Source organism: Schistocerca gregaria, chromosome 4 (genome assembly GCF_023897955.1).
Source record: "Schistocerca gregaria isolate iqSchGreg1 chromosome 4, iqSchGreg1.2, whole genome shotgun sequence".
Classification (NCBI taxonomy): domain Eukaryota; kingdom Metazoa; phylum Arthropoda; class Insecta; order Orthoptera; family Acrididae; genus Schistocerca; species Schistocerca gregaria.
In genome coordinates this window covers 449,352,391-449,640,748 of record NC_064923.1, presented here as the reverse complement: position 1 = coordinate 449,640,748, position 288,358 = coordinate 449,352,391, and the positions used below count along the sequence as shown (strand labels likewise).

The window sequence follows — 288,358 nt, the reverse complement described above, 5'->3', positions numbered from 1 at the left end:
ACTTCTGCCAGTATCTCGTCTCCTACCTTCCAAACTTTACAGAAGCTCTCCTGCGAACCTTGCAGCACTAGCACTCCTGAAAGAAAGGATACTGCGGAGACATTCTGGAAACATCCCCCAGGCTGTGGCTAAGCCATGTCTCCGCAGTATCCTTTCTTTCAGGAGTGCTAGTTCTGCAAGGTGCGCAGGAGAGCTTCGTTAAAGTTTGGAAGGTAGGAGACGAGATACTGGCAGAAGTAAAGCTGTTAGTACCGGATGTGAGTCGTGCTTCGGTACCTCAGTTGGTAGAGCACTTGCCCTCGAAAGGCAAAGGTCCCGAGTTCGAGTCTCGGGCGGCCACACAGTTTTAATCTGCCAGGAAGTTTCATATCAGCGCACACTCCTCTGCAGAGTGAAAATCTCATTCTCTATAAATAGTTTTTTCGCTACCTTGATTCAGTACCCTGTAGAACTACATCTGAGATAATTTTCAATTTTTTTTAATACACAGCTTTATTTATGAAATTGAAGAATAATAAATTTCACAGGGTTTCGTCAAATGTCTGTCACATTTCCGTACTTTCATGGTAGTCCTGTAATGGTACTTGCATTTGGCACAGGACTGCAATTGATACAGATCGATTAGAGATCAACAGCAAACAATTTTTTACCAATTCATGATATTTGCGTGTGGTCACTTAAAGGTTACGTTATGTTTTATTAAAACATACTTTCATCGTAAGGTTATCATGATAAACTATAACTCATTTTTTCTACTACAGTGCACGTTTTATATCGTTTATTCGTTATTTAGCTAAACACAACAATATATTCTCCAACATTATCTGAAGCAGTCCACAGCTGTTCAGATTGTTTTTCAATTCCGTGCCTGTAGAAACCACTAATTTCTTTTTAAAAAGTTAACACAAAGCAGACACATCTTGTCACTAGTTTAGATATAGCCTTAGGTATGCTCAATCAGGCAGCCGACGATGTTCAAGCGGAAGTGTTTACATGGTCACCCATTGATATTTGGTACTTTTAATTAGCGTGCTGCATCCCTAAACCAGACTTCTTGTTCGGGAGTAGGACGATTAAAATCCCCCTCTGGGCGTGTTAAATTAGGCTTTTTGTGGTTTATCTATATAGCATTAGGCAAATACTGGTTTGTGTAGGTGATTAATTCTATCTTAGTACGCCGAAGGTCTCGTTTCCTATTCGCGTCTGGGGCAAATATTTTAACCAGCACCAAAAGACCTCTTTCACTTCTGGCAATACCAAATAAATAACTCTCCTCTCTGCTGATAAACAGAATACATCTTAAACTTGATGTGACCCAACTATCGGTCGGGGATGAAGTCAGTAAAGGGTAGACTATAACAGAGGCAGATGTTGCGTCAAACGAAAACTCTGTTCCTCATCCACAAAATTTTAATTTTTGTGTTATTGTTGAAAAATAAGAAACAAAAATTCAAAATGTGATTGGAAACTACAGGTTGACAAATTCTTTTGGTGCTACAGAATTCTCCGTTGATATTTTTCTTTTCTACACGTCCAGATACTTTCAAGATTAGCGACCTTAGTTTTAGTGAAATTTCTGAGAAACAGGATAAAGAAAAACTTATTTGGATCTCAGCACAACTATGAGGACAACTTTTAGACCTAACTTGGTCCGAATATAGACATAGAGTCATGTTAATACTGATAAAATAAAGCTTATAATATTATCACATCCTTCCCTAAAGACATTCATTATAAGCAGCTTAGCGACCCACCAAACGTCCGTCTTCTCGACCCGGTGTGATCAAGATCACAGAAACTTGAAGCTCTAGTTACTGCCGATAGTTTGCTTCCCATCATATAATTCACGGAATTCTATGTGATGTTTCATTCTAAAGAATCAGATATGTCTGACTGGTGAGTCCAGACCGTAGCATCTCAAGACCTACCGATGTACTGTTCACTCAAAATACGATAACAGGGATGTTGAAAGCAATGTATCAGTCGTGACGAGCTTAAAATGTTGTGAGACAAATAAAACTGCTTAGCAGTCTGAAATTTCATTTACGAGATCCGAGTCATGTCGTACAAAACAGGGTACATCATTAAAAATATTATTATTTCTAGGTGTCATACTGGTAGATAACCATTTCCCTTGCATCTGTTACGCCAGAAGAAAACTGAACATTTTGTTGAACTTTTCGTAGTCAAAATTCGTATTTTGTTGACTCTTAACATTGGTTCAGCTGCTTTCTCACTTTTTGTTTTCAATAAAGTTGCTAGTGACACATGTGATGTGGCAGTATGTTGGTAGCACTGTCTCCTCGCCCTTTTTGCTGTGAAAAAGACTGTAAAGCTTTGAGGTGCAGCATAACGACATGGCGAGGGGACCCGCGAATTCTGCCCCTACCCGCGCGTCGTCAGGTCTGAGACAAGCTGTTCCCCTGTCGGCGCCCAGTACTGTTCCCATGTCGACCGCCGAAATTTAATCAATGCATCCCCAAGAAGACTCGCTGCATCAGCCGGCTCGATAAATCACAAACAGTTCGCTTTTAGCAGCAAGTGTTTTATTTGCAGACTATTGTGTTCCAGCATAAAGTTCGAGTAGTTTACAGCCATAACTTCAGCTACAGTAGGCGATTTTAGAGAGAATCTTACAAACAGATCCTCAATGCATTCCTGGTATAAGTTGCACTGATCAGAAATCATTTTGCATGTGGTGTGTAATAGATCAATTCCTGTGTATTTTTGGTTGTAGAATCAAATAGTATTCTTACAATTGTGGTATCACATAAACGTTCGAGAGATATTTAAAATTATGGATTACTTTTTTACATTTTCAGTCGAACGTGTTATTTTATTTTTTTATATAGCCAGAAGAGGAATGGCAAATAAATTCCATCAGTGCATTTGGCTCATTCAGTGGATGAGAAGGAAATATAGGAAAGCATGATCTTTCTACTGAAGGTCATCAAATATTAGTATCATGAGTGCATGATCTGCTGCGATTGAAAAGCTGTTGCATTTCTTATAAGTTTATAGGATGATTTAACAAAATCTTATTATTTGCTGTGTTTTTGGGCCATAGGAGACATCAAAAAAACACTACATTCTCAAGGATGGTCTATGAGCAAACGTATATTGCACGAAGAAAAATATTATGAACAACCATTAGTTATACCAAGTAAGGTCATCACACATCACACATTTAGTTACAAAAGCGCTTGATATACAAATTGTGGATTTCAATCATTTGAAATAAGTTTTTGTCGAGATCTGTGTGGTCAATTTGATAGATGGGCCGCAAAGCAGAAAATTCTTGAACGATGTGATTTTTGACTCACAAGTGCCGAGTTACATGCTCGAACTTCTTTTGAAGACAATGTTCATGGATTGTTTGGCAACAGAAATATGTACCTTTGTAGTATGAACTGTTAGTAGACTACAATGAAGTAGGGTTTAATTTACCAATGAAAATCTTTTTCCCGCAATAGCAACGAAAGGGATGAACGTCTCCTTCAAGACGTCCTTATCAAGGAACATCGCTATGAAGGAAGCTGGACCCATTCAGTTAAGAGCAATTACTGTTGGTTTTTGCTCAGAGAGACTCATGAGACATCCTAGAAAAGAAAATAATCCTCTTTCGATTTTTCCAAATTAGTCAGCGTACCAAAAGAAGCATTTAGATTTGTTCCTTGATGCCTTTAATGCTTCCTCCTCTAATTTCTCTATGAACAGATTGGCAACCGACTGAGAGTGGGGACTGCGCTTAGCTACTGGAAATTTGAAATTTGTGGTAAGATCTTATGGTCCAAACTGCTGAGGTCATCGGTCTCTAAGCTTACACACTACTTAATCTAATTTAAACTAACTTACGCTAAGGACAACACACACACCCATGCCCGAGGGAGGACTCGAACCTCCGACGGGAGGAGCCGCACGAACCGTGACAGGACTCCTGAGACCGCGCGGCTACTCCGCGGGGCGCTTAGCTACTCCTCTGTACATAACAATAGCTATCAAGTGAGATGTACGTCCATGAATGGGTCCATGAGAGTATAGTCAAACGTCTCTGTAATCAGTTCCAATGATTCTTTCGGTGGCCCCTAGTGAAGAGGGAGATCACGTCAAAATTAACCACTGTATCAGACTCTGACACTCGTATGTAGACTCTTTATTCCACTCACGAAGGATGCAGTGAATGCTCTTCACAAAATGTGAGCTCAGCAGCCTCTCCAAGTACATACCTAGCTGGAAAGTTGCCGTCCCAAGAGTTACGTCTACAGTAACTACAGGCAGAAGACGTACCAGAATGTCAATAGGCTGAGCAAGCTTCGACAGAGGAAAGGAAGGATACTCGGTTTGCTCACCTTCTGCTGAGATATTACGGTGTAGAAATAACACCGATTTTCACCAGGGTCAAACATCACATGAACTCCTGAGCGGCGAACAATACCAAACGTTGAGCAAGCATGGCACTCATGACGGAAAAGATTCGAGATATGAGCCACAGACTAAATTAATTTGCCTAGGAATCTTAATGCCTACGTCCGCAAATGACAACTTCGCTGGCAGATCACCAGGCGAGGTGGCGCAGTGGTTAGCACACTGAACTGGCATTCGGGAGAACGACGGTTCAAACCCTCGTCAGGCCATTATGATCGCTTCAGGCAAATACCGGGATGGTTCCTTTGAAAGGGCACGGCCGAATTCCTTCCCCATCCTTTTCCAATCCGATGGGACCGATGACCTCGCTGCCTGGTCCCCTCGCCCCATATCAACATACCATCTGGAAGATCAAAACTGAGAGTGGATAGACAGCACCTCATGGTCTCTAGTAAAACGCACACTGGAAGGATGACACAGCAACGCCAATCTGCTAAGTTTGATAATATGAACAAGAAGTCGCAGCAGGCAGTTAACTCACTCACTGTGGTTAATTGAAGTTACAAACATTTTCATAAGCTCCCCCTGAAGATACCCGGCACGGGTCACAACTTTGGACCAACACAGAGAAACGTGCTTATTTCGGTTTTTGTCAATGCAACGAAGCAAGTTGGCTAAACGATTCTACCGCTGTGTCTGGCGAAGTCCGTAGTGAATCCTGCAGAGCAATTGCCAAGACAGAACCACCGTACTGAACATCCCGGGGGCGAGAGATTGGCACCGAAGAAAGCCCGAGGAGACAGAGGGTGTTGCCGACAGACAATGAAAGCTCCACACTCGTTATGCAGCGAACAGATTATAATGAAAACATTCTCCAGCTCCTTGATAACCTGGAACGTGATACGAGGTCTGGAGTGGATAGGAAGACCAGTGCTTTATTGTAGGCAACAGGCATGCTAGAAATATTCATGAAATAATTGTGGTCAAGAACTCCGGTACCACCAAGGCTAGATGGACTACCTAAGGCAGTGGCGTTAATGAACAGAGCCACCTCTCAACAGGACATTAACTGAAATTTCTTTTGAGAGACAATTTTTTAAACTTTAGCCGTGTAAGAGGGTACGTTGTTATTAACGTAATTAGGGTAATCCCAAACTGTCCGTCCCTAAAAACCCCAATATGATTGAGACAGGTTCTATAAGGCTAGCGCTCCCAAATTTCCCATCCACTTTTGTGTACTTGTTTCGTCTATTTCCTTTCTTCCACCCTCTCTGTATCTCCAAACCAACGCAACGGACGCTTTATGAAAACTCGACACTACATTTTCTTCCACTTCAAAACGCACACCAAAATTAACTTAAAAAACTTTACCCAAAGTATTATATTATAGTCAAACTGTACATTGTTGAATAAAACTTTGAGTAACGATATACTCGTAATTCATTACTCAAATTAAATTGTGAGGTATCCATGACAATTACTGAAAAAGACTAATTGAACAATAGCCTTGCAGCTTCTTGGAAAATTTGGATAAGTAAAATTTGAATATTGTTGTTATTGTTGTAAATTGTAGACACTATTGCAGGTTCTCATCAATAAGACGACTTCTCAGTTTACTCTTTACAAGGTTCATCCTTGAAAATGATTGTTCACTCAATATGCAGATCCGAATAAGGAAAGAAAGCAAAGCTAGTTTCGTCAGCTGGATACTATTCCAAATGTTACAAATAATGTATCTCTCTTCTCCAGGTCTAAAGTCACCTTTGTTTCTCTCCAATATTTCTATGTCAGTACAAAGACGTTCGGATTCTGAGTTTCAGAAATTTTTGATTTTTAAATCCAGCAATCCAGCAATTGCATTTCGGAATTACCATTGTCAGTATGAAAGGGAGAAAATTTAATTTATTTACCGTAGCTTCAAGAGTTTCTTTTTTTAAGAAATAAAAACGTCGCCTTGTTGTTCCTGAATTTCTCAAATCTGTAGAGAAAACCTTCCCTTTTATTTGAAACAGCATTTGCCATGATCAGAATGATTTTTTTATGTTTCCAGACGCTTCTAAAGTGAATAGATGTTTCTCTTTCAAAAGCTAGAGGAAAAAGAGGCAATTTTAGCATTGCAAAAAAAAAAAAAAGTTTCAAAAGGCTCTGAGCACTATGCGACTTAACTTCTGAGGTCATTAGTCGCCTAGAACTTAGAACTAATTAAACCTAACTAACCCAAGGACATCACATACATCCATACCCGAGGCAGGATTCGAACCTGCGACCGTAGCGGTCGCTCGGTTCCAGACTGTAGCGCCTAGAACCACACGGCCACTCCAGCCGGCTAACATAGCAAAAAAGTCTGTTTCCTTTCTACTTTAGTTTACGAATAAACTGGTTTCGATAAGACTTAACGTCTACTATGAAATAAAATTTTTGGATCCACTTATCGTTCTTAATTTCTGGATAGTGGAAAACCTTCTCAAGCAAAAAAGCTTTTAATTTCTCTTGATGAGGAAGCGAATCGTTTCAAGATGTTTGCTCTTGATAACCAATATGCCGCGGATGATACCCGTGCTCGCTCTCCATTACAACAAAAATTTCTGTAAACAAGCGAGATTTAAAATCTGTGGCATTGTACGTGTACGCCCGCACGTGGTATTTTGTGGAAGAGCCACATTCAGCGGCCCAAAGACCCGCATGTGGCCCGCGAGCCGCGATTGCGAACACTGACCTAAGGTGCGCAAAGAAAGTGCAACAACATTGTCAACAGCATTGTCAACAACGTTGGGGCGGCAACATGCCAACCGCATAAGCACTTGAAGAGAGTGCTGAGCCCGTACGTGTGGGAGAGCATTCACCATGCCCAAAACTCTCTGGACTCTATGAGATGTCTTAAGTGTGTATTCATCTCAGAGTCGAATACATTGGTTAGTTATGATGTGGTCTCCCAGTTTTCCAAAGATCCACGCATTGGAGCTGATTATAGAGAAGTTTGACGATGTCCTTATACGGTGGTGATTGCTACGAATGGTCAGAAGAAGTAAACATGGGCAGTCTCCTCTCTCCGTTTGTGTGACTACTTTGTTTTTTAACCCCATGGTAGAAAGAGTGTCATTGCGCTTTTACAACACCTAAACTATATCATTCGAACACAACGTTCACCGTTGTTGTTGTTGTTGTGGTCTTCAGTCCTGAGACTGGTTTAATGCAGCTCTCCATACTACTCTATCCTGTGCAAGCTTCTTCATCTCCCAGTACCTACTGCAGCCTACATTCTTCTGAATCTGCTTAGTGTATTCATCTCTTTGCCTCCCTCTACGATTTTTACCCTCCACGCTGCCCTCCAGTACTAAATTTGTGATCCCTTTATGCCTCAAAACATGTGCTACCAACCGATACCTTCTTCTGGCCAAGTTGTGCCATAAGCTTCTGTTCTCCCCAATCCTGTTCAAGACTTCCTCATTAGTTATGTGATCTACCATGTAGCAGGAAAAGGATGGTCAGCTACAACCCGTGAATGCGCTGGTCAAACGGAGAGCACAGAGCAAGATTGTGCAGTCTTTAGTACACTGGACTCCGATTCAGGAAGACAACGGTTCAAATATCCGTCTGGTAATCGTGATTTACGTTTTCCGTTATGTGTTCAAATTTTCAATTTATTTTTTATTTATTAGTGGAACTCATGGACAATAAATTCACATAGTTTCAATGATGAAAGCGCATCCGAAGTGCCTGAAAAATAGTTGAATACTTGACGCGACCTTCGTGCTAAGCCCACTCTTTGAAGCAGCGCTTCAATATCTACACGCTCAGAGCGATAACACACCCCACATTCCAAAGGAAAGGGTTCCAGATAGTATCCTTGATGTTTTGAAGTCCACTTACTGATTTCTGTCCAAAAAGTGTGTTCATGGCAAAATCCAATACCCAAATGAGCCTCAAAATTCACTGATACGGAAACGATGACCATCAACCACAGTTTGGTCTGCTAAAGTTGTCAGAATTACCAGATAAGAGGCGTAAGAGGTATAAGAGGTGTCAGAGGTAAAGTTAGTGAACCTCTTATACATGTTGCCTTTGACACTATTTATGTATCAGAGCAGTATTTACACAATGTGACATTCAGAGGCTTCCTTTACCAGAATATAGACTAGCCGGCTGTTTTTCAAAGAGTTCGTTGCGGGGCGGGGGAGTGGCCAAGTACGTAAAAAACAGTATTTCATTTGAGTCCGTAGACGTATTAAAGAACTGCACTGAACAGGTATTTGAATTTCGTGCGGTGGCAGTTGAATATCCCGAAACTAAACTTTAATTATAGTTATTTATAGGCCCACTAACTCTGCCTTCAGAGCATTTCTGCTCAAGCTAGAGAGGCTTCTTGGTTTCCTTTATGGGAAGTACCAAAAATTAGTTGTAAGTGGATTTTAATTTTATATGTGATTGTGCAAAAAAAAAAAAAACAGTATGCTGGAAGACCTCCTACATTCATATGATCTGGTCCAGACTATATTTTTTCCAACCAGGGTGCACGTAAACTGTAGTACAACCACAGACAATATTTTTAGTCATCCTTCATTACTAGAAGGACATTCTGTGAGCAAAAATAACACAAATTTTAACACTAAAAGGCATTTGTACTAAAACATATGTTATATACAATTACAAATTATGCAGAGAAGCTAATCCAATGGCGATAAAGAGTTTTTAAACCTCGTTTAGGAACAAGAGTGGTAGGATGTTTGTAGCTCTGGTAACATAGATGACAAATATAATGCTTTCCTTAACACATTTATCATGTTCTTTGAAAGCTGCTTTCCGTTATAACATTCAAAACAGGGTACTAGCAGTGAAAGACAGCGTGGATGGCTGACTAGAGGAACAAGGATGTCATGTAGAACAAAGTGGGAATTATATTAAAGTGTTAGAAGCAGTCACAATCGAGTTACAGTAGTCCATGAGAAACAGTACTGTAAGATGCTTAAAAAAGTTATTAGGAAGGCAGGAAAATTATGGTACGCAAATAAAATAGGTAATTCATAACCAATAAAACTGGAACCATATGCTCAGTTGTGAAGGAAGTGTCTGGTCAGCAACATAAGGTGGAGGGTATAAAGTCAGTACGTAGTGAAAACGTTTCAGTTACTGATTAATCAGGCATATGCACAGTATTTGACAATCACATTCGGAACATAGCTGGTGAATTAAATTGAAATATAGTTTTTGCAGTGAATTATATAACGCTCTTGAAAAATAGCTTTCCCAGACTGATATCTGAAATACTCCTCCGTGATACTGAGAAGGGGAAGATTAAGTCAATAATTAAATCAGTGAAGACTAAGGCTCTTATGGATATGGTTGAGTATACAGTAGGATACTGAAGTACTTTGCTGCACATGTTAGCCCTGTGCTTAGCTACATTTGTAATTTTTCCTTTAGAAACGATCAGTTTCCTGATCGATTAAAGTACTCAGTAGTAAAGCTGATTTGTAAATAGGAAGAAATGGATAATGTAGACTATTTCAGACCTATTTCTATGCCGTCAGTGTTTGCTCAAGTTATTGAAAAGACTATGTATGTAAGGGAAATTGATCATTTCATTTCACATAATTTGCTGTCAAATGAACGGTTTGTTTTTAGAAGTAGTTTAAAAATTGAAAATTCTACGTTCTCCTTTCTCTGTGAACTACTGGATGGATTAAACTAAAGGTTTCGAACGCTAGGCATCTTTTTTTCTTTATTTAACTAAGGCGACTGATAGTGTTGATTACAAATATTGCTCCAGAAGTTGGTCTACTATAGAATACAGAATTGGTTCATCTCTTACTTTAAGACAGCAAAAGGTCATTCTGCATAGTTTTCAGAATGGCTATGATGTCGGGTTAACGGTTAAATAGAAGGGGGGGGGGGGCAGGGAGGAGTGCCCCAGGGATCAGTGCTGGGGCCACTTCTGTTCCTTATTTATATAAACACGAGGGTTGGAACTTGAATAGTGGAAACTATGTATTTGGAGCTCGTGCAAAATAGATACTTCTTTCAAAGTTTTACTGACCTTTGAAGTAGTAACAAGCATTGTGTATAAGCCGTTTCCAGCGATGTGAAAGTCGTAGGATACTCTTAGCTGTGCTAGTTGTGTTGACAGTTCTAGCGCCGCGGTCTATTGCCCGACGAATTTGTAGCAGTTCTGAAGCGAATTCCGCGAAGTGTTTCCTTCAGTTTAGTAGGTGGTATATCAGTCAAACAAATCAGCAACAGCTTGCACTGCACGTGCTTGAGCATTGTCCTGCAAAACGATGGTCAGGTCCTGCAGATAGTGTCATCACTTCCGTCTCTAAGCGGAATGTAGATTGTGTTCCAGAAATGAACAGCATAGAGACAGAAGTGATTCTGCAAAACCTGACCATCATTTTGCAGGACAATGCTCAAACACGTACAGTGCTAGCTGTTACTGATTTGTTTGACTGATGGGGCTACTAAGTGCTATACAACCTACTGCGCTCCCCTGACTTAAGCCCTCGTGAGTTGAACTCGATTTATAAAGTGAAGGTAACACTTCACGGCATTCGCTTCAAAACTGCTACAAATTCGTCGGGTAATAGACCGCGCCGCTCGAATTATCAACACAACTGGCACTGCTAAGAATATCCTACGACTTCCACATCGTTGGCAACGGATTATACACAACAATGCTGGTGACTACTTTGAGGTCAGTAAAACTTTGAAACAAATATCTATTTTGTACGAGTTGCTAATAAATTGTTGCCACAATTAAAGTTCCAAAAATATTCCTGTTTGGTAATGGCACTAGGTTGGTAGTAAAAGATTTTGAGCGCAACATTGGCAGTGTTTCAAAATGTGCAGTACAAGACATAAGTTCATGGCTTGTAGAAAATAAACGAATGTGCAGTTCAAGACATAAGTTCATGGCTTGTAGAAAACAAACGAACACTATATCACCGTAAGACTCAGTATTTAGAGTTTCTAACAAACAATTCAACAAAACCTGACGTTCTAATTACACACTATGGGCATATGGTTAGTGAGACAGAACAGTTCTAATTTCTAGGTATTCAAATATAGATAATAAACACTCGTGGAAACTCCTTCTTCAGACTTGATGCCCCCAATTTTACTATTAATACAATATCTGAAGTAAGTGATAGTTGACATGAAAAGTAGTCTACTTTGCTTATTTTCATTCACTTATGACGTATGGTATTATGTTTTCGGCAGATCTTCGCTTTCTCAAAGAGTGCTTTTGGCTGAGAAATGGGCGGTTCAGGGTAAGTTCCCGAACCTCTTGCCGTCTCCTGTTGGTGAGTCGTGGTATTCCGGCATTGGCATCTCGATATTTATGTTCTTTAATGTCGTTTCTTGCCAACAATATCAGCTTATTCCCAAGAATTAGCGGCTTACACTCAGTTAATGCTAGGCAGAAATCCAGTCTGCAGTTGGATCGCGCCTACTTGACTCTTGTGCAGAACGGCGTGCAGTATACTGCTGCAGCCATTTCAATAAACTACCTCAAGAACTCAAAAATTTTAGCAGTAATCCAAGCTCTTTCAAATCTAACCTGAAGAATTTCCTCATGGGTGACTCCTTCATTTCTGTCGAGGAGTTCCTTGAAAAATTTAGCTAATACCTGCGTTACATTTGTTATTGCGCTTATATAAACTTGTAGCTTGTTTTCTTTTTACGATTCATAAACATTTCGTTTTATCAATTATTACTCGTACTTACCTGGTATAATTTCATGCACTGACACGTTCCGGGCCTTGGATATCTCCTCCTCAGTTTAGTGTCATGGAACAAGACGTGTAACATAAATAAAATAAAATAAACGTATATTTCCGTTGACGTATTTAATTATGGGAACGTAGGGAATACGACATATTGAGCTTTAAGATAGGAAATTGCTATCAAAATATCTTGAGAAAAATATATTTACTGCCCCTCTCTGCAGCTGAAAAGTCAACTGAGGACCTGGTAAAGGCAATAAGGCAGAAAACAAGAAACCAAAAGAGAATTCTTGAAGGGAAAGAGGACCCCAAGTACAAATCTGCCGTCTTCTGAAAGTGTGGCACAAGAAAAAAACATTAGGTAGAACTTTAAATTGCGTTTACGGAAAATTGTATTCTTTAAAGTTGATGTACCTTTTTTCAGGATTAATGAGTGCTAGAATTATGGTATTTTGTATACTTATTTCTATAAAATCAATAAATGATGTCTCAAGAGTAAATTTCGAAATTCTGAATGTAAGCTGATATATGGGGCAAAGTGACTCGAATTATGCATGAATTTTATGTTATGCTTACAGAATTAAAGTTGAAAAAAATATTAAAATTCTCCTATTCTAAATATTATAAAAAGACTCGTGAGAGAAACTTAATATGTAAAGATATTAAACAGAAAAAAATTTGTAGAAATTTCTTCAATATGTTCTGAGTAAAAGCTACACATTTTTTTAAAATAAAATTTTTAAGGTCCTTGCAAAAATTAAATATACGTAATCCAAGGAAGTTACAGTAAACTTGTTAATTTCATGTAAAGCATGGGACAAAATGTCATTGCCTTATCTTCAAAATTGCGGATTTGTGCATTTTTAAATGTGTGTTTTTCATGTACGTCCTCACTTCAGGCAAATTTCGGGTCGGTTTTTTTGACAGGGGACGGGCGATTTCTTTCCCCGTCCTTCCTTAATAGAGTTTGTATTCCGTCCCTAACAGTGAAGCCTGCACGAGAACTGACGGCTTGAAACGAAAGCTGAATACTCGAGGGATTCCAGGTGGCGCGGATGGCCAAGGGTGTCACCTGCGCGAGCGGACCACATACGTAGCGAGAAGGTAAAGGGTACAAGTTAAACACAGCCTCCATCCGACGATCAGCATCACGTAGCACATGGTGAAGATGACGAGTCACGACAACGAAATACCGTGCAGGGAAAACGTCAAAATCAGGCAGAACACGTGACAACTCGAGAATGTCAGTATGAATTAGTTTTTGTCCGTGTGATTATTGGACGATAGAGCTTTAATGCGATATTCTGTGAACTAATTCGTGCAGTTCTAGGCGCTACAGTCTGGTGCCACGAGACCGCTACGGTCTCAGGTTCGAATCCTGCCTCGGGCATGCATGTGTGTGATGTGCCTAGGTTAGTTAGGTTGAAGTAGATGTAAGATCTAGGGGACTGATGACCTCCGAAGTTGAGTCCCATAGTGCTCAGAGCCATTTGAACCATTTGAGAACTAGTTTCGGAAAAAGCAATTTGTTATACGGTTTTCTATTTTTTTATCTTAATTTTCGGACCCCATACCATCAGCAAGGAACTGAACGCACGGGCACAAGCACTAAATTAATGGGGCGACGGACGGAAGGAGGGGGGGGGGGGGGGACGACAACTTAATAGATCACAAGAGAGCCTCAACAGGAGCGCCCCTGAAAAAGACGAACAAACTAGGGCATAAAACCGTTTTCTCTTAATGCCTCAAACTATACATTTCCATGATACTTAAAACTCTTATAACGTGCCAACTTAAACCTGGATTATTAAGTATTTTGTGATTACCAAGTCTAAGAAAGTTGAATAATAGTAACATTTAAATTGATCAACAGTGTGCGTGTGATTGTTATTCATAACGCCCTAAATAATCACGTAACTATTTCAAAAATAATAGATTTTCCAACTAAATAAAAGCTTCGTTCCTGCAAAATTTCGGCTCAGTCTGCTGAGTGGAACCGTAACAGGAAAGACCTCTACATTTCAAGACAGTGACAAGAATCCGCAAAAAAACAATGTATTTCGTAGTTTAAAATACAGACCTATGCTTTTAAAACATACAACAGATTGGAAATTTATTATTTTACAAGAATACCCTAGATACATTCTTATTGTGTAGTTTCCTTTTACTGAGTAAAGCGGGAAAAGCCACGACGGGCAAATCGCTAGTTTCTTATAAATCTTTTTGTCGGGAAGAATCAAGGAAAAATAAAATGCGTAGAACCTAATGGACTATATGCTATATTTAGATCAGTTTGAATAACACAGATAAATTCCTCTAGACTAGGTGTTCTAGTACACTGTAGTGGTAAAACTGAGTAAACTGGAATACATTTTGAAATAAATATTTACTTACCATCATTGCTTCGCCTTAAAAGAAAAAGACAATACTGATGAATTACCTTGAACTCTCTTCGAAATATTTCCTCTTGGCATATGCACTGACTATAAGTTTAATACACTCCTGGAAATTGAAATAAGAACACCGTGAATTCATTGTCCCAGGAAGGGAAACTTTATTGACACATTCCTGGGGGCAGATACATAACATGATCACACTGACAGAACCACAGGCACATAGACACAGGCAACAGAGCATGCACAATGTCGGCACTAGTACAGTGTATATCCACCTTTCACAGCACTGCAGGCTGCTATTCTCCCATGGAGACGATCGTAGAGATGCTGGATGTAGTCCTGTGGAACGGCTTGCCATGCCATTTCCACCTGGCGCCTCAGTTGGACCAGCGTTCGTGCTGGACGTGTAGACCGCGGGAGACGACGCTTCATCCAGTCCCAAACAACTCAATGGGGGACAGATCCGGAGATCTTGCTGGCCAGGGTAGTTGACTTACACCTTCTAGAGCACGTTGGGTGGCACAGGATACATGCGGACGTGCATTGTCCTGTTGGAACAGCAAGTTCCCTTGCCGGTCTAGGAATGGTAGAACGATGGGTTCGATGACGGTTTGGATGTACCGTGCACTATTCAGTGTCCCCTCGACGATCACCAGAGGTGTACGACCAGTGTAGGAGATCGCTCCCCACACCATGATGCCGAGTGTTGGCCCTGTGTGCCTCGGTTGTATGCAGTCCTGATTGTGGCGCTCACCTGCACGGCGCCAAACACGCATACGACCATCATTGGCACCAAGGCAGAAGCGACTCTCATCGCTGAAGACGACACGTCTCCATTCGTCCCTCCATTCACGCCTGTCGCGACACCACTGGAGGCGGGCTGCACGATGTTGGGGCGTGAGCGGAAGACGGCCTAACGGTGTGCGGGACCGTAGCCCAGCTTCATGGAGACGGTTGCGAATGGTCCTCGCCGATACCCCAGGAGCAACAGTGTCCCTAATTTGCTGGGAAGTGGCGGTGCGGTCCCCTACGGCACTGCGTAGGATCCTATGGTCTTGGCGTGCATCCGTGCGTCGCTGCGGTCCGGTCCCAGGTCGACGGGCACGTGCACCTTCCGCCGACCACTGGCGGCAACATCGATGTACTGTGGAGACCTCACGCCCCACGTGTTGAGCAATTCGGCGGTACGTCCACCCGGCCTCCCGCATGCCCACTATACGCCCTCGCTCAAAGTCCGTCAACTGCACATACGGTTCACGTCCACGCTGTCGCGGCATGCTACCAGTGTTAAAGACTGCGATGGAGCTTTGTATGGCACGGCAAACTGGCTGACACTGACGGCGGCGGTGCACAAATGCTGCGCAGCTAGCGCCATTCGACGGCCAACATCGCGGTTCCTGGTGTGTCCGCTGTGCCGTGCGTGTGATCATTGCTTGTACAGCCCTTTCGCAGTGTCTGGAGCAAGTATGGTGGGTCTGACACACCGGTGTCAATGTGTTCTTTTTTCCATTTCCAGGAGTGTATTTTACGAAACTAAAAACTAAATCCCATCCTAACAAGCCTCGGGGGCCCAACATTACCGACCGACCGCCGTGTCTTCATTAGAATTGTGATGAGCCAGTTGCTCGGCCACGATTAACCAGGCGTTATCAATTGGTGAGAGATCTGGAGAATGGGCTGGCCAGGGCAGCAGTCAAACATTTTCCTGTATCCAGAAAGGTCCGTACAGGACCGGCAACACGCGGTCGTGCATTATCCTGCTGAAATGTAGAGTTTCGAAGGGATCTAATGAAGGGTAGAGCCACGGGTCGTAACACATCTGAAATGTAACGTCCAGTCTTCAAAGTGCCGTCAATGCGAACAAGAGCTGACCGAGACGTGAACCAATGGCACCCCATATCATCACGCCGGGTGATACGCCAGTATGACGATTACGAATACACGCTACCAACGTGCATTCACCGCGATGTCGCCAAACACGGATGCGACTATCATGATGCTGTAAACAGAACCTGGATTCATCCGAAAAAATGACGTTTTGCCATCCGTGCACCCAGGTTCGTCGTTGAGTACACCATCGCAGGTGCTCCTGTCTGTGATACAGAGTCAAGGATAACCACAGCCATGGTCTCCGAGCTGATAGTCCATGCTGCTGCAAACGTTGTCGAACTGTTCGTGCAAATGGTTGTTGTCTTCCGTTCCGTATTACCCTCATGAACCCACCGATTCCATTTCTGTTAACAGACGTTGGATCTCGACCAACGCGAGCAGCAATGTCGCGATACCATAAACCGCAATCACGATAGGCTACAATCCCATCTTTACCAAGTCGGAAACGTGATGGTACGCATTTCTCCTCCTTACACGAGGCATCACAACAACGTTTCATCCGGCAACGCCGGTCAACTGCTGTTTGTGTATGTGCAATCGGTTGGAAACTTTCCTCATGTCAGCGCGTTGTAGGTGTCGCGCCACCGGCGCCAACCTTGTATGAATGCTCTGAAAAGCTTATCATTTGCATATCACGGCAACTTCTTTCTGTCGGCTAAATTTCGCGTCTGTAGCACGTCATCTTCGTGGTGTAGCAGTTTTAATGGCCAGTAGTGTACATTCATCTCACTGAGAGACAAGATAGTCATTGCCTTCATGGAAAAATGTTATTGGTTGCGTACGTAACCTTTATTGTACCCAAGTGCGCAGCTCTTCGTTCGAAGCAAAGCGACGGCCACGAACGTCTATCTTCATGGCTCCAAAAATATGGAAATCCCTTGAGGAGAGATTAGAACTGTACGGATTATGGGTAAGGGCTTCCGAGTGAAACTACTGCAGAGTACTCAAAATTATCTTTGCAACATATGGGCGGGCATTACCCTGCCACAGAATCATGCCACCCGCCAACATTCTTGGGCGAATGGGCGTTTGGACTTGTTTGGACTTGATGGCGTGCTTCAAGTTTTGCAAGTGTTCACGCACCCCTGTGCTTTAACTGTGGTGTTGTGTTCCAGAAAGTCAATGAGCAGTGGGCCCCTATAGTCAAAGAAAAAGGTTCTCACAGCTTTCCCGGACATGGGGTGCCTATTATTTCGACTACGCTGCAGAAGTTTCACTGGGCTGCCCTTACACATCCTCCACACAATCTTTCTCTCTACCCATGCAATTTCTGTATTTTTCGAGCCCTGAAGAAAGACATTCGTGATCGTCGATTTGCTTCGGACGAAGAGGTGCACATCTGGGTACAATCATGGTTCCACAGGCAGCCGTAAATATTTTTCCATGAAGGCACTGACTGTGTTTTCTGATAGGGGATAAACGTAGTAAAGGTATGGCAATTACTGTTGAAAATATGAATAGCTAACTTACTTTTTCCCATGTGTCACATGCTCATTTCGCTGCCCTTTATAGAAATCAGTTACTTGCGACAATTTTTAAACAGACATATTCCATTTTTCTCTAGCAGTTATTTAAACACCACCAATCTTTGGTGCTACACTGGCCTTATGGTAGCTACGTTTCGTCTGTATATTCCGTAAATCGAAAATCTGGGGCTCAGAGGGGCTACAATCGATTGTGGTGGCAGTACAGCGATTAATGCAATTGGGGTGGCCTTCAACAAGGTACGCTGACGAATCGTTCATAAACTAATTGTCTTCCGAATGCAAGGTTTCGTGCCTAGCGGCTATACAACTGTTACGCGTGCTTCACCGGGTCATGGATAATAATTAACCAGACGTTCCTGGTACAGGCGTATTTGAGCTGATACAACCCACACCGTTCTGTTGCCGGTCGACTATTTGAAAAGCTGTGAATCATTCCCCTTCGCAGGACCTCACGACCTGTCAATGTAAAATAACTGATGAAGTCTAAAAATCGTTAGTATTTTTTCAAGTATCCGCTTCCCTTCTGAAAGTTTACAATTGGTTCCTATGTGTGTATCACGCTTTAGTACTAGCAGTTATTGAGTCGAACGCAAAGATGTGAGCAGGGACAACTTTGTCGATAACACTGTTAGGACACCAATACACAACAGTATACTACTTTTACTAGCTATTGTAGGACACTCATATGCAACAAGTAATACCTAAAATCACAAGGCTCCTATAAACAGGCGCCTGAGATACATACATACATACATTTATACATACATACGGGGTGTCCAAAAAGAAAACACACCAAACCAAGAAAAAAATGCCTGGTAAATATAGACTCTAAAATGTATACCTTAAAGGCTGTGAGCGCTTGTTCATCTTCGGTAGAGTTAAAAACATTTATTCTACTAAACTAGTGTTCACAACTCTTAAGGTATGCGTTTTAGGGACCTTGTTTACTAGACTTTTTCTTGTTTTGGTCCATGCTACCTCCCCCCTCCCCAAGATATGAAAACCAAAGTTCTTGCAGTAGAAGAGATTTGCTTCATATTATCGAAGATGAACAAGTGTTCATTGCTCCCACGGTATGCGTTTTCGTTTTAGAGCCCAAATTTACTATAATTGTTTTTATTGTTTTGATGTAACGAACCTATTCCTAAAGCCTGGCGTTTTCTTTTTTTTGGGGGGGGGGGGGGGGAGGAATGTCCTATACGAACACTACACACTGCTTTCAATATAATCTACTCAAAGTTATGCACTTTTTCTGCAAACAGCTGAGATCTATTTATTGTTTATTTTACTTGGTATTTTTTCGAGCTCCTACTACCGTCCACCACACAAATTCATTTCTTACCCAGAGAGGTGGCAATGTGGTTAGCACACTGGACTCGAATTCGGGAGAGTGACGGTTCAAACTCGTGATCGTCCATCCTGATTTAGGGTTTCCGGCATTTTCCTAAATCGCTTTAGGCAAATGCCTGGATGGTTCCTTCGAAAGGGCACGGCCGACTTCCTTCACCGTCCTTCCCTAATTCGAGCTTGTGCTTCGTCTCTAATGTCCTCGTTTTCGATAGGACGTTAAACACTAATCTCCTCCTTCTCCATCTCATCTTGCACCCGTTTGTTCTCGGGCCTGGTAGTCTAGTGCTAGAGGGAGTGCCTTCAGCCCGAGAGTTCCCGGGTTCGAATCTCGTTCGAACTATCTTGGTTTTAATGTAGCATCCACATCTCAACGGTGTGAGGACAGGTGAGAAAGATCACATGATTCGGATTCCACGTTTAACATCAGGTCAACTTTCCCCAGTTGGATAAATGGGATGGCCTAGGGACATATGAGTCGTTGAACTAGCGTCCAGTTGAAAGACTTGCACCAAGCCATTGAGCCACACAGATTTATTATTTGTCGTTTGTTCTCGTGGGTTGCAGATCCACGGCTTCATACGTATGTACGAGATGATTGTTTAGCGTTATAAATAACAAACAACATTTCTGTTAATCTTGGTTTATTATTGTTCTGTTCGTAAACAACAAGATATCGATACACTGAGCGACTGACGTACACTATGTGATCAAAAGATTCCGGGCACCTGGCTGAGAATGACTTACAAGTTCGTGGCGCCCTCCATCGGTAATGCTGGAATTCAAAATAGTGTTGGTTCACCCTTAGCCTTGATGACAGCTTCCACTCTCGCAGGCATGCGTTCAAACAGGTGGTGGAAGAATTCTTAGGGAATGGCAGCCCATTCTTCACGGAGTGCTGCACTGAGGAGAGGTATCGATGTTGGTCGGTGAGGCCTGGCACGTATTCGGCGTTCCAAAAAATCCCAGAAGTGTTCTATGAGATGCAGATTAGGACTCTGTGCAGGTCGGTCTATTACAGGGATGTTGTTGTCGTGTAACCACTCCGCCACAGGCCGTGCATTGTGAACAGGTGCTCGATCGTGTTCAAAGATCCAATCGCCATCTCCGAATTGCTCTTCATCTGTGGGAACCAAGATGGTGCTTAAAACATAAATGTAGGCCTGTGCTGCGATAGTGCCACGCAAAACAACAAGGGGTGCAACCCCTCTCCATGAAAAAGGCGACCACAACATAACACCAACGCTTTCGATTATTACGGTTGGCACTACATACACTGGCAGATGTCGTTCACCAGGCATTCGCCATACCTACACACTGCCATCGGATCGCCACATTGGGTACAGTGATTTGGCACTCTACACAACGTTTTTCCACTATTCAGTCGTCCAATGTGTACGCTCCGTACACCAAGCGAGGCGTCGTTTGGCATTTACCGGCGTGATGTTTGGTTTATGAGCAGCCGCTCGACCATGAAATCCAAGTTTTCTCACCTCACGCTTAACTGTCATAGCACTTGCAGTGGATCCTATTGCAGTTTGGAATTCCTGTGTGATGGTCTGGGTAGATGTCTGCCTATTACACATTACGACCTTCTTCAACTGTCGGCAGTCTCTGTCAGTCAACAGACGAGGTTGGCCTGTACACTTTTGTGCTGTAGTATCCCTTCACGTTTCCACTTCACTGTCACATCGGAAATAGTGGACCAAGGGATGTTTAGGAGCCTGTAAATCTCGCATACAGACGTATGACACAAGTGACAGCCAGTCACCTGACCACGTTCGAAGTCCGTGAGTTCCTCGGAGCGCTCCATTCTGCTCTCTCTCACGACTACTGAGGTCGCTGATATGGTGTACCTGGCAGTAGGTGGCAGGACAATGCGCCTAATATGAAAAATGTATGTTTTGGGGGGTGTCCGGATACTTTTTATCACATAGGGTATCTTCCTGCTTCAACGAGAACTGCCATCCTCACCCTAAAAAAAAAAAAAAAAAAAAAAAAAAAAAAAAAAAAAAAAAAATCCAGTACCATGTTGGATACACACACACATATGTCGTCTGCTAAAGGATCAGTAACGGTTTAAAACAATTATTGCTTGACCATACATTTTGCCTACACATACAGTACGAGTTTTTAATTGCTTGTAACTAGGGAATACAGCACACAAACACAGACACACACACACACACACACACACACACACACACACAATATGTAACTGAGCTAGGAGTTTGTAATTGGATTGCAAGTGCAACCAAATTTAGAAGGCATGATCAGAAGATCACATGACACGAAGCACCGCCATCTTCTATTTTTAAAGTACAAAAGGAGGTTTGACAGCCATAACTGATTAGTCTTTTGTGGTAGTGCAAAGTTTAATCATGACTTCCGCTAACGTGCTAAACTTCCCTCAGCTATTAGGAAGAAAGACGTAACCAACCGACAAACCCTTTGATTTGTGGTTATTACTGGAATACCTGGAAAATCTTGTTACTGATATTTTTAACATAAATTGCGCTGAAAATGTTACATTCCTTAGCAAGAAGAATTTAAATGTGTTTACATCCGTTACAACAGCGTTTTTTGCGACAACATTACGATGGTTAAAATCTTTGATCAAGTGGACTGTCGGAAGCAATAGAGAAGAGACACTTTATAATTTAAAGAAGAAAGTATGTGGTTCATTTAAGTTATCAACACAGGTAATTCTCCAAGTTCATCTCTGCAAAACAGGAGATCAAAACCAAACTACTGTTTCTCCTACAGGGGAACGATAATGTGGCAACAAGAGGGATGTTAGGAAAAAAATCGGCAAGGAAGCACTGAAAGCCGCTTCGAAGAAATATAAAAATCCTGTAGCTATACTATATAAAGTGGAATTTGCTTATGCTAAAATGGATTATTAATGGAAGAGCTGCATGGGATTTTGTAGCAGCTTCGTGTAGATGACTATTATGTTGTGGATCTGGATATAACGCAAGATATTGCTGCAGTTTTTAACCAAATGGTGATGTGAAACTACCTAACATCAAACCATGACATCTGTCTGCCAGAGAAGTAGCAATGTTACTGTAAACCACAATAAGAGAATTGGGATTGGCTGTTTACCGTGGATCATCTCCAGTTCTAGAGTGAAGTTATATAAAAAATCTGTATTTCAAATCATGAGCCCAAGAGTGAACAAAGCTACCGGTAACCTCCTTATCGATTTTATAAAGTATTCTGATATGCATGTACTAGCAACTTTTACATCTCCTTGGGTTAAAAACATTATATTACAACACTTGAGACTGCAGTTTACAACCACAAAATTGACTGTGTGTTTTTGACCTTTGCAAGATGTATAAGTGCATTAAATGCCAACAAACAGTATTTACAACGTGCACGGCTGCACTCTGTGCCAGTCGCTTCTGTGTGGTGTTAACTAAAGAATAACTCACAGAACAGTTGCTGTGTGGTGTTTATCAGTGTCCTGTAGTTTGTCTGCTGAGCACTAAGAATACCCGAAAACTCACTGGCTCACAAGTAAACCTTGCAGATAATCAAGACTAAAAAATATTATGAACTATACTAGCTGACAAATCCGGCATTCCATAGGTATTCGTTTTGACAATTTTCGATTACAAACGAAATCCTAATTGTATTACTGCATTAGACTCAGTGTGAGACTGGGTGCAGCTGCTTCGTATGTCTGCAACGTGATTCCGTTGACGTCTCGATGACAACGCCTGTTCACAGCTGTGCGGACGACTACTGTATTCACATACAGTCGTTTCCGCTTCACAACTGAAAGCTGTCACAACCGTTGCCAGGTGCCAGGTATTACCTTATGTCGAATCGACTGTGCGAATGCCTTAATAGTAAAGAATACATACACACACATCAAAAAAACTTTTACATCACCTTCGCTCCGAGAATTCCGGAACCCGTACAGAAAATTGGAATACAGATCTACATAAACATCATTTCCGCTCTTTTTATTGTTCATGAATTCCACACATTGCATGTTTTACCACTATACAGCGAGACCATCAGAGGTGGTGGTCCAGACTGCTGGACACACGGGTACCGCTAATACCCAGTAGCACGTCGACTTGCGTTAATGCATGCCTATATTCGTCGTGGCATAGTTCATCAAAGCAATGTTGGCCCAGATTGTCCGACTTGGCAACGGCGATTCGGCGTAGATCCCTCAGAGTGGTTGCTGGGTCACATCGTCCATAAACAGCCCTTTTCAATCTATGCCAGGCATGTTCGATAGGGTTGATGTCTGGAGAACGTGCTGGCCACTCTAGACGACCATACCATAACACCAACGCTTCCGAATTTTGCTGTTGGTACTACACATGCTGGCAGATGACGTTCAGCGGCATTCGCCATATACACCACTTGCCATCGGATAGCCACGTTGTGTACCGTGATTGGTCAGTCCACACAACGTTTTTCCATTGTTCAATCGTCCAATGTTTACGCTCCTTACACCAAGCGAGGCGTCGTTTAGCATTTACCGGCGTGATGTGTGGCTTATGAGCAGCCGCTCGAATACGAAACCCAAGTTTTCTCACCTCCCGCCTAACTGTCATAGTACTAGCAGTGGATCCTGATGCAGTTTGGAATTCTTGTGTGACGGTCTGGATAGATGTTTGCCTATTACACATTACGACTCTCTTAAACTGTCGGCAGTCTCTGTCAGTCAACAGACGAGGTCGGCCTGTACGCTTTTGTGCTGTACGTATCCATTCACGTTTCCACTTCACTATCACATCGCAAATAGTGGACCAAGGGATGTTTAGGAGCCTGTAAATCTCGCGTACAGACGTATGACACAAGTGACACCCGATTACCTCACATCGTTATCCTGATGAAAGTCAAGAACGTACCGTGCTCGCTGTTACTGGTTTGTCTGACCGATGGGGCTGCTAAGTGCTGTAGTATCTACTGCACTTCCCTGACTTAAGCCCTCATGAGTTCAACTCGATTTCTGAACTCAAGGAAATATTTCACGGCATTCGCTTCAGAACTGCTACAAATTCGTCGGGCAATAGACCGCGGCGCTCGAACTGTCAACACAACTGGCACTGCGAAGAGTATCCTACGACTTCCAACGGTAGCAACGGGTTATACCAATGCTGGTGAATACTTTGAAGGTCAATAAAACTTTGAAAGACGTATCTATTTTGTACGAGCTGTAAATAAATAGTTGCCGCTATTAAAGTACCAACCCTCTTACATACATCCATTTTTATATATGTATGGATGGACTGAACAATCTACAGGTTATATTCGTATTGTTGAAATGTTAGCCATGTTAGTCAGGTTAAGAGCGGGGATGACGACAAGTTATACTGGCAGAAAAGGGACAGTAAAGACCTGTGACTTCCTCCCCACTTTCTTCTCTCCTCGCCCTGCTCCCCGACCAGAACTGAAACCAAGATCCGCGACTGAATAGCATTGTGCGGATTTAGGCATGGCATTCACGTATCGTACAGCCGTTACGGCACCTTCCGTGACCACCAGCGGCGTACGTCGGCCGTACATAATGCCACCCCAAAACAGCAGCATTGAATCATAGTGTGATTAGCAACCAAGGGTAAGTGAATCACGAAGTGACTTATACTGATTGGTTATAATTAACATGCAGCCTCTCGCAGATGTCCTTGTGGGCAGTGATTACAATATGATAGCGAAACTTGATAGATATTCTGATACGTCAACGAGAAACCGATTTACTCTGGAGAGACATTAGTTCCAATTTTGACCACCTGGTGGAAATCTGGTGCTGTACAACATCCCGTCGACGTCTCCGATCCAAATATTGAACAAACTGTGAAAGTGGCAGTTAACAACAATGTCAACATTAAACGTCTCAAAAATGAGATCGACAGGAAGTGCAAAATGGCTAAGCATGGATGGCTAGAAGACAAATGTGAGGATATAGAGGCTTATCTCACTAGGGGTAAGATAGATACTGCCTACAGGAAAATTAAAGAGACATTTGGAGAAAAGAGAGCTACTGGTATGAATATCAAGAGTTCAGATGGAAACCCAGTTCTAAGCAAAGAAGGGAAAGCAGAAAGGTAGAAGGAGTATATAGAGGGTCTATACAAAGGCGATGTACTTGAGTACAATATTATGGAAATGGAAGAGGATGTAGATGAAGATGAAATGAGAGATACGATACTGCATGAAGAGTGTGACAGAGCACTGAAAGACCGGAGTCGAAACAAGGCCCCGGGAGTAGACAATATTCCATTAGAACTACTGACAGCCTTGGGAGAGCCAGTCCTGAAAAAACTCTACCATCTGGTCAGCAAAATGTATGAGACAGACGAAATACCCTCAGACTTCAAGAAGAATATAAAATTCCAATTCCAAAGAAAGCAGGTGTTGACAGATGTGAAAATTACCGAACTACCAGTTTAATAAGACACGGCTGCAAAACACTAACGCGAATTCTTTACAGACGAACGGAAAAATTGGTAGAAGCTGACCTCGGGAAAGATCAGTTTGGATTCCGTAGAAATGATGGAACGCGCGAGGCAATACTGACCCTACAATTTATCTTAGAAGAGAGATTAAGAAAAAGCAAACCTACGTTTCTAGCATTTGTAGACTTAGAGAAAGCTTTTGACAATGTTGACTGGAATACTCTCTTTCAAATTCTGAAGGTGGCAGGGGTAAAATACAGGGAGCGAAAGGCTATTTACAATTTGTACAGAAACCAGATGGCAGTTATAAGAGTCGAGGGACACGAAAGGGAAGCAGTGGTTGGGAAAGGAGTGAGACAGGGTTGTAGACTCTCCCAGATGTTATTCAATCTGTATATTGAGCAAGCAGTAAAGGAAACAAAAGAAAAATTCGGTGTAGGTATTAAAATCCACGGAGAAGAAATAAAAACTTTGAGGTTAGCCGATGACATTGTAGTTCTGTCAGAGACAGCAATGGACTTGGTAGAGCAGTTGAACGGAATGGACAGTGTCTTGAAAGGAGGGTATAAGATGAACATCGACAAAAGAAAAACGACGATAATGGAATGTAGTCGAATTAAGTCGGGTGATGCTGAGGGAATTAGATTGGGAAATGAGAAACTTAAATTAGTAAAGGAATTTTGCTATTTGCGGAGCAAAGTAACTGATAATGGTCGAAATAGAGAGGATATAAAATGTAGACTGGGAATGGCAAGGAAAGCGTTTCTGAAGAAGAGAAATTTGTTAACATCGAGTATAGATTTAAGAGTCAGGAAGTCTTTTCGGAAAGTATTTGTATGGAGTGTAGCCATGTACGGAAGTTAAATATGGACGATAAATATTTTGGACAAGGAGAGAATAGAAGCTTTCGAAATGTGGTGCTACAGAAGAATGCTGAAGATTAGGTGGGTAGATCACGTAACTAATGAGGAGGTACTGAATAGAATTGGGGAGAAGAGGAGTTTGTGGCGCAACTTGACTAAAAGTAGGGATCGGTTGGTAGGAGATGTTCTGAGGCATCAAGGGATCACCAATTTAGTATTGGAGGGCAGCATGGAGGGTAAAAATTGTAGAGGGAGACCAAGAGATGAATACACTAAGGAAATTCTGAAGGATGTAGGCTGCAGTAAGTACTGGGAGATGAAGAAGCTTGCACAGGATAGAGTAGCATGGAGAGCTACATCAAACCAGTCTCAGGACTGAAGACCACAACAACAACAACAACATGCCTTTCTCACTTGTTTGATCTTTTCTACTCACGCCCACTTCCTAATCCATTAGAAATGGAAACATTTCTTATATTAACGGCACCAAACTTGCAACTGGTGGCCAAAATTGGGACTAATTTCTTCAAGCAAAAATCGCTTCCGCCTTAACACGTTAGAATATCTACCAAATTTCGGTGCCATACGATAATTACAGCCCACGCTGGAATTGTGTGCGTAACTGCACTTTAATTATAAGCACGCAGTACTTACCCGCTTTGGGAGACTTTCGAAGGCAGACGACGCGCGTCGGCTGCAACGACGCACCGGCCGAAGAAGCGGTAGACGACGCTCCGACGTCTGCCTGGGGCGCGGACTGTGCGAGGGCGGCGTCGGCAGCCGCGGGCGTGGCGGCGGCGGCGGCGGCGGCGGCGGCGGCGGCGTGCTCCAGCCAGCCACGGGGCGTGGCGGCCAGGAAGGCCGCCGCGGCGGCGGGCCCGTCGCTGTCGTCGGCGTCGCTGTGCTCGGGGCTGAGCAGCGACACCATGGTGACGACGTCGACGCTGCCCCTGGCGCCGCCGCGGCGCCCGCCGCCCGCCTTCTTGGCGTCCGCGGCCGCCGGCTCCGCCGCAGACGGCGGGCCGAGCTGCGAGCGCTTTTCGGCGTCGCCGTCGCCGTCGGCCACCTCCTCGGAGGAGTCCTCGTCTCCGCGAGGGCGCGCCAGCCGCAGCTTGGCCGTGCGGAGGCGGCGGCGCGCGGGGGCGGACTTGACGCTGCGCTCGAAGCGGACGCGAGCCGTGCCCTGGGCCATCTCTTCCGCCGTCTGCCGACACCGGAAACAGATCCTCAACCGTGACCTACACTCGAGCTTACGAAACAAACGACACTCCCCAAAACACCAGTTAGAAATCACCCTGCCGTAACAACTATACTGCCTCACGAAAAAACTGAAGCACCCAAAATAGATGCTCTAGTGTTGACGTACATTAGGTGGCCCTTATCTGTATGTAATTTCCTTAAGTTTAGAGCTTTGCTTCTCCCACCCCCACCTTTAGTACCAATGGACAAAAATAAGTCTGTTAAAAATTCCATCGCAATCTGGTAAATTGTAGACGACCATCAAACCTCTTCAAGTTGGAGCTTATCATCCAGCACCCAATTCCGTTAAAAGTCATTGCTCTCTTCTTGATCTCCGCTGTATACGTGTCTTTCGAGAGGGTAATGACACAGTAAAGCAAACCCATCAATTGTTTAAAATCATTGTGACTAAAAATTCCATCGAGGAATTTAAGAAATAGCACGAAAATGTAAGAAATATCAAACTTATTTTTGAAGATACATACGTTTTCAATTTGAGAAACTTTTTCTTTACAATAATCATTTTAGACATTCATTTCTATAGAATCAGAAGATAATGTGACTTAATGAGGACTGAACATTAATTATTCATAACAAAAGAGTTAGTAGCAGCTGAGTATTTTTTACAGTCTCCAGTAAAAGTCTATGCAACACATTGTTCCTCAGTTGTGTCTTTTACGAGATTGTTATTTTAATTTTGAATGAGTTTCACACCTCTTTCTGCAGCGTCATTCAGAATATCCATATGCTGAACTTCTTGAATTGCCCTCTTGTAATGTCGGCTTTCCATATTTCTGGGTCTTTGTGGAAAAAAACGGGTACTGATTGAAAGTCTTGTGAAGAATGTTTTCGTAACAGGTGTTACAATAGATGGAAAGTCAATATTCCTAAAACGAGAGAGCTCATCTTTGTGCAATATGTACCGTTTCACTTGATTTTTTCTTCTTACTCTTCTTCATCTTTTCCTATTTCCGAGATAACTTGATTCACATTTGCCTCGACCCTTTTTTTGGATATTGTTATCAGACGAAACTAAAGCCCCAGTTTCTGGAGGTATGTACTAATGGTATTTGAAAATTGTTTCGTAGCAGCCTTGCTGATTACTCGATCAATATCATTACAATTTATCAATTCACTCATGGATAGAAAATCATGGAACGTGCCTCTATTCCTCTTGCTGTCGAAACCCAGTCCCGCTTATACATGTGTACGAGAAAAATACATATTCCCGTTAATGAGTTCTCCATATAAGACAAGTGCAGTTGATCTTGAACCATGTATAACTTGAATGCGTATATGGGCTTTGCCATCCATTCAGAATCAATTACAGCTACTGGAATGCGAAACGATATCCCACTCTTTGGAACGCCGCCAAGAAATGTCATCATTAACTCCAGCAGTTCTCGGTAATCATCTTGCGGTTGTTTCTGCGCAGATATATGGTTTTCATGAAACTCAAGAATAACAGCTCGTACATCATCAGGTACTTCATTGCTGCCAACCAGGTAGTGGTATTGCAGAGTTTCGACCCAGTTATTCTAAATGTCTTGAAGAGTTCCTTGTCTTGGAAAGTTCCAGAAGCAGCGCCTTTCAGTGTGTCGTAACACGCCCTCAACACTAATTCAAAAATTTGATGACGGCTGCAGAAGATAAATAGGCAGAGGCCACTTTTACCCCCAACTGGCTAGTACAGGTGTCTATACTTGTACTATTAATGTTTTGCTATTAATAGAATTATGATATTTATTATATACCACAATATTACGATTACAATTTGAAAGAAGGTTATCTGTAATAATACGGCTTTATTTAATAACAGTAACAATGGCAAATTTCGTAACAAAGTTCACACAGCAAGAATTCCAAACTTTTTGATCGATTAGAATCGTCTTGTACTTGTCAGATTGAGCTGAAATTTTGCACATACCGTCTTCTTTATTAATTGGGACAATACAGGGAGGTGGAAGCTATTTCTAGAAAGATAAAAATATGGGCCACCCTAATGTACATGTATGCAAATGATTATAGTTGCAGTTCCCTGTGACTGGTTAAACAGCTACCAGAGTGCTTTTGTATTGTGTGTAGTGTTGTTACTAGGCTACAACAAAGGACCTAAAAGAAAAAAACATTGGAAGTTTGGCGGAGTCAACTAGATACTTCCGACACAGGAAGAAGGGTTCTCGCCTTTCGTCTAGATGTCAAAGAAAGATTGAAACATAAAATATTGGAACCCTCATAGAGACTAATACATTTTCTCACCGGTCTTGATCCCTATTCCGTGTATTTTCAGCGAACACTTAGATCAGCATCGGAGTGTGCCTGTGGCGTCCTTATGGGGACACGCGAGCACACCATATACGAGTGCCAAGACATCGAGCAGGTTGTCTCTGACGAGAGGCAACTATTAACTACAAACTATATCTCAGAGATCGTTCAGTACTTGCACAGACTGACGATCTTTCAGAAGCTGGTTGACAAAATATCGAAACATCCATATCCGGAATATGTTCAAAATGACGGGGGATACAATGTTTAGAAAAGTCTCACACCTCAGATACATCTGAGATGTGTTGGAGGCTAAAATGAACTGGCAAAAATATCTACTAACCGGTCTAAAACAGAACATTTGCCAGGTCTTAAGAAAAGCGAATTCCACCAAAGAAGCAGATAAATGTTGGCTCTCCCGTCGATTGGAAAATTGACATGGAGGATGGTGTGATGGATTATGGTTCACGGTTGTCTTCCTGCGCGTCCAATACCCAAGACTGTAGTCAAAGCTCAACCAGCCCATCCCGAATATGACTAAATTACCCAATAAGACAGCCATGTTACGTACAACTTTACACAAGCTTTAACACTGCTGGTAGTGTAATTTGTTTGTTGTTTTGCTTGAAATGCAGTTAATTTTGTAAAGTAGTGTGTAGTTCAAGAAGGGCGTGTAGAGAAATGTATGGTAAAATTAGACTGCCAGTGGTTGTAGATAGTAGGGGCCCGCTTCTCATGGCAGGAACGGGCAACATCCGAGTTTAGCTGGGGAAGCTGAGTGGTCAATTAGGTATCAGTATCACAAATGTTTCACATCACTGTAAAGATGAACACTATTAAAACTGCTATAAATTAGTAATATATAGTCAGTAGTGCCCATTTAAAATTTATTAGATAATGAGCTATTGACACGCAAACAAATGAAAAAACTGTCAGCAGACGTAGTACGGCATACAAAGAGCATTAACAACATATGTTGAATGATCACTGTGAAAGGCATAGAGATGTTGCATACTTCTGTGATAGCGTTACCAGCACCTGACAGAGTATGATATGGGTCACATTGTGAGTCTTCATACGAGCGGCTGGTTGAATCGTGCGATATCCATATACACTACTGGCCATTAAAATTGCTACACCAATAAGAAATGCAGATGATAAACGAGTATTCATTGGAGAAATATATTATACTGGAACTGACATGTGATTACATTTTCACGCAATTTGAGTGCATAGATCCTGAGAAATCAATACCCAGAACAACCACCTTTGGCCGTAATAACGGCCTTGATACGCCTGGGAATTGAGTCAAACAGAGCTTGGATGGCGTGTACAGATAGAGCTGCCCATGCAGCTTCAACACAATACCACAGCTCATCAAGAGTAGTGACTGCGTATTGTGACAAGCCAGTTGCTCGGTCACCATTGGCCAGATGCTTTCAATTGGTGAGAGATCTGGAGAATGTGCTGACCGGGGCAGCAGTCGAACATTTTCTGTATCCAGAAAGGCCCGTACAGGACCTGCAACATGCGGTCGTGCATTATCCTGCTGAAATGTAGGGTTTCGCAGGTATCGAATGAAGGATAGAGCCACGGGTCGTAACACATCTGAAATGTAACGTCCACTGTTCAAAGTGCCGTCAATGTGAACAAGAGGTGACCGAGACCTGTAAGCAATGACACCCCATACCATCACGCCGGGTGATACGCCAGTATGACGATGACGAATACACGCTTCCAATGTGCATTCACCGCAATGTCGCCAATCACGGATGCGACTATCATGATGCTGTAAACAGAACCTGGATTCATCCGAAAAAATGACGTTTTGCCATCCCTACACCCAGGTGCGTCATTGAGTACACCATTGCAGGCGCTCCTGTCTGTGATGCAGAGTCAAGGATAACCGCAGCCATGGTCTCCGAGCTGATAGTCCATGCTGCTGCAAGCGTTGTCGAACTGTTCGTGCAGATAATTGTTGTCTTGCATACGTACCCATCTGTTGACTCAGGGATCGAGACATGGCTGCACGATCCGTTACAACCATGCGGATAAGATGCCTGTCATCTCGACTGCTAGTGATACGAGGCCGTTGGGATCCAGTATTACCCTCCTGAACCCACCGACTCCATATTCTGCTAACAGTCATGGGATCTCGACCAACGCGAGCAACAATGTCTCGATACGATAAACCACAATCACGATAGGCTACAATCCGACCTTTATCAACGTCAGAAACGTGATGGTACGCATTTCTCCTCCTTACACGAGGCATCGCAACAACGTTTCACCAGGCAACGCCGGTCAACTGCTATTTGTGTATGAGAAATCTGTTGGAAACGGTCCTCATGTCAGCACGTTGTAGGTGTCGCCACCGGTGCCAACCTTGTGTGAATGCTCTGAAAAGCTAATCATTTTCATATCACAGCATCTTCTTCCAGTCCGGTTTTAAATTTCGCGTCTGTAGCACGTCATCTTCGTGGTGTAGCAGTTTTATTGGCTATTAGTGTAGTAAACTGAACATTGAGAGTATTAAATATAACAATATTTTAAATTCCAGTAAACATTGACTGAGGACAATATCGACGAAGTTGTCATACGGGCAACTCATACAGATAATGAAGATCATCTACGCTCTAGAGGAAAAATACAAGGGCATGATATCACTGCCGCCGCCATGCCAGTGTTGTAGCCAGATACTTCCAGAATAAAACAGAAAATGCTCACCTGCTACCCACTGTCATAGATGGCAACATCCACTCGGCTATCAAAATTGGGAAAGTGATTATATGTAATATCTACAAATACAACTTCTCCCTGACCAACTTACGTTCTTCAAACATTCCGACATCCTGTAGTCTTTGTAGGAGACTTTAACAGTTATCGCACACAGTATTAATTTAAAAGGACTGATACCAGTGGGGAAGCCTTAGTAGACTTGGCACAAGAAAGCAACATTCGTCTTATTTTCGATACTAAAGATCGCGTTTCTTTCAGGTCAGCAGATTGGAAACAAAAGCACAATGCAGATTTATGTTTTGTCACAGCTTATGAAAAGCATCGCTTGGTCAGCGCAACTCGGAATACTCTGTCATGTATCACTTATAGTCGACACTGTCCAGCTCTAGTAGAAATCGGCACAAATATCTCACTGACAACCTCAATTCCTCAACCTAGGTGGAACCTACAAAAATCTAATTGGAATCCTTCCTCTCAAGACCTTGATAAATGCCTGAGCTGGATTCCTTCATCTGTTGTCAGCTATAAGAAGTTTCAATACAGCAAGAAAGCCTATATTCAGATGATATCGAAAATACGAGTAATACATTCCAGACTGAGATGACAAATGTGAGGCACGTTACAATGATTTTCAAAGTAGCGGTGACAGGGGAAAACCAGGCGAATTGATACTGCATGACAAAACAAGTGAGCGGAAAATTCTCTGACGATGCGTTTCAAAACATCCAGTTGAAAGACATGTTTCCCGCTTTAAAGTCCGCTGCTCGTGGCCGTGCGGTAGCGTTCTTGCTTCCCGCGCCCGGATTCCCAGGTTCGATTCCCAGCGGGGTCAGGGATTTTCTCTGAATCGTGATGACGGTGTTGTGTGCTGTCCTTAGGTTAGTTAGGTTTAAGTAGTTCTAAGTTCTAGGGGACTGCTGACCATGGATGTTAAGTTCCACAGTGCTCAAATCCATTTGAACCTGCTTTAAAAATTAGAAGGAGAACATAGCCTCACATTTCCTAACAAAATAGCTTCGCCACATTGTCAAAACATCTCAAGTAGAAATTACCGAGAGACCACAACACGTATTAAATGAGAACGCAACAGCAGGATTAGACACTAAATATACCTGCAACATCACCCCTGAAGAGAGTCCCGCAACAGTAAAGGACACAAAAGCTGGTGAAGCTCCTAGCGCCGGCCGGTGTGGCCATGCGGTTCCTGGCGCTTCAGTCTGGAACCGCGTGACCGCTACGGTCGCAGGTTCGAATCCTGCCTCGGGCATGGATGTGTGTGATGTCCTTAGGTTAGTTAGGTTTAAGTAGTTCTAAGTTCTAGGTGACTCATGACCACAGATGTTAAGTCCCATAGTGCTCAGAACCATTTGAACCATTTTGAAGCTCCTACTTTAATGACATCCTCCCAGAGTTTCTTACCCCGGTAAATATATGAAAACATGGGTAGTGAAATTCTTCACCTCACAACTAAAGACGGAATACATGCTTCAAGAACTTAAATGTGTCAACATAATTGTTCTCCTAAAGCCAGGTAAACATGGAGATCTTACGCAAAGTTATGGTACCATTTCACTGCTTAGTCCGGTATATAAATTTTTGGAAAGAGTACTGCTTAACAGAATTGGTTTAACAATACTCGCTGCTATCCGTGTAGAATAAGCCGGGTTTTACCCCAACTGAAGTTGTGCAGATCAAGTCCTGGCTCTCGCATCACATTCTGAAGCGGGTTTTCAAGAAATGTTTAAAATATCTGTGGCTTTTATTGATCTACTATACTGCATGGAGAAAAGGCTTACTACCTCACCGACCGAGGTGGCGCAGAGGTTAGCACACTGGACTCGCATTCGGAAGGACGACGGTTCAATCCCGCATCCGGCCATCCTGATTTAGGTTTTCCGTGATTTCCCTAAATCGCTGTAGGCAAATGCTGGGATGGTTCCTTTGAAAGGGCACGGCCGACTTCCTTCCCCATCCTTCCCTAATCCGATGAGACCGATGACCTCGCTATCTGGTCTCCTCCCCCAAACAACCCAACTCTACTACCTCTGTAAACTTATTGACAAATTGACTGGTAACAGAGAGATACGGATCATCGTGGGAAACAAAATCAGTAGTCAGAAATTTCTCCAGAATGGCTTACCACAAGGTTCGGTATAGCATCATTGCTCTTTAGCCTTTACATTGTCGGCATGCCAGAAACACATTGTGAAAAATTTGGCTATGCTGATTTTGGGCCATGGCTACAAACCACACTCGTTTTGATACTATGGAAGAAATTCTGGTGTCTGATTTTTATGCACTGGCTGAATACTTTCGAAGATGGAGGCTAAGACAGAAGTGATTTGCTTCGACCTTAATTAGAAACAATGCAATAGAGCTCTTGAAGTCTGTGACACATGCCGTAATCACAATAGGGAGACAACATACTTGGGTGTCGCGATAGAAAGAAACCTCTCTTTTAAATCCCACTTGAAGAAAACTCCTACTATGCTGCGGACAATAAATAAATAATGTCGTTCAAAACATTGCGGAGTCCCGTGGAGGTCATCAGCGACAACTCTGCGCACTTCTGCATTGAGCTTGGTGCACTCGGGAGCGGACCACTGTGCTCCGGAACAGCTGAAAAGCACTCATGTAAACAAACTTGATGTTCAACTTAATAATACCATGCTCATCATCTCGGGAACAATTAGGTCTACTCCCACCATCTGGCTGCCTGCCATGAGTCACATACTATCCCCAAATCTGTGAATGAAAGGAGCCTTGGCCAGCGAATACAACAATATGCTAGCAAACACTACATTACCGCAGCATTCTGATATCAGAATCAACAGACATCGTTCGAGACATCTCCCTCTTGCATTTGCACACAGTCTCAGTGAGATTAACCGATTTCTGTAAGAGAAAATGGCTCCAAAATACACCAGTAACATGACCGCTGTATTCCTGAGAGAGTCCCTCGCTTTCCTCAACCCCACAACATTTCGTCAACTCTCAACAAACTGAGAACGCGACATTAAAGATGTGAATATTCACTTATTAAATGGAGAATGCTGTCCTCACCACCATGTGACTGAGGTGTGCCGAGGCAGACTATTCAAAATATGAGGAAAGAATGCAGCGCTGGACCATGTAGAGGGGGTTTCGAGGAATTCCTGTTGGCAACCCCAGATTCCTTCAAATATACGGCCTAACTGTGATAAATGCTATTGTTGACTGAGGTCGGTGTATTGAACAACATTAAATGAGTATTTACGTTATTTTCAAACAAATAATTATAGCTACTACAAGTTGTCTGTTTTTAGGTTTGGTACTGTTTCCAAATAAACGTGGAAAGACCAAGCCATTAATCATTATTTTCCTCTGAGCAGCAGGTCAGGTTTGGAAATGTGGATGCTTGGACACATAACGGTTAGTCTATACTGTCCACTTTGTGGTACAATTGCGATCACTCAGAAAGCATCACGTAGTAAAGTTTGTGACGTGTTTGTGGGGAGACCTACACAGAGAAAGAATAACCAACGCACTGATGTGTGTACATATTAATGTACCACATACCGAAATATCTGCACGTATATCCGTTACACCCCATACAAGAGGATTACATGTTTACGATTAATTACTAAATGCTTAGAAATAACGTTATGCAATTCAAAATTGAAATATACTTAGATGTCACATATCAAATAATTAAATTTTACATTTGCAAATATCTATCATCAGTTTATATATTCGACTGCACGACTTCGCAGGGCTGATTGGGCTGGAAACAGTTGAATAGTTTACTGATTTGTGGGATTGACTGAATTTACAATTATCACTTTTCTGTGGCGCTTACATATCTGTAATTATACATCTGTGTCTATTGTAAGGACTAATCAAAGAACTTCAGAACATGCATGAAGATATAAACTTTTGTGTTTATTGATTACGCATACGAACGAAATTTTAGCTGTTGTTCGAGGAACGAAAATACACCGACAGGCACGAAAAACGCAACACCAAAATAATGATGGGTAATCATTGTGTAATTATCTATTTAATCAAGCGCATCAACCAGTTTTTTAGACGGGATATGTTATTGACGATGCTTTGCGAGAAGCTATGAAATGCTGTTAATTTATTGCACTACCCACCACTGTTGTTTCCCGCGCAACTGGAAGACACATCACTGAATGTGAGGCGAATAATGTTTTCCCGCTGTTTTAGGGCTTATTGTTGTATTCTCAATTGTTCTCCTTTCAATCACACGTGTTTGTAGGGTCATTCTGTGATTGTCAAAATCAGCTTTCTGCAGTAAACACGCCGTTAAGCCCTGAACAAGCTGCAAAAGCTGTTGCTTTGCTGGAAGCTTTCTGCAGCATGCATTACGTTGCAGAAGTGTGACGACTATTCATTCCGCGATTTCCAGAACCGAATGGAGGTACAGGGAAATTGGAGGATTTGCAAGGAGACCAGGAACAGGCCCGAGAAGAAGAAAATCGAAGAGAGAAGACCACTTCAGCCACTGCAACTGTAACATCATCGCTATTGAAGCACGAAAACGAGTCCCCAGGCTCGAGGGGTCAATGTCAGTGAGAGACCCGTTCGAAGAAGACTGTAAGAAGCTAATCTTCAATCCAGAACACCTGTTACAGGTCTGTAACTCGTCAGAGAGCACTGCCTAGCTCGACTACGTTTCACAAGGCAACATATTCGCTGGACAGTACAACAATGGGATCAAGTGTTCTTCACCGATGCGATTTAGTGTCCGATCACCTGACACAGGAGAGAGGGTCTGGAGGAAGCGAGCGGAAAGGTATTCACATTGGACATTCTCATACAGGACGCCTTTTCAGGATGGTTCACTGATGGTGCGGGTAGGAATCAATATAGCTGCAAGGACGGATTTTTCTTCGCGGAGCAGGGTAGCCTTACCGCACATCGGTACGTGGAGGAAATCTTTCTGGAGCATGTTGTGCCTTTCGCTTTATTTATTGGTGATAAATGTAAATGTCGTGTGACTAGGGCTTCCGTCGGGCAGACCGTTAGTCGGGTGCACGTCTTTCGATCTGAAGCCACTTCGGCGACTTGCGAGTCAATGGGGATGAAATGATGATGATTAGGACAACACAACACCCAGTCCCTGAGCGGAGAAAATCTCCGACCCAACCGGGAATCGAACTCAGGCCCTTACGATTGACATTCTGCCGCGCTGACCACTCAGCTACCGGGGGCTGACATTTATTGGTGATGATTTTACACTAATGCACGACAATGCACGCCAACACGTTGCGAGAATTGTGCAAGTGTTCTTGGATGAAGCAGGGATTCATGCTATGGGTTGGCCTGCTCCAAGCCCTGATTTGAGGCTTGGCTCTGAGCACTATGGGACTTAACATCTTAGGTCATAAGTCCCCTAGAACTTAGAACTACTTAAACCTAACTAACCTAAGGACATCACACAACACCCAGCCATCACGAGGCGCAGAAAATCCCTGACCCCGCCGGGAATCGAACCCGGGAACCCGGGTGTGGGAAGCGAGAACGCTACCGCACGACCACGAGCTGCGTGCCCCTGATTTGAATCCTATTGAGGACATTTGGGACCGATTGGAGGGAACAGCCCGTCAGCAGTATCCAGAGACCCTACAGGATCTATGGAACGCCCTCCGGGAAGAATGGGAAATGATTCATCAACAGGACAATACAGCATTAATGAACAGCGTACCTGAAAGGTTGAATTCCGTCATTGGTACAAGAGGTGGCAATACACGCTTTTCAGGATGCGAACAGAGGTCTCCGGTATCGTCTGCGAGGTCTGCTAAGTAAAATGTGAAGTGTATAACATCAAAACAGTTGCATCTCTGGCTTAATTTGTTTGTAATCGTCTTTCTTTTTCATTCTTGGACGCTTAGATGAGATCGTACCACAACTTTCCATCATAAAATAGTGGATTAGTGTCATAAATTTAAAACAAATTACAGTTTTCGTAAGAAATTGAAGTGTTGCGTTTTTCTTGCAGGACAGTGTAGATGTCAAAAATTGTAGGTGATTTGGGGTGAACATTGTGCGAAATTTAGTACACAGAGCTGAGTTCGATGTACTTGCTTTACACTCGCCAGCTTGTCCTGTGACGTCATCTTCGAACTTGCCGTCCCCTTGTGCCCTTAGACTCGACTCGTGAGTCTCAGCCACAGTCCACTTGTCACCACAGTCTGTTGTGCGGTGCAGGTGGACTCGGCTCGCTCAGAAAGGAGAGAGAGTACACAAGTTTCCAAGTATAACCGAGGGATTCCCGCTACAAACGCAACCGTTCTGAAAGAAATTTTCGCCATTAAAACGTAGGTTACTCTCCATTCATTTAGCAGAAGCATGATTTCGGCTTTATAGCTATTCTCGAGTGCGAGTTGAAATCTCACAAAATATCCGACCTGTTTAAATGACGGAAGGAACGATTGGGCATAACGATTGTTGCATACCAATGTAACGACTGATCGGTTAGCAGTGAGTATTGTTGTGTTTACAAACACATTTATATACATAAAACTTTTTCGAAGACAGCCGCAAATTTATTTAAATGTTTAATATATGTGCAGAGAATGTCTAACAATTACGTTGGCATATACATGCCTTACTCGTTACCGAGTCTTTAAAGATATACCAGAAAATGTGACATAAGGATGAAGTGGAATCTCTAAATGGTGATTAGTCGTTAAAATAAATTACAGAAATTAATGATGAGTTCACAACACGCTATTAACCAATAAATAAAGTTACCATGACCAAATGAATGTAGAAATAGCGCGCTTTCTGGCGACAGTGACGTTGCTCTGTGCCCAGTTTTAGTTTGGTTTGATGCAACACACGTTTTTGTGCATCATGGAGGTGGAATAAACAAGAATATAACCATTTTGTTTGCATGGAACCAAAATTGATTATTTTTCGTGCGAAGCATGGACTATAGCGTGAAACGTTTCCAGGTATCACTCCTTGTCCGACGGAGCATATTTGCAATTTCGTACTTTGCACCAATTAATTTTCGTCTTTCACACTCCACAGTGTCACTAAAGACAGCTGATCTTGACAATAGGTCATTTCGCCTTGTGAGTGCATCAAGATAGTGTACTGATCTTTTGCACTAATAGTACGTCACGACTATTCTTACATTCCTGCATGCTTCAGTAAGAGCGAACGAATCTACAAGCATGAAGCGACCGCGGAGCCACAGTTCTAAGACTCGTCATAATCGCGAGAAAACAAGGGGAACGAAGGAAGGACGTTTGCACAAATGTAACAGCGGTGTCCTTTTTTTTTAATTTACTCGTTTTCGGTTCTCACCCATCTAGCCATTTCAATAGTGGAAAGACGATGCGAGAGTGTGTTTGAAGCGACTTTCGTGTCAGTAACGACGATACGAACGTAAGGAGAATACGACATCAAAGCCCTCAAGCGAAGAAAATCTCCGACCGGCCGGAAATCGAACCCGGGCTCCGTCGGTTAGCAATCTAGCGCGCTCACGAAGCAGCTACCGTAGCAGACAGTAACAGCTCCTAGATTTGTGAAGTATGAGGCCCAAATACTGGACTCCTACTCGTCCATTTCTGAACTCCAGTACGGATACGTCGTCAAATGGCTCTGAGCACTATGCGACTCAACTTCTGAGGTCATCAGTTGCCTAGAACTTAGAACTAATTAAACCTAACTAACCTAAGGACATCACACACATCCATGCCCGAGGCGGGATTCGAACCTGCGACCGGAGCGGTCGCTCGGCTCCAGACAGTAGCGCCTAGAACCGCACGGCAACTCCGGCCGGCCGGTACGTCGTCCCATAGTACTTCAGCTCTATCCTAGACATCACGAATTGTTGTGGCAAGTCAATGGATTCGATACTAGTCGCATGATTTTTTTTTTTTTTTTTTTTTTTTTTTTTTTCTCTATCGGCCTCGAAGTGCGTTGGGGCATATGACCGAAAATACGTGATAAGACTGCTGAACTTAAGTTAGAAGCTGGTTCATGACAGCAAAATCAACGTATTAGAACCAGTATTGCAGTGCGTCAAAGACATAAGTTTCTGCTTAATTTTTTTGACAGTTATGTCATCAATGCTTCTATGACAACTATCACTGTGAAAACCACAAATCGCAACACAATACATTTACATGCGCCTGCTCGATACTAAATGTGACATATATTGCATTTTATCCCCTTCTTATCAGTTTAGTTACCGATGTAATAAAGGCTTTTATCAGCTATTACTAAAAGTGAAAGTAGAGAGAAGGAAAACAAAATCCACTTTTGACCAGAATCCAACTAACGTCCTTGACTGCGCTTGCTCGTGCCATTACACACTACGCTATTGCGCTTTTCAGAGACCGTTGTCAGTTTAATAGATCGTAAGGACATTAATCTCGTCCGTCTCCCGAGAATGTCCTGAACAAAGGCACACCAGCATTAATGGTTTTAGGGCGAGGTACCTACCACCTTAAACCACGTCATTACTCAGTCCATACGACAGTCCCCAACTGAGTCTCCACTCTCTCCCTCTCGCCAGAGTTAGTTTTCTAACTTTTAATTCCAATTCTATGAGACATAAGATGTGAAATTTTCACAAAGTTGGTACTTTATTTTTTTGTTCGAAATACTACATAAATTGCTGCCAAATTACACATTTATCCACATTGTCAGTGACATATACGAGGGTAATCCCAAAAGTAAGTTCTATTTTTATAAGCACATAGACCTGTTTATTTCTATAACGGTTTACATCAGTTTACAGCTTGAACATTTAGCTATTTTTCGACACGATCACCATTTCTGTCGATGCATTTTTGTAGACGCTGTGGCAGTTTTTGTATCCCCATGTCAGGCCAGCTCGCCGCCATGCTGTTCAGAAAGTTATGAACCTCTTCTTTCACCTCGTCGTCGGAGCTGAATCGCTTTCCAGCCAAATGTTCTTTTAACTAGTTCACAAAGTTGTCCCGTTTGGCTGCAAGGTGGTGAAGAAAAGCGCGGGAAGCATCAACTCGTTGCCGCATGTGATCTTCAATCAGCATGCGTGGCACCCATCTTGCGCACACCTTCCGGTAGTTCAATGGTTCCGTTAAAATTCTGCGAGCGGTGCTTCGGGAAACCTCAGGAACCGACGTGCAGAGATCATCCAGGGTGATCTGCCAATCTTCAGCGATTTAGGGAAATCAAGGAAAACGTAAGCCAGGATTGGCGGACGTGGGATTGAAGCTTCAACTCGTTGCCGCATGTGATCTTCAATCAGCATGCGTGGCACCCATCTTGCGCACACCATCCGGTAGTTCAATGGTTCCGTTAAAATTCTGAGAGCGGTGCTTCGGGAAACCTCAGGAACCGACGTGCAGAGATCATCCAGGGTGATCTGCCAATCTTCAGCGATTTAGGGAAATCAAGGAAAACGTAAGCCAGGATTGGCGGACGTGGGATTGAAGCATCAACTCGTTGCCGCATGTGATCTTCAATCAGCATGCGTGGCACCCATCTTGCGCACACCATCCGGTAGTTCAATGGTTCCGTTAAAATTCTGAGAGCGGTGCTTCGGGAAACCTCAGGAACCGACGTGCAGAGATCATCCAGGGTGATCTGCCAATCTTCAGCGATTTAGGGAAATCAAGGAAAACGTAAGCCAGGATTGGCGGACGTGGGATTGAAGCATCAACTCGTTGCCGCATGTGATCTTCAATCAGCATGCGTGGCACCCATCTTGCGCACACCATCCGGTAGTTCAATGGTTCCGTTAAAATTCTGAGAGCGGTGCTTCGGGAAACCTCAGGAACCGACGTGCAGAGATCATCCAGGGTGATCTGCCAATCTTCAGCGATTTAGGGAAATCAAGGAAAACGTAAGCCAGGATTGGCGGACGTGGGATTGAAGCATCAACTCGTTGCCGCATGTGATCTTCAATCAGCATGCGTGGCACCCATCTTGCGCACACCATCCGGTAGTTCAATGGTTCCGTTAAAATTCTGAGAGCGGTGCTTCGGGAAACCTCAGGAGCCAACGTGCAGAGATCATCCAGGGTGATCTGCCAATCTTCACGCATGGTTTGCTCAACCTTCAACAGTGTCTCCTCAGAAATTGATGGTCTCCCGCACCTTTGTTAGTCGTGAATCTCGGTCCGACCAGCTGCAAACTCTCTACACCATTTACGAACATTTTTGACATCCATGCACGACTCACCATACGCTTCCGTCAATTGGCGGTGGATTTCAATCGGCGCAGTGCCCTTTGCGTTCAAAAAATGAATAAGTGGGCGCAGTTCGTACTTGGCGGTAACATCCAACGGGAGCCCCATTCTCAACGGCTGGCAAGCCAAGACAGCGCGGCATGCGCATGTTTGCACACAGCGAGTGAAGCACTCTTCATAACAGTGTGACCAACTGCCACACAGAGTTCTGTACTTACAAAAAATAGGAGAGCTTACTTTTGGGATTACCCTCGTATGCATTTCGTTGCTTTTTCTTTCGGGTAAATACTTCAGCTCAATTTATTTCAGCAGCATGTTCCTCTTGCCGTAATTCGCATATCATCGAGTCGAGTTGCTCAGCTTTAAAATTTCCCTTGCACTTCCGTCTGCGGGACCGATGGCCCTTGTTGTCTGGTCCTTTCAATCTCACAAACTAACCAACCAACCAACTTCCGTCTGCACAGTCACTCCTTTCTGCCCCTCATTGCCAGTAAATGAATTTTGAAACAGTACGCTTGAACTGACAAGTAACAACGCACACTACTTTAACGTATCTAATCACGCGACAAAGTTGCTACCCGCAACTGTCGGTTGTGTAGTCCGCTTTTCCGCGTAATACGCTTAAGGTAGCTGACACACAACCCTACCCGGTCACATTAACGTAACCACCTGTCAAAAACCGAATAACCGCCTTTTGCAGCGCGGGCAGCTGCGAGACAGTAATTAAGTGGGTACATTGAACGCACTTGGGATGTTTGTATTGCATAGCCTTTTTTACGAATTAATTATATTATATAAACTTTTTTATAAGATAAAATAATCTTAGAAGATTTTTTACCTTATAAAAAGGTTATATAATATAATATAGTTCATGTAAATACTTCCCAAAAAGGTTACGTAATACAAGCATGCCAAGTGCGCTCAACGTACCTAGTTACTCCTCGAGACGTCCAGGAAGAGAGCCAGTGACGTTCTGGAGGGTACCGACAGGGATTGGGAGCCATGCCGACTCCAGCGCTGGGACCAGCTCACTAGGTTTTCCAGCTGAGGATCCATGACGCGAACAGCCCACTCAAGGTTGTCCCAAGATCATGGACGGGGTTTAATCCGCAGAATCTGGAGGCCAGGTCAATATGGTACACTCATCCTGGTACCAAGCACGTACACTGCAAGCTGTGTGACACGTTGCATTTTGCTACTGGTAGACTACACTCTACTGAGGAAAAACAAACAGCATGTAGGCGTGGACATTGTCCCCAAGGATAGATACATACATGTGTTGTTCCATTACCCAGGAATTGCCACGAAAACATTCCCCACACCATACCACTCCCTCTGCGAGCCTAGATGGTTCAAAAATGGTTCAAATGGCTCTGAGCACTATGGGACTTAACATCTGTGGTCAGCAGTCCCCTAGAACTTAGAACTACTTAAACCTAACTAACCTAAGGACATCACACACATCCATGCCCGAGGCAGGATTCGAACCTGCGACCGTAGCAGTCGCGCGGTTCCGGACTGAGCGCCTTAACCGCGAGACCACCGCGGCCGGCCGAGCCTAGATCCTTCCAGCAACTGTAGCAGGGTGTTTGCTTTGAAACGTTCCACGCCGTGGATACCAATGGCCATCTGACATAGGAAGAGGCCACTTTTCGCTACTGAATGGGTGTCCAGTTGCCGTATTGACGTGCAAATCCCAACCTTGGTCGCCGATGAACAGCAGTCAGAATGAGTGCATGTTCCAGGCGTCTGCTGCAGCACCGTCCGCTGATAGGTCTTTGAAGAGACAGTAGCCCGTTGGTCCTTCTGGCCGGTGTTACTCAACAGCTGCACGTCTTTTCGTCCGCACACATCTCTGCAGCCGTAGTTTACCCGTGTCATCTACAGCCTGTGGTGCATTATAGTTGCTGCGTTGGGTTGGGTTGTTTGGGGGAAGAGACCAAACGTCGAGGTCATCGGTCTCATCGGATTAGGGAAGGACGGGGTAGGAAGTCGGCCGCGCCCTTTCAAAGGAACTATCCCGGCATTTGCCTGGAGCGATTTAGGGAAATCATGGAAAACGTAAGCCAGGATTGGCGGACGTGGGATTGAACCGTCGTCCTCCTGAATGCGAGTCCAGTGTGCTAACCACTGCGCCATCCCACTCCGTGCATTATACTTGCCTCACCGGCGATAAAGGATAGCGCCATTTTGTCATGCACAGTACTCTTTACCCATGGCGGCACGCTAACAGTTTATAAACGTGGCCGTTTCGGAAATGCTTCCAGCCTTGGCCCGAGAGCCAATAACCGTGCTCTTTTGGACGTCACTTAAATCGTCCCTCTTCAGCATTCCGACAACGTCTGTACTGTTCTCCGCTTCCTCCGTACAAGTCAGGGGATGCCTTCCACTGTCAGCACTTCGGCCTGCCGACTGTGAGTGGTTATTGCCGGTTTCGAACGTAGTCGACAGTCACATTAATGTCGCTGGACCGTGTAGCAGTCCGTCAGCAAGTCTTCAGTTGCTGCAATTAATTACTTCCATCATCATTTGCCGAAAGTGACCTTAGCAAATAGAAATAATAATAAAATTTCTTCAAATGACACAGCATTAGACATTTTCCTAAGGCCGGGCACTGTGACATTTTCTGCAGGGTGATTTGCTACATGGGGACAAGCTGCAGGAAACGATCCTCTGATACGTACCTCTTTTCTCTATGTCTTATAGTTTTCACACAGTCGTCTTCTGAAACCCCAGAGGTACTTATGTAGAATCATGTATTTTATATGCCACCCTCTTACATAATACTTTATGCGCAACGTACGGTCTCTTTGAAGATGTAGATAAAGGATAAAAAGAAAAAAAACATATAAACTACAAAAAGTAAACAAAGGATAAAAAGAAAAAAACATATAAACTACAAAAAATAAAATTGATTATAAACTTGTTACGGAATTCAGAGGAACTTGCAGATGGCCAGCGTCTGTAGCAAAAATTTGCTCTGAACATAAAGAAATGTAATGCAATTCATATAAGTAGTGGCAAAGATCCGATATTGCTTGACTTTCTAATTAGCGGTCAGTAATTGGAATGAGTCATAACCTTCAAATATCGAGGAATTTCCCTCTGTGGAAATTTAAATAGGGGAGTCTGAATAATCTTAGGATGTGTAAATAATGCATGAAAGAGAGCGCTTACAACACCAATTCTTGAGAATTGTTACTTAGTCTGGGATCTTTACCAATTCGAATTAAAGAAACAGATAGGAAAGATTTAAGGAATAGCTTCGTGACAAATTTGTTCGGTCACTGTAAGATGTCTCTCAAATGCTCAACACACTGCAGTGGCAGGCGTTACAAGAGAGACGATGGGCATCGCGGAGAGCCTTACTTGTAAAAATCCGAGAGCCCACATTCCATTGTTACCCAAGAAACGTATTATTTCCTTCGAGTTATATTCCTCGTTAAGACCACTACTTTAAAATGAGGGAAATTCGAGCCTACGCCTAGGGTTACGGACATCTTTCTTCTTACATACCACCCTTGAATGGACTAGGTAGGGGAAATTGTATTTGGCGCAGCGGCTATCCTCCGCCACACACCGTATATTGGCTTGCAGCGAATGATGAATGTTACACAAGTCGTGATTGGTTTCCCGTACCTACGCTATCTTCCGAAAGCTACACTACTTGACAGTTGCTAAGGAACAGACACATTGCTGGACAGGAATAATCACAGGCAGTGGTGGAGGCTTGAAGGTGGAGGTAAAAGATGTTTGACAGCGGACCCAGTAAGATGAAACGATCATTTGCAATTATTATCCGGAAGACCCATCTGGGGACATTTGTCCACCTACTGCAGATCTTTTGATTCGACGCCACTTCGTCCACTTGCACCTCGATGATGGTGAAGTGAAATGATCAGGATAACACAAAGACCCACTCCCCCAGCGAAGAAAATCTGTAACCAAGTCAAGAATCCAACTTGGGACCCCGTGGTCTAGAGGCTGTAACTCTAACGACTAGACCACGAATTGTGGATGGTGACCATGGTATCATCACCAGACATGCAGCCTGCCATAATGGGGTAAGCCAGATAACGATGTGAAACATTCTCCACGGTGACTGCCACTCACTATCCGTGTCACATAAAACGGGAGGACGGCTTCTTGCCTCCACGGAGAGGGCTTTATCATTGGTTTGTCACAAAGGCCACACTATTACGTACGTACTGTGTTTAATGTCGCCCACCACTAACTGTGATTATTCCTGTCCAATATTGTCTCTTCGCAACTGTCAAGCAGCTTTTATAATAGGACCACGAAGGACTTACGCAAATTGGTTATAAACTGATACTCATACAGGGATCGACGGAAAACGCAAAATTGTAAACTTTGGCGGCCGATGGATGAATGTGTGACACTGCAGAACAATTTCACGACGCAGCTAACAAGGTCGGCAAACAGGGAACATATCGATACCATGGAATAAAATCTTTGCGAATTTCATTCCGTGTACTCAGTTGCAGAGTAACTGCGCCTCGCAGACAGGCGCGTGAACAATATACGCAGACCCCAGCTTTTGAGAGAGGACGTGAAGCTGGGCTCAAAGAAGCCGGACGGAGTATTCGGCTAATCGCTCGACATTTGAACAGGAGTGACGCCACAGATCGACGATGTTGGCTGGAGTGGGTGAACCGTGGCCAAACAGAGAGTCAAGAAGAAAGTAGTCGAACTAGAGGGACGACAGAACGGGAAAACCGACCAATTGGCAGAGAGTCACTCAGAGCCCGGATGCATCATCATCATCGATCTGACGTACAACGGATGCTTCAGTGACCACAAAGATCATTAATAGGCGGTTCACAGGAAGCGGAGTGAGCTCACGACGCCCTTTCACCAAATACCTTTGACCTCCACACACCAACAAGTCCGTTTGCAGTGGTGTCGTTCACATTCTTCCTTGAATCTCATTGGTTGGAGTAGAGTTGTCTTCAGTGATGAGTCCCGCTTCCAACTGAGCCCAATGACCAGAGAAGACATGTCTGGAGACGCCCCTGACAGCGGTGGGATACCAGCCTGAGTATTACTGAACATACAGCCCAGCAACCTGGAGTGGTGGTACGGGGTGCCGTTTCATTTCATAGCAGGATCCCTTTGGTTGTCATCTGTGGCACCCTTACAGTACAGCGGTATGTCGACGACATTCGAAGCCCTGGCGGGCTCTGAGCACTATGGGACTTAACTGCTGAGGTCATCAGTCCCCTAGAACTTAGAACTACTTAAACCTAACTAACCTAAGCTCATCACACACATCCATGCCCGAGCCAGGGTTCGAACCTGCGACCGTAGCGGTCGCGCGGTTCCAGACTGTAGCGCCTAGAACCGCTCGGCCACTCGGGCCGGCTCTAAGCCCTGTTTTGTGGCCTTTCATGACTAGCCATCCTGGGCTTATCAAGATACTGCCCGCCAGCTCATGAAGAGAGTTTCTACTGCTTGTCTTTCTGCTTGTCAAACCCTACAATGACCAGAAAGGTCGTCGGATGTGTCCTCAACGGAGAACGTTTGGCGCACTATAGACAGGGCCCTCCAACCAAATAAGGATTTTGATGATCCATCTCACCAGTTGGACAGACTTTGGACAATATCCCTCAGGAGGACACCCAACAGCTCTGTTAATGTCAGGCCGAATAGCAGCTTGCAGAAGGGCTAGAGGTGGATCAATTTTTTAAGCTCTGTCTCTTGAATAAATTTTCCTGGAATTGTAGTCATATGTCTCTCAGTGCGTGTACATTACATCTACCTATTTTCGTTCGATTCGCATAATTCCTTCGTGGTGCACCGCTTTCTTTGTCTTAGGGAGTACTTGTTTCTGGATAAGATCCTTTAAATAAAAGTCACGGTGTAAACAACACTGAATATGAGAAGAACTTGCCTTGGAGCTGACATCGACGCTGCTGCCGTGGTGGGGCGACCTCCTGACGAGTATGCCCCTCGGCTGCGGCGGTGGGGGCGGTTGAGCCGTGTGTACTGGCGCTGGCGGCTGGGCAGGCGGGGGCCGAGGCTGCAACTGCGCTCTGTTGGAGGGGGCGGACAGTGAGCGCGCCAGGACTTGCTTGGGCGGCGGCCGCTGCTGTGGGGGCGGCGTCGGCACCGGCAGTGGCTTTTGTGAGGCCTGTGCCTGCGGCTTGGGCTGCCCCTGTGGCAGCGGCTGTGATTTGGGCTTAGGCGGCGGCGGCGGCTGCGGCAGGGGCTGCGGTTGAGCCTGCGGTGTCTTGGGCGGCGTGCAAGGCGGCGCGTCGGCGTCTCCAGCGGCGTCGGCGTCGAGGACGCGCGCCTGGTGGCCGGTGCTGCGGAAGCTGGCGCGACGGGCCGCTGCAGTGGTCGGCCGACCACACAGGCCCAGGCTGCGCGCTGCGATCTCCTTCTGGCGTGCGTCCAGCACCTGCATTCCGTTCCAGAGCGTGACACGGTTTTAAAGGAGGTTTAAGGGAGATCTGGAAGTAAAAATTTTCAGCTTCACAACTACAAGGAGCGTTCAATCAGTAATGCAACACTTTTTTTTTCTCGGCCAATTTCACTTTAAAAAGTAAGGAATTTGTTGTGGGACGTCGTGGAATATTCCCGCTTCAGTCCGTAATTTCGTGACTTTCCAGTATTTGGCGGCGCTATATAGCCTTCAAAATGGCGTCTCTAACAAAGGCTCCATACAAGAAGAGAGCTATCAGTGAGTTCCTTTCAGCGGAAGACCCAAGCAACAGATATTCATTCATAAGCGCTTGCTGAACATCTACAGAGACCTGGCAGGAAACAAAAGCACGGTGAGTTGTTGTACGAGTCGTCTTCCATCATCGCTACAATGTCGCACACACCTATCCTATTTCCCTCGTGCCGGCCAGCTGCACACAGCTCTGACTCCTGCAGTTTTAGATGATGATGATGATGATGTTTGGTTTGTGGGGCGCTCAACTGCTCGGTCATCAGCGCCTGTACAAATTCCCAAGCTTTGCTCAGTCCAAACTCGCCACTCTCAGGAAAGATGATGAAATGATGAGGACAACACAAACACCCAGTCATCTCGAGGCAGGTGAAAAATCCCTGACCCCGCCGGGAATCGAAACCGGGACCCCGTGCTCTGGAAGCGAGAACGCGACCGCGAGACCACGAATTGCGGACTGCAGTTTTGGAAGGGGCAGACACTCTCATTCGAGGTGTTCGACGGATCACGATCAAACACTTCGCTGCTCAACTGGACTTGTCTGTTGGTAGTGCTGGCACACTGGTCCACCAGTTGGTGTACTCTAAGAAGTGTGCCTGTTTGATTCCTCGCACCCTAACGCAAGACCACAGGCGCTGAAACATGACTTCACCACTTCTAACTGGAAACAAATCTACAATCCAAGGAGCTATGCCTCTCTAACACTCCTCCAAAGAAAAAGTTCAAAGCCGCATCCTCAGCCGATGAAGTCATGGCGACGGTCTTCTCGGACTGTGGAGCGGTTCTGTTTGACGTCCTGCCCCCTGGTGGAACCATCACCTCTCAGGTCTACTGTGCTACCCTCAAGAAATCGAACAAACTTCAGCGTGTTCGTCGCCACAACAATGCAAACGAGCTTGTCCTTCTCCATGACAACACAAGCCTCACGCAAGTCTGCTCGCCCGAAAGGGAGCTCGATAAACTTCATTGGATTGTTCTTCCTCATCCACCCAACAGGTCGGCTCTCGCACCTTGCGACTTCCATCTATCTGGGCCAATAAAGGATGTTCTCCGCAGGAAGCAGTATGTGCAGTACGTGGATAATGGAGAGCTTACTGGTGCAGACGACATTGGCTCTGACGTCGACCAGTAGACTGGTACTTCAAATGGCTCTGAACACTATAGGACTTAACATCTGAGGTCACCAGTCCCCTAGACTTAGAACTACTTAAACCTAACTAACCTAAGAACATCACACACATCCATGCCCGAGGCAGGATTCGAACTTGCGACCGTAGCAACAGCGCGGTTCCAGACTGAAGCTCCTAGAACAGCTCGGTCACAGAGGCCGGCAGACTGGTACTATGTGGGCGTATGGGCCCTCCCAGTAAGTTGCATTAAGGCCGTGGCACTGAGCGGAAACTGTGTTGAAGAACGGAGTTTTGTACTCAAAACACTGGGGAATAATATGATGTATTGGAATCCTAAATAAAATCAACCTGCTTTCAGAAGAAAAAAAACTGTTGCATTAGTTATTGAGCGCACCTCGCATAAAAAACTAGCATACCTTGTTTACTGTTGCTCTGTTGTGTGATACGGTACCATATCTTGCGGTAACTTCATTTTCATTGCAAGAGCACATGAGGAAAATTGATTCACCATAAAAGCTAATGAAGACACATGTTGACAGCATTTGGTGTGGACTGTTCTCTGTTTTCGATTGCTACCAAGTTAAGCGATCTTTTATCAGTATTATCTGTTTCGAAACGTTGCGAAATGTTGTTGTGTTGTGTCAACCAATTGAAAAACGAGTGTGTTTTAACTCTAGCAATACCAACGCATTTTTCATAACTCGCATTACCAAGATGGGCGGGGAGGGGGGGGGGGGATACTTTATGCCCAACCGAAAAAAGTTAAGAAAAGAAAATTTGTTTATTGTTCTTGACATTAAGAACAAGCGTTTTAAAGAGGTACTGATATGTAACCAGGGCTCATGTCCTGAAAACATCTTTTGGCAGACTCTTAGCAACATCAACGCCTTTTCAATAACGTGCGCTACGAAGCTGGGGTACTTTTTGAGCGAAGAGATACTGATGTTTTAAGCAAGGTCTTGCACCTGAAAATATTGAACATCACTTCCATTGTGGAAAGAGACATTTACTATTAAGAGTTGCGTTTCACTTAAGTTTAAGTGAAGGTAATAAATATTTGTGGTATCAGGTCGCGTAATTCATTAAAAACAATTTTTTTCAAAATTTTAAAATATAAATTAACTGACTAGATTACAGTATTTTCTAAAGGTGGGGATCAAGAACCCCCTTTCCCACCCCCCCCCCCCACCACCACCACCCCGTTCCCCTCACCCCCTTGTTATTGCGATGGTTAAACATGAAAGTTTCTGCTGCCGATTTCTCGAGGCGTTGTTACTTCCATGTGTTGTTTTACCATAGCCGCTGAAGTATATGAGACAAGCGCATCCGTGGTTTGCCAGTACTGACCGATAAACAAGTAAACATTCCCTTTCTCACGGCCCCTCTATAAGTGTAGGCTATGTCATTCTTTCTCCGCTCCTCGCATTCCCTCTAGCCACACCACATTCTTTCCGTATAAGCACCAATAGAAAAAAATACCATATGTTGACAATAGTATCGATTCTTATATGAAGACTTTTCGGTATCTGTTGGTCAGGGAATTTGAACTGTCTATACAAGAGGCGTTCGATAAGCAATGCAGTATTTTTTTCTGAAAGTAGGTTAGTTTTATTCAGGATTCTAATGCACCATGTTATTTCCCACTATTTTGGCTACAGAACCATACTTTTCAACATTTTCTCTGTTTAATGCGATGGCCTTATGCCACATTACTAGAAGGACCTGCATACCAGCATGGTACCATTCTGCTGGTCGACGTGAGAGACAACATCTTGCTGCATCAATAATCCACCTAGTGCTTCAGGGAGAGTGTGTCCTTCAATGGGCCAAATAGGTGGAAGTCTTCTGTCACGCGGTGACGAACTCACCTTTGAGTACCCCAATTGGAGGACGCGTGCGTCAACACCACCAGCAAAGACGTCCAGTTGAGCAGCGACATCTTTGATTGTGATCCGTCGATCGTCCCGAATGAGTGTGTCTACACCTTCCAAAACTGCAAAAGTCAGAGCTGTGTGCGGTCGGCTGGCACACGGGAGATCGGACAGGTATGAGCGAGCTTGATGCGATGATGACAGCCCCCTCGTGCAACGATTCACCGCACTTTTGTTCACTGCCAGGTCACCGTAGACGCCTACAAGCGCTTATGAATATCAGCGATGCTCTGATTTTACAGCAAAATAAACTCAGTAGCAGCTCTCTTCTTGGAATGCACTTCCGTTATAAACGTCGTCTTGAATGCTACGTATGGCACTGTCACCTATCGGAACTCCATGAAACTGCAGGGGCTGAGCGGGAATATTTCACAATGTCCCACAATAAATTCCGGATTTTTTGAAGCTAAACTGGCCAAGAAGAAACGTGTTGCATTACTTATTGAATAAATCTCTTAGTTATCGCGTCATAAACAATTATAACAGTGATAACTGACGAAGTATGCGGAAGAAACAGGCGACCAATAAGGGAGCCAGGATGATTTTAAAACATTTCTATAATACAAGAGCTCCTCGGAAATAAAGGAGAGCTGGTCACCTTACGTTCGTACACGTCTTTTTACAACCTGTTCTCATGTCGCCCTATAACAGCTACTGGGTGTTCAGACAGTAACGCCACTCAGTGAGAAAATGATTAATTTATAAAATCTGGAACGTTTCTTTCTCCCCTCCACGGCGCTTAGGCCGCGTCGCGCGAACTCTCATTCTCGGACGCGGATGAATTCCTCTGTGTCCTATCCTCAAAGTCCTCTGTGAATATATTGGCAGCTATGGGCGATAAAGGGCTTCACGTCAGCACACGACGACAGATTCATAAATTACTTAGGTGATTGGACAATGTGCTCCTTGAAGTGCTTTGATAACACCTCTTTTGTCTGGCTCCACGATAGCGATACTTTTAACCGTTCTTTGAACAACTTCAAGTGTCTTCATCCAAGCATAAAATTTAAGATGGAAGTTAAAAATGACGGAAAGCTTACATTTTTGTACGTAAAAAAAAGAAAAAGAAAAAAAAGAAAAACTGGTGGTCTGGGACATAGTGTTAAAAGAAAACTGAGGCATACCAATCGATACTTCCCCGCAAAGTGTTTCCATCCACCATACCTACGCAGTGTACTCTTAGGTGTCTGGTTCACATAGCATACGCTGTTTCCGACGCGGATTGTCTTACAGTGGAACATGCACACTCGGCGTCTGTGTTTAAAGAAAATACACTACTGGATATTAAAATTGCTACACGAAGAAGCAATGCAGATGATAAACGGGTATTCATTGGACAAATATATTATACTAGAACTGACATGTGATTACATTTTCAAGCAATTTGGTTGCATAGATCCCGAGAAATCACAACCCAGAGTCAAACAGACCTAGGATGGCGTGTACAGATAGAGCTGCCCATGCAGCTTCAACACGATACCACAGCTCATCAAGAGTAGTGACTGGCGTATTGTGACGAGCCAGTTGCTCGGCCACCATTGACCAGACGTTTTCAATTGGTGAGAGATCTGAAGAATGGGCTGACCAGGGTAGCAGTCACACATTTTCTGTATCCAGAAAGGCCCGTAGAGGACCTGCAACATGCGGTCGTGCGTTATCCTACTGAAATGTAAGGATTCGCAGGGATCGAATGAAGGGTAGAGGAACGGGTCGTAACACATCTGAAATGTAACGTCCACTGTTCAAAGTGCCGTCAATGCAAACAAGAGGTGACCGAGGCGTGTAACCAATGGCACCGCATACCATCACACCAGGCCAGGCCAGTATGGCGATGACGAATACACGCTTCCAATGTGCGTTCACCGTGATGTCTCCAAACACGGATGCGACCATCATGATGCTGTAGACAGAACCTGGATTCATCCGAAAAAATGACGTTTTGCCATTCGTGCACCCAGGTTCGTCGTTGAGTATACCATCGCAGGCGCTCCTGTCTGTGATGCAGCGTCAAGGGTAACCGTAGCCATGGTCTCCGAGCTGATAGTCCATGCTGCTACAAACGTCGCCGAACTGTTCGTGCTGATGGTGATTGTCTTGCAAACGTCCCCATCTGTTGACTCAGGGATCAAGACGTGGCTGCACGATCCGTTACAGCCATGCGGATAAGATGCCTGTAATCTCGACTGCTAGTGATACGAGGTCGTTGGGATCCAGCACGACGTTCAGTATTACCCTCCTGAACCCACCGATTCGATTTTCTGCTAACAGTCATTGGATCTCGACCATCACGAGCAGCAATGTCGCGATATGATAAACCGCAATCGCGATAGGCTACAATCCGACCAACGCCGGTCAACTGCTGTTTGTCTATGAGAAATCGATTGGAAACTTTACTCATATCAGCACGTTATAGGTGTCGCCACCGGCGCCAACCTTGTGTGAATGTTCTGAAACGCTAATTATTTGCATATTACAGCATCTTGTTCCTGTCGGTTAAATTTCGCGTCTGTAGCACGTCATCTTCGTGGTGCAGCAATTTTAATGGCTAGTAGTGTAAATACTCCAAGAAGCAGACTCGTCGAGCTACGGAGTTTGGACCACTTCCGGTGGTGCATGAAGAGGAGAATAGGCCTGTGGCATTTGTTCCTTACGCTGCGGGCATGTCTTTGAATATTGGAAGAATTTTAAGAAGACTTGACACTGACAAGGGGACCATCAGATCACGGATTTTGATGAGCCTTAGGTATGTTGTAGAGGGATCTGTTCTGAGTACCTGGCTAGTGGCTTTTCAATGATACGCCTCCTAGTTTCCAAGAATTTAGATGTTGAAATCTAATGCTTCCTACTATACCTGTAACTGTAGACTTGTTTCAGCGTAGCGCAAGTGCTAAGGTTAAGGGGTACGATGCTGGCGCTGTGCGCCCCCATAACAGAATGGTCGGAGTGACGGACTACCGACCTAAGGGGCCCGGGTTCGATTCCCGGCTGGGTCGGGAATTTGCTCCGCTCATGGATTGAGTGTTGTGTTGACATCATTTCATCCCCATCCGGCGCGCAGGTCGCCCAATGTTGCGTCGAATGTAATAAGACCTGCACCAAGGAGGCCGGAACTGTCCCGTAAGGGGCCTACCGGCCAATGACGCCAAACGCTCATTTTCATTTTCCCATGCTGGCGGTATGGATGCACACCCCGCTTAGAACTTATTTTGTCGTCTCATCATACAGAATATCATTCATTAGTATATGATACGCAAAATTAATCAAAATTACAGTAGTCATTTCCCGCGGTAATAATATCATTAATTACGATCATTACAGAAAACTTTTTTCAAATGTGTACTCCGTTTGTTAAAGAATAGGTTACAGAATCACCTTATTCACTGTCGCTTGCATCACTTGCTCTGCTCCAACAGAATTCCGGATGGTATTTCTCGTAGAAGCAACTATAACACAAATTCATAGAGCACCATGTACAAATTTATGGAAGCTATTGCATTGTAGGCAAACGGATTCTTCAGAAGAGATACCGAAAAAAAACAATTCGTTTAAATTCAAAAAGATTGTTCTTTCTTCTATCAAGTTCGTTGCGAACCACGTGTATTTGATTATTCCTGTGAATGCAGGTGCACTAAATGGGTACACTCTCTTTAAGAACTGTTCATAAAGCACTTCCGTAAACTTCCCTGATATGGTGCTGGTCGAAATTACATTTTTTAGTTTGTTAGTCAATTTGTCAACTCTTCTTTGAACAACCCGACCAAATTTCTCAGATGGATCTTGCATGCATAAGAAAAAGTAAGGGTGTATCTTCTCTGACACAGCTGTAGCATACTGTGCTGTGGAGCAGTGCGTAATCTTGTTCAAATATTTTTCCCACGCAGGCTAGGTTTTCGAGCCTTGTTACACAAGGAATCGATTGTACGTCTGTTGGAACTGACAGCCAGTTTAATCGTAATTGATTACATAATCTAAGTCAAAATTAAGGATGAGTGCCTTCGTTTTTACCTGGAATCTTTCTGCAGTTGCTAATACTTTGTCCATCGTTGCGAACTCCTTGGAGTTGTAAACATATTTTGAATTTTGACTACCAACCACAAACGGAGTACACTTATAAAAAATGTGTGCTGTAGTGATTGACTTATTAATCAAATTACTACGACGAAAATGACTATTTTTTTTAAATTTTACATGATATATATTATTTAATGATATTCTGTACTATGACATTGAAAAAAGAGAAGCATACGGAAATGGTCTGAACCCACGCCGCCATCGTAACAGTGAATCTTAGCCCTTGCGCTACGCTCGCTCGATCGAAACATTATTAGCGTTACGAATATAGGATATACTCATAGAAATTCAAAATCAATTTTCTCGGAAACATGGAGGGCCGTTGCGTGAAAAGCCAATAGCGTGATACTCAGAACGGATCCCTCTACGACATACCTACAGCTACTCGGAATCAGTGATTAACAGGTCTAATGGTCACTTTGTACGTTTGTGTTCCGTCCACCTGTCAAGATTTGGCACTACTCGACACTATCAAGGATGGTTTGAGACTCACATCCGTCCCACTGTGGGAAGACTTACATCGGACAGTCGATTCGTACAGTTCAGGACAGGTGCGTGGAGCATCTCCGTCACACGCGGCTACAACAAACTGAAAAATGGGCGGTAGTGGAACATTGTTTAAACGAAGGAAACGGGATTAATTTTGACGAGACACTGGTAGCTGCCGGTACGTCCGCTTTTTGGGGTGTTGTTTATAAGGAATCAATTCAAATTATACTAGGTGTTTCCGTAAGAGCGCGCAGAAATGTAACAGGACATTCAGAATGCTCCACTGAACAATTTGAGGTAGGGATCCTGGGCTCGGAGAAGCCAGCTAACTCGTCCTGCTTTGTCTATCATTACTATTTTCCAGCTTATTTACAACTAACATACAAGTTTAGTCGTACTGTGTTGTTTATTTACATCTGCACTCTTCATTTCTGGCAAGGAAACAAGGAGGATGAGCCTGGATATTAGGAAGTCCCCGGTGGGTACGGAGATGGAGTTAGTTGCCAGAATTGTAGCCGCTGGCGATGTGACTCGAAAGACACGAAGGATGTCTGTCAAGATCCGTCAGAGTCGTGTTCGCCGATGTCATGCTTGCTCTGAAGTAAAAATGGCACGTTCATTGTGTCTATGGTGGTATTTCCAGTTAACTGTAACTATTGTAACAAAGTACACAGTAATGTGATTTTATTCCTATTATCTCCTTAAGCTGGCTTGTCCTACCCGAGGTTCCGTGCCTCGAATTGTTCAGTGGAGCATTCTCTATGTCTTACTAAAGTTTTGCAACCTCTTACGGAAACACCCTGTACTGACAGACTTATTGGTCTCTTATTTCTCTCATAGAAGGACGTGGAATCCTGTATCAACTTCCATCAAAACACAACATTCTTTGGGACGGCCGATCCGGGTTTTTGAGGATAATCTTTGAGTACTATACATCGTTGCCGCTGAGGGCGGTACTACAAGACCAGTCTTGGGTATAGCACCTGTGGTGGGCAGCGAATGCGCCACGAACGGTACAGGGGCGTATATATGCCGGCGGTTTCCAGCACTGGCATCAGTTTTCGGCGGTACTCGGCAACAGCAGCGTCTCTCCTGAAGATGGCAACAGGTGGTTCGCCGATACGTCAAGGGGTGTTGACTTTAGGATCCGGCAGCATACCCGGGGAGACTAAGAGCAGTTAACCTATGGAGTCGCGACTGGGGGCATTTCTGTATCAAAATATTCTAGCTTGGAAAACCTTTGAGATTACTGAGTGGTACGGAGCAAAAATTTAGACTGAGCGGTAAGCGTCTAGGCCACGAAAATATTTAACAAACTGAACAGTCTCTTTATTAAGTCAAAGAACAAAGAAGGCAACATCTCATTACCAAATTTACCATTTCATAACAGGAAAAATATTTCAAATTTAATTTTACAATGATGTAGTTCCGACCCTTATGGAAAGGTTCTCTGACTGGTCCCTTGGACAACTAAAACAGACAGAAGATAGAATGTAAAAGATACACAACATAAAATCTTAAGGCCATCCAGAATCGGCCACAAATAACCTAGATAATGAAATTCTAAGGATTCCTTTTAACAATTGAGTAACAAGACCTTAAGTAACGAAACGTTTAAGTTTTAGTTTTAGATAATTTTACAAAACCTTTAAAACAAGGAACCTTAAAAATCTCAGCAACAAGTAAACTTATTTTAATGAGAACTAGAGAATTAAAAAACCTTACTACAAGGAAACTTAAAAATACTCAGCAACAAATAAAATTTAAGGCTTGTGATCTCAAATATAGATAACGAACTCTTTAAGCACGTTTAAATAACCTTGACCTACTGTAAAACTTTAGTTTCATTAATTTGACTTAGGAACTTTACAGTGAACTCAATAACTCTGATGCTGCACCACAGCAAACAAATGATTTATAGTAAACAGCTTATATACTTACGATAGTGCACAACAGTTCACAATGAAGTAAACAAGAAATTTCAGTTCCACGACTTACAGTTCGTGGTAAGATCAGTGTTCAAGTTAGAAGTTAAGCAGAGAGCAAATGGACATCAAAAACTGATCATTAAAACCACAATAAAACGTACAAAAGGTATTCAAGGTGAATCCTTAGGAGAATAACACACAGGGAAAGTGGTTCGGGTGAACAGCTCCTTTTCAAGGGAACAGATCATACATCGAACACACACGACGCTCGCCTTTCCAGACAACGCCCGGCCAAACGATGCATCCAGCAGTTTGGGTGAACAGTTTCCGTAAACGACCCTCTCATATGCAGTCACCATACTGTAGAGTGTATGAAGTCACACCCCGTCCCAAACTAACCATCTACGGTCGACGTCCAAGAAATGAGTCAACTCTACCAAGGCACCATCGCGTCCGTAATTCACAAGTGATGGTGGGCAAGAGGATACACAGGCTGCCCATAGCTGACAAGGGAAACTCACCATCACACCCACTACATTTAGTGATGAGAGATCCCAGTGGACAGCCCATCAACGGAACTGTGCGGCTGCTCCGGTCGCAGGTTCGAATCCTGCTTCGGGCATGGATGTGTGTGATGTCCTTAGGTTAGTTAGGTTTAAGTAGTTCTAAGTTCTAGGGGACTGATGACCAAAGATGTTAAGTCCCATAGTGCTCAGAGCCATTTGAACCATTTGAACCAGCCCATCAAAAACTGAACGCACATCAAGCGCCGGCCGCTGTGGCGCTTCCGTCCGGAACCGAGCTGCTACTACGGCCGCAGGTTCGACTCCTGCCCATAGTGTTCAGAACCTTTTTGAAATGAACGTATGGCATCGTTGGCCGGGAGGCCCCATTCGGGGAAGCTCGGCAGCCAAGTGCAAGTCTTATTTCATTCGACGCCACATTGCCCGACTTGCGCGTCGGTGAGGAGGATGAAATGATGATGAGAACAACACGACACCCAATCTCCAACACGGCCGGGAATCGAACCACGACACGTTTGCATGGGAGGCAAGCACGTTACCACCCAGCTAAGTAGGCGGACACACCTCATATTGATGTCCGCTCACACAGGAGCTGAACAAAAATATGGAGACACCACAGACACAACACATTGTCATGTCTATACTGTGTAGGAAATCTGTTGGCATTCACAATAGTTTCCATTTGCCTCGAAATGGATAAATACAGGACCTGGATGGATTTCAAGGCAATCTTACACCATTCATCCTTCAAAATAATTGCAATTTCAGGTAACGATGACGGAGATAAATAGCGATAATACGCATCTCTCTCCAAAGTACACCACAAAGGCTCAATAATATTGAGATCTGGTGACTGTGGTGGTCAGGGGTGATGCAAGATTCATACACAGAAAACCAGTCCTGGACTGTGCGAGATGAGTGAACAGGGCTCCTGTCTTCTTGGAACACAGTATCACCACTTGGGAACAAGGTGTACCATGACATGGATCTGATCAGCCAAATGATCACATAATCCTTGGCAGTAATGCGGCCTTGCAGGGTAACGACAGAGCCCATGGCATACCGCGATGTAGCTGCCCAAATGGTCGCCGAATCTCCGCCATATTTTGCTCTTGGGACGTAAACTCGGCCAGCACTTGAAAAACAGTGTGAAACAAGATTCGTCCGACCAAATAACATTCTTCCATTGCACCACGGTCCAAGTTTTATGGCTTCGGCAGTACGCTTCCCTGTTACGACCCTTTTAGTCGTTGATGAGTTATTTTGGAACTCCAGCTCCCCATGCAATCCTCCTGCTTCTGGAGTCCCCTTCATGTTGTTTTGGTGCTGACGTTGCGACGTTCAGTTCTGTTGTGAAATTTGTACCGGTCGTCTTCTCATTTTTCGACACAATCCCCTTTAATGAGCGCCCGTCACCATCCCTCAATACATACTTCTGTCAGCCATATGACTTAGCGGACGATATTTTTCCGTTTTCTCTGTCGCGGTATAAATCTTCGATACGGTACCTCTTGAAACACCAGTGACTTTGGCCATCTTGGTTACGGAAACACTCAGAGACTTTTTTAAATAATCTTATCATTTTGTATAGTGAAGTTGTATCTCCTCGGCGAAATTTCTCCAGCGCAGTCGAAACAACTTTGGCAATATGTGGGCGGGCGTTTTGTTGGCAGGTTGTTTCTACTGTATTTCAGACGTTTCGCTGGGAAGTCCGTATGCACTCTCCGCACAGTCTCCATCTCACCCCATGCGAATTCCACGATTTTCAAGCTCCGAAGAATGACATCTGTCGCCGTCGATTTGCTTCGGACGGAAAGGTGCACTCCTGGGACAATCATGGTTCAGTAGGGTAGTAAAACCGGGACTACAGAACCTTTCCCCAATTAGTGAAGTATGTGATACCATCTGAATTCTGGCCAAATTTGGCACTGTTTTTGTTTATAAAGTATGTACTCCAGTCCTGTAGACGTTTACGAACGTTTCTAACAATCGAGCTTAGATTCTGTCGTAGATTTTTTTTGTTTCTGTATCGATATGTTCACTTCATGCAAAGATGCACTTTGAACATTAGTTGACACACATTCAAAAGAAAGTCCTGTTTACATAAAACCGTACTCCAAATAAAACTTAAGTCACCATTTATATTTTTATATTTCAAAAGGAAATCCTGTTTACACAAAACCGTATTCCAAATAAAATTTATGTCACCATTTATATTTTTATATATCGACTTATAATCGATGGTGCAACGTAACAGGAAGTATCCAGTTTTTATATTTGCAAATGTTTTAATTATTATTCCCAGTGGTTATTACTAAAAAGTTTGCACATGAATACCGTAAAATTGGGTTACTTCAAACACTCTTGAAAGTCATCAGCATCCAGTTTTTTTTCAGTTTTACAGAAATATTTATTTAATGAATTTCAAAGTACAGGTGACATCACAGTGAATACCCTGCTGCCAAAGTGTTGATGTTTTAGGTTAAGCGAAATTCGCGCACTCGTGCTTCACAGCGCGACTCTTCACATGCGAGCGATAAAAAAAAGGTCTCATTTCTAGAGTGTGGAGGTTTCGCATCATGTTGGAACCATATCCTCTGCCAAACACGTAGCGGAACATCTTCCCACGCATCAGGCAGATAGTTTGAGAGGGATTCATGAAACCTTCGTGCAGTCAGACAGTCAGACAATATGTAGGGGCCCAAACACCTATCGCCCGAAGTTCTAGCCAGTTGTTGATACCAAAGCAATCTTGATATCCACGGTCACAGATGACGTACGGGTTAACCTCACACCAATGGTGGGCATTGTGCACATGGAAGACACCCTCACGAGTGAATGCTGCTTCATCCGACCATATTACGGTGTTCACGAAGTCATCGTTGGCTTCCTGTTGTTGTTGCAACCATTCACAGAATTGCATCCGCTGATGGCGATCTGCAGAATGCAGATGTTGCGTGAAAGCATAATGGTAGGGGTGCAGCCTATGCTCGTGCAGCACGTTAACGATCATGCATTGCAAGACACACAGCTGCCTTGCTACGCTGCGTGTAGTTTGCTGAGCTTCTTGGTGTATGACCTCCAGAACAGCTGCCTCAGCAGCTGCAGTACGGCCAGTCTGTGGACAACCTCTGTCACACGATGGTGGAAGAAGAGAATCTGACTCCCAAAGGCGGAGCTGCAGACGACGAAACACATTTTCATCAGGATGGCATCGATAAGGATATCTAGCAGCATATTCATGACCGGCAACACCAGCCCGGTTATCAGATGCAACAAGGACCAGAAGCATAGCCACATATCCATCGTTTGTGTATGCAACACGTCTGCCACACGGGTTTAGAGGTTTAGATTGAGAAAGTTCGTAACTTGTACTCATGTACATTGGAATTTCTCACGGGTACATTTCTCCGCTGGCAACTAGTCCCTGTCTGGTGGACAGCGCATACAGTATAAATACACCATCAGTCCTGTGCCTGTTCACGCAATGCGCATTAACCCTCTGACAGATATTGTTCTGCATGATTCATACCAACATCGCTAATTGTGAAATGTTCGATTTTGAAATACACTGGGTCCCTGTCGGTAATAGACGTGATGTTTCCACAATCCCATCGATAGATTAATAATAATAATAATAATAATAATAATAATAATAATAATAATGAATTGAGATACGTACAAAACAGCATGCAGTTACAAGATTCAGTGTTGAAAGGCATGGGACCATGGTGATAACACATACAAATAGTAACAGAGTTTGGAACCGCTCTGGCCGGCCAATCCCACTGAACTACCCATACTTAGATCTGTTGTATCGGCAGCCCTCAGAGACCCCTTCAGTCCATTAGTCATACAGGTGTTCAGTTTTTTAACAAATATAGATTGGTAAAAGAACTCCAGAGGCTGAACCACTAAACATTAACGATACACTAGATTATGAGTGATCAATTATTCGGTCTGGATGCTTACTTTCCCTACGAGTAATAACTTTTTCCTTCGAGGGTCATCAGTCATGTTGGTTTCATCATAATTTACAATCGCCTCTTCAGCCGCCCCATCCAGTTATTCTTTTCAATTCTTCAAAATATTCTACCTATCACTTCCGCAGTGAAAGCTGCTCTTGCTCGAGTTACATTCTGACACAAAAGCTCTGACAGAACTGATCGATATCTATCAAGGAATCCTCTGACCCTGACTTTTTTTTTTTTTTTTGTAAAACACTTCTTTACAATGCCTCTTCGATCTAAAAACCCTTTCACAACGAGACGAATATCTACCTGAATCAACGAAACCCCCTACTAACTTGTCAGCATAGCTCCCTCTGCAAGACATTTTTCATCCTCAGGCGTCAATACAGTTGGTCGGTCAACAGTTTTCATATTTTTTTCATTTTTATATAAATCACATTTTCTGAAATAATAACTACTAACTCTATGCCGTGTCATTTATCACCATCGTCTTCAAATATGATATTATTCAACATCTCAAACACCTCTGGTTACTGACGCAATCTTAAAAAGCTAAGTAAACTTCTTACAATTGTTTAGTCACCTTTCTTGCACTTGAATATACAGTACATTGCTTGCTAAAGAATGAATGTTTTTATGCTATGTCAACGATAACTATGAACACCAATTTCTCATTGCAAAGGAAAGGGAAGGTCGTCTTAGTACGCAACTGCAAACATTTTTCCATGGAGGTATTTACCATCTTGTCTCACAGTGAGACAAATGCATTAACAATTACGGCAATTACTTTTGAAATACAGGGTGTTTCAAAAATGACCGGTATATTTGAAACGGCAATAAAAACTCAACGAGCAGCGATAGAAATACACCGTTTGTTGCAATATGCTTGGGACAACAGTACATTTTCAGGCGGACAAACTTTCGGAATTACAGTAGTTACTATTTTCAACAACAGATGGCGCTGCTGTCTGGGAAACTCTATAGTACGATATTTTCCACATATCCACCATGCGTAGCAATAATATGGCGTAGTCTCTCAATGAAATTGCCCAAAACCTTTGACAACGTGTCTGGCGGAATGGCTTCACATGCAGATGAGATGTACTGCTTCAGCTGTTCAATTGTTTCTGGATTCTGGCAGTACACCTGGTCTTTCAAGTGTCCCCACAGAAAGAAGTCACAGGGGTTCATGTCTGGCGAATAGGGAGGCCAATCCACGCCGCATCCTGTATGTTTCGGATAGCCCAAAGCAATCACACGATCATCGAAATATTCATTCAGGAAATTAAAGACGTCGGCCGTGCGATGTACCGCTGTTGGATCACCTGCTGCACTAGCTGCACGTTGCCCTCTGTGGTTGCCGTACGCGGTCGCCCTACCTTTCCAGCACATTCATCCGTCACGTTCCCAGTCCGTTGAAATTTTTCAAACAGATCCTTTATTGTATCGCTTTTCGGTCCTTTGGTTACATTAAACCTCCGTTGAAAACTCCGTCTTGTTGCAACAACACTGTGTTCTAGGCGATGGAATTCCAACACCAGAAAAATCCTCTGTTCTAAGGAATAAACCATGTTGTCCACAGCACACTTGCACGTTGTGAACAGCACACGCTTACAGCAGAAAGACGACGTACAGAATGGCGCACACACAGACTGCGTTGTCTTCTATATCTTTCACATCACTTGCAGCGCCATCTGTTGTTGAAAATTGTAACTACTGTAATTTCGAAAGTTTGTCCGCCTAAAAATGTACTGTTGTACATTGTTGTGTATTGCAACAAACGGTGTATTTCTATCGGTGCTCGTTTAGTTTTTATTGCCGTTTCAAATATACCGGTCATTTTTGAAACACCCTGTAATAAACAGTTTACTTACATTTTACTGTTCTGCACCTGAATCAATATAGCATCATTTACTGACCGTCCGTCTGCCAGTTTGACTGTCTGCACCACTGTTAAAAAACCTTTTTGTCAGGTCGCGTGGGCTTTGTGACTGATCAAAAATATTTTTATAGATTTTAGTGTCACGACACAATTTCATCATTTCAGTCTCTTTTATTAGCAGCCAAGAAATCAAGGAATAAGGTTTGATATTCATCATTTCATTGTAACCTAAGTCTATGTCAATGCATATGTCTTAGAGAAACCAGTACTGTGTCCAGCCATGCAGGTTCGTACAGAGGTGGCAAAGATCATCCGTGCATCGTTGGCCGACAGTAGAGTTTGAGGGAGCCATATACCATCGTGACCGAAGTGGCCGCTAGAAGAGCAAGCGACGGCCGCGAGTTCTCTATTTTAATTGTAAAGGAATAACTGTGGCACCCTACGTTTATCTGAATCAATAGTCCAGCTGTGGTATTGTAAGAAAGTTTAGGTCTTTATGTTGGTAACGCCACGTAGCGCTCTGTATGAAAATCACTGACTGTGTTGTGTGCAGTCTGTGGCTGGTTGGCATTGTTACAATATTCGCTATTGTAGTGTTGAGCAGTTGGATATAAACAGCGCGTAGCGTTGTGCAGTTGAAGGTGAGGCGCCAGCAGTGGTGGATGTGGGAAGAGAGATGGCAGAGTTTTGAGAGCGGACGATCTGGACGTGTGTCCGTCAGAAAAGCGAAATTTGTAAGACGGGATGTCATGAACTGATATTTTGAACACTATTAAGGTAAATACATTGTTTGTTCTCCATCAAAATCTTTCATTTGCTAACTATGCCTATCAGTAGTTAGTGCCTTCCGTAGTTTGAATCTTTTATTTAGCTGGCAGTAGTGGTGCTCGTTGTATTGCAGTAGTTGGAGTAACGAAGATTTTTGTGAGGTAAGTGATTCATGAAAGGTATAGGTTATTGTTAGTCACGGCCATTCTTTTGTAGGGATTGTTGAAAGTCAGATTGCGTAACGATAAAAAATATTGTGTGTCAGTTTAGTGATGATCAGACTGAGAAAAGAGAGAAATGTCTGCGTACGTTCAGTTTTGCTCACCTGTTTGAAAATCAAATAACGTAAGAGGTTTACCAGCACAGTAATTCATAAAAATTTTATGGGATGTTTCAGTATTGGAAGGGGTTTCCGTCAGTCACTGTTGAGGGCTGAGGAGATAGCGAGCTTCGGTCGGTGAGACGATGTATTTTTAACAGCACGCGAGTGAGGACACGTTTACAAGTGTTGTGATCGATTATCTACCTGGCGCAAAATTGTGTCGACTATTTCATTAGTGTGGAATTTCCCTCGATTTTATTGCAAAGTATAGGAAGCTGTTCTTTGACTGAGTTGCGTTTAAAATGCAAGGTTTGAAAAGTGCAGTAATGGTCTAGAGCATTATGAGTGTAATTGCGTCCTGAATTTTGTCAGAGTCAGGCTCCTCGCATTTTGCACGACATTCGACGGAAGGTCAAGTGATTTTAAGTTGGAACGGGTTTAATCAAGAGTTGCTTGTACGCTGTGTCAATATTTGATAGCAGAGTTCATGAGTCGCTAAAATGCGACGATACTAAAGTTTTGACTTCAGTAATTTTGTCTGAAGCGGTCCGTGTTGTGCTGCGCACACGCCAGTGGATTTGGGTGTTGCAGTTGTGTATGGGATATTTATGAAGGCACACTAAGAGTAAGGTGGGCATAATATTTTGATTTTTGTAAGTTATCAACGTGGACGTCAGGGAGAGAGCAAGTTATGTCACTGGTAAGTAATCTTTGGTCTTGTTGTGGCACAGTCCTCGCCTCTGCGCAGTCCGATTCATTCTTAGTTGAAGTGTGGCAGGTGATGGACATATTCGGCATTGTTGTGTTGACTTGTGATTGTATCTGTTAGATGAAGAAAGATTTATTGTAAAGGACAGCAAGGATGAATATGATGTATGTATTGATTGCAGCAGTGCTTAGTTAGTTTATGGAAATGATAATTGTCGGCTAGTTAATTTTGTTCACTTGCTCAGAGCTGAGAGAAAGACCACACCACTTCCCTCAGTTATGCATTAACATATCAAATGATAAAGCTGTTTGCTTTTTATAGAAATCATCTCTTAACATTGCACCCTTTTTAAATCGTCGTTCACTTTGTTAAGCATAGTATTATCGTCGTCTTAGGATATCATTTCATATGAATAGTTACTCTCCCCATCCCACTGTTTAAAGAAGGTTTATTATTACACATTGCCACATTGCACTATATGGTATGCAACAGTTTGAATACTGTTTGGAAATTTCATTTAAAAATAGAAATCTAGCTTAGCCGGTACCTGCCTGCTCTTTGCTGCTGTGCTTCCGAGAAATCTGCAAGAATGCTGTTAAGACGAGAGGTAGGTGAAAATTTTGATTAGAGCCTCATAATTGTTTTACTTCAGTTGTGTATTAACTATAGAGATAAGTTGTATTCAGACCAGTTACAGTTCAATTCAAATTAGGTTCTATTTAGTCAAAGGTTAGCAAATGAGATTAGGTTGCATTACAGTTTTGGCTACATGGGTTTGGTAATACGTAGACTTTTTATAGAGTGGGGGTACAGAAACACGTAGTGAGAAATTTGCATAAGGTATCTGAGTGTCAGCCGTGACAGTATTTTTTTGGAGTGCAGAATCGTGCTGCATTTGGTTGGTTGATTCGGGGGAGGGGAGCAAACAGCCAGGTTATCACTCCTATCGGAATAAGGAAGGATGGGAAAGAAAGTCGGCCACGTCCTTTACATCTTGATATTTAACTGAAGCGATTTAGGGAAATCACGGGAAATCTGAACCAGGATGGCCAGACCGGGTTTGAACCGTCGTCCTCCCGAATGCGAGTCCAGTGTACTAACTACTTAAGTCACCTCACTCGGTCGAAATGCGGACTAGTAACGTTGTTATATATGTGGAATAGTTGCTTATCTAGCATTATTCTCGAAACTTTTCCAGCACAGGAAAACATGGATCGGGGGTGAATTATTAAAAACACCGTATTTTGCCCATACGTATTGTTACTGACATAATCATTGAGACCACACTGTCCGAGATGAACCGTTTTATAGCGGAAATTTCAACTGCTACCATTATTTCCGTAGTAAAAGTGATGAGTGACTTTAGATTTAAGATTTGTTAGTGGGTACGCGTGCAACCAATATCTGATTAGACTTATATTTTGAAAATTTGAAACTTAAATTGAGATATATAGGGGTGGTTGCACCTAAGAAGCAATACAAGTGAAGACAGTGCACGTTTTTCTGTGCCGAGGGTGCGCTTTTTCATAATCTACTGACCTGACTTTTCCTCAGTTCCTCACTTACTAAACTCAATAAACCACTGTTTCAGAATTCCCTCGCCGTTATGTCTGCACAACATGTCAGTGAAGTGAGACTGTAAGCTCCGCTGTGTTTTGGCAAAAGAAGCAAATTTTAACATGGAAACCAGAGAAATTTGTGGGTTTTATTCAAAATTCACTACTCATGACACTTCTCTGAAAGCTACAAGCGGTGAACAAGCCAGCCGAAAGTAAATCGCTGCATTTTCGGCGGAATTCTTTTTAAATACTAGCCAAAGCATACTTGACACTAGATCTTTTTGAGTGGTCACCATGCATGTGGAGGTGTGGAGGGGACCCGCTTAATATTTACAAAAATATGTGAGCATAGGTTTCAGTTTAGAATGGCACATCCCCTCCAGCGCTCGGCATTCCCCTTTACGCCTACCGATGCCCCCTCCCCCCCCCCCCCCCCCCCCCCACTACTACTCTCCTCACGCATGCCCTGCCATCTGCACATCTACAGGCCATGGCATTCTGCGCAGACTATACAGCTGCCCTTGATGAAGCGGCAAAGAGTTGCATGCCAGCGGTGGTGCGACCAATGGCAGTGTGGGGAACAGGAGTAGCACCACACTGTTCAGAAGAGTCTCGGTTCTGTGTACCGCATCAACATGAATGTACATGTGTGTGAAGTTTCTAAATATGCATCAACATGAACGTATATGTGTATGAAGTTTGTGAGGAGAAGAGTCATTGCCAGATTGCATTCGTCATTACCATACGGAGCCAATATTTAGCGTAATGATACGGAGTGCATTGGGAACTCAAGACGATGACTTATGGGTCATGTAGCTGGTAATTTGGGTATCAGCCTTTGAACCTCTGACTTATTAATGTCAGTTGCTCTGCTCTAATTTCGAGATCTCCAAGACGTTATCTTTCACGAAGATAATGCAAGACGGTATGAAGTCAGTGCCGACCAACTACGGCACCTGGTGGACGACATCGGTAGTTCACTGAGGCTTTTTGCAGATGATGCTGTGGTGTATCGAGAGGTTGTAACAATGAAAAATTGTACTGAAATGCAGGAGGATCTGCAGCATGGTGCGGGAAATGGCAATTGAATCTCAATGTAGACAAGTGTAATGTGCTGCGAATACGTAGAAAGATAGATCCATTATCATTTAGCTACAAAATAGCAGGTCAGCAACTGGAAGCAGTTAATTCCATAAATTATCTGGGAGTACGCATTAGGAGTGATTTAAAATGGAATGATCATATAAAGTTGATCGTCGGTAAAGCAGATGCCAGACTGAGATTCATTGGAAGAATCCTAAGGAAATACAATCCGAAAACAAAGGAAGTAGGTTACAGTACGCGTGTTCGCCCACTGCTCGAATACTGCTCAGCAGTGTGGGATCCGCACCAGATAGGGTTGATAGAAGAGGCAGAGAAGATCCAACGGAGAGCAGCGCGCCTCGTTACAGGATCATTTAGTAATCGCGAAAGCGTTACGGAGATGATAGGTAAACTCCAGTGGAAGACTCTGCAGCAGATACGCTCAGTAGCTCGGTAAGGGCTTTTGTTAAAGTTTCGAGAACATAACTTCACCGAATAGTCAAGTAGTATATTGCTCCCTCCTACGTATATCTCGCGAAGAGACCATGAGGATAAAATCAGAGAGATTAGAGCCCACACAGAAGCATACCGACAGTCCTTCTTTCCACGAGCAATACGAGATTGGAGTAGAGGGGAGAACCGATAGAGGTACTCAGGGTACCCTCCAGGTGGCTTGCGGAGTATGGATGTAGATGTAGACACAGTGTTCGACTACAGCCCCGGCGTGGACGTTTACCAAATCTCCCGCTGAAGAAGTCTTGTTATGTGTTGCTGAGAGACTGGGCGCTCCACACACAACTCGCTAGCCACCACGTTGGATGAACTCTGGCATTGTTTTGAAGAAATGTAGTAGAATGACCTACTTGGACTCGATGTCCATCTGATTTTGAGCTGTTGATGCTCTCAGAGGTGGTAGCCCTGTGTACAGAATTTTGAACTATGTCTGCTTGTAAGTGACCTACAAATTAAACCATCATACGATATAGTAAGAACTGTATTGTATGTGCAGAATAAGAAAAATTTCATTATTTTTAGTCATTCTTAGTGTTGCAGTTTTAATGACCAGAGTGAAAATCAAAGTTTAGCATCCAATGTAAGAAAAAAAAAAGGAGGGAGCGCCACGAAGACGTTAAAACATTAGTAGTGTGCTGCATGATACAGTCACGCCGATTACATATCTGGACGTAACACTCCAAAGCAATATGAAATGGAATGATCATGTAAGGATTGAAGTAGGAAGGCGAGCGGTCGACTTAGGTTTATTTGGAGAATTTAAGGAAATTGTGGTTCATCTGTAAAGGACACCGCTATATGACACTAGTGCGACCCACTGTTGAGCATTGTTCGTGTGTTTGGGATACGCATCAGGACAGATTAAAGGAAGACACCGAAGGAATTCATATTTGTTAACGGTAGGTTCGAACAACACGGGAGTATTATGGAGATACTCGGGGCATCTCAAATGGGAGTCACTGAAAGAAGATGACATCTTTTTTCGAGGAGCGCTATTCTCTAAATAGAGAACCAACATTTGAGGCTGACTGCAGAACGATCCTACTGCTGCCAACGTACATGTCGCAAAGGACCATGATAATACGATTACAGAGATTAAAGTTCGTACTGAGGAATACAGACGGTCGTTTTTTCCCTCTTTCTATTTACGAGCGAAACAGGAAAGCAAATTACTAGTAGTGGTACAGCATACCCTCCGCTACGCACAGTGCGGTGTCTTGCGAAGTATCTATGTAGATGTACACTACTGACCATTAAAATTGCTACACCAAGAAGAAATACAGATTATAAACGGGTATTCATTGGGCAAATATATTATACTAGAACTGACATGTCTTTACATTTTCACGCAATTTGGGTGCACAGATCCTGAGAAATCAGTACCCAGAACAACCACCTCTAGCCTTGATTCGCCTGGGCATTAATTCAAACAGAGCTTCGATGGCGTGTATAGCTGCCCATGCAGCTTCAACACGATACCATAGTTCATCAAGAGTATTGACTGGCGTATTGTGACGGGCCAGTTGCTCGGCCACCACTGACCACACGTTTTCAGTTAGTGAGAGACCTGGAGAATGGGCTGGCCAGGGCAGCAGTCGAACATTTTCTATATCTAGAAAGGCCCCTACTGGACCCGCAAGATGCGGTCGTGCATTATCCTGCTCACATATAGGGTTTCGCCGGAATCGAATGAAGGCTAGAGCCACGGGTCGTAACATATCTGAAATGTAACGTCCACTGTTCAAAGTGCCGTCAACGCGAACAAGAGGTGACCGAGAGGTGTAACCAATGGCACACCATACCATCACGCTGGATGATACGCCAGTATGGCGATGACGAACACACGCTTCCAATGTGCGTTCACCGCGATGTCACCAAACACGGATGCGACCATCATGATTCTGTAAACAGAACCTCCCCGAAAAAATTAAGTTTTGCCATTCGTCCACCCAGGTTCGTCGTTTAGTACACCATCGCAGGTGCTCCTGTCTGTGATGTAGCATCAAGGGTAACCGCAGCCATGGTCTCCGAGCTGATAGTCCGTGCTGCTGCAAACGCCGTTGAACTGTTCGTGCAGATGGTTGTCGTCTTTCAAACGTCCCCATCTGTTGACTCAGTGATCGAGACGTGGCTGCACAATCCGTTACAGCCATGCGGAATAGATGCCTGTGATCTTGACTGCTAGTGTTACGAGGGCGTTGGGATGCAGCACGGCGTTCCGTATTACCCTCCTGAACTCACCGATTCCATATTCTGCTAACAGTCATTGGATCTCGGCCAACGCGAGCAGCAATGTCGCGATACGATAAGCCGCAATCGCGACAGGCTACAATCCGACGTTTATCAAAGTCGGAAACGTGATGGTACGCATTTCTCCTCCTTACACGAGGCATCACAACAACGTTTCACCCGGCAACGCCGGTCAACTGCTGTTTGTGTATGAGAAATCGGTTGGAAACTTTCCTCATGTCAGCACGTTGTAGGTGTCGCCACCGGCACCAACCTTGTGTGAATGCTCTAAAAAGCTAATCGTTTGCATATCACAGCATCTTCTTGCTGTCTGTTAAACTTCGCGTCTGTAGCACGTCATCTTAGTGGTGTAGCAATTTTCATAGCCAGTAGTGTATATGTAGATGCAGATTCATACAGGTGTTGACGGAAAATACAAGATTGTAAACTTTGGCGGCCTATGGATAAACTTGTAACGCTGCAGAGCAATTTCACAGCGCAGCTGGCAAGGATACTAATCAGGGGACGTGTCGGCACCGCTCTTTGTGGATTTCATTTCGTATACTCGGCCGGACAGTAACTATGCCTCGCCGACTGACATGAGAACAATATATGTAGATGTCAGCATTTGAGCCGGCCGCAGTGGTCTCGCGGTTCTAGGCACGCAGTCCGGAACCGTACGACTGCTACGGTCGAAGGTTCGAATCCTGCCTCGGGCATGGATGTGTGTGATGTCCTTAGGTTAGTTAGGTTTAAGTAGTTCTAAGTTCTAGGGGACTAAAGACCACAGCAGTTGAGTCCCATAGTGCTCAGAGCCATTTGAACCATTTTGTCAGCATTTGAGAGAGGGCGTGCAGTTGGACTCAAAGAAAGCAGCTGGAGTAATCGACGAATCTCTCGACATTTGAATAGGAGCGATGACACTATTCGACGGTTTGTGTAGGAGCAAATGAACTGTGGCTGAATATAGCGTCAAAAAGAAGTGGTCGACCTGGAGAGGACCAAGCATTCGTCAGAGGACACTCAGAGCCCCGAATTCACAATTATCATCGATCCGAAGTGCAGCTGGTGTATCAGTGAGCAGAAGGAGCATTAATAGTCAACTCAAAGATAGGGGCTGAGGCGCCCCTTACGCCGACAAACGTTGACCTCCATACACCAAAAAGCACGTTTGCAGTGCTGTCGAGCACATTCGGCCTGGAATCTCATTGACTGAAGTAGAATTGTCTTCAGTGATGAGTCTCGGTTGGAACTGAGTCCCGATGACCAACAAAGACGAGTCTGGCGAAGCTGTGGGCAATGGTGGGGTACCAACTGGACTGTCGCCCACAACGTACATGACCGGACAGCCAGGAGTCATGGTCTAGCGTGCCATTTCATTTCACAGCAGGACCCCTTTGGCTGCCATGTGCCGCCCCCTGCACCCTTACAGCACAGCGGCACGTCGACGATATTGTACGCTCCGTTCTGTTGCCCTCCATGGCAAGCTATCATGGGCTTACACCATCATGATAATGCCCACCCCGACACGGCTAGAGTTTCTAATGCTCGTCTTCGTGCTTGTCAAACTCTACCTAGGCCAGGAAGATAGCCGGATCTCGCCCCAAGTGAGAACATTTTGAACATTAAGAGCAGTGCCCTCCAACCAGTTGGAGGTTTTGACGCTTTAACGCGCCAACTGCTTGCATAATGGCCATAGGAGGACCAACGCGTTAATGACTTGCTCGATTTTTGAAGTTCTTTCTCTTGAATAAATCATCCAAATTGCCTGAAATGCAGTTGATTGTCTGCACATGTACATCACATCCACCGATTTCCATCCCATTCGCATAATTCCTTCGTGGTACGTTGCTTTTTTTGTCTTAGGTGTATTAGGCGACTACTTAAAACATTTCGGTTTTCTTCGCAATATCATACTTGCTTCCAGTCATTTCGTTACATGCAACATATGAGTGAGACAAAAGATATTTGTTTGAAGATGGTATTCATGTCAAAAGAACAAATGCCATCTTCATACAGTTAAGGCTAACCGGTCATTGACATCCTTCTTCTGTACTGGATGCACACGCATTGCCCGAACTCTTACGGGGCTCGGTAAGATCGTCTACCGCGAGTAATGAGTGTAATGGGCACTACGAATGTAGTGTGTGGACATTAAGTTGGGAATGTGGGTCTCACGGGAAGCGCGTAAAGGATAAATCCCAGCTCGGAAGTGCCCTTGACCTAGGGGCGAGGTCGGTGGGCGAGCTGCAGAAGTACCCCCCTCCCCCCCCCCCCCCCCCCCCATGCCAGAGGAGCCGGTCCGGGGCAAGAGACGGGCTCCCACCTTTTTTATATCACTCGTACAAAATGGCGACACCAGAAACGAGTGATACGAGTGCGATTTCGAGACCTTCTCTTGCGCCTGATCCCTCTCCACAGGACGAGGTGCGACAGGCAGAGGCGGATAATACAGTTATGAAGAGGCATGCTAAAATACGTTGCTCTTGGAGCAAAGCATAAAAAACGGTAAAATAAGCCAGGCAGCAATCTCTCAAAAAAAAATGAATTGGGTGCATGGACAAAATTGGAAGGCCGCGTAGAGGAGTTAGAGAAAGAGAACACCCGATTGAGATAACAACAACCGAGTAAGACCTGGGCGGCTGTGGCTGCGCAAGCGCCCACTAAGCCGAGTAGCACGAAAGATACCATAGACAGGATGACCAAGAGACAAGAAACGGCGGTCTTTCTCAGGACCTTGCCTGGACAGGATACAAGCGTGAAAAGAATCCAGGAACTCCTAACCACCACGACTGACCCTGTCAAAGACAAAATAAAAATTGAGCGAGTCAAGCCAAGCCGAAACTCGGTGATTGTAGAAGTTGCATCCGAGGAGGACAAAAACAAGTTGCTTGAGGATCCGAAACTAAATGCAGCAGTTAAGTGTGAACCACCAAAGAAGAGGAACCCCTTAGTCATACTGTACGATGTTCCCACAGTAATGATAAACGATGAATTACGCGAAGCAATAAGGAAACAAAATTTTGAGAGTATGAATGAAAGTGACTTCAAAAACGGCTTCAATTTAAGATTCAGGATGGATCCTCGGGACCGTGAGGTACATCACGTTGCCGAGGTCTCCACAACAATGTGGAAGCAAATTACGGCTATGGGCAGACTATACGTGGGATTCGACGCAATAAATACAAAAGACTACATTGTGATACCTCGTTGCCACAATTGCGGCGACTTGGACCACATTCTCAGGCACTGCACCAGAGGGTCGGCCTGCTCCAAGTGTGGTGATAGTGGCCACACCCGAAAAGATTGTAAGGCCACAGGCGTCTGCATTTCCCGTAAGAGTCGTGGCAAAAAGTCTTGTGGAGCCACAGGACGGAACTGCCCTACCTACAGGATGCTTGAACAAAGACTAATATCAAGAATCGATTATGGTTAAAAACGGCATACCAAGCAGGATGCCAAAGCATAAATCCCCGAGCAAAAGGAGGAGGGATGCTATGAGAGCAAGCAGATTCAGGGAATTCCTGAAGTCGCTTTCGAGCGCTGACCTAACAACAGTCGATAAATCAGTACAATCAGAGTTCCCCACAAGGGACATTGGCATTCAAACTGAGCTCCCCTTGGTGGTCAGAGCACCCTCCTCTCAATGCCAGGACACGATGCCGACTAAAGATCCAAAACGGCAAGAGCATCCTGCGGTAGCGGCAGATAAAGCTGAAAATCTGACACTGCAAGAAAATAAGATAACAAGCTCCACCGCTAATTCGGTCACAAAAGACAGCCCGGTGGTTTGCCACCTGTAGATCCGGTGAGGGTGTACCCGAATCTCGAGTACACCATGCAACTGGCTAGGCTGGAGCAGCCGTCTACCCTGACCACAGCCTTATGACATGTGGTCCGCGTAGGACATGAGAACGGACGGAGGGTAACCTTCTCGGTGATGGAGGCTGTGGACAGAATACAACTAAAGTCAGTGAACCTCCCCACTGACTTCGGAGCAGTGCGTGACCTACTCAAAAAGGTTTTTGAAAGAGGAGGAGAGAAATTTGACCTGAATGAAATCTACCATCAATCAGTGATGGCAAACGGACGACTATCATATGACTGGAACAAAACCTGGCCAAATGACCACATACACACCTACTTTCCATGACGAGCAGAATAACAATAGGACAACTCAATACTCATAACAGTCGACTAGTAATGCCGGAGCTCCGTAAGGAAGTGGCGGAGAAGAGACTGGACATACTCTGTTAACAGGAGCCGTACTCCCTGGCTGGAAAAGCTGCGTTCACTGCAGCAACATGGCAAACCGTTAGCAGTGGGGATACCCCCAGAGCGGCCATCCTGGTAACAAACACTGCACTACGCGTAACACCTCTGTCACAACACTCCAATAGTCAATGAAACGTCGTGGAGATACAATCTCCTACTGGAATTGTAATTATCATCAATATGTACTTCCAATACGGTGACAGAATTGAGCAGCACATAGACCATCTAGTGAGTGTGGCCACGGCGTTGCGGGGACGCAAAATTATCATAACTGCTGACATAAACGCAAAATCCCCCCTATGGTACAGTGGCACAAGGGATGAAAATGGTGCTAAAGCGGAAGAAATGATTATGGCTCTTCAACTAGTGGTGGCAAAGAGACCAGGCAATCCCCCCACCCACGTGGCCGGAGGGGGACAGGGCACAAACATTGATGTGACGTTGGTCACGCCGAACGCAGTCAATATGCTCCAAGAGTAGAGAGTGGTAGACAACGCCACCACTAGTGATCACAATTTAATTACTTTTATTCTAGGAGATAGAGAGTGCCACTGGGCCATGGAGTGGGAGGTGCAAATGAACTTTAGGAAAACAGATTGGGAACACCTAGCCAGAGAGTGTGGCATTGCTCCATTACCAGAAGAGGACTCACGACAGGACTTTAACGTGGACGATAGGGCCGAGAGGCTGGTGCGCGCAATAACAAGGACGATTAAGGCGACCATACCAACCAGGAGGAGGGCCGTGGCGGCCACACCGTCAACATGGTCAGCCGAGCTACAAGAGCTGCGCCAGTCTGTCAGAAGACTGAGGAAGCACTACCAGCGCAGTGTCGTCTGGTGGGAAACCAAAGATGGCTGCTGCTATACCGGGAGGCAAAAGATAACTTCAAAAAGAACTACAAAAGACCAGAAAAAAACTCGACCCTTGGGGAGTGCCATATAGATTGGTGAGGGAGAAGATCCGTTCCCCAACGATGTTATCAACGATCAGGCGCGGGGATGAGATGACGGAATCCTGGCAGGAAACTGCTGAGGTCCTCCTCCGGTCCCTGCTGCCTACCGATGATAGGAATGATGACACTGAAGGACAGTGACAATTACGGAATGAAGACCTTGTTAGGTACGAAAATGACGGAGCGGTCCTCCCCTTTTCTGAGGAGGAGGTTGCCGCTCTCATCAAGTCCCTGAAGAAAGGAAAAGACCCCGGGCCAGACGGCATTGTGGCGGCTGGTGGTGCACCTCTTAGCCCCACAGCTGGTTGCGCCGCTCACACATCTCTTTAATGAATGCCTCAGGCGCAGGGCAGATTTCCAAAGATCTGGAAAGCCGCAAATGTAGTGATCATTAAGAAAAGTCCTGAGAAGGACCCTGCTGAGGCCAAATCCTACAGGACCATCTGTCTGCTGGATGGCTTTGGCAAACTTCTCGAAAAATTACTAGCTGACAGAATGACTGCTCACCGCATGCTGCATGGGATGAGCAACAGGCAATTCGGTTTCAGGCCTGGGCGATCGGCATCTGATGCAATCGCCTTGGCGGCCGAGGTCTGCGGGTCAGCACCATGTAAGTTATGTTGTTGGCATCATGGTGGACATCAGTGGGGCCTTTGACAACCTGTGGTGGCCTTCGCTTTTCTCCTGCCTTCGGGAGAAAGAGTGCCCAGGGCTGCTATGTGGCTGTCTGAGGAGCTATTGTGAGGATCGGGAGGTATGGCTATCATCCCCTAGCGGAAGAATATCACCAAGGGATGCCCCCAGGGCTCCGTGTTGGGTCCCCTTTTCTGGGACATCTGCATGGAGCCTCTTCTGGACAGCCTGCAACAGAGCGAAGAGGTGCTAGAGGTGATAGCCTACGCTGATGACCTCCTCCTGCTGGTCGGCGGCCGAAGTCGCTAGGACATAGAACCCAAGATAGAGAGAGCAATAGACAAATTACAACTATGGTGCCGCAACACTAAGATGACTATCTCACCAACCAAGTCGACTTATCTATTACTCAAAGGACAGCTAGTGAGAAATCCGACCGTGAGAATTGAGGGTACGCCAGTTCTTCGGAGACGAGAAACACGCTACTTGGGAATCATCATCGATGAAAGGTGGAACTTCACAAAGCACATTGAAACCGTAACCCAGAAAGCACTATAACTACTAAATAACCTGATTTCCATCGGACATAAAAGATTTCACCTTCCGCCCCATCTAATTAAACTATAACATAATAATATATTGACGTCAATAGTGGATTACGGCTCGGGAGTCTGGGCTCACAGGCTCACGACGGTGGTGCCCGCCATGACGGTGAGAAGAGTACAAAGGAACATGCTACTAAGATCTGTAGGGGCATATAGAAGATCTCCGGGAGGAGCCCTGTTAATCATAATGGGGCTCTGTCCCCTGGATATAAAGATAAGGGTATGGTATTGGGCCAAGAAAGAAAATATTACAAAAGTACAGGAAATTATGGGAGAACCTGTTAGGGATAAGGGGGAGATTAGGGGGAAGGGGGAGGATCTATGGCAAGAGCTATGGGAGTCAGAGGAAACTGGTAGAAGAACCTTTCAGTTCCTACCAAATGTAAAGGAAGGAATGAAAATGAGATACTTCGAGCCAACTCGGGGATTGTTCCACTTTCTTACTGGTCATGGCCCCTATCCGACTTATCTATGTCGGTTTGGGAAAATGGCGATGCCCGCGCGTGACTGTGGCGCATCGGAGGGTACTCCTGACCATGTGGTTTACGAGTGCCCCATTTTCGATGACGTAGCAGCTGCACTACGACAACAGCTACCAAGTACAAACACCTATGACCTACTTAGATAAGAGGAGACCTTTCAGAGACTGAACACGCTAGCCAACGAGGTATCACAAAAAGTATTAACAACTTTCCTGAGAGACCTTCGTGACTAGTTGGCAAGAAATCACCGATCGCGACCACCACTCCAATCCCGTAACGCCTGTTCGTGGATAGGTCGAATCCGCCACGTGCAGGACTAGGGGGACTGAGGTGATTTTCTTCACGAACTAAGACAACGCACTAACTGTGACGTAGAACAGGTAGTAGATTTTAGTTAAATAGAATAGGATAGTAAATTAGGAACCTGCAGTGATAATTAACTCCTTGCCTGCCCTGTGTCAGGGGCACTCTCATAGGGATTAGCTCTATGAGCCAGGCACCCAAGTAGGTTTATATTAACACTGGCACAAATGTAACGCTGCAGGCTGTCAATACTAACCACTCGTAGATATCAGAAATTATGCTACACTAGTAACACTGTAAGTAGTCTGCCCAGTAACAAAAATGTAGTACTGTCTGTAGTAAAGTAAAAATGTAGAAGCTGCTATTATAATAACACTAAGAAAATTAAGACCCACTAATCATTAAGGTGATGGGTTACGTTGTATAATAATAATTATTATTATTGAAATAAAGGTTTTTTTAAAAAAAAAAAGTCTCTGCAGTCGCACTATCCTCTGTGCCCTAAGTGACTCTCGTGGATAGAGCGTCTGCCATGTAAGCACGAGATCCCGATTTCGAGTCCCGGTCGGGGCACAAATTTTCAACTGTCCCCGTTGATGTATATCAACGCCTGTCGACAGCTTAGGGTTTTGACTTAACTATCATTTCAACGATATTTGGGGATATATTTGATGAGGGTAGGATATAAAATGGCCACATTTATGAAATCTTTGAAAAAGACTGAACTCATGCAAAGTACCCAATATTTCAACAACAAAAAATTATGTTACCACTGAATCTCAAACTCTATCACAATCCAATATTTACCTGCATAGTCAGTTTTAGTGCAAGTGGGAGAGGGTCCAGATTTCAGCAACTGAGACCAAATTTTTCGAAGGGTGCAGCGCTATATCCGTACAAAGATCTCTGGTGTTTACCAAACAACATTGGTAGAAGGAATCTTTTTGTTACTTAGAATTTATCCGATCGTCCTACTGCTTAGGGATGTGTTCTGAGAATTGGATCAGAAAGGCAGTTTTGTAAAACATATGGAAAAACCTTTTAAACTATTAACTGAGAGAAGGAGCTAAAAAAGTGGCTGACTGATGAATAGTAACTAGTCTGGAAAGCCACGAGTAGAAGAAGAAAAGTGTATAGCATTGTACCTTACGTTAGGGAACGTGCGTATACGAGTTCCTTCCAAGTGACTGATCCACCTACTGATGAGACACAGACCTTATCCATATTATCTCCATAGATTCAGGGTAAGAAGCAACGACAATGCGTTTGTGGAGAAACGCGAAAACCTGAAAATATAGTCACAAAGTGCCTCGACCTGAGGCTCTGAGTTGATGCAGAGACAGACAGTTTAAGAGATCATATTTTGTGTGGTGTTAAATGTGGCAGAGAAGCACAAGCTATTCTGAACAGACTGTTAGACACAAATTTCATGAGAAAACTACTGATCCTAAACTTCAGATATGAAAAGAACATGAAACTTGGTAATGTCTAACAGCAGAAATTCACCGTAAACCCTGCATCAGAGGAGAAAGTGCAAAGAAACGATGACTGACGTCAGCACTTGTCACGGACGGCGTGACCTTCGCGGGATGTATCGGGAGTATCGACTCCACAATTCCTGATGTAGACCAGCGGTTATGGTCTGGTGCGAACCCCAGCAGAGGAATAGAAGACAGCACCTCACGTCAGCAGGGTCTGCTATACCAGAAAAAGAAGAAAACGTCAGCCATATGCAGTGGAATTCTACGTAGTAATAACATCAAAATCTACATCTACATCTACATCTACATCCATACTCCGCAAGCCACCCGACGGTGTGTGGCGGAGGGTACCCTGAGTACCCCTATCTGTTCTCCCTTCTATTCCAGTTTCGTATTGTACGTGGAAAGAAGGATTGTCGGTATGCTTCTGTGTGGGCTCTAATCTCTCTGATTTTGTCCTCATGGTCTCTCCGCGAGACATACGTAGGAGGGACCAATATACTGCTTGTGAAGTGTGAAGAATTGCCAGAATGGAAGAGGCTGTTTTCCCAAGTTCGACGCCGAGTGCGGGGCTGCTGCAGCGGTCCGGATTCAGAATTATGGACTGCGACTGGTGAACTTCATTTCAATAAATGCAGACAACACAGTGACAGAAGTATGAACAATTAGTACCTTCGCATTATATACGGCGCAGTCTCATTACTATGGCTACCGCCCAAGTTCCACGTCAATGTACAGTAACCACTCGCAAAAAGTAGATGGGAGCAATAGCAGTGGAGGGTGTACAAAGCATGCCCGGAGGACGCGGAAAACAGAGCAGTCGTTGTCGTTATGCGGAAACGGAGCGAAATATCTGGTGTCCAAAAAAAATGGTTCAAATGGCTCTGAGCACTATGGGACTTAACTGCTGTGGCCATCAGTCCCTTAGAACTCAGAACTACTTAAACCTAACTAACCTAAGGACATCACACACACCCGTGCCCAAGGTAGGATTCGAACCTGCGATCGTAGCGGTCGCGCGGTTCCAGACTGTAGCGCCTAGAACCGCTCGAGGTGGCGCAGTGGTTAGCACACTGGACTCGAATTCGGGAAGACGACGGTTCAATCCTGCGTCCGGCCATCCTGATTTAGGTTTTCCGTGATTTCCCTAAATCGCTTCAGGCAAATGCGGGATGGTTCCCCTGAAAGGGCATGGCCGACTTCCTTCCCCGTCCTTCCCTGATCCTATGAGACCAATGATCTCGCAGTTTGGCCTCTTCCCACAAACAACCCAAGCCTTTAGAAAAACCTGGCCCTCCGGTCCCTATCCATGAGAGGTCTGTCTAGAACCGCTCGGCCACTCCAGCCGGATATCTGATGTCCGAAAGGGCATGGTCATTGGATTTTGGGCCAGGGGTGGAAGCATTTCCGAAATGACAAAGACTGTTAACGGTTCCCGTGCCGCCGTTGTTAAAGTATACCACGCATAGCAAAATGACGCTATCCAAAACCGGCACCAAGGAAATTGTGGTGCACCACAGGCCTAGATGACAGGCGTGAAAGGCGGCTGCCGTGACGTGTGCGGGCGAAAAGACGCGCAACTGTTAAGCAACTGATCGCCAAGATGAACCAAATGGCTACCAACAGTATCTCCTCAACTACCGTCCAGCAAACATTGCTACGTAAAGGCCTCCGCAGCATGCACTTAGTTCATGCACCCATGCTGACTGCTGTTATCAACGACGAAGGCTGGAATTTGTACGTCAATACCGGAACTGGTCTTCCACTCAGTGGCGGCAGATGGCCTTTTCAGACGACCAACGTGTTATGCCCAATTGGAAATGATGGCAGATAGCGGTACGGTGTGTAACGTCTCAATGATCTGGATAAGATTTTTCTGGGATTCCCTCAGTACAGAAATGAGAGTATGGCGTCAGTGAGCGGGAATTCCCACGCTGGAAGTTCGGCCGCCAAGTGCAGGTCTTATGGAGTGCGACGCCACATTGGAGGACCTGCGCGTCGACAGTGGGGATGAAATGATGATGAGGACAGCACAACGCCCAGTCCGTGAGGGGAGAAAAGCTCCTTCCTCACCTGGAATCGAACCTGGGCCCCCGAGTGTGGCAGTCCAACGCGCTGACCATTCAGCTAACGGGGCGGACATTCCCTAGGTGATCTCGTCATTGTGGAAGGTACAGGGGATCAGCACAAGTGTGTATCTGTCCTCGGGGATCATGTCCACCCCTATATGTGGTTTCTTTCTTCCTCAGCACATTGGCATCTACCAGGAGAACAATGCAGCGTGTCACACGGCACCACTGTATGTGCACGGTTCGAAGAGCACCATGATAAGTTTACCGTGTTCCCTTGGCTACCAATCTCCCCGGATATAAACCCATCCGAGAATCAGTGGGGCCACCTCGATAGGGTTATTCACGCCATGGATCCTCAACCGATAAACATAGCGTAGTTGGCCATGGCACTTGAGTCGGCATGCCTCCACATCCCTGTCGGTAGCTTCCAGAACCTTACTGACAACTTCCTGCGCTTGTGTATCCTGCCTTCTGACAGGTGGTCACATTAATGTGACTCGACAGTGAAGTACTAACTTCCTTACTTTTCTAGCATTAGGACTAACTTCGTTTCACTAAATTTCATTCCATTGTAGCTAGGTCGTAAATTACTTTCTCCAATGTCATTATTTCCTTACCTCTAGCTTTCCTCTTTCTCAACATCGCTTGTTTCTTCTTTTTCTAGTACAAAACTGGTTCAAATGGCTCTAAGCACTATGGGACTTAACATCTGAGTTCATCAGTCTCCTAAATAACCTAAGGACATCACACACATCCATGCCGGAGGCATGATTCGAACATGCAACCGTAGCAGCCGCGTGGTTGCGCGCTGAAGCGCCTAGAACCGCTCGGCCACAGAGGGCCGGCTTTTTTTCTAGTTCACTGCTACAATGTGTTACGTCATCAAGCTGAGTAGATAACCATTTATAAAAGAAGTAAAATTTTATGGTGCAATTTAGCGATGATGATAATAATCTGTATTTAAATCAACAGGATTATTCTGCAATTCACACTTCAGTGTATGGCAAAGGGTTCATGGAACAACTTTGACACTTTCTCGACCGATCCACTGTCGAATAACACATACACCGAAGAGCCAAAGAAACTGGTACACCTCCCTAATATCGTGTAGGGCCGCCGCAAACACGCAGAAGTGTCGCAATACTACGTGGCTTGGACTCGACTAATATCTGAAGTAGTGCTGGAGGGAACTGATACCATGCATCCTGTAGGGCTATCCATAAATCCGAAAAAGTACGAATGAGTGGATATCTCTTCTGAAGAGCACGATTCAAGGCATCCCAGATATGCTCAATAATGTTCTTGTCTGGGGAGTTTGGTGCCCAGAGGAAGTGTTTAAACTCAGAAGAGCGATCCCGGGGGCCACTCTGTAGCAATTGTGGACGTGTGGGTTGTCGCATTGTCCTGCTGGAATTGCCAAAGTCCGTCGGAATGCACAATGGACATGAATGGATGCAGATGATCAGATAGGATGCTTACGTATGTGTCACCTGTCAGAGTCGTATTCAGACATGTCACGGGTACCATACCACACCAAATGAACATGCCTGACACCATTACAGAGCCCCACTAGATTGAACAGTCCCCTGCTGATATGCAGGGTCCATTGATTCATGAGGTTTTGTCCACACCTGTACAAGTCCATCCACTCGATAAAATTTGAAACGAGACTCGTCCGACCAGATAACATATTTCCAGTCATAAACAGTCCAATGTCAGTGTTGACGGACTCAGGTGAGGCGTAAAGCTTTGTGTCGTGCAGTCATCAAAGGTACACGAGTGGGCCTCTGGCTCCGAAAGCCCATATCGCTGAAGTTTCGTTGAATGGTTCGCACGGTGACACTTGTTGATTGCCCAGCATTGAAATCTGCAGTAATCTGACCAGGGATTTTTTCTGCCTCGTGATGACTGGGTGTTGTGTGCTGTCCTTAGGTTAGTTAGGTTTAAGTAGTTCTAAGTTCTAAGGGACTGATGACCATAGATGTTAAGTCCCATAGAGCTCAGAGATATTTGAACATTTGAAGTAATCTGACCAGATAACATGTTTCCAGTCATAAACAGTCCAATGTCAGTGTTGACGGACCCAGGTGAGGCTTAAAGCTTTGGGTCGTGCAGTTATCAAAGATACACGAGTGGGCCTCTGGCTCCGAAACCCAATATCGATGAACTTTCGTTGAATGGTTCGCACGGTGACACTTGTTGATTGCCCAGCATTGAAATCTGCAGTAATTTGCGGAAGAGTTGCACGCCTAACACGATGAACGATTCTCTTCAGTTGTCGTTGGTCCTGTTCCTGCAGGATATTTTGCCGGGCGCAGCGATGTCACAGATTTGATGTTTTACCGGATTCCTGGTATTCACAGTACACTCGTGAAATGGTCGTAAAGCAAAATCCCCACTTCTTCGCTACTTTGGAGATGCTGTGTCCCTTCACTCGTGCGCTGGCTGCTTGTGAGGGACAGTGTTAAAAAAGTTCTGAAAATCTACAAATATGGTTTAACTTGTAATCGCCTATTTAAAGCGCTCATTGATTCGTGTGAATAAAGAGCCAGCTGCTTTTCATAGGAACAATATTTTGTAAATCCGTGCTGGCTATATGCCAACAGTTTCCTCGAGGTAGGCCATAATGTTGGAACACTGAATATATTCCAAAATCGTACTACAAATCGGTGTCAATGATCTGGGTAAAACACATGCTGTGGCTGCTTCTAATATGCAAAACATGCAAAAATATCAACTGATAAATAAAAACTGATGATCCTGTAGTTTGGTCACTTTCTCTCCAAACCAACCAAGCTAATAAATAAATAAAAATGTCAACATAAGTATTCTTGAATCTGAGTAGTAACAAATACCGACCTGTTTCTCAGCGACGCTGGTGAGCCGTGCACTGACTTCAGCGAGGAACTTGTCAGGAACAACAGCTGTTACGCAGGGAATCTGCTCGTTTGCTGAGTTGGCCACACTGTGAACTGCAGCGTCGTCTTTCTCGTTATTTACAGAATTCGGCTCCTTTGCCACAGTAGCAGGCGCCCCGACTTCTAGCAACTGTGTTGCACCTGCCTCATACACGTCATCTCTGGACCCACCAGCCGGCGAGTCTGCCGGCAGCTCCTGTGAAGCCTGTGCTGACAGTTGTGTGCCACACTCGACAGTCGCCTTTGTGTCCGTGTCGCTGTCGACAGACGAGCGATTGGAAAAGTCGGACGGGTCTCGCACGTCGAAGCTGGTCAGGTCCACAGACAGATTTACGGAGGCTGGACGCGTCGGCAGTTCGTTGGCCGGGCTGTACCTGTCCGTGAGTGGCTGATCTTCCGGAGACTCGGCAGCTACACCGGGATCTGCCGGTCTCTCAGGGAGTGGGCAGTTCCTGGGAGTCACTGGACTGCTACAGGTCGAAGACGAGAGGAAATCGAAGGCGTCGCCTAATACGCTGCCAGCGATCGGCGAGAAGAGCGGAGAACTCCTCGAGTCCGCTACCAGTGGCAGGTCCGCCGGGCGCGCGGGCTTCCGCGGGAGGGTCTGGGGACTACTCCTGCCGGAGGAGCACGACTCCAGGTCGGACGCGATCTTGTGGACGCTCCGGGGAGTCCTAGGGACCAGTGGGCTGCAGCTGAAGGGGCTCTGGTTGTCCGGCGTGCGCGGACTGTTTCTTCCCGAAGGGGGCAGCTGCAGGTCCCCCACCTTGGCCGGCAGCCTCTTGAACTGCAGGCAGGGGCTGCCGCCACCCAGCGGCGACTGGCACTCGGGCGTCCTGCGGCCGGCGGCGACCTCTCTGTCGACGAGAGCCAGCTGCAACTCGCTCAGTCTTGCATTCCGCGAGTTGCGAGCCTGGACCAGCGGGCTGCTGCCGCCCAACGGAGACGGGCACTCGGGCGTGAGGTTGCCCTTGCGCTGCGCCCTGAACAAGCCACCGCCCTTCTCGGCGGTCACGGCCGGCGAGAACTGCGGGATGCAGCCGGTCTTGGCGGCGCCTTCGCCGGCGAGGATCCGCGCCTGCTGCGACGGGGACGGGCTTTCGTTGCGCGTCGCCGCAGGGCTGTCGGCGCGCGGCTGCCTGGCGACGAAGCTGGCGCTGCGTGCGACCAGCATGGGGCTGCGAGCCTGTGGGGCGGGCGACGGCGACTGCGCGCCCGGGCTGCGCGGAGTCTCCGAGCGCGACTGCTGCTGCGCCTGCGGCGGCTGGTGCGCCAGGAAGATGTCCAGGTTGGGGCGGCGCACTTCCCGCTCGCGCCACGCGCGCCGCAGACGCTCGGCCAGCTGCTGCCGCGAGAAGAGCAGCGAGTCGTGCAGCTGCAGCTGCGGCAGCGGCGCGTGCGCCCAGGCCACGCGCACGGCGGGCGGCGCGTGCGGCTGGTGCGGGGGCGGGATGGCGCTCGCCTTCACGCTCAGGGTCGCCGCCACCCCCGCCGCCTCCTCGGACCGCTGGCGCCGCAGCAACTGAGGGCGGCGGCCCGCGGCGCAGCCCTGCAACGACAGCTGCCGCGACGGACCCGTGCGACGTCGCTTCTCCATGTCTCACGCCGCACTCTGTCTCTGCAAAAAAAAAAAAAAAAAAAAAAAAAAAAAAAAAAAAAAAAAAGGTATAATCAGAGATGCCGCAGTGACCTATTCTCGGTTCAAATGGCTCTGAGCACTAAGGGACTTAACTTCTGAGGTCATCAGTTCCCTAGAACTTAGAACTACTCAAATCTAACTAACCTAAGGACACCGCACACATCCATGTCCGAGGAGGGGATTCTAACCTGCGGTCGCGCGGTTCCAGACTGTAGCGCCTATTATTTGGATGGGTTCGTCAGTAAGTAAAATTGGGGTGTTTGGGGGACTAAGAATCCGCTTTTCGCGATCGAGAAGTATCTTCACCCGCAACAGGTGACTGTTCTGCAATGTCCAGTCACTGAATAATTGGTGCGATATTCCTTGATGGCGTGGTGATTACCGAATGGTACGTGAAGGTTTTGGGAGATGATTTCATCCCCATTATTCAAAGTGACCCTGATTTAGACAATATGTGGTTCATGTTGACGGAGCTCTACCCCATCGAAGCAGGAGAGTGTTCGATGTCCTGGGGGAGCACTTTGGGTACCGTATTCTGGCTCTGCGGTTCCCAGAGGCCACTGGCATGGACCACGATTGGTCGCCATATTCTCCGGATCTGAACACAAGTGACTCCTTTTTGTGGGGCTATATTAAAGACAAATTGTATAGCAAAAACCCGAAAACCATTGCTGAGCTGAAAACAGCCATTCAGGAGGTCATCGAAAGCATCGATGTTCCGACATTTCAGCGTGTCATGCAGAATTTTGCTATTCGTCTGCGCCACATCATCGCCAGTGATGGCAGGCATATCGAACTTGTCGTAACCTAAATCCGAATATCTGTAGTGACGTTTACATGCTGAGTAAAGTGTGCACGCCGCAGTTTGTAACTAATTTACGGTTTTTTTATATAGTTCAGTAGATGTCGCCCTGTAAATCCAAGGGTGTTTCATTGAGAAACGCACATACAATGTGTGTGAGAAAAGTAATAACAGTAATTTTTTGTCGTCCGAAGTTTTTATACTTTTTCAAACAACCATATTGTCCCCTTCAAAGAACTTCCCTTCGGCGTTAAGCACCGGCGGAGTCGTTGTTCCCACTCTTGGTCATCGTAGCATCGCTGACGGACTTCAACTGGCAGGGCTTTTAACATGTCGATCACATTCTTTTGTATCCGCTCCGATGTCCCAAAATGACGTCCTTTTAAGACATTTGCAATTTCAGGAAAAGGGAAAAGTCACAAGGACTCAGATTAGGTGAATAGTCTGGTTGTGGAACAGCAGGAATGCCTTCTGAGGTCAAAATTTCCGTGATAGAAGTGGCCGAGTGAAAAGGGGCGTTGTCGTGACGCAGCATCCACTTGCCTGCAGTGTCCGATCTCACTCGATTCTCCTGAACCTTTCAAGGACATTGTTGTAAAGTACTTAGTTGAAAATTTGTCCTGGAGGAACAGCTTCTTCATGCATATCACCCATACTGCCGAAAAAGCAAAACGGCATTGAAACTTCCTGGAAGATTAAAACTGTGTGCCGGACCGAGACTCGAACTCGGGACCTTTGCCTTTCGCGGGCAAATGCTCTTCCAACTGAGATACCCAAGCACGACTGACGCCCCGTCCTCACAGCTTTACTTCTGCAGTACTTCTTCTCCTACCTTTCAAACTTTACAGCTCTCCTGCGAATCTAGCAGAACCAGCACTCCTGAAAGAAAGGACTTTCGAAGACATGGCTTAGCCACAGCCTGGGGAATGTTTCCAGAATGACAAATTTCCAATTCTTCAGTATCAAAATGAAGCTGAAAAAATACCGCGTAAAGTCAAATAACGTAAAAATGTGTGTTAATTCACTTAACTTCAAAAGAATGAAATATGGTGTTACTACAGCATCGAAAGGTGTGTCAGCTATTCGCAAACGATGCTATTGTCTCATAGGTACGTTGCAGCGGCGGAAAACTGTGGCGGAATACAGGAAGAGCCGCAGAGGATCGAAAATTGGTGCAGCGGCTGTCTAAAAACAGATCATCACTTACGTACGCTATTTTCAATTGAGAGACGATATATTTCCCTATGAAGAGATCGTCTTCTGAAACACTCTCCATTCCTTTTAGCTGAGGCGTTGATTCAAGACCTTTTTTCAGCACAGAGAACTACGTAACAAAAATAACAAAGTGCTGTAGGTGCGCCCGGTTTAGCATGTACGAGGCAGATAGACGCAAAATCAGTTACACAGTATGCTATCGTGGCGTGTACGTAAGACACTGAAGAGCCAAAGAAATTGACACACCTGCCTAATGTCGTATACGGTCCCCGCGAGCAGGCAGAAGTGCAACAACACGACATGGCATGGACTCGAATAATGTATGAAGTAGTGCTGGAGGTAACTGATACCATGAATCCTTCAGGACTGTCCACAAATTCGTAAGAGCACGAGGGGATGGAGAACTCTTCTGAACAGCACCTTGCAAGGCATCCCAAATATACTCAATAACGTTCATGTCTGGGGAGTTTGGTGGCCAGCGGAAGTGTTTAAACTCAGAAGAGTGTTCCTGGAGCCACCCTATAGCAGTTCTGGTTGTGTGTGGTGTCGCATTGTCCTGCTGGAATTTCCCAAGTCCAGCGGAATGCACAATAGATATGAATGGATGCAGGCGATCAGACAGGATGCATACGTACGTGTCACCTGTCAGAGTTGTATGTAGAGGTATCAGGGGTCCCATATCACTCCAACTTCATACGCACCACAACATTACAGACCCTCCACCAGCTTGAACAGGCCCCTGCTGACATGAAGGGTCCATCGATTCATGAGGTTGTCTCCATACCCGTACACGTCCATCCGTTCGATACAATTTGAGACGAGACTCGTCCGACCGGGCAACATGTTTCTAGTCATCAACGGTCCTATGTCGGCTTTGATAGGCTCAGGCGAGGAGTAACGCTTTGAGTCGTGCAGTTTTCAAGGGTACACGACTGGGCCTTCGACTCCGAAAGACAATATCGATGATATGTAAAACATTCTCGGCTTTCTTGCCGCGTCAGTTCGCGAGATTTTATCCCGAGTTGATGCGGCAAGAAAACCGAAAAAGTTTTACATATAAGTGCTGTCGCGAAAGACTTCGTTCCAAATATCGATGATGTTTCGTTGAATGGTTCACACGCTGACACTTGTTGACGGTGATGAATTGAAATCTGCAGCAATTTGCGAAAAGATTGTACTTTTGTCACGTTGTACGAAGCTCTTCGGTCGTGAGAACTTTTAACATTGCAGGGTGTCAGCAATCGTGAATAATGTAATGATTATAAAGAATCCTCCTCGATTGCAAATTGAAACCGGTTGTTGACCTAGGTTTCGGCCAGGATAACCACGCCTTCTTCGGAACACACAGAGAGTTTCAGGGTGTTCCGAAGAAGGCGTGGGTATCCGCGCCGAAACCTAGGTCAACAACCGGTTTCAATTTGCAATCCAGGCGGATTTTTTATAATCATTACTCTTCAGCCGTCGTTGGTTCCGTTCTTGCAGGATATTTTTCCGGCCGCAGAGATGTCGGAGATTTGATGGTTTACCGGATTCCTGATATTCACGGTACATTCGTGAAATAATCATACGGGAAAATCCCCACTTCATCGCTACCTCGGAGATGCTGCGTCCCATCGATCGTGCGCTGACTATAATACCACGTCTAAATTCACTTAAATTTTGATAACCTGCCATTGCAGCAGCAGCAACCGATCTAACAACTATGCCAGACACTTGTCTTACACAGGCGTTACCGACCGCAGCGTCCTATTCTGCCTGTTTACGTATCTCTGTATTTGAATACGTATGCCTATACCAGTTTGTTTGGCGCTTCAGTGGAAGACGGGTGGTGTAGCAGTATCGAGAAGCAAAGGGTGGTGTACCACATGACACTCCAGATAACAGCGTCGTTCTGCCGCGTCTGTCTGTAGCGTGTGCCTAAAACATTTAGCGTTTATTTTCATGTTTAGTTATACAGAGCGTCTCACAAATGGTGCGCAAACTTCGAGCGGATAGAGAGAGTATCTTCAGGAACAAATCGAGGATTGGAACTCTTGTCGAGAAACATCACCCAAAGACACTACAAAGCGCTGAAGTTACAGGCGCCAGCACCTGAAACTAGGCCACCCCTTCGTCAGCAAACGTGACTTTGTGCTCTGACGGACGATATGCGGCACGTCTCACAATATTAATTGTTGTTCAGTGGTTGCGACCAATTGCCACGATCGCAAGTAGAGAAGATGTACCTAGCTGCTGCGAAGAGAGAACGTGTCTCATTTGAATGAGATGCTCTATTACATCATTCACAGGATACAAAGCCTTTCTACGCATCAGCTAGCTCCATCTTGTCCATTGGCGATAGTGGAAATGAGTTGCGATCACTAAATAACGAGTAGAGAAAATGAAATGATCTTATGACATTGTTGACTGGGAAGTCCGGGTTCAAATGGCTCTGAGCACTATGGGACTTAACATCTGAGGTCATCAGTCCCCTAGAACTTAGAACCACTTAAACCTAACTAACCTAAGGACATCACACACATCCATGCCCGAGGCAGGATTCGAACCTGCGACCGTAGCGGTCGCGCAGTTCCAGACTGAAGAGCCTAGAATCGATCGGCCACAGTGGCCGGCGAGGATGTCCGGGTTCGGCCGCCAAGTGCAAGTCTTATTTCATTCGGCACCACATTGGGCGACCTGCGGCCGATGATGAGTATGAAAGGATGACGAGGAGAACACAACAACCAATCCACAAGCGGAGAAAATCTCCGACCCGGTCGGGAATCGAACCCGAGGCCACTGCATGGGAGGGAAGCATGCTATCACCCAGCTAAGCAGGCGGACTGAATAGCAAACAACATAGCGAGACTGTCCGCCTATAGTTCTTCAGCGTAAAAAGTCACGTTTGCTGCCGAAGCGTGGCCTAATAGCAGGCGCTGGCGGCTATAACTTCGACGCTCCGTACTGTCGTTGGGGTTCGTTTTTGGACACAGCTTCCTATCGTCGATTTGTTCCTCAAGGCATCCTCTACAACCTCTCGAAGTTTATCGCAACATTTTTGGGACAACCTGTATATGATGAAGCTACTTAACGACTGTAGTGTTCATTATGGGTGGCATAAAACAGATAAGAAACAAGAGGAACCTATGTGAATGGAAGACCAAGAATGAAGCACAAGGACTATAACGGATGTAAGAAAAATGTACAGTATGTCTCTCCTACTGCTGAAACTGCATATCGAGGAAGCAATGGTGGAAACAACGGAATGTTTCAGGAGTAGGATCAAAATTTGGGGTTAAAGTGTGTCAATGATAAACAGCACAGGCTACATTGCTATCCTCAGTTAAAGAGAGGAAGAATTACAGGATCTGTTGAGTGGAATGAGCTGTTCAACAAGCAAAGTATATGGATTGAGAGTAAAGTAATGAAGAATATCAGAAATGAGATTGGTGATAAACTTCACCTAAAAATTGGGGAGCTGTAAATAGACGAAGTAAAGGAATCCTACTACCTTTGTAGCAAAATAACATATGAAAGTTGCGACAGAGAGTACCTAAAAATTAGGCTAGTACACGTAAAGAGAGCATTCCTGGCCAAAAAAATTTACTCATACCAGACATTGAGCATCATCGGAGGTATATATATCTGAGAATAATTATTTGGAGAATAACAATGTTTGGAAGTGAATAATAGTAGACAGTTAGGAAACTTAAAAAGAAAAGATAGAACTGTTTGTGGTGCTTTACTATGCAAGAAAGTTGAAAATCACATGGACAGAATCGGCGAGGAAAAGAATGTGTGGAAAACACTTACAAGAAAAAGGAACAGGATAGTAGGAAACGGAGTAAGAGTCATGGAGTAACGCTGTGGTAGTAGATGGAGCAGTGGAAGGTAAAAACTGAAAGGAAAGACAGAGATAAAAATATCTCCAACAAATAATTAAGGACAATGGGTGTAAGTGGCTGGTTGGCATAGGATAGAAAGATGTAGCGGGTTGTATCAAATTAGTGAGAAGACTGATAAGCTCGCGCCTAACCCAATGTGGTACTTGCCCCAGTGATGCCAGTACAAATGACGGCAACGGCTGGAGTGTGTGCCGTGGGACAAACACAGATTGCACACCGGCGACGCCATACGGAATTCTCCCTCACAATCTGCGCCTATAGCATCACGCACCAGCTTTCCTACTTGCACTGTTTGGATAAGGAATTTACGTGTACTAATCCCCGAGTTGGAGTCGGTGTGGTCTCAGTTACATACGTACAACACAGTTCGTCATTCCCTGTCCCTTACAGATGTCATTCTTATTCGCTGAGAGCAACATATTTCGTGTGTTATTGTCTATATGACTTGAGTGTTGTGCCACACCCGTCTTTAATACTCGAAGTAGCAAATGTATTGTCTTGCTGAAGATCCGATCAACTTGTACAAAATTGTCATCACTTTGTCGACGTCTATCATCACTACAGCTACGTATGCTATGCATAAATCACAGGTGATGTGGCATAATTCCGAAGTTCCTACTTTCTATTACAAATACCAACCGTCTTAGCAACACACAAAATCAAAGTTGAATCACAAATTCATCATATGTGACATGTAGTGTGTCCTAGACCAAATCCGAGTCAAGACCGACTTTTTAGCGTGCTTCACTTCAGTGTTAGATTTTTCGCACCCTGCATGCCACCTTAGCTGTTTTCCGCTCGACAGCACGTTGAAAACTCTTTTACAAAGTATTGCTTTTCATGTAATTAAAAATAGAATAAATATGCTAAATTTATTAAAAGATTTATGCCTGAGTCAATACCGGTGCCCAGTACCTAGTATCTTTGATGTTTGTTATTAAAATATTTCGTTCCGCCACTCAAACTGCAGGCAAATTCTATCAACTCGTGTTTTACCTGAAAGCGGTATTCCCACGACGACCACCGTCCCTCTCTCGATTATTCCCCACTGACGTGACATCTGTTGCTACTCATGACGTCTGTGCCTGAGTGACTTTGGGAATAGTCACTCACTGCCTCTCAATTGCAACCCACGCAACTAGGACAGTATTACCAGAGCCCATATTTAATACTATTTGCAATAAAATGGGTAAAATGTGCGGAACGAATAGCACTTTGATACTGGAGTAGGCATACCATGTTTCTGATACAGTACAGCGCATCTTGAGAAGGGGCAGAATGTCATAGCGAACCAAACAACACAACAGAGCAAAAGGAAGACACCAGAATTAAAGGATAACCTTTTCGAAAGCCCGTAACCGTCTCTGATTTGAAGATTTTAGTCTAAGTAGCCTACAACTTTCCTCTGTAATGTTGCGAAAGCGTGGAGCCCTGCAATGACACTCGCTTGCTCAACGATGCTTGAAACAGCGAGGTGTCGAAACATACGCAAGAAAGGCCATGGCTCAGAAGTTCGTGTGACCTGTAACCTGTGTTAATGATGTCGCATTGAGACCAAACTCCAACACAATTCCACCTAACGCCACCGTGGACATATCATACGATAGGAAGGTTATCACAGCCCCTCTTACTCATGCTTTGTCCCTTCTTTTGACGCCTCTGCAATGGGAGTCAGAACCGCGACGCCCACCTTGAAATCACGCTCTTTTCTCACAGTGGTCGATGGAAAGATTTCACACACACCGCAGCTCCGAATCAACGTAAAAAGGCCTCAGGTGGTGGTATAAAGGATTCAATGAACCCATCCCTTTCCTTGGGACATTGATTACCACACATTTCGCTTTCGAAAGCCGCAGGTTGCACTGCGATGAGCAAAAGTAAGACAATTTTTGATAGTGCTGATATCTCGCGGAAGCTTCTCTAGGGACATCACGGGCTAGGAACCCCACTGAATGTGATCTCACCCCTTTGGAGTGCAGTGCGACCGCAATATGGTGTACAGAATGGAACTATTGGGGATCGTTCAAAACCATTCGACGAAATTCGAAAGCGTTCCGAAGCATCAAAGGACGCTTATGATTTTTCAGTATTCCTATTTCACGCTCTCCTGTGGCGTGATTATGGAAAGGTGTGGCATTGACAGACACTTCAATAATACGGCAATGAGTCCCTCTCCAATTCAGTAAAACCCTCAGTGGTACCCACCACTTTTATTGAGATTTTTAAAAATGTGCCTTTACAGAGAGAACCTGTGGGGTATCACTAGGTGAATGTAGGCAGGCATCTGGCCTCGGAGGTGTGGTTCCCTACCTGCAGGCACCTAGAGTTACTGCTCAGGTTTCGTCTAAAAAGGCACAGTTTTAAGATTCTTAATAGATATGGGTAGGTGATACCAAGAATTTTGCCTGAATGGGGGGGGGGGGGGCGTCTTAGAGGGAACCTTTGACCTTTTTTTTTTTTTCAAGCATGTGTCAATGTCGCACCCTTCCGTGATCATGGCACAGGAGGGAGTGAAACAAGAACAATGAAAAAGCATAATCTTCCTTTGTTTCTTCGGAGCACGTTCAAATTTCTTCGAATGGTTTTAAAAGGTCCCCAGTGGTTCCGTCCTGTGCGCCATAGCAAAAATTGCGGTCGCACTGTAATCGAAAGCTGTCAGATCACGTTCAGTGAGGTTGCTAGTTCACAATGTCTTTAGAAAAAGGTTGAAGCGTCAGGGAATTGTCAGTAGTCTTAACGACTGTCAATAACGTCTTCCTGTAGCTCATCGCCCAGTAAACCGTCGATTTAGATCACAAAATATGTGGTAATCGGCTTCCTACAGAAAGGGGTGGTTTCAGTGACACCCTTTACGCCAACCCCTAAGGCCTTTTAGTGTCTATTCCCAACGGCAGTGTGTCTGAAATGTTTTCCTGGGTCAACCATAAGAAAACAGCGTGATTTCAATGCTTTGCGTCACGGATATGACATCTGTCGCAGAGGCGTCAAAAGAAGGAGGAGAATGTGGGCAAGATGGTCTGTGACGACATTCCCGTTGTGTGACACATCCACGTTGGCGGTGGGCAGAATTGTGTAGGTGCCAATATCACATCATTACCCCAGTTCACACGTCACATGAACTTCTGAGCTCTGGCCTTTTTTTGCATGTGTCGACATCTTGCTCTCTGAAGCGTCGCGAAGCCCGAGGGTGACGTCGCAAGGGCGTCATGGTTTTGCATAATTAGAAACTAAGGTTATAAGCAACATTAAGCAAAATTCCAAACCTTTGCTTCTCAATGGGAGATAGCTACAAAAATATCAAACAGCGTCCGAACAGGTTTTGAAGGCCAAAAGGGTACTGACCGGCCACCGTGTCATCCTCAGACATTATACGTCACTGGATTCCGATGTGGAAAGGTATGTGGTCAGCATCCCGATCTGCCGGCCGTTGTCAGTTTTCATGACTTCTCATTCAAGTAGCTCCTCAATTAGCCATACAAGGGGTGAGTGCACCCCGCTTGTCAACAGCAGTAGGCAGATCTGGACGGTGACCCATACAACTGTTAGCCAAGTCCGATAACGCTTAACTTCGGTGATCTGAAGACAATCGATGTTACCACTGTTGCAAGGCTGTTGGCGGGAGGTAATTACAGGGTTTCGAAGACCGCCCATCGACGTGTACTGAACCGCAGTCTCACCTACATTACGGACCACTGGTACCATGATTGCCGATAATCATCTGATCTACTCTGCTAAAGATCCAAGCTAACAGGGAGTGCCTTCTTCTTAATTACGCCTATACACTAATGAGCCAAAACGTAGTGACAGCCATCCCACTCGGATACTGAATGCGAATGCTTGGGAAGCTTTAGAAGAGTTGAAATGTCCCTGATGGGTCTGTTACACCAGTGACATCCAGTGACTAAAATATCCACAAGCTGTACAGGTAGGGTGAAAAAATCTTTTGGAGCAGTTCATATCACGAAACCGGACACACTAAGTTCATTCTCGCGTGGATACTGATGCCCCATTTGGAAAATACAATACATTGATTTGTTAACCCTCTACCCTGAGGCTACAATATTCGACTAAAATCAAAACTTATTTAGATCTCCTTTTGACTGCTGGCAGAGTTTTGTCGTACCCAGTTTTCTGAAAGTCTGCCAGAAAGGAAGAAGACTACGGCATACTGTCTTCTCGGTTACGTTAATGACTGTCTATCCCAGCACACTGAACGCAGAAGTACGTTGACGCGTCCGCTGAACGCATCGCAAACTACCTTCACTACCGCATTGTTTAGGAGAGTAAACCGATTTCCTGAACAGATACGTAAGAAGGGATAACTCCCCGTCAAGGACAAGGTCATTGCAGTCGAGGAACAGGCTAGGACTGGGAAAGAAGGGAAAAGGAAGAATGCTGCATCAATTTTCTTGATCTAAAAATTGAAAGAGAGGGGTCAAAGCTTCTCATACACATTTTTCGCAAACCTACAACTACTGACATCATTACTAGTGACGAGCCAAGTCACCCACTTGCACATAAGCGTACCTGCTTCCCCTTTATGTTTAACAGACTGGCTACGTTAGATCTTAGTACTGAGAACACGAACAAAAAACTGACACAATCGGGCAGGTTGGATTGGCTAAGGGCTAGGTAGATAAAGTTTTTCGTGATATTGGGAAGTAGTCGCTTGGAAAGATAAAACTTCGGACTGTGGTAGCGAAAGAAAAGGCTAAATATGCCTCCATTTCATTCTCCGGATCGCATTGCGGAAAAGTCCCACATATCTTTAAAAAGTCAAGGGTCCATATCGCCTTCAGCACCAGTAAAAAGCTGTGGATGTGGAAGTAGACAAGTTCCATAATTTGGGGGTATAATGTGGTTGTCGTTTGATGTTGCAAAAATTAATTCGTGATAAGACAATTTTTGTTCAGAAAACAGAGTAAAAACCCACAATTCAAGAATTTTTCTTAGTTTTTTCGTCGGATAAAACCTTTTTTGAACCAGATAAATTTTGTTCTTTATTGTCTTAGACCCAAAAGCAAATTTTGGCATATCGCAATTCATGTCAAAGACCAACAAATAGAAAAAATAAGATTCACAGTGCTGTTTCTATTCAACCTTTTTTTTGGGTTGAGTAGTAACAGCACGTTATTATTTTTTATATTATAAAGTAATGAGCTCCATCCCAAAACTAATAATAAGTTTAAGATTAGGCACAAGGCCTATAATCCCATGTAACTGTGGTTTTAATTTTTCCTTTTAAAATTATCATTCTTTTTTTTTAAAGTTGAAAACTGTGTCCATTCACACCATTTTACGGTACTGATATACTGATTAGAGAGAATTTGTTGTTTACAGCAACGAAATTCTCTGTATTAGAGACAATTTCACTAAATATTCCTGACAGAGTTGTAGAAAGGTTAAGTATAAGGATAGAAACATACTTAAAAATCTGTGAGTTTATTTATTATGAGAATCCTCAGGTTATGTTCAAAGTCTTACGGTTACAGCAGCGCTCAACAGCCTTAACAGGAAGTAGGAAGACCTGTGTTACTGGAGATCCATGGCTGTTTCCAAACGTTTTAATTTGGAAAAGTTCGTAAGGTAATACGTCCCATACCAAAATTTTTCATACGCTCTCAAAATTTTGCGTATATTTTCATTTACTTGTTGGTTGCTGTATTTCGTTAAGAAATTTATTCACCAATCACAGAGTTCGATCACCAGTATCGTGGATTAACTCCATTTAATTACTTGAAAGAAGGTTAATTTGTTCACAACAGTGAATCCACACGAAAAGCAGCTTTGAAATGTTACTGGTACGCGTCTTACGTGCGTTTGGCTGAAGAGTTGCAGCTGGCTATTTAATTGCTCCGAACCGAAGTAAAGAGAGAATGACGTCTCTGTACCCAATGTCGGTAATGCGTAAGTGAAGTAAAACTTTTACGTACAAATTATTTTGAAATGATCCCTTTTATTTATGCAGTGGAACTCCGTGAACATTCTTGTATCCAGTTTTACTTTCATATTAAATAAATATCACTTTTCTTGATTTATGGAAGGCTTTCAGAGACTATGGGTTGTCTATTCAGCTGTGTCTGCACTGCCTGTTTGATGGTTCATGTTCGCACAAGAAAAAGTAAGGCACGAAGGTTCCACAACTGAATGATAAGTAATAGGGATTGGTCGGAAAATCAGTCTCATCTGCAACATTTCCGTGTTTCTCGTTTATATCGCTTGCTTACAATCTACAACACAATAAATAACAAGAATCGCAAAACAGATCTGAAACTTTAATCGAATTAGAACTCACTTTCTTACTGCGATTAAAGTTTAAATTTAGCATATCTCGTACCACGCTTGGCGCAGCCAGCAACGGAATCAGAGTGTCCAACTCGTAGGCAGGTACGATTAATCTACTTCTGTCGGCAGTGATGTCTTTCCTGATGAACTACCAGTGTCATGCAGACACCGATCAGCGAAGTAGTTTGCTGAACCCTATCACGAGGAGATAGTCGAGCATTCGGTAGGATGGTTTTGTATAATCACGGGAATCTTATTTCGACCTTGAACCACGATTCTGCATAGTACTAATGAAAAATTTCGCTGCGGCTGCGACTTACGACCACAAACACAACATGTTGAGTATCGTGCTTGTGAGGGACAAATTTCTGCCACAACTTTAACCAACTAGCTGACCGATAATGAAGCCTAAAAACTGGCATCAAATATTAAAAATATCTTTCGCTCTGTTTTAACTTTTTACAGGCAGGAAGTCAATACTGCTTTCGTATGACCCAGCCTTTCTTATTGCTGTTTATTTAATATGAGTATCTTTTATGGTTCTTATAAGGAGACTACACGGTAATCGGATAATTCTCGACAAAACTGACTCTGAGGTGCTCCGGACGACTCCAATGCCTATAGCGCCAGAGCATTGTAACTGCTGACTCAATGTTTCGTGTCTCACTTCCGTCATTATTTTTGTCGTGTTTTTCGTTCAGTTCGAATCTCTACGCCACTGAAATATAAAATTCATCAAATACTTGATAATTAACACATATTTGACTATCACTTTTATGAAAATTTAATGTGAGCTGAGGGGCAACGTGATACCAGAGAGCACCTCTTTATGGAGAGAGTTAACATTACATGTTATCTGCGAGTGTTTACAAACTTTGCAGACGGGGGCTGCTATTGGTGGACAACAGTTGCCCAAACCGAGATGTCATGCCACTGGCCCGAAGCTTTCGCTGGCACAGTTTAAAAGTAGAGAGGGCCACAGATGCTTGTAATATGTAATTGACATATTTTCTGCGAGGGACAGCTGTGGCCGTAGTAGAATTCCAGCGTTCGTTGTCGAAGCAGCAGATATTTTTCTGCGGAGTTGTGCTTGAAAATCTTCTAACACGACAAAAAACAGTGCAATATCTGGCCAACATCAATTTACCTGGTCATTCGACGGCAGAAGAAAGGTAATGTTGAAGACTCCACATGCAGTGAAGTTCCAGGATTACGCGTGATATATGCCCTTGTATATTACGAGCAAATCTTCACAGAAAATAATCTCCCCGAATCAACTCCATCGGTAGCAATTCCTCAAGAAGCAAAGCTAATAGCAGATGTTCCAATATACACTACAAACTTTACACGGAAAAATGTTATAGGAAATGAACAAACTATAATTTTCTATAAAAGTAATAGTTTGTAAAAAAAATTATAATCAAATACGTGTTAATCAACATATATTTGATGAATTTTACTAGTTTAAATGATTTAATTATTCAAACTAAACAAAAAAAGAAAAACGTAATTACCGTAGTGACACTCAAATCAGTGATCCAGCGATTACCAGTTTCGAGTTCTGCCGATAAAGCCATGCGGCATGGTAAAAACTGCCCTGTCTTTAGTGAATTAAAGTAGTTCGGATAACTTCAAAGATGATTTTCTCGAGTATTTTTAAGACTTGTATCGAAGTGCTTATAATAATTGAAATTTGAGTTCTGAACTTCATGTAAAAAATTACAAAAATCTGATTGCCATATGGTCTCCTCTTTAGCACCTAAGGAAAAATGAAATACATATTTCATTTGCAACATTATTTTTTTCAAGAAAGAATTCTCAGTGATCTCAGACAGCTATTACGGTAATACTGCAGTACATGACTGATTTATGGAAATTCTTGTATTGTGCAAAACATTTTCAATACTGGGTAGTCAGGACCGGTCCGAAAAGTTCGTAAGCGTGTTTCAGGGGAGGTTGTTTTGACAAATCATTCTTAAGAAAAAATGGGATACATTGCACCGTTTCCGATTTCATTAGCACTGAAGTTACGCAAACAAGTCGTCATGCTTGCAAATTCATGCAGCCTGCCACAGGGGGTCTCGCCAAACGTGTTCTTCGTTTGGTTTGCTCAGACGGAACAAGCGTAGGTTTTGCTCACCTAGCTCAATTTATCAGTTCCGAAAAAGGCACATTTTAACTCCGAATAGTAGTGAGCATTTCAGAAAATGGTAACTCATGGACCCATAAATGTCTGTCCATTACCGCTTTTAGTTTATGTAGGTGCTTGAATTTGCAAGCTCAGTGACGTGATTAGTTAAATTCAATGCTAAATAATTCGTCGATGAGCCGGCCACTGTGGCCGAGCGGTTCTGGGCGCTTCAGTCTGGAACCGCGCTGCTTCTACGGTCGCAGGTTCGAATCCTGCCTCGGGCATGGATGTGTGTGATGTCCTTAGTTAGGTTTGAGTAGTTCTAAGTCCTAGGGGACTGATGACCTCGGATGTTAAGTCCCGCAGTGCTTAGAGCCATTTCATTTCAATTCGTAAATGGCGCAACATATAGAATTTTTTCTTAACAATTATTTGTCAGCACAACCTCTCCTGAAACATCGCTACAAGCTTTTCAGACTGTTTCATACTACCCTGCACACTGTTGACATACATAACAAGTGTTCCGAATGTCCAGTTTCTGCATACGCCCTTGTCCAACTGATATACACTCGAGGAGCAAACAGTTACTTCACGATTAGTGCGTCACATATTTTATACATGATGTTGACTTACATATGTACTAACTACACATTTTCTGACCCTTGTCTTCAAAGCACATGTCCTTGCCGACTTGATAAAACCTGATAAAAACTGCTAACTGCTTCATGCGCCACATGAATTTGCTCTTGTTTAAGCGCAAAGCATTTATCCGACATATGGCCGAATACGTACGAACCAAAACACAATCAGCTCCTTGTTGTTCACAAATAAACCTGTTGTGATAATTTTTCTGCTTCAGGTAACACACTGATCGTCTCTGGACACGTCCGATGCCAAAATTTTTATCAAACACTTGTAAAGTCAGCACAAAAATGTCAGAGTCCCTATAAATAGTAGTTTTCTTTCCAGTACCTGTCACACGTGCTACAGAGAGAAGACTGTAACGTCTTTGAATTCCAACACCGCCTATTATGGATGAAGACATAACAGCAGCACCTAAGAATGTATTTTGTCACCAGAAGGAGGTGGGCGCAGTCAATCCCTCTACATCTGTATACGGGGCAGGCCTGGCCAAACAGCGCACCACGGACCCGAGCACTCCTGCCTAACGCTCCCAGCCCAACAGCGAGAGGGCCAGAGGGGTGAGGAGGAAGACGAAAAGGAAAGTTGCAGACAGATGCCGCTAAAGCAAAATACACTGAAGCGCCAAAGATACTGGTATAGGCATGCGTATTCAAATACCGAGAGATGTAAACAGGCATAATAGAGAGCTGAGATCGGCATCGCCTATACAGGGTGGTCCACTGATCGTGACCGGGCCAAATATCTTACGAAATAAGCGTCAAACGAAAAAACTACAAAGGACGAAACTTGTCTAGCTTGAAGGGGGAAACCAGATGGCGCTATGGTTGGCCTGCTAAATAGCGCTGCCATACGTCAAACGGATATCAACTGCGTTTTTTAAATAAGAGCCCCCATTTTTTATTACATATTCGAGTAGTACGTAAAGAAATATGAATGTTTTAGTTGGACCACCTTTTTCGCTTTGTGATAGATGGCGCTGTAATAGTCACAAACACATGGCTCACAATCTTAGACGAACAGTTGGTAACAGGTAGTTTTTTAAAATTAAAATACAGACCGTAGTGTAAGTAGGTTGTTTAGGTTTTTATATTGGTGACGCCACGTAGCGCTCTGAATGAAAATCACAGGCTGTGCTGTGTGCAGTCTGTGGCTGGGTGGCATTGTTGCAATATTCGCCATTGTAGTGTTGGGCTGTTGGTTGTTAACAGCGCGTAGCGTTGCGCAGTTGGAGGTGAGCCGCCAGCAGTGGTGGATGGGGGGAGGGAGATGGCGGAGTTGTGAGAGCGGATGATCCTAACAGAGACAGTAAATTAGTAAGACTGGATGTCATGAACTGATACATATAATATGACTTTTGAACAATATTAAGATAAATACATTGTTTTTTCTCTATCTATGCCTATCGGTAGTTAGCGCCTTCAGTAGTTTGAATCTTTTGTTTAGCTGGCAGTAGTCGCGCCCGCTGTATTGCAGTAGCTTGAGTAAAGAAGATTTTTGTGAGGTAAGTGATTTGTGAAAGGTATAGTTTAATGTTAGTCAGGGCCATTCTTTTGTAGAGATTATTGAAAGTCAGATTCCGTTGCGCTAAAAATATTGTGTGTCAGTTTAAGCACATATCCGAGGATACCTCACTGGAATCTTCTGATTTTTTCTTGTAGTTTGTGCAAGTAGTGCAGCCTTTGTTTGTTGCTAGCGCGTAATTATAGAGAGAATTTCCTTTGTAGTTGTAGTTTTTCATTCTTGTACAGTAAAACAGTTGTGGCATGCATGTAGATTTGCACCAAGTATTTCGCAGCTGCGCTTGCAATTAACGAGATATTTTCAATGCTGTGTTAATGTGTTTTCTTCTTTTGCTCTTCAAATAGTGGTTTTCTGTGTTGTCGTGTGAAACATTGTGACAATAATGGCGTGTGAGAACCGTAATACTAGGCTCCAAAGCAAACTGAGAAATGACAATGAAGACGAAAGCAGTGTGTTAGCGCCGCAGAGTAATGAATTAACTAATGTTCAAAGTAGTAATTTGGTAATTGTGCATAGGGAAATGGAGCGGGCTGCAAATAATGGTGTAGGCAGTGAAACAGTTAGTAAACAGGGAAGCGTTATCGATCGATCGTCCGGTAACAGCTCGCCTCAGGAATCCGAAATGACAGGACACAATCTTGCAAATACTGTATATTCAGGTTTTGCGTCCTCACCGTTTTCTCAAATAAGTCAAGACACATTTTCTGCTTGTCAAAATGTGAATGTTGCCGGTGCAAATGCACTGCCAAAAAGCATAGAGGAACAGATTCCAGACACTAATACATTATTATTGCAATTAATTCAACAAATGAAACAAAATCAGAGACAAACACAGCAATAGCTTCAAAAGTTAGACACAATGGAACAAAAGGTTCAAAAGTTAGACTCAGTGGAACATACGCTTGAACAAAGACGTGAATCTTTAACTACTGAGTTACATAAAATCGAATCGAAATGTTAAAAAGTCTGTAATGACGTAAAAACACAAATTTGTGAGCATTTCCAACCTATTTTTTCGCGGCATGAAAATAAATTACAGAATCACGAAGCAGCCATAAAAGAACTGCAAACTATTGTTCATGAAAATCATGAGACATTGCAAGCTAAAATTGACTCAGTTGCATCTACCGATTCGGTTACGCTACTTGCAAAAATTCAGGAAAACTTAAAGGACACAGTAGATACGATTTCAACACAAATGGACACTCTGAAATTTGGTTCAGAAAAACACACTGAGGGAATAAGTACACTATCGGAGAAAGTAGCCGAACTTTCGGATCAGTTCACTAACTTATCTGCAAAGGTAGATGATGATGTGAATGACACAAGACCTGTAGCCATCACTGACACAGAAGAGTATGAACAAATTAAGAAATTCAAGCAAAGTCAGAATCAAATTAATACGCAACACAAAAGAGAAATCCGGGAAGTACAAGATCAGTTGGCTCAAGTAATATAAGAATTACATATTTCAGAGGACACTCGCGCCCCAGTATGGGAAGAGGGACATAGCAATACAGAACAACCACAAAATAATAACACAGGGCAATTCGGAAATCATGAAAGTAATTGGCAAGGTGCACCGAATTTTGAGATGGAACTGCCGACACGACGTAACAATGAACGATATGCTACCCGCCGACACGATGATTTTGACTATAAGCTGTTCATTACTACACGTAAATTCAAAACATTTAAGAATTCTGGCAACGACATTCATCCACAAGCGTGGCTCCATCAATTCTCTCATTGTTTTCCTCCCAACTGGTCATTAGAGCACAGATTAGAATTTATGTGTGGCTACTTAGAGAATGAAGCAGCTGAAAGAATGCGATCGGTCATTCACGATTGTCACAGTGGAGGAGTATTTTATCATGCCTTCCTCTCAGCATATTGGTCTCAAGCTACACAAGACCGAGTAAAACATAGCATCATAATGATGAAACATTTCGAACAATCGGAATTTTCCAGTCTTGTGAAATATTTTGAAGACATCTTGCACAAGAATCAGTACCTGTCAAACCCATACAGCCCGTCAGAACTCATCCGCATTTGCTTAATCAAATTACCTGAACATTTACGACATATTATTTTGGCAGGACGTTGCAAAGACGACATTGAAGCTTTTCAGGGACTCTTACAGGAATTAGAAATTGACACTGACAATCGCGGAACGTGAAAACAGGAGCACAACAATTACAGGTCACATCCGTCGCAATTCCGCGATGAAAGAAATAATAACTGGGCACGACAAGGCTATTCTCACAACACAAATCGTGACCAAAACAGACACCACCCATATGACAACCGTTGGCAGAGTAGTAATAATTACAGGGAAAGATCACCTCTCCGCAGTAATGACTATCACAGAGACAATCAGAAAAACAAACAATATGGGAACCAAAATAATTATTATCAAGGGAGACAGAATAACTTCAGACGCAACGGTCCAGCGCGCAGTTACGATTCCGGGAGAAATTCTCCACCACGTGACCGACAAGAAAGAAACTATGGAATCTACCGATATGACGACTGACGATATGATCGTAACGACAGATAATTTCAAATAGGGCAGGGCCCTCTCGACAAGGTGAATTTGTAGAAGTTAGGTCTCCAAATCCCAATAACGACGCGCGACAAAAAATTTACGGCAGCACTTGACTCTGGCAGTCCCATTTCAGTAATTAGTGAAACAGCCTTTAGCAAATGCAACAAATCGAACGATTGCCCCACACTTCCGTTATGTAAGATTAAACTACAAGGTGCAGTCTTTGGAAAAAGTGTAGATATACGCCAATAAACCAACTTAGAATTCTTTTGTCAAAGCCACAGCTTCTCTATGAATTTTCTTATTGTTCCATTATTGTCGACGGAAATTATATTGGGAGTAGACTTTTTGAATGAATAATACAAAGCAATCTTAAATGGTTCAAATGGCTCTGAGCACTATGTGACTCAACATCTTAGGTCATCAGTCCCCTAGAACTTAGAACTACTTAAACCTAACTAACCTAAGGACATCACACAACACCCAGCCATCACGAGGCAGAGAAAATCCCTGACCCCGCCGGGAATCGAACCTGGGAACCCGGGCGTGGGAAGCGAGAACGCTACCGCACGACCACGAGATGCGGGCAAAAGCAATCTTAAACTTTCACGATGCTGAAATAAGTTTAGAGAAAGAAGGTAAGTAAGCTTTGAGATTTGAAGATTGGCTCTCAAACCATGACGAAGAAATTAATCGGCTTTACCTCCTGTTAGACAACAGTTCGGAATTTTCGAGTGAACTTGACACTAACAATCACTCGGCAAGTACTGACAGGGATGATATCGACGGCGCATTTGATGTTAATGAGTTAATTCAGAATAACATTCAAACAACTGATAATTGTAATGACACTGATAGCAAGACCTTTTTGAGATTTTACAAGCACATTCCACAGTGTTTACTCACAAAACAGGAACAATCAAGGGATTTCAATACTAATTTCGTGTTCGTGAGCATACTAAATTTTGTGTTAGACCATCCGGCACATTATAGGGACCGTGTTAGAACAGAAATACAATCTATGCTTGACGAGGGCATTATTGAGCCTGCAGTAAGCTCATAAAACAATCCATTACATGTTGTTGAGAAGAAAAATGGATCGATCCAGCTTGTCTTAGATTCGAGACAAATCAATACTATCATCATTCCTGAAACAGACAGACCGCAAACGTTGGAAGAACTTCTTCAAAATTTTAATGGTGTAAAAGTGTTGTCTTGTATTGATCTCAGATCCAGCTTTTATCAGATCGAACTTCATCCAGAATGTAGAAAATACACAGCTTTCCTTTGTTTCGGCGTTTGTTATCAGTTTCGCAAACTTCTTTTTGGTTTGAACATTTCTTCGGCAGCATTCATTCGCGGGCTGAATTCCATATTACCTGAGTTCTTAAAACGTACATCACCTTATATGTGGACGATATTCTGATAGCAGAAGCCTCATGGGAACAACACAATCGCATCCTCAACAGCGTGTTAGATATTTTTGAAGAATCTGGAATTACAGTTACCTTGGAAAAGTCTGAATTCGGTAGGACAAAGGTGAAGCTTTTGGGACATATTATTGCTTCTGAAGGCATTCAGCCGGATCCTGAAAAGTTAGGAGCAATCAGAGCCATTCCAGTTCCATCCACAAAAAACAAGTCTGCAGTTTTCTAGGTCTCGTAACTAGTTACACCAAAACTTTGTTCTCTCACTGGAAAAAATACTATTTGGAACTGGGACGAACAAGCACAGTTGGAATTCAATTCTTTGAAAGAAGCGTTACTTAACGCGCCAATACTAGCTCATCCAGATCTGCTACATGATTTCTGCCTTAGCACGGATTCTTCTAAAGTCGGTCTTGGTGCCCATTTATTTCAAGAAGCCACAGAAAATGATACTACTGTTCAGAAAACCATTGCTTTTGCTAGCCGAGTGCTAACAAAATCTGAAAAAAATTATTCCGTTACTGAATTAGAAGCTTTAGCTATCGTTTGGGCATTTAACAAATTCCGTTTCTTTCTTTCTGGTAAGCACGTAAAAGTATACAGTGATCATCGTGCATTACAATTTCTTATGTCTTCAAAATTAAATCATGACAGGTTAAAACGTTGGGTATTGTTTCTGCAAGAATTCCACTTCACAATAGTCTACATTCCCGGCAACGAGAACATTGTTGCGGACGCACTGTCACGCGCACCGGCTGGCCTTGAGAAAGGTAACACAGAAGGCAACCTCGAGAAAAATTTCAGTATTCTTTACATTCAGAAAGTCGCCTTTCAAAACTTCATCACCACATCTTTAAAGGAAATTGCTCATGAACAAGATAAAGATCCGATTTGGAAAGGCATCAAAAGTAAATGGCATGAAAAGACACACACTCAGATTCGGCATTATTTTCTGGTTAGAAACAACATACTGTTCAAACGCTGCACTGTTGATGTCAAGCTATGGGTACTTTGCATTCCTGACGATTTTGTTAATAAGCTCATTTGGTACATCCATTTCAGCTATGCACATTTTGGTCCACGAAAATGTTATCATATTCTTCGCACGACTTGTTATTTTAACAATATGGAAAAGAGAATTCGAAGAGTCTTGTCTATTTGTAAACTTTGTCAAAAGGGTAAACCATCTACTTTCTCACATCGTGCACCATTGTTTCCTATCATTCCCTCTAAATTAAAAGAATTTGCTGCTGTTGATCTCTTGGGACCCCTTGTCAGAACATCTAATGGATTTTCGTACGTTCTAGTCGCTGTTGAACTTACTTCAAAAAAAATTTTTTTTCACTCCGTTACGTAAAGCCACTGGACGGTCTGTATCCAACGCCTTTGTTACAAATTTCTTACGTGAAGTTGGACACGTTAGTAAAGTCATTTCAGATAACGGACCGCAATTCAGATCTGCTGTTTGGTCACGCATGCTTCGGAACCATAAAATCAAACTTGTTTGTATTTCATTGTACTCACCACATTGTAACCCGTCTGAACGGGTTATGAAAGAAATCAATAAGCTTTGCAGACTTTATTGTTACAGAAAGCATCAGCATTGGGACAGATATTTACACTTATTTCAAAATGTGCTGAATGAAATGCCTCATGACTCTACTGAAGAATGAAGAAGCGCCAAACAGAATCAGAGAGCTTGTACCTTTCCCGAATACACAAAGACATAATTGATTTGGCTATTAAAAATATAAAATCTGCAGCAGACGAAAGGAGAAAACTACACGGTAAAGCAAATGCAAAGAAATTATATATTGGTCAGAAAGTTCTCATTAAAGCTCATTCATTGTCACATAAGAAGAAACACTTGAGTCACAAATTCTTTCTAGTTTACAGTGGACCTTACAGAATCCGACGTACACCACAAGATAATTGCGTTGAAGTTGAAACTCTGCGTACTAGGAAGAGTAAAGGTTTACACCACATTTCACATGTAAAACCGTTTATTGAGAGATAATCTGCTTTTTAAATTAGTCTTTGCCATAAAACTTTTCACTTCACATCTCTAGTATGCTTTGTCAGACTTCGAAACTGTTACTATGCAACAATGTTTGAAGTTAAATACCCAGTCAAGAACCAAGAGAACTTATTTAAACAGTGGAGGTTCCACCGAGATTTACGAATTGCATTGTTATAGTGAACAGACGACACAGTGTTGTTGTTTGTACATTCTTGCTTGTTAGTTGCACGATTATGTAGCGACTATCAACCTTACATACTTAGAACATATACTGCCAATGAGATTTTAATGCAACATTTTGGTTTACTTGAAAAGATACTCTTTATTTGAAGTACATTCGGTGAGATTAAAGATGACTTAGCATTTGGTTTCTTTGATAGCTACACGATTATATCACGACGCTACTAATATGTGATACAATTTACATTGATGCTTTTGCGGTGTATTTGTTTTATATCTGCACAGTTTTTCTGTATTATTCTGGAAAGTAGAACATGTTTTAGTAGTAGCTTTTGTGGTATAGCTACAATGAGACAACCTTTTTCGTAGCACAAACAATACGTTACATTATAGTACTTTCTTGATCACGGTAAGGTACGTAATAACTACGATATCTATACGCAAAGCATTTCACTTTCGTTTATGATGAGGTAAGTACGTTGATTTCAGCAGAACTTTGCTTACAGAGGATGGTAACTACACTTCCACAGAGATTATCTTACAAGACGCACAGTTTAGCGCTACAGTACTCGTATTTGAGTGATTAATTTTGTACTTAAAACATTTATTTTTAAAGATTTTTGAATTACAAAGAAAGTTTTCCGTGATACATTTCATTCCATTGCTGTAATCTGTAACACCTGAGGGTATAATTAGATTAATCCTCAGGGGGGCACACGCTTACTTTGTGTACCATGTGTTTGGCAAACACAAGGAGCCCTAGCTAATATGGTATTTGCTTATACAACTTTACACATCGGTACCATATTTCTGTAACACAGAATTACACAGCTATCTGATTATTTGACAGAGAAACAAACATTCTTTTTCCTACGTCAGTGACACATGTTTACGCAGTGACACAGATGGATAACTTCACACTTATGAAATTGTATTTTGTCTGTAGTTTGTGAACTTTTCATATTTTTTCGGAACCATTGTGATACTATGAGAGCTTGAATGATGTATTTGGTATGGGATCATGATTTTAAAGTACGTTTGAGGTAGATGACACTATTGAAATGAGCAGAGAATTTGTTTTAGGTTTTGAAATTATTGGAGGAAGTACGGCGATTTTGAGAATTGACTGAGATGTTATGATATTATTACGACGACAATATGTATTATGCTGTTGAGATATGTTTATGATCAATAAGATGATGCTACCATAATGAGGAATTTGATTATGCTACATATATCTTATGATGAAATATTGAAGAAGTGTCGACGAATACGTATATGTATAATAAGGTAAGGAATAATGAGTAGTGGTTAGGGACTCTGATTTGTGGAGAAGGATGTTGGAAACCAAGAATCGTACTTTAGAATTATGTAATGTGTGTACATGTGTGAATGCATCACAATGCCACTGAAAATTTTTTGGACACTGTTGTATTTATAGAAATTTGTTTCTACACATTTGTAACGCAAATTCTCGACCTGTGAATTTTTTTTTATAAGAGACTGTCACTGTAGCGCCAACTGCTGTCGTAAATATTTCGGTAGGAAAGTTAAGTGACCTTCACGTAATGCGTGGTGGGCACCCAGCAGCGCGACATGCGCCTGGAAAAAAGTCATTAGTGTGTGCCTTTCAGAGGCACAGGTGGAGAAAAAAGGAGGCCATTATCCTCGCTATTTACATTCCTTTCTAGAAAGCATCGCAAATACGACACGCTCAAGCTTGAAACATATGATTACACTGAGGAGCTCTTAATTTATGATACTTACTAAAATGCCTAATGAGATGATGAGAAACATTTCTACATCTATTGGCTTTCTAGTTGAGTGATAGCTCAATTTGTTTAATATCTAGTTTCTAGCTCCACTGCAGCATTGGTTAAAATAAAATTTAATAGATGTACTAATATAAATATTTTCTGTCTACAGATCCAGTAAATAATAATTTTTTGATACATTTCCAAAAAAATGAGGGAACACAAAAAGACATTTCCCTTCACAGTAACTGCATACATAATTTTCTTTTCAAGTACTTGGTAATTTACTTCGTAGAATAAGTTGTGGTGCACCACTTTAATTACATAGACATTATGATGTGAATATACATTTCCCTTATGTGAATTGTTGTCTTTAATGTACTATTTTTTCTGCTTGAGCTATGTCATGTTTAGATATAAGTTATTGCAATTGCTACTGCTGTATGCCAGGCATAGTGCTAGTAAATTTCACTTTGCATTACTCTGTTATGCCAAATTTACTACTGATTTATTTTTCTTGTTTGCTGCTCATTGCCTTATATTAGTTGTAATATTACAATTGCTTTGATAATTTATATTTGCTGCTGCTTGCTTTGCCAATTTCCATTTATTTGTCATTGCTGTTTGTATTAATTGTTTTGTGCTGCTGCATTGCCTCGTCCCTTAGTTTATGCATCTGAGCTCAGTAGATTTAAGTTAGCTTAAGAGGGGGCAGACTATATAAGAGAATGAGTTGCGATGAATTGGAAGAAATGCATTGAGAAGTTATACGAAAAAAGTACAGAAAGCAGATATAGATAAGACTTTTTGGAAATAATGAAGAATGAAGGGAGATCTCCGAGAAGTAAAGAAAGTTTTGTTTGCAAAAAATACTGCAGTAAAACAAACCCTGTCCTTTCCTTGTGTTATCCCACTATGTGTTTGTGTACCCTTGGGTATTTGTGTTCTTCCTATCTTTATGTGTTTAGCTGATGAGAGCTATGTTGTAGAATTTTTCTAATACTATGTTGTTTACTTTGTAAAGATGTTTAGACATTATTTGTTCTGTTTTGTTTTAATGCTTATGTGAGAAGTTGATGTTTCAAAAGTTATTCAGACCTTTTATGTATTTACTTATGTCATAATTCCTGTAACACTGATGTATATGTTTATTTCTATTCTTTTGTGAAGCCCCTATTACTACAAATGTTATCTGTATTGTTATATTCTTTAATAATGTATTTTGTACCTTTGTAATTGTGTTTTTATGCTGTAAATTTATAATTGTATAGACACCAGTTCTTCAAATTAAGTGTCATTTCACTGCACACGTTTCTGTTGACCATAATATATGCACAATATGTGAGCAGTTGGGACTGTTAGTGTTTGGACGTGTGTTAATAATTCAGCAAGGGACTGGTTAACAGCATTGCTGGTTCTAAGGACAATTAAAAAAAAGCTTTGTGAGTGCACAAGTGGTGGTTTATGGACATGCTATATTCTCCACAAGACTCTTCGATGGTGATTGTGCAGCTGCACAGTCGCAACGGATGGCTGATAGCCATCTCTACTAGGACTACAGTGGGGTTGCATCTTTGATGGCCCACCAATACCATTATTTCTACAAGGACTACAGTGGGTTTGCACCTCTGGTGGCCCACCAATACCGTAATCTCTACCAGGACTACAGTGGGTCTGCTCTGTGACGACCTACCTACCAATATTCTTCAAAACTTCGACTGACTCTGTGGTGGGTTTGCTCTGTTGTGGCCCATTGCCTGTCTGCATGTCGAGAGTTAGCACTGTCTTTCCGTTAGAAGGACACCACTACTTCTTCAATACTGCATGGAAACCCACTACTTCCGTGTGCATTTTCTTTTACTGCTCAGCCTTTGAGTAAAACACTGCTATTTTACTGTGAAGAACGATCAGGACTTTCTTTATGGACTGTGAGAAAATTTTAGCTTTTGGCCAACATTATATCAATAAGTGTGTGCATTTGTTATTGTAATTGTGAAAAAATTTTAACAAAAATGTATTGGCCAGTGCGCAAAACAATCTGTAATTTTTTTTGTGTGGAGCATGGGGGTTATGTAAGTAGGCTGTTTAGGTTTTTATATTGGTAACGCCATGTAGCGCTCTGAATGAAAATCACTGGCTGTGCTGTGTGCAGTCTGTGGCTGGGTGACATTGTTGCAATATTCGCCATTGTAGTATTGGGCTGTTGGCTGTTAACAGTGTGTAGCGTTGCGCAGTTGGAGGTGAGCCGCCAGCAGTGGTGGATGTGGGGAGAGAGATAGCGGAGTTGTGAGAGCGGATGATCTGAACAGAGACAGTAAATTTGTAAGACCGGATGTCATGAACTGATACATATGATATGACTTTTGAACAATATTAAGGTAAATACATTGTTTTTCTCTATCAAAATCTTTCATTTGCTAACTATGCCTATCAGTAGTTAGTGCCTTCAGTAGTTTGAATCTTTTATTTAGCTGGCAGTAGTGGCGCCCGCTGTATTTCAGTAGCTTGAGTAACGAAGATTTTTGTGAGGTAAGTGATTTGTGAAAGGTATAGTTTAATGTTAGTACGGGCCATTCTTTAGTAGGGATTATTGAAAGTCAGATTCCGTTGCGCTAAAAATATTGTGTGTCAGTTTAAGCACAGTCATGTACAATTTTTCTAGGGGGACGTTTCAGTAGGTACGTTTGAACATTTTATTTCGGTTGTTCCAATGTGATACATGTACCATTGTGAATTTATTATTTCTGAGAACGCATGCTGTTACAGCGTGATTACCTGTAAATACCCCATTAATGCAATAAATGCTCAAAAAGATGTCTGTCAACCTCAATGCATTTGTAAATACGTGTAACGACATTCCTATCAACAGCGAGTAGTTCGCCTTCCGTAATGTTCGCACACGCATTGACAATGCGCTAACGCATGTTGTCAGCCGTTGTCGGTGGATCACGATAGCAAATATCCTTCAACTTTCCGCACAGAAAGAAATACGGGGACGTCAGATCCGGTGAACGTGCGGGCTATGGTATGGTGCTTCGACGACCAATCCACCTGTCATGAAATATGCTATTCAGTACCGCTTCAAATGCACGCGAGCTATGTGCCGGACATCCATCATGTTGGATGTTAATCACCATTCTGTCATGCAGTGAAACATGTTGTAGTAACATCGGTACAACATTACGTAGGAAATTAGCATACATTGCACCATTCAGAGTGCCCATCGATAAAATGCGGGCCAGTTATCCTTCCTCCCATAACGCCGCACCATACATTAACCCACCAAGGTCGCTGATGTTCCACTTGTCGCAGCCATCGTGGATTTTCCGTTGCCCAATAGCGCATATTATGCCGGTTTACGTTACCGCTGTTGGTGAATGACTCTCCGTCGCTAAATAGAACGCGTGCAAACAATCTGTCATCGTCCCAAAATTTCTCTTGTACCCAGTGACAGAACTGTACAAGACTTTCAGAGTCGTCCCCATGCGATTCCTGATGCATAGAAATATGGTACGGGTGCAATCAATGTTGATGGAGCATTCTCAACACCGGCGTTTTTGAGATTCCCGATTCTCGCGCAAATTGGCTGCTACTGATGTGTGGATTAGCCGCAACAGCAGCTAATACACCTACTTGGGCATCATCATTTGTTGCATGTCGTAGTTGACGTTTCACATGTGGCTGAAAATTTCCTGTTTCCTTGAATAACGTAACCAGCCGGCTAACGGTCCGGACACTTGGATGATGTTGTCCAGGATACCGAGCACCATACATAGCACACGTCCTTTGGGCATTTTGGTCACAATAGCCATACATCAACACGATATCGACCTTTTCCGCAATTGGTAAACGGTTCATTTTAACACGGGTAATGTATCACGAAGCAAATCCGTCTTCACTGGCGAAATGTTACGTGATACCACGTACTTATACGTTTGTGACTATTACATCGTCATTTACCACAAAGCGAAAAAGTGGTCCAACAAAAACATTCATATTTCTTTACGTACTACACGAATATGTAATAAAAATGGGGTTTCCTATTTTTAAAAACGCAATTGATATCCGTTTGACCTATTGCAGGGCCATCTAGCGAGCCAACCATAGTGCCATCTGGTTTTCCCCTTGAAGCTAGACAAGTTTCGTCCTTTGTAGTTTTTTCCTATGATGCTTATTTCGTGAGATATTTGGCCCAATCACTATCAATGGACCACCCTGTATAAAACAAGAGTCTGGTGCAGTTGTTAGATCGCTTACAGTGGCAGAGTATCAAGATTTAAGTGAGTTTGAATTTTGTGTTATAGTCGGCGCACAGCATCTCCAAGATAGCGATGAAGTGGGGGTTTTCCAGTACGACCATTTCACGAGTGTACCGTGAATATCAGGAATCCGGTAAAACATCAAATCTCCGACATCGTTCCGGCCGGAAAAAGATCCTGCAAGAACGGGACCAACGATGACTGAAGAGAATCGGTCAACGTAACAGAAGTGCAACCCTTCCACAAATGCTACACGTTTCAATTGGTGGACCATCAAAAAGTGTCAGCGTGCGTGCGAACCATTCAACGAAACAACACCGGTATGGACTTTCGGAGCCGAAGGTCCACTCGTGTGTCCTTGATGACTGCACGACACAAAGCTTAACGCCTCGCCTGGGCCCATCAACACCGACATTGGACTGTTGATGACTCGAAAAATGTTGCCTGGTCGGACGAATCTCGTTTCAAATTATATCTAGGTGATAGATGTGTGCGGGTATGGAGACAGCCTCATGAATCCATGGACCCTGCATGTCAGCAGGGCACTGTTCAAGCAGGTGGAGGTTCTGTAATGGTGTGGAGCGTGTGCAGTTGGAGTCTTATACTTCTAGATACGACTCTGATAGGTGACATGTACATAAGCATCCTGTCTGATCACCTGCATACATTTCGTCGGACTTGCACAATTCCAACAGGAAAATGCGACATCCCACATGTCCAGAACTGCTACAGAATGGCTCCAGGAACACTCTTCTGAGTTTAAACACTTCCGCTGGCCACCATACTCCCTAGACATGAACATTATTGGACATATCTGGGATGTTTGCCTACGTAGCGCAGCGGTAGCGTTACCGCCTACCACGCAAGGGGGCCAGGATTCAGTTCCCGGCAGGGGACTGGGTGTTGTGACATGTCATTCTCATCATCATTGACATACAAGTCGACGAAGTGCCGTCAACTAAAAACACTTGCAATACGGCGGCAGAACCCCGAACGGGATATCCCAGCCAATAAATGCCATACGACCATTTCCTTTCATATCTGCGATGCTTTGCAACGTGCTGTTCAGAAGAGATCTCCACCTCCTCGTACTCTTACGGATTTATGGACAGCCCTGCAGGATTCATGGTGTCAATTTTCTGCAGCACTACTTCAGACATTACTCAAGTCCATGCCACGTTGTGTTGCGGCACTTCTGCGTGTTCGCGGGGGCCCTTCACGATACCACCTTTTTTTTACTCTTCAGTGTACATACAAAAGTGCTCCCCCTCAGAAATGAGTTTGTTCATTAATATGGACATGCCGGGAATATAGATGAACAAATTGCAAGAATGAACTTGACAACCACATTCACATTAACTGCGAAAATTGCAGTGTGAACGTGATATGAATGTTTGCATGATTTGACATAAATAGTTTCATATATTCAGTAGCAAATAGAGATAAAATACTATATTTGTGTGACAACTTTCTTTTTTAATCACGCTTTGTTTATTTTTCTGCCAAAGCCATTATACGTGCTTCTGGGTTCTACATAAACTGTCTTTCGACTAAAGAAATGAAGTTATTTATCCGAAGATTGTTTTAAACACTACAGTTCTTTGCCAGGCATGGTTCTGTTGGAGGTGGTACGTCGTTATCTTCTTCCGACTTTTAAGATGATTCACCCAGCCAATTGTAAAGGACCTACAGTTTAGCGTGGATTCCGAACCACAGAGCAACTTGTCATTTTTCACATCAAGAAACTTTACCAGAGGTCAAATAAGAGGCAAGTGACAGATAAAGTTTTTTGGATGTGTCTGGGATCGTCCTCGAGACATTTTGATCTGTTATTTAGCACTATTAGTAAGCTACCGAGCCACTTTAAGCGTAGTACTGTACTTCATTACGCAGGTATCGAGGAAACGTATATTCTGTAAATACACTGCTGGAAAAAATAGTACACCTGGAAAAATGACTTCGATTTTGATCTGATATCGGCATATGCCACTTGGGGGATAGTAGATGTAGTGATAATGGTTTCAAACGTCGTCCGCCAAAAGATAGCACAGTGGCGTAGCTACCAGAGCACGATCTGTGTGTACCCCTTAATAGGAAATGCCAGAAGGCTCAGTGTGGTGCAAACATGTGAAGCAACCAGGTAACCATCCACGGAGACGCAATCCTGTTTACTACAGCCAAGTGAGCGGGTTAGAAAGGGATAAAATTGGGGCAATCCGAGAGGTGGGATGGTGGTTTCGGAGAATTGCCACCCAAGTTGGAAGTCGTGAGTCAGCTGCACAACGATGCTGATATCAGCGGTCACATGAACATTCTCACATACGCAGATGTGGCTCTGGAAGTACACGCAGCACAGACGCCCGCCATGATCATCATATTGTAAGGACAGCAGTGACGGAGCGAAGAGCCATCACAGCAGGGGCTTGTGAGCACAGAAGTGTCAACACGATCTGTTGCGAAACGGTTATTAACACTGCGACTACGGGCAAATATCCGAAATCTCCTCGTAAAATTACGCCTTAAAATCATTGTGTTTGTAACGGGAAACAAACCAACGCTCTCCATTGGCACTGTGCGTCGTGTGAAAGACATGATGAACAGTGTTTGTTTGGGCTGACTCCAGCTACACATTGAAAAAACGAAGTTGTAAATATCTGCCGAAATACCAGAGAAAACGCGCCTGACCACTCTTAGGAGAGATACATGGGCGTAATAACATTGTCAGTCAAGCAATTTTTACTGGAGGCGAGTACTGCAGAAAACATAAAAGTCTTTGACACAATGGGCATACAATGAACAGTACCCTCCGTATAGCGGCATCATCCAAGCATGAAGCTTTTACAATATTGAAATATGTCAATAGAAAATCAAACAGGCCATGAAAAATATTTATAAGCTAAGAGATACGTAAATAATAATTATAGTGCGTAAGAAAAATGTTTTGTAAAATTTATTTAAGTTCTTTGCATATCGATGGTGACAGTGAAGTATCCGCACCAAGCTCTTTGTTGTCTGGAGAGCCCGCGCTTTGATGCACAGGGAGCGTGGCGTGAAGCGCGCAGCATTGTCGATAGAACACTCTTGAGTAGAGATGGGCAAACTGAAACACGTAACTGTTTCGAAACAAATGAAACAGTACAATGTAATGCTTCGAGACGGTGTTTCGAAACAGTGAAGCAGTTTGTGTTTTGTAATCTAATAAACCTTCACATTTTATCATCTTAAATGTCTACTGTATAAGTATGTCCATATAAACACAATTGAAGTGCCAGAGCGCTAATCATATCGGAGAAAGTATGAAACTATCACTTAGGCGTTTTGGCAGTTTCGTATTTCCTGCATCAATTGCGCTGATTTTGTATGGTGTGACTTTCATACTTTTTAATTGGCTGAGGACAGCCATAGCTGGAGACAGAAGAACCACCACGAACGGAACTGGAGGTGGGAGCAAACTGCAGAAAGAACGGATATGCTGCTGGGATTCCCACATCCCGTTAGTAGGGTAATATGCCCATCCTGCTAATTTCCATGCACACAAAGAGAATCTTTGTGGATAATAGGCACAGTGACTATAAACTCACAAATAACGCTAAATAATTCGAATAAATAACAAAATTTAAGAGAAAAAAATTTTGTCTTTCAAGGTGTTTCGAACCGTTACTATAAATTCACCATGCTTCCCAGCCCTTCCCGTTCACCATTACACTATCAGTGATATATGAGACAGATTGCTTGCAATTATACCTACATCAAATTTATGTATATGTCTAATAACTGTCACTCTACGCCTTTTTTTATTCAAAATGTTGTAGGCTTACTTGCGTTTCTTAATATGATTACTGTGCATGAACAGACAAGCGTATGTTACAAAAAAAGTGTAATTTAACTGAATGATTTTCACATATTTATTATTTTGAATGTGAATAGTATGCGTTATTTTATTGTTTGGTTAGTGTTTATAAAGCAGATGTTACGCCATTTCGGAATCGGACAGTCAGCTAGAAACGAAGCTTTATTTTCGGATATCTTACGCTTCATGCTATTGCTTGTCAAAAAGATTTCGACACTCTTGAAAGTGTTTCATGAAGTGGTATGTTTTGTTTCAGAACCTGTGCCGAGCCCGAATCCCGTCCGACACAGAGCGGAATGAAACATCACTGTTTCGATACAATTAGTCCGTTCCAAGCACAGGTGGACTAAAACAGCCTTATTTTGAAACAACGATAAAGTTTCTGTGTCTGGTTCGAGATCAAATCTGGTCCAATTATCCGAGACAGGGGCGGAATGAAACACCACTGGTTCTAAACAGTGAGCCACAGCCGTTCCGAAACACTGAAACAGGTCCACGTATCGTTACACTGTATCGAAACATACAAACAGTGGCCAAGTCTACTCTTGAGTCAACCTTTGTGCAGTAAAGTTGTGTCTAGAGACACAGCGGTGTGCCTGTTCGCCACCAGCTATGTATTACTTGAAGAATACTATAATTATATAATGGGTAATTATTTATGAATTATTAAAAATCTACGTCATGAAGACATCAAAGGTATCGAGCGCTAACTGCATATTGTAAGTTCGTTGTTACATTTTTTAATCTGTTTTGTGTAAACGATCCCCAAACTAAAGTTTTACAAATTGAATGATTATAAAGAGTTAAAAAAATTTATTTAGTCTTTTTCAGAATAGATCAGTTTCTCTTAGTCAGTATCGTACTATTTTTCATTGAACCCAGTAACCACAAGACTTAACTTTTGTTACGTTTTCTCATTTATTTAAAATAATAACACTGAATGTTTCACCAGTAATTTGAATCAAAAAAGCAAATGAATAATAAGTACAGTTTTAGCTCACATATTTGCAGTCCAAGTAAATGAATGCCAACCCAAATAATTATCAACAATAGATCAGAGTTAGTATATTCAGACATGCAGTCAGATGACGTTATTCAGAGGCGTCCCAGCAAAATAAAAGGTAAGGAAAATATATATGAATGTTTTCAGGTTCACTGCATAGACAATCAGTACTAAGGGCCGCGGCGTAAGCTTACTTGTTCACGTCGAAATGATCTTCTTTTGATCAGTTACATTAATATTGTTACCAATAAAGGCACAAGGCGTACAAAATTGTGTACGCTAAAGACTATCAAATCAGACACGTTGTCAAAAGCAAGTCCAGGCAGGAAATCTGGAAGGCACAAAAAGTTCAATTCTCATTCTTTCTTTCATTAGACAGAAAGTAAGTTAATTGTTTCTTTCTTTTATTTATTCGAGTTTCAATATTCCTGTTTGATAGCTAAGAGCGCGCACAGTAAAATGATACGTAAAACATGTACAATCACTCACTGTACTTAAGGTCTGAATTTTCCTTGAAAATATGCAAGAAACAGTGTTTGACGTACATGTAATTGATGAAAAGTTCTCGGGTTTCCAGATGGGTGGCAGTATTGTCAAACTGCGACGTTTCGGCCTACTCAAATCTTCACATATGCACATGTAGCACCTAATATTTACGTTTAAAATTGCTTCGTCTATCATAGAAACATCAGTAAAATGGCAAGAAAGAAAATCGTCTGTAATGTTCCGATAACACTTGCCTGTCTTATTTGTTTTTCTTGCTTTCTCTTACATAACTGTTTACTTAACGATTCACTACGCGCAAGCAAACGAATGAGAAAAGCGTGCAGCATAAACTACAAAATGAAATAAATCAGTAATCACATGAGTTAGCTCAATTATACATCTTTGCTTGAGTGTTTCAAACATCTGCAGACAAGTTAAAGGTACTGACACTAATACGTAAAAAATTTACATCATTACACCGCATCTTTGACCACGAATTTGTAGAAACTAAGTACTGCAGCCTTTTATTACATGATGTATTGGTACTCGCAGACAGTATTAAATCTTAAGATGATTTATATTAATGCATAAAAAGTGTAATTTTCTCTCCGCAAGGATTTCTGTAACATTTTCTACTTCCTGACCTGAAAATGAATAGCCGTAAGTACAACACAATGGCATTATTTTAATGTAAACTGCCTTAAGTGCAACGAATATCCTACACTACATGACGGAGGAACTACACTCATGCTTATAAATTAAGGATAATTGCAGAATGTGGTGCCACATAACGTGGCACTACACAAAACTGGGGTTAATAGCATAGGCACATAGGGAACACACATGACACAGATCTGTAAGTCCACGGTATTGGTGGTAAGTTGAAAAAACCGTCCCGAAATACATGTGCTACAAAACGCGACTGTTACCTGCTCAAGTACCCTGACATCAAAATGGGATATGATCACCATGCACACGTACGCAGGCCGCACAAAGGGTTAGCATACTCTGGATCAGGTGGTCGAGCAGCTGCCGGGGTATAGCCTTCCATTCCTGCACCAGTGCCTGTCGGAGCTCCTGAAGTGTCGTAGGGGTTTGAAGACGTGCAGCGATACGTCGACTGAGAGCATCTCAGACGTGCTCGATGGTGTTTAGGTCTGGAGAACAGGCAGGCCACTCCATCCGCGATATCTTCTGTTTCAGCGTACTCCTCCACGATGGCAACTCAGTGGGGCCGTGTGTTATCATCCATCACGAGGAAGGTGGGACCCACTTCACCCCTGAAAAGGCGGACATACTGGTCCAAAATGACGTCCCGATACACCTGACCTGCTACAGTTCCTCTGTCAAAGACATGCAGGGCTGTACGTGCACCAATCATAGTCCCACCTCACACCATCAAACCATGACCTCCATACAGATCCCTTTCAAGCACATTAAGGGGTTGGTATCAGGTTCCTGGTTCACGCCAGATGAAAACCCGGCAAGAATCACTGTTCAGGCTATACCTGGACTCGTCCATGAACATAACCGCTGTTCCAGTGACCATGTACTGTGTTCTTGACACTAGGCTTTACGGGCTCTCCTGTGAGCAGGGATCAGTGGAATGCACCTTGCAGGTCTCCGGGCGAATAAACCATGTCTGTTCAGTCGTCTGTAGACTGTGTGTCTGGAGAGAACTGTTCCAGTGGCTGTGGTAAGGTCCCGAGCAAAGCTACCTGCAGTACTCCATGGCCGCCTGCTGGCACTGATGGTGAAATATCGGTCTTGTGGTGTTGTGCACTGTGGACGTCCCGTACTGTAGCACCTGGACCCATTTCCTGTCTGCTGGGGTCGTTACCATAATCTTGAGATCACACTTTGTGGCACACGGAGGGCCCGTGCTACGACCTGCTGTGTTTGACCAGCCCCCCGTCACCCTAGTAATCTACACCTCATAACGTCATCAATATGTGTTCTTTGAGCCATTTCCAACACACAGTCACCATTAGAACGTCTGAAAACTTCTGCGCACTTACTCGCTGCACCGTACTCTAACATGCACCAACACACCTCTGCGTATGTGGATTGCTGCCAGCGCCACTGTGCGACAAACGCAGGTCAAATGCAGACCTCCCACCTGAGCGATGTTTCACCATGTATAAGCATTATCCTTAATTTATGAGCACGAGTGCAGGTTTACTCGACGCTTACTGGGGAGTGACGTCGAAATGACTTGTCTTCTGATACTCCATGCCACTACCAGTTTGATACCCTTCCCAGAAAGCTTCGAGTCATTCTAGCTTTTCCTTGTGCTACAAATGTAACACGAAGGACCAATACGTCTGGAAGTATCACGTGACGCGGCCTCAACCAATCACAAACTGCAGACGGTGGCAAGTAGAGGGAAAATGGATGATTCTACTTCTGCCATACAGAGGTTTAATCCCGTCTGCACCTCACATACTATGCGGCCTAAGAAGAACGATATGCATGCTACAATAAACTGCAACGAACTGTGCCACTGACCTAGAAGTACACTTTCGACAGAAGACGAAAGTGTAATGTACAGAAGTTTATCATGTAACTTTTAGAGACTAAGTTCAAATTGATCAATAACGTACGCACCGATCTGAATTACTAATGTTGTTTACGTTGCTCGATGCAAATTACACTTGTAACGTAGACCTCTGAATTCAAATGAGGATGTACCTGACTGTATGTGCCAACACAAATATTTAAAACAATACCTACACAGGCAGGCTTGATACTTTTTACAAGTATCCTAATGGAAATCATTTTTAGCATCTATACGAACTGTGCTCGACATCCATAGAACACCAGGAGTTTTCTTTTGCAGATTATATGGCTTTATTAACTCGCGCTAAGTGTAATGGTACAAAAATATTTTTATTACACTTTTGCACCATCGCTGCACAAATACATCTTAGGTCGTTCCAAAAGTCGATTTTAAGTGAGTGAGGCACGCGTAATGAAATGAAAATTAAAACTTCATTACTTGTTTATTGCTATAATAAAATTCGCCATGTACGAGCAGGACTCGCTCACTGGTGGTTCCATACTAACTTAAGTATGTATACAGACAGTTCGTCCCTGCCGGGCATATCGAGAGTCTCGACGGTTTCTGCCTGTTATCGATATCGATACTGGCATGATATCAGTCCTGGGAATTCCAAAACCGTATGAAAATCTCTACAGTAATTCTTGAGACTAGATCGAACATATAAAGCGAGCAGTTTATATATGTAGAGAGAGAAGAGTTAATAACACATTTTTATTTACTTACTAAAGCTGACTACAACTTACATTTAAGTCAATAAACTTCACCGACAGCGGTATACTTTAAGGTATTTTATTTTATTCTAAAAGCAACCAGTTTCGGCATTTCATTTTGCTATCTTCAGGCCCCATACGCCTCATACGGATTTTACGTATAGTGCCGTAAATCACTGTATATCGTGAATTCCAATCATTATACAATTTCTTCACACGAAGACATGACAGCAACTGATTTACATTGTATGTTAACATACAGTAATAATTTTCTGTTATGTTTTGACGAATGATAAATACAATGGAAGTTATAATGGCAAAAAGACTTCTTTCGTCTGATATAATTACAAATTAACGATTTTCGAATTTTTTTTCCTTAACTTGTACTTTGAAAGCTTGCTTCTTGCCAAATTTCATGATTCTAGGTCATGAAATGGTTACTTGACGTGAAAAAGATTTTTTAGGTGATTATTGTTCAGGACATTGGTCCGAATACGTCTGTTAAAACAACTAAATGATGAATAAATGAGACTGGTTTTCATGAAAATACTTCATTTTGCGTAGTTCTGAAGAACGTCCAAATATTTGCTTCATAAAAATAGAAATGAGAAACTAGTAACATGTAGAGAACAGTAGTAAATAGTAAAGGTAATTAGAGGAATTGGACGTTCACCTGACAGACATTTTGAAGAACATGGGTATTTATTACCATAACAGTCTGCTTCATCCATAGCCAGCTAAATGGCAAAAGAGAGTTTTCCCTCTTAAATAAGTAAAAACACATCGCAAACGTAATGTCTCATTCTAAGGACTACAAGTGGAGCCTCCACCATCAGGCGTGACACTTCATCCCATCAAGCAGCATTATCGTAATCCAAAAATGAAAGCAGAAGCCAGAAATAATATCCTTTGGCGTATAATTTTTAGTAGGTAGCGCACATAGTTACTAATTTTAAGAAGAACAACATTATCAATGTGCTACTCCGTGGCAGAATACGCTCATCCCATCTACGACTTTGTCTACGGCAAAGAAGTCAAAATGAGACAGCCATCTTACTGGAAATTTGTGGCCTATGTTACTTACCAAGGTATAACTACTGGCAGGTATAGCTTCCCCAGACATCCGTCGTGAAGATACTACCAATATGAAAAAAAAAAAATTGACTTGGTCGCTGAGTCTAGTCATCGATTGCATGATCGCTTTCCAACCCACCAAAGACTGAGGTGCGCGAAAAGTTTCATGAAAATCTACATCTTGTAAACGACTACAACCAACGCAAGAACGGAAATGTGGAAAGTTTGAGCTCTAAAAGATCGTCATTAGCCTCAACCATCCTAAAATCTCCCTGGTCTGCACAAAAAAGTGAATTAACTGAGTTGCTGTAAATAGCCTTCATTCTGGAGTCTGAAGATCAACATGTGGTCTCCAAAAACGGCTATTTACAATCATCACTACCAACTACGACCGCACAAGCGCAAACAATTTACCATTTTTTCTGCTATCATCTCGCTCCCACATCTTGCTCCGAGGTAGATTAACTTCGGGCACTCCAAATGCTCTTGAGGTTTCCCGCTTTCGATCATCCATGTCGTATTCGTCCGTGCCCTTACGTGGAACATTACTGTAACTAATTCGGTTTATGTATTCCGAAATTTTTATTGTTTCTTTGTAACAATCCTTCTACCACAAATAAAATGCAATGGAAATATCATTGTCACGAGAGAAATGTGGTGTCACTGCCAGACACCACACTTGCTAGGTGGTAGCCTTTAAATCGGCCGCGGTCCGTTAGTATACGTCGGACCCGCGTGTCGCCACTATCAGTGATTGCAGACCGAGCGCCGCCACACGGCAGGTCTAGTCTAGAGAGAGACTCCCTATCACTCGCCCCAGTTGTGCAGCCGACTTTGCTAGCGATGGTTCACTGACTACATACGCTCTCATTTGCAGAGACGACAGTTTAGCATTGCCTTCAGCTACGTCATTTGCTACGACCTAGCAAGGTGCCATATTGAGTTACTGAATGTATTCTGAACAGATAATATTGTGAATCATGTACCGTCAAGAGCGACGATCATCATTAATGGATTAAAGTTAAGTATCCAACTAATTACGTCCGCTTTCTGAATTCTAATTCCTTGTCGTGTTCCAGACCTCACGTCAGTATAGTTCTTCCCTCCTCATCCAGCCTGCGTGAGCTAAAACGCGCGCCTTTCGGACTCCACTAGTAACACGGTGTTGGCTCTTCTGCCAACACAACAAGAAAAATGCCGTACTTTTCCAACACAGAATACCGGATTTAGCTGTATTTTCGACGAACTTCTTGAGACTTGTACAGTCCATAATACATACATTTGCTGAAAATATACACTGTCCAGTCACATTAAAGTTACCACGTGCAAAAGACTGAATAACCACCCTTGCAGCACGGACTATTGTAAGACGTGCAGGAAGAGAGTCAGTGAGGTTCTGGAAGATACGGACAATTAGTTGGAGCCAGGCCGACTCCAGTGCCGTGGTCAACAGCGCTAGATTTCTCAATTGAGGACCCATGGCGCGAACAGCCCGGTCGAGGTGGTTCTACAGATTCTCATCTACATCTACATCTACATTCATACTCCGCAAGCACCCAAAAGTGTGTGGCGGAGGGCACTTTACGTGCCACTCTCATTACCTCCCTTTTCTGTTCCAATCGCGTATGGTTCGCGGGAAGAACGACTGTCTGAAAGCCTCCGTGCGCGCTCTAATCTCTCTAATCTTACATTCGTGATCTCCTCGGGAGGTATAAGTTGGGGGAAGCTATATATTCGATACCTCATCCAGAAACGCACACTCTCGAAACCTGGACAGCAAGCTACACCGCGAAACAGAGCGCCTCTCTTGCAGAGTCTGCCACTTGAGTTTGCTAAACATCTCTGTAGAGCTATCACGGTTACCAAATAACCTTGTGACGAAACGCGCCGCTCTTCTTTAGATCTTCTCTATCTCCTCCGTCAACCCAATCTGGTACGGATCCCACACTGGTGAGCAATACTCAAGTATAGGTCGAACGAGTGTTTTGTAAGCCACCTCCTTTGTTGATGGACTACATTTTCTAAGGACTCTCCCAATGAATCTCAACCTGGTACCCGCCTTACCAACAATTAATTCTATATGTTCATTCCACTTCAACTCGTTCCGTACGCATACTCCCAGATATTTTACAAAAGTAACTGCTACCAGTGTTTGTTCCGCTGTCATATAATCATACAATAAAGGGTTCTTCTTTCTATGTATTCGCAATACATTACATTTGTGTATGTTAAGGGTCAAATGCGGAGATTTGGCGAACTCTCCCTAGTGCTCTTCGAACCATGCACTTGCACCGTCAGCTGTGTGACATGTCGCATTGTCCTGCTGGTACACGCCAGGGTGACGAGGAAGAACAAATTCCACGTTGGGATGGACATTGTCCCCGAGGATAGATGCATAATTGTGTCGATCCGTTGTGCCTTCCAGACTGACGAGATCATCCAGGGAATGATACGAAAATATTCCCAGGCCGTAACACTCCCTCTTCTGGCCTGGGGACACCAAAGGCCATCTGTCCGATGGAGCATAAAAAGTGACTCGTGTGAAGAGGCCACCTGTTGCTATTCAGTGCACGTCCATTTGCGGTATTGTCGTGCAAATTCCACCCTTCTTCGCCGATGAAACAGCAGTCAGCATGAACCAGGTGCCTGCTACCGAGGCCCATATGCATAAACGTTCGCTGAAAGGCCGCTGAGGAGACACTGTTGGTAGCCCCTTGGTTCATCTGGGCGGTCAGTTGCTCAACAGTTGCTCGTCTACTCGCCTGTACACATCTCTGCAGCCGTCGTTTACCCCAGTCATCTACGTCCCGCGGTGCAACACAGTTGCCTCATCGCCGGTTCTGGTTAGCGTCATTTTGCTACGCACAGTATACTTTAACCGCGACGGCACGCGATCAGTTTATAAGCTGAGCTGTTTCGGAAATGCTTCCACCCTTGACCCAAAAGCCACTGATCACGCTCTTTTGGGCGTCGTTAAATCGCAATGTTTCCACAACGACTGCACTACTTTCCGTGTCTCTGTCGAACACAGGCGGTGGTCATATTAATGTGGTTGCGCCGTGTAACTGAACGAAATTTGGATCAATCGCATGTCACCCTTCCGTCTGCATAAAGTATTCCAATGAAGAGCACGCTAGGACTTCGACACGTATCAGTACTTCCTTACATTACTCTCACAATACTCGTGCTTATTCAATATAAACAGGTTAAATTCGATGGCACAAGCAAGGAATGCAGAAGTCTTGCCGATACCAGTCCCTGTAATTTCCGCAGATGAAGCCGTTTCTGGAGTGATCGTATCAACAACATCCTTGGCTCCAGGTACGACTGTGGATAAATATTTTCAACTCTCTATATTATAAATATGCAGTGCGATGTTGTCTCTCCGAATCGTCGTCAGAGCACACGTAGTGGCACAGACAAAACTGGAGATGGTCTTTCGGCTTAATGGATTCTCTGTCCATTTCATCCGTCCATCCATCTATCACAAACATTCCACAATTGTGCGTTCATTTGCCATCAATATAGGCGGACCTAATTCGATTATAATTTCGTCTATAGGCGTGGATGAAAAGAACTAAACCTATAGACACAAGAGAAGCGAGAAACGAATTAACTTCGTATTACGATTAAAGGTAAAAATTTTGTCTGAAGATGGCCCTGCAAGACAAGAACCGATTCTTTTGATGAATTAATACCGTAGAAAATCCTGGAGGCCTCGTAAGCCAGGATACTGTAGAGCATCCACCGTTTGTGTTTTTCATTTGCAAATGGCCGGCCGCGGTGGCCGTACGGTTCTAGGCGCTTCAGTCCGGAACCGCTGGACTGCTACGGTCGCAGGTTCGAATCCTGCCTCGGGCACGAATGTGTGTGATGTCCTTAGGTTAGTTAGGTTTAAGTAGTTCTAAGTTCTAGGGGACTGATGACCTCAGATGTTTAAGTCCCACAGCGCTCAGAGTCATTTCATTTGCAAATATGGAATTGTTTTGCAAAACAGCGACGGATGAATCTATTAACGTGTCTCTTTTTAAATCGCTGAAGGTCCTACCATCACCTGCTGAAATATTTAAAATTCGTGACAACCAGTTATAGTTCGAAATTATAATTTTCGGCTTAATGAAATCTGTAAGGACAGACACAGCTTTGCAAACAAAAAGATGGGAAATTAGCAGCCAAATCTGTACGACCGGCTACTCGCGATTGTTTGGCTTCCTCTGAAACTTTCTTTGATTACTTCCTTCTCAAGCGGAAGCAACAAATTTCCTGCCTGCTTCAACCTGAAATCTGGAAACACGAACAGGCTCAGGTAGTTGAAACAGTTCGGTCAAGTAATTTACCTGGAGAAAGCGGTCATTCGTGAGCGTGGGTTCTTACTTACACGGACCTAAAACATTATGACAATTCGTTTAATAAAGCGTGGACCCACCTTTGGAACGCAATACAGCAGCGTCTCTATGTGGTAGGGATTCGACACGTCCTTAATAGACTTCCGGAGTTATGTGGCACTAGACGTATATGCACAGGTCACGAAATTCCTGTTAATTACAAATGGTTCAAATGGCTCTGAGCACTATGGGACTTAACTTCTAAGGTCATCAGTCCCCTAGAACTCAGAACTACTTAAACCTAACTAACCTAAGGACATCACACACATCCATGCCCGAGGCAGGATTCGAGCCTGCGACCGTAGCGGTCGCGCGGTTCCGGACTGAAGAGCCTAGAACCGCTCGGCCACCCCGGCCGACTGTTAATTACAGACCGGTCGCTGCTGGGCGCAGAGCTGGTGTCCGATAGCATGCCAAAGGTGTTCCCTCGGATTCAGATTAAGCGAATTTTGTGGGCATGACATCAACGTGAGATCACTCTTAGGCTAGTCTGACCTTGTTACATGGCCAGTTAACCAGCTTGAAGATGCCGTCGCCATCGGGAAATGCAACAGATATGAAGGGATGCAACAGTCCCCAATAAAGTTCACGTAACCCACATTCATTGTGACTTGGATTATTAACACTGCCCCCATGGAATCGCATGTGAATGTCCTCCATGAAATAACACTTCCCATCACCAGCCTGAACCGGTAGCACATGGAATGTTTCGAGCAGCGATTCTGTTGGATGTCGGTTTATCCGAACATGACCACCGACTTCGCGTAACAAGAGCCGTGATTCATCCGACTGTGTGACACATTTCCATTGATCCAGGGTCCAATATCGATGATCTCGTGCTCACAGCAGTAATACTGCTGGGTCAACCTGGTAACATATAATAATTGTCTGCTAAGGAGCTCCACTGAACGTATGCTCCCTAAAACTTGTACTTGCTTTTGCATTGTACTCCGGTGTCAGATGTCCCTCACTTTGCCACCTGTTCTATTTCGCAGAGGGTGCAAGCCTCATGCCTTCACGTTCTGTGATGGGGCGTGAGTGTCCAAAGCCTTGTCGCCTATTCAAGGTTTCACCATCCATGAAATACTTTCTACTGTGTTCACGACAGTAGCACGCGAACAGTCGACCAGCTTCGCCGTTTCCGAGTTGCTTCCCAGAGCCCGACCTTAATCATTTACCGTTTGTCACAGCCGAGTATGTCAGTGGACTTTCATTTTGCAATCGGTATCGTTCCTCCACTTGTATACTTTACTCACAACGACATCTGCTCACAATCCACTAAATGGCAGTCAAATGGTTCAAATGGCTCTGAGCACTACGGGACTTAACATCTGAGGTCATCAGTCCCCTAGAACTTAGAACTACTTAAACCTAAGAACATGACATACATCCTTGCCCGAGGCAGGATTCGAACCTGTGACCGTAGCGGTCACGTGGTTCCAGACTGAAGCGCCTAGAACCGCTCGGCCACACCGGCCGGCCAAGTGGCGGTCAGTACTGACGTTTTGGTTCATCACTGGATTTACTGATCAGCATGTCGGGTACATTGAAAATGCAGATGATGTCGTTCTCCCCAGGAGGTGGTTAAAGAGCGTTATTAGCAATGTACATAAATCCCTAGAAAAGGCTTTGCGGAAGTCAGCAAGGATCGTTGATATTGGCAGAAACGATATTACAGGCCTGTCTGCGTATTAGTTACCTTCATCTACGAGAAATTCAACTATAACAGATGGGCATTGTCGTTCATGAAGAAAGGTTCCAACCCGCTGCTCCCATGGAAAGTTGCACATCAAGTTAAAATACCTCTTGTCTGTACGTTTTTTTCATTCCAGTATTACTCCGACCACCAACTTCGATGTACGCGAGGCCTCTCTCGCCACACTCTATTAATACGCAGGTCTCTTTCCGCGATCTTTTTTTGTTGTAACAATTGTCAATTCTTCTCCTGCCAAATACGCAGCAAGAATCACTATGCAATCTGAAACTGAGAAGAAACTTTTATTTTATTCGGACACATTTCAGTCACTATATTCCTAGCATCACACCTCTACTTTGTCTGATTGGAACAAAACATAACCGTCCATGTGGCATAAGATAAACTGCTCTGAGCCCATGATATCTGGATTGTCTGGAAATTGCAAATACTGAAGCAAGTCCTATGAGGGTAAAGGCCCTTCAAATTTAATTCAGTTTTACTTGGCAGTTAAAGCCCGATGCTGGCCCTATTTTGAGAAGTTGCCCTTGATCGGTACTGTGCTATACAACTATTGAGCCTCAGAACCTTTGTCAAAGCGTTGAAACAGCTGTATGCGTCACATTCGACTAGGAGGGAATCCTGGGTTCGGTTATGGGAGGTCACATTTTGTTATTGTCTACCCTCTGCCCAGAAACCAATTAGAACTTGCTACCACCTCCGCTGCCCTACTATTAAGATGGTACAGATGCCTGCAATTTTAAGAATATAACAATAAAAATATAGAATGTTTCAATATGTTTATCGTCATTGACCACTGACCATCACTGAACAATGAAAATCACTGGCCAATAATCATCATCATTGACCATAGATCATCATCGTCATCAAACACTGGCCATCACTGATCAATCCAATGATCATCAGTCGCCACTTATCATCTTCATTGATCTTCACTCTCTCCATCTAATATTATTCAGGGTAATTCTCCATTAACCATCATTCTCCAGTGAACATCTTCCTCCATTGGCCTTCATTCGCCACCTAATAGTATCCAGGACAATGATGGCCAGGTACTTCCGCATCTGTCCCATCTACTGTACTGCCTCATCACTAATTTTCACCACACATATGTGCACACGACGGCAAAAATTACATACAATATTTCCACATCTGCCTCATCAACATGTTTTTGATTTGTATACCACAGTAAATTCTTTAATGAAACAACAAAGTTATAATATAGATTACAGAGAGAATACCGTTTTTCGCTGTGTAACAGTGGAAGATGACAACTCTTTTTACTGCGTCAGTGGCACTTATTCTGATCATATTTTCTATGCTAAATGTATTCCAAGCTGTATGGTGAACTGCTTTTTGTTATGTTGGCATTGTTTGCTTTGCTAATTCTCAGTGTACCTTAGGCTGTAAGTTAGATATTCAATAGCGCTGTCGATTAATTTAATGTCAATAAGAGATGTGTGTGTATTTCAGTTAGTTATACAGATAATTTAGGGGTGGAAATATTTAATTTGAAGGTCCTTTGTGCTTCAAAAGTGTGGTGGGAAAATCGAAATTTCAGTTTTAGAGACGAGTCTTAGACGTGAGAGTAACATTGATAATTCTTGCTGCATCTTAAGCTCTAAGGTCTGCGGTAATGCTATTGTGTGTGATTTTGGACCAAAACTTGATATAGTTAGATGAATTTAATGGGTGCTACAAAGATCGAGCTACACACGTCTACTAACCAATATTTTATTTAAGTATTACCAGTAAACGGGCTGAACAGGCAGGTGCGGAAATATTTAATATGAGGGTCCATAGAACTTGCAAAGACTTGCAAAGTGTGCAAAGTCTTATGCATTTCAAGAAATTATACAACTTTATTTTGCAAAACGTTTTATAGAGGTCTGTGATTGTACTTGCACATTCTTGTGTGAATGTGTGTGTGTGTGTGTGTGTGTGTGTGTGTGTGTGTGTGTGTGCGTGTGTGTGTGTGTGCGTGTGTGCATGCGTGGTTTTGTACTCTGATAATTGATAATTTATCAAAGAGTTTACTTATGAGATATCGACCCTACTTTGTTGCACCATCTTCTCTGGAGATGTTTCAGCTCTGTCATCCTCTTTGGTTGTGACAAGTGCCTGAACATAAGAGAAGTTCTTGTTGTGTATTACGAGAACATGTGCAGTTTAAGTGCTACATCACAATGAAATCTTCAAAACACTTCTTTCCTTCTTAATAAGTTATTTGTTCAGTTTATTTTCATTTTGGCTATGTTGTGTATATGCGAGATTTTTTTGTTATACTTTGGTGTTATTTAATAGTTTATTATAGTAAATACAATGCATAAATGTTTAGAAACCCTTGGCATCATAGTACCGACTGCTAAATATTGCAACCTTCGCCGAAAGTTGTCCTTTTACATAATCTCCAGTAAGCCTGAATTATCTTCAATTAAAGCTGTCACTCCAGATCAGTATCATCGACTATAATTTTCTAGCGTGTCCCTCCTAAAATGATACTTCATAGCAACTTATAAGTGGAAATATTTACATTGAAAGCGTATTGTGACTTACACGAAGAGTTCGTCTAATTAATTACATTCTTCCAGTAAATTAGAATGCTTGATTATTTGTGTGCTTGCCTGCGTAGCACAGTATTCTAGTTAAGATGCATTTCCTGTAGTTATAAACGGCTGAAAGCAAGGGGAAACTACAGCCGTAACTTTTCCCGTGGGCATGCAGCTTTACTGTATGGTTAAATGATGATGGCGTCCTCTTGGTTAAAATATTCCGGAGGTAAAATAGTCCCCTATTCTGATCTCCGGGCGGGGACTACTCAAGAGGACGTCGTTATCGGGAGAAAGAAAACTAGCGTTCTACGGATCGGAGTGTGGAATATCAGATCCCTTAATCGGGCAGGTAGGTTAGAAAATTTAGAAAGGAAAATGGATAGGATAAAGTTAGATATAGTGGGAATTAGTTAAGTTCGGTGGCAGGAGGAACAAGGCTTTTGGGTTGGTCAGGTGAATGCGGGGTTATAAATACAAAATCAAATAGGGGTAATGCAGGAGTAGGTTTAATAATGAAGCTGGTACCAACAGCATAGTGAACGTATTATTGTGGCCAAGATAGACATGAAGCCCACGCCTACTACAGTAGTACAAGTTTATATGCCGACTAGCTCTGCAGATGACGAAAAAATTGATGAAATGCATGATGAAATAAAAGAAATTATTCAGGTAGTGAAGAGAGACGAAAATTTAATAGTCATGGGTGACTGAAATTCGAGAGTAGGAAAAGGGAGAGCAGGAAACATAGCAGGTGAATATGGACTGGGGGAGGAAATGAAAGAGGAAGCTGTCTGGTAGACTTTTGCACAGAGCATAACTTAATCATAGCCAACACTTGTTTCAAGAATCATGAAAGAAGGTTGTATACATGGAAGAAGCCTCGAGATACTAGAAGATCTCAGATAGATTATATAATGGTAAGACAGAGATTAAGGAACCAGGTTTTAAATTGTAATACATTTCCAGGGGCAGATGTGGACTCTGACCACAATCTATTGGTTATGAACTGTAGATTAAAACTGAAGAAACTGCAAAAAGGTGAGAATTTAAGGAGAGGGGACCTAGATAAACTGATAAAACCAGGGGTTGTACAGAGTTTCAGGAAGAGCATAAGGGAACAATTGACACGAATGAGGGAAAGAAATACAGTAGAAAAAGAATGGGTAGCTTTGAGGGATGAAGTAGTGAAGGTAGCGGAGGATCAAGTAGGTAAAAAGACGAGGGCTAGTAGAAATCCTTGGGTAACAGAAGAAATATTGAATTTAATTGATGAAAGGAGAAAATATAATAATGCAATAAATGAAGCAGGCAAAAAGGAATACAGACGTCTCAAAAATGAGATCGACAGGAAATGCAAAATGGCTAAGCAGTAATGGCTAGAAAACAAATGTAAGGATGTAGAGGCTTATCTCACTAGGGGTAAGATAGCTACTGCCTACAGGAAAATTAAAGAGACCTTTGGAGAAAAGAGAACCACTTGTGGGAATGTCAAGAGCTCAGATGGAAACCCAGTTCTAAGCAAAGAAGGGAAAGCAGAAAGGTGGAAGGAGTATATAGAGGGTCAGACAAGGTCGATGTACTTGAGGACAATATTATGGAAATGGAAGAGGAGGTAGATGAAGATGAAATGGGAGATATGATACTGCGTGAAGAATTTGACAGAGCACTGAAAGACCTGAGTCGAAACAAGGCCCCGGGAGTAGACAACATTCCATTAGAACTACTGACATTCTTGGGAGAGCCAGTCCTGACAAAACTCTCCCATCTGGTGACCAAGATGTACGAGACAGGCGAAATACCTTCAGACTTCAAGAAGAATATAATAATTCCAATCCCAAAGAAAGCACGTGTTGACAGAAGTGAAAATTACCGAACTGTCAATTTAATAAGTCACAAGTGCAAATTCATCTCAGACGAATGGAAAAACTGGTAGAAGCCGACCTCGGGGAATATCAGTTTGGATTCCGTAGAAATGTTGGAACACGTGAGGCAGAACTGACCCTACGACTTATTAAAGAAGATTAAGGAAAGGAAAACCTACGTTTCTAGCATTTTTAGACTTAGAGAAAGCTTTTGACAATGTTGACTGGAATACTCTCTTTCAAATTCTAAAGGTGGCAGGGGTAAAATACAGGGAGCGAAAGGCTATTTACAATTTGTACAGAAACCAGATGGCAGTTATAAGAGTCGAGGGACATGAATGGGAATGGAGTGAGACAGGGTTGTAGCCTCTCCCCAATGTTATTCAATCTGTATATTGAGCAAGCAGTAAAGGAAAAAAAGGAAAAATTCAGAGTAGGTATCAAAATCCATGGAGAATTAATAAAAACTTTGAGGTTCGCCGATGACATTGTAATTCTGTCATGGACAGCAAAGGACCTGGAACAGCAGTTGAACGGAATGGACAGTATCTTGAAAGGAGGATATAAGATGAACGTCAACCAAAGCAAATAATGGATAATGGAATGTAGTCGAATTAAATCGGGTGGTGCTGAGGGAATTAGACTAGGAAATGAGACGCTTAAAGTAGTAAATGAGTTTTGTTATTTGGAGAGCAAAATAATTGATGATGGTCTAAGTAGAGACGATATAAAATGTAGACTGGCAATGGCAAGAAAAGCGCTTTTGAAGAAGAGAAATTTATTAACATCGAGTATAGATTTAAGTGTCAGGAAGTCGGGTCTGGAAGTATTTGTATGGAGTATAGGTATGTATGGAAGTGAAACATGGACGATAAATAGTTTGGACAAGAAGAGAATAGAGGCTTTCGAAATGTGGTGCTACAGAAGAATGCTGAAAATTAGATGGGTAGATCACATAACTAATAAGGAGGTATTGAACAGAATTGGGGAGAAGAGGTGTTAGTGGCACAACTTGACTAGGAGAAGGGATTGGTTGGTAGGACATGTTCTGAGGCATCCAGGGATCACCAATTTAGTACTGAAGGGTAGCGTGGAGGGTAAAAATCGTAAAGGGAGACAAAGAGATGAATACACTAACCAGATTCAGAAGGATGTAGGTTGCAGTAGGTACTGGGAGATGAAGAGGCTTGCACAGGATAGAGTAGCATGGAGAGCTGCATCAAACCAGTCTCAGGACTGAAGGCCACAACAACAAACAACAAACGTGTTAGTTTTACGACATAGATGTTTTGAACCTTACCTCTAATGTCAACTGTTTGTCAGTCAGATTATTTGTAACTATTTAGGAACGGATTGGCGTACTTACCTTGGAATTCACAGCCACGTTCCAGACACTAATCTGATGGATACGCGCTTATGTGGAAAATAAAATTGTGATGGTTGATATAAACATTGCACCTTTGCGTTACTTGCGTATTTCTGTAGATGTTTTCGAGTTGGAAAGAGCATTGTCACAGTTGACAAACATCACAGATGTTGAAAATATTTCATTTGAATCTACGTTGTCTTAATCCAAGCGTGGTACTCAGAGCGAAACTTTACAATTTCATTCTAACGGTTCCACCATACACGTCCCCTTCTGTGAAGACGCGTCAGAGGCACACATACAGCAGGTCTCCGGCAGCAAAGGCCACTGTACTGAAGCCTTCTGTACACCGTTTGCCTCGATACAACACGTCCACGTAATGCTGCGAAGTCAGATGCCAGTTGCCGTGCAGTACTAAGGCGGTACTGTCATCTCCTTAAAGCCAAATAACTGTCCTCTCTTTCTGATGTCATATATGGTCGGCCCTGCTCTGGTCTTCGGGATACCGTTCCGGTCTCTATGAACTGTAGCCAAATCCGAAAAACAACGGAACGATTCACGTTAAGCCATCAGTCCACATCAGTTTACGATCCTGCTTCCATTCTTCCTATGGCCCTCCACCGCAGAGAGTCTGGTAGGCGTCTTCACTTCATTGTGGATTTGGATTATCCGGCAAACAGTACTCCATTTGACAGATGCCCTGACGTCATCGTTAGCGTGGTTGTTCGTTGACCAGAACGCCATGTTCCATGCAGAACACGATCGTATGGACGTCTGTTGACAGTTTATATTATTATATCGTATATTAGACACAGGACGGCGAAATAGCGATTTGTTGCTTTATTTTTTGCCGCCAGTGTACAAAGGTAACCACCCATTGGTGAAGAAAATCAACAAGAGCTTAAACCAGTGGTATATTTTATTTCGCGTTTTTTTTAACTTTCGTGGAACAGTATTTAAAGTAAAATTCATGTTCGACATCTGCGAATTACTAATTCGATAATTACACTGGATAAGTAAATACTGGTTTTTAACTATTTACAGAGAGTATATTGAACACACAGTGCGGATGGTATTTGCTTCGTGATACATTACCCATGTTAAAATGGACCGTTCACCAATTGCGGGAAACGTCGATATCGTGTTGATTTATGGCTGTTGTGATCAAAATGCCCAACGGGTGTGTGCTATGTATGTTGCTCGGTATCCTGGACGACATCATCCAAGTGTCTAGACCTTTCGCTGGATAATTACGTTATTTAAGGAAACATGAAGTGTTCAGCCACATGTGAAACGTCAGCCACGACCTGCAACAAATGATGATGCCCAAGTAGGTGTTTTATCTGCTGTCGCGGCTAATCCGTACATCAGTAGCAGACAAACTGCGCGAGAATAGGGAATCTCAAAAACGTCGGTGTTGAGAATGCTACATCAACATCGATTGCACCCGTACCATATTTCTATGCAGCAGGAATTGCATGGCGACGACTTTGAACGTCGTGTACAGTTCTGCCACTGGGCACAAGAGAAATTACGAGACGATCACAGATTTTTTGCACGCGTTCTATTTAGCGACGAAGAGTCAATCACCAACAGTGGTAACGTAAACCGGCATAATATGCACTATTGGGCAACGGAAAATCCACAATGGCTGCAACAAGTGGAACATCAGCGATCTTGCGGGTTAATGTATGGTGCGGCATTATGAGAGGAAGGATAATTGGCCCCCATTTTATCGATGGCAATCTAAATGGTGCAATGTATGCTGATTTCCTACGTAATATTCTACCGATGTTACTACAAGATGTTTCATTGCATTACAGAATGGCGATGTACTTCCAACATGATGGGTGTCCGGCACATAGCTCGCGCGCGGTTGAAGCGGTATTGAATAGCATATTTCATGACAGGTGGATTGGTCGTCGAAGCACCATACCATGGCCCGCACGTTCACCGGATCTGACGTCCCCGGATTTCTTTCTGTGGGGAAAGTTAAAGGATATTTGCTATCGTGATCCACCGACAACGCCTGACAACATGCGTCAGCGCACGGAAGGCGAACTACTCGCTGTTGAGATGAATATCGTTACACGTATTGACGGACATCATTTTGAGCATTTATTGCATTCATGTGGTTTTTACAGGTAATCACACTGTAACAGCATGCGTTCTCAGGAATGATAAGTTCACAAAGGTACAGGTATCACATTGGAATAACCGAAATAAAATGTTCAAACGTAACTACGTTCTGTAGTTTTAAAAAACCTACCTGTTACCATCTGTTCGTTTACAATTGTGAGCCATATGTTTGTGACTATTACAGCGCCATCTATCACAAAGCGGAGAAAGTGGTCCAACTAAAACATTCATATTTCGTTACGTACTACACGAATATGTAATAAAAATGGGGGTTTCTATTTTTAAAAAACGCACTTGATATCCGTTTGACCTATGGCAGCGTCATCTAGCGGGCAACCATAGCGCCATCTGGTTTCCCCCTTCAAGCTAGACAAGTTTCGTTCTTTATAGTTTTTTCGTTTGACTCATATTTAGTGAGATATTTGACCCGGTCACGATCAATGGATCACCCTGTAGATTGGATCGAACATGATGGATAATTGCAGGCAATTTTATGAATGCATACTGACATCAGCATGGCGCGATGGCACTGTATTGCATTTACACATATAATGTTTACCTGGTTGTACCTTTAGAGCTCTATGTTAAAACATCAGAAACTGACATCATGGCCATGTGACCAGTTTATAAGGTCTTAAGAGACAATGCGTTAAGTCTGTTCGACACGTTGACTCCTTTAGGTATCTACATCTTTGCCTTCAAGACACTGCGGTCTTTAGATCTTTTCCTCTCCTCTTACTACGTTCTGTCCTCATTCTTAACATTAGTAAAGAAAAACTGCCGGGAAGGTAGTGCTTCTGCCAGCTTTAGTAACCGCAAATAATAAAATATGTTGCCCAGGATATGTGACGTTGGAAGTAGTGTCAAGCGTAACCAGGCGTAAAAAGTGGTGGAACAGACCAAAAAACAAGTATAAAAAACATTACTAGAATTAGCTACTTGATACATGTCCTTTTGAGTAATTGCACGGCTGCCTTTAAAACGATTAGGGACACTGTCTCCACTAGAAAGAAATACAAACTTTTCTACACTCCAAAAAGCTGATGCATTTAGAAGTAAAAAAAGGGTCAGGAGATTTATTATGACGCTGCAGTGTGTATGTCTGTGACATTACAGCATTTTCCGCAATTTGGTGGTAATTATTAACGTAAGATACTTTGACGTTGCACGGCGTGCGTTAGATTGTTTGTGTATGTGTGTGTGTGTGTGTGTGTGTGTGTGTGTGTGTGTGTGTGTGTGTTAATTCTACAATAAAAGTTAGTCCTCTAGGCGAACTGTGTACGCAACTGAAATATAATGGTATCCTATATTAACTTCATCAACGTCTTTTGTATTTAGCAGCGAAGTACTGCATATTTTGTGTAAGCACTCCACAAACATCGGTATAACATATTTACATTAAATATTTGACTACTGTTAATATAGTTTAGCGATCATATATATAGGATTATTTGTTCGACGTCATATATCTATTAGGCACCTCACATTTTTTGCTATCCCTATATACATGCATTTCTACTAAGTCGTTGTTGGCTAAATAGGATGTCGTGTGTAAACTAACACCATTGCCACTACGCAAGTGCTATATTAAAGTAGCAGGAGTAACTCAGTACCGGCAAGAAATTTTATTTCGTAGGTCTTAAGCAAAAAAAGAACCATTATACCAAACACAAACTATAAGCTACCTGTCTGCAGTTTTAATAATTGAATCCACACTAGGTAGTATTACATCTTGCAGCGCATGATTGATCTGTTTCGTATATTAAGCTTCCATCGTTAAAATGCGGTAGTGCAGTAACAAATTTGTTAGATACGGCTACGCGCAGAACCGCGATTTGGTGGGGTCTTGGTACTTGGTTCCTCTATGGGATATAACGGTTTTCGTTCAGCCTGGACCAACGTCCATTTATATCACAATTCGGACATCTGTCTTACTGTAGCTATGTTATGGTATATTAAGCAGGGTTTGAACAATGAGCCATAGATGGCGCCCAGGCAAACTGTGCGACTCGATTAATTCCTTTTGCAAAAGATGTTAACTGAGATGAAATTAATGCTCAGCTAATGGTACAGTTTGTAAGTTCACTGTTCCCATTTTACGTGTACATAATGCTAAAAAAAAACAAGCTTTTCTGGGAAGTTTTAAAAGCGGGCCACTCCTACACCTTAAACTTGTACGAATCGGTTCAAACTTCTGCACTAAGGTAGATAAATGGATAAAGTCGAAACGAAATTTTATATCCAATAATCTTTATCCAGTGTCGAGATACTATTGTTTAAAGTCGAGCTGAATGCAGCACGTAAAAGTAACTTTTACGTGAAATGAATGTTGCGGAAATGGTTTAATAAGTCAAATAAATAAAAGTACATTCTTATAATGAAACTGAAACGTCTTTTTCAAAACTCTAGCTTCATTCCGAATTTATGTACAAAATACAAAAAAAAAAATTTGTAATTCTTTTTATGCACGCCACTTCTGTGTTTCAAACTTGTGTGAATCGCTCAACACATACATGTAATTAATGGTCGTCCTGCTGCTTTGTGAAAGCTATGTTCGTTGCCACGATATAAGCCACATGGATTTTAAAAAAACTGTACTACATCAGTCGTCCCTTAAATTAACAAAAATCTACGCCAGTTGCCAAGATATGATGGTCTAATATCGAAATTGTTTTAGAGTATAAGCTGGGAATCATAATGAAAAATGCTCCTGTCATAGCACAAAAAAGACGAAAACGTCCTGGGCAGGGTTAGGAATGTAAAAGAAGGGAAATAACTTATGGACTTATCTGTCAGCATCAAAGACATTAAAATCAAAACAACTTGACATACTCGCATTGTTTATGAGTTAACCCTACTTCCCAGCACTGTACCTCTCTTAGCTGCAAAGTGTTGGCACACAGTCACCTTGCAATTTATAGGCTCATGTCTCTGATCCTGTGCCCAAAATCCAGAACATTTGCCAGCCATAGTAAACAATATACACTGCAGCGCCAAAGACCCTGGTATAGACATGCGTATTCAAATACAAATACAGGGTGTTTCAAAAATGACCAGTATATTTGAAACGGCAATAAAAACTAAACGAGCAGCGATAGAAATACACCGTTTGTTGCATTATGCTTGGGACAACAGTACATTTTCAGGCGGACAAACTTTCGAAATTACAGTAGTTACAATTTTCAACAACAGATGGCGCTGCAAGTGATGTGAAAGATATAGAAGACAACGCAGTCTGTGGGGGCGCCATTCTGTACGTCGTCTTTCTGCTGTAAGCGTGTGCTGTTCACAACGTGCAAGTTTGCTGTGGACAACATGGTTTACTCCTTAGAACAGAGGATTTTTCTGGTGTTGGAATTCCACCACCTAGAACACAGTGTTGTTGCAACAAGACGAAGTTTTCAACGGAGATTTAATGTAACCAAAGGACCGAAGAGCGATACAATAAAGGATCTGTTTGAAAAATTTCAACGGACTGGGAACGTGACGGATGAACGTGCTGGAAAGGTAGGGCGACCGCGTACGGCAACCACAGAGGGCAACGTGCAGCTAGTGCAGCAGGTGATCCGTTCGCCATGTTGCAGCTGCGGTCCAAATGACGCCAACGTCCACGTATCGTCTCATGCGCCAGAATTTACACCTCTATCCATACAAAATTCAAACGCAGCAACCCCTCAGCGCCGCTACCATTGCTGCACGAGAGACATTCGCTAACGATATAGTGCACAGGATTGATGACGGCGATATGCATGTGGGCAGCATGTGGTTTACTGACGAAGCTTACTTTTGCCTGGACGGCTTCATCAATAAACAGAACTGGCGCATATGGGGAACCGAAAAGTCCCATGTTGCAGTCCCATCGTCCCTGCATCCTCAAAAAGTACTGGTCTGGGCCGCCATTTCTTCCAAAGGAATCATTGGCCCATTTTTCAGATCCGAAACGATTACTGCATCACGCTATCTGGACATTCTTGGTGAATTTGTGGCGGTACAAACTGCCTTAGACGACACTGCGAACACCTCGTGGTTTATGCAAGATTGTGCCCGGCCACATCGCATGGCCGACGTCTTTAATTTCCTGAATGAATATTTCGATGATCGTGTGATTGCTTTGGGCTATCTGAAACATATAGGAGGCGGCGTGGATTGGCCTCCCTATTCGCCAGACGTGAACCCCTGTGACTTCTTTCTGTGGGGACACTTGAAAGACCAGGTGTACCGCCAGAATCCAGAAACAATTTAACAGCTGAAGCAGTACATCTCATCTGCATGTGAAGCCATTCCGCCAGACACGTTGTCAAAGGTTTCGGGTAATTTCATTCAGAGACTACGCCATATTATTGCTACGCATGGTGGATATGTGGAAAATATCGTACTATAGAGTTTCCCAGGCCGCAGCGCCATCTGTTGTTGACAATTGTAACTACTGTAATTTCGAAAGTTTGTCTGCCTGAAAATGTACTGTTGTCCCAAGCATATTGCAACAAACGGTGTATTTCTATCGCTGCTCGTTTAGTTTGTATTGCCGTTTCAAATATACCGGTCATTTTTGAAACACCCTGTATATGTAAACAGGCAGAATACGGCGCTAGGGTCGGCGACGCCTGTATAAGACAACAGGTGTCTGGCACAGTTGTTAGATCGGTTACTGCTACTGCAATGGCAGGTTATCAAGATTTAAGTGAGTTTGAACAATGGGACACAGTATCTCCGAGGTAGCGATGAATTGGGTATTTTCCCGTACGCCCATTTCACGAGTGTACCGTTAACATCAGAAATCCAGTACAATATCAAATCTGCGACATCGTTGCGGGCGGAAAAAGATCCTGCAAGAACGGGACCAACAACGACTGAAGAGAATCGTTCATCGTGACAGAAGTCAAATTGGTGCAGATTTCAATGCTGAGCTATCAACAAGTTTTAGGCTGCGAACCATTCAACGAAACATCGCAGATTTTGGCTTTCGGAGCCGAAGGCCCACTCGTGTACCCTTGATTATTGTACGACACAAAGCTTTACGCCTCGCCTGGGCCAGTCGACACCGACATTTGTCTGCTGATGAGCGAAAACATGTGCCTGGTCAAATGAGTCTCGTTGCAAATTGTATCAAGCGGATGTACGTGTACGGGTATGGAGACAACCTCATGAATCCATGGACCCTGCATGTCGGCAGGGGGCAGTTCAAGCTGGTGGAGGCTCTGCAGGAGGGTGGGTCATGTGCAGTTGGAGTGGTCACCTGCATCCATTCATATCCATTGTGCATTCTGACGAACTTGGGCAATTCCAGCAGGACAGTGTGACACCCTACACGTCCAAACAGGCCATCAAACTCCACAGACATGAATATTATTAGGCATCTATGGGATGCCTTGCAAGTGCTGTTCAGAAGAGAGCTCCACCACCTCGTACTCTTACGGATTTATGGACAGCCCTGCAGAATTCAGGGCGTCAGTTCCCTCCAGCGCTACTTCTGCGTGATTGGGGGGGGGGGATACATGATATTAGGCAGGTGTACGAGTTTCTTTGGCTCTTCAGTGTGTATGATCAAATGTCTGAAGAGCATACATGTAATAGCTGAAAAAAGTTTTATCTGAGGGGATGAATTTTCTGGGGAGGAGATTTGTTACTGGGGTGAAGACATCAGATGGCTTCAGATGGCTTTAAGCACTATGGGACTTAACATCTGAGGTCATCAGTCCCCTAGACTTAGAATTACCTAAAACTAACTAACCTAAGGACATCACACACATCCATGCGCGAAGCAGGATTCGAACCTGCGACCGCAAGAGCAGCGCGCTTCCGGACTGGACCGCCTAGAACCGTTCGGCCACATCGGCCGGCTAGTGAAGACATCATGTATCATGTTACTTTACTTGATACGATGCATTGTATTAGAAGACATGTGTAATAACACTAACAAGTAAAAAAGCGTGAATATGTCAAGACGTTTTGATTTAAACGTCTTTGAAGTTGTGAGATAAGTTGGAAAGCTTTTCCCTTCTCTTACACTCCTAACTCTGTCCAAGACATATTCGCCTTTTGTTTATGCTACGATAGGAGAATTTCTCATTCTGGTCAATAACTACACTATTTAACCTACACATACGCCAGCAACATAACAATAGTTATTGTGATGGAAAAACAGCTTTTAACTGTATTTTGCATGCCAAAATCCTTAATTTAAAGTTCTCACTAGCGATTTTGCAGGAACGTGGAATCGTACACAAAGAAGGATGTGGAGTGTTTTTAACAGCAGTCTTGTGCAGGAGATGTTCTGCGCTGGCAGGCGCAATGAGATAAGCGCGGATGCTGAGGGTCGACTGGGTTTCAGGCCCCTGCTCCCGCGTGCAATACTGCTTACAGTTACGAGAACGCAGCTGCAATCTCTCAGTAGTGCCTGACGTGATCGAATTCCCAAAATCGCGCATACGCGTCTCGGTGGGACCCGTCACTACAGCGGTTTTAAACTCTGCAAAAACAGTTGTTATAGTGCTATATATTGCTAGGTGTGTGTAATATGGTCCACCACATTTAGATGCACCGTAACCATGTTCTTTCAAGCAGATCCAAACGTGACTGGAGCTTCATAAAATAGATATTTGCAGTAAACGGTCTCGAGTCCAGTGTTTCCACCAGTACTTCTGTGTATGGCTATTTGTAGTTACTACGGTTGGCAAAAGCACCACTTTCCTAGCTGTTTTCTTTGCTAGTAATAAGAATGAAGGCGATGTCTAGTACGAGAAATGCAAAGAAAAGCTGTATATTTCTAGAGACCTTACTGTCTCGCTGGCAAAAGGTATAGACACCTGAAGGAGTCAGTGTGTCAAGCAGAATTAAGGTATTACCTGTTAAGAGTTTATAAGCCAGTCGCGTGACATCATATTTCGATGTTTTGACTTAGTGCTCCAACTTTACAAGAGTTAGCATTATCTGCGTAAATGTGTTACATCAAGCTACGCTAATTTCAGTATGCATTCGTAAAAATACCCACGATTACTCATCATGTTCGATACAATCTATAATTATTTATCTCATGCGTAATATGTTTCAGATTTTCGTGGGGTGTTATGTCCAAAAAATACGACATTTGTTCGTCAGCCTGGGACACTTATCAAATTGGATTGACAGACGTGGGTTATAATTATATTCTACTATTGTAGTCTCTAACAGCACGCGGAGAAAAAACGAACACCTATATCTTTCTGTGCGAACTCTGATTTCCCTTATTTTATTATGATAATCGCTCCTCCCTATGTAGGTCGGCGTCAATCAATGTTTTTGCATTTGGAGGTATGCTGGTGACTGACATTTCATGATAAGGTCCCGCCGCAACGAGAAACGCCTTTGTTTTAATTATGTCCACCCAAAATTCTGTATCATGGCCGTGACACTCTCTTCTCCATTTCTATGTAATACAAAACGTGCTGCCGTTCTTTGAACTTTCTCAGTGTACTCTGTTAATCCTATCTGATAAGGATCCAACAACATGCAGCAGTACTACAAAATAGGATACGCAAGCACACTGTAAGCAGTGTCTTTAGCAGATCTGCTGCATCTTCTAAGCCTTCTCCCAATGAAACGGAGTCTTTGGTTCGTCTTCCCAACAACATTTCCTATGTGTTCTTTTCAGTATTCGTAACTCTAATTCCTAGGTATTTAGTTGAATTTATGGCCTTTAGATTTGACTGATTTATTATGTAATCGAAGTTTAACGGATTCCTTTTAGCATTCACATAGATGACCTCACTTCGTTCATTATTTAGGGTCAATTGCCAGTTTTGGTGCTATACAGATATCTTTTCTAAATTGTTTTTTAACTGATTTTGGACTTCAGATGACTTTACTAGACCATAAACGACAGTGGCCGCGCGGTTGGAGTCTCCATGTCACGGATTGCCCGGCCCCTCCCGCCGGAGGTACGAGTCCTCCCTCGGAGTCCGAAATTTGAACGTGATTTGAAGCAGAAAGGGTACTTATGCTTTTACAGCCCTCCTGCTATACAGACAGCTAAATTACTGGCACTACATGGTCCCTCTGGTTGCTTACCGACTTACGGCTCTAAATTCAAAGTGTAAGCTGTTTTTACATCAACCAAAGCAAACACTTTTAACCCTCTAAGACCCCTTAGTTCGGCAACATCATCGGTGCCATCCACGCGGTTTTTCATTATGTTGCAAATGTATCTTCAGATATTACGACACCAAATTAGCCTGGCTACCCCTCTAGCACCTGAGAGTTAGACCACCCCTCCGAAACCCTTTGGGTTCGGTTTGCCTACCTCCATATGCTAGGGCAGTCGCCAGGCTGAACTGGTGTCGAATTTTTTCACAGCAACATTTGTCTAATCAAATCAGGTGATGCTGAGTAAATTAGATTAGGAAATGGGACGCTTAAAGTAATGTATGACTTTCACTATTTGGGCAGCAAAATAACTGATGATGGTCCAAGTAGAGAGGATATAAAATGTAGACTGGCGATGGCAAGAAAAGCATTTCTGAGGAAGAGTATAGTTTATGTGCTAGGAAGTGTCTTTTCTGAAAGAATTTGTATGGAGTGTAGCCACGTATGGAAGTGAAACACGGACGATAAACAGAGTACACAAGATGAGAATAGAAGCTTTTGAAATGTGGTGCTACAGAAGAATGCTGAATACTACAGTTCAATTCTTTTATCTTGGCGGTTCGCGCATGCCCGCCCAGACGCGGGAGATTGCTGCGTTGCCAGTTGCACGCACCAAGAGAAGCAGCGCCATAGTATAGTTCGCAAACTTACGTTTACGGGGGGAGGGCGCAGTTTATGAAGAAAAGCCACCACGGCCGCATTAACCCTTTCGCTGCTACAGAGACGTGCTCCCCGCATTACTCGCCGTGCGCGATTTTGTCATCACTGCACTGCTCGCCTGTGAGGACACATGGTGTTTCGACTGCTTTGACACACTTTATTATTCGATTTCACAAAAATTATTTGGCCCAAAGATTTGATTTTTACACATCATCTTGACTGATACCTTCCCCCCATAAATGAATTAATTTTGTTTCGATGTTCAACGCAGTTATTGCTCAGCATTAGGTGTAGTAAACCATTGCTCTAAATTTTGAAGAGTTTGCAGAGATAAAAGTCCATAGCGTATACTTTCTGCATGGTCGATGTTAGTTGCCACTAGAAATTTCAAAAAATTATATTCAAACTAATAAAATTCATGAAGTAAGACATTTCGGTATTGTTTTTAAATAAAGAAAATATTAAGTACCGAACACGGTTTGAACTCAGAACCTTTCACTCAGCAGTTTTTTTTTTTTTTTAAATCTCATTTCGTTCATTGCATCTGATCGGGGAGGACGTCTTAAGACATTCGTTTAAGTTTGTTGTTTATCGGTTAACTCAGTTTTTTATTACAGAGGGCAGCTAACCCTCTGGCCGAAAACACTTTTTTTTCCCTCTGAGCTACCGTGCCGGCCGCAGTCAAACACTTTAACCATTACGCTAACGCAGCTTGTCGTTGAATAGACCTACTGGAGGACTTTAAAATATTACGCGAATTACCGACAAACCCTGTTGGTATGACTATGAATTACGTTTCGTGGAAGTACAATAGGAAAGAAACAATTACCGCTGTTCTTTATTGCGAAAAAACGGTTAGTGAGAATGATACAAACACCTTTCCTTGCTATCGCCTGAATTAGGAGGGTTATTGCTTGTTTGGTTTAATTAATTAATAAAATATGAAGCAATTTGTATAAAGAATGCTTTTTCCAAACTTCCTTTTATAGAAAGTCTGCTATCAAGACATTGCTTTTGTTCAGTTACTTTATTTATGACTGAAAGTTTCTAAAAACTGAAGATAGTCGTCCATGCTCTGCACTGCAGTCGAGCTCTGGCAACGTCGTTCTCTGTTCATTGGCTGACTGTGTTTTGTGACGTCTGATGCGCACAACGAACCTAAACTCGGCCGTGTCGTAAATGACGCTCACTTTAGATGTGCAGCTTACGTAACTAACGAGGAAGTACTGAATAGAATTGGGAAGAAGAGGATTTTGTATCACAACTCGACTAGAAGAAGGGATTGGTTGATAGTACACGTTCTGAGGCATCAAGGGATCACCAATTTAGTACTGGAGGGAAGCGTGGAGTGTAGAAATCGTAGACGGAGACCATGAGATGAATACACTAAGCAGATTCAGAAGGACGTAGGTTGCATTAGTTACTCGGACATAGAGAGACTTGCACAGGATAGAGTAGCATGGAGAGGTGCATAAAACCAGTCTTTGGACTGAAGACCACAACAACAAAAGCATTTGCAATGTGCTCAACAAGATTTCATGGGTGGCACCAGTGATGTTGCCGACCTGGTGGGTCTTACATGGACCCATTGCCGTTTTATTCATGCTCATGTTAATGCTATACCCCTGCGTGAAGGGCGGAAAACAGGGGGCTGAAAAAGTAGAGGTACTCTCTGCTGCTTCAGAACACATTCAGATTCCCTCGAATGGTTTTGAACAGTCCCTAGTGGTTCCAACCTCTACACAAGAGCAAACTTAGCTATTGCTCTGCATTCCAAAGGGGTGCGATCGCGTTCAATGGGGATGCAACCTCACAATGTGCTTATGGAAGGGGTGAAACGTACGAGGGTATCAATAGTGTTAACCCTCCGTTACTCGCGCGAAAATTCATGACATGGTCGCTCGTGTGGATGACAGGTATCGTCCACAAAGCAAGCACTCTATTTGTATTCTCTGAACGGTCTTTATGACTGATTTTATGAATTTTATTAAATCTAAATATAATACATTTAATATTTGTACACAGTATAATATATTCTAAAGTTTGAAACAGTTCGACCATTCGAAGAACAATGTCTTCAGCTGACTTACTGGCATTACATGGTCCCTCTGATTGCTTACCGACGTACGGTTCTAAATTCAAAGTGTAAGCTGTTTTTACATCAACTCAAGCAAACACTTTCAACCCATACTTTGCTGGTTTGCTAGGGATATATTGCTGAATGGAATGGGCAGTTTCCTCTAAACGCCAAAAGCTGTTCGTCAACAGTAAGATATTCACTAGGTGAAAAATATTTTTGGCAACTGTTCGTGAATAGTTCAAGTACCTCTCTGATAGGAGCCAACTTGTCAGCCTCTCTGCGAACACCTCTATCACGGATTTTATCAAACCTAAGACATCTCAACAGAAACCTGAATCGGTTTTCACTTATGCATAAATAACGTGATTCAAGTCCGTTTCCCTTTGAGTTATCCCACAATTTAGATATACTCTTCCTGGAACATCTCAAAGATCCACACAGATATAACAAACCAATGAAAGCTCTGATCTCTATCGCATCTGTTTCTTTAGCATCCCTTTTCCTAGAGAAGTTACCATAAACTTCACTGATGGATATATTAGTACCTGTTTCGATAGTGCTTATTATGTTTTCATCCAAGAACAAATTCAGAATTCCTATTTCTGTCTTTTTTATACGAGCTTGATTTTTTGGTCCAGGCAAATGCGTAATAATATTACAAGATCTACTTCTAAGAATGGTAGGATATTTATTTTTCCTCCGTTTAGTTATTCCATCTTTCCATAAAAGAAATGCATCCTCTTAAGTTACTTCTTCCAGTGAGTCATATTCAAAAAATGGCTCTGAGCACTATGGGACTTAACTTCTGAGGTCATCAGTCCCCTAGAACTTAGAACTACTTAAACATAACTAACCTAAGGACATCACACACATCCATGCACAAGGCAGGATTCGAACCTGCGATCGTAATGGTCGCGCGGTTCCACACTGTAGCGCTTAGAATCGCTCGGCCACCTCGGCCGGCTACGTATATCCATCATTCTCTGGCACTTCTGTTCCTGAATCATGACCGCTTTCATGAACACAGTCCTCTGTCTCTGAGTCAGCGCTATCACTGTGAGCATCTTCATCTTTCAGCTCATTGAACCATTCCAACCAAACATTAGGATCTCTACTAAACTCTGTCTCAGGTTTTTTTTTTCTTTTGACATTTCTTCCACAATCTAAAAATAAAAAGAATGTTAGGTAACACGGAAGGTAGCTGCAGTCAGTTTCAAGAAGCCCAAATTTACGCACATGAAAGATCGATTGAATCTAGGAAAGCGACAAAGTAATACAGACTTCCTTTGTTTCAGATTGTGGCAGCACAGCTCGCGCAGGTGACAGGTGTCCTCCAGACTATAATAGTGTTTCATAAACAATGTATCTTTCGTAACTGAAAGCCAACAATGATTGGAGCTAACTGCTGGAGAGTTAACAGAAAGGTACTGAAAATGGCGCGATCTCAATCCTGCCCTATCAGACAAAACTGAGCGGGAAATTAATGTGGATGACGGGTGCGGTGAAAGGTTGTCCACTACACCCTCCTCTTGCTCATCGCACTGCAAACTCTCATTTTCAACTGCGATATGTGTTAGGAATCAACGCGCCAGGGATAGGCGCTCCACTGACGCCCTTTATGCCATCTCCTGAGGCCTTTTCATGTCGATTAAGAGCGGCGGTGCGTCTTACGTGTTTCCCTCGAGCACTCACAAAAAAACGGTGTGATTTCAGCGGTGGGTTACGTGGTTTTGGCCTCCACTGCAGAGGGATGAAAAGAATGGGTGAAATGTGGTTAAGAGAGACTGTGAAGATCTTCTCAAAGAGCGACACGTCCACGTTGACGTTGGACAGAATCGTGGTGCGGTTCGGTGCCGTTCTGACATCATTAACTCACTGTGGTACGCGTACTGTAAGACCTTCAGTACATACACCATCAGATCATTTGACTTGTCGCTCTAACGAAGTATGCGAGTGTCAGCAATGTGTCTCGTGGTCTTATCGTGGCATGTTTATCTTCTGCAGATCAGACGATAGAAGTGCCACTTGCACGCTTAGAGTAGCAGATTGACGGTGACCAACTTTAAACAGAACTTGATTAATTTTCACATACATTTATTAAAATGATAACAAGCATAAAAATTACTTATCTTGGTTCTGGATGCTATTCACAATTGACAATCTGAAATTCCTTTGGTATTGGTTCGTTAATCTTATTCTTACATATATCTCTGATACTTGAGAAAAGTGTCTATACGTTTATCTTCATGGCTATGTGCAGAAATATGGTAATCTTATTGGGTGCAGACTGAAACTTGACTATACATTGGTACAGACAAATGTAGAACTCATACAGACTGTTGCAGACAAATGCAGACTGACTAATCAGAGGTCTGTACACTTTCTCTAATACCTCACGCGTTCATGTATCACTGTGCGAGTGTGATCCACGAGAGGAAAAGGTTCTACATTAGCAGCAATCTCATTGGCTGCGTTACATGTTAATACGCAGATCGGCGGAAGCAGAATTTGATCCGTCTCTATGGCAGCGCCATCTTGTAGTGCGGAGACGGACGAGTGCTGTGCCTGCGCTGTTGTGCTTAGCGGGGCGCGCTCTAGTGGGAAAGTTATGTATGCGCTGACTACGCGTAACTATGTACACAACACTCACCTTACCACTCACATGACCTACCGAGCTGTGGTCTTTTATTGCATGTGTTGACACCTTGCTGTTCGAAGAGTCGCCGAACCCGAGGCCGATGTCGAAGAGGGCCACATGTTTGCACCTTTACAGACGAAGGTTTTAGGCACCTTTAAAATTTATGCATCGTAATAGGATACAAATACGAGGTTTCGATTAAGTGATCCTTTAATTTAGTTGCACACTGTACTTCCTCACTGGGCTGACAGTGTGCTCAACAACTTGCATCGTTTCAAATGAGGCAAAAATCGCGGCTTACCGGACCAACACGAAATGCTCCAGTCAACTACTGTTCGGTTTCTGTGTAGTTTGGCCCATTGAATAAGTAAAGCTTTATGTGTCAATATGAGCAATGACCACTTGCGATGTACCCAACTCCAAATGTCTATGGCAAGCCCTTTGCACTAATCACTCGAAAACTGGTTGAAATGTAACTTCATTTACTAACAGCAGCAACTGTCGTCTGGTTCGTGTCATTGACGTGGTATTACAATCGTGTCTGGTTCCTGTAAGTTGAGATCTCTTTACAACCACTGTTGTTACTCCCTGCAAATGGTTCGGCATTCCTTGTAGACATACTGGATAGTTCGTGTTGATACACTATGTGATCAAAAGTATCCCAACAATTGGCTGAAAATGACTTACAAGTTCGCGGCGCCCTCCATCGGTAATGCTAGCATTCAATATGATGTTGACAGTTTCCACTCTCGCAGGCATACGTTCAATCAGGTGTTGGAAGGTTTCTTGGGGAATGGTAGCCCATTCTTCACGGAGTGCTGCACTGACGAGAGGTATCGATGTTGGTCGGTGAGGCCTGGCATGAAGTCGGCGTTCCAAAACATTCCAAAGGTGTTCTATATGATTCAGGTCAGGACTCTGTCCAGGCCAGTCCATTACAGGGATGTTACTGTCGTGTAACCACTCCGCCACAGGCCGTGCATTATGAACAGGTGCTCCAGCGTGTTGAAAGATGCAATTGTCATCCCCAAATTGCTCTTCAACAGTGGGAAGCAAGAAGATGCTTAAAACATCAATGTAGGCCTGTGCTGTGATAGTGCCACTCAAAAAAACAAGGGGTGCAACCCCCCTCCGTGAGAAACATGACCACAACATAATACCACCGCCTCCGAATTTTACTGTTGTCACTATACACGCTGGCTGATGATGTTCATGGGGATTCGCCATACCCACACCCTGCGATCGGATCGCCACATTGTTTACCGAGATTCGTCATTCCACACAACGTTTTTCCACTGTTCAATAGTCCAATGTTTACGCTCCTTACACCAAGCGAGGCGTCGTTTGGCATTTATCGGCGTGATGTGTGGCTTATGAGCAGCCGCTCGACCATGAAATCAAAGTTTTCTCACCTCCCGCCTAGATGTCATAGTACTTGCAGTGGATCCTGATGCAGTTTGGAATTCCTGTGTGATAGTCTAGAGAGATAGATGTCTGCCTATTACACATTAGGACCTTCTGCAACTGTCGGCGGTCTCTGTCAGTCGACAGACGGGGTCAGCCTGTATGCTTTTGTGCTGTATGTGTCCCTTCATGTTTCCTCTTCACTATCACATCATAAACAGTGGACCTAGGGATAGTTAGGAATGTGGAAATCTTGCATACAGACATATGATACAAAAGACACCCAATCACCTGACCACGTTCGAAGTCCATGAGTTTCCCGGAGAGGTCGTTGATATGGAGTATGTGGCAGTAGGTGGCAGCACAATGCACCTAATATGAAAAACGTATGTTTTGGGGGTGTCCGGATACTTTTGATCGCGTCGTGTATTAGATCGTTGCATTTGTTCAGACCATAGCATTTAATTTTGCATGTTGGTATTCTGGTTGTTATGGGTTTATTTATCGATAGTTATTTTTTATTTGTAGTTCGCTGTTGCTATCTGAGTTTACATATTTTCATTTGGAGAGTGTCAAGTGCAGAAATCTGAACATTTCTGACATATTCTTCTGTCTGAATTCAATAGAGGGGCGACAGCAGTGAGGCAGCCAAAAACATTTGTGCCATGTATGGGGATACTGCCATTGGTCAGAGCACGGCAAGAAGATAATTTTCTCGTTTTAAGGAGGATCATCTTGATATTAGTGACCCTTCACGCTCATGAAGACCTTCACGGTTTAACGAAGTTCGTTTAAACTCACTAACCCACTATGATCCACATCAGTGAACTCGAGAACTAACAATGTGATGAACTGTGATCATCCCACAATCGTGCGACATTTGCATGCAATGGTGGAGGTCCAAATATTGAGGGTAAGAGTAACACATGCTCTAAGGCAAAACCACAAAAATCAGCAGGCGGCACTATCTGCATGTCTACCTATCATCGTCAATAGGCTCATGAACAACACAGACCTTTCCCATCCTCTATCGTTACTGGTAACGAGAAATTGTGTCTTTATGCTAACGTGACGAAAAGAAAGGAATGGTTGAGTCCAAGTAAAGCAGAAACTCCCTGTACAAAGACCTGCGCGCATCCACAAAAGAAACTGTTATGCATATGGTGGAACAGCGACGGTGTGGTGTACTATGAATTGCTTCCCCGAGGTGTAACCATCGCTGTTCACATTTATTGTCAACAACTGAGACGTCTTGCAGATGCAGTCCAAGAACAACGACCAGGAAGACTCCATGAAGTGATTCTATTCCACGATAACGCCCTGCTAGAGCGTCAGAAACATTATACAGGAGTTGGGTTTGGAAGTAATTCCGCTCTCACCTTATTCACCTGATATTGCGCCTTAGATTTTCAGCTTTTCCGTTCTCTTTCGAACAACCTTCAAGGATCTTCCTTTTCGGATGAAAATGAGTTCCAAACGTGATTCGGTCAGATCTTCGCCTCAGAACCACGTGATTTCTACAGTCGTGGAATCGAAAAGTTACCCCAGCGTTGGCAGACTATTGTAAATTGGGAAGGAGAGCCGATTATTGATGATTAAAGTCTCTTTAAGTGTATATGTTGTGTTTACTAAACTTATGGAAAATCGCTACGAACTTATGTACCAACCCAATATATAAGCAAATCGAGCATCTTCAGTCAGTATGTAGTTGTGGGCACGTCCAAACGTGATAACTCTTGTGTGCCATTCTGTAAAGTCTCCATATCAATCCAGATTACTGTGCTGGATCAACATAACCAACTGGTACATCCACAACACTTCACTGCCAAGACTTACGCCAGTGGAGGAAGGTCACAAGACCACCTGTTGTGAGTCCCACAACCTCTACAGTACTCCAAAGCGAGGGGAGCGTTTTTTGAAGGGGGAGACTAATATTTTGTCGAACGACCGTATATGGTCCATAGTGTAACAGATCACTCACCGGTTCAGTGCTAGTCAACAGCTAGAGGAGGAGGTCTACAATGAGGTCATTAGAGACAGAGCACAACATCGGATTAGGAAGGATGGGGAAGGAAATCGGCCGCTCCCTTTCAAAGGAACAATCCCATCAATTGCATGAACCGATTCAGGGAACACACGGGAAACCTAAATCAAGATAGCCGGACGCGCTTTTGAACTGTTGTCCTCCGGAATGGGAGTCCAGTATGTTAACCAATGCATCATCCTGCTGGGTGACAACAGCTGGAGAACATCCATGACGTCCTTAAACGCTCCGTTTCTAAGGGTACAGAAAGTAGCGCCCTACAAGAGAAACCTTACTCACTGCACGTCACAAAGCACAGAAATTGACCGGTACACACACAATACCGCTGGACTTTCGAGCGATGGAACAGAGTTGCCAGATTAAGTGAGCTGTAGTGAGCAGAGATACATCTTGCACTACGACTTTGAACTTTTATCAAAATGTCTCTATCCAGATTATGGAGGACACTTGAAATAAACGCTCTGCTGATATCCTGAATAGGACGAAGTTTGACAGTAATTGATTATTCAGCATTGACAAAGCCAGTTTTGACGAATGTATTCGAAACCAGTGTGAAGTCCATTTCCGACTGTAAAACAAATAGTTCTGATATTATATGAAGACGGTATCTGTTCTTTTGGAAAAGTCCGAAAGAACAGATACCATCGGTGACCATGCAGCACTCTTAGAATGAAATGATAATGAACTCAAGACCCTAACCTGTCGACAGGCGTTGATATACATCAGGGGGGACCGTTGACAAAGTGTGCCCCGACTGGGACTCGAACCCAGGATCTCCTGCTTACATAGCAGACACTCTATCCAGCTGAGCCACTAAGGGTACAAAGGATAGTGCGACTGCAGAGATTATCCCTTGCACGCTCCCTGTGATACCCACATTCCCAACTTAATGTCCACAAACTACATTTGTAGTGCCCCTGCACATTACAATCATTACTCGCAGCAGACAAGCTTACCGAGTCCCGTAAAAGTTTGGGTTAGCCTCAACAATATGAAGATGGTATCTGTTCTTTTGAACATGTCCGACAGAGCACAACCTCGGATTAGGAAGGATGGGGAAGGAAATCGCCTGCCCCCTTTCTAAGGAACCATCCCCTCATTTGCATGAAGCGATTTAGGGAATCTGCTATGTACTATGAACAAAACTGAATGGTAGGCTAGGTTCAACTTTTACAGTCTTCTACAGTGGCACAATAGTTCACGTTAAGATCAGTTCCATGGCTCGTTATAAACATACATTTGTGTCAAAGACTTCTACAAAGATGACTAGTTGCCTGTTGACATCTCTCTCGGGTTCTTCTGCCGACATTTGACGACTTTTCTGACGTTTCGCCAGCACGAATGGCCGGAAATGTCAAACGTTCACCGTCCATTGCTGGTAGTGGACAGTCCACCAGCAGCAATGGAGTGTGAAATTTTGATAGTCCCAGCCACTCACCAAATATCGGCCAAAGAGTCCGAGAGGAAAGCCAACAGGCGTTTTTTCAACAAGTGGCCGCGAAAGCCTTAACAGTTTTATGCTATGAAGATGTTCAATGAAAAACATCACATTTGTTAAATCATAAATTTTTAACTCCATCAACACTAGTGCATAATAATTGTAAAATGCAAGGAAGATCCAATTGACGATGAAGTTATTAAAGATGGAACACAAGCTCAGATTGCAGGAGAATGGGAAAGTAAACATAGGTGCCCTATATTAGGAACTATCCTGGCGAAATCGTGGAAGCCATAAATCAGTATGGCTGAATGGGGACTTAAAGTGCTGTCGTCCCAAACATGAGTACAGTATCTTATCACTGCACCAACTTGCTCGATGTGCATATTATCTGCATCAAACAGTAATGTCCCACTGCAGAGATGGATCAAAATGCAGTATGATCTCCATCAACTAAGTCTAAATGGAGCAAGCATTTCAGCATGTAAGGTGAACGTATTCCATAATCTCCTCAGACAGAATAACCAACCATATTTGGTGCAGATAAATGCTATTAGAGCCCGATTATGTATGATAAAGCTTTACAAAGGATACTGAAAAAATGTAATTATAACACAGTGCTGAAAAATCGTCGATAGATTTTAAACAAACTTTCTGCTCAGTGAAGTAAAGCAATAATCATTGCAGGAATCGAAAATATGAAATCAGTCGTTCGATAGCCAGTCTGGCTAAAAAGCGAGAATCTAGTAAAGAAATTTCGAAAAGAGCTTTTCAGTATTTACATAAACACTTTATGTTCAGCCTTTTGCAGATTTACTTAGAACTCCTGAATTTTCGTTAAAAAAGAAAAGGAAAGAGATTAAAAGGAACGATTGTTATGCAAGACTGGTTTATTTCCACCAAAATATTTCTCATTGTTATAGAAAATGGGATCTTTGTCATCTGTTCGTCATATAAAGCAGTAAAAATGAACAATTACTAACATTCACACACTTGATTAGCTGCCATCAGGAAGTCAAAAATAAATGTTTTGGTAATCAGACTCTTAACGTAAAAAGTTCACACCTTTAATACTACACCAAAAGGTGTCCACATCAAAATACTGTCAGCAACATCTTCCTTCCATTGATGTCTTTCAAAAATATGTACAAAAATTTTAAGTGGAGCAAATTAAACTATAGGAAGCACCACCACAAAACTTTTCGAGTTCCTTTAGTGATTAACAGCCTCTTAAGCAATTACTTTACTTGTCAGGAAACTGATAACTCAGTACTACAAGAAAAGGTCAGTATGATTTATAAGTAAAATTATCCACAATAGAAGATCCATGTGATTCGAGTACAAAACGTGGTGCAAGTCAGTTGAGGAAAAAAACTATGAATATGGTATCTAATTCCATAATCACTCACCTTTCAGTTTCAAAGCTGTCAAAATATTTATGTTCCTATGTTATTCTCGTCGTTTAATTGCTTTATGAGTTAATCTCTGGTAGGTCGGGCTGGGAAAATGGACCTGGATTGTCTTCATGTCTGAAAACAAACGTCCGTGACAACAATATCAGTGAAAGACGGCATTAGCTCTGGGGGTACACGCAGCTCGTGCGAGCTGTTTCCCCGCTCGCTGAGTACTGAGCAAATTTCGCGAGTTTAACCATAGCCCCTGTTTTATTGATTAAAATCGTGCCACCCCTTTTCCTGACAGCCAGCTGTAAAGCGATTTCCATGACAACATGATCAACGCATCTTACAACGACAATGTTTCTTCTGCAGACTACTACAAATCCGTAATACGGTGACTTATTTATACTGCTATAAGTAATATTTTTTCGATTATACGTTTATTATATGTAGCCAAAACAGTGTAATATGCCTCACATAAATCATGAAATCATTCTGTGTAGCGTAAATATAATTCATAAACATCGCAACATGTCCATTAGTATTGTATTTATTAAAAGAAATAAAGTAGCTACATAAATATGTTGTGTTATATCGTTCCTAATTCCTAAAGACGAAAAATCCGTGGTTTCCTCTTCATTCGAACAAAGGCAAATTTATTAGTTTTCTGTTTTTGTACGTTATGTAATATCTTTGAAAGTGCTAGAACGGATCTTTGCATATTATTTAGCGGGAAGTTTGGTTATCTTGTGTTCGATGTAATCAGTGTATTTCTTCTTACATAATGTAGTGTTACGATTAAATGTACCAAGGAAGATTATTGTTTTTTACTTATCTGTTTCAAATTAACGCTATGTTGACCTATTTTGGTGATACGGGAAGTAATTAAGCACAGGATAATGAATTCGGAAGAGTCGGTGACTGACTTATTAACCAAAATAAAAGAATGGACAGTAGACGAAGTTAAAGAGAAAATAGATGACGTTGTTCCGGTGTTAGTTATATCCTTTCAATAACCACAATTTAGTTTACACCATTATTTCGCACTTATGTATTAATTTCTATCAAATTTCACAAGACAGCTGATTACCGTAGCTTTCAGAGTCTAAAAATATGTAGTGTGTAAAATCCTAAATCATAATATTAATCGCAAAACATTACTATATTCTGTACGATGGTTTTGTGATTGCTGTGGAGAGTGTGAAGCACAGATTGGACCATTCATGTTTGTTCATATCAACAAGAGTAGTTTGCCTCAGATAACTTTGTATTAATTTCCTTAACAATGAAAACAGCACACTGGAATGCAGTGAGAAGAGCGTTACATTACAAGCTGTTCAAGTGCTTCTGGGAAGCTGCCTTCAGTGTTTGTCTGTTAACAATGCTGAAAACGTTTTGCTGCAATATGCATTGCCAACAGTTAGGCATATCTTTGCGGAGGTGAGAGTCTGAATATACATCTTCACCCTTCTTATGACACAAGGGGTCTTGAATAGAGTATATGAATATAGTCTCTCCAGCATACACTGTTGGTTGAAACCTCCCAGGTTTCCAGCCAGGTGGCAATGTTAAATAAATAGTAATTAGTAAACCTATATATTTTTTTTTTTTAATCTGCAACTGACCGAAGCTGTATTTAACCTGTTGCATTGTGCCCTGTAGTTATAGTTTAGGATAAGTTCATTTGAAAGACAGGATGGCAGATTGTTGTTTAAGCTGAAACACTACTAGCAAAATAAAAACTGGAGCTTGGACAAATTTATCAGTATTAAAGAATATCCATTCAGTGTCTTCCTTCATCTAACATGAGAAACTTCATTAATTAAATTATTAAAAATTTCTCATATTTATACAAGAGAAACAAAGATAGATGGAATTTAAGCAGATTTGTTGTTCATATAGTGCATATGGGAATCATTGAAATTTAACTGCGTAATCATGTTGGATACAGTCTAATATGACAATAGTGTAGCGTTGATAAGAAAAAAGGGGGAGTGGCCATATAGACAAACAGTGGAATTAAGTTCCACGCCCTTCAGGTTTATGAATATTATCTTGTACTGCTCTTTGATGCTGTGCCACAGTAGTGAATCGGGGAACAAACATTTGTAGTACTGTTACAGGCTACCAGCAGGAAGTATGTTAAGCTTCATAAAGCTATTAGAGACAGGTTTAATTGGGTTATGGAGACTTCACTGGAGAAATGTTGTTTCTATGTTCGAGATGTGTACTTGTGGATTGGATTAGATTAGATTAGATTACATTACTTTTCATTCCAAAAGATCCATAGTGAGCAGATCCTCAAGACATAGAACACATCGGAGAACAAGAACATAGAATAAACATTTAGAAAAAGAAAGCACATATCCTTCTGTACCTTCCATAGATCACGAGGGAAATGATCCGTATGGATGTAGAATAAGTAAAATTCTTAAACTTTTTTAGTTCTGAAGTTAATGACAAACTTGTCACATGTGATAATTCTTAGGCTGTTACAGTGTAGCATCAATATTTTTACAGCAGTTGTTTACTATGAACGAATTACTATATACTGAATTTATACGTAAGTCAGGTAATAACAAATTTGTCACAAAACGTGTAAATGTCCAATGCACTGGGATTCATATATTGATTCAGAGATACAGAACTCCATAGAGAGGCAGCATCATGACCAGAGAAGCAAACTGAACAACTCTCCACTATGGTTTTGGAAGTCAAAAGAAAGGGGCGTGGTACATGACAGTGCATAAGGAAACTGCGAAACATTGGGTAAAATAATAGATTCATTTAAAGTTTTGTACAAAACCATTAATAATATTTTTAAATGATATTCATTTGAAATAAGATGTCTTGTAGTTTAATTGCTTTTGTGCACAAAATGTTAGGCATTATTTTGAAAATAAATTCTGCATATGTAGCTTGTCTTACAAATTCGCACATGTACTATTTCATTTTGAAAGCAACCACACAGTTACTTACAAAAATGTGGCGTATAATAGTAACCTTCAGTGTGTCACAGCAAGGAATGCTAAATAATGTGCCACAGCCTCTCTATGTATACTCTGTCTTTTTGGTTACTTCTTAGGGTATTGCAGCCATCCATCATCAATACAAAAATCATTTAACAACACTTATTTACAAAGATTACATTTCAGCACTGAATTTGTGCAGAAGTCAGATTGAACATAATACTCACCTGTTTTGATATTATTAGCAACATACACAAATCAGTTAGTCCATCCTTCTAGCATGAACTCACTGAGCAAGGTGACAGTGGTTAGCACACCAGACTCGCATTCGAGAGGACGACAGTTCAAACCCATGTACAGCCATCCTGATTTAGGTTTACTTTTTTATTTTGCTAAATCACTTTAGGCAAATGCTGGGTGGTTCCGTTGAAAGGGCACAGCTGACTTCTTTCACCAACCTTCTTTTATACCAATGGGGCCCATGACCTCACTGTTTGGCCCTCTTTTCCAAATTAGCCAGCCAACCAACATGAACCGCACCATGCTAGTCAGAGTATTCTGTTGTTAAAATTTGACCATAAAGGTCAGATAAACAATTGACTTTTAGTTATGCCACAAAATCGGTGCAGATTCTTTGGTTTGCAAATAAATTGCCAGGGGCTGTTGCATTGTGTCTACAATCTTGATAGGGAATTTTACTGAATGGAGATAAAGTGCAGATATGTAATGTAACTGAAGAGGCAGCAGTTTCTTAATTTATTTTTTATTTATTGCAATACGTATTCCACAGATCCATTTTTGCGTGGTAACGCATGGATGTCGAGTAAGTCAAAACATTTAATTCATTATTACATTTGTTTCTGTCAGGACAATAAACAAAGATTTAGAGCACAAATTGAAAGTAATAATAAAATAACACAACCAGTAATTTCTAATTTCTCACAAACAGACATTAAGATACAATTTCCAGGTCTTATCTAAACAATTTTTTACAGAATAAAAGTGACTGTCATCTTGACTTATAGATAACCAGTTAATCTAATTAAATCAGCAAGGTATATTGAATCAGGAGTACAAAAAAATCTATGTTAAATAATCTTAGCTATCTTTGCTATAGAGTTCTTCTAGAGAAAGCAACTTTTTTTTTTTTTTTCAGGCAAAAACTCCTTTAGCTTACTTTTAAATAGTACATTATTACCTTGGACACTTGATATTACTTGTAAGTGCATTTCAGATTTGTGTGCTAGTGTATTTTACATTTTTTTCACCAGAGACAAATTTTTCAGGTCACAGTTTGTATTTCTTATGTGCCAGTTTCACTCTTCAAATGAACAAGAGCATCATCAGAATACACAGTTCAAAACTGACTGGTAGCACTAAAGATTGTGTTTTTGAAGTTGACTGGCAGCTCTAAGGATTAAACTGGCAGCACCATAGCACCTAAAATTATGTTTAAAGTACAGTAGCAAATGATGACATTGACAGCACCAAGTTGTTTTTTATCTGAAGTAGTAGCTTTCCTTGTAATGGGTTTTATTAAATTTAGCTAGCATAAGCTCAATAGGATTTAGGAGTATAATGACACAGTACTTTATTATTTTGCAGTGGCTATACAAATTAATTTTCTGTGATTTCCTTGTCTTTTGTTAATTTATACCCTGCCTCAGTCCATATTTCTAAAGATTTGCCTTGGTGGGGTCCATGGAACACAGCAATGGATGAAATTTTTCGAAGAGGTGTTGGCACAATGGGAAAAATGCAAAACTAGAAAAGGGCATCAAGACAGCAGTATGGAGATAAGGTTGCCAAGCATTTCAATAGGGGAAAAATGTGTTTGCAGTGAAATTTAATTCTAGTCATAATATAATTGTGTTAAAGAAATAGCGGAATGGAATCTTCAGTCTGCTTGTTTCAATGCTTCTCCTCTTATGTATTTAGAAATTTCAACATTATTATATATTCACTGTTACATAATATACTTTTGTTTCACAAACACAGACAGTTGTACATTTTTTAAAGAAATTATTAGTCAAGTTTACATGAAATAACTTGCTTTCTTACTGTTGTACTCTTCAGGCTTTGGAAGGAGTTCAGCTTATTCTGGCAAGTTCAGAAGATGAGGATCAGCTTGTGGATAGTCTTGTGAGCTTGTTGCAAGTGAGTTGAATAGTGTTGTTTAAGATGAAATGATGATGTAGCACCACTGTGAGTCAATCTAAGTATAAAATTACATGTGTTACAATGTACTCAGAGTGCTGTTATTGCTGACAATACATGTATTTGTGTACCATTCAGAATATAGATTGCACGGAATTAACTGCCTAACTCAAGCATTTGTATTACTGCTTTACAGTGAAAAATAGACTTTCTGTGGATCATTTATGTACAGTAGTGGCTTATAAGTCTTTGACTGCAGATCCAAGGGCCCTTGATTCAATTATCTGTCAGTACTATGATTTTTTTCTATCACATATTGTTTTTTTCACCTCTGACAATGGTTTATGCAAGTGAAGAATGCAGTGTCATTATCTGACTCAGAGTTCGGAAATATGGAAGCGCCCGATCCCGCCCGTCTGCTTTGACCTATGACATCACAAATATGGCGAAAACGACCATAAACCACGATTCCAATATGGCGCATATAAAGTCGGTATGTGCACATTATGAGGACGAAAATACATCGAAAAACAAACACACACTTTCCACAAAAAACCTAATGACACTAACGGGACAAGCGCGGGAAATGGGGTGTTTCTAGGTGGGGGCGAACTAAATACAAACAAATTTAGACACCCATCCCCCATACAAAACCACACAAAATGACAAAAAAAAACTGACATCACAAAACTCCCCAAATACCACTAAACACAGTATCATCTGGAATCGGACAGTTCCTTTGACCTGTATAGCTCAACAGCAGCTCCCGATTCCATAAATTAGGATCAAACACTTCCCTTGGCCTATATAGCTCAAAAACATCCCCCGATAGCAACATACACAGCCACACTTTGGGATTGAACACTTCCCTTGACCTGCGCACTGTTAATTTTATCAGTCATATCCATTCCTGAACAAAAACAACTGCCAATTAATTTTACTAAAATTACCACACTATGTACAGCGAAAAACACTAAATTAACCTTCGCAAAAAATCCTTAACTCGTTGAAACGAATTCCACTACAAACACAGCCGACACTTGAACAATTCTGGATAATGAGCAAAAGCAAACTGAGACCATTACACCACACAAACGAAAACCCTGAACATACCACCAGATAGCACAACAAACCACAACACGACGGCATCTACAAACACGCCAGATTCACAAAACGAACTCTGCGTCGTCATGACGTCACACACGACAACACCCTTACGTCACGGGTCAAAACTGACGCATGGGATCGGATGCTTCTGTCGACTCCAGAGTTCTTATTAAAGTGTAAGTCTCCTTCTAACTGGCTGGATTAGTTAGTTCAAAGACTGAAGGAAAGTATGCCAGCCTCGCCACTGCTAGGAAAATACTAAGTAAAGCTCTAAATTGTCCTAACTTACCTTTGGTTTAAAGGCAACTTTACCTTAATTGAGATAAGGAATCAAAGTAGATAATCTTTATTTTACGTTAATTGTAGCTGCATGGGTGGCAGTCTGAATGATTGACTGATCTGTCCTTATGAAATCAGCTAAAGTGATAGTGATGTGTAGATTCTGCATCATACATGGTTTTGGTGATGACAGCAATGTCTTTGGTAAAATATCCCCAAGGTAAACTATTCCTTCATTTGGATCTCCAAACAAGAATGTAAGACTCCTCAATTGTGTTGGCAGTTTATTAAATTTTAAAAGAGAAGTGGATAGGTTGTAGTTAAATATAGCTGAAATTTATGAAGTGTTTTGGCATGAGGGACCAGGTTACTTATCAAGTGAATAATGGGTTGTCTACATAAAATCAGATAGAGGTAATACAGAAGTGGGTATGAACAATAAAGTGGGGATGCTGTAGTGAACAGCATTATGAATGTATTGTAATCATATGATGATTATTGGAAACATTGCATTCGTTTGTGTGAGGTAGCAATGGAGTGGCGATGCTGGGGTTTACAGCCATATGTAATGACATTCCAACTAATTAAGTTTTATACTTTTATTCTACAGAAATATTTAAACAAAAAACTCAAGAAGTGAACCCCCAGTTAGGCTTACAGGAGAATAGATAAAGCAATTTTGTCACACAGTGTTTGTTTTTGTATATACAACGTTTAAGATAAATGAGCAAGGAAAATTTGAATGTAAACTTTCATTCCCCTTTTACCTTTAAGAAACAACTAATATTCAGACATCAGCTAATGAACCAGCATGACATACACATACTTGGAATCAACCAAAACAGCTTTCAAATTATGTACTGGATTCACCTTCCTGCATTTAGAATACATAGTTTTAAAAGAGCCCACAGAGAATCTTTACATGAAAACAAATGTTATCATCTGACATGGCACAAAGAAATTGCACAGATCTCACTAGCAGTTAACAAGAAAGATTTGAATTTAAGCACTGACTCCAGTGTCATGCATTTCAGAATAAATAATATTAAAATGGAACACAATAGACAGGTTCATTACTACACTGAATTGATAGCTCACACATTAACATTATCCATTTACAGCCCCCCTTCCAAAATGTGAATGACACCTTTTTAAACAATAATCAAATGAATAACAGGATACACAATAGTCAACATTATGTAATAAATATGGTTCTTGTCAGGACAAACACATGCATCCAAAAGTACATGGACTTGATACAATAACCACAATGGCACCAATAACATACTTCACTACAACCCAGTCATTCAGTTGCCTGAGCAGTGAATGCACCTTTACAAGCTGTAATGGCCACATAAGTCCATGTAGGCTGACAGTTGTAAACTGCCACATTGACCAAAATTGCCTTTTTTGTGTGTGGCTGTTTAACATTACTTGCTGTCCACAATGGTGGTATGCAGCAGTTCCAGTTGGTCCCTTCATAAAACTTTTCATGCCTACTTGATCGAGCAATGGCTTGGAACCTCCAGTTGACAGACCACATGCCTCGACCAGTCCAATGGATCACCAGGGTGAAGACTACTGCTGCTCTTCCTCAGCCATCTCTGTTGCAGTGAGAAGGTTTTGTTATTCCTCTCTGGAAGATTCTGCCCGCATGCTGCCAGCAGCATGGATGCAACCAATCCCAGAGTGCCCTCATAAGTCATTGCGACCGCCAGAGGCACCACTCGATTTGAATTCAAACTGGCGGCCACTGGTGCCAGAATTGAACTGTCACAGTATGTAAAAATACTGAAAGATGCCAATCTTTGTACATAAACCTACTATATATGCACTGTAACTTGGTACTTGACACAGGAGCTGCTGGTAAAGGATGTAAGGCATTCTGCCTGTTTCTGTGCTCCCATCATCTTCTCCGTGAAGTGTCATCTTATAATATGCACTGAGTAGTAACTTCAATATTAATACAACTTATTTTGAGAAACAAGGAAAAAAACACATTAGAATTGTTTTAATGCTTGATGACAAAAAATCTGAATCTGTTATTTTTTATTCTCATGTCAGAAACATACATACTGTAGGTGCACAGTTGACCTATCATATAGTCCTTGACCAAAATTTGGTCACTTCCAATCCCCTTTCTGTCGCTTGATGGAGGACTTCTGCAGTACAAAAGGCTGGACAGAGTTGACACTGAAGCATGTGCTGGTCAGTCTGGACTTCTCCACAATTATACTTTATAATGTTTTCTGTACTGTAACCCCATCTTGCCAGATTAAACTTTGATCTGCCCACTCCTGATCTCAGACTATCCAAAGATTTCCAGGTCTTCCTTTCCTCGTCAGGTCCTGGAGGCAGAGTTTTAGAAACTCTTTTTCAACCAGAGGAAACAGAAGTCTTATCCCTCCACCCTGCAGCTGGCATTTTTGGCAGTGTTAGTAAATACCTTTGATGTTCTAAGGAAACTCTTCCTTGACTTCAATCGCTGCGAATGCGATTTATGCCCATACAGGTTATGGGTTTGTTGTTCCACTTCCTTTCGTTCCTTATTTGCCACAATTTATCTTTGAATGGAAGGTGGTGCTATTCCTGCAAGACAGTAAATCCATTTAACAGGAATAGACTTCAAGCAACATGTTATAATTATGCAGGTGTCATTGAGAGCTCATCTATCTGTTTGGAATGTGATGAATTATGCCAAACAGGACAAGCGTACTCTGCTGCAGAATAGGCTAATGCAACTGCAGAAGTTCAGATAGTTTCAGCTCCACTGTGATCCGGGCAATTTTCTTAACAGATTGTTCCTGGTGGAAACTTTCTACTTGTAATTCATTCAGTGTCTCTTGAAAGTAGAGAGATCTGTCCAGCATCATACCTAGGTATTTTGGAGTGTAGCAATGTTGACCATATATTAATCAAGATACGAGTAGCTTCCCTATTTCTTAAATGAAAAGCATGCACTTGAGTCTTTGTGAGTGGGGAGAGGGGGGGGGGGGTGTTTGGTTTAAGCTGATTTGTGCTATAGTATCTTGATAGGTTTTCAAGGGCATCTGTGTTCTCCACTGATTCAAAGCCTGGGCTCTGAGTGACAAGAGCATTGTCATCAGCATACAAGAAATTTTTGGTGTTGGGGTCATTTGTATACATGTTGAATAACATTGCAGCCAACACACTTCCTTGGGGAAGACCATTATTCTCTAGTCTCCATTGACTGTGCTGCCCTTCAGAATCAATGAAGAACCTGCGGTTTTGCAGAATTGCTGTGATTATCCTAGTTAGGCTAAAATCCTTGTTCATATTATGTACCTTGAGTAGTAGTAGCTGATAGTTGAAAGTGTCGTAGACCACAGATAAGTCGACTAATGCCTCCCTTGTCACCTTACAAGTTCAAACTCATCTTGTATGATCTGCATAATATTCAGTAGTTGTCCAGTGCAGCTTTTACATGGGCAAAGTAAAGATTTTTGAGGTATTAGTGGGGGCTCAGCAACAGGTAGGAGGCAATTCAAGATCATTCTTTCCAGTAGTTTGTTTGGTAAAATTCTTTGGATTGTTCCCTTCTTTACCAGATCTCAGCAAAGCAATCACTCGGCTCTTCTGTCATATCTTTGAGATTTGATATCTGCTCCCACAATTATCAGAGAGTTGCAGAATCCATTTCTTTGTTATTATGCTAAAGTGCTTGATTTTCCTGTTCGTATATCATCTAAGCCAGCTTATTTTCCATTCTTACTTTAATAGCCTTATCAGATTTTTCCATGCTGAATGATGTAAGCAGATTATTCTCCTCTTGCCCTTCTCTTTACAGTTTTGCCTTTTTGGATTTGTGGGTTGCCTTCTGGTTCAGCAGTGACTGATGTGCTATTTCATTGGCTGTAATTTTATGGTGTACAGCACACATAGATGGATCATTACTTAGATGTTTCAGGAGTCTCCAAGCTTTATGACTGTCTCTTTTTAGACTCAAGTTTTCTATGGCTTTAATCCATTGATCCCTTTTTATCTTTCTTAATAGAAATAATAAGTTGCGCCCTGCTTTCACAGTTGTTTCACCGAAAGGATGTTCTTCAATTTGACAACTGTGAGGAACTGACATTTTAGAGCAGCTCTTTACAGCAGTGGTGCAGGTATCATAATGTTCTATAGTAGTCACTTCTGTAATTCTGCAAATCTCGATCAGTCTGCTTTTCTAAAATTAAACCTTCTTCGGAAAGGTGCTTTGCTAGATCTAACAGCAGAAAATATTTCACAAATCATTGGTTTATGCTGTGTGTTGGGTATTGGGATACCGACTGATTTTACACATTGTTTACTGGTGCTACTAAATATGAGGTGAGGATTATAGCCTCATTTCCACCTGCCGCTTTTGAACGATGCTGGTAATTTTTGCATCATCGATTAAATGCAACTGATATAGTTCTGTCTATTCTTGTACTGCTGCCCCATTCTCGTCTTCACGATCAAAGTCCCAAACTTTAATATGGCTGTTGATGTCACAGATCACAATTAGCACTCTTTTATTATGATAACAGGATGGTTTATTAACCACACATTCAGCACTGGGTGGTCTGTAAAGGGATGAAATGGTACAATTGGCTGTTTTTTAGTGTGAGAATTTCAATATTATGTTCAACAGTAAATGATGTAGACAGGATCTGAAAATCCGGATGAACAAAAATAGCACCTACATATTTATTATGCAGTCTTTCAATGACAAAGTTCATTCTGTTTATTTTTGGTCTTGACATGTCACAACTTCTGTGTGTCTCATGTACACACATGACTGCATAGATCTTGGAGGAGCTCTTCTGTGGCTGCTGTTATGCCTCCTGTGTTAACAGATATGTAGGTTAACCATGGCCCTGAAAAGGGCTCAGATTTGGATGTTTCTGGTGTGAAAGGATCAGTCGTCAGATTTTTTCATTTTCTGACATTGCCCAGGGTAAGCCCAATTACTTTTCTGTATACCTTCCTCGGCCTGATCGTATGTTATCGCAATCTTCAAGAAGGCTCCTAAATCGTGTAGTAGATAACAACTTGTGTTAGCAAATTGTTGTTTCATAATCAGTTGACAGAACTATTATAAGTTTATACTTCTTTCGTAATATAGCAGTCAAATACAGCAGGACTACAGAAAAAGCTCCCAAAAACTAATGTCATTATCAAAGAACTCTTAAACATTGCAAAACGGATTGTCTGGGCTAAGTATAGATCAGGGACAGTGGCAGATATGGCAGTGCTTATCTACAGCTCATAGGTTGACAACATGTCAGTTTCGCATAGCCAGTGGGATGATACTGCGAAATAACCAGTGAGAGGCGAGCCAGGGAGGCAATGTATTTCTAGTGCCACAATTGAAACCCTTGTCGTGTGTGTGTGTGTGTGTGTGTGTGTGTGTGTGTGTGTGTGTGTTTTGAGAGAGAAATATTTTGTGATTGTGGCAGTGAGTGCTGAGTGCTATGAAGTGGTCTAACGACGTGAGACGATAAGAAGCGGTGTGAAGTTGGATTGCAAAATTCACACCTCTTTCACACAGTTGACTTACTTGATCTGCACAGCCGATCTTCTTCCCTTGATTTCCAGCTACGGCGATCTCCAAAAACTTCTTCTCCAAAGAATACTGCTGGTTAAGGGAATTTAAAAGACTCTCTCTCTACTTTTGAAATAATTTAGTACTCAAAGAATACTTCTGGTTCAGTCATGATATATTTCAACTTCCACAAGTAACATATTCACCATTTCTGACATTAATATTTAAGTGTTTACAAGTCAACTGATCCATCTAGAGTTAGACTCGATTAAATATGTCTGCTATATATTTGGTTTACCAACCACATAATATATGAACCCATCTTGCCTCTAGCGAGTCCAATACCTGAAGTACTTAAAAGTCTATAATCAATTGTTCATTTTTCTTTAACAATAATCACAGTCACTAAAACAGCAAAGAATACTACATAATTACTTCTTGTTCTTCCAACACAGCTTCTGTGGCGCTAGCGGCAAACACTTGTTGACGTCGTTTGACCGCCATGCTTACAGTCTTCTGATAAAAACTTCCAACCTGCACAGAGAAACAGGTGGCACAGTAGATACGTTTCCACTGTCCCACATATATTTAAAATATCGTGTGTACAAGTTGGTAGAAGGACGAGTGGTTCTAGAATTTATGCGGAAATTCTCGAAGCACTACCATGGACTGTGTTAGATGATTTAGTTCTGCAGATCTGTGGGAGCATATTAAGTATGTGGATTACTGATTTTTAATTAAATTGTGGGAGAAGGTAGATGGATCAATTTTTATACATAAAAAAGTGATACACTCAATGTATTAACTCTTTCATGGCTACAGGGGCTGAGAGTCCTGGCTGGCTAATGGGAGGAAAACGCAGTGTGCACGTGGCCGGCGGTTGGGGGACTCAGCCCTGTGGTCACCATAGGCTACGGCCACTGCAGGCATCCCGCACATTCCGGCGTGCAGAGAACCACTGTTCAATAATGTTCTTCTTGAAAGCAGTATGCCTTGTATGGTCACAGTGGTTAATATTGTTTCTATAACCATGAAAGAGAGCTTCAAAACTAACCAACACTTTCAGTTATATGTTTATTATGGGTTGAAAAACAGTTGGTTTAGAAAATTGATTACAACTTTTTTAATAGTAATTTCTGTAACTTGAGACTTACACCATTGATGTCTGTATCAACAACATATTCAAGTTTCATTAACATCAAATGAATGTGTTTCAAGATATATAGCTTTAAAGTGAGTAGTGCATAGCAAAAATACCAAAATCTTAGACAATTCTTGCTACTAATGTAAATAAAAAAAATTACAGAAATTTAAAACTAAATTGTGTTGTGTATCTGGACTCTATAGTTAAACAAAGAATATATCTTAATAACTCATTTAGCGATAGGTCCATGGTGTTGTTTGTAATTAAAGCCTAAAATCAATTGTCGACAGTAAGAAATCAGATACTAAACATCTACCTTCTTTTTGCTCGCTCTTTTCTTTTTCAGCTCGTCACGTTCAGTACGGTTTACTTTAGTGGTTTCCCATCCTCATTTTTTATACAAGCTTAGGATTGCTGATCGTTGAGTTAAAAACCATTTTCTGTACCTTCATTTACATTTTTATTTTTTACTTGAAATGTACACACTTACTAAAACATCCTAATATTTCTTTAGTGTGTGATATTTTTAGAAACATGGCACCATGCAGGGAACCACATCACACTTTTTGCGTCTTATGCATGTCATTTTTCATTGTGAATGAGCAGTACATACTGCACAGCATCTCTGGAGAATCTCCTTTTTCTCCATTGCTATGAGGAACCCAGGATAGTGTCCCTCTTCATTCTGCAGTCGGAAAGGGCTTTCTTCTTTGTTTGTCCATGGGATCACACTTTTACACATTTGACTACGAAATTTATCAAGCAACTGACAGATTATTTCCAAGTGGTATTTCACTAGTGGTATCATTTGTTGCTTTTGTATTTCGTAAATAGTTTTTACATGTAGCACACACAAATCAGTCAAATGAAACAATACTTTCTCGTACCACTTCACTGTCTTTCAGATGCACTGTACAGAAGATAACAGCATGTCTGTCTTATCAGCTGCACCCATTGACTTATTATAGCTGACAGCACACATAGGTTTCAATTTCAGAATGATATTTTCACTCTGCAGCGGAATGTGCGCTGATATGAAACTTTCTGGCAGATTAAAACTGTGTGCCAGACCGAGACTCGAACTCAGGACCTTTGCCTTTCGTGGACAAGTGCTCTGCCAACTGAGCTACCCAAGCACGACTCACGCCCCATCCTTACAGCTTTACTTTCTGCCAGTACCTCGTCTCCTACCTTCCAAACTTTACAGAAGCTCCTAAGCCATGTCTCCGCAATATCCTCTCTTTCAGGAGTGCTGGTTCACAGGAGAGCTTCTGTGTAGTTTGGAAGGTAGGAGATGAGGTACTGGCAGAAAGTAAAGCTGTGAGGACAGGGCGTGAGTCATGCTTGGGTAGCTCAGTTGGTAGAGCACTTGCCCGCGAAAGGCAAAAGCCCCGAGTTTGAGTCTTGGTCCGGCACACAGTTTTAATCTGCCAGGAAGTTTCAGGTTTCAATTTGTTTTGGCCTGCTCTGTTTTTCTCTGTCTCCACAAACTCCATTCCATTTACGGTGGAAAGCATCCAGACTTCTTTCTTGTCCATCCATTTTAGTGCCATTAATGCTCAACACGACTTGAACTGTATTTCCCCATTTTTCAGCATATCTGGCAACAGTGGTAGATGTTTCCTGTTTTTGTGTACTGTACCGACAGCATTTGTACATCTATCATGGAGCCACAGGAATAATTCAGGGCTCGAATACCAATTGTCTAAATAAATGGTATGACCTTTGTTGAGGTATGGTAATAACAAACTCTCACCAACATCGCCTGATTTTCCCCAATCAGCATTTGCATAGTCTGTTCCTGTAGCGGCACCAGTATAGACAATATAATCCAAAATGCAATTGGTTTGTACGTCACAAAGATGAAAATTTTAATGCCAAAACAGCTATGTTTATTTGGTATGTAGTGCTTAAATCGGAGCTTTCCTTTGAAAAGTAGCAGATTTTCGTCAATCACTAGGCTTTCAAAGGGTACTACTGCCTCCTGGAATTTATTTTTAATGTGATCTACACTGAGACCTATTTTTACAAGAATATCTTGAGATGTGGTGGAATTGTCACTAAAGTGCAATAAATGCAGGATCAACTTGTACTGGTCCCTTGCCATTGTGCTAGAAAATATTGGTGTTTGAAGGAAGGAATCTGCCGATCTATATTCATTCACTTCTACCTTTTTACTTCTAGGCATAAGCAGAAACCACACCAGGAAGCGCCCCCTGCGGGTTCGGGGGTTAGAATAGGCCCGCGGTATTCCTGCCTGTCGTAAGAGGTGACTAAAAGGAGTCTCAAACTTTTCGGCCTTATGTGATGGTCCCCTGTTGGGTTTGACCTCCATCTCTCAAAATTTTCCGAAGAGCGAGCCGATTGGGGAAGGGCGCCTTACTTGGTGCATTGTGTCCATCTTGCGATCAGACCTTTCGCCAGCTTATACACCGTTGAACTGCAGTCCTGTCCAATCTCCATCTCTTGGGCATGACTCTGTTTCTGCGTGCAGATTACACCTTGCACTGTGCAGTGCCTCTTTCTGCACCGACGGCGACCATGGACCACATGTTACCTAACATCCAGCACGGTAGCCAGTCCGTTGTGGTGGGGTCGCCATGTACCCTGTTGGTTGTAGCCCCCTGACAACACAGGGATCGCTCTACTGATGCCTGCGCCGTTAACTCCCCACGTATGCCAAGGAGTAGATGCCTATCCTCCTGGGGTATCGGGACTCCCGGCAACGGCCATCCTGCCAGGTGGCTCTTGCCGTGGCTGGGTGGTGCCCGTGGGGAGGGCCCTTGGTCGGAGTAGGTGGCATCAGGGCGGATGACCCGCAATGAAGCATGGTACATCGTCTCTCGCTGGTGGCCAGCCGCCAGCAGTCTCTAAGTGTTCTCGGGCTCAGTTTAACGCTCAGAAATACAATCCGAAAACGTTCCCCTCCCTGGCCACACCGTGGGAGGAACGCAAGAGTCAGGATGGCAGTAGCAGTTATTCGCCCCGCTTCTTAGTTTGTACGAGGGTTGATGGGGAGGCTTTTCTCTCCACAAAGCCTCAGTTCTTCGTCGAGCATTTAGAGGACAAGTTTCGGGAGGTGGAGGGTTTGTCAAAAATGCGCTCTGGGTCAGTCCTGATACAAACGGCATCCTCTGCCCAGTCACGACAGTTACTCGCTTGTGACAAGTTGGGGGGTGTTGCCGTTACTATCACACCCCATAAGAGATTAAATATGGTCCAGGGAGTTATTTACCATAGGTAACTTCTTTTGCAGTCTGATGAAGAGCTGCGCGCCAATTTAGAGCGCCGAGGTGTACATTTCGTCCGGCGCGTTCATCGGGGTCCGAAGGAAAATCAGATTGCTACCGGTGCCTTCATCTTGGCCTTCGAAGGGGATACATTACCGGAAAAGTCGAGGTGATGGTCTACCGATGTGATGTTAAGCCCTATATCCCTCCCCCGATGCAGTGCTTTAAGTGCTGGAAGTTCGGCCATATGTCTTCTCGCTGCACTTCCAGCCTCACATGTCGAGATTGCGGACGCCCATCACATCCCAATACTCCATCTGCCCCGCCTCCCATCTGTGTCAACTGTGGGGAGTACCATTCACCTTGCTTGCCAGACTGCCGAATTTTCCAGAAAGAGCGTAAAATTATGGAATACAAGACCCTGGACCGACTAACCTATACTGAGGCCAAGAGAAAATACCACCGACTCCATCCTGTGAGAATGACATCTTCCTACGCTGCTGCTACAACACCTGTGCTAGCCCCGTCTGTTTCTCCAATTGTGGCCAGATCGACGAGTAGTAAAACTCCTCCTGCCCCCTCGCCAGTGGGGGGCTCTACACACTGGGTTGCTCCTGCTCCACCTACCTCAGGAGCAACACCATCCCACCCATCAGGGACGTCCGTCCCCACTTCTAAGCCAAAGAAGTGGCTCGCGGTGGCAGCCATCCCACCGCAACGTTCCAGCTCTGCGTCTGAGGATGCGGTGGAGATTCTGGCGTCCGCTGAGGACCTCGATCTCGCCGGTCCATCAGACGCCATGGAAAGCTCTATCACAGGTGCTAAATCGGAGGCAGCAGGTGACCCAGCGGCGTAATCTCCCTTCCCAGTCCCGTCAAGCCTTTCTCAGCCATGGACAACACCATCCTCCAGTGGAACTGCAGCGGTTTCTTCCACCGCCTAGCTGAGCTCCGCCAACTTATCAGCCTTCACCCTTTCCTCTGCATTGCTCTGCAGGAAACTTGGTTTCCGGTAATGCGAACCCCCGCCCTCCGTGGCTATCGGGGTTATTATAAGAACCGGTCAGCTTATGAAAGGGTGTCTGGTGGCGTCTGCATCTATGTCCTGAACTCTCTTCACAGCGAGTCTGTACCTCTCCACACACCTTTAGAGGCTGTCGCTGTTCGGGCGATGGACGCCACAGGCTGTTACCGTCTGCAGTCTTTACCTTCCACCGGATGGTGATGTCGCGCAGCATGTCCTGGCTGCTCTGATAGCTTAGTTGCCTCCACCTTTCCTGTTACTGGGGGACTTTAACGCCCATAATCATCTGTGGGGTGGGACAGTGGCAACAGGTCGAGGCACCATCGTTGAGCATTTATTGGTGCAGCTCGATCTCTCGATCTTAAATGATGGTGCCTTCACACACTTCAGTGTGGCGCATGGCACATACTCCGCCATTGACCTTGCCATCTGTAGCCCTAGCCTCTTACTGTCTATTCAATGGAGAGTGCATGATGACCTGTGTGGTAGTGACCACTTTCCGATCTTTCTGTCACTGCAACAGCATCAGTCTTCTGGGCGCCCTAGCAGATGGGCTGTGAATCAGGCTGACTGGGACTTGTTCTCCTCCACTGCCGCTATTGAGCCTCTCTCTATCGATGCCATTGATGCAGTGGTTCAATCGGTCACCACCGGCATCGTTACTGCCGCCGAATCTGCCATTCCCCGTTCTTCTGGGTCCCTTCGGCGGCGGACTGTGCCTTGGTGGTCGCCTGAGATCGCTGAAGCGATTAAAGCTCGCCGGCGGGCACTCCAGCGTCACAAGCGACATCCCTCAATCGACCACCTTATCGCCTTCAAACAGCTGCGTGCGCGAGCCCTCTGCATTATCCGCCAACGCAAGTAGGAGTGCTGGGATCGGTATGTGTCCACCATTGGCCTCCATGTCACTCCATCGCAGGTCTGGGCCAAGATTCGCCGCCTCTATGGCTATCGGACCCCTGTCAGTGTCCCTGTGCTCTCACTGAATGGAGCAGTTTGTACTGACTCCGTCGTCATTGCAAACCGCTTGGCAGAGCACTTTACTATGACTTCCGCTTCTGCCAACTACCCCTTGGGCTTACGCTCCATTAAGGAGCGGATAGAACGTCGGAGTCTTTCTTTTCGCACTCACCATCGTGAATTGTACAATGTTCCATTCAGTGAGTGGGAATTTCGAAGTGCCCTCGCCGCATGTCCTGATACTGCTCCTGGGCCAGATAGCATCCACTCTCAGATGCTGAAACACCTTTCAGTGGACTGCCAGCAACGCCTCCTCGATCTTTACAACCGCATTTGGGTCGAGGGTAAGTTTCCGTCGCAATGGCGGGAAAGTCTTGTTGTCCCCATTCTGAAACCAGGGAAGAACCCTTTGGAGGTGGACAGCTACCGTCCCATTAGCCTCACCAACATTCTTTGCAAGTTGCTTGAACAGGTGGTGAGCCGGCACTTGAATTGGGTACTGGAGTCTCGAGGCCTTCTGGCTCCGTCTCAGGGTGGGTTCCGTAAAGGCCGCTCCGCCGCCGACAATCTGGTGAGCCTGGAGTCGGCCATCCGTACTGCCTTTGCCCGCCTTCAGCATCTGGTTGCTGTCTTTTTCGACACGTGGAAGGCGTATCATACGACATGGCGTCATCACATCCTTTCTGCGCTTCATGGATGGGGTCTTCGGGGCCCTCTGCCGATCTATATCCGCAATTTTCTGTCGTATCGTACCTTCCGCGTGCACGTCGCGGCCTCATATAGTTCCTCCCAAGTCCAGGAGAACGGTGTGCCACAGGGTTCTGTTCTCAGTGTGTGTCTGTTTTTAATAGCTATTAACGGGCTCGCCGCGGCCGTGGGAAATACTGTCTCTGCTTCCCTGTATGCTGACGACTTCTGCCTTTACTACAGCTCTATTGGCATTGCAACTGCTGAACGTCGGCTACAGGGCGCAATCTGCAAGGCGCAGTCTTTGGCTGTAGCGCATGGTTTCCAGTTTTCCGCAACCAAGACCTGCGATATGCATTTCTGCCGGCGACGCACTGTTCACCCGGAGCCGCGGCTTTATATTGACGGCGAGCTTCTTAAAATGGTGGAGTCACATAGGTTTTTGGGGATGGTTTTTGATGCCCGGTTGACTTGGCTGCCTTATATTCGGCAGCTTAAACAGGCGTGTTGGCGACATCTAAATGCTATGCGATGCCTGAGCCACACCAGGTGGGGCGCCGACCGATCTACTCTCCTACGGCTTTCCCAGGCGTTAATCCAGTCCCGTCTGGACTACGGGAGTCTGGCTTATGGCTCAGCATCCCCATCTGCGTTGCGGGTGCTGGACCCAATCCTCCACAGCGGGATACGCCTTGCCACTGGTGCCTTCCGAACCAGCCCTGTGGACAGCATACTTGTGGAGGCAGGTGTCCCTCCACTGCGGTTACGGCGCCAACAATTACTGGCTGCTTATGCTGCCCATGTTTTTAGCTTGCCCGGGCATCCAAATTATCGTGTCCTCTTCCCACAGTCAGTCGTTCATCTGCCAGAACGTCGGCCCCGGTTGGGTTGTCCGATCGCTGTACGTGTCAAACAGCTTCTTTCCTGGCTTGGGTGTTTCCCTGTTCCACCTCCTTTCCGGGCCCCTCTGCGTACACCCCCATGGTGTGTGCCTCGCCCTTGCCTTCGGCTCGACTTGGCACATGGCCCGAAGGACTCAGTCCCTCCGGAGGCCTTCCGACGCCGCTTTTATTCCATGCTGGCCACGTATCAGGGCTCTGGCGTTGTCTACACCGACGGTTCGATGGTTGCTGGTCTAGTCGGTTATGCACTAACTCTAGGGGACCATTCTGAACAACGTTCTTTGCCGGCTGGCTGCAGTGTTTACACTGCTGAGCTGGTCGCCATCTTTCGTACCCTGGAGTATATCCGCTCCTGCTCAGGTGAGTCCTTCGTTATCTGTAGCGATTCCCTGAGCGGTTTACGAGCTCTCGAGCAGTGTTTCCCTCGTTCTCGTCTGGTGATGGCTATCCAGGAGTCCCTGCATACTCTCGCCCGTAACGGCAGGTCTGTGGTCTTTGTTTGGACCCCAGGCCATGTTGCTATACCCGGCAATGAAACTGTTGACAGCCTGGCGAAAGAGCCCACCAGTGCGCCATCTCTGGAGATTGGCCTCCTGGCGGCTGATTTGTGGGCAGTCTTACGCCGCAAAGTTCTCTCGTTTTGGGATGCTGAATGGCGCGGTCTGACCACCCCTAACAAACTCCGTGCCGTCAAGGACACGACAACTGTGTGGCGGTCATCCATGCGAGCCAACCACAGGGACTCGGTCGTTCTTTGTCGGCTCCGCATTGGCCACACCCGACTCACGCACAGTTATTTACTGTGTCGTGAGGATCCCCCTCTTTGTTGTTGTGGGGCATCCTTGACGGTGGTCCATATTCTGTCGGAGTACGCCCTTTTAACCGTGCTCAGGCAGACTTTTGCAATGCCTGACACGCTCTCTGCTCTTTTATCAGTGACTCTGCCATGGTGGACTTGGTTTTGTGTTTTATTCGGGCAGGGGGTTTTTATCCTTTAATCTGAGTTTTTAGTGTTGATTCTGGCTTTTAGCCTCTGATTTTAAACTGAGTTTTTAAAGTGTTCTTGGTGGTTGGCTTTTCCTCTTTTTCTCTACGGTCGGCCAACCACCGTCACACTGTTGTGTTTTAATTTGTTTTGTCTGGTCTCTGTCAGAGTATTTCATGTCCTGTTTCGTCTGCTGTCTTTCCTGTTGTTCGTTTTTTATTCTCTTCGGGTGGTTTTAGTTTTTATGGAACAAGGGTCCGATGACCATAGTAGTCTGGTCCCTTTAATCCCACAAACCAACCAACCAACCAACCAACCAAGACTAGGAAGCAATAAAATTTGGTTGGTTCTATATGCTTCCAAATGCTAATCTCCTGGGTACTGTCGTCATTTTTCAGTAATAAATTTATAATAATTAATTATCTGTGTACAGATGGCAAAAACGAATTCCACGGACATTAAGTACAAGAAAGATCTAAATGACTTGTTGACTCTTTGAAGTCTGCTTTTAACCCGCTAAATGTGTTCACAAAATGGTCTCGTTTCATCAATGGGTGATCCAACCTGTCATACTCTCTTTTTCTGGATAAAGTTTCACTTACTTCATCTTCTTTTCATATTCAGAGGAAGAATCTTCTGTTCATGATGTTGAGGATTCAGCAATATGTCCAGACACGTCCAACTCTTCGATGGAAAAAAGCTCCAAAGTATCACTACAATCTTTGTCACTACTATTCATAAGAATTATCCATGAGTATGATTTCCTTGACCGATAAATTGTGTCACAACATGACAAAGGCTACACATGAAAATGCTGTTGAACGAGAGGAAAAAAAAAAAGAAAACTTAAGTTGCAAAGGAAATTCACCATATACAACAACAAAACGCATTGCTCATACAAGCGTTTGCCAACAGCAAAATGTGTCAAAGGCTTTAGGAAGACTGTTCATGACAACAAATTGCCTCCGATGAGCGTGACGCCACAATTGTTTACATTAGATTTGTTTGAGCGGTTGCAAGCGAGCTTACGCGCATGTTCACTTGAGTCGCGTTTCAGTAGTACCCTCTCCCACTTCTGGCTTCAGAAGTGTGCCAGTTAGCAGTATAAGCAATAGGAGCAAGCAGCCAGATGCTATCCAGAAAAATTTTACTGGTGCGCCTAAGCTGCCAGATCCACTTATGCACAACAGGCCCGGAACTAGGGGGCGGGGGTGGGGGCAAACAGGGGTATCTGCCCCGGGCGATAGTTTCAGTGGGGGAAGGGCAGGGAGGCGCCAAATTCATATTATTGAGGAAATAGACCTTGTTTCACAAAGCGCCTAGCGTCCAGCGCTCATTAGTATATCGATTACTCATACGATTTTGAACGCATCCCTGTTGGTTTTTGGACATTTCTGAACAAATTGTAAGTTGATTTCTGAAATAATCGCAAGTTGATTTTTGAATGCGTGCATAGTGTACGTGATGTCTCTGCCAGGGGAATTCCCGTCATATCTAGAAATAAACTTTCCTGCAGACTAAAGGGGACGGGTCTATATGAGCTGGGCGGAATAAAGCCGAACGGGTGAATGCCAATCGCCGTTTATGTGGTTAATTGGGTTTGCAAATGATCAGCGTTGTTATAACTACTTGCGAATTCCGTAGATTCAGACTACCAGAGTGGAAATAAATGAATAAAAGGAATAACAGGCAACAAATATTGCATATTGTCTCCTCCGTGTATCCAAGAAAATGAAATTTTGACAGAAAATTTTTGGCCAGACTGCCACACTACTAAGGGCCAGTTATACAGCCCCGGCTAGCAGCCGCCAAAGTTCTGTTCTGGGAGCAGTGCGGAAAAGGCGTTGTACAAACACGTAATAATGCCTAACAGGAGAATAAATGCTGGTTAACTAAACTGGTTATTGTGGCAGGGTTAGTGAAGTTAACCAGAGAATAAGTTTTGACACTGGCAGGAATAGTTGCAGAATTAGTGATGACAAGATTGTTTGTTAGATGAAGGAAGGAGAAGAATCGGGGAGGGGGACACAAATTACGGAAGAATGTGACGATTCCAAATTTATATAAAAATTTCGTACTACTACTTTTCGATCTAGTGCTTCAGAAGCTAGAGAGTATGAATGAAATGTCAAACTATTTCCTAACATAAAGCTTTTTGCTTGTAGTTGGCCTAATAGGAATTTGATATTGGTACTTCGTGAATTATATTCCGTCTGGTCTTGGGTTCAATTTGTATTAACAGTTTTTTTAGTATTAGACAACATCATTTCGTTTTTTGAAGTGGCAAAACGTTTGGTGAAGTTTGGTGAGATAATAGATCGTTTCACAAAAAGGAAAGGACACCATGTAAAGCTGCAGCAAGGTTAGAGAGAAATTAAGGACTGAAGAAATGTGTACTGTCTTGCTTGTTACTTGTCTTTACTCTTTTTATTTATGCTATATTTAATTTTATGTCACACAAAACAGCAAGTTATTAGCTAATAGGCTCTAAAAACTGCAAATTTTCTGAAGAGTAGGTACTTGTTCTGCGATTACAAATAATTCCATCTTGTATTAATAGCGAGAATTTTGTAAAGAGGGTAGGATGTCAAACCAGCTGACTGGGAGCAGGAGAGGCACCACAGGACATTTTAATTTCCACTGTCCTGAATATAGTTTGATGACACCCATTACAAAATATTATATGTTTGAATTCCACAGAGCGAAATTCAGAGACGTGCAGCAGATGAATGCTGTATGAAGAGGCGTGGCATTGCACTTTGGCACACTTAAGACCAAATAACACGTCTTATTTTCCCTTGAGCATATATGTTTCATGTATCAGACTCTTCAGAAATATATGCGCTACAAAATGAAGATATTTTATAAAAGTCGATTTTTAAAAATTTTTGGCGTCCAACCTCAAACGCTCGAGGGAGGGGGAGCGCCACTATCTAGTATTGTCCGGGTTGGGAAATATCATCGATCCGGACCTGATGCACAGAGCACTCTGAGTTGTAGTGGGGAGGTGGTAGTCTGCATGTGACCCGTGTTTACGTTAAGTGATTTTGCTGTTTCCTCTTCGTTTGTTGCTCTTATGTCAAATAAAAAAACAGATGTCTTGGCCGGGAGCTATCAAGTGAATTAAAATACATTCATATAATTACGCAGGGCTAAAATATGTTGTTAGTTTCAGATTTTATTTTGTTTCCACCTTTTTGACAGTCAAGCGTTGAGCGGCTTGCAGAACAGTGAAGTTATTTTTGTCGATTTGTCAAAGAAATTTGACTTTTGTTAATCTTTTATGCTGAGGCAGTCAATTCATTTGAAATGAAGTGTTTAATTTCACACTATTGGCTAGTTTCAACTGTTAACTGCATTTAAAGTTCACGTTTTCATCTTCTAGCACATTTGGCATTATGCCTTCATAAGGAACCAAACATTAGATAATACAGTACTGGTACTCTAAGAAAATTTACATCTCAATCTGGACATACGAATGTGCGCTTTAAGCTGAATGATGTATTTTAGTGTGGTTCACAAAATTCCGATGTTCTTGGAGTATCCTCTAATATTCTTGCTTCTTTTATGACATAATGTAAGATCTTTTAATGTTTTATACATACAAACGTACGGGATTCCTGCGTCACTGTAGCTGCGCAAGTGCGGCAGCGCCTGTTATCTGGCACTCTGACAACTGCTGAAAGAAATCTAACAGGTCGGGGGAAAATATTCAGAACGGTTCTTTGAAAAGCGTTACTTTCAAAGTACGACCATTTACAATATTTTCGAGCCTGGTAGATCAGACATTTATGTCGTTGTTAAAAATTTTACTGGCACTTCGTGTGATATATCTTAAAGTGTAACATGCACAAAAAAAACATTATTTGTGAAAGCTTAGCTTCTCTTGCAGCTTGTTAGTCTTAGAGACCAATATTATACGTAAAAACTTTTCTTTTCTTGTAGCAACACTATGTATATTCATTTAAACTATTATCTTTTCCTATTTGTGTGTTAGCGCTACTTAACAGTGATGTTGCTTTTGGCTATGCTCTGAATATCCGCTGCCATTGGCCGGCGAGATCGTTTGTAATGAGCTACGACTGGCTTACAAAAGCACATCACAATCTCTGTTTCAGTCCTTTGGAAAGTAACGTGTGGTGTTTGGTGGAATTGGAATTTATACTTTCGTAATATGAAAATAAGCAGTATGCATGTTGCTGCACATCATACATCTTTCCAAAACGTATTTTTTCCCCTGAGTTTCGTTTTCTAAAGTGCATGGAAATTCTACTCCAGTGTATAAAACCACAACCACTGAAAGGATTGATAAGTTTCACAGTTCCGAGGAAAATTGTACTGCTACTTAACACGGAAAAAGTGTGTTTTCATCCGTGAGAAATTCTATTTTTAACCGGGAAAAATCCGGGAATTTTTTTTTCTCGGCCACATATACACCCTGAAAGAAGACCATATAAAGGCACTGTTGTCAGAAATGCCATTCTGTTGTGTACTTTTACCTGCTCCCGAGCTCGGGCATATATGAGTACCATAAGCCATCTGGACTTTCCGCTTCCCAGGCATACATGAATACCCGTATCCATCTGGACTTCCTGACACTGGGCATACATCCACGCATACATGTATGCCCATAGCTGCAAAAAGGTTAATGAACATTGATCCACTTACCTCTTCCCATTATTTAGAGGAAACACGTTGGTCCACCTACCTTCTCCCATGATTTAATTAAAAAAACAGTGATCCACTTAGTGTGCTTGCATTGTACAGTCACACAGAGCAGAGAAATATTTCACTGCTTTTTCAATTATACCAAGGGTTGTGAGACTGTCCTTTGTTTGTAGATACTAGCACAGTTTATATAGCTGTGACTCAAACAAGAAGTTATTGAATTTATCATCCTCAATTACAGCAGTATTTCACCCTTTCTTCCAAATGTATTACTTCGAAACACAACATCTGCCTGCTGCTCTCTCATTGGCTGCATAACATAAACAACTGACACACCTTCTTTTGTTCCCATCATGCCTCACCACAAGCGCTGACAGCATTTGGGCACGAAACACATAAGTACACCAATGGCCTTGTTCTAGACTTTTACTATTGTCTGATAGCTAGTTGTATAACTTTCAGGCTTAAGTGTTTATTGGCATACTCTGCCCCAGAGTGATACTTCATTGAAGAGAGTCACTGGGTTCGCACTCTGTTGATTTTCAGTTCTTCGTAAACTATGAAGAGAAATGGTACAGTGATTGATGCACTGGATTAACATTCAAGGTCAGTGCAGTCCAAATTCCTGGCCAGCTATGGATTTTTCATAGTTTTCTAAATTTCTTAAAATGAATAGAAGCTACTTTTGAAATGTGTATGGCTAATTTTCTTCAGTGTTCTTGGCATTACCAACTCGTGTTCCATCTCTAATAAACTTTTTGATGAGCATTCAATCCTTATATTCCTTCCCTCCTACTCTTCCTTACCCATATTTTGATAAATCAGATTTGCAACCCCTTTTGTGTTGTGTTGGTAAAGTTCCTCTGTGGCAAGAAGTTCCGAAACATGCTTTTAACATATAGTAATGAAAGATAGATATAAACTATGTGATCAAAGTATCTGGGCACCCACAAAAACATACATTTTTCATATTAGGTGTATTGTATTGCCACTTACTACCAGGTACTGCATATCAGCGGCCTCAGTGGGAGAGGAGAATGGGGCACTCCGCGGAACTCTCGTACTTCGAACGTGGTCAGGTGAGTGGGTGTCACTTATGTCATATGTCTCTACACAAGATTTCCACTTTCCTAAACATCCCTAGGTTGACTGTTTCCAATGTGATACAGAAGTGGAAATTTGAAGGGACACATACAGCACAAAAGAATACAGGCCAACCACATCTGTTGACTGACAGAGACCGCCAACAGCTGAAGAGGGTAATAATGTGTAATTGGCAGACATCTACCCAGACCATCACGCAGGAATTCCAAACTGCATCACTATCCACTGCAAGTACTAGGACAGATGGGCAGCAGGTGAGAAAACGTGGATTTCATGGTCGAACAGCTGCTCATAAGCCACTCATCATGGCGGTAAATGCCAAACAACGCCTCGCTTGGTGTAAGGAGTGTAAACATTGGACAATTAAACAGTGGAAAAACGTTGTGTGGAGTGACGAATCATGGTACACAATGTGGTGATCCGATGGCAGGGTGTGGGTATGGCAGTTGCCCAGTAAACATCATCGGCCAACAGTAAAATTTGGAGGCGGTGGTGTTCTGATGCGGTCGTGTTTTTGAATGAGGGAGCTTGCGCCCCTTGTTGTTCTGCGTGGCACTATCACAGCACGGACCTACAGTGTTGTTTTAAGCACCTTCTTGCTTCCCACTGTTGAAGAGCAATTCGGGGATGGCGATTGCATCTTTCAACACAGTCGAGCACCTGTTCATTATGCATGGCCTGTGGCGGAGTGGTTACACTACGATAACATCTCTTTAATGGACTGGCCTGCACTGCGTCCTGACCTGAATAATATAGAACACCTTTTGGATGTTTTGGGGTGCCGAATTTGTGCTAGGCCTCGCTGACTGACATGGATACCTCTCGAGAGTGTAGCACTCTGTGTAGAATGGGCTGCCATTCCCCAAGAAACCTTTTAGCACCTGATCAAACGTATGCCTGTGAGAGTGGAAGCTGTAATTTAGGCTAAGGGTTGGCCAACACCATATTGAATTCCAGCATTACTGATGGAGGGCACCACAAACTTGTAAGTCATTTTCATCCACGTGTCCATATACTTTTGATCACATAGTGTACAAATTGTCAGTCACGGAGCTGATACAGTATTTCTTTATTGTTAAAAGAAATTGAAAAAATTTTTTGATGCCAGGATTTTTTAAATGTGCCAAGATACTATTTGTCAAGGTGTTAACTCTTTATCTAATACGCAAAGAACATAAGTGGATGATAAGCTCTCCATGGCTCTTATCTCAGTAACAACTGTCACAATTAAAGGAGAACACTCACTGAATAGCAGAACCATTGAATCATTGATAGCCTCACACAAAAGAGAATAAAAACTTTGCTAGCTTTCAGAAGAAATCCTTTGATAAACTGGAGTAAAAATACACAGACTCAAAAAAGACACAAGCACACCCATACACATTTGTGTACATGCACTGTGATGACTGAACACAAAATGCTGAGATTGCAGTTCAGCTTGTAGACAGGCATGGGGTTGTGTTGGGTGGGGTGGGTAGAGAGGCAGAGAGCTGGGAAGCAGGAAGAGGGTTTGGGAGACAAGTAGCAGCACCTCAGAGGGAGGCAACCGTTGTACAGGCTAGGAATGTGGGAGGTGGCAGTAGCAGGTGCGTGAGTTAGGTAAGTGGCAAACAGGTACTGGAGCCAATGAGGTGCGACACGTGATAAAGATGCCATAGAGGTGTGGATTGGGAGGGGGTAACAGGATAGAGGAACGGGAGACTGTTGGATATAGGGCTTGGGGCCAGTAGGTAGCAGAAACTGATGCCAGGAGAATTATGGGTGGATCTCTCCCCTTAGCTCATCTCCCGCCTCATGCCAACAACCCCTTACATAACTTGTAACATTCCAGGCTTATGGTTACCACCCCTGCATTATGTATTACTAGATCAATAGTCCTATATCTCCAGTTATAATTAAATTCAATTACTTTTTGATAATAGGGAAAAGGCTTTTAGAAGAATAATGGGAATACCTAACAATAGAAGTTACAATACTCTTTGTACCATAAACAATGAAAATCAGATTCAGGAAATTAATATATGGAAAATGTTTAGATAAAAGAATAATATATTTCGTTCTCATCATCAGTAAATGGTAGGAATTAAATCTTGAGTGTAATTAACAAAATACAGATAATTGATCGTTCAGTATTGTTAGAATGCTGATTTCTGCAATTTCAATATTAATGTGATTTTTATGTGTTTAGAAAATGTCTTAAACTTATTATAGCAAAGTAGGGAAAATTGTAGTGTGTTTGATAATGTTGTTAAACTATATCATACATTTTGCATTATTATAACCAGTAGTATACTCGGCCTCAAATATTGTTAGTGTTGGACCCACTAGAGGGCAGATCTGTGCATATGGTTGAGATAAGTTCTTGGTGCATGATACAGGTTTGGATTTACAATAGAACAACCCATGTGTTGGACATTGTCTAAAATAGCATATTAGAACAGTGCAGTGACAGATTATTTCGGAGTGTTGAACAGTTTGATTTAATATTGCAAAAGGCAGAATAATATGTGACTTTATACTCATACTTTGTTGAGTATTAGTGTTGAACAGCGCAATGAACCACATGCATTTCTATCAAATTACTGCATCTGGACTATTTAATATCACCAGTGTAGTATGTACTACCATTGGTTAGCTGTAGTAGTAACAACAAGGCTTATTATACTGAAGGTTGATCCTGAGCTCATAAGATACAGGTTTTGAAGTGAATAAATTTATGTACTTATGTTACTTCAGTTGTGGCGTACATCATTGTAGTGAAATCCATTATGATATCCTGTATTTATTGAACAAGCATATTTTAGTTCGTGTATGCAGTAAATGAAGCAAGCAAAAAGGAATACAAACGTCTCAAAAATGAGATCAACAGGAAGTGCAAAATGGCTAAGCAGGAATGGCTAGAGGACAAATGTAAGGATGTAGAGGCTTATCTCACTAGGGGTAAGATAGATACTGCCTACAGGAAAATTAAAGAGACCTTGGGAGATAAGAGAACCACTTGTAAGAACATCAAGAGCTCAGATGGAAACCCAGTTCTAAGCAAAGAAGGGAAAGCAGAAAGGTGGAAGAAGTATATAGAGGGTCTATACAAGGGCGATGTACTTGAGGACAATATTATGGAAATGGAAGAGGATGTAGATGAAGATGAAATGGGAGATATGATACTGCGTGAAGGGTTTGACAGAGCAATGAAAGACCTGAGTCGAAACAAGGCCCCCGGAGTAGACAACATTCCATTGGAACTACTGACGGCTTTGGGAGAGCCAGTCCTGACAAAACTCTATCATCTGGTGAGCAAGATGTATGAAACAGGCGAAATACCCTCAGACTTCAAGAAGAATATAATAATTCCAATCCCAAAGAAAGCAGCTGTTGACAGATGTGAAAATTACCGAACAATCAGTTTAATAAGCCACAGCTGCAAAATACTAACACAAATTCTTTACAGACGAATGGAAAAACTAGTAGAAGCCGACCTCGGGGAAGATCAGTTTGGATTCCGTAGAAATACTGGAACACGTGAGGCAATACTGACCTTACGACTAATCTTAGAAGAAAGATTAAGGAAAGGCAAACCTACGTTTCTAGCATTTGTAGACTTGGAGAAAGCTTTTCACAATGTTGACTGGAATATTCTCTTTCAAATTCTAAAGGTGGCAGGGGTAAAATACAGGGAGCGAAAGGCTATTTACAGTTTGTACAGAAACCAGATGGCAGTTACAAGAGTCGAGGAACGTGAAAGGGAAGCAATGGTTGGGAAGGGAGTAAGACAGGGTTGTAGCCTCTCCCCTATGTTATTCAATCTGTATATTGAGCAAGCAGTAAAGGAAACAAAACAAAAATTCGGAGTAGGTATTAAAATCCATGGAGAAGAAATAAAAACTTTAAGGTTCACCGATGACATTGTAATTCTGTCAGAGACAGCAAAGGACTTGGAAGAGGAGTTGAATGGAATGAACAGTGTCTTGAAAGGAGGATATAAGATGAACATCAACAAAAGTAAAACGAGGATAATGGAATGTAGTCGAATTAAATCGGGTGATGCTGAGGGAATTAGATTAGGAAATGAGACACTTAAAGTAGTAAAGGAGTTTTGCTATTTGGGGAGCAAAATAACTGATGATGGTCGAAGTAGAGAGGATATAAAATGTAGACTGGCAATGGCAAGGAAAGCGTTTCTGAAGAAGAGAAATTTGTTAACATCGTGTACAGATTTAAATGTCATGAAGACATTTCTGAAAGTGTTTGTATGGAGTGTAGCCTTGTATGGAAGTGAAACATGGGCGATAAATAGTTTGGAGAAGAAGAGAATAGAAGCTTTCGAAATGTGGTGCTACAGAAGAATGCTGAAGATTAGATGGGTAGATCACATAACTAATGAGAAAGTATTGAATAGGTTTGGGGAGAAGAGAAGTTTATGGCACAACTTGACCAGAAGAAGGGATTGGTTGGTAGGACATGTTCTGAGGCATCAAGGGATCACCAATTTAGTAATGGAGGGTAAAAATCATAGAGGGAGACCAAGAGATGAATACACCAAGCAGATTCAGAAGGATGTAGGTTGCAGTAGGTACTGGGAGATGAAGCAGCTTGCACACTCTGCTTTAAACTTCCCTATGTTGCTAATGGGGGACATTGTTCTTAGTTTTAAAGAGGTGGTGAGGTTTCTGGGTCTCACATTTGACTCCTAATTTACTTGGTTGCCACACCTTAGGGATCTGAAAAGACCATCCCTGAAAGCACATATTGTTTTAAAATGTATTAGCCACAATTCATGGGCAGCAGACGAAATCGGTCTGCTCCACTTTTACAGGACGTTTGTGTTATGTCGGCTTGACTATCGGTACCCAGTGAAGAGGTCTGAACAATTCTGTTATTTAAAAATGTTGGATATGATGCACAATCAAGGAATACAGATTGCCACAGGGGCCTTTCAAAGCAGCCCCATACCAAGCCTTTGTGAGGTTAGTGAGGTGCCACTTCACATCACTCAACAATTTCTCATGGTGCAATCAACGTATGAAACACTGTCCACATCTGCTCACTGTCATACTGTTGCTTGGCCACCAATGGAAAGGCTTTTCCATTATTGACAATGAGCAATAAGGCCTGGATTCAAGTGAAAGATTGCCTTTCAAAAATGGATGTGCCTGTTTTTAAAATTTTATGCGAAGGTTGAAGCTGATTGCCTCCTTGGCTTTTATAGAGTCCCAGAGTTGTTTTAGAATTGCCATATTATAAGAATGATTGCACTCCAAATTTGATGTTTCAGTCTCTGTTTCTTAAAATTTTAGCTAGGCATCACAGTTTTATAGTTGTGCACACTGATGGCTCCAAATCAGTGGACTCCATAGGCTGTTTGGTAGTGTTCCCTAACCATTTCTTCAGGATTTGCCTTCCCTGTGAATTTACTGCATTTACAACAGAGGTTCATGTGGTTCCAAAGGCACTGAAGTAAATGAGGCAGGGTACACAGTTTCTCATTTGTTCAAATTCTCTTAGTGGCGTACAATCATTGCAGCACTTGTGCCAACCAGAGGAACTATAACTAATCAAGCTAATACGACAGCACAAGAAGCAGGTCTTGCTTTTTAAGAGATCGACTCTGTCAAAAGCTTTTGAGAGATCTAAAAATAATCCTGTTGCTTGGTAACTCTCATTTATTTTTTTGTAACATGCAGTGAATAACTGCACTGTTATAGATAGGGTACTCTGACCATTTCTGAAGGTATTGCAAGCCATCTATGTTACTGAACCTTCTTGGCAGATTAAAACTGTTTGCCAACCAGGACTTAGCCCTAGGATCTTCATCTTTCATGGGCAAGTGCTCTGCAAACTGAGCCACCCAAGCAAGACTCACAACCCATCCTTACAATTTTATTTCCACCAGTACTTCATCTTCTACCTTCTGAAATATGAGGAAGGGTTGTGACTCTAGCTTGTGTAGCTCAGTTGGTGGAGCACTTAATTGTCAAAAGGAAAACGACCCGGGTTCAATCCTGATTCATCACACAGTTTTAATGTGCCAGTAAGTTTGCACACTCCATTGCAGACTGAAAATTCATGTGGGAGGCATCTATGGCATTATTTGTATTACGACACAATCCCGCTTAGGCAAGCTAAGGATGGGGCGGGGTGGGGGGCATTTGTTATAACAGTTTTTTCAGTTAAGCCATGAACATCTAATATGTACTAAAGTATTTTGTATTGTCATTACAGTGCGTATTTGTGAAAAGTTTTGAAGTTCAAATATATTCAAAAATATCTTTGTAGGATACACTTATATTCTCTATTAAAGTTTAGCTAATTGTTTTGATTCCAGTACCATCGGCATGAGGTATACTGTAGCTAATGGTCTGTAGCATATGAATTACTCATTCAGAAAGCTCAGTAATTTTTGTTTGTTTCTTGTGTCATATCAACAATTTTTTAGTAGTAGTGTCCTGCTGTGTTCTCTCTAGTATGTCAACCAGCATTGACTTACTGCTTTGTGCAACAAATTGTAGGGCAACCTAAATGAAAATGTCACATGTACTGTAATTTCTGCATTATACTATACAAGCAGGTTTTTGAAAGGTACCACATTTTTAATTTAGGGTTTTAGTGCTGAAACCCATCATCATCATCTATCACTCTGTCATCCATGTCATCTACCTCGGGCTCTTCGATCACGTAAGCATTTGATTGCAGCACTGTTCTACAATTTCTCGGTCCCTGGTTTCTTGTGAATCGGCCACAACAATGCATTCTTCCACCTCACTCATATCCTTGTCATTGCAGTCAGGATTTGTTTCTACCATATCTATCAAGTTTCCAAAATTTTCTGAGTTGTCTCCTTCAAGCCCATCATACAGTCTTCTCTAGCACCTTTCAAGAATCTACTTTCACATTAGCTAGGGCTTGCATACACCAATAAATTATGTAATTCATATTTGCTGTCCCCAGAACTTCATTCAAGTTTTATTTTGCATGTCACTATCTTGCAGGATGGTTCTAAAAAATAGCCTAGGATAGTGCCATTTAAATGTTGTTATTACAGCCTGATTCAGTTGCTGGATTAGAATGGTAACATTTGCGGGGAAGGAAATGCATGACTATATACCACTTTTTTACTTGCAAGGATTTATAGGCCCATATTCAATTAATAATATTTTTTTTTAAAGCAGACCTCTTTCAGTTAAAAACTTTTCAACTTTCATTACAAACCATTCTTGAAAACAGTTTACAGGAAATTCAAGAATCTTACTGAGCTGAATAATAAACTTGTAGTGCATTTTGGACAACATCTACATCTATACTCTGTGAAACTGTGAAGTGCATGGCAGAGAGTTCATCCCATTCTACTACTTTTTGGGCGTTTTCTTATTCCATTCATATATGGAGCATGGGAAGAAAGATTGTTTAAATGCCTTTGTGCATGCTGTAATTAATTCAGTGATGTCATGATCATTACTATGGGAGCAATTGTAGGAGCTTATAGTATATTCCTAGAGTAATCATTTAAAACCAGTTCTTGACACTTTGTTAGTGGACTCTCTCAGGATAGTTTCCTATTGTCTTCGAGTCTGCCAGTTCATTTCTTTGATCATCTTTGTGACACTGTCCTGTAGGTCAAACAAAACCATGGCCTATATATTCCTTTCATTCCATAATGGCAGATGCAGTGAAGTAGATAAATGATTCAGATGACTGAACAGTCTCTATTGAAGTTATGCAATTGTTTCATGGAGTTAGTATTTCATCAGACTGGGACAATAACGAAATAATTGCGGCTCAGATACGTGAACTTAGTGAGCAGTAGTTTAAAACAGAAGAGGACTGTGTTGAATATTCAGGAAACATTATATATAAATATGAAAGAGGAAAAGGGGGGGGGGGGGGGAATAAAAGAGAAAATGGTGTGACATGAGTAAGATAGTGGGTGATGTTGTTGTAAAGAAAAGAGAACTCGTCATGCTCTCAGAAGAAAATTTTGACCAGGGAAGAATGGAAGGAGTAGGGGGGGGGGGTTATTGGTTATTAATGAGAAAATAGAATAAGAGGAGGAAAGTGGTAGGGGGAAGGGATTTCATTTTGGAAAGAAGATGGTTAATGTTTTATCGTAAAAAGTGTAATCAACTGTTCATTGAGACTGTTTAGCAGACCATCTCGTGAACTTGGAAATTTCTAATTTTTCCAAAGGTGAAAGCTTTCTTCCTTTGGTGGCATAGTTCTTGAAATGTGGTTGTAAGGGCTTGTTTGCTTTGACCAATGTACATTGAGGGCCCTTCAAATACACGATTTTGTACGCCTCAGAGCAAGAATGAGAGTCTTTCGACAATTGTTCATTGTGGTAAAACTAATGTTGGATCTTATTATTAATTGTGACCACTGTCTTCATATAGTCACCTTTAAGAAAGTTGGGAAGTCTGCAAGAGAGGTCTCCTAGAAAAGGTAGGAAGGCATAGATGGGCTCAGAAATACAACCTTGGGGATGAAGGAGGTGCTATTTTTAGAGATTTTTTAAAATTTTATATTTGGCCTACCAGACTAGTATGGGATCCATTAATTCTAGCAGTTTGTCTCAAGTTTGGAAGCTCTTTTTGAACAGTTTCTGAATCTAAATGAAGGTCACATACATAGCTGACCATAGAAGGAAGAAACCTTCTTTTGTAACTGAAAGGATGGCATGATGTCAAGTGGATGACGGCGTCACTGGTTGTGGATTTTCTAAAACCCAAAACATGATATAATTATTGGAGAAAGTGTTTGGTCCAAACAGTTTATAGAGCACTCGCAAGGGAAACTCCCCATCACACTCCCCTCAGATTTAGTGGCAAGATGGCCCAGACTGAACTGTCTGCAAAAGGCACCTTCACACCAAAAGCCGACTCCAACAAACAAAAACATAGAACTGTTGTAAGTTTGGAAAACTTGTAAATGTGAGTTTGACAAACTTACAACTGTTGACAACTTTTCAAAAATGTTGACAGCTGTTTCAAACTATTGTAAACACACATTCTGCATTTTTAACAAGTGGCCATTTCATTTAAAGTAATACGCTTATTTTATTTTCCTTTGCCAGCTCTTCCAATGCAGCAGTGTTTTGTTTGTCATTGCATGGTGTGCCTTGTATGGGCATGTAGCATCTCTCACAAAAGTTACAGCTCTTTTAAACTTTTCACACAACTCATACACTTGCTACAGGGACGTACATGAATCATTGTACTGTGCTTACATCCTGTGATGCGTGTCCATATTGCTTTTCCAACACAGTGCTTGAGAATGTGGCAACCATCTGTGCATGACACAGATTCCCTCTCTGTGATGCACCAATAGATTGACAATTATTGGTCATTTGTTGAAGCACAACTATAACTGCTGCCTACTGCCAGATCAGTTGAACATATTTTAAGAATTTTGTAACACTTTTAAGGTTCTGGTTTCAATCACCCTTGTATATATTTAATTATTTGGCCACAATTGAACTAATAAGTTTATGGAAAAATGGCTGTGCGTGATTGTGGCATGAGCTTTCAAGTAAACATCGTAGAGTTAGGAGTACTTTTCCTTGAATAATTTATTTTCATAAATGAAAATGTTCAAAATAAACTGCTTTTGAAAAAGAGGAGAAGTGATGTGAATCAAAATATACTTACTAGTTGGCGAATCACTGCCAGACACTCTCCTGTTGGCAAGTACCCCTGAGTGGTCACAGAGAGGGACACTTGGGAATTCAGTTCCACCAATGACAAAACATACAATTGTCCATTCTATTCTGTGTTGTCTGTGGCTTGTGACATTGTTTAGTCATAAGAATGTTGAATCCCTAATTTTCACTAAAATTAAACTTCTGTTTGCTGTTACATCGTATGTGAATAAGACACAGCTCAGTTTCAGTAACTTGGAAGATATACTACATCCATATGTGATCGAAGATTTACAGGACGAATATGTAATTTAAATTCTTCTCTCAGCATCTCCACTATATTGTCACGTCCCATCCGGGATTTTCCATTGTTTAAATTCTTCTTGGGCATTTAGCTGGCTGTAGTTTTTGATATAGTGTTAATCTTTTCCTACAAGACTTGCTGTCATCTTCAGTTTTGTGCAATATCAACAACTACATCTGGCCAAATATTTGAGAAAAATTTAAATGTACTACATCCAATTCTTTATATTTAAAAACAAATTAGCTATACTTGCATATCTAAATCTATCATAACTTATGGTAATTGTTTGTGTTTTGCTTTATTGCTCCAATTTTCTATGTAATTGGGTACAAATTTTTATTTTCCAGGTCTGCATAGAAATGCTGAAGTGTTTGGAAATTACCCTGCAGTATATTATTAGCCAAGGAAATGTTGATGCATTTGTTGTACCAAGTGTTCCAAGAATGGTCATTGCTGTTTTACAAGAATCATTCAAGCACTGTCAGAAGAGGTTCCTATACTGTGTTTCTATACTCATATTTTATTGATCCAATTCAAATTCAAAATTCTGTCTTGCTGTTTGTGAGACATATTCTTCTCAAGGGATGTGGTAAAAGGTAGTAGATGCTCTGCCTGAGAAATAACATTGTACAAGGTGGGATAAGTGGTCTCCCTAGTTTCAAACAATCACTGAAGAACATGCAGGTGCAGTAGCAGAGTGAGAGTAGTGGCATTTGGTGGGGTAAACAACACCATTTTCAGTAGTCACCCTGCAGTGGTCTGGTGAGCATCGAGGCTTTGTCATAGAAACGTTCTTTAAAAACAATAATAGTGTGGTGGCAACACAGAGGGCTTTTGAATCATCACAATAGGGTTCCTGATGCTAAAACCATTAGATTATCATTGGATTACTAATGTTGGGCGACAGGATGTGCACTTCCTAGAAAACCAGTTGGCCAACCTAAAAGTGAGAGGGAATATTATCCCAAGTGGAAAGGCAAATTTTACATTCTGACCTTCACTTAAACCCCTACTAGTTGGTGGTTGGTCAAGAACTTAGTCCAGAAGACTGGGTGAAATTTATAGGTGCTTGCAATGCAATCTTAGCCTCTGTGCAACCCAACACTATTCTGTAGTCTAATGATGAAGCACCATTTCACCCACCCAGCTCAGTAAATAGGCAAAATTTTCATTACTCGGTGACTGAAAACCCCTTGTGAACTTTGCCAAAGACCTCTACACAGCGACCGAGTGAGGTGGCGCAGTGGTTAGACACTGGACTTGCATTCGGAAGGACGACGGTTCAATCCCGCGTCCGGCCATCCTGATTTAGGTTTTTCGTGATTTCCCTAAATCACTCCAGGCAAATACCGGGATAGTTCCTGTGAAAGGGCACGGCCGACTTCCTTCTCCATCCTTCCCTAATCCGATGAGACTGATGACCTCGCTGTCTGGTCTCCTTTCCCAAAACAACCCAACCCCAACTTCTGCACAGCCCCAAAGTGATTGTTGGGTGTGCTGTGTCCTCCTTAACATTACTGGGCCTTACTTTTTTGAATCTTGAGGTGCAACTGTTACTGTGAACTCTGTGTACTATTCTGAGATGCTGAAGAAATTTTTACTCCATAGAAGGGAAGAACATGGTGAGGAATATGACAAAGAAGCCTTTTGGTTTCAACAAGATGGTGCCATGGCTCATACTGCTTATCATTCACACAAAATTCTGCAAGAACGGTTTTCCAGCCACCTGATCTTACGAGGAGATGTTCCATAGCCCCCTCGCTATCCAGATTTTAGCCCCTGTTATTTTTTTATTTGGGGATACCTCAAAGCAGAGGTTTACAAAGTTTGACCAAGGACTTAGAAGTTCTTAAGAGGGCAATTACATATGTCATCGCTGAAATAATGCAAGATATTCTGAGAAGGGTTTTTGAAAACTTTTTTAAACGACTCAGTATGTGCATTGCTTGCCAAGTTCGTCAAAACACACACACACACACACACACACACACACACACACACACACACACACACACACACACACACACACACACTCAAAATTCTCACGTCAAATCAGATAGACCACTCTGCCCTACCTTGTACTTTTCAACGCCAGAGTGCCGCAGTTAAGTGTTTGGTTTAAAACAAAGATATTTATTAATGAATTTAATGGTTATGTTGGCAGTTATTTATTATGAGATGTATTTGTATCACATTTCTTACTCAGAATAACCTAGAAGTAATGTGTTTTGTTGAATGCATTTATTATTTGATTTTTGAAAAATTTGTAAATTTGTGAGTAATGATAAGACAAATATATTATTTGCCTGTTTGATTATATGAATGACGATGGGAATAATTGGTGAAATAAGTAAACTACCCTTTGTCTTCTGTTTGTCTTTGGAATCCAAACACTGTACCAAGAGTTTTAAGGAGAGGTGCAAAAGGGAAGTCAAATTGAGAAATTATTACTTAAAATAAATTCCAAAATTCAAGGAACACGGAGATATAGTAATAGAAGACACTGGATATAAGTTTTTATAGCTAAATGTTATATGCGTACCTAGTACTTGAATACTTATGTCTGAGTACCATGTTTAATCATCAAACAAGGTCTATGGTGGGTACATCATTTGTTTTCTCATATTAGTTCAGGTGAATGTTATACTAATTCCTCTGAATTTCATTTCATTCCTACATCTCAGTTTTGGAACTTGGTTCTTGGTGCAATATTAAAGTTACAGACTATTCCTGTTGGAGACTTCATTTGTTATCTAATGATTATTGGTGCAGTGGTTTTTTAAATGTGTATAAAGAGGACCTAACATACTGTCTGACAGCAAAAAGCCATAACAAGAAGCTACAGTAGATTGTACCAGGGTCGAAAAGTAATCTGTGCTGATTACTAAAACCAAACATAGTTCATAAGAGAGAGAGGATAGAGTGTATCACAATGGTTACCAGCCCTTCAGGAAAAAGAAGGAAACAGATAACAATCCATAAGTGCTCACTTCCTTGTCATCACCTCTTTGTCAGCATCATTTCTATCTGACAATGAGTTTTTTTTTATGTTAGTATGTGTTGTAAAGTAATGGAGTTTCTTTCGGCAGCAGTTAACTAGTATCTTCAACTCTTCACCTGTTTTTCTTTTTATAAATACTTAACAGATTTTATTACTGAATCCAAAGTCAAGGCTTTACATACAGAGAAAAGACAGAGAGCAGCTTAGACCAAGCATTTCAGAGAATATCTTTCAACATACATTCATTTAATGCCTCATGTGCCAGATTATACATCAACAGGATGACTCATGTGATAGTCATTGTGAAGCATTACAATCAAGTATATAGCTAACAGCTCCTGTTTTGGCATTTAAAATATAGGGTAAGCTCTGTTGTAGGGCTAGTGTTGATGATGTCTCATCTGTTTGATGCAAGCGTTAAGCCCAACGGTCTCTTTGGTACCATTGAAGAGTGTCGCATACACTCCACAAATACACTTAAGACACAATTCTCACTTCCCATGAGGAAAGAGGCTGTTATGTGTGGGCGTGGGGGGAGAAAAAATCATTTGATTAGGTGTCCGAACATACCTCTGGTGTTCTTCCAACCAACATTGCTGTAAGCCTCTTTCTCTTATGAAAAAAGGTGTTGTAAACAATGGAATAGGTAGTGTGTGAGGTGGAGCAAGACTATTCAAGAGGCATTTGTTTGCTGTCCATAATGTGATTATCAAACTTAAGTGCCAATGTGCAGTCCTGTTGTTCAGCTACCCTGAGTTCAAGGCCAGATATCACAAGAAGCTTCTGCAGTGCAAACATCATAATAGTAATCTCATTTATCGCTATGATTTTAATGACCATCCTGAAAAATAAGCCTAAATTTGAAGTTTAATAATAGTTTTGGTTTGCAGATGTAGATACGATGGCCTCAGCTGTGTTAATAGTTTACATAGGGCTTGTGACCTTTGATGTTAACAGCCTCATTCAGTAATTAAAAATCACAATTACTATTTTGCCCTTTGAGATCTTCAGGTGTTGAGATTTATTAAGGCATCATGAACATTCTTTTTTTACTCACGGTACAGCATTTTACAATAGCTGTCTTGAAAACTTCCATTGCAGAATCCTGCAATGCCTTACTCCCTCTCTCTCTCCCGTGAAATTCTTCCATGGGCCAGACTGAAACCAATTGCACTCCACATCCAGCCTACAGGGTGCCACCCTCAAACGAAAGTTACACATGTGTGACCCCTCATAGGTAATGTGGAGGATAGTGACGGTGACAGGAGAACTAGTGATATATTTATATTTATAGAGATGGACAAGGAAACTATGGAGAGGTAAGGAGCAGGAGGGAAAAGGGACACAGGCAACTCCGAGTAGAAGAAGCAAAATGAAAATTGGATCGGGAACAGTCATGTAAAGCAAGCAAGAAAGAGAAAGCCTTTGTGATAAGGAATGTATAAGGTCTGTGCAGGGGAGGAATAAAGGAAGAAGTTAGGGCAGGAGAGGGAAAGGTAAGGATTAGAAAGTGAAAAGAGAAAAGACCTCTAGATCTTGGAAGTTGTGAGAGAATGGAGGATATGTCATATGATGACCTTATTTAAATTGAAAATCCAGTTTGATTTTACATAATCTTGATTCAGGATTTTGCAGTTATGTGTACATTATTATTGAGAGTAATATCTCAAACTTTATAGTTAATAAGTTTTAACATTTGTTTAATTTTTTCTTTTTCAAACTCTGTTTAAGTGAGTCTACGTATGGCAGTGTTTTGCACTTAATCAGTGAAGTTTTGATGGAACTGTTCAACAAATCCCATGAGGTTCTCCTGAATTTTTTAGCAGTGCTATCAGAAAATTTACAGTTCAATTGTATCTTTGAGGATGAAGTTACACTTTTAACAGAAGGTATGCTGTTAGTTTGATTGTACTGTTGCCTACAGTGTGTATGGGCTTAACACACCCAGAAATATTTTAATTCATAAAAAATTAATTTACCCATTTCAGTGTTGGAGTCCTTCGGTTATCTGTGTGAGCACATGAAAGGACTGGGTGTGAAAGTGTTAGCAGATTCTTGGAAAGGCTACATATTGCTTGTTGAGAAGTACTCAAAGGATCTGAAACCCTACCTCAATGTTACAGCACCAATCAAGTTCCTAGTACAAGAAATAGCAGAATTCAGTGACTCTGTAATGAATGTTCAAAATGTAAGTGATTTTATCTGGTTAATGACATATACTTTTATTCTGTTATAGACACAGTCACAATAATTTTTCACAATGCTTCTTCTTCTATTTATCCTCCCCCTCCTCCCCCCCTCCTCCTCCTCCTCCTCCTGAAACGTTATTGTTTATGCAGATATTTCTGCCTGACACAAAGCATTTATTTCAAATTAAAAACAAGTGAGTACTTGTACACTTAATATGTGCATGAAAGATAATCCATCAAACAAAATACATGATTGCGTTATCTCAAAATTAACTGATTTGCTGTTGAATCCAGTACAGTTAACATCATGGGACATTAAGCTTGTTGATTTTGTTAACTCATTAACTTTAGAGGGAAAGTTTCAACAAGAAGAGAGAGGAGCAACAAGAGGAAGAACAATGCTGTGGTGTAGGAGGAAAGGAGGGGTGCTTTATTTTCCTTGGCATAACAATTATAATATTGGTGTTGTCTGGATAATCTGATCAATGGATAAATGCAGGTTAATTGTACTGAACCATTATGTAAGTCAGAGTTCATGCAGTTTGAAAGATAAAAACGACCACGCTAATGACTTTTAATATCATGAGGTAGAAACTAGCCTACAGTATAGCTGACAGTGCTGTGTCATGTTTAGTTACTGATTTTTAAATTTGCTATGAGAATAAACACGTTAGCATGAGGTACTTTAGCTTGAAACATTTGTAATCAAAAATCTTGATATATGTCTGACTGAATTGGGATTATACAAAACTTGGGAAGTGAAAGCGCTGAATTTGGAAGAGCTCCTCCTTAAATGTGCTCTTTAGATTTGCGATTATTGTAAATAAGTTAAATGAAAAATACAAATTAAAATTTTAGACCAAAAAAATTTAAATTAGATTGTAAAATTTAGCTTCACTTCAAATAATCAGCGATTTCAGAAAGTGTGATTTTAGTTGCAGGCTGTTTGTGTTGATTTTGGAGTCGCTTGTTATTACTTTTTTGCAGACTTCAAACACACTTTAAATCAATTGAAATAACTTCATTTCTCATACAGTTAAATATCTCTCTTCACGTAAAATGCAGTAGTCCTACATGGAAGCACTATAAGCTATAAATTATTGCTTATCTTGACTGACTACAAATTGTGTTCATCATACTGCTCCAGAATATTAAGAGACAATTGAGTTGACAATGTTTTGCCTGTAGGGCTGGTACAAATTAATTAATGAATGAGTGGGTGAAGTGATGACATAAAGGTTATTCTTTTACCTTATATTTTTCTCGTTGCAACTTGAAGAGTCTCATTATTTTTTATTTTACAAGTAACTTTCTCAACAGGAAGAGGCCATGACAACATTTATTTATTTGATCTACCACTGGCTCCGCCAAACAAAAATATCCAAATGTAATGCCTTTTAAGGTATTCATCCCTCCACCCCCCCCCCTCTATCATTCTTAAATAATGCAATGGTGAGAAGTTTCTGGTTCAGTTATTCTGAAAATTCAGATCTGGAATGTCAGTTGGAAGTTTGTTTTACCCACCTCATTAGTCCTTGAGAACAGCTAACTTACAAACACTACCCACTTTATGGGAATTGTGAGTATCGGTTCCCACTCAACTATGAAACACCAGTGTAAAAGAGAAAAATAAATAAAATCTAAAGTAAAAATAGAACCCTTAACCTTACAAGAAGTTTCATGAATTCATTTACCTACAGAATAGTGATTTAAGACTGGTGTGATAATATAAGGTTTTTATTGGTTTAAACACTAATTTTGATAGCCTGAAATTGGAATTTAAATTCTTTGTGATCTCCCTTCCTCCCCTCCTCCCCCAACCCCTTACCCCACTGCCCCACAATCCCCATCCCGGAAGGATAATAGCCAGTGACGCTCCTAATTGGAAGATGGCCATCGAAGTTTACATATTGTTAGAAATGTCATACAGTTAAAACAGACCGAGTGAAATGTTTAAATATACCTAATAAAATCTCAAAATTCCACACTATGTAAAAATTTTATCTCATCTCTTAAATCGATGTGTGTTCCTTAGTTTGCATTTTATATTTGCCCTTTTCTGTCAACTGATTCTCAGTTAATACCTTCATTAAAATCTTGCTTTGATCATTTTGGTTAATGTATTCCTGCATTATATTACCATTTTTGGCATTACCATTGCCTGACTCTGTACTTTCTTGGATTCTGTCTTCATTTACTCCTACCTGTTGAGGATCTCGCAATTTAACAATGATCCTCTGCATGAACAGTTGACCCACTTGTGCTGTCAAAGTACACTCTCAGGTATCATTTGTTGCTTATCTTCCTTTTATCGAAACCTATAGACTTCTCATATGCTACAAATGTAATTTGTTTACTTCCTTCATCACTACATATTATAACAAACCATTGATCAGAGTAGTATCCACTTTAAATTTACCTGATTTCTGAGTGTGAAGTCATAGTTATACTATAACTAAGTGCTACAAAAATTCAGATACCATTATGATGTTACTTATGCTAGACTCACCATATGTCCAGTATTTAATAATTTTGTTTAACATGTAAATACCTCCCACTAAACACTTTACTTGATACAAACTTCTGCCTCATTTTGGTTTGCCTTCAAGTGTGTATAGAATACTTTGGACTCCATGTCTGTCTCACTATAGGTGCCTAACAGCTGACGACTTCAAACATGGCATTGACAGATGCAACACAATCATTTTAACATTGCTCGAATTAGTTGATGTATTTGATACTATTGATATCAGTACATTACTTATGAAAATGAAACCACTGATTATCAAACAGTGCAACACTTAGTGGTTCAACAGCTTCTTTAAAACAGATGTCAACAAGTCATCTCAGTGTCAGAGAAGTCATCATGAAAAAATGCCCTCAGAGGTCCTGTGTGCTCAAATCCTTGGTCCATTGGTTGCCTTGCCGGTATCTTGTCAGGAATCTGTTGCTAACAACATGTTATTTCATTCATACAATTAAGCAATTGCCTCAACAGAGTCTGTTCGTGCATTCACATAATTGGTTCCAACCTTGCTTGCTCACAATACAACAGAAGGGTAGGAGGGTGGGGAGACCATATGAAACAGTTATAAGTTTGCAAAGATTTAGTCTGAGAAATTTTATGGACCCTTTTTTTTTTAAAAAAAAATAGTAGTCTAACTGTTATGATCAAAGGTGCTGATAAGATCCGTGATAGGATTTATTATGAAGCCACCGTTGATGTTATATTTTTTTTCCCACATGGCTTCTTGATGGTTAACTTGAGCATATTATATAGTATCTGATGAATATTGATCACAATTTAAAGCATAGTTTACACAAATTGAAACATTGCTTACACTCCTAATTGCTGTTCCACACTTTCTTACAATACTACATCATTTAATGTAACAGTTGTGAAAATGGGTCCCTTCTGCAAATTATGCCCCTGTATTAAAACGTAATGATTTCTGCCTGTCTGTGTTTTATATGAGAACTCATGCAAGATTTGCAGTGGCTCTCATCCAGAACAAAACGTGCACTTTCCATTCATTCACCAGAGTATATGCTGAAATGAGCCTTCCTGGATTTAAAACCGTGCTAGACCAACAGTTGGACACAACTCAGTCTTTTGTAATCAGTACTCTACCACATGCAGAATGATGTAAGAAAGGGATGTCTGGTATCTTGTGAATGTTGCAGCCATTAAAGGTGGCTGTGCATGACAAATCTCCTGTGTATTCAGAGCAAATGATCTAGGTAAAACCTCAAAAAACCTTAACCATGATGTCCCAATCCATCAGAGTCCTCCTCAAGGACTCATTCAACATGCCAGACTGCTGTCAGAATTCTCGTGTTTTTCTTAGTGCTGTGGAAGCTGTCACGCATGCCTTGCGGACAGAGATGACTGAGAGAATGGATGCAGTGACAAATAGTTTTGTCAAACCTTAGGTGTTTGTTCCAGAAAGCTGCACTTATGTGACCAAAATATTTGGACACCCCCCTTAAACATATGTTTTTCATATTAGGTGCAATGTGCTGCCACATACTCCTTATTAGCAACCTCAGTAGTCAATAGACATCATGAGAGAGCAGAATGGGGTGCTCTGCAGAACTCAAAGACTCCGAACATGGTCAGGTGACTGCATGTCACTGGTGTTATAAATCTGTTCGCGAAATTTCCACACTCCTAAACATAACTAGGTCCACTGTTTCCGATGTGATAATGAAGTGCAAATCACGATGGCAGAAAAGTGTACAGGCCAACCTCGTCTGTTGACTGACAGAGACCGCCGACAGTTGAAGAGGGTCATAATGTGTAATAGGTATACATCTATTCAGACCATCACACAGGAATTCCAAACTGCAATAGGATCCACTGCAAGTGCTATGTCAGTTAGGCGGGAGGTCAAGCAGCTGCTCATAAGGCATACATCATGCCGGTAAATGCCAAACGATGCCTCGCTTGGTCTAAGGAGCGTAAACATTGGATGATTGAACAGTGATAAAATGTTGTGTGTAGTGACGAGTCACGGTACACAATGTGGCGATCCGATGGCAGGCTGTGGGTATGGTGAATGCCCAGTGAACATCATCTATCAGCATGTGTAGTGCCAACAGTAAAATTCAGAGGCATTGGTGTTATGTTGTTGTCATGTTTTTCATGGAGGGGGCTTGCATCCCTTGTTGTTTTGAGTGGTACTATCACAGCACAGGCCTGCATTGATGTTTTAAGCACCTTCTTGCTTCCCACTGTTGAAGAGCAATTTGGGGATGGCGATTGCATCTTTCGACACAAGCGAGCACCTGTTCATAATGCACAGCCTGTGGCGGAGTGGTTACACAACAACAACATTCCTGTAATGGACTGGCCTGCACAGAATCCTGACCTGAATCCTGTAGAACACCTCTGGGATGTTTTGGAATGCTGGCTTCATGCCAGGCCTCACCAACCAACGTTGATACCTCTCATCAATGCAGCACTCCATGAAGAATGGGCTGCCATTCCCCATGAAACCTTTCAGCACCTGATCGAACATATGCTTGTGAGAGTGGAAGCTGTCATCAAGTCTAATGGTGGACCAACACCCTACTGAATTCCAGCATTACCGATGGAGGGCACCACAAACTTGTAAGTCATTTTCTTTTGATCAAATAGTGCATGAGTGGTATTTTTTGAATAAGATCCATTTGTGAGTGAGAGTCAGAATGACATTTGATCACTGCAGTGTGTATGCGCATCTGCTCCAAAATGTTCTGCATGCATTTAGAGGACATTTGCTGCCATATCGCCTCCCCATGTGCTGAACTGTAGAAATTTCTAACTTAGAGGTACAATCTATAATTTGGTTTTTGAGTGCAAGAAACCTTAGTGTGCCATAAAAATCCAGTGGCATGGCCTACTGTCTTCTGGTGTGATGTTGCTGTATAACAATGCAAGGTCACATGCTCCTGCACATATGCAGGGTATAACTATGCCTTTTGCATGGGAACTGCTGGTTCACCCACCTTACAGTCCAGACTCTGCTCTTGGTGATTTTCATTTGTTTCAGTACTTAGAGTTCCTTGATGGTCAGTGCTTCAACATTGACATGACAGATGTTGGAACAACAATGGAAATTACGTAGAAAAATAGATAGAAGTTCGGAATGTACAACATGGAGAAAATTATTTTTTAAAGATATTTACAATATTTTTCTTCTTATTAAAAATAGACTTTATATTAAAAAATACCCCTGCCTTAGGGAGATAGCATTCAGGGCAGGGAAGAAAGCCAATGTGCACTCAGTTTGTCTGCTGGGAGGCCTCATCCAAGATGTGAAGGCAGTCTTACGTGCGGTTATTGAGTGAGCAGGGTGCAATCATCGGCAAGTTCTGGCTAACGGCAGCACAGACGACGCCTGTTGCATGGAATCTGAGCCCATCCTTAGTTCATACAGGCAGCTGGTGGAATTGGTGAAGGCTGCTGGCCTCATGAGTGGAGTGCAAACAGAACTTGCAATATGCACCATTTTCCCCAGAATTGATCAGGATCCTTTGATTTGGATCCAAGTGGAAGGTCTCAACCAAGGATTCATTGACTCTGTGATGGTCTCTGCTACATATTTCTAGAAATGCTTTATTGATTGGGGATTTCTAGGACTCACCTTAATAGATCAGGTGTGTACTATACAAAGTAAGTAGCTACTCAGCTAGCAGTGTACTTGTGGAGTACACATGAGGACTTTTTAGGCTAGGAAGTAGTTAGAGGTACTCCAATGAACACTCACTAGCTGATAAGCAGCAAAGGAAGTCAGACCGCATTCAGAGTAAAGACGGTTCAACTGTCAAAATTTTATCTGTAAATTGTTGAAATATTTGTAACAGAGTTCTTGAATTTACTACCCTCTAGGAAAGTTCTCATGCTCAAATTACTCTCGAGGCTGAGAGCTGGCTGAAACCTGAAGTGGAAAGTTCTGAGGTATTTAGCAAGTCATAGAATGTATATCGGAAAGACAGATTAAAGCCCATAGGAGAGGGAGCGTTCATTGCAGTTTACAAAAATATTGTCTCTATTGAGGTCAAAAGTTGAATGCGGTAGTGAGGTTATCAGGCCATGTATAAAAGATCTAGGTGAAACCAAGCTATTTGTTCGATGTTTTTACTGACCACTCTATTTTGCTGTGTCAGTCCTAGAGTTATTCAAAGAATGTGTATGGTTAGTAGCATGTAAATATCCAGATCATGCGTGTCTAGTTAGAAGTGACTTTAACCTGCCGAGTATAGACTGAGATGTCTGTCATGGCATATACGGCTCAGGAAATCCAGGTAAAACCTGAGAATTTTACCATCTGGGAGAAAACCAGGAAAAATTCGGGAACTTTTTAGAATTCCAGGAATTTTTCATTTTTGTAGTTTATTTTTGTAATTTTGACAAAGAATTTAATTGTAGGCCGCTGCTGCAGAATGATACTGCAGCAATAAAACATAAATGAGAGAAAAGGACCAGTTTTAAACTTTAGTTGTAAAGAAAATGCACCATTTACAACAACAAAACACAGTGCACACACAAGCATCCGCCAGAAGAAAAATTGGTGAAATGCTTTAGGATGAAGACTGTGTAATACTCCATACCAAAAAGTGGTTTCAGTGAGCGTAGCAAGCAGCCACATGCTACCCAGAGAAATTTTTCTGCTGCGCCCAAGCTGCCAGATTCGCACATGCGTAGAGCAGTCAGAATTTTAGTGAGTAGTAGTCTCTACATGACCCATGTTTAGGTTTTGTGATTTTGCTGTTCTCTCTTTCTGTTTACAGCTCTCACATCAAATGAAAACAAAACTCATTTTTGTGGCTGGGAGCTATCAGATGAATTAAAATGTGTTCACACAATTATGGAGGACTAAAATATGTTGTTAATTTCAGTTTTCTGATTTTATTTCCGCATTATTGACAATCCAGTATTAATTGCTTTACAGGACAGTGAAGTTATTTTTGTCGGTTTGCTAAAGAAGTTTGTCTTTTATTTACCTTTTCTGCACAGACAGTCAATTTAATTGAAACAAAGTGTTTCATTCCATACTACTAGCTAGTTTCAGCTGTTTGCTGAATTTCAGGTGCACTTTTTCATCTTCTAGCATGTATGGCCTTATGCCATGATAAAGAACTGAACATGAGATAATACAGTAATGTTTCTCTAAGAAAATTAGCATCCCGAGAAACCACACTGAAAAGCATTAGCAGTATTTTACATATCTGCCTTCTGCAAAACACAATCTTTTTGATCACAACACATGTTTCAACACTTGTCTCGTACCTCCTCTTATTTCTTAATTTGTGTTGTTTACTTCTTAAATTTAGTGAAAACCATTCTTCAGTAAATTATAGACTCACAGCATGCCATATTTTTGTCATTGTAACTCCCCACAAGGCTTTGTATTTACCCCTGGAATATAATATAAACTGCCAATTATACAGTTTCATGGTTTCACAAGTAACCTTGTTAATTTTTATCCAGTTAATGGTCCTGAAAAGCTTATTGTGCATAGTTCTGGTGTATACAAATTTGTGGCTTTTTGCAGTGCCATGTGGATGGAAACTTGACTGCAGATACTACACGGCAGTTTTGCAAAGTACAAATAAAATTAAAAAAAACTGTCTTAAAAGTTACCACATGGCAAAATATTAGGATACTTTGAATTCTAGTGTTTAGTATTGAAATTAATATTGTGCTAAGGACTGTTTTCTGATTTTGAATTCCTTATGTGGATGGGACACAATAAAACTGCGCCAAGTACAGCAACTCTATATGCCCCTCCGAACAACTGCTGCACATCGTATGTGATGTCCAAATACACAAAATTTCAAAAGAAGTGCGATGAACAGTGTATGAGCAGAGCAGACACCAAGCACGAGTTTCCTATGTCATCATGGCTTCGTATGCACAATATTGCCTGTCTGGTAATTGCTCAAATGAACTTATTTCTAACAGATTGTGGGAAAATTTGTAAATGGTGCTGTGAGAAGTCTTACTTTCAAAGTAGATTTCCTTTTATTCAAGATGAATTAAGTTAAGTGGGAGAATGTGTGACAAATTTCTTAAATCGCAGAGTGTTTGACACTCATTCAAAACACTTTGAGGACCAGCCACACAGAAAAAATTTTGGGTCCAGAAGACGGGACATTTTGTCATCATTTAAAATTTTACTGGCACATTTGTATTTGATATAACTTAAAGAGAAAGACCAATATTATATGTGAAAGGTTAGCTTTCCCAACACCTATACTCTATGTTTACCGGGTGGTTACAATTAAACTTTCCCTATTTGACACATTGTAACACAGACACTAAATTACCATACAAGGGCCAAAATAGGTAGCATTAATGTCAAGGACACGAGGAAGAGAAATAATTCAGAATCAGTTCAACTGAAATACTTTTAATGTGCTGCTAGGTACATCATACTGTTACATACCGGTACCGTTACTGCTACAAAAGGCTCTCAATATGGCGTCCATCAGTGCCCAGAAGAGTCTAAAAGCACAGGACTACATTATGTACAGCAGAACAAAGCACTTCCGTAGGTATGCTGGCTACCTCTTTTGATATGCTGCGCTTCAGATCAACATGTGTGTGAATGCTGCCCTGGTAAACCCTGTTCTTCAGGTTGGCCTGCAACCAGAACACTGGGAGTAAGATTACATGATCATGCATTTGGAAACAATTGGCTGATAATTTGATCATTTGCAGATGTGTTTTGAAGAATCAGATGAACGTCACGAGTGATGTGCAGTGGAGCACCATCTAGCATGAAAACTGTTGAGTTCAATGTGTATCTCTTCTGTAGGGCAGGGTATGAGATGCTGCTGCAGCATATCACAGTAATGCAGGCCAGTCACACTGCACATCTTTAGTCCTTGAGCACCAACCTGTCCAAAAGAGAATGATGAATGTAGTCGTGAAGCCACACCATACGGTGACATGTTCACCATATAGAGGATCTTCATGCCCAGTAACTGGAGGTGAAAATCCCCACACTTGGCAAATCTGTGTGTTCACCTCACCCTTCACAGAAAAATGACCTTCGTCTGTCCATAGGATGGTCCAGGGTCAGCCCTTGTCAACTGCAATCCTTGCAAGAAAGTGGAGAGCGAAATCAACATATCATGCATCCTGTGTTACAAGCTGCTGTGAAATATGGATCTTGTACAGATACCATTTGAGAATGGTTTGAAGCACCTTCCGTACAGTAGACCATGTGATGATCATCTGTCGTGATACAGCATGCACACTGCCCGATAATTGGGAATTGCATGCAGCGTTATCTGCTATAGCAACAGATATTTCATCAACCACCTGTGATGCAACTGGTCATCGGCCTCTTCCCGGATCAATGTCCAGTTCTCCAGTTGATTCAAACTACTTCAGCATGCTCCACACAGCAGGTGGAGAAAGCAGCCCATTCTTTAATCCTTTCAGCCAGTGATCTTCTCGAAGTGCAGTGATCTTCTCGAAGTGCATTACTGTTGTTTTGGTAATAGAGGTTCACCAAACTTGTGCTGAAACATCTACAAGTGCACTGCAACTGGTCAGGTGTGTGAGTGTATGAATCACAATGACTGATCACAGCATCAGGTGGCCATAGTTGGAACTGGATGGTGGTGCTGTGATTCACAAAAATCATGCACCCCATACTCTGGACATTAATGTTACCAAGTTTGGTACTCATATTGTAAATGGTTTCTCTGTCATAATGTGTTAAATAGGAAAAGTTTAACCACATGGTATATTAATCTAAACCATTAATTTCTCCTATTTGTGTGATTCACAACTTAACAATGATGTTGATATTGGCTGACTACATCAAGTGTCCTACGCTCTGAATATCGGCTATCATTTGATGGTGAAATGATGTGACATGAGCTATTACTGGCTGATGAAAGCACACCGCAGTCCCAATTTCAGTGCTTCGGAAACTATTGTACTGTGTTTAGTGGAATTCATTTTATACGTTCATAATATGAAAATATGCAGTGTATAGTTGTTACACATCAAAGAGCTTTCCAAAATGTATTATTCTTTTGCTGGGTTTCGTTTCGTAAACTGCCAGGAAGTTCTATGCTGATGTATAAAAACTTCAGTGTTTGTAGGAGTGACAAATTTTACAATTCTAGGGAAAGCATACTATCACTTAACAAGGAGAAAGTGTATTTTAATCCGGGAAAATGTGTATTTTCGCCCAGGAAAATATGTATTTTTACCAGGGAAAATGTGTGTTTCACCAGGGAAAAAGTGTATTTGTAACTGGGAAATCTTGGAATTTTTTTTCCTTGTCAATGTATTCATCCTATCTATAGATTCATTGCAGGGGTACAACCAGACAGCCATATGAAGTACTTTGGAACATGTTTTCTGAAAACTGTCTTGTTCACATTGCTTGGCAGCCCACAGGCAATGAAAATATCTTAGACCTGGTAGCTACAGATAGGCTGGACTTTATCGACAACATCAATGTAGAAATGGGGATCAGCGATCATGATGTCATTATAGCAATTAAGCAAGCACAATGTAGGGAGACAGGTGTGGGCAAGTGTGTGTGTGTGTGTGTGTGTGTGTGTGTGTGTGTGTGTGTGTTTCATTCTGAAAGATAGCAAAGCAAAGCTCTGTAACTTTCGTTTGTGTATCTGTCGATGACACAGTGCCTCTGCCTTTCGATAAGTTGTTTCCTTTACCCCTAAATAATTCCTTATTGTCAACCAAAAAGTTTTAAATTTCACATTCTGTAAATCATTCATGCAGGAGAATCATGCAAACATACCTTCATTTGACCATTGGACAGACTCCCATATGGAAGACATAGTAATAAGCACCCTGATTGTAAGAAACAACTGAAGGAATTGAAAACAAATGAGTCACCAGGTCCAGATGGAATCCTAGTTCGGTTTTTCAAAGAGTACTCTATGGCATTGACCCCTCATTTAGCTTGCATTTATCGTGAATCTCTAGTCCCAGCGACTGGAAAAAAGCACAGAAGGGCAAAAGAACAGATCTGCAAAATTACTGACCAATATCCCTAACATCAGAACTGCAGAATCCTTAACATATTCTCAGCTTGAATATAATAAATTTTCTTGAGTCTGAGAAACTTACTTCTGCGAATCAGCATGGTTTTAGAAAGCATCGTTCATACAAAACACAGCTTGCCCTTTTCCCACATGATATACTGCAAACTATGGATGAAGGGCAACAGCCAATTCTATATTTCTAGATTTCCAGAAAGCATTTGACTTAGTGCCCCATTGCAAGCTGTTAAAGAAGGTATGAGCATATGGAAGTGGGTTTAAGACTTCTTAAATTATAGTACCCAGTATGTTGTCCTCTACAGCGAATGTTCATCTGAGACTAGGGGATTGTCAGGACTGCACCAGGGAAATGTGATAAGGCCGCTATTATTCTACATTTGGCAGAAAGGGGGGAGGGGCAGCAAGCTGTGGTTGTTTGCTGATGGTTCTGTAGTGTACGGCAAGGTGTCGAAGTTGAGTGACTAAGGATGACAGAAAATAATTAGACAAAATTTCTAGTCGGTGTTATGATTGGCAGCTAGCCCTAAATGTAGAAAAAATGTAAGTTTTTGTAGATGAGGAGGAAAAACATACACATATTGTGTGGTTATAGCATTAATGGTGTCCTACTCTGACACAGTGACGTCATTTAAACTGAATGATATGATACGGAACAAGCATGTAAGGATTGTGACAGGAAAGTCAAATGGTCTGCTTCTGTTTGTTAGGAGATTTGTAGGAAAATGTGTTTCATCTGTGAAGGAGACTGCGTAGAGGACACTAGTGCAATGTATTCTTGAGTACTGCTCAAATGTTTGGGATCCGTACCAGGTTGGATGAAAGCGAGACATAAAAGCCATTCAAAGGCAAGCTGCTATATTTATTACTGGTACATTCAAACAGCATGCAGAAGTTACAGATATGCTTCGGTAATTCAAATTGGAATCCCTTGAGAGAAGGCAATTTTCTTTTAAAGGAACACTAGTGAGAAAATTTAGAGATCTGGCATTTGAAGCTGACTGCAGAACAATCCTGCCTCCAAAATACATTGCGCTTAAGGACCATGAAGATAAGATTCGAGAAATTGGGGCTCATATGGAGGCATATAGACATTCATTTTTTCTTCATTCTATTTATGAGTGGAACTGGAAAGGAAATGTCTAGTAGTGGTATTGGGTACCCTCCGTCACACACTGTGAAGTGGACTGCACAGTACTGAAGTAGATGTAGATATAGATATGGATTCAATTCCATAAATTCTGTATTGGAGAGCCTTCAGGGATGTGAAATGAAACAAGCTGTACATTAACAGGCAGAAACAACTAGTCTTGGATACTTTTGTAAAGTGTACTAACAAGAAATAAAGACAAGGACTAAATACTCAAACTGTAACTGTAGTAATTACTTCAATAATGTATGTTAGGAGAAAAACACCTACTTTGAAAATAGCCATTGTTACTCATTGTCTTCATCTAATACTTCAAAGCATTTATGTAACTTCATGAGGCGACTATCAGCTGTCTATAGACTGGAAAAGTAAGTATCTATCTAATACAAATATTAATGCTATCAAAAGGATATAAATTGTTGCTCACCTCATAGAGGAGACGTTGAGTCGCAGAGAGGCACAGTGAGAAAGAATGCTAGGTTTATTCAACTATCAGACCGAATCTTTCATCAAATGCAGAAAATTCAGTCATATTCACACAAACACAACTCACACACACATGGCTACCATAATCTCCTGTAGCTAAGGTCTGACTGCATCTGCGGTGAGAAGCAGTTTGTGCTGGGATAAGCAGTGGGGCAGGGAGGGCGAGGAATAGCAGGGTATCGATGGGGAAAGATACTAGTGCTGCTTGTGGTGCCGTGTAGGGACGTGGTGGCGAAAGGAGGGGACTGCTACGTGTAGCACTGGGACGTTGCGCTGGTAGAAGGGGGCAGAAAAGGAGAAAGGACTATGTACGTGCACTGGGGGGATAGAAGGCAGTGTCATAGGCCCTCCAAAGATAAGAATGCATCTATTAGGTGATGCTTCTATGGCCACTTCTAGCAGGGTCAGGTTATCAGTGAGCTCCCATTGAAGTGACTAAGGAACTACCCATATTCTGAGATTCAGAGAAGGAAACAGTAAGAACTTTGTCTATAATGGGTAAAAATTCAGTGTAGAACCTCAGTCGAACACAAGTATTCAATGTGTAAGGACTGACTGAGGTGGTGCAGTAGTTAGCACACTGAGATGCATTCAGGATGACAACAGTTCAAACCCACATTCGGCAACCTCAATTTAGGTTTTCCATGATTTTCCTAAATCACTTCGGCCAAATGCTGGGAAGCTTTCTGTGGTAGATCATGCTCGATTTCCTTCCCCATCCTTCTGATGGGACCGATGACCTCGCTGTTTGGTCGCCTCTCTCGAACCAACCAACCAATGTGTCAGAAGAGCAGAGAGTATGTGCATTTTACTAGTGCAAGTGCTATCATTTCAAATGTTTAAAGTGAAAGCTTCTGTGACACTGTACTGCTGTGTTAATGTGCATTCTTATGTTACATCACTCTTGAGCTGTTCTCAAGTAAACATGAGGATGTGGCTTGTATCTCCCCATTTCTCATACATTAAGTGTATGACACAGCAGTGTACAATAACTTATCAGTTCATATTCTTCATGCATTACTATCACTAATGCTATGAGAAGGTAATTAATCAGTTTTGTTAAATATTTTTATTTAAATTTGTTTGCATGTTTGTGCAGCAAAATTTGTGACTTGCAGCCATTACTTATAGTGATGTATATGTTTTGATTTCAATTTTGTTTATAGCTTTCAGTGTGTGTGTACTAATTTAAGTACATCTGCTTTTTTTTCAGGAATATAACAAACCAGATATCATAAAAAACCTGAAGGTGACATCATTTCAGCTGAAACTTATTTTGAAATTGTGTGAAAGCTATGCCGGTTACTTAAGTGACAGTTACACAGACTTGTTTCACCTTCTGATTACACTTCATAGGTAAGCTATTCCTTAAGTCCCTCTTACTGAAGAAAATCACAATAAAAGTTTAACGCAGTTTCATTGTGGTTGTTGAATAGGTATATGTAGGTAGATGATGGAAATTGAGTAATAACTGCTTGAATAATTGGAAAAATTGATTGGAAAGAATAGTTGAAGGAAATTTGAAGGTAATTTATGAATCTGTACACAATCCTGGGTGAACATTGACTGATGCCAATATCAACAGACCTTCAACATCAATATATTCAGGGTCAATATTCATAATTTGCGTTATATACTGCTTCATGTTAATTCAATTGTGTTTAGTTGTGATTGTGACACTGTCAATGCAGGATCACTCCTCAGAATATCGCGTAAATTCTCCTTCTCTGCTCCTAACCTCTGGATGCAGGATCTAGGCAGTGAGTGAAGTGATGAATATATAGTAGTTGGCATCTTAAGTATGCAAATAAATTTTGCTTTTGTTATAACTTTATTCAACACCCTTAATGTATGGTTGAAATACACATTTTTTAACAATGCTGGTACAATGGATCCAAGCATACATCTGTATGCTACCACTTATTAAAACAAAAGGGTGAAGATTCAGGGATTTATAAGTGGGAGACCGTATTTGTGATTTTGTTTCATACAGATATTTAACGATGTGTCAAAACATTATTCTTGCCACAAAACAACTTGTTAATTAATATTCATAAGTTTTTATTGCCTGCTGTATTCTTAAGGCTAGTGTTCTTACTTCATTACTTATATAACTTGGAGATTATAATGTATTTCATTTCATTCATGCGTAAAGGTACTCTGACTATGCATCAGGGACTTGTTCCTGAGAACCCTTTATGTAATTACTTTATATTTGAAGTTCTTGTAAAAACAAGGCCCACCTATTAGAAGGTTGTGTAATAAACCACTCTCCAGCAAGAATGCTAAAGCTTGATGATCAGTGTAAATAATTTCGTCCGCCCATGACTTGACCATCCAGACAGTGGTTTTATCTGTTCTTTAGTGGCATAATGTCATTAATTTTACGCTCATGATAGCCATCATGTTGCATTCTATGCAGACCAATGACCGTAATGGTAATATAGCTTTTACTTTATAAATTTCTGTAACATTCCGCTTCTAATATCGCAGTCTAGATGTAACATTAATTTTGACGAGATGTCTTTTAATTAAAATTTTAATGGTAACAGTAACTTATGCACATACCACTTAACTCATATCATGTACTGACTGACCTTTGTTGGGTCTCCCTGGTAACTTTAAAGCGACCAGGATGCTTTCCCCATAGATAGCCTCTTTGGCCCTAGTAAGACGAGTAGGTAGCCGTCGTTACTATAGTGGTGTCTTTGTTATCATCTTTGCTTTGGTCGATAACGTATATGATAGAGGGCCACACTATTTAGGTCCAGTAATTACCTTTATGCACTATATTTTTATAAGCTATAAGATTTTAACTTGTTTTATAAGTTCTGTAGATGGCAATAATGACTTAATAGTAACTAACACGTTACTTTCTTAAGCGGCAGAAATGCAACTTATGTGATTGTCTATCCATGACGTTATGCTGGAGACGTTGGGCGGGGCTTCACATATTTAATTAGTAGCTGGCGTCCTTCACGTTGCAGTACACCACCAGCCACAAGCAACCTCTGGCAGACATCTATGATATATCAGTGTTCTTTACTGTTTTATCAATATACGATTTCATCCTTTATAGACTTATAAGGATTCTCGTGCATTTTAAGTCTGAAGATCTTACAATAAGATCGAAACTACTCACCGCATTTAAAAATTGATGCTATCAAGACTGCTTCCAGTTTAATTATTTTTTGGAATGTAATTTGAAAAAAAAAAAATCGTTAAGTTAAGGTGTTAATAATGGTTTGATTTAGATTTGGGCATATTTCCTTCCATAGGTACAGCTCTTTTGATACATCTTTGCACTCCACATTACGTGTATCATTCAACGATGTGTTTTTATGCACCAAATTGATTAGCTTCTCATGGGTCAAAACTCACAATATGCCAACCACAGTCAAACGCAGGTTCCTACACTAACAGAGTGCCACACAGTTCTTGTGAGAAGCAGTGATCTTTGTTCATGCAGGCTGCCTCCTCCCTGTTTGAAGACATAAAACATGAGCCAATTGATTGATAATTAAGGAGCAGAGAAACATTTGATAAGTTCACTTATACTATGGAAATTTTAATTCTGGAGATAACTTGGCTTTATTGATGGTCGTTCATATTTTTTCTTCTTTTCGCAGTCTGCTGCCTTATGTATTGTTTTTGTTTTAACAGGCTCTCACCACATTTCCTGTTGTGGAAGAAAGTTCCCACTGGGATCGCAGAAGAAATTGAGAGGTATCTTTCAATTGGTGCAGATCCCTTACTTAGCCATCTCCTTGAGGACCGTTGTTTTGTACAGGTAAAGATGGCCATTATATTTTTATTTGATCACGTTGCAAGAGTGGCAGTGTTTATAGCCTACAGTAATACCAATGGAATTACTTTTGTTGTTTAAAGATAAATTGTTCATTTTGTACAGACATCCCAGAATTTGGTACATTCCCTTTGGGCACCACTAGTCAAGTCATAGTTTGAATTTCTTTTACTTCACGTCATGGGCACAAACTTGCAGGTTCTCAGGCTACCGGTTTCGGTCAGCAATGACTATCTTTAGATCTGTGTTATAAAAACATGTGATAATATACTGAAGCCAAAGTGGCATAGTCAAAAGCTAAACATAAAATCAGTGCTAGCATCATCACACATACATAAATAATAGTATACACAAAAGTCATCTTGTCAACAGCACTACTGTTCAAAACAGTTTGTGTTTAGCTTTTTATGATGCCTCTGTGGCTCCAGTATATTAAGACATTTTTATTAAACAGATCTGAAGATGGTCATTGCTGACCAAAACCGATAGTTTGAGGACTTACAAATTTGTGACCATAGACATGAAATAAAGAAATTTATTCTACATTTTTGGGCCCCTGATCCATTTGCAACCATGTTGCAGCTTGTGAAACCAAGTCTTAGTTGCATGATCGGGCAGCTTAGACTTGCCTGTTGATACTGCCAAGTTGCACCATGATGCGGAGTCCATGTTCAACTTCGTCTGACAGTTCTAATGTCATAATGAGGTGAGAGCACACTGCAGGCAATAGGACTTTGCCTACTAAAGCACAATGATATTTTACCAACTTCCATTATGTGGATAGCTTTATTTTTTATTGTAAAATGAAGATCAGATACATTACAGTTGTTTTAAAATTCTGAAAAGGAAAACTGCCCTGCTGCATATTTGAATCTTGCCAATTACGTATCCAACCAGAACAATTTAGAGCATCCAAGTGAAATGACGTGAAAGCTTTGGCTTCAGAAAACTTGCTCTGTGACCAATACCAGTCAACATCATATTGTGTGATGCTATAATTTGCAACATCATATATTGTATGACTAATAAAGTTTGTAGATAATGACACTTATTTTGTTCATGGAGTGCTATTGGAACAGTCACACATCATTTCTAAAATAATTTAGCATCAAGGATTGCTGTAGAATGTACATATCTCAACAACTAGATTATTTCAACTATGGACTATTTACAGTAAAGCCTTGATCAGTCAGTCAGTTTATTTGTCATCACTTCGTACGTTTCAGTGGATTCACCATCATTTGCAATAGATTTCAAAGTGGCACAAAGATTGAAACTTACTTTAAACGTACACAGACACAAAATTATGCTATTCGCAAGACGATAAAACATAGTATTCTGACTACAGTATCAGAGATTCACAATGATAACTCAACTCGTACAAATCCTTGAGTTTAACAATTTGTAGGAACATGAAATGAAATTATATCACATAAGTTCAGTCATAGGAAAAAACAGGCTGTGAACTTTGGTTCATTGGTAGGAGCTGAGGTACTGCAGTCAGTCTACAGAACAGATTGCTTCCAAATCACTTGTGCATCCTGTTTCAGAATATTGCTCAAGTGTGTGGGACCCATACTATACAGGAATGTAAAACATGTACAAAGAAGGGTGCCATGAATAACCTTACGATGTTTTTATTTTTCTTTTTTTTTTCTTTTGCGCTCGTAGGGAAGCATTATGGAAGTGTTTGAAAAACTGAATTGACAGATTCTTAAAGATAGAAGCATATTATGCTGTGAAAGTCTACTTACAAAATTTAAAGAACCAGTATTATGTGAAGAATCTAGAGATAGCACTTAGCCTCCTATGCATCACTTCCACAGCGACCCCAAAGACAGACTACTTGTGTCATGCACTTAAAGGCATTCAAGCAGTCGTTCATCCCATGCTCTGTGTGTAATTTGAATGGGAAACCCTAACTTGTGATAACATACCCATTATCCTCTGCCATGCATTTCACTGTGGTTTGGAGACACTATTGTTGATGTAGATATAATTGTTTTATAGATTAAGAACAGTGTCCTATGTGGTCATTAAGTAGTGTATGTTAAGACACGTTTGAAATATTCTTGTGTGCCAGTACTTTTTGTTCAAAGTTGTATTTCTTGAAATTCATTCATTTCTGATATAGTTTTCTTGGTCTGCTTTATTCATAATGACATTTCTTGGAAGTCTGTGTGTACCTCATGTCAAGTGTCAAATGTTACTGCCATGTGGCGAACATTGAACTTTGCTCCTGGGTATAGCATTGCCCGAAGCCAGTTTACAGTTAGAAATGAACACACTTCATATGCTGTGAGCATGATTTTGTTGTTCCAAGATGACCGGTATGGTGCTGCCATTATATTATCTCACGTAACTTCTTATAAAATTGCTGCATTACATTACATGAAGTCATAGCAGTTTTATAAAAAGTTCCATTAAGATTAAATAATGGCATCATAGACTTTTGAAACTGCCGTCGTGGAACAATAAAAGTGTGTTTGCTGTGTATAAAGTGTGTTCATTTCCATACATACTGATCACCCCACAGTACAGCATGTGTAACTTACATTTAACCTTTGTTTTCCCTATTGGCTGGATATTACAATGAAATATATTCTTTTATGTATTGTCTCATGGAAGTTGTACTTTTTAATGTCTTGTTTTTCTTTAAGTTGGTGTTAAGATGCTGTGGTGATTTGTTAACTTACTGATTTGTTATTCCTGGTTAACTATTTTTAGTGATATTTTGTTATTTCAATGCACCATAAATTCTCTGATGGGGAAACAAAATAAAGACTTTTTTATAGTTGTTTGAGTGCCAAACACAATGATCAGTGATCTCCACTAAGATCTATGTCTCATGTAATCTTATTAACATACAGTGTCAGTTTTGTGTCCTAAATTAACTTAATATTTTATACAACCATAAACAAACAATTACCAACTACATTACCTCAATACAGAGAAATATAGCGTAACCTAAAGATAAGCTATTAATGATCATCGTGTAATTTGGTGAAAATTCTTCTTGCCCCCTCCCCCCTTTCCTCTTTTGAATGGATCTACAAGAGTGGTGCCCATTTATAAACATGAATTTGTGGCTTCAATGAACAGTGGAAATAATACATCAGTGTTTGCAGAATTAATGCAATTTTTAACTGACTACAAGATGAGATTTTTCTCAAATTCATTATTACAAAAATAAAGGGTCTACCCACGTTAGCAGATAAAGCTTTATTGTTGAAGTTAACATTTTTATGTTATGTAGTAACATAATACAGGGGGGTTGTCACATTTGCAGATGAAGCTTTGATAGTTGAAGTTACTCACAATTTAATTTGAGGATTTGAGAAGGATGGGATGCAGTGGCACCAGCATAGCCAGTTGTGGGAAGGGTAGTGGCAAGTGGGCAGCAAATTTCGTCATGCTGCCAAGCATGGGAATCCAAGCTTGTCTATGTTACTTTTCATGAACATCTACAATGTTTTAACTGCAGTTCGCCCTCATCTTAATGTAGTCAAATCCGAATTGGCTTGACAGATGGATGAATACTTAGCAGTGGTTTACAGTTCTACAGGAGAGAAAGTAATTGTAATAAACATGTTCACACAGAACACCTGATACATGGCGTAATAAATGAAACACAAGGTTCAACAATGGTACTAGAGCAGCTACTGCTTGATAGCATTGTGATTTTCAAGGTTGGCAACAATTTCGGCTAATAGTGCTCTAATTAGCTAAGAGGATAACATTTTTTTAATTATTCATTTTGCTTAGTGCAGAACAGTAAATTGTAGCAATTGATAATGAATGTAAATCACAGCCTTGAAACTGCTGATAAAATTATTTCTAAGAGTTTTCAGTTCTTAGTTGGTTCACGGAAACAAGAAACTAATTTTTAAGTGCAGATGTTACAAACTACCATGCAACAGGAAGAAAACTTGATATCACAAAAGTGAATGTTAATAGGTGATGTCAGATAAAGAATAAATTATAAATCACTGGTTCTACATGCAAGCTTTCTTGAGACCATATCAGGGAAGACTTCGTAATGTGGAGCACTAGATTGTTCAGTATATCCAAGAGAAATTGAATTAAGGCTTCCTGATTCTCAAAAATGCGGAAGTCAAAAGCAAGTACAGGCTGGTGCATAACAATGATGAAGAGGACGGGTCTTATTTTACAATGCAGAACACTGCTAAATAAGAGACTTCCTGTGGGTTTTGACAAAAAAACTACTTGCATATCAACATCATCTAAGGTATCTAAGAAAACACCAGTCCTGGAAACACCAGGACTGTTTACAATAGAAGGTGTTAACTTTTTTAGGCAGATCTTAAGCTACTTTATCTCAGAAAATCAGTTTGCACATTAATTAAAAATTAATTTTTGTCAGAATACCTTAACAATAAATTTCTCAAGGAACCTCTTCAAAAAATATGTCTTGTTATATTCAGGGTAATTTTATTGTCAAGTAAACACTTTAAATAGCTATTGATGTTACCATTTCCTCCATTTTCCACCCCACCGTGTATGCCAGTGCCCACAATTTTAATGCAAATTAATGGACTTTAATTTCGTGACCATTGCAGCTCCTCATGTAGATCATCTACACCAATGATGTTCACCAGGGCTATTGTATTCAGAACTTTCTGTGTAGATGTGTATGTAAAGCAAACTACAATAAATAATTTATTTCCATATACTGCTGTTTTTATCCAGGGATCTGTTTATAGTTAACAACTGAAATTTATTTTACTCCTTGTATATATTACACTCAATATAGATAGGTGTTACACTTTTTAAAAAGACCAAAGAGGTTTGTTTCTTTTACAGGAATTCTTTGTACAAATTGAGACAGTAAGTGAAGATGAAGATTTACCTGGCTTTATTGGATTGTCAATCGGAATAATGAAGAAGCTCACTCACTGCGAACATAGTACAAGGACATTATGGCTAAGTGAGGATAGTGGTAACAATCTACTCCATGTCATTTTTAGCAAATTGGACACATGTAAGTATTCTGCATGAAACAAGCTACAAACAATGTATTCTACATATTACTAAGTTACCCATATTTGCTCAAAGAGCTTCATGTCAGACTGAAAAATTAACACTTTCTATGTAAATGTTTTTACTTATGTGCTAGAGCTTTAAGTAAACTTAATTTTTTATGGAATATTTAATAAATAGTGTTCAAACACAAAATATGGATATTGTTCAATAGAGTTCTCCAAACAAAACAAAGCAAGGACAAGGTTGCATGCAAATTGACACATTTCTGGTAATATAATGGGTGTTCAAAAAGAAACGAGCCAGAGGCATAATTACAGAAGCCAGTACCTGTATGTTGGAAGTATTGAACCTGGTTGTTGAGACACTTGTCCCATTGTGACATAAGGCAGTGAATGGCTGTCTCATAAAATTCCCGGGGCTGCAATGTTAACCAGTTCTGCAAATACTGCTGGACTTTGTCACCCAAGGTGAATCATTTGCCCCTCAGAGCCTTTTTAAGGGGACCAAAAATGGTGTAATGGCAGGGGAGAGAGGTCTGGACTGTGTGGAGGGTGGCCAAGAACCTCAGATTTGAGTTTCTGCAGGAGTGCCATGTCTGTGTTGGCCATATGAGACTTTGCATTGTTGTGGAGCAGAATGACCCCATCGGTGAAACTGCGTGGTCGTTTTGATTTGATTGCTTGGTGAAGGTTGGTCAAGGTTTGCGAGTAACAATGGGCATTCACTGTTGTCCCTTACTGCAGGAAGTGAATCAGAAGGGGGGCATCTTGGTAAAAGAAGAATGTCAAAACTGGCAGTGTTGCGCGATTGATGCATACTGCTGCTAGCTCTGTATAGTCACATGACGTGCACTCGTGCCTTCTAGCGATGATGGGCTGTGAACTTCCACACTCTGGTTGGAACCACACCTCATTACACAAGCCACGATATTACTCTCCTCTGTTGCCAGTATACGCATTCGAGACTCTGGCTTGTTTCTTTTTGAATGCCCCCTTATATGAAACTAGTTGTGAACAAATAAAATTAATACAGCGAAATGGAAAAGTGCCACCTGTTAATATATTTAGCGGTGAAAGCATTCAGGTCGTGAGTGCTTCACAATAGTCCAAGCAGTTACCTATCACTGACTTAATGTACTACATAGCTCTAAATATCAGCTCCTATCAATACTGATGCAAGAAGCTGTCAGAGTGGACCATATGGTCATAACATGATAGTTCAGCAAGTCTCTGTGGTGGAATAGGCCAATGACAGCAGAAATATGATGTACAGGAATCATTGCACAGCTTCACCATGTAGACATATATATGAGGCCGATCAGATGTATATGGCATCTTATGGTCAAATATGAGGGTTCTGAAGCAAATAATGCACAACTTTTTTTTCTCAGCCAAAAACAAATGTGAAACATTACATATGTATTATTTGAAGCCTCCTGAGTAAGCGTGCCAAGTTTGCATCACTTCCGTCCACATTATGACTCGGCAGTTGGCACTGCATCTATCTATCAGCAAAGGAAGTTCACACAGTGAAGCACTGGATCCACCATCAGGACAAAGATTGGTACCGAAAGGGCACACATGCCCTTCTTTCACACTGGAGGTAGGCTGTAGAACAGGATGGAGATTATGTGGAAAAATAGGGGTGTAGAGAGAATGCCATTCTTGCGTATGTGTAATTCTCATTATGGTCAATGAAGAATTGTCGAAGAAAAGAAATGTATTACATTACATTCTGGGCAACCCTAGTATTACAGTCTAGGCTGAGACTGCTCTTTGTTAATTAACTCTCTATTTTCTCATAAATAACTGATGCATTGTTGCTCATGTAAGCAACATTACTATCAAAAGTTAAACAATTTTATTATATTTTTTCATTGAGTGTGGTATTTCAAAATTATTGAAGCTTTACTTATTAACGTATCAGCTATTTCAAAATTGAAAATGGTTACAAAACCACTTCGTGGGAATTGTTAGATTAGATGAGGTGTACTTTGTATTCCATAGTATCATAGTGAGGATATCTTCAAGTATGTAAAACATCTCATAAAACAAGAATACATAATACATATTTACAAGAAAAGGCTAGTTATCTTTCCACAGATCCAAAGTAAAATGGTTCTCGTGGATTTGGAATGCATAACAAAAATCATAAACATATTTTAAGTTAAAAGGTAATAGCAAAATTGTCACAAAATATGTACATGTACAATATGTTGAGGCCCATATGATAATTCTTAGGCTGTTGTAGCCACTCAATGTCAAGCAGAAAAACAGTTTACAACACTTACTTACAGTGATCATGGTATAAAGCATAACATAAAAACACACCAACACTGATAGAGCAATTGTATTTTCCAGTCACAAATGCAAGGTTCAACAAGTACAATGTTCAGGGTGCCATATGCCAAGACAGTTACAAACAGTTCAATAATTAAGTGAATTGCACGTGGAGCCAAAGCTGAATGATAGGGAGTATTGCATGGTGAACGCTTATATAGATGTGTGTGGCAGTTGGCACTGAATTCACCTGCACAGTTGTCCTTCACTGATACTCAGCCACCATTTCTTCTCCTAGTGGCCACTGACAGAGACGTTGACTGGTGCCCAATGCTTAGGTAGTAGTCTGGTGGGATACCACACTCCTTTGTCCATGGAGGCGTGATGAGCTGTGTCTCGACGTATTGACCCCTGCCCAGCCAGAAAACCCTGTAGTGCATCGAAGTAGGCCGATGTCATTGGGGGTGTCGAGCAGCCTGTCCAGCTTCATCAGCTCCAGGTTGTTCGCAGACAGCAGTGTACAGCTAGAACATCCCCTCCTGGCAGCACAGTCAGCAATGCTGTGTCTCTGACACAGGTAAATGTGGCCACACAATGTCTACATTAGCTCCTGGCACAGAAGGAAACAGTAGTGGCAGGAGTGGTACCAGTGGGGCTGGTAATACAGCAAGGTCATCTTCTGACATCTGGTCCATCTCATGCGGCCTGCAAACAGAGGAAAACGAGAGCAGACTGCGGACGCCACACAGGATGGAGAGCCTGAAGACAGGAAGAGTTTGAGAGCAGGAGGAGAGAGGGCAGAGGGTGCGATGGAGACGAAATAAGGGTCAGCAACGTCGTCACAGTGGCCAACTGCTACAGGGTCAGCTGGTGAGTCGCCTACTCCAGGCACAGCTGATTTTGGTGATGCATCACTGTCCTGTCCCCAGAGGCCAGGATGTGTACACAGTGGCCCCACTGCTGCCTTACGAATGCTGAAATACACCTGTCCTGGCATCTGAACACCTGCATCCACATGTGGGCACCCGCGAAAAGTAAGGTGGGGCCATCCATAATGCCAACTCGAGTGATGGCAGCATGAGTTGGAACAATGTGCAGGGCTGATGATTATAGAGGAGGTCCGCCGGACTTTTCTCCTCTATTGGTGGTGACCTTTATGAACTCGAGAAAAACAATGTAAGAGTTTCATCCAGAGAAGCATTCCAGACAAGCATCAGCCACATACTTCCACACCTGTGTCTTGAACATGCGCACAAGCCTTTCAGCCTCACCACTTTACTGGCGTGGGGAAGGCGGTAACATCGAGTGGTGAACACTTTCGTAACGGGAACAGAATTGCAGTCCACTATCTTACACCAGCATTAGAAGAAGACATACAATAGTGAAGAATCTACCAATTGCTCCTGCACTCCTGGACTGACAGTTGACCATGTTCAGAAAGTTTGTGTCTACATCAATGACAGTCAGCCAAGTCATAACCAAAATGAGTCCTACGAAGTCGCCGTGAACCCACTCCTACTGGTGTGAGGGCATCGACCAAAAAGAGAACATCTGGCAGAATACCGCTTGCTGTTTGCATTGAGAAAAGCTGCAAACAAGATGCTCAACCTGTCGGTATATACCCGGCCAGTATATATGGCGCTGAGCAAGCAGTTTAATGTGAGAGGCTCCCCAGTGACCTTTGTGCAGAAGACATAGTATTATCAGGGCAAAGGTTTCATTGGGACCATCCAAGGAGGCCCTGCTCAATAGCGAGGTGGATAACAGAATTCACCATGATGTGCTGGTGGCAAAGGTGAAAATAGTTGCGCATTAAGTCCCAACCGGGAATACCATCTGGTCAGCCCTGTTGAATGTACCGTTGCACCTGTTGTAAGATGTAATCTTTCACCACTTCTGCAGCCACATGGGTCACCATAATAATTGCATCCCGTATCAGGCTAAGGCATATGATTCCTTATGTACAGGAGCCACAAACCGCCATTTCGTACTGAGTTCCTGCATTTCAACCTCCCATGGTATGATTGGTTAGGTTGTTTAAGGCACTGATAAAACTCCATGTTGGCAGCAATGGTGTGGCACTGGCATTGCAAATAGATGGTTAACAAAGCACAAATTTCATCATAGCTCAGGTATAGCGATTCCATGAGACTGACCAGTTTGCACAAAAGCTGGTATCTACTGAGTGAGATCCATGACAGGAGAAGTGATTTGACCACACCTCAATCCATTACGTGGAATGTGTCAAAATGCTGCCAGAGGTGCTTCTTATATGCCGCCAACTCTTCCATTGTCTTTTCGAAAGGCGGGAACGGTAGCCGAGTCACAGCTGACTGCCAGGAGAACAATGCAGACAACCAGCCTTCCTGACAGTTCTGTCACTCTAACTCCAAGGCTTCTAGATGTTTCTGTCATTCTAACTGCTATTTCAAAAACTGTTGGTGCACGATCACCATCAACACACCCGATAAAGCAGCCTGGAGCAGAGGGTCCGTGGTTGCAAATATAAAATGCCCAAGATTGTTGACAGATATGTTGTAACCCATAACGTAAAAATGCACTCTCACTGCAGGAACAAGTGTACGCAGGTCTGTATTTTCTGCCGTCTCTAATGACCTCGTTGTCGACGGGACGTTAAACACTAATCTCCTCCTCCTCCTCCTGTATTTTCTGATTACAAAGACAAGGTTTAACAACAAGTATAATGTTCAGGGTACCACATGGTAAAACAGTTACAAACAGTTTCATAACAAAGTGAATTGCATGCGGAGCCAGAGCTGAATGAGAGCAATGCTGGGTAGTGATTGCCTATATAGACGCATGTGGCAGGTGGCACTGAATGCGCTTGTGCAATCATCGTGCTCTGTCGCTCGACCATTATGTCTCCTCCTAGTGGCTACTGCCACAGACGTTGCCCAGTGCTTAGGTGGTACTCTTGTGGGTTACACACATTATTCCATTGAAGATGTACAGCAGTCAGATTTTATATAAGATGTATATTTTTGGTGTTGTTAATAATGTACACATCCATTAGTGGTACTAAGAAATTCCACAATGAAGTAGAAGCAGCAAGCTGCCACAGATGAACATCTGTAAAAAAAAAGCTCAGAATGTATTACTTTCTTATAGTGCAAGCCTGGCGAAGCACCACCTGTGAGCATTCCAGCCATGCTCTTGTCTAGTACTGTGAGCACGGAAGTAAGTGGGGCTGAAGGGAGAGGAGGGAGAGGAAAATGAAGGCTGCAGGCCAACTCCGCTAAAGCATAATAGTCACCTCGTCACGTGCCAAGCATTTTGCTAGTGGTAGTACATGTGCTAACTTAGGTTCATGTTCTGCATTAGGAATACTATGACTTCTGTGCATTTATCTGAAAAAAGAAAAAGTTGAGAAACTACATTATTCAGTGCATAATGGGAATTGCTTTACTTTTCTGTAGTTTGAAGGCGATGCAAAGTGCGTAATGTGCCGTCATACTATTATGAGCCACAAAAGCAGTCCTTGAAATGTCATTACAACACTAGCCACAAAGACAATATGAATGCTAGCTGAACTGAACTCAGCTATTAGGAAAAAAATTGAGTTCAGTAAGTGTCTTAATGCAAGAGTATTATCATTTGGTAACAGATGCAATTGAAGAAAAATTAATCTTGTGGAAAAATCAGCTTCTAGTGTGTGACATGGAACATTTTCCGGAACTCAGAGCAGTCATTTGTGGATATGACTGACTAAATTTCAGTAATTGAAACATTTATTGGACTTTGCACAGCTGTACACTGATTTCAATGTGTTTGTAAGAGTGTTCCCCGTTTGTGCAGTCGAGGAATCCACAAGAATTTTGTAAAATGCTACTACAAGAGCAGTATCCTTGACTGAGTAGACAAGCTGCTAAAGTTGTTTCAGTGTTTGGTTCAGCACATGAATCCAAACCACCTCCCTCCCCCACTCTTGTGAATTGACTAAATTGTTCCAACAATTGTGTTTAACAGACTTTAATCTGTATAACTCCATATGTCTGACTGTGTCACCAACTATAGATCCATGTATAATACGTATTCTAAATTGAAGTGTTTCTAAACTTATAAACAACAAAGTTTAACTGCCTGTATGTACAGCTTTGTAATTCTGCTCACCGTATTAGTACTATTGACTGTACTTAATTAATTAAGTAATAAAGTTATTGTCTTGGAAGAAAAAAGTTGAAATTAAACACTGGTGATAAAACCCTCCTTATAAAAGTACACCGCAATATTCACCTCCTAGAAGTAGTCGCACTGTGTTACAAACACATCTTCCTAAGTTTCCTGTGTGTGTTGCCTTTAGCCTTTGGGAAAGCTATATAGCTTTCCCAGTCACACACCTGTTTGGAAAACCTCAGTGGTGGGGGGAAGCCGGAGCGATCGGCAGACTTGACTGTGATTTCAGAACACTAGCAGGCTCCAGGAGCGCAGATGTTGGCACGGCCTGTTGTGGTGAAATTAATAGTCATACAAGAAGATCAGTTTATTAAGGGGCTTCCTGAACTTTCCTGGAATATACTGAACAATTTCTGTGGCTCAAAAACTATTTACAAGAGCAGGTTCCCCGTGCGTTGTGCAGCACTGTATAGAACTCAGTTCACATAGCAGCAATGTTCATTTCAGCATATCATTTGTTCCACAGAATGTACGTTTTCACTCTGGTGAATCTTGACTTTTCTGCTTTCATGATTGACAATGATGCACAATTGAGTTTCAGGTATTAAAACGAGTATTAAAGACCCATTCCACACTAAGTTTACATTATGATGTCTGTGAAAAAAAAATGGGTATCACATTCAGAAATCTATATTTAATCTCTCTCTCTCTCTCTCTCTCTCTCTCTCTCTCTCTCTCTCTCTCTCTCTCTCTGGATTAACACGTCACTAATCTGAAACCAAAACATGAAACTTTTTCTTGGCTGTGGATGTGGCCCAGATTAGAAAGTTTTCATGTCATAATGCTAGACACAACCAATAATGTGGCCACTAAGAACAAAAGTTTATTTACCCACATGCAGCTAAATGACAAACATAGAAACAGTACAGTAAGCAGTAGAACACAATTTGAGAAATGGCATGGCTGTGCTGTCTCTTTATAGAGAAAGGCTGCAGTAAGCAGTGCAGTGGATGTCGTGCCGTGCGCACTGTTCTTGTGACACACTGCAGGCAGCCTTTGGTGGTGGCCACCTCTTTACAGCCATCATTGGTAGGCTATTTGAAGTGTAGTGAACTGGCAGGCTAGTGCTGCAGCATGTATCGAGGTGTTGAGTACAGAATTGTAGCACTGCTACCATCTTGGGGAAATGGCACTCCTCTAATGCAGGTGTGACTGATGACGCATCCATGACCTCTGTGGCAGATGCCACAGATGGACGGTGACAGCAGAAAGAGATTCCAACCTGGAATTGGAGAGTAGCGGCAGAGGTCGCACATCCAAGGACACATCTTCCTCCTCAACATTGTAGGATTACACTGAAGGTGAAGGCACTGGCCACTCGGTCGAGAGCTGGGGATGCCGGTGTTGAAGAACCTGACGCTGGCGGCCCAAATGGTGGTGTAAGTGCAGGTGGTGGTGAAGCATCGCAGGAAGGGCCAGCAATGTACACTGGGGTGCCAGACTCCAGAGGAGAGGCAGGAGGGAAGTGCCAGCAACACACTTTGGGGCACCAGATACCAGAGGAGAGGCAGAAGGTGGCAACATCTGCAAGGAAGGTGAGTCTGCCCACGCAGCAGGAACTCCCCGTAAGGCCAAGACAGGTGCTGAAGGGGGATGTGAACGGAGCAGCTGTGGACTCTCAGCCCGCACCATAGTATGAGGACCCAGCTGAGAATGGTGGCGAGCCCCCAGCCTCTCACTGGTGTGCATCATACAGAGGAGATGGCCCAGCAGCTGTGGGCCATAGCCAAAATCCACTTGCACCTGCAGCTGAACACTCAGTCCCAGACCATGGAGCCAGGAGCGAACAGCGATGAGACCTGTGCTGACTAACATTGGTGGGGCGGCATTAGCAGTTGCATGAGGGTACATGGCTGGCAACCGTGGAGTATCTCTGCCTGACTCTGCTACCAGTGTAAACTTGTAGAAACTCAAGAAGCATGTTAAAGCATTGTCCATGGAATAGTGTACAAAGCACTTTTTTCATTTTAACCATGAACATGCAGATGAGCCATTGGATTTGGAGGTAGAAAGAAGGAGCAGTCTTGTGGCAAATTCCTTGAAGGGGGCAGAAACCACAGATGGGTTGAGACACAAACTGTGAACTGTTATCTGTCACAAGCATATAAGGCAATCCTACAACAGAAAGTTTTTTTTTAAGAGGAACTGTAGCCATGGCTGATGTAGGAGGACAGTGGATAACATATGGAAATTTAGGGAAAGCATCAATAATCAACAACTGGTAAGAATTTAGAAAGAGTCCTGTAAAATCAACATGGACACATTCACACAGGCACTGCGGTGAGGGCCATTGGAGAGAGCATTGCCTGTAGCACCGCCTTTTGTATAGCACCCTGTGAGCAGACCGTGACAAGATGCATGGTTTCAAGCTTTGTGGCAGGGTAGCCAGGATCACAACCCGGGGCGAAAACTCATTCATAGCTAAGAGAACAACTGCATCGAACTCTGAAAGGTGGTGACCGAGGGCGAAATAGTTACGTAGAGGATCAGAAGCCCAGACCAAATGCCTATCTGGGCAACCATACTGAATGAGGTGAACATCTTGGTGCAAAACCAGAGCGGCAGTAATAGCAGCTGTCATCCAGGAGCCCTTACTGCGAAACCCTTCCATTGCATGTCATGCCTCAACGTCTGAGTGAAAACAAAGGAGCTCATCCTGATCAAAAGTAAGATCTGGCTCCATTGGAAGCTGGGGCAGTGTATTCATGTTGGCCTGCTGCGCAGTAGGCCAAAAATGTATTTCATGTTCAAATAAAATTTGGGTTTGCAGCCAGTTGATGTTGAATTCATTGCACAATATTTCAACTGGGTGCCTGTCAGCCATCTCCAGATGAGCCATCAAAGGTCCAACTTCTCAACTTATTGATGCACTACTAATGTAGTGTCCCTTGCCCATTATCCTCATTACTCGTGGAATTTCGCCAATTCCTGTAAGAGTTTGACCCTGGTCTGTACTGAAGAGATCATTCATTTTTTAATTCTGCAGCTATTAGGAATTAAGACACAAAGAAATTACAGACATTGGCTGTGAGCAGGCATTGATTGAAATCAATGGGAAGGTGTTCTAGATTAGTCCTTGCAGTTGTAGTGACCACTGTGTCCGTATGGCTCAATAGTCAAATCCTAGTCTGGCACAAATTTTTCAACTTTCCCCATTGATCGCAGTCAATGCCCACTTGCAGCCACTGTCTGTAATTCCTCTGTGTCTTAATTCATAATTGCTGCTGGATCAAAATGGTGTTCGTTCTTTCGGATATGTCTGAAAGAAAAGATACTTTCAGAATTAAAGCTGTGAGGATGGGGCGTGAGTCGTGCTTGGGTAGCTCAGATGGTAGAGCACTTGCTTGTGAAAGGCAAAGGTTCTTAGTTCGAATCTCTGTCCAGCACACAGTTTTAATCTACCAGGAAGTTTCATATCATAGGTACAGTTACGACTTATGCTTTATTACATAGTTATACCTTTTTCTGTAAGAGCTATCTTTGATTCCTAGGAAAAATTGTAAATTGATATAAGTAAATGGGAAAAAGTTATGTAAGGTGGCACAACTGCCAATGTAGCATGAGTAATATTGCACTTGTTTTACATGGTTGTAATTCTGGATGGTGTTTTAGCTGAACTGATGTTTGGTGGTCAAGGAATTTTAATTAGATAAGACAATCCGGGATGGTTACCATATACTACTGATAACAGTGATATATGGTGTTCCAGTGACATATGTTGTTCACAAATTGTTTGAAATTCCTGTATGGCTCTTATGCATTTGCTCCCATTATGGAAATGGCAATGCACGAGCACCTCCTGTTCTTCAAAAATAAGTGGTAGATGCCTCAACTGATATTTTTGCGTTTTGTAAATTATCACACACTGAGGCACAAGAGAAACTGGTATAAGCATCCACATTCAAATACAGAGATATGTAAACAGGCAGAATACGGTATTGCGGTCAGCAACGGGAATATAAGACAACAAGTGTCTGGCGCGGTTGTTAAATCAGTTACCGTATTTACTCGAATCTAAGCCGCACCTGAAAAATGAGACTTGAAATAAAGGAAAAAAAAAAAATTCCTGAATCTAAGCTGAACCTGAAACTTGAGACTCGAAATTCAAGGAGAGAGAAAAGTTTAAGGCCGCACCTCCAAATCGAAACAAATTGTAATATGAGAGACAATTTAGGTCGAATGAATGACGATACACCTACAGTAGTTTGGTGCGAGTCGTAAGCTTAGCAGTTAAAATTTACCAGGTAGCCATTGCTAGGCGTCAGGCGCTCCGTCCGTGTTTATACGGGTACCCTTCCTTTTTCACGTGCTTCGTCTGGTTTGAATCGATTGCTTATTTTGCTTTGATCTGATAAGTGCCGTTTTCTTTGTTATAGGTGTCACTCTAAGCTGAAAATGCATTACTGTACTGTGTCATGCATTGTTTGTCGCATTCTGATAGTGCGTGTATGCGGCCTGTCGCCGCTCGCGGCATGGCCTGCTTTTGTGTGCGCTACCGCCGCTTACAATTAAAAAAAAAAAAGAGAGAGGAATCGTCTCAGTAGCGAAACAATGCAAGAGACTGCTATTTGTTGTTACTTACACTGTTGCTTTCTTTGATAATGATCAACAAGAACCAAATAATAGACTGCGTATGATAGAACATGTTCTGAACGAGAGTTAGGCGAAAATTTTTCTCCGTTTGAAAATCTTTGCGGCCGCTTCTTTAGTACATCAAATTCTGCACAGAAATTAGAGTCATCTTAGATTTAAAAATCTAGTCAGTTGCTGTGCTTCATTTCTGGCTGTATCACTATTAGACATAAGAATAATACGAATATAAACATGACACAATACGTATATTCTTCCACGTTTGCTGTTGTCTCACTCTAGTTTCGTAGTTTATTAGGCAGACAGGATTTAAATGAGATAGCAGCAAACATGAAAGAATACATGGCAAAATGTTTTATTCATATTATTCTTATGGTGAAGAGAATACTGTATGTGATTCACATTTCATCAGGTTCCTAATAGCAACCATCTCTTCTCACAGGTAGGAAAAAATTCAGAGCATAGAGTTGGCCATATTGACAAACATCCTTAACAGTCTTGCCAGTTGGATTTTTGTAATACATCGAAATTCTGCTACATTCGAAGATGAACAATACGGAATTGGTACTTACTTCGTTGGATAATGTATGAAAATGCAGTAGTTGAAACTCGGGGCGGAGAAAAAAAGCTCATCTTCCACCTTTTTTTTTTTACTGACGCAGAGGATTTTGGCGCCAGTATTTATCTTTGTGCCTACAAAGCATGCCTGTGTAGCGCTACATATATTCGACGGCAGAAGTTAATTGGGGCGGCACCTACCAACATTTTTCAGAACCTCCGCTTGCTTTGCACTCGATTCTAAGCCGCAGGCGGTTTTTTGGATTACAAAAACCGGAAAAAAAGTGCGGCTTAGATTCGGGTAAAGTCGGTGCTGCTGCTACAAGATTTAAGTGAGTTTGAATGTGGTGTGGTAGTCAGCGCACGAGCGATGGGACACAGCATCTCCAAGGTTGCGATGAAATGGGGATTTTCCTGTACGACCATTTGACATGTGCCCGTGAATATCAGGAATCCGTTAAAACATCCAACATTGCTATGCCTGGAAAAATATTCTGGCAGGACGGAACCAGCGACGACTGAAGAGAATCGTTCAGCATGACCGGAGTGCAATCCTTCCACAAATTGCTGCAGATTTCAGTACTGCACCATCAACAAGTGTCAGCACGCGAACCATTCAGCGAAACGTCATCAGTATGGGCTTTATGCCTTGCCTGGTCCTGTCAACACCTATATTGGACTGTTGATGACTGGAAACTTGTTGCCTGGTCAGATGAGCCTCGTTTCAAATTGCATCGAGCGGATGGAGGTGTACGAGTACGGAGACAACCTCATGAATCTATACACCATGCATGTCAGCAGGGGACTGTTCAAGCTGGTGGAGGATCTGTAATTGTGTAAGGCGTGTGCAGTTGGACTGATATGTAACCCTGATACATCTAGATACGGCTCTGACAGGTGACATGTACATAGGTATCCTGTCTGATTATGTGCATCCAATCGTGTCCTTTGTGCATTCCGACGGACTTGGGCAATTCCATCAGAACAATGCAACACCCCACACAACCAGAATTGCTACAGAATGGCTCCAGGAACACACTTCTGAGTTTAAACACTTCTGCTGGCCACCAAACTTCCCAGAACATTATTGAACATATCTGGGATGCCTTGCAATGTGCTGTTCAGAAGAGGTCTGCACTCCCCTCGTACTCTTATGCATCTGTGGACAGCCCCGTAGGATTCATGGCGTCTGTTCCCTTCAGTACTTATTCAGACATTAGTCAAGTCCAGGCCACGTTGTGTTGTGGCACTTCTGCTGGCTCATGAGGGCCCTACACGATATTAGGTAGGTGTACCAGTTTCTTTGGCTCTTCAGTGTACAAAGGCACTTATGAACTTGTATTGAGGTTATTAATTTATATGTTGTAAGTTATCAAAAAAAACTATTTTTGTTAACAAACAATTTGCCTTAAGTACCCTAGTGCTGCCCAGCGGCATCTACCACTGTATTACTTTCAATCGTTCAAAAAAACTGTTATGCATTGTTTTGTAAAAAAAATACCTTTTGTGAAACAATTTAAAGTGGTTTCCATGAACTGTCTCCTAATGACATTTGTATACGATGTAATTATGGAAAAGAAAAAGCAGCTGTACACACATCCAACGCCACCTAGTGGTTTAGTCCACCTGGTTTCTAATTTGTTCCTTGGTAGCAGTTTGCACATGTCTCATGGTTAAGAATGTTGGGGAGGTACAGTGTCCCTACTGAACAATTTTTTTATGATTGATATAGCATTGGTAAGCTAAAAAAAAAAAAAAGAATCTACTCACTGTATCTCTAGTCGATGGTGGAACATAACATATTTTCCTATCTTTTGAGACCAGTTTCATATTTTATTTTGAAGCCTTTGAAAATGATGGAATGTTGAAAGGTGATTTTGGAACAAACAAAAAATTCTTAAATTCATTCATAAACTTTACTGTGTTACCTGTAGAACATTTAATTCATTTAGGAAGGTAACTGCATTCTTGTGCACCCATGTATTTGATACCTTCTAGTCTCGTGTTTAGCTGTTCAAATATTTCTGATATGGTCTTAGTATTATAATCCCACTTTGCACTGCTTCTTGTGGAAAGGAAAATATAAATAATGTTAAATATACAAATGTAAATGCAGATAACAGCAGCCAGTCACTGTTGAAATATTTGTTTATTTCAATCAAACAGTTTTCAATTATTTTCAGGCTCTTCTCCATCTGGGGCATGCAGAAGTTACATATTTGTTTTTGTAGCATGATGTTGGGTACTGGCTCTGTGATAAAAAAAAAAATAGGAAACACTTTAATATACCATCGTGAGTGATGGTTATATGGTAAGTTGTGATGAAAAATTTATTTCTTCGGTTGCTGCATATTCTTGTTAATATCCACCTTGCAGCTTTAATTTTTGTTGCCTGTTGCCCACAAAACTAATCACTGTTCACTATAAATCAGCCAGGCCCCAGCATGTACTGTTCAATTAATGCATACTGCTGTGATCTTTCTCAAAGATAACTTTTGCTTGGAAATAGTTCTTTGATTTTTGTCTACATTGTTTGAACAAATGCATTGTTCTAGATTTCTATTAGCATGTATGTTGCAATGTAACACGAGACAGTTCATGAAAACAGTAATGCTCTTGGAACAAAATAAATGATCAAAAAACTTAAAAAGTATTACATATACTGGACAGAATTAAAGTAATGAACTTTAATATTGTTTCGATTTTTCCCATTAAGAGCGTAGCTGTCTTTATATGTTAATGTTTTTTTTAACTATTGATGTCATACATAGTTCCTTGACTACAGAGCAAAAGAATTATTCTTTGCTAGGTTATTGGCTGATAATATAGATATAAGTGAAGTTTAAGAAAAAGGGGGGGGGGGGTGAGGGAGGGGAGAGAAGGTGTTAGATGATTAGCTGTTCTGAATTTTCACAGGAAAAGTGGTGACAAAAATGGCAAATAATTCTGTGGTCAGTGGCCAATGAAAATGAGAAGCTGTGGTCAATGGACAATTAAAATGGAAGCTGTAGATACTAACAATAATACTGCACACGCTGCTGCAATAACTAAAGAATTTTGTTTTTTTACAAAATTAGCCATATGACTATCCATCACTCATATTGATCCATGAAAGTGTCTTCTATCTCCTTATCACAGAGTCAATACCCAGCAAAATGCTACAAAAATAAATATGTATTTTTCTGCCTCTTGCACCTGAAAAAAATGTGCCTGAAAAAGATCGAAAACTAATTTATGGACAAAAACAGGTATTTCAAAAATAACTGGTCACAGTTATCTGTATTTATATTTGATTAAAATATTGTCACATGTTCTACAGTATCCAGTGGTGGATGAGGTTAACATATTAAAGAACATTAAGCACTGTGTGTATAGTGAAACACTAAGAAGAACTGATGTCTGCCAAATGCTTTAAGACTAATACCAGGTAATGTCCATTGTGTTCCGAAAATTGTATCCCTGTAAGCAAAATTTTTAAGAAATCTCTAGCTCATTAATGAGTTGCAATTTGCAAAACAAAGTAATTTCTTCAGTTTTAAATCACTGACAGTAGAATGTGTGTGTGTGTGTGTGTGTGTGTGTGTGTGTGTGTGTGTGTGTGTGTGTGTGTGAGATGTAACTTACCAAACGAAAGCGTTGGTATGTTGATAGAGACACTAACAAGCACAAACATACACACAAAATTCAAGCTTTTGCAACTCATGGTTGCTTCATCAGGAAATAGGGAAGGAGAGGGAAAGACGAAAGGATGTGGGTTTTAAGGGAGAGGGTAAGGAGTGTGCACCTCCTTCCCTCTTTCCTGATGAAGCAACCGTGGGTTGTGAAAGCTTGAATTTTGTGTGTGTGTTTGTGTTTGTTAGTGTCTCTATCAACATACCAACCCTTTTGTTTGGTAAGTTACATCATCTTTGTTTTTAGATATATTTTTCCCACGTGGAATGTTTCCCTATATATATATATATATATATATTTCTGGAAAAATTCTCTCTATAAGCAAGACTTCCCCTAATAATGTTCCCATAGCCTATTAGTGACTAGTAATGTGCAGAATAAACCATTTCTGAGTTTTAAATTGCTTACAGCTTGTAACGTTGCATACTGCAAATTAGCTGAACCAAAACATACATCTGGACTTTGCAGACCGCTGTGAAGTGCATGGCAGAGGGTATTTCCTGTAGTATCATATATTTCGGCTCTCTGTTCCATTCACAAATGGACTGCAGAAAGAATGACAGAGTAAGTGCTTCTGTGTGCACTTAGTGTAATCTTGCAGTCCCTTTGAGAGCTTTAGTATATTCCTGGATTCCACACTTAATATTGGCATAAGAAACTTCGTTAATTCAAGAGCATTTGCTTGAGAAAGACCAATTTGGATTCCAGGGAAATGTAGGAACATACAAGCAATGCTGACCCTACGGCTTATCTTAGAAGACAAGCTAAAGAAAGACAAACTTACATTTATAGCATTTGTAGACTTAGATAAAACATTCTAAAATGTTGACTGGAATACTCTCTTTCAAATTCTGAAGGTAGCCTGGGTAAAATACAGTGGGTGAAAGGTTATTTACAATTTGTACAGAAACCAAATGGGAGCTATAAGAGTTGAGTGGCATGAAAGGGAATAAGTGGTTGAGAAAGGAGTTAGATGATGGTGTAGCCTATCCCCGATATTATTCAGTGTGTACCTTGGACAAACTATAAAGGAAATCAAATAAAGCTTTGGAGTAGGAATTAAAGTTCAGTGAGAAGAAATAAAAACTTTGAGGTATGCTGATTATGAGGTAATTCTGTCAGAGATAGCAAAGGACACAGAAGAGCAGTTGAACAGATTGGACAGTGTCTTGAAAGGAATATGTAAATGAACATCAACAAAATCAAAACAAGGATAACAAAATGTAATCGAATTAAATCAGATGATGCTAAAGGAATTAAATTAGCAATCAAGATACTTAAAGTAGTAGATGAGTTTTGCTTTTTGGGCAGCAAAATAACTGACAGTGGTCAAAGTAGAGGAGATGTAAAATGTAAAATGTGAACTGGCAATGGCAAGAAAAGTGTTTCTGAAAAAAAGTGACATTTGCTAACATCGAATATAGATTTAAGTGTTAGGAAGTCTTTTTCTGAAAGTATTTTGTATGGAAGCGAAACATGGGTGATAAACAGTTTAGACAAAAAGAGAATAGAAGCTTTCAAACTGAGGTGCTTCTGGAGAATGTTGAAGATTAGATGAGTCAATAACATAACTAATGTGGAGGTACTGAACAAAGTGGGGAGACAAGAAATTTGTAGCACAACTTGACTGAAAGAATGAATCTGTTGATAGGGTGCATTCTAAGACAGTAAAGTATTACCAAATTAATACTGGAGGGAAGTGTGGGGAGTAAAATTCTTAGAGGGAGACCAAGAGATGAATACAGTAAGCAGACTGAGAAGGACGTAGGTTGCAGTAGTTATTTGGGGACGAACAGGCTTGCACAGGAAAGAGTAGCATGTAGAGCTGCTACAAAACTGAAGACAACAACAACAACAACAACATGTTTGTAGTTCCAAAAACTCAACAATGTCTACTGCTTATGGTTCAATGTTTCAGTAGATTATAGTTATAGGTCCTAGTAGTGCTGAATAATGGAGTCTAGAAAGTGTATTTAATTTGAAAAGTAATTGTTTATGATGCTACCTTTTCATGCTTTACCATTTTTATATCTGATAAAAAAAATTTCTTATATGTGTTTTAAAACAGTACTTTTGTTTATAATGATGTTGTCTTTGTAAGAACATACAATCTACTTTGTGAAACAGGTCACTCAGTGCTGTCCTCTGCTATCCGCATACCTGCCACCGTACCAAATGGAGAGTTACCAAAGTTGTTGGATGTTTATGAAACAATCCTCATACACATTGCAGCTGTAATTGTTACAACACCAGTGAGTGAATTTGCTTCTGTGGAGACTTTACTCTTTGAAAACATCTTTAAGCATGATTTCTGGCGGGCTCTTCTAGCTGGAGATGTCTGGTGTATTGTGGCCAGGTAAGTGCAGTTTTGTAGCACATACTAGAAGGTTGTTGTTGATCTGAGACAGTGGTACTAAAATTAGTGTTATTACTGCTACTCCCCTGGCCCCACAAACCGCATTTGGTTTTTGACCTTGTCAAGTAGTATCAGTGTCCATTGGAAGAAGGGGGGAGGGTGCAACAGCTGACCTTAGTGAGAATTCATTTAATATATGAATATGGAAAAGGACCTGTAACTGCAGGGCCCAGATTTTTATGATGTAAAATACATGGAAATTTGTGGTTAAATGACCTGAAAATATTGATAAAATGTCTTAGACTGGTATAAAACATTTGTAAAGTGAGTTATAAAATGAGCTGCATTAATGAAAAACTTCATAGGAGGTTGGAACTTAAATTGTAGAAGGGGTAACTTAAAACCACATTAAGTTTCTTTATGAAATCTTGTACTTTGAAAATGTTGTATAATTATCTTAGAGCCATTGCAGTGTATGACAGTCAATATGCAGGTTCCTGAAGGTGAGAGAGTATATGTTGTCAGACAGCATGTCCTTGTAATTAAAAAATGGTTCTACATCTGCTCAGATAACCGGCGCAAGCAGTTCGATATTTTCCTTTAGTTTCAAAAACAAATCTAAAAAATGAACACATGAATATCAATATTTCACAAATGGACATTACGTTTGGTACAGTATTGATACTTTTGTTTCAATATCCATACCTGTTACAAGCTATCAACAAAGACATATCAATGACAATAAGCTGACTAACCATACATTTATTTTCAGTATTTATAAATATGTTCTTGGCCAACAATGTTGCATTTTTCCGAGAGGCAAGTGCATTGTTCGTTCTTGCCAATATTAAAAGACTGAACTGTTGTCATAAATGGATATTAATCACAAACATCTAAAAATAATAAAGTAAAATCTAAAAAAAACATTATTATAGAAAAATTAAATACAGTACAATACTTACATGATAAAAAATGCGAAAATTACATTTACATGTCTACAGCCAGAATATTTGGGATTTTAGTACTTGTAAACAATACATAGTGAATAAGAAAAGAAAAATTACATGTCAACAAACCCCGGGCATTACTAATATACTATAAAAATATGAAACAAAGCTGTCGTTCAGCTGACTGATGAAACTGCCACATGTGTACATGGTCCTATTAAGAAGGGAACCCATGGTAGAGTTCCATCTAAAAAATGTTGTTTTCTTGGGAAACGAAAAAGTCACCCTTCCCATTCCCACATCACTAGGTGCACACATCTTCATGTGTCTCAAATGGCTATTGCTGTAACAAAACAGTTGCACAACAAAACATACTCAACAAGAGCTTACTCCTTCAAAATTCAATTCATGGCTAACAACTGTCAGCTGCCAATTTAAAGTAGCATATTATGTTATATTTCTTTTTACTTGCTGAAGGGGTGGTCATTTCTATTGTGTGGCTGCTGATCACTTCTTGGTGGTAGAAGCATGAAGTTGTCATTACCAGTTGTTATTACCAGTATAAAGTTGTTATCACTGGAACTATGGGCAACCTATGCAATCTAACAATGGTTAGTAGTCACTGAGTAATTATTGCTCAACAGTCTTCATGTAATTAATTTCATAATCACTGCTGCATATAGGCAACACATTTGAGATCATCATCTCTGTAAAGCTGTTTTTGATTATTTATTGCAATTTAGAGTACAGTCAGGTGACTAAATATTTTAAAATTGCCCCTAAAATGCTACCTACATTTCTCATAAAACCCAAAATGATTTAAATTCTGAAACAAACTATAAGGTTTTGTGTCGTGTATTACCCTACATGATGTAGTTTCCATGTAAATCAGTTTGAAAATAGATGTTCAAACTTGTGGCAGTGTCTCAGAAGCGAAAAGTATGGAAAATATTATCCATATCAACTTTTTAATGGCAGGAATATAATTGAGGGAACAGGGACTATGAATGTACCAAAAGAAAATAATGTAAATGGTGAAAAAAGTAAAATCTGAGCATGTAAAAACCGTTCCTATTATAATTATTATACTGTTAGCTTGTTTAACTTTATAACACTGGCCACATACTAGAAGTGCACTGTAGAAACCAATATGAGAAAATGATGAGCAGATCACTTCATCAGAATTTCTGTACGTTTTACCTCCCACTGACATGAAAACCTGCAGATGCCCCTGCTCCACAGTCTTCTGTCCTTGGCATCTTATTCCCTTGGTCCACGTGTCTGGAGATCCTTGGCCACCTGCTCTCTCCATCCTATTCAGTATGCCTAAAGTTCTTCATTGTTTGGGTTTCTTCTCTGTCACTTACCTCAATTTTGACCCTTACTCTGTTTTTTATATAGAAGTCATCAGCCAATCTCAGTCTGCTGGTCTTGGTTTGCACAACAACATCTGATTCATTACATATCTTCCTGAGCTCCTTAATCTTTCCTCTTTGCCATTCACCTCCTTCACAAATTGGGCCAAACATCTTCTGTGGGATTTTATTTCTCAATATATACTTATCTGTTCTCCATAATTTTGTGTCATATAGTAATACTGGTCTGATTTTATTCAGTTGGAGCACAAATTTATAATATTTTTCCAAAGGTTTAGTAAACACAACAGATACACATAACAGATGTTAGACATCAATAATATATTTTCCTTCACTTTTTGGAATAGTCTGCCTACGCTGAGGTAACTTTTCGATTCCACAACTGGAGAAATCACATGGTTTTGAGCCAAAAAAATTGTTGAGCCGTGTTTGGATCACATTTTCATCCGGAAAGGAAGCTGTGTGAAGGTTGCTCGATAGAGAGCAGAAAAGGTGGAAATCTGAGGGCATGAGGTCAGGTGAATAAGGTGGGTGTGGAATGACTTCTCAAACCCACTCCTGTATAGTGTTTTTGTCAAACTAGGCAAATGTGGGCAGACATTCCTGGTTGTCATTTTTGGATGGCATCTTTAAGATGTCACAGTTGTTGGCAATAAGTGTCAGTGGTGATGGTTACACCTGGGGAGCAGGTCATAGTATACCACATCGTCGCTGTTCCACCACACATCACACTATCTTTTGTGGATGCATGTGGGTCTTTTTACAGCAAAAGGCTTTAATTCTTATGATATATTCCTAAGATCCGTATCTCAAGCAATAGTGAATTTTTTTTATATATACTTATCCATTTCCAAGCTACAGAGATTCAAAATTACCCCATTTGTACACACGAATTGTGCATGAGAAATCCGGTGTGAGAATAAAAAGTAGTTTATAAATTAGCATTTAGAGATATGGTTTAAAGCGTCCCCGTTATCATCAAAAGGGTTCTTGGAACTCCATGTTGTAATACTGAAGCACATCCAAACTTTTTGTGTACATAAAGTCTGATCTGAGGTGTAAAATTAGTTTTGCGATGTTTTCACATAAGCAAAACTATCAAAATTTTACTGATCCATGAAGTTCTTTTCATATGAGCGGCAGCCTTACTGAGCAGGGAAAAGAAGGGAACCAGTGGAGAAACCGTCCAACAGAGCACAAAGAAGATGAATGTATTGCTCTTTAAAAGACTCTGACTGAAAATTGGTGTACCAGCTGCTTCATTCTATCTTCCTCAGAACCTTTAAAAATTTTCACAAAAATTTTGGCTTGCAAACATATTCATGTATTTTTACTCTGAGAGAGGAGATGGTTGCAGTGGGAAAGAGACGGAAAAGTAATAAATACTAGAAGATAGTAAACAGTGGTTATAGTATAGAAAGAGTGAAGGAGAAAATGGCATTGTGATAGAAAGTAAGAGACACAGTGGCAGTGGAATAAAACTGACGGTGACAATGCTATGAAAAGAGTCTAGGAGATGATTTTTCCACGGGTAGTTTTTATTATTATTAATTTTACAAACTATTTAAGTTTTCCTCTAACCCAAGTTTATACATCAAATTTAATTTTAATTCACTGTTTGTGACTATCTGCCCATAAATGTTGTACAGTACTACTTCTAATAAATATATGAATTCCTTGTATCCATGTGGCCAGTGGTCTCCCTCGTTTATTCCTTCAGGTGGTTCTCTTTCCTCAGCAGTCTCCCTATGACATCCTTTTCGTATGTCCATGCCCCTCGCCTCTCCTCTTCTCTCTCTCTCCCTCCCTCTGCCTCTCCTCCCCCACTCCCCTCTCCCTTCACCTCACCCCCCCCCCCCCCCCCCCACACACACACACAGAATCAATAATCGAACTTGTGACATCCATTTTCTTCCTGTTGATTTCACTTGTGACTCTTTCCCATCTAATATCCCAGCATACCATCTCAGTTACCAAAAATCTTTCCATTTATTAGGACTTATGTCGCCATAATTCTGAGCCAGTTGTATTAATGCTTCTAATAATTATTTTGAAGATTTTTCTTTTGCTTCTTTTCTAATCTGTTGATCACACAAACTAGCCCACCATTGGCTACCATTTAATGGTGAATAATGAATTTTACAGTATTTGTTTTTGTATTAATTTCCTTACCTTCTTCACCATCACATGATTTTTACTCCCAGATACTTATACAGTACGGGTAATGTTTCCATACCATTTTCCAGTATCAAATCCTTATTTGTTCCTCGTATTACAGTGTATTTTGTTTTATTTGTGTTGTCATGAAGCCCCCCTTTTTATACCTCTCTATTAGCATATTTACTCATGCACTGATGACTTTGAATATAAGACAACCCCCCCGCCCCCTCCTTTTTTTAAGAGGCTGTTTGAGAAAAATTTATTTTTAACATATTCTGGTTAATCAAAATTTCAAACTGTTTTATTGACATAAAAGTAACTGCCAAAAGGTTAACATTATACCTATTCTAAACGTATGTCATTTATTTATTTATTGATTGACTACATTTTGATAGTACTAGGAGAAATAAAAAAATGAAAAGAAATGATTCACATAAATTTTCAGACTTTTTTTTCCTACCTTTTTTTCTTACTGGCCGTTTAGTCTGTGGTGTTGCTGTTTTCAGTCATCATCATGATCATCATTATTATCCTAATAGCACAACTATGAAATTTATATCATTGTTGTCACAAATAGTTGGCTGTATCTTTCTAATATGGTGTTATTTCTGAGGTTGCTGTTACAGAGAGTTCTGAGAACACAGCTGGTTTTTTTTTTCCCCTAATACATTTTAGATTTTGCTTCTGTGCTGCCATGAGAATGTTACAATGTCTCTTGCTTCCAAACATATTGCCTACCCGCTGCTCTCTTATTGGCTATGTAGAACCACTGACACACCCCCTCTCATTCCCGTCATATGTTATGGATAACGTTGACAACATTGCAGCAAGAGAACGTATATACACCACTTGCCTGTATCTCGACTTTTACCGTCTCCTGCAGAAATGAATATTAAAGTTGAGTATTTGACCAATATTAAAATAATTTCGATTCCGATTACAAATGGATTCAATCAAACTGCTGTTTAAACTTTGTACATGGTCATGAAAAGCCAAAGTACATGGTACAAATTGCCATGGTTGACAACGCAACGAAATTTATTGCTTGCTTATCACTTCCCTCCACATAATCATCCTAGCTGTCAGCCAAGCTGGTGTCACTGCTCCCTCTGCAAACCTTCCATAATGCTGTGCTTAAGCAGTAGTGAAACACAGACAACAATATCTTCTAAGGCACAGCTCATATGTAACATCACCAACTAATACATAAATAAGATTGAAAGTACAATTCAGTCCCAGTCTTGAACTTTCACTCATCTCACGCTCTAGTGATGTCCGTTCATACTATCTCCATGATAAATCTTGCCACTGTAATTTGTTCTTGCAGCAACAGTTACTATCAATTTAATATGATTTATTTCCCTTGTTAAACTTTTCATTCTGGATTAATTTTCCTTCTTGTTTCAACTAAATGTCATCATCATGTTCTAAAGCTGGTAACTTTTTTACCTTGTTTTTCAAACTGTGAAAAAAGAAAAAAATTCTCATGTGCAGTCCAATTGGCAAATCATTACAGTGTCTCATAATAAAATAAGAGGTAGATCTGGATTCTGAATCAACTAGTGTTTTGTGAAGAACAGCATGTCTGTTTTTGAATGTTATCTTTACTTATAAAGAGCATTAATGTTTTTATATGGTATCCATACAAGTATAAGAACGTTTGTTCCAAACCTGTTCAAATACAAAAAAAGTTTGTAAGTTGGTAGCATTTAATACTGTTTCCTCCTGCATTTCACAAAATTGTCAAATTTTAATCTGAGCAATAGACTGTTGTAGTGTGCAGTTCTTAGTTTCTCACATAATATCTTACACTAGTGCCATGTGAATTAAAGTCACATGATTGGTTGAGCATGTCAATACTGTATCAAGTGCTTCATCATATTGGGAAATCTCGAGCCTTTTGGAACACGAGTAACATTTGCCAAGCCCTGCGCTTTGGAATTCATCAAAATAAATTGCTTGTGCCCTCAATAGCCAAATCTTCATGTTTAAATATCAATCCAAGCAGTGAAGTGTGACTACCAACCACGTCTGAAGTAAGCATCAGTCTGGCTATAGTGTAGTGGGGATATGGAAGAGGCATGGGATGGGAAAAGGAAGGTGTTGTGTATGACTTCGTACATAACGTTAAGGAGAGGTGGACTACAGAGTGGTGTGTCAACTGTCGCCATATGGAAGCTGAACAGGAGCAGAAATGATTAGCAAAGAAGTTAGCTCATTAAACAGAGGATTTACTTAACTTTTATTTCTCCAAGTGTACAAAGACTCATTACAAATAATACAGCAAGAAATAGAGTCCAGTTCTCAAGATCAACAAGGAAGAGGCTATCTGAACTAAGGCACGAATGATGGCAGTGGAACCACAATTAGGCAGCGTCTGCATAGCGTCAGATAGTGTGGGTGCTTGAAGGACGAGTGGACTGTCCAACAGCCACTATCGGTCCTATATTGTGGCGCTAGACGGTGCTTGTGGTACGGAGCCACTGGAGGTGTTGCTGAACAAGCATGCTCCATTGAGTTCACTGGATCCCGCACTGCTGTTGTTGCCATCTGACGGAAATGTCATTTCATTGCCAACTTTGTTGCCCTTGGAGTGGTATCAATATGTGATACCAAAAGAGGGATAGCATTGCTAGAGTGGGAAAGATAGTAGTTCTGCCTGAGGGCGCATAGAGGAATGTGGTGGAGATAGAACAGGGCTGCTTTCACAGGTGGCTCTGCCTTTTATGGGCTAAAAGATGCCTGTGACAGAACTTGAGTAGGCGGTGGTGGGAGGAGGTACGGGAAAGGTCTTGCAGCCAAGTCTACTGCAGGGATATGCAGCATGAGGTAAGCAATTGGGGGGTAGTGGTGCATTAGAGGTTGGCAAGAATATTGCATTAGTTATAGGTGCAGTAGAATATTTCTGTGTATGGGTTGGGGAGGATATTTCTTATTTCATGTCACAGTGAGAGATAGTCAACTGTGACAGGAATTAATTCATGTGCCCCAGTCCAGGGTTGTACTGAGTGACAAGAGGGGTGGGGGAAGTTCTCCTTAAGCTGCCATTTCACAACCTGACTGGTCAGCCTACTGGTCAGATGCATTTTTTTCTCTGGTGTTTTGGCAGATACTTACAATTTCATTTTTGCAATGTGTAGATGGATACAACCCAAACAAATCTTGTTATCATGCCTTTCATATGATGTACAGCTTTGACAGAAAGTCTGTTTCCTGTGAGAAACAAAATTACTTTTAAATCAGAATTTTATCTACCCATTCAGTAGAGCAGTCCAAAATTAGTCTAGAGCAATATTCATTTTTCGACATGTGTTAATGGGAACAGTAAAACATGAAGAATAATCAGTACTCCAGCAGTGACTGAGCAGTGTTTCTGCAAGGCAGTAGCAATCAGCACGAGCCAAGGTATTGCTTCTGGAGCACTGGTTATTCTTTGTGTTTTACTGTTCCTGTTAATGCATGTCATTAAAACAAATACCACACTAGATTAAATAGGGACAGCTGTGTGTAATGGGGATGTAAAATTGCACTTTCAGAATCATTGTGTTTGGAACAGGAAACAAACTGGTGCTTTCCACTGACACTGGGGGGGTCACATGAAAGGTGTGATGAGCAGGATTTGTCTGGGCTCACTCCAGCCGCACACTGCAAAAACAAAGCTGCAGTTATCTTCCGAAACACCAGAGAAAATGCACCTGAAAACTCTTAGGACAGAGACACTGTATAGATGACCTAGCAGACAAGGCTTTTGTGGTTGAGGCTGTCACATACAGAGAAGTCACATTGGTAGAAAATTGTAGCAAAATGCAGGAAGACCTGCAGAGGATTGATGGTAGGTGCAGGAAACGACTGTTGGCCCTCAGCATAAATAAATATAGTGTATTGCTAATACATAGATAGGAAGACCCTTTATTGTATGATTATACACAGCAGCAGAACAATCGGTGGAAGCAGGGACTTTCATGAAATACTTGGGAGGATGCATACAGAGCACGTTTTATTATAAGTTCATTTAGTAAGCACAAAAGTGTCACAGAGATGACCAACCAAACACAGTGGCAGATGCTGCAAGAGAGGCATTGTGCATCATGGTGTGATTTGTTGTTAAATTTCTAAGAACATATGTTCCTAGAAGAGTCAACAAATATATTGCTTCCTTCTGCATATATCTCCAAAAAAAGCTGAATCGCATGTAAAGGCTTACTGGCAATCATTCTACCCATGAGCTATTTGTGCTGGAACAGGAAAGTGGGGTAGTGACAGTGGTACACAAGGTACCCTCTGCCACACACTGCAGCATGGCTTGCAGAGTATAGATGTAAATGTAGAAGTAGAAGGGTCTTCTTGGTATGGAATGGGAGGCAGATGTCAAAGTGGAAGTATCGTTGATGCCTAATAGGTCTTATGTGGCTGGAGGTATTGATGTAGCCATCCTTGAGGTGAAGATCTTATTAAGGAATTTGGCTCTTGGGGCTGAGGACCATGTAAATTGAATGGGAGAAGGCATTGAGGTTCTGGAGGAATGCAGATAGGCTGTCCTCATCCTCAGTCCAAATCATGAAAAGATGTCAGTGAATATGAGCCAAGTGAGGGACTTGGGATTGTGAGTGGTTACAAAGGATCCTCTAGCTGACCCTTGAATAGGTTACCACAGTGTAGTGTCATGCAGATACCTATTGATGTACCTTACCATGGGTTTGTTCGTAGGTGATGTTTTCAAAGAATAAATAATTATGTGTGAGGATATGGTTGATCATGGTGCCCAAGATAGAGGTTTATAGAGTGCATATGTATTTAGCAGGCAAAAAAATTGTCCAGTGGCATGCCGCAAAAACGGAAAATAATTTATTTGAAAGTTGTTGCAAAATGTAATCTCAGAAATAAATTACAAATATGCAGGTTTGTTTCTTTACTGTGATTAATGTGAGCATTTATTGTCTCTAGCAATTGCTGTTCCTTGGCATTTAAATCCTTTCTTTGGCATGATAAATAATTGAAGGAGTGAAGAAATGTAATGAGACTGAAGATAGCAAATATATTTTGATTACATTTACACTTTTATTGATGAATAAATACATGTACCTTTGATATCAGTCAGTCAAGGAAGGCAGCAAGAACAGAAACGGGAATTTAAAATGACTGCAATTAGTTTTATAATAGTTTTCAGCAACCAGCAAGCCATATCACAAGACCACAGAGATGCACATTTAGCATCAAGCTCCTATACAAGGCTACACCATCTTAATGCCAGAACTCTTTATTTCTGAAAAAACAAGGCTGTTCCTTTCTGATGCTACTCACGGGAATATTAAGTCACTGATATTTATTTAATTTTCTTTAATATCACCATTTTTTTTCTTTTATTTGATTGTGAACTTTGATTGTTGTTGGCTGACAAAGAGATACATTTTTTGGTTTCCTTTTGTGGATACTGTTTTGATTATGTTGGTTTGTGTACATGTCATCATTTGGTTAGTTTCACAATTTTTTTTCTCTTTTCTATAGTGTAGTGATTTTCCATTATTGGACATATTGCATTGCATTGTCTATGTCAACATATTTTTCAGACCATAAAGTCGGATTTCTCATACGTTCCAGATCAATTTTAACTCTGCCTTGCCATTTGGTCTAGTGTCATGGACAACTGCTGAAACCATGAAAGAAGACTTCGATACTGTAATACTCACAGTCTCTGGCCGCCGAGGTTGCTGGCCTCGACAGGCAGAGACTGCGGTCATGTGTGAATGAGTTGCGTGTCGTGTGTGTGTGTGTGTGTGTGTGTGTGTGTGTGTGTGTGTGTTTGTGTTTGTGTTTGTGCTAAGTTGTCTAATTCTGATGAAGGCTATTTTTTGCCAAAAGCTTACTCGTTTGACAGTCTTTTTTCTGTGCATATTTGCAACTCAGCTTCTCAGCTATATGATGAGTAGAAACTGTCCTTTTCATAAAGTTGTTATTATTCCATCCTGGATATTCCATTACAAGGTTTTATGTGTGGTATAAATGTTTAAAAGAGGGTTGAGAATATGTTGAAGATGACAACTGCCCTGGATGCCCCAGTGCATCAGTTACTGACAACATTGTGGAAGAAGTAAAGAAAATGGTCTGGAAAATTTTTAAGAAATTTGAAATTGACATTTTCGGCAAATATCTTTTTTTTTTTTTTTTTTTTTTTTTTTTTTTTTTTTTTTTTTTTTTTTTTTAATAAATGAAGAAGACAGCTTTAGCCTATTACCCATAATCTACCCTTCTGTACAAAAGACACATACCATTTCCTCTGCCAACTCTCTGCAGTTGGTGTTTCTTTTCCACTTTGCCACTTGTCATCTCTGATGTCACCTCCCTCTAACTAACATCCCCAGTGTCTATGGCCTTGCCACTATTGAACACTACCTTTACCAGTACCGGAATGACACCAAACCTACAACCTCCTTCCTGGTCAACTACAATCACTTCTTCGTTGAAGGTATCACCTACAAACAAATCTGCAGTACAGCAGTGGGCACTCACATAGCACCATTCTTTAAAAACAACATTGTCACAAGCTCTCAAATGAAAGCAACAGCACCATAGTAAACTTGTGACAACATTCCGTGGCATGCAGCATTATATTCAAATGCTAGATGCTACAGAATGTTGTTACAAATGTACTGTTGTGGTGTGCCTTTTATTTCACAACTCATGACTATGTTCTTTTTAAAGAGTTGTTACTTTTCAAGACTTGGGAGTAACCAGATCTGAAGATGATTACCAAATTGTTAGAAACTAATGATGAAGTGTAGCTAATTGAAACAGAGACTGGTACAATAAATATTTTAGAACATATGTTAGAAAATAGTACTACTACTCTTTCGGAACTACTGTTTCCTTATTCATGGAGGAGAGAGGATTGTTCGCAAAAGGCTGAAATAGAGGCGAGCCACTCTGAGACTGGGTGAGAGGGACCATTCTCTACTTCAAGTGTATGTTTTGATAGTGCTAGGAATTGCACCTTGTGGAGGTAAATATTGAACAGCAGTACTGCCCTCATTTTAATTTTGATTTTAGATACGTGTCTCTTGATTTGCCCCATCAGTGTGTGGACATATTACACATTATCACTTATTTAGAGAGTAAATTGTGAATTCTCTCAAGTTGGTGTACTCCATAATCATTTTTGTATTGTACTTTATTTGGGGATACTAGATTATTATAATTGTCCTTCCAAACAATATCACTAAATATCTGTGAATGTTAATATTTCAGGTATGGCAGTCCAGACTTGTGTCTACATCACTTAATGTTATTAGTGGACATGTTAAAATTACTGGATTGGACTTCTGGATACAGGCCAGAGGTGGTGCAAATAATATCACTAATCAAGCGATTGTACCCACTTTTACCAGAAAAACATAAAGCACAAATGATACAAAGTTATCCTCTTCTAGAGAACATTGTGTTGTGGTGTGTTCTGCAACCTTCATCAGCTGTTACTGATGCTTCTACTATGGATGTTGCTAAAGAGACAATGCAGCTGATTGAAGAGTTCAAGCAAGGATCATTGTCTTCTGATAAATACAAAAAAATGGTATGTATTTGTATATTAATATTTTCAGTAGATGTAGGAAGAATCAGACACTGGAAAATCTGGGATGGAATAACAACAATATGAAAAGGATAGATTGCTACTTAGACAATGGAAACTCCCTGTTGGAATACCAACAATATTAGGAGAGGAATAGATTGCTTCTAACAGGAAAGATGACTCATTGTGTTTGAAACAGGCACAACAAAAAGACTGTTACAGATGATAGCTTTTGGCCAAAGCCTTCTTCAGCAAAGAAAACAAAAAAAAAAAACACACACACACATTCACACCACATGAGCTCTATCATCGGTACTTCGACCGGATCGAAATGCGACCGTCATTTGAATAGTAGTCTGGAGTAGGATGAGGAAAGTGCGGGGGGGGGGGGGGGGGGGGGGGCAGGGTATGGGTGTGGAGAGAGAAGAGCACTGTCTAGTGGGATATGCAGGGTCCAGATGGTGGCCTGACAAGACTGCCAGGCACAGTGTCAGGAGGGGGAATGGGGAGTAGAAATGGAGAAGAGCAAAGGAAGGGAAAGTAGTGGGCATTCACAGAGGGCGACAAATAATGAGGGTGAGGGGATGTGAAGAGGGAGAACGTGACAGGACAGAGGGGGCAGTAACTGTTGGGTGGAGGGTGTGAGGGCAGTAGGTTACCACAGGTTGAGGCTGGGATAATTTCAAGAGCAGACAGTGTGCTGTAACTTAACTCCCATCTGTGCAGTTCAGAAAGGCTGGTGGTAGAGAGGAGGATCCAAAAAGCTGGTGGTAGAGAGGAGGATCCAGATGACCCGGGGTGTGAAGTAGCCATTGAAATCAAGCATGTTATATTCAGCTGCATGTTGTGCCACAGGGTGTCTACTTTGCTCTTGGTCACAGTTTGTCAGTGACCACTAATCCTAGTGGACAGATGGTTCGTAGTCATACCAATATAAAAAGTTTTGCAATGATTGCAGCAGAGCTAGCATACAACATGACTGCTTTCACTGGTTAACTGGCCTTTGATAGAATAAGATAAGCCTGCGATGGATCTTAAATAGGAAGTGCTGGGTGGGAAGATTGGGCAAGTCTTGTACCTTGATCTTCCACAGGGATATGATCCCTGTGGCAAGAGGTTGGGATTGGGAATGGGATAGGGATGGACTAGGATGTTGTGGAGGTTGGGTGAGCAACAGAACACCAGTTTAGGGGGGATGAGTAGGATATCCCTCATTTCAGGGCATATGATTGATCAAAGCCATAATGATAGATGTGGTTGAGTTGTTACAAGCCAGGGTGATACTGGGTGACTAATGTGGCACTCCTTTGTAGTTGGCCTTGATGGAACTTTCAGCAGGTTTCCATGGCTGTGCTGTGTATTTATTTGTATACCTTCACTTCAAAGAAAAACTAGTGCTGTGTTAGGATAAAGTTAGGCATATGAGCAATAAGGTAGCGGGTGTGAAGTCCATAGGACATTGAGGATTGCAGTGTGCAGTTGTGGCAAGACCATGGGCATGAGGGATTTTGGTGTATAGGCAACTGGCAGTGATAGTGATTAGTAGGGAACCAGGAGGTAAAGGGGAGGGGTTGGTGGAGAGTCATTGAAGGAAGTGGCTGGTATCTTTGACATGGGGGGCTAGATTACGAGCAATTGGGTGGAGGTGTCGTTCTGTGATTGCCAAAATCTTTTCAGTGGGGCCACAATAACAAGATACAGTGGGGTGTCCAGGATTGTTGGGTTTGTGAATTTTGGGAAGCATGTAGAAGGTGGGCATATGAGATGTCACATGGGTGAGGAAGGAAATGGATTCTGGGGAGAGGTTCTGAGAAGGGCCTAAGACTTTAAGTGGGGATTGGAGATTGTTGGAGTTCTGGGATGGAATCACTCTGGCAGAGTTTATGGGTAGATGAGTCAGACAGTTGGCAGACACCTTCTGCGAGGCATTCACTATCACTCATCATGGCAGTGGTGGAGCCTATGTTCGCAGAGAGGTTGATTAGATCTTTCTCCTACTGAATACTTGGTGTTCTTAGGAAGGAACCTGGGAAAGGATGGCGATCCCAAGTTGAAAGTAAGGAATTCTTGGAAGGTGACTAGGGAGCAGTTGGGTGGAAGAATCATGGTTGGATGGTGGTATGAACTGGGAGAGGCAGGATTCAGTGTTGGAATTAGGTTGGCTTTGATTGGAGGGATTGGTGGCAGAGAAGTGTTTCAATTGCAGGGTAGGGATAGTAGGTCTTTGACGACTCCAATATGGTTAAATTTGGATGTAGGGCTAACGGTGAGGCCTTTGGATAGGTCTGAAACTTCTTCGGGGCTGAGAATTTTGGTAGAAAGTCTAATAACAGTGTTCCAGGAGTGTTTAGACCCTGGATTTGGAGTGTTGATAGGACGTTTTTGAGGATGAGACAAGTTGAAAAGATCTTCTAGGCAGGGTCTGAGTGCTATGAAGGTTGACGAGGAGCAACACAGTGGGTAGGATAGGAATTGGATAGTGGTGCTCTTCACCACTTAGAAGAGATATTAAGTGACAGGCAGGCACATTAGAAAAAGACTGCTACATATTATTAGCCAAACACACACACACACCACACACCACACACACACACACACACACACAGCCATGGTGGACATGTTATTACTGGTCATCATCACATGGTAAGGCCTGACTCTGACTGTGTATTAGATGAGCAGTGATCTTTTTGCCGGACTGGGTAGTGTGCTTGCAGAAGACGTGTAGAGCATGGAAGGAAAATTTATCAGGGGAATGCTCTGTTCAAGAATTACAAGAGGAGGAGGTATACATGGAAAAGGCTGGGAGATAAGGGAAGATTTCTGTTAAATTATACCATGGTCAGTCAGAGATTCTGAAATCAGAAGTTCAATTGTAAGGCATACTCAGGAGCAGATATAGACTCAGATCACAATTCAGTAATGATGAACAGTAGGCTGAAATTCAAGAGACTAACCAGGGAGAACCAGTGCAATAAAAATTGGAATCCAGAAATCCTAAGGAATGAAGATATATGCTTGAAGTTCTCTGAAGCTTTATAGGTACGGTGACAGTGAATAGCTCAGTTGGAAGTAATGGACATATCTAAAAAGGGCAGTCACAGAAGTTGGACAGAAAAACATAAGAACAAGGAAGGTAATTGTGAAGAACCGTGGGTAATACAAGAAATACTTCGGCTGATCGTTGAAAGAAGGAAGTACAAAAACGTTTAGGGAAATTGAGGAATAGAGAAATACAATTCACTAAGGAATGAAATGAACAGGAATTGTAAGGAAGGTAAGGCAAAATGGCTGCATAAAAATGTAAAAAACTTGAAAAGAAGTGACTGTCGGAAGAACTGACTACACCTTTACCCTCAGTGAAATTGAAAGCAAAGATAGTAAGATTAAGAGTGCAATGGGAATTCCGCTGTTAAATGCAGAGGGGAGAGCAGACAGGTGGAACATGTACAGTTAAGTCCTCTGTGAAGTGGAAGTCTTGTCTGATGACGTAGTAGAAGAAACAGGTGGTGATACAGAAGAGCTAGGGGAACCAGTATTAGAATCAGAATTTAAATGAACTTTGGAAGACAAATAAGGCAGAAGGGATAGATAACATTGTGATTGGAATTTCTAAAATCATTGGGGAAAGTTAAAGAAAATTACTTTTCATGTTGGTGTGTAGAATGTATGAAACTGGCAATGTACCATCAGACTTTTGGAAAAACATCATCCACACAATTCAAAAGATAGAAAGAGCAGACAACTGCAAGAATTATCTCACAATCAGCTAAGCAGTTCATGCTTCCTAATTGCTAACAAGGATAATATGAAGAAGTATGGGAAAGAAACTGGAAAATCTGTTAGGCGGTGGTAAGTTTGTCTTTTGGAAAGATAAAGGCAACAGAGGTGCAGTTCTGACATTGCAGCTGATAATGGAAGCAAGACTGAAGAAAAAATCAAAGCACATTCATAGGATTTGTTGACCTAGAAAAACCATTCAGCAGTGTAAAATGGTGCAATATATTGGAAATCTGAGAAAAATAGGAGTTAGCTGTAGGTGAAGAAAGGTAGTATACAATATGTACAAGAACCAAGAGGAAACAGTAGGACTCGAAGGCCAAGAATGAAGTGCTCAAATTAAAAAGATAGTAAGACAGCCCTCTCCTACCCCATCGAACCCTGGTGGGTCACCTGTGAGACAGGTGTGTGATCTACCAACTTTGCTGCAACCACTGAGCCTCACTCTATGTGGACATATCCACTAACAAGCTGTCCGTTCATATGAGTGGCCACTGTCAGACTGTTGCCAAGAGACAGCAGGACAACCCACCTGCTGAGCAAGGCACCCAACACAATGTGCTTGAATGACTGCTGCACAGCCTATGCCATCTGGATTCTTCCCATAAATACCAGCTTTTCAGAATTGTGCAGATGGGAACTTTTTCTGCAACATATCCTTCATTTCTGTAACTTCCCTGGCCTCAACTTTCACTAGTCTATGTCCTCCACCTGCCTAGACTCATTCCTGCTTCCTACATATACCTTCTATACCACCAATGCACATTCATAGTCCCTTTCACCTTCACTATTTCCTCACCTCTCTTCTCCCCTTTGTTGCCATCCCCCCCCCCCCCCCCCCCTTCTACACGGCTTCCCAATGCTGTGTCTAACAGCCTATTATCGTGTCCCCACCACATTCCTTCACACACCCAGAAACAGCACTAGCATCTTCCCCTACTCGTTTCCTGCTATTCCACCCCTATCCCACAACTTTTCTGCACCCCCCACTATCAACCCCAACAAAGATTGTTAATCACATCAAGCACAGTTGCAGTTGGAACTTTAGGGCCCAGAGACAAGAATCAGCATCAGTGCATGAGTTATGCTTTGTGTGTGTGTGTGTGTGTGTGTGTGTGTGTGTGTGTGTGTGTGTGTGTGTCATAACTGACAGCTGATAGCTTGTGGTCTGTCTCTGTCTGTATGTATTTACTGAGTAGTAATCTATCCTTTTCAAATTGCTGTTAAGTAGAATTAGTTAATTTTAAAGCTAATAGAATATTGTCTCTTACAGAAAGGATACTGAACAGTACTAGCATAAGCTTTGGGAACAACCCAAGATTAAAGTAAAAACAAATTATATCTTGAAAACCCAAAAAATTAATTACTTTCTATGTTATTGCAAAGTCATTTTTCTATTTGCTTTCGGAAGCTGTGAGCAAAGAAAGCTTATGTAATACTAATCTCATATGTTTTTATATGAATATTGTGGATAGAACTCCATGTTGAACATGTTAGGAAGCAATTTCTCTAGTAGTCTGAAATAGATAACATTTCATAATTGTGCCCACAAAAGAGATGTACCTTTTCAATATAATTTCATATTAATGATTGTGATTCTGCATGGTTAAATGATTACCTGTAGAGCTGACTTTCACAGTTGTGGAGTCTTTTGTTAAAAAGCCAATAAATCTTCAGTTTTTTTAAGTTTGTATTTTTGTGGTTGCAAATCAAGCTTGTTGCATGTATGACTTATTGAAACACTTTGGTCAAAATCTAGTACTTTCTGTTGTTATAAGGTTTTGAAAACTTTGAGTTTTTGCAGAACTTGGTATTTGCTCTCAGCCAGTTAAAGCAAAAGTTGATAAACGCAAACTGTGCTTTGCTTGTGAGAAACCTGAGGGGGGGATAAAAATGTTGGATATCATTGTCGATGATGATGTGAGAGAGTTTCGTGCAGAAACCTGTTGAAACAGATCGGCCACCAGGCATACCAGTGAACCCAAAAGCCTTAGGAAGAAAATAATGCAAAGCAGCTGATCTCAGTTATGATGATATGACAGTTTTTATTGTCATGTAAATAACTTAAACAAAACTGACCAGGAAAAATGATGACTAAATTCTGTGGTAATCACATCACCAAAACAAAGGAACACCAAGAAAGAAGCAAAAAGCAAGAATACTGTTTCGATAAAAAGTATAGCAAAAGCGAAAAAAATATGACCAGGCAGTACCGTGTGTGTCGCAACATTTCAGGCAAGATCAGAGATGTCCAAAGACAGACTCTCAAATTTGACTTGTAAATTTCATGTAACGGGAAGCTACTGAGGGAGGGACTGCAGCACTATTAAAAATATGGAAGTTACATGAGTTGTAAAGAATGATATCAAAACATATAGCTGTAGAGAGAACCACTATTCAAGGAAAACGGCCAAAAGAGGAAGTTTACCATCCGAGTTGAATAGAGTCAGAATGTGGAAACATTTCTGCTCATAAAGGGAAGCATCAGGTCTTTATCAAAGTACAGTTTTGTCATTTAAAACTCCCTTAAATATACATGCCCAACATGCAACATTGGTATACTGAAATTAAAAAAAGAAAAAGATCTGGGAACAAAGGATCAATTAATAATAAACCACAGGTTTCACAAACTCTGTGCAAAAACATTCTATGCATTAATGTGGTTAAAGTAGTTTTAATAACCAGCCAGTAACAGAGTTCTCTGTAGGTGAAGTATTCTGCAAAAGACAGGTTTGGCTATACAGTTTGTGCATTAAGATTCATTCCCCAGCACAGAGAAAGATTGCATTTTATACTTGTCTTGAAACAGAAGGATTGAAAGGATGCAGCCAAGCAGCCTCTGCTCTGTTGGATCTTCTCAGCAACCTTGAGTCACCCCAGCCAGATAAGGGCCCAAATGAAGTTCATTTATTTTCTGAACACTGTACCAGTCAATGCACGCTAGTGGCCTTCATGGAAGAAAGCAGAAAAATTCATGAAACTAACCAGGAAAAATTATTACTAAATTCTGTGGTAATCACATCGCCAAAACAAAGGTACACCAAGAAAGAAGCAAAAAGCAAGAATACTGTTTCGATAAAGTATAGCAAAAGGGAAAAAAAATATGACCAGGCAGTACCATGTGGTACATTACTGCCCTGTTTGTAGCCACAGTTATATGCTTCCTGACAGTGTGTTTGGTAGAGTGGAAAATGACTACCAGATATTCTTGCACCAACTGAATACTATGAAGTGCTGGAACAACGTGGCACCACTAAGATACTCAATAAAGATTGGGAAACAAAGGATCTCAAGTCAATATACTAAAAGGCCTCTGACCTAAGATGTTGTTCAGAATAACTGTTCAGTGAGTGATGGCTTATGAAAAGTCTAAGAAGAAGGTATTGTCAGTATTGGTCTCTTAACAATGGCAGTATTTTAGAGGTTGAGGTATGGAAATTCAGAAACTGCAACTAGAACTTGAGGAATGCAGCAGTCTTAGAAAAGGAGGACATGGTCAGCATGGAAAACAAAAAGAATAACTTAAAACTTATAAGGCCATTGTTGAAAGTGATCAATAGATTTCCAGTTTAGTATTCTTGCAGCCAGTATTTTGTGTTGTATTTCAGTAAAGTTTGTTTCTCTTTTGCACTTCTGCTTATAAACCATTTATGGAAAAGTGTGACACTAAAATTTTACTTTGTAGTGCATTATTTCTATGCAAAATGAACCATTAAGTATCTTTCTGTATAACGAATGTCAAAGGTAAAAAAGATCAAGAAAAAATCACTTCAAATGTCTATATTAACAAAACTTTTAACTTCCATCTTTGCATTAATTGCCTTTTGAAAAAAAAAAACTGGAAACTTTGTCCCTCTACTCTCATATAAACAATGAAAATTTTAGAAAAGTCAAACAAACAGTCGGAATCAGGCCTCCAAAGACAGTATAAATGTTGAATGATATTATTTGTGTAATTAGTATTTCAGTATGTTTAGAAAATGCATTTCTTCAAAAATTTTAATTTTTGCATTTATCTACTTTTGAACAAATGCTCTTCAGTTTCTAATGAATGACACAGAGAGTTGCAGTCAAATTAAATGCAGAGCTAATGGCACTTGGTGTGGATGAAATATCATTCCTTCTCAGGGGTTGGACTTGTCACTGAATCTGGTTGATATGTGATCAGTATCATTTGAAAATTAACAGAGTATAAGAGAGACACTGATTTGTCTAAAGAGGGGGGGTGGGGGGGGGGGGGGGGGGGAAATGCAGATTATTCTATGGCTTGCCTTAATCCGTCTTCAAGATACACTTACCAAGTGAATTCACTGTGTATGATGTGCAGAGGTACAGTGCTGTGCTTGTTATGTATAACTGATAATAAATGACATTTTAGTTGAATGTACTTTATTTGCTGATAATGTGGATAATGCTGTGTGAATGAGTGCAGCACAGATGTTAAAATGCTTTGAGGCAACAAGACTGTTCTCTAAATTAGTAGATATAGATTTTAACCGATATCAGAGTGCCGGTAGATAGGCACAATGAATAAAACACACAAACACACACACAGAATTTCGAGCTTTCGCAACCGGCGGCTGCTTCGTCAGGAAAGAGGTAAGGAAAAGGAAAGATGAAAGGATGTGGGTTTTAAGGGAGAGGGTAAGGAGTCATTCCAATCCCGGGAGCGGAAAGACTTACCTTAGGGGGAAAAAAGGATAGGTATATAGTCGCGCGAGCATGCGCGCGCCCACGCACACGCACACACACACACACACACACACACACACACACACACACACACACGCACACGCATATCCATCCATACATACACAGACACAAGCAGACATATTTAAAGGCAAAGAGTAAGGGCAGAGATGTAAGTCGAGGCGGAAGTGTGGAGGCAAAGATGTTGAAAGACAGGTGAGGTATGAGTGGCGGCAACTTGAAATTAGCAGAGATTGAGGCCTGGTGGATAATGAGAAGAGAGGATATATTGAAGGGCAAGTTCCCATCTCCGGAGTTCGGATAGGTTGGTGTTGGTAGGAAGTATCCAGATAACTCGGACGGTGTAACACTGTGCCAAGATGTGCTGGCCGTGCACCAAGGCATGTTTAGCCACAGGGTGATCCTCATTACCAACAAACACTGTCTGCCTGTGTCCATTCATGCGAATGGACAGTTTGTTGCTGGTCATTCCCACATAGAAAGTGTCACAGTGTAGGCAGGTCAGTTGGTAAATCACGTGGGTGCTTTCACACGTGGCTCTGCCTTTGATCGTGTACACCTTCCGGGTTACAGGACTGGAGTAGGTGGTGGTGGGAGGGTGCATAGGACAGGTTTTACACCGGGGGCGGTTGCAAGAGTAGGAGCCAGAGGGCAGGGAAGGTGGTTTGGGGATTTCATAGGGATGAACCAAGAGGTTACGAAGGTTAGGTGGATGGCAGAAAGGCACTCTTGGTGGAGTGGGGAGGATTTCATGAAGGATGGATCTCATTTCAGGGCAGGATTTTAGAAAGTCGTATCCCTGCTGGAGAGCCACATTCAGAGTCTGATCCAGTCCCGGGAAGCATCCTGTCACAAGTGGGGCACTTTTGGGGTTCTTCTGTGAGAGGTTCTGGGTTTGAGGGGATGAGGAAGTGGCTCTGGTTATCTGCTTCTGTACCAGGTCGGGAGGGTAGTTGCGGGATGCGAAAGCTGTTTTCAGGTTGTTGGTGTAATGGTCCAGGGATTCAGGACTGGAGCAGATTCGTTTGCCACGAAGGCCTAGGCTGTAGGGAAGGGACCGTTTGATATGGAATGGGTGGCAGATGTCATAATGGAGGTACTGTTGCTTGTTGGTGGGTTTGATGTGGACGGATGTGTGAAGCTGGCCATTGGACAGATGGAGGTCAACGTCAAGGAAAGTGGCATGGTATTTGGAGTAGGACCAGGTGAATCTGATGGAACCAAAGGAGTTGAGGTTGGAGAGGAAATTCTGGAGTTGTTCTTCACTGTGAGTCCAGATCATGAAGATGTCATCAATAAATCTGTACCAAACTTTGGGTTGGCAGGCTTGGGTAACCAAGAAGGCTTCCTCTAAGCGACCCATAAATAGGTTGGCATACGAGGGGGCATCCTGGTACCCATGGCTGTTGCCTTTAATTGTTGGTATGTCTGGCCTTCAAAAGTGAAGAAGTTGTGGGTCATAATGAAGCTGGCTAAGGTGACGAGGAAAGAGGTTTTAGGTAGGGTGGCGGGTGATCGGCGTGAAAGGAAGTGCTCCGTTGCAGCGAGGCCATGGACATGTGGGATATTCGTGTATAGGGAAGTGGCATCAATGGTTACAAGGATGGTTTCCGGGGGTAACAGACTGGGTACGGATTCCAGGCGTTCAAGAAAGTGGTTGGTGTCTTTGATGAAGGATGGGAGACTGCATGTAATGGGTTGAAGGTGTTGATCTACGTAGGCAGAAATACGTTCTGTGGGGGCTTGGTAACCAGCTACAATGGGGCGGCCAGGATATTTGGGTTTGTGAATTTTAGGAAGTAGGTAGAAGGTAGGAGTGCGAGGTGTCGGTGGGGTCAGGAGTTTGATGGAGTCAGGTGAAAGGTTTTGTAGGGGGCCTAAGGTTCTGAGGATTCCTTGAAGCTCCGCCTAGACATCAGGAATGGGATTACCTTGGCAAACTTTGTATGTAGAGTCGTCTAAAAGCTGATGCAGTCCCTCAGCCACATACTCCCGACGATCAAGTACCACGGTCATGGAACCCTTGTCAGCCGGAAGAATGATGATGGATCGGTCAGCTTTCAGATCACTGATAGCCTGGGCTTCGGCTGTGGTGATGTTGGGAGTAGGATTAAGGTTTTTCAAGAAAGATTGACAGGCAAGGCTGGAAGTGAGAAATTCCTGGAAGGTTTGGAGAGGGTGATTTTGAGGAAGAGGAGGTGGGTCCCGCTGTGATGGAGGACGGAACTGTTCCAGGCAGGGTTCAATTTGGATAGTGTCTTGGGGAGTTGGATCATTAGGAGTGGGATCAGGATTATTTTTCTTCGTGGCAAAGTGATATTTCCAGCAGAGAGTACGAGTGTAGGACAGTAAATCTTTGACAAGGGCAGTTTGGTTGAACCTGGGAGTGGGGCTGAGGGTGAGGCCTTTGGATAGGACAGAGGTTTCGGATTGGGAGAGGGGTTTGGAGGAAAGGTTAACTACTGAATTGGGGTGTTGTGGTTCCAGATTGTGTTGACTAGAATTTTGAGGTGTTGGGGGGAGTGGAGCTGGAAGTGGGAGATTGAGTAGATGGGAGAGACTGGGTCTGTGTGCAATGAGAGGAGGTTGAGGTTTGTTGGAAAGGTTGTGGAGGGTGAGTGAGTTGCCTTTCCGGAGGTGGGAAACCAGGAGATTGGATAGTTTTTTGAGGTGGAGGGTGGCATGCTGTTCTAATTTGTGGTTGGCTGTAGGAGGATGCTATGTACAGCCGGTGTGGATGTGGGAGAGGAAAGATTGAGGACTTTGATTTGGGATAGGAGTTGACGGGTGTGTTCATTGGCCGAGTCGATGTATAGGTGAAGGATTAGGCGGGTGAGGGGTATGGATTGTGCTGTTTGGAACTGGTATAAGGACTGATGGAAAGAAGGATTGCAGCCAGAGATGGGAACTTTAAGTATGAGGCCTTTGGGGCCAATGCCAAATGTCAGACAAGCCTGAGTAAATAAAATATGGGACCGTAATCTGGCTAGGGTGAAGGCATGTTTCTGGAGGGAATGTAAATAAAATTTAATGGGATCGTTGTAGGGATGTTGTGAGGTTGACATGGTATTAGAAGGTGGAAAGGTGTAATATGAGGTAAAGTGAAAATAAATAGAAATTTATATAGGGAGAGATAAAGGTGTGAAAAAAGTCGAAAAAGTGTTGGTTTGAGATGAGCTATGTTGATCCTGTGCTGAACTTAGGTTGGTGAACAACAATGGGTGCAAAGGTTAGGTAGTTATGTTGTCTCCAGATCACGTTAAAGGGTGGGGAAATTCAGGAAAATTTCGAAAAAATTGTTTTGAATATATTTTTCTCATGTGGAAGAAAAAATTTTTCGAAAAAAAATTTCCGAAAAAATAAAATTCGAAAAAATTTTTCGAATAAAATCTCGAAACATATGCGTGTAAATGTATTCAAAGGACTGGTTGTGTACTGGCATGTTATGAGAATGAGGCTAACAATTGTTTGATGAAGAAATAATAATGTTTAAACCTGTGGGAACCTGCTAAAAAATGATCGGTGATGTGGGAAAAACGGGAATGGAAATAAAACGAAAGTTGTTGGAAATAGCTGAGATGGTTGATTAATGGGTGAAAGGAACTGAAGCTCTGAAATAGTATTCACGAGTTTACACGAAATGTTTGTAAACTTGGAACAGTGGATTTTATAGCAGCGGTTATGTTGAAAGTGTTAAAAATTTTTAGGTTATGTTTTGGAAGTAAATTACGTATTATTGAGTATAATTAGGCAGGATAAAATGTATGGTAGATTACGGAAAAAGGGAAGATGAATACAAAGTGAAACTACCTGTACAAACAAAAAGAGAAAGTAAGATGATAGAGAAGATTTCGAAATGCAACAGAGACAATAACAAACGTAATTGTTGGGTTCAAACTAATGATAATGTGAATAAAATAGAAAGAAACTTCCACATGGGAAAAATATATTAAAAACAAAGATTCCAAGTGGGAAAGCGCCGGTAGATAGGCACAATGAATAAAACACACACAATTTCGAGCTTTCGCAACCGGCGGCTGCTTCGTCAGGAAAGAGGGAAGGAAAAGGAATTATGTAAGGATGTGGGTTTTAAGGGAGAGGGTAAGGAGTCATTCGCATGAATGGACACAGGCAGACAGTGTTTGTTGGTAATGAGGATCACCCTGTGGCTAAACATGCCTTGGTGCACGGCGAGCACATCTTGGCACAGTGTTACACCGTCCGAGTTATCTGGATACTTCCTACCAACACCAACCTATCCGAACTCCGGAGATGGGAACTTGCCCTTCAATATATCCTCTCGTCTCATTATCCACCAGGCCTCAATCTCTGCTAATTTCAAGTTGCCGCCACTCATACCTCACCTGTCTTTCAACATCTTTGCCTCCACACTTCCGCCTCGACTTACATCTCTGCCCTTACTCTTTGCCTTTAAATATGTCTGCTTGTGTCTGTGTATGTATGGATGGATATGCGTGTGCGTGTGTGTGTGTGCGTGGGCGCGTGCATGCTCGCGCGACTATATACCTATCCTTTTTTTCCCCCTAAGGTAAGTCTTTCTGCTCCCGGGATTGGAATGACTCCTTACCCTCTCCCTTAAAACCCACATCCTTTCATCTTTCCTTTTCCTTCCTTCTTTCCTAACGAAGCAGCTGCCGGTTGCGAAAGCTCATAATTCTGTTTGTGTGTTTTATTCATTGTGCCTATCTACCGGCGCTTTCCCGCTTGGTATATACTACGAGTGTAGGACAGTAAATCTTTGACAAGGGCAGTTTGGTTGAACCTGGGAGTGGGGCTGAGGGTGAGGCCTTTGGATAGGACAGAGGTTTCGGATTGGGAGAGGGGTTTGGAGGAAAGGTTAACTACTGAATTGGGGTGTTGTGGTTCCAGATTGTGTTGACTAGAATATTGAGGTGTTGGGGGGAGTGGAGCTGGAAGTGGGAGATTGAGTAGATGGGAGAGACTGGGTCTGTGTGCAATGAGAGGAGGTTGAGGTTTGTTGGAAAGGTTGTGGAGGGTGAGTGAGTTGCCTTTCCGGAGGTGGGAAACCAGGAGATTGGATAGTTTTTTGAGGTGGAGGGTGGCATGCTGTTCTAATTTGTGGTTGGCCTCTATATATATTAAAAACAAAGATTCCAAGACTTACCAAGCGGGAAAGCGCCGGCAGACAGGCATATGATCAAAACACACAACACACACACACACACACACACACACACACACACACACACACACACACACACAGAATTACTAGCTTTCGCAACCGATGGTTGCTTCTTCAGGAAGGAGAGGGAAAGACGAAACCATGTGGGTTTTAAGGGAGAGGGTAAGGAGTCATTCCAATCCCGGGAGCGGAAAGACTTCCCTTAGGGGAAAAAAAGGACAGGTGTACACTCGCACACACACACACACACACACACACACACACACACACACACACACACACATATCCATCCGCACATACACAGACACAAGCATAACTGCAGTTATGATTGTGTGTGTGTGTGTGTGTGTGTGTGTGTGTGTGTGTGTGTGCGAGTGTACACCTGTCCTTTCTTTCCCCTAAGGGAAGTCTTTCCGCTCCCGGGATTGGAATGACTCCTTACCCTCTCCCTTAAAACCCACATCCTTTCGTCTTTCCCTCTCCTTCCTGAAGAAGCAACCATCGGTTGCGAAAGCTAGTAATTCTGTATGTGTGTTTGTGTGTTTTGTTCATGTGCCTGTCTGCCGGCGCTTTCCCGCTTAGTAAGTCTTGGAATCTTTGTTTTTAATATATTTTTCCCATGTGGAAGTTTCTTTCTATTATATATATATATATATATATATATATATATATATATATATATATATATATATATATATATATATACCAAGCGGGAAAGCGCCGGCAGACAGGCACATGAACGAAACACACAAACACACACACAGAATTACGAGCTTTCGCAACTGGCAGTTGCTTCGTCAGGAAGGAAGGAAGGAGAGGGAAAAATGAAAGGATGTGGGTTTTAAGGGAGAGGGTAAGGAGTCATTCCAATCCCGGGAGCGGAAAGACTTCCCTTAGGGGAAAAAACCACAGGTGAACACTCGCGCGCACACACACACACACACACACACACACACACACACACACACACATATCCATCCGCACATACACAGACACAAGCAGACATATTTAAAGGCAAAGAGTAAGGGCAGAGATGTCAGTCGAGGCGGAAGTACAGAGGCAAAGAAGTTGTTGAAAGACAGGTGAGGTATGAGTGGCGGCAACTTGAAATTAGCGGAGGTTGAGGCCTGGCGGATATCGAGAAGAGAGGATATACTGAAGGGCGAGTTCCCATCTCCGGAGTTCGGATAGGTTGGTGTTGGTGGGAAGTATCCAGATAACTCGGACGGTGTAACACTGTGCCAAGATGTGCTGGCCGTGCATCAAGGCATGTTTAGCCACAGGGTGATCCTCATTACCAACAAACACTGTCTGCCTGTGTCCATTCATGCGAATGGACAGTTTGTTGCTGGTCATTCCCACATAGAAAGCATCACAGTGCAGGCAGGTCAGTTGGTAAATCACGTGGGTGCTTTCACATGTGGCTCTCCCTTTGATCGTGTACACCTTCCGGGTTACAGGACTGGAGTAGGTGGTGGTGGGAGGGTGCATAGGACAGGTTTTACACCGGGGGCGGTTGCAAGGGTAGGAGCCAGAGGGTAGGGGAGGTGGTTTGGGGATTTCATAGGGATGAACCAAGAGGTTACGGAGGTTAGGTGGACGGCGGAAAGACACTCTTGGTGGAGTGGGGAGGATTTCATGAAGGATGGATCTCATTTCGGGGCAGGATTTTAGGAAGTCGTATCCCTGCTGGAGAGCCACATTCAAGGTCTGATCCAGTCCCGGGAAGCATCCTGTCACAAGTGGGGCACTTTTGGGGTTCTTCTGTGAGAGGTTCTGGGTTTGAGGGGATGAGGAAGTGGCTCTGGTTATCTGCTTCTGTACCAGTTTGGGAGGGTAGTTGCGGGATGCGAAAGCTGTTTTCAGGTTGTTGGTGTAATGGACGAGGGATTCAGGACTGGAGCAGATTCGTTTGCCACGAAGGCCTAGGCTGTAGGGAAGGGACCGTTTGATATGGAATGGGTGGCAGCTGTCATAATGGAGGTACTGTTGCTTGTTGGTGGGTTTGATGTGGACGGATGTGTGCAGCTGGCCATGTTTTTTGAAAAACCTTAATCCTACTCCCAACATCACCACAGCCGAATCCCAGGCTATCCGTGATCTGAAAGCTGACCGATCCATCATCATTCTTCCGGCTGACAAGGGTTCCACGACCGTGGTACTTGATCGTCGGGAGTATGTGGCTGAGGGACTGCGTCAGCTTTCAGACAACTCTACATACAAAGTTTGCCGAGGTAATCCCATTCCTGATGTCCAGGCGGAGCTTCAAGGAATCCTCAGAACCTTAGGCCCCCTACAAAACCTTTCACCTGACTCCATCAAACTCCTCACCCCACCGACACCTCGCACTCCTACCTTCTACCTACTTCCTAAAATTCACAAATCCAAACATCCTGGCCGCCCCATTGTAGCTGGTTACCAAGCCCCCACAGAACGTATCTCTGCCTACGTAGATCAACACCTTCAACCCATTACATGCAGTCTCCCATCCTTCATCAAAGACACCAACCACTTTCTCGAACGCCTGGAATCCGTACCCAGTCTGTTACCCCCGGAAACCATCCTTGTAACCATTGATGCCACTTCCCTATACACAAATATCCCGCACGTCCAGGGCCTCGCTGCAATGGAGCACTTCCTTTCACGCCGATCACCTGCCACCCTACCTAAAACCTCTTTCCTCGTCATCTTAGCCAGCTTCATCCTGACCCACAACTTCTTCACTTTTGAAGGCCAGACATACCAACAATTAAAGGGAACAGCCATGGGTACCAGGATGGCCCCTTCGTATGCCAACCTATTTATGGGTCGCTTAGAGGAAGCCTTCTTGGTTACCCAAGCCTGCCAACCCAAAGTTTGGTACAGATTTATTGATGACATCTTCATGACCTGGACTCACAGTGAAGAACAACTCCAGAATTTCCTCTCCAACCTCAACTCCTTTGGTTCCATCAGATTCACCTGGTCCTACTCCAAATCCCATGCCACTTTCCTAGACGTTGACCTCCATCTGTCCAATGGCCAGCTGCACACATCCGTCCACATCAAACCCACCAACAAGCAACAGTACCTCCATTATGACAGCTGCCACCCATACCATATCAAACGGTCCCTTCCCTACAGCCTAGGCCTTCGTGGCAAACGAATCTGCTCCAGTCCTGAATCCCTCGTCCATTACACCAACAACCTGAAAACAGCTTTCGCATCCCGCAACTACCCTCCCAAACTGGTACAGAAGCAGATAACCAGAGCCACTTCCTCATCCCCTCAAACCCAGAACCTCTCACAGAAGAACCCCAAAAGTGCCCCACTTGTGACAGGATGCTTCCCGGGACTGGATCAGACCTTGAATGTGGCTCTCCAGCAGGGATACGACTTCCTAAAATCCTGCCCCGAAATGAGATCCATCCTTCATGAAATCCTCCCCACTCCGCCAAGAGTGTCTTTCCGCCGTCCACCTAACCTCCGTAACCTCTTGGTTCATCCCTATGAAATCCCCAAACCACCTCCCCTACCCTCTGGCTCCTACCCTTGCAACCGCCCCCGGTGTAAAACCTGTCCTATGCACCCTCCCACCACCACCTACTCCAGTCCTGTAACCCGGAAGGTGTACACGATCAAAGGGAGAGCCACATGTGAAAGCACCCACGTGATTTACCAACTGACCTGCCTGCACTGTGATGCTTTCTATGTGGGAATGACCAGCAACAAACTGTCCATTCGCATGAATGGACACAGGCAGACAGTGTTTGTTGGTAATGAGGATCACCCTGTGGCTAAACATGCCTTGATGCACGGCCAGCACATCTTGGCACAGTGTTACACCGTCCGAGTTATCTGGATACTTCCCACCAACACCAACCTATCCGAACTCCGGAGATGGGAACTCGCCCTTCAGTATATCCTCTCTTCTCGATATCCGCCAGGCCTCAACCTCCGCTAATTTCAAGTTGCCGCCACTCATACCTCACCTGTCTTTCAACAACTTCTTTGCCTCTGTACTTCCGCCTCGACTGACATCTCTGCCCTTACTCTTTGCCTTTAAATATGTCTGCTTGTGTCTGTGTATGTGCGGATGGATATGTGTGTGTGTGTGTGTGTGTGTGTGTGTGTGTGCGAGTGTACACCTGTCGTTTTTTTCCCCTAAGGGAAGTCTTTCCGCTCCCGGGATTGGAATGACTCCTTACCCTCTCCCTTAAAACCCACATCCTTTCATTTTTCCCTCTCCTTCCTTCCTTCCTGACGAAGCAACTGCCAGTTGCGAAAGCTCGTAATTCTGTGTGTGTGTTTGTGTGTTTTGTTCATGTGCCTGTCTGCCGGCGCTTTCCCGCTTGGTAAGTCTTGGAATCTTTGTTTTTAATATATTTTTCCCATGTGGAAGTTTCTTTCTGTTTTATATATATATATGGTGTCATTCAGCCACGTCCTGTGACAATTAATGTTGTTTTAGCATATAGATAAGGAAGAATTTATTAGTTTTAAGCTTGCTTCTTCTTCCCATGAACCATGGATCTTTCGTAGATGGATGGTTTGTGTCTCACGGTTGCAGGTAACTGTATTATAGGTGCAGCCACATTGGCGGAGTATCAGTGGAGATGCCAGACATGATCATTAGATGCAGCACTTATTGAATATGTACTGGTTTATGTTATGTACACCAAATTCCAGTTAGTAATAGGATGTTAAATGTTAGCCTTCCTACCTTCCTTTGAGCTAATGTAAAAAAAAGAAAATCAAATCCATTTTCTTTGAAACTGTGTTTCTGCTTTTTCAGCTATATTTGCTGTCAGCTGCTCCGCATCTTCTTGATAACCAGATAAGCAAAAGTTCCAATATTCCACTCATCCTAAAAATGACTGAATTATGGAAGTGTACAACATCTTTAGATGATGATAATAAAATGAATAATACGAAATCATTCTCAGTAATGAAACTGCTGAAAGCTTTGGTCATTGCAACAAGTAAATTAATAGTTAATGCGAACAATGCACACATCTTACTGGTAAGTTATTTCCTCCTTGTGTATATGTAGCAGAGAAATAGCCTTACCAAAATGATAATGGACATAAATAAGCATCATGTCTTGCATACATAAAAAAATATTTTCACGTAATTAATGACAGCAAAGGTCTGTCGCTATACGTGCTATTATCCAGATGTACAGGTTTTTTGTTTCCTCTTCTTTGTGTTGTACCTACAAATAATTTAATACAGTAGAAGTAATAGTATTTCAGAGTCAACAGGTTCACTATTATTTTTGGTTATTTGTCTGTTGATGGCCGAAAGAAGTACCTGCTTGACACGATATTCTGAATACATTTAAAAATATTTCATTTTGTTTTTAGTTTGTAGATAAAAGATTTCATTTGAGGGTAAAAGAAAAAAAGTTTTGAGTACTATCCATGTATATAACAAAGTATATTAAAATTGTTTATTTTAAAAAAGGAATGCAAGATTTCTTGTCAGTTTGAGCTGAATAAACCAGACTGACAGTGTTATATAAATGATGAGTTCCTGTACGATTGCTGCTCTTCTGAAGTGTAGTAAAATAAATAACTGTGCTGCAGAATGCCTAAAATTTGTTATTAAATTGTGATGTGTGTTGTGTTATATTCAGTAAACTATAAAATTAATAATGAAACAAGTTAAACATTTATAAATCTTCATGTTGTTCGCTTCACTATTATTACCTTAAAATAATGCTGCTATGTTTTATAAACTTTGCTCTTTCACACTTAATAGTGTCAGGGTATTTAAATGATTTTCCCTTAGTTACAATGTTTTGCCTCAAACATATTCAAACTGCTTGCCGGAAATGTGATTTGACTGCAAGGAAATAGAACATCGTGATCATTTCTGTGAGGCTACTACTGTCACTGATCTAGATTAGAAAACATTAATTCTTTACAATAGAGGAAGGCTTTAGAGTTAAATGTCATGAAGTTCAGGCTAACAGCAAATGTATAAAAGTCTTCAAAGACATACGACCTCCGACTTGGACAGCAGTATATGACTCCTGAAGCGAGTTCTCCTTCATGAGAAAGGTAAAAACATAAAATGAGTACCAAACTGGCTCCTGATGACCATTTCAACTAACATTGAGGGAATATCTTTAGTTGAGGAAGTTTTACTACATTAGATGTCCAAAGAACACAAATATGGCCTCTTTCTTGTACAAGAGTTACACAAGGGCCACAACTTGGCAGGACTTACACTATACATGTCATGAAACTGATCATGGAGGAGCCACATGGCTGATACAACAGTACTGCAGAAGTAGAAATATTTGCTTTGGGTACTTCCCCTGAAATCTTCTTGTTTTTCTGTTTGAATGCAAAGGTTAATGGGACATGATATGTGTTGGCAGAAAGTGTTGATCAAGTAGATATTTGAAATTGGATGAATGACTAGTGAGGGGAAATATCTATTGAACAAGAAATTCAAAAAATGTGATTATATGTTGCAAGTGTTCTTCTGAACTAGATACCATCAAAATGTCATGTATGTAAATAAAACAGGTAGCCTTGCAGCTCGATAATAAATCCTTTAGAAAGTAATGAGTACATTCCTGAATCCAAGTGGTATGAAATTCTTAGGGGCCAATGTAGTCAGTATTGCCATTTTATGCTTATCTTCTTCCACAAGCTGGCTTTTATAGTATGCTTTTAACAGACCTATTCTCAAAAATATAGAAAGTATAGAAAAATAAAATAATTTAAAAAAGAGCAGGTACAATATATTAAATGGAGTACAAAAGCCATAGCTTCCATACTTACACTATAGCAGTGCAAAATATCCTTTAACATGTGAGGCACAGATTTTAAATTCCCATGTTAACATTATCATGGAACTGGTTAGCAGTCTTTTAGAGGGTGCAGCATGTAGAAAGCAGTAATTTGTTCAAACACAATTGACATCTGGTTTTATAATAATAAGTAGAGGATTAGCCCACTGCTATTTAGATGGCTGAATAATGTTGTGGTTTAACAGGCACTGGAATTCTTGCTACGCAATTTGCAGTTTGTGTAGGTCTAGTCTATGAGGCACACAGTAGACTGGAGAGACGTTAGATGCTTTCCTTCTTTTAACATTTTATTGGAGTTTTATTAACTACGGAAATTTCAGGAAATTTGCGGTAGGTGTGATAGAAATTAACTGTTTCAGTTGCTTCAGCACATGTTAAGTCCCCTTTAAATTTCAACCAAGAGTTGTTATCAATTGGTCTCTTGTTCTTGAGATCAAACAGAAGTCAAGGATGACAAAGAAATTTGGCACCTATGACAACATTCTATAAGAATGTTGTCATATTCCCATTTTCTCTGAGCTGACTCTCTAGTTTGTCAGTTTGTGCACATAATTTATGTGACCAGAATGTACGATTTACATACAGTATCAATTTCTGTGTTGGAGTTGACTAAAATTCAATATGTGGACATTTTCATCATTTCATCTGTCATGAGACTCACTTCAGAAATAGTCAAACTATTTGCAGTATGGCGAGGAAGTTTATCTAACATGACATTGAGAAATAGTCAAACTTTTTGAAGTGTTGTCAGGAAGTTTATCTAACATGAAGTTTGAAGGAACACTTTACTCGTAGTTTTTTCCTGCATAACCTTTAATTTTGAACAAATGACTGTTTTAGATCAACTGACTCCTGCTCATGAACTAATCTTTTTATTTGATGCTCTTAAATCTCTTTGAACAATGTTAACAGTCTTGGTTTAGCTAATGAATATTTATTATCCTTCGAACTGACAAACAAATCTGAGCTGTTTTTGACAAATCATGTCTCTAGTTGCACTAATAAATGATTAAATTTTGTTGTTTCAAGTGCTGTGCCAGGGCTGTGAAATTATTCCATTTTTATGCCCAAAATCACAATAATTTAACATTTCTGTGTCTACTTCAGCTTTATGTGAATTGAAAGCTTTTTTGTTGAGAGCATTTGTTGTCTTTTATTTTTCTGTTTCCCTTCATTACCACATCAGTCTCTCCATGGGGGGATTTTATTGCTCACCTTTCACTAGCCATGAGTTTAATAAATGAAACAGTTTTCTTTGAAGCACTTTTTTATTTCCCACTAACATGATTTCTGTGAAAACAAAACATAGTTTACATGGCATGCATTTTGCAAAGATATTTATGAAAACAGAAACACATTCTGTTGTGAGTTGCTTGAAAGAAATAATTTATCTTTTAGGCGCTGTTTTCAGTTTTGCAGTTTTGTATTCTGACACTTCAACATCACATCAATTCACTAACCACTACATGCTGATTTTCATTTTCTTAGTACCTTCAAATTTTAAATACTAATTACCAGAATATTAAAAAATACAATAATATACATTTGTACTTCGGTTTATTGAATCATTTCAATACAGATTAAGCCAAGTTACAAGCATACTTCCATTGCTGCAACGATCTCTGTCAGGGCATTCAAACCTTCAGAGTCAACTAGACATTATCTGTTTCAAATTTAAGACAAAAAGTGAGGATTCTATTTCTCTGTTTGGTCCAAATGAAAAACAACACATGGATGTTAAGTCAGGGGAATATGAAAAAATGAATTACTTCTTTTCATGTGCCTTTGTCCTGCATCTGCACAGGGTTAGCAAGGATATTAATACATTTCGTATGTTTAACTTAAGGGGTGGCTGGATGCCCTTCCTGTCGCTACTCCGATACCTCCTGGGACACATTGTGTGCATCCCAACTTGTCTGCTTGTTGGGTCAGTCATGTGGAAGTGAGCAAACGTTTTCTAAGCATTTGTACATTGTGTAATTGAGGGGGAACATTGGTACCAACCCATTATTCACCAAGTGGAATTTGTGCAAGTTGGGGGCCGCATGGTTTTTATACCTCACTCCAAGACAGTCATAATTTTTATGTAAAAATTTATACCTTTTCTTAAAATGCAAAGTCAACTAACGCATGTAATTTTTTTTAAAAAGATGTGGTTCTCTGCTAACTTCTGCTTTCATAAAGTGGCCCTCGAGCCAAAACAATTGCCACTGCCTGACCTAGTGGAGTGTGGGAAACCACCTAAATACCACAACCAGGCTCTCCAGCTTACCAACCTCAGACATTAAACCAGCGAGCAGATTTGACCCAGGTGGTACAGTAGCTAGCGCACTGGACTCACATTCAGGAGGATGTTTGTTCTAATCCACCTCTGTCCTTCTAGATTTAGGTTTTCCATGATTTCTCTAAATCGCTGCAGGCAAATGCCAGGATGGTTCCTTTGAAAGGGCCTGGCCGATTTCCTTTTTGATCCTTAACAAAACAATCTGAGCTTGTGCACCATCTCTAATGACCTCATTGTTGATGGGACGTTAAATCCTAATCTTCCTTCCCTTCATACAAGGCCAGCACTCCTCTCCATCCTGGAAGCAGCACTTTACTGCGCACAGCTGTCTGGGCAGCTAATATGGAAAAATGAACATTCTCTGGAAATCTTGCTCCATATGGCAATAGTGACATCAGGAACTTGATGTGTGGTCATGACACCAGTATGCTGAAGAATAAATCGATATGTATGGAATACAGTACTGTGGAAATCCACTTTGTTGGTGGAATCATTTCAACAACAAAAATCACTAGTTTCTCAGGCTGGCATAGAAATGGTAAAAGAAGTATGAACAATGCAAGTTATGAGGGTGGTAAAGAACACTTTGATCAGTAATTTGAGTGTTCAAGTTGACTTTGCAAAGTTTGTGTTCCTCGTATCAGAGTATCTTTCCCAAATCTGTGTTGTTCACAAGCAATCACTAAGTACAACCACATGCAGTGGAGGCAAAAGTAAACTTGTATTGTCAGGGTAGTTTAGTAGCATGCACTTTTTTCTAGTTGTGAACAGTACAGTGCAGCTTGTATACACCTTTCAGTCAGTCCAGATGCTTCAAATGATCATTTCAAGCTAATACTGTGTATGTTTTGTCACTTTCTGCTGAGAATGATTGTTGGCATGGGAAGTTGTCTGCTGAATTGGTGTATGCCATATCTGTGTCACTGGACCATATATTTATTATCATAAGATACAAAACATTGAAGATCTGTTTCTCAGTGCCCACCCATGGTCGACAATCCCGGCAGATGAGTGCTACTTACAAATTACAGGTTAGACAAACACTAAGGAGAATGCAACAGAATTGCATTCTGCCTCTGTGGAGGAAATGTGAGGGCAGGATGTTCTCCGTCCCCCCTCCCCTCTGCCCCGCAATGTGGCATACTAAAAGATGGGCAGGGGAACTACTGGTGTGGAATCTACATCACTGGCATTAGGTTCTCTTCACTGGTGAGTCTAGGATTTGTCTGATGACTGTCAGAACAGTGTGGCGGCGACAAGACACATCTCAGGAGCTGTGTAGTGAGATGTTGCACACCTCTAGAGCACTATCAATGACTGGATTGTTAACCTATTATCCTGCCCTACTGCCAACATTTCAGCAACGGGCTAGTCTTTCAAGATGACAGTACAAAATTACATCAGACCCATCTTGTAAACACCATCTTCCACGAATCAACAGAAGAGAATAGCCTGCAGTATCTGCTGACATGAGCCCAAATGAGCATGCTTAAGACCATTTGAAACTTTCAGTGTTATCATCATAGGAACACTTCTTCCACAGTAGATAAAGCCAGGAGGATTACTGTTTAAGCATGTGACAGACGACCCTGAGCAGGGATATCTCTACTGCCTTGTACACAGCATGCCAAGGAGTATCTAGTCAAACTGATTGGCTTTACTGATCTGGTGTTGTGGATGAGTCTAGAATTTATTATTTTATGCCAGAAAAGAATCAGGAGTCAGTGCAATTTGTTGAGGCCAGTGTTCCTGTATCAAAGATATATAAACTTGATTTCCTCTGCCAAAAGGGCAATGCAATAATTGCTGAATGTTTTGTCAGTTGTAAGATTACTGACCTGTTTTTACAGCATTCAGCTGCTGCTCTTGTTGGTTTCATTCTTCCTGTAATTATTTGGTTTAGTAATCTGACAGTTAAATGTTGAACATAATACTTTAGAGGTTAACTTTAAACCTTTTCACATTTATTGATACCCAAAACAAGATAATGCTGATCAACTTTTATGTGTGGATGTAAATGAGGTCTATTCAAAAAATTCTGAAACATTTGAAGTGCACATGACACTGTTTAATGTGTAACTGTCAGACGTTTCATTGTTGTGTGTCTGTTAGTTATTGCTCAGTGCTGTTTTGAGTAGAACATTGTTTTGCACAGTTTGTGAATTTTGAGATGGCAGAGTTAGAGGAATAACATGTCTTCATTAAATTTTGCTTGAGACTCAAGAAAACCTTTACAGAGACACACCAAATGATGCAGGAAGCCTACAGTTGTGAGTGCTTAAGCTCCACTTGGCCTTACTAATGGTTCACACTGTTTAAAAATGGCTGGACAGAAGTCACAGACGACACTTGTTCAGGACACCCTTTCTACTGAAGATGCTCATGTCGGGAATGTATATGAAACTGTGTGTGCCAATCAAAGAATGACTGCCCAGAGGTTGCAGAAGAATGTAAGATTTCAATTAGATCATGTCATGAAACCTTATACAGCATCTTGGAATCTATCTTGCTGCTGCCAAGTTACTCTTGCGTTTCATCAGTAGAGACCAGAATGTGTGTAGAGCTTTTGGATCTCAAAAATGAGAACAAGATGTTTCTTACGAGAATCATGAATCATAGCTGGTGATGAGATATGGATCTATGTTTATGATGTTGGTCACAAAGTTCAATCTTCACAGTGGGTCGGGAAAAGTTCTACAAAACAAAAAAAAGCTCACCACGTCAGGTCAAATGTCAAAGCCATGCTGATACTTTTCTTTGACTTTGGAGGATTAGTTTATCATGAATTTGTGCCACAGGGACAAACTGTTAATTGATGTTCCAATCAGGATTTATTGCAATGTTTGAGAGAAAATGTGGGAAGGAAATGGCCTGAAGTGTGGCGAGACAATTCATGGCGCCTGCATCACAATATCACACCCACACGTTCCTCCCTTTTGGAGCGTGACTGTTGCACAAACACCTCATCATCCATACCCTCCAGGCCTGGCCCTTTTGGATTTTACTTTATTTCCAAAATGAAAAACCCTGTTGAAAGGACGAAGATTTGCAACAATAGATGAGATAAAAGTAAATTTTCAGATGGTGCTTTGCACAATGCAGTAAGAGGTGTATCAAGACTACTTCTGGAAGTGGAAATGCTCTTGGGAGCAGTGCATCAGTTTTGGGGGGGATTATTTGGAAGGAGACCATGCACAATAAGTAAAAGGTAACAATAGAAAAATTTTATGGAGAAAGTTCCAGAATTTTTTGAACAGTTCCTTTATAATTCTCATATCATAGGCCAGTATGATATGTGGAATATCAGTTTGGATTTCTTAGAAATGTTGGAACATGTGAGGCAATACTGACCCTACAACTTATCTTAGAAGATAGATTAAGGAAAGACTTAGAGAAAGCTTTTGAAAATGTTGAGTGGAATGCTCTTTCAATTTCTAAAGATGGCAGGGATCAAATACAGGGAGCGAAAGACTATTTACAATTTCTACAGAAACCAGATGGCAGTTATTAGGCGAGGGGCACGAAAGGGAAACTTTGGTTGAGAAGGGAGTGAGACAAGGTTGTAGCCTTTCTCTGATGTTATTCAATCTGTATATTGAGCAAATAGTACAGTAAACAAAAGAAAAATTTGGAGTAGGAATTAAAATCCATGGAAAAGAAATAAAATCTTTGATGTTTGCTGATGACATTGTAATTCTGTCAGAGACTGCAAAGGACCTGGAAGAGCAGTTGAATGGAATGGACAGTGTCTTGAAAGGAGGATATAAGATTAACATCAACAAAAGCAAAACTAGAATAATGGAATGTAGTTGAATTAAATCAGGTGATGCTGAGGGAATTAGTAGTAGATGGAGAGCAAAATAACTGGTGATGGTGAAAGTAGAGGGGTAGACTGGCAATGGCAAGGAAAGTGTTCCTGAAGAAAGACTTTTTTAACATCGAATATACATTTAAGTGTCAGGAAGTCTTTCTGAAAGTATTTGTATGGGATGTAGCCATGTATGGAAGTGAAGCACATACGATAAATAGTTTAGACAAGAAGCAAACAAATGCTTTCAAAAATTGGTGCTACAGAAGAATGCTGAAGATTAGAATGGTAGATCATGCAACTAATGTGTAAGTACTGAAAGGAATTGGGAAGAAGAGAAATATGTGGCACAACTGGGAAGAGGAAGGGATCAGTTGATAGGACACAATCTGAGGCATCAAAGAGTCATCAGTTTAGTATTGGGGGGAAGTGTGGAGGGTAAAACTTGTAGAGGAGACCAAGGCATGAATGCACTAAACAGATTCAGAAGGATGTAGGTTGCAGTAGTTGCTCAGAAATGAAGCAGCTTGCATGGCATAGAGTAACATGGAGAGATGCATCAAACCAGTCTCTGGACTGAAGACAACACAAATAATTTATATGATGATTGCTAATTGATAATTAACCACAGAGTGAATTGCAGCATAATTACGCACTTTGGCTGTAATTGTATGAGTGGCTGTAATAACATCACAGAGATGTTAGTGAAATGAATGACAAACCATGGACTGATTGACATAGTGGCTACATGCTGTTATCCTTGTGAAGATGAACTAAGGACTGAGTGCCACCAGCTAGCAACTGCTAGGTGCTCATAATTGAGCTATTAGGCACCGATTGACTGAGGTACTGTGCTTCATGTGTGTGGAGGAACAAGAATTGAAATTTGTTATTACATTTTGATTTATAGTAGGAAAGTAAGCAAAATTAGTGGACATGAAATTATTATGAGTAAAGGGGTAAACCTGTTTATGTGTTGGTTGGATAATTGGGAAATTGACAGTATTTTACAGACTTTAAGACGCTATGGACTATAAGGTGAACATTAAATTTTAAGGATTTTTTTTCAATATCATTTTTATTATTAGATTGCAAGGCCAGACAAAAAAATTGTTAGTTTATAAAATTGTACTGACCTTTAAAATCCCTAAAAATCATCATATGGACTTCCTTCTCCTTCTTCCTCTTCATCATCATTGTTGTACTCTTCATATATAAGATGGTCTTCAGTGCATGAGAGCATTGCTTAGGTCACACTTCTTAAAAGGTTTAACAATTATGTCTTCTCTCGCTCTAGACCATGACTGTTTTATCCACCGACACATTTGTTTCTCTGTAGGTCATTTTGAATTGCACTTCAGCATGAATTCATGTTAGGTTTCATCCATCCATTTGTTCCATTTCTCTCTTATATGCACTTTAAATGGTTTATTTATCGAGACTCTGAGAGGCTGCAATTGTGAAGTAAGTCCTCCAATGACAGCAAACTCTGTATTTTCCTGTCTCAATTTCACTTTCACAAAATTCTTCAAATGACTGCTAAACTGATCTAGCACAAAAACTCAACTCTTCTTCACTAAAGTACCTTTCCTTTTCCCCAACACTCTGTTAATCCGTAATTTCATACCAATCTCATCCATCCACCCCTGGTCACGTATGTGAACAGCACCATCTGGCAGTATTTCAAAAGATTTAGCCATTGTTTTGAGCTTCAAAGTGATCATTGGATTAAATTTAGTATCGTCAGATAAACATGAAAAGATAACAGTGTAGTGCATTATTTTCACATCCCCTTTTTTACAGTGACAGTTTTTTTTAGCACCTTCATGGCAAAAGTTCTGTTACTCTTCACATAAAATGTCAGAGGAGTTTTGTCCATATTCACTTTTTGGCTTAGTTTCATACTAGTTTTCTTTCTATGTTGAATAATAAAACGATGAAAAGATAATATTTTCTGAAATATTTTGGTTTTAGTTCGCATGCTAAGTCCAAGATGCTCCATAAACTTTGGCATCAATCAAATCCACCCTTAAAGTCTGTTACGTTCAACTGTAGCGCTAGCTTACAAGCGTGTAATTGAATCATTTTTGTATTAATTCTAATACCATTTTGACTGTGTCCTTGAATCTATTCCATTATGCCATCTTCTAGTTTTGGCCATTTTGCATTCAATTGTCTATTTGCCCATTTACGTTTCCATATTTTTTTCAGTTTTTTTTTACCATCCCACCAATCGTGAATGGTTTTTTTTTTTTTTCTGTTGTTGGAGTGCCAAAATGCCACTCATCTGCTCTGTTTCCATGTTCTTCTGCATGTACTACTACTTTCAGTTTATAGCCCACATCTTATAAATACCTTTTATTTTTTCCATTACAAAACTATCTACTAACAAAAATATTGTTCTGTTACTGCTAACATAAATCACTTTCATTTCAAATTCACTGACACTGTAGATGCATGATGCATGAGTCGCATCGAATGCTTGTCGAGGCATATGGTGGTCATGCTCTATCAGAAGCAACATGCAACAGATGGTTTCAACAGTTCAGAAATAATGATTTTGATGTAAGAAATGAAGAATGTGCAAGACCACCAAAAATGTTCGAAGATGCCGAATTGCAAGCAATATTGGATGAAGGTGATACTTTGAGTCAGAAGCAAATGGCAGCAATGCTAAATGTTGCACAACAAACAATTTCTGGCCGTTTGAAAGCTATGGGAAAGATCCAAAAGTGTGGAAAATGTGTGCCACATGAATTGAATGATAGACAGATGGAAAACCGAAAAACCATTTGTAAAATTTTGCCTCAAAGACATGAAAGAAAATCAATTTTGCATTGAATTGTTACTGGTAGTGAAAAATGGATTTATTTTAAGAATCCTAAGTGGGAAAAATCATGGGTTAATCTGGGACAACCATCAACATCGACTGCAAAACCAGATCGATTCGGCAAGAAGAATTTGAACTATGCATTGATCAAAAAAAGACCGGAATGGGCCACAAGACCTGGCAAAGTAATTTTTTTACACAACAATGCACCTGCACACAAAGCAAAACTGATTCAGGATACAATCAAAACACTTGGCTGGGAGCTGCTACCCCACCCGCCATATACACCAGACTTGGCCCCTTCCGACTACCATTTGTTTTCATCAATGGGACACGCATTGGCTGAGGAACACTTCAATTCCTACGAAGAAGTCAAAAATTTGGTGTCTGATTGGTTTGCTTCAAAAGATGAACATTTCTATTGGTGTGGTGTCCACAATTTGCAGAAAGGTGGTCAGAATGTATAGAAAGCAATGGTCAGTACTTTGAATAAAATGTTTTTACTTTTTAATTCAAAATTAGCGTATCATCTTCACCGGGGGGGAGGGGGGGGGGGGGGGGGGGGGGAAAGAAAGCTCATTTCATACTGGTACAGCTGGTAGTTGTTATCATAGCCCTATAATCACAGACACCTTACTCTATGTTAACTGATTCAATAAGTTCATGTCTGTTTGTTAGTAGGAGATCCAACATATCCCTGTCTTTGGTACCTCTTTCGAAAGAGTAACTCTCCAAATGTATACTTGGCAAGTTGAAGTAGCCCCTTATTACAGTGGAACAATCAGTAAAATTGCTAACAATATAATACAAGTTCTCTCTGAAGCTCTCTACCACTACAGCTCCTGACTCAGACGGTCTATAAAAGCATTGTATTACCATTTTTGACAGAGCTTTGATGCTTGACTTCACCCACATTAATTCACGTTTGGAATGTGTGATGATCTCACTAGATGTTATTGATATCTATACTAAAATTAATACATGGGCACTATTGGCAATTATGATAAATATTTCAATATGAATTTTGAATTTGGTTGCTATGCACCTGCTCGCACACCTAAAATTTTTGAAGATTGTTTTCCTCAGTATAGAGGTTCTGTCAGCTGCTGGTGGTTGTTTTCAATAATTTGTAGAACCACTTTGCAGGACTGAATCTACTCACTGGAGAAACATCAGAAACTTGCAGTTTTCCAAGAAAATTCATTCTTCCTTCATATGTTTTGTTATTGAAAATGTCCCTAGTAAAGTTATTGTTGTATCATAATACATATCTTTAGAATGTACTGAATTTACACACTTTTAATGCTTTGCCTTGACTACCAGAAAATATAATGCGGTAGGCAAGTGACAACAATATGCTGAATGTATGGCTCTTTCAGTCAGATTGCTTTTATTTACCAAACAAGTATAAGCAATACAGACATAAACTGACTATTGGTATTCTTATTTTATTATTATTATTTTGGTGTGGTTCACATGCTGGTGCAGTCTTTCAAGTTAACCATGGTGGCTTGCATAATTGGTGATGGCTCATGATGGAAAAGGGTAAGGGTGAAAAATAATGACTGTATGTTGTAGGTTGCCCTCACCCCCCCCCCCCCCCCCCCCCCCCAATTTACGGTGTCACATGTCGTAGAATGAAACAATTGAAGGGTTTCCAATTTATCTTCAAAAATTAGTAAATACCCAGGTGATGATGAACTGTACACCACTATCTTCCCTCTTGACATTGAAAGACTGGAGACATAAATTTTGGATTCAAAGGTAACTGTAAAAACATGTAGGTGGCTTCAGCAGAAGAACTGGTTGAAGGTTTATGTAGACATTACTGGCCATTAGTAGTTGTTCCCCCTTTGTATGTGTTCTTTCCTTCCTACAGATTGAAAGCCAGTTCATCCATGCAGTTAAAAGTGGGATGCACAGTTTAACATATAGTCTGAATCATAATGTACTTTTCATCTTTCACATGAACAACTGATTTTTGGAGATTACACCTTTGGATGTATATTCTGGGATCTTTAGAGGCAAGAGGCACGGTCTGCAAACTGCCAAACGCAGATTAATCTCTCTATGGCAACAAGATATTTGTGATAAATTATTTCTTGCTGCGGCTGCTGTTGTGTTTAGTCTTTCCATGCGGTCTAACCTGTGGAATTCTGTTTATATCTGTATAACTGCTGCAACCTACATGCATTTGAACATGCATACTGTATTCGATTATTCCTCTCCCACTACATCTTGTACCTCTCACGCTTGCCTCCATTATGGTTGTAATGGTCTAACGGGTAGAGCAGACTGCAGCCCTGGAGATTCTAGGTAAAAATAAAGATTTGTCCTTGTTCCAGTCCCTCCAGGGCAGCCCCAGATCCACTCAGCCTTCTATAAAATTGAATACTGGGGATCTTTCCTGGGGTAAAAGTTGGCAAGGCAATGAACTAGCACACTCCTCCTCCTAGTGCCACAGTAAGTGAAGGGCTGCACTATCTGTGATCAGACAAGAAGGCTATTCACATGTTTGGTGCCACAGACTTGACTTGTTCACACTTACCTCTATTACTAAATTGAAAATTCTCTGGTGCTTCTAGAAGTGTCCAAACAGTTGATTCTTTCTTTTAATCAAGTTGTGCCACAAATTTCTTTTTTCCCGATTTCAGTTCAGTATCTCTCCATTAGATATACAATCTACCCATCAAAATTTCAACATACTTCTATTCCCTTATTCCCTTCTTGTCTGAACTGTCATTCATATTTCACTCCTTACAAGGCTATGCTCACAACAAATACCTTTAAAAAGGACTTCCCAACACAAATTTGGAATGAAGGAGACCACCTCCAAATAGCAAAAGGATCGAGTCCTCGTCAGGAACAGCAAAGGAGGGAGGAAACTTGCTAGCTTTCTGAATCAGTCCATCCCTGAATTAGAGGATGACACACACTATTAAATTTCTTTAATATTTTTGTTATTCAATTAATATTTATTTGCTTTGTAAAGAAATGGAATTTTCTTAGGACACTTTGGTTCCATTAGCAACACTGTTAGTTTTTATTTTGTAGCATAAGCCAGGTGAAGTACCACCGTTTTCATGTGGTTCCATCTGAGATTTTTGATCTTCATATGTTCTCCTTTTTTCTGATGAATGATAAACCAAAAACTTTTTGTAAAAAAATATACCCTGAACTTTGTAAAATGAGGCATTTTGTAAATAATGCCATGTAAAAACTGCAGCAGCACTAATTGTATTCATGATCTTCAATTATTTTTTTACAGATTCTAAATGGTTTGAAGGAAGTAGCTGAGAAAGGTTCATCAGCTATGAAATTGCAAATATTACCTGTACTCCGAGCATTGGCATCAAAAACTCTTGACTGTGATGTTAATCAACCGAAGGTCTGCCTCGATATTGGAGTTTTATTTGGCACTTTGATGCAAGATGAAAGCTCAATAGTTCGTCAGGCATCACTAGATGTTTTTGCTTACTTTGCGTATGTCACAAAGCATGAGCAAATAGTGATAAATTCTGTAAGCCGAAGTAATGTACTACAGAGTCATGTAGCAATGTTCCTTAAAAAACAATTGGCAAAATTCAATAAATTAAATGCAAAAGATATAAATGAGTATCTAAATAGCCAGAAAAATGTGCAATTCTGCCACAAGTGCAAAAAAAACCGAACTTTTTGAGGATGTAACAGAGGAAAAATCTGAGCAAAAAGCCAAGAAACCAAAAATTGATCAGTGTTCCCAGAATGTCTCTGAAGTTCTTGACAGGATTGAGGCAGATACAGCTTTAATAGTTAATATGCTTGATGAAGATAGCTTGCCAGAAATTGCCAGGACAAAGGTAGTATCCATTATGGCACAATTGGAGGGACTCCTGTGACACATTACATTATGAAAATTTTATTAGTAAAATAAGCCCATGTGTTGTTATAAATTTCCCCAAACCAGTTCACATAAATTTCATTTATACTTTCTTACACCCACCGATAAGCCCAAGCCCAAACTCCGCCCCCCCCCCTCCCCTCCCCCCCCCTCTCACACACACACACACACACACACACACACACACACACACACACACCACTGCTAAGTCTCAACCTATATCATATTTAATTAAATCTCTATTATTATTATTATTATTATTATTATTATTGTTGTTGTTATTACTACTACTACTACTACTACTACTACTACTATTATAACAAAGTTTCAATATACTGGATTGTCATTGTACTTCAGTTACTGTAAAAGTAGTAAATGGAAATAAGACTGATATAGACTAGTGTTGTAGGAATTCATTATGTTTCAAAATGTAAGTAATTCATTGCATTTGTGAGTAATGAGTAATATAATGATCCAAATTATGTACAAGCTAACAATTTGTTTGAAGATACCTCAGTTTTGACTTTTATTGTTCAGATGTTAAACCTTGCTTCCTCCTTTTGACTTGACTATACAAAGGAAAAAGTACCGTAGATAGAAAGAAAGGAAAGCAGTAGTATAAGTCCCTTTGGATGGCATTATTTCTCGAGTGCTTACCTATAACACAAACCAATTTAAGTACCAGGTTTGTGTGAATACTGCACAGAAAAACTGTTTGTTTATATTGTAACGAAGGTTGTATGTAGTGAATAATTTAAATCTCGGGTACATACAAAGATTTTCTATTAATTTGTAAGCAAAAGAGGTAATTATTTTTTTTTAAAAAAGTCATACAAAAGCTTTAAATTTGTTAATGTGATGTATGTTACGTTTTATATTGTACTCTATGAACTGAGTAAATGTTGTTGATCTGGAGAAAACTGCAACTCTGCCCTGCCCTGTGGTGCAAGCACAGAATAAAGTTTTTAATGAAAAAGAAAACAATGTGTTAGTTGTAAACTAACAAAAGCCAGCCCTTTTAAAGAACTACACCTGATTACTTATTTAATTATGATAATCTACCTTATTTTTGTAAATTATAAATGATTCCAGACCTACTTTAATACTTCCTGTAATCAGTGCAATGTATTTCTTTTGCAAACAGAATATCAAGAAGACTCATTGCAAGAGTAGAACTATAATGCAGAACTGGCTATTCCAAAAGAGTTTGTGTGAGAAAGTCGACAAGGGGAAAACAACAGTGCCATGTAAAATGAAAGTAAACAAGAAGATTCCATTAACTGAGGGGATTCAAAA

The 288,358-nt window shown here is 41.8% G+C and overlaps 1 protein-coding gene across 1 annotated transcript; it reads left to right on the top strand.

The window, feature by feature from the left end:
• The first annotated feature begins 160,990 nt into the window (after positions 1 to 160,990).
• Positions 160,991 to 288,049, top strand: LOC126267459 (uncharacterized protein C1orf112 homolog). The gene is made up of 13 exons (XM_049972729.1): positions 160,991 to 161,263; positions 161,556 to 161,701; positions 165,307 to 165,387; positions 197,286 to 197,428; positions 201,671 to 201,828; positions 201,928 to 202,127; positions 216,516 to 216,658; positions 218,966 to 219,092; positions 223,932 to 224,109; positions 241,532 to 241,760; positions 253,486 to 253,807; positions 272,230 to 272,457; positions 286,451 to 288,049. Exons 1-13 carry the CDS (start codon positions 161,161 to 161,163, stop codon positions 286,859 to 286,861), a joined length of 2,469 nt encoding a protein of 822 aa, XP_049828686.1. The 5' UTR covers positions 160,991 to 161,160; the 3' UTR covers positions 286,862 to 288,049.
• The last annotated feature ends 309 nt before the right edge of the window (positions 288,050 to 288,358 follow it).

Excerpts from the sequence above, each read along its gene's own strand:
- LOC126267459 (XM_049972729.1), top strand. The coding sequence starts at position 161,161 with ATGAATTCGGAAGAGTCGGTGACTGACTTATTAACCAAAATAAAAGAA. Across the intron at positions 219,093-223,931 it reads AGGACCGTTGTTTTGTACAG|GAATTCTTTGTACAAATTGA; the intron begins GTAAAGATGGCC and ends TTTCTTTTACAG. Across the intron at positions 241,761-253,485 it reads GTCTGGTGTATTGTGGCCAG|GTATGGCAGTCCAGACTTGT; the intron begins GTAAGTGCAGTT and ends TTAATATTTCAG.